Source organism: Zootoca vivipara, chromosome 14 (assembly GCF_963506605.1).
Source record: "Zootoca vivipara chromosome 14, rZooViv1.1, whole genome shotgun sequence".
Taxonomy (NCBI): Eukaryota; Metazoa; Chordata; class Lepidosauria; order Squamata; family Lacertidae; genus Zootoca; species Zootoca vivipara.
Genome location: NC_083289.1, coordinates 46290846 through 46579203, shown reverse-complemented (window position 1 = coordinate 46579203; position 288358 = coordinate 46290846). Strand labels below are relative to the sequence as shown.

The following is a 288358-nucleotide window of genomic DNA, read 5'->3' as shown; positions in this document are numbered from 1 at the left end:
TTATAGCCAATTGACACTTACTCAGAGTTGTCCCATTAAATTATATTGTAAATCACCTCATGTTACTACCAGTACTTGACGGGATTGAGCTTGATGTTGATAACAGGAAAGGTCCCTAGAACAGATAATTCAACAGTCAGGCTGAGAGCATTTAAAAAAGGATTCTGTAATTACTAAGACCCAGCATGGGTTTCTCAAAAATAAGTCATGCCAGACAAATCTCATTTCTTTTCTTTTTTTATGGTGTTACAAACTTGAAGGATCAGGGGAATGCCGTGGACATAGTATATCTTGATTTCAGTAAGTTCTATGATTCTATGACTGATTGACAACTCTGATAATGTCTGTTGCTTGCCTAGTTGGAGGATAGAGAAGATCATGTGAGTGTATGTAGAAACTAGCCAACTGTACAAAGATTAAAGTTACAGTAGTTGCTCTGGCCACTATGGACATGTGGCCTTTAGAAGGTTGTCCAGAAGGGAATATGGCCTGAAAGAACTTTCCCCACACATGGTCTGCAGTCTACTCTGCAAAACTATGGTGCTGTAACCCTACAAAGGGAGTTTTAGTTCACACTGGTTCTCCAAACCAAATGAAGACATGCACTGTGTGGAAAGGATCCAGATTTATTGCATGCAGGTCAAGGCAGGGGAAAACCGGGTGACTTCACCCCCAAATGCAGAGTGAACAAAATCCTATCCCATCCCTACCTGCACCCCAGAAAGCAAGTCCCTGTTTTGTGTTTTGCTTTGCAGAGAGAGAGAGAGAGGGAGGGAGGGAGGGAGGGAGGGAGGGAGGGAGAGGAGAGAGAGAGAGAGAGAGAGAGAGAGAGAGAGAGAGAGAGAGAGAGAGAGAGAGAGAGAGAGAGGAGAGGAAAGAGAACAGTGATAGATGCATCTAGTTCTGATGACATTCAGCCAATTTCTGAACGTCGCTCTAAGGAGAGAGACGGGCCCACAAATGCAATTTAGGTAATGTTAAATAAATGACTGCATTAAGTCTCCTGGCAAAACATTCTGCTTGATGTGCATAGAGGGAAAATTCTGAGCGTTTGAATAAAATGCCTTTCTCTCAAAAGGGATTGAGTTTGAAAATAGGCCACCAATAACCACGACTCATTATGCCAGACACACAAACTGTCAAGGAAACGGCGCTTGCGATTAAAAAGATGCAGAGGCTGTGCAGATACCTGGGAGGGCTTGTGATGGCTTCTTGCTCTCTCTCTCTCTCTCTCTCTCTCTCTCTCTCTCTCTCTTTTCGATTGAAATGGCATGAGCTGCGTGCCTTGACCGAGGGAGCCATTTCCATTCATTTCATTCAGATGTGTGTCTAAACGCCTCCAGCTGGACAGGTACAGCTGAAACGACCAGATTCCTCTCTTATCTCCAAGGTACGGTGCTGCTTTTATAATTAGTATTAGGAATCACAACCTTCTGGACCTAAACACACACACACACACACACACGCAAGCAAACTGATAAATCTTGGTTTATACCTGCAGCTGGCAGGCATTCCCAACAGTCAAACGCTTGCGTGATCTCGCCTAAGCAAGGTTGAGCTATAGGGACAAAGCTCATATATTTTCTCCCTCGGTGTCTACCCTGTGAGATCCCACTAATCTCTGTTTTGTTATCACATATTTGTCCTCTATCTTTTCAGCCACCTGTCCAAAAGCTCACCGCAGCAAGGAAAAGGGAGGGAATGGGGAGGGAGACTGTGGTAGCAAGAAACTCATATTTCTTTCACTTCAATTATTCCTGAGAGCAATGCTTTCTTCTTCTTCTTCTTCTTGGAATGATAGAAAGAAACAGATGGGCAAACTGTTCCCAGAGGGAAATTAAAGATGATTGTATCGCATTAGGCACAGCGATGCAGGGAGGGGCTCAAGTGTGCACCTGAATTTTGTCACTGCGACATCCTGGGCAGCTTGGATCAGTGAACCAAAATGCATCTGGGTTCCTCATTTCCATTTCTTTCTGGAATTCGGAGTTCCGGTGGATGATAACAATAATAATAAGAACATCACTGCTGCTGCTGTTCCTGCTACAGCAACCAACCAACAAACGATGTATTGGTTTAGTGCTTTGAAGTGGTTCGGGTGCTCCATAAGAATAGAATAGAATAGAAGAATAGAATAGAATAGAATAGAATAGATCTTTATTGTCATTGTCCCCTTGTGGGAACAATGAAATTTCTTGGTTCCTGTATCAACTCAATTAAGACACTCCACATGAATTAAAATACTAATAAGCACAATACAATACAGAACAATAAACAAATAAAATAAAAGTCAAAGTCCAGAATTTCCATTGAAGGCCAAAATTGCTCTAGGAAAGAAACTGTTCTTGAGATGGCTCGTTCTTGCCTTCATTGTTCTATATCTCTGTCCCGATGGCAGGAGCTCAAAGAAACGATGACCAGGATGCGATGAATCTCTTGATATGTCTAGTGCCTTTCTATGGCACCTGATGGTATAGATATGTTCTAAGGTAGAGAGAGAACAACCAGTGATACTCTCTGCTGTTTTGATAATTCCACGCAACACTGTCCTATCCTGACAAGTGCAGCTTCCGTACCGCACACATAAGCCATACGTGAGCACGCTCTCAATGGCACAGTGATAGAAAGCACATCAAAATAACTCTGCTGGATCAGACCAGAGACCCATCGAGTCCAGCACCCTGCTCTCGCAGTGGCCCACGTCATGCTCATGGGAAGCCCCAAACACAAAGCAGGCATGAGCACAATACCACCTCCAGTACTAAAAGTAGAGCACGACCATCATGGCTGCCAGACACCAAGAGGCACTCTCCATGAAAGCTCTAAAAAGCTTTGGAAGCCACCCACTCTGGCCTTCTTCTTCTTCTGACCCACCCACCCCCTTGATCAGGGCCATCCCTAGGCCCGGGCTGGGTGGCGCAAGGCGCCAGGGCGCCCGGCCATCAGTGGCACGCGGAAGGGTCACCAAACTCTGGTGTCTGCCTCCGCGCGCCTCTGCTGTTGAGCGGCTTCAGGCAGCTCTCCGGAGGCGTGCGGGGAACGCTGGCCCTGGGCCACCTGAACAGCTGAGAGGCGCAGCGCAGCGGCCCCAGGTGCGCACTCCCTGCGCGCCTCTGGAGCTTCACGCGGGGAGTGGGAGCCTGGGGCCGCCTCCTCTGAACAGCTGGGAGGTGCGGCAAGGTGGCCCCAGGCTCACGCTTCCCGCACACCTCCGGAGAGCGGCCTGACACCGCTCAACAGCTGACAGGCACGGAGGAGGCAGCCCCAGGCTCGCACTCCCCGCGTGCCTCTGGAGCTTCCCACGGGGAGCGGGAGCCTGGGGTCACCTCCTCCACACCTCTCCGTTTTTGAGGGGCTTCAGGCCACTCTCCGGAGGCACGCAGGGAGCGCGAGCCTGGGGCTGCCTCCTCTGCGCCTCTCAGCTCCCCGCGTGCCCCTCCTGCCTGCCTCACTCACGGGGGGCGCCGGAGGGATCTTGGCACCAGGGCGCCAGATATGGTTAAGACAGCGCTGCCCTTGATCACTCCAACCTCCTACCTCCAAGACCTCCCAGCTCTTCCCTTCCCCAGCCTCTTCTCCGTTGTCCCACCACCAGGAACCAGAGTCTAAGTCCTCGTCTTCCCTGTACCTTCCTGGGGGGCTCCTGGGTGGGAGGTCCCCACCACTCAGCTCCTCATCCAGCCAGTCTCAGACACCCTGCTAGAGGAGAGTCCTCTACGTTGCTGAGCAATGGGCTAGACGGGCCCAGAGAAGGATCTCGCCCCTTCAACGCAGCCTTTGACTGCTTGGGCGGGATCCAGAGCGAGAGGCTATAGGGGAAGGGCGGGGCCGGTGGTCAGCTTCAGCAATGTCTCAGCTACATTAAGATGAACCAGAGGACTCTGCTGTGTTCTTATTTTCTGTTAATAAAAAGCTAATTGCATTCTGTGCCTCCTGTGCTTCCATGCCCTGTGGTTGACTTGGGCACGCTTGATAGCTCCTGGACATCCAGGTAGTGCTAGGAAAGACTCCCTTCCTTGAAAAATGGAGAGCTGGTGCCAGTCAATGTTGGCAATATTCCCCAATTGTCCGATGGCCCTATGTTCTCTTATACGTTCCTCTGTAACACCTGAATAAGGAGAGGTCCTGCTTTTCCTGCTGATGCCCCCAAATGATGACTTACACTGTTGTGATTTGGGACCATAACGCCCCCCCCCACTCCAGATAACAAGGAAGCTGCTTGGAGAACTGTGAAATGTAGCAATTACCAGATTTCTGCTTAACACATGCCTCCCAATTACATTAGCAGCTTACTGCTGTTTGCTCGCTGCCAGCCTAACTGCGGAATCAAGGTATTCATTAGCCACACTCAGACCTTCAAAACGTGTAGAGCAAGCAGCATGGGGTGGGGGGTGGGGGAGCAGGATTTTGGCACAAGGCAACCCACGCAGATTCTACTGAAGATCAGACCAGAGCACAGCTCTCCCTTTCTATCTGATTGGGGACCCTGGGGAGTAAAACAGCCTTCCTGGCAGCATTTAGAGAGCTCGTGCACATCATAAAATTGTAGAGTTGGAAAGGACCCATGGGGCATTTATTTCAACCCCCTGCAATGCAGGAATGGTAGCTAAAGGTTCCTTGACAGATGGTCATCCAGCCTCCAATGAAGGAGAGTCCACCACCTTCTGACGGAGTCTGTTCTACTGTCAAACAGCTCTCACTGTCAGATTATTTCTTCCAAATTTCCAGTTGGAATCTTCTTTTCTCACCATTTGAATCTATTGGTTTGGGTCCTGCCCACCACAGCAGGAGAAAGCAAGCTTGTTCCATCTTCCATGTGATGCCCCCTTAGATATTTGAAGATGGCCACCTCCTTTCACCCTCCTCCTTTCCGAACTAAACATACCCAAGTCCCTCAACCATTCCTCATAAGGTGTCAGGCTTTGGGGACTCAGCTTCCTCCCCACCCGCTTTGGCTGTCGATAAGCAGGACAAAGCAAAAAGAGTTGCTTCCCACAGCAAAACAACAACACCAAAGAATCCATTCTCGGGAGGAAGGTGTTCCCAGTAAAGGTTTCTACCCACTCCCCCCCTAGTCACGTCAGCACCTTGCAACCTGATCTCGGGAATAGACCGATCAATATGGAAAACAATGAAATGCAGCTGGTTCGCATAAATTCAGTATAGGCCATCTTGATGGAATAACCAAGTTCCAGCCTGGCATCTCTAAAGCATGTTACAGATTGATTTAAGGCATTTATACACCATCCTTTAGCCAAAAAGGCTCTCAGACTTCCATTCTTATATGAGCGTTCCAGACTGTTGCCGTAGCCAAAATTCCTCCATGCAGTGTTGGATGGAGAGCGGTGTCAGACGCCTCTTGCAGAGGTTTGTAATTTCATCTTTAACTCCATTAAAAGCTGGAGGTCCCTCTGTTTTGTGTCAGGAGTGACTTAGACACAGTGCTGTCCTCCCTTTGACCCATTCCGCTTTCAACTTGGTGGATTGATGTCAGTCATGCATTCAGAACTGCAGCCATCCATCCATCCCAGAGGCATCTGCTCAGCACCCAGGGGAGAGTTCTCCTGGTTTTTTCTTTTCTGTTTAAGCCATTCCTGCCTGACTGATGTAATGCTCAGGCTGCAAAGCACAAGTTGGAAAGCAGTTTTGCACTCTCTTAACAGCCGTCGCTCAGCTCTTTCTCCTAGGCTGGAAAGGCCAGCCACAAACACACCTCAAGTTGACGGCATTCAGAAACGCATGTTGTTCATTTCTGAGCTACTTCTATTTGGAAAAGGAGCAAGTGGATTTCTGGCAAGGGGTCATCTCCTACTTCCCTTCTCCAGTATCTCCTTCCTCAGAACTCAGCCACAGGGTTCTGTCTTATTCAACATGTTTATCAATGACTTGGATGATGGGCTTGAGGGCATCCTGAGCAAGTTTGCAGATGACACCAAATTGGGAGGGGTGGCTAATACCCCAGAGGGCAGGATCACACTTCAAAATGACCTTAACAGATTAGAGAACTGGGCCAAAGCAAACAAGATGAATTTTAACAAGGAGAAATGTAAAATACTACACTTGGGGGGGGGAAATGAAAGGCGCAAATACAGGATGGGAGACACCTAGCTTGAGAGCAGTACATGTGACAAGGATCTAGGAGTCTTGGTAGACCACAAACTTGGCATGAGTCAACAGTGTGATGCAGCAGCTAAAAAAGCCAATGCAATTCTGGGCTGCATCAATAGGAGTACAGCATCTAGATCTAGGGAAGTAATAGTACCACTGTATTCTGCTCTGGTCAGACCTCACCTGGAATACTGTGTCCAGTTCTGGGCACCACAGTTCAAGAAGGATACTGACAAGCTGGAACGTGTCCAGAGGAGGGCAACCAAAATGGTCAAAGGCCTGGAAACGATGCCTTATGAGGAATGGCTTAGGGAGCTGGGCATGTTTAGCCTGGAGAAGAGAAGGTTAAGGGGTGATATGATAGCCATGTTCAAATATATAAAAGGATGTCATATAGAGGAGGGAGAAAGGTTGTTTTCTGCTGCTCCAGAGAAGCGGACATGGAGCAATGGAATCAAACTACAAGAAAGAAGCTTCCACCTAAACCTTAGGAAGAACTTCAGGACAGTAAGAGCTGATCGACAGAGGAATTTGCTGCCAAAGAGTGTGGTGGAGTCTCCTTCTTTGGAGGTCTTTAAACAGAGGCTTGACAGCCATCTGTCAGGAATGCTTTGATGGTGTTTCCTGCTTGGCAGGGGGTTGGACTGGATGGCCCTTGTGGTCTCTTCCAACTCTATGATTTTATGATTCTATGATTCCACCGCATCCATCTTTCTGATAGCCCCTCTGACCTAACCTCTTTCATCTCCAAATATTTATTCCTGCAGTTGTCTCATCTGTCTGTTGCACATCATCAACCTCACACTTCTCTGCTTGCTTCTTCTCAGCTTTCAAACATAGCAATGTCTCCGGCACCCTCCAAACATCTTCTCTCGAGCTGGGCACCTCCATGTGGCATCCAATATACTGGTCTCTTTCTTCAAGATACATGAGCGATCAACAGATCCTGCCTTTCATTAATGATTATCGCCCCCCCCCACCTGCAAAATAAAATAAAATAAAGAGAGAGAGGAGGGTGGTGAGTCTGAATCTATTGGGGGGGAGTCAAAATAGCAATTTTTCACAACTGTAGACACAAATCCATAAATGCTGGTGGTGTCTGGACCAGGTGGGGCTATAGGTGGTTTGATGTACCTACCGTAAACCCGGCCTGAGGGAATGTGCATTCTCCAGATTGGGACCCTGAGATCAGTTGCCAGAGTGTGAATTTAAGAAGTGTAGCAGATATGATAGAAAGGACTACTCTGCTGATTAGACAACGGCAGACATCCACTTATGCTAGGCCTAGCCAATCCAAGGCTTCCTTTGGTCTTCCCGTGATGGCAGTGAATGTGAATTCACCCTCAGGTCTCAGGGCAGGTTATAATAATTTAAAATACAGTTTCAAACCGTTCTGAAACTTGCAATTAAAAAAAAAAACCACAGTCACAGATAAGACAGGGTGGGCCCAGAAAATATTCATCTCAGGTATCAAATGCCAGGGTTAAAAGGCGAATCTTCAGCAATTCCCCCAAAACTGTATAATCAAGGTGCCAGACACACCTCCCAGATCCATGGAAGATGGAGCAAGCTTGTTTTCTCCTGCTCCAGAGGACAGGACATGAACCAACGGACTCAAGAAAGGAGATACCAACTAAACATCAGGAAGAACTTTCTGACAGTAAGAGCTGTTCAACAGTGGGAGGTTGTGCAAGGTCCTTCATTGGAAGTTTTAGAGCAGAGGTTGGATGGCCTCTACCCAGGAGGACTCCCCTGCTGAACGCCTGAGGGCACCGATCCTGCCACTCACCACCTGGCCTAGGGTGGGGCTTGACAGGCTCCATAAAGGACTGCTACCACCGCTGCTGCTGCTGCTGGGCAGAGAGGGCTCCATTTTTGTTTTGTTTTGGTTTTTTTTTTAAATTGCTGTTATTTTTTACCTATGTCATTTTAAACTGTGATATTAAGGCACAAGGAGAAGGGGACAACAGAGGACGAGGTGGTTGGACAGTGTTCTTGAAGCTGACCAAACTGCAGGAGGCAGTGGAAGACAGGAGTGCCTGGCATGCTCTGGTCCATGGGGTCACAAAGAGTCGGACTCGACTAAATGACTGAACAACAACAATTAATGCTGTATTCTTAGTTTTAGATTTTGATTTATGTGGAAATTGTTATCCATTTGGTTTTGTATTTTTTTTGATGTGGTTTATTTATACTTTATAGTTATTTTTTGATGTGGTTTATTTATAGTTTATGGCATGTAAATCTTGTCATGTTGTAAGCCGCCTTGAGCATTGTTTTTAACTGTGGAAAGACTGCATACAAATAATAATAATAATAATAATAATAATAATAATAATAATAATAATATGATGATGATGATGATGATGATGATGATGATGATGATCTGCCATAGATTCTTTAGTTGAGATTGCAGGGGGTTGGACTAGATGACACTTGGGTCCCTTCCAACTTTACAATTCTATGATTCTAGGTCCTAGTCCAGCACCCTAGCCACCACACCACACTAAGGTCCCACCTGGAGCCTCTAACAAGCTTTTAATTTGACGTAAAGGTAAAGGTACCCCAGAGTTATGCGCAACCCCAGAGTTGTCCGTGACTGGACCTAATGGTCAGGGGTACCTTTACCTTTACAGTGGTACCTCGGTTTAAGTACACAATTGGTTCCGGAAGTCTGTACTTAACCTGAAGCGTACTTAACCTGAAGCGAACTTTCCCATTGAAAGTAATGGAAAGTGGATTAATCCGTTCCAGATGGGTCCGCAGAGTACTTAAACTGAAAGTACTCAAACCAAAGTGTACTTAAACCAAGGTATGACTGTACTTGCACTTGAACTGCTAGGTGGGCAGGAGCTGGGACTGAACAACGGGCGCTCACCCCCTCACGGGGATTCGAACTATTGACCTTCCGATTGGCAAGCCCTAGGCTCAGTGGTTTAGACCACAGCGACACCTGCATCCCTTTAATTTGACCTACATGGCAGTAACCCCTCCAGATGCCTGCTAGATTCTGGCTTGGCAGAAGAAAATTTATGACAGCCGTCAGCTGATGCTTATAGTTGAAGTGGGGGTTTTCTCAGGCAGCATCACAGGGACATTGAGAAGGACGGGGCTTTTCTGCCATTAGTAACAGCTCGGTTGTATTTCCCCACATGGCTTCGTCTCCACTTGCTGCAGAGATCCATTTAAAGAGCATGTAGGTTTGACAAGACCTATTAGCTGGAGAGCTCTCCACACTTCCCATCGGGATTCAGACTTGGATTTCAGCACACGTGTGAGACGGATATATATTTGCCAACAAGAACAAAATGCCGAGGGACAACACACATTGAATCACCTGGAGTACTGTGTCCAGTTCTGGGCACCACAGTTCAAGAAGGATACTGACAAGCTGGAATGTGTCCAGAGGAGGACAAACAAAATGGTCAAATGCCTGGAAACAATGCCTTATGAGGAACGGCTTAGGGAGCTGGGTATGTTTAGCCTGGAGAAGAGAAGGTTAAGGGGTGATATGATAGCCATGTTCAAATATATAAAAGGATGTCATATAGAGAAGGGAGAAAGGTTGTTTTCTGCTGCTCCAGAGAAAGGGACACGGGGCAATGGATTCAAACTACAAGAAAGAAGATTCCACCTAAACATTAGGAAGAACTTCCTGACAGTAAGAGCTGTTCGGCAGTGGAATTTGCTGCCAAGGAGTGTGGTGGAGTCTCCTTCTTTGGAGGTCTTTAAGCAGAGGCTTGACAGCCATCTGTCAGGAATGCTTTGATGGTGTTTCCTGCTTGGCAGGGGGTTGGACTGGATGGCCCTTGTGGTCTCTTCCAACTTTATGATTCTATGAATCTTCCTTTTTATTTGACCTTATCTGCAGGTGGGGACAAAACAGCTGGCATATCTCTCTCAGTCTGGTGGGCATTTACTGATCAGTAGTGGTAAGGACATAAGAAGAGATGGCAGGATCAGGCCAATGGACTCATGTAATCTACCATCCTGTTCTCACAGTGACCAATCAGATATCCGTGGGAAACCCACCAGCAGGTTCTTAGCATAAGAGCACCCTCCCCTTCTGTGTTTTGTCCAGCAATTGGCTTCTAGAAGAATTGTTTCCTTCAATTGTGGAGACAGAGCACAGCCATCCTGGCTAGTCGCCTTCAAGAGCCCCCTCCACCATGAATTTGTCTAATCCTCTTTCAAAGCCATCTAAGTTGGTGGCCACCATTGCCTTCTGTGGGAGTGATTTCCATAGTTTAACTCTGCACTGCATTCAGAAGGACACCCCTTTTTCTGTCCTGAATGTGCCATTGGATGGCCATCAAGTTGAACGTTATGGGAGAAGGAGAGAGACTTTTCTCTTTCCACTTTCTCCATGTAGTAAATTTATAACCTACCCTTCCTCCCTTCCCTAAGGTGTATCTGAGCCAGATATGCCAGAGGATTAGCTCTTTAAGAGTCCGCAGTTGTCCACCAAAGGGTCAGAGTCTAGAAATGGAGGACTGGAGGCAGAGGCTCAAAAAACTTCATTTCATTTCCAACTCTTGTTGCTACACATTGCTCACTAGGAGCTCTCCGTTGTGCTGAAATAACCAACCCACCTTTTTATTTTGTCCAGTGGGTTCCTCCATAAGACCAGACCAGGAAAGAACCAAAGTTCTGTGAAGTCCCTACATTACTGGTGGAACATCAATGTTTGAAACAATAAAGCAATGGAATAAGGGTACCTCTTTCATCTCTGACCATATGGCCCATCCTGCCATTTCATCCCTCACCCTTCCTTTCCATATCTTGTCATCAAACATCAACTCAATGGTGCACCAAGTCAAATAAGTTCAGTTTCACCTCCAAGGAAGTTCTATACCCAGTTCAACAGCACAGAAAAGCCCCCTAATCGGATTAACATACAGCACTTGATACTCTCATGATAATTTCCAATTAAGCACCGTCAGGCAGAGATATTGCCTGCTAACGAAAGGATGTTAATTAGCTAAGACCTGTCAGGGAATGATTCATGAGTCTCTCATTCCTTTCCGCTCATATTCTAAATTTACATACCCTCCAACTTTTCACAAATGAAACTAGGGACACTGTATCCTCATGTCAAGGATTGCTCTCCTCTGATCATACTGCTGCTGTGCTGAAAACTGTCCTCCAGTTTCCAAGGTGTTATTACCTGTTTCCATCCTTCTGTCTCATTAACACAGCGCTTCCTTCAGCATTTCAGTGGCTGTGGGGTTGAGCTTTCCTTGTTGTTGTGTGATGTCTTTCTTTCCACAAAACATTTTTCCAGTGCTTTGCAGCCTCCCCAGCTGCCCATTGCTTCCTGATAAAAGAAGGGGGGGGCCTTCAGGAGTAACTGCTTCATTATGTCTTCCCCTGAGCTTTAATTGAAGCACATAATGCTGGGGATACTATCTACTTAGGAATGTACAAGCGATCCTTTTTTTAAAAAAATACTTTTTATTAAATATTCCAATTAAAACACAATTCAATTATTTCAGTTATATCCAATTATACACATACATATCAATTAAGACCCAGGTGGCACTGTGGGCTAAACCACTGAGCCTAGGGCTTGCTTATCAGAAGGACGGGGTGAGCTCCCGTTGCTTGGTCCCAGCTCCTGCCAACCTAGCAGTTCGAAAGCACGTCAAAATGCAAGTAGATAAATAGGAACCGCTACAGCGGGAAGGTAAACGGCGTTTCCATGTGCTGCTCTGGTTTGCCAGAAGCGGCTTTGTCATGCTGGCCACATGACCTGGAAACTGTACGCTGGCTCCCTCGGCCAATAATGCGAGATGAGCGCTCAACCCCAGAGTCGGTCACGACTGGACCTAATGGTCAGGGGTCCCTTTACCTTTACCATTTATTATGCCAAATCATAAAAAAGGCTTCCCATGCTTCAATGTCTGGGGATTCTAGATAGCTATTTCGCACTGCCATCCTAATCCAGGAATGTACAAGCAATCCACCCAAATCCCAAAATGAACCAACCAACCGATTTCGGCCAAATCAGGATCCCTCCTGATTGAATTGAGCCACGCCCACACAGAGTGATCCACTGATAACTTCACTGATGACTCCAGGTTCTAATGTTATGAGGAACATGGGAAGCTCCCTTATACTGAGTCAGACCTCAGGTCATTCTAGCTGAATATTGTCTACACTGACTGGCAGCAGCTATCCAGTGTTCCAAGCAGACATTCCCATTCCTATCTGAGGATGCCATGGATTAAACCTGAGATATTTGCAGGCAAAACAACTGTTTTAATTTTCTCTCTCTTTAAAATATAAAGCAGTATAGAATGAAATGAATAATAATAATAATAATAATAATAATAATAATAATAATAATACAGCAGAGCTACAGTTGAAAACATCTCCCTATATGCTTTTTTCACACCTTGCATAATTATTATATACCCCAAAATGGCAGAATAGGGACAGTGATTTTCTTGGAGAAGCTTATCAGAAAATTGGGGCTGTGGCTTCCTAAATAGGATGCTTGTGATTTTAGTTCGTGAGCTTGGCATATTAAAAAGAATATTAAATCAGTGATGGACTGTAGAATGTTACGGGGGTGTGGGAGAAAAGTGATATAAATTAGTTCCATAGGTGCCAGCAGCATTGAATTTGAGGAGTAATCTTCAGTTGTACATTCCACTAATTAGGAAATGCACACAATATTAAATTTACTATAGAACCTATTAAAACATTATGAATAGAGGCTAACCATATCAGGACAGAGGTATGTGGGAAGCAATCACAGATTAATGAGTTAGGGGGCTTGGGGAAGGGGTTTATTGAGGTTATTATTAGGAGGGGGGATACAAAAATTCAATTTCAATCAGATAAGAGCAAATATCACTGACTTGCAAAATCAGTATTGTATCTTTCTTTGAGTGCATTATTTGGAGTACAGAATTTTGTGCAGCAATTTTGCTTTGCCCTTGGGAACAGCTTGACGGCATCACTCCCTGCAGGGTTGGGGAAAATGTATTGGGGGGGGGTTGTCCTGCTTCCAGAAGACCCATCAATGACAATCCGCACAGCAAAATGCAATTTGCCAGGCTAGTAAAGGTAAAGGGACTCCTGATCATTAGGTCCAGTCGTGACCGACTCTGTGGTTGCGTGCTCATCTCGCATTATTGGCCGAGGGAGCCGGCGTATAGCTTCCAGGTCATGTGGCCAGCATGACAAAGCCACTTCTGGCAAACCAGAGCAGCACACGGAAACGCCGTTTACCTTCCCGCTGTAGCGGTTCCTATTTATCTACTTGCATTTTGACGTGCTTTCGAACTGCTAGGTTGGCTATAGCTGGGACCGAGCAACGGGAGCTCACCCCGTCACAGGGATTCGAACCGCCAACCTTCTGATCAGCAAGCCCTAGGCTCAGTGGTTTAGCCCACAGTGCCACCTGGGTCCCAATTTGCCAGGCTAGGCTTGTCCAAAAGGGTGGCTCCACTTAGCAGTCTCTTTTTCACTCTGTGCCTGGGTTCCCATTAGTGGGCATGCTACTCAGAACCCCAGCACAATCATTTCCCAAAAAACATCCTCCTGGGATTCCCAACAACGCCCAGACACACATCAGCCTCCCAGGTGTGCAGATCGGTGGTTAAAACAGAACACTAGAGTTCATAGCTAGGCATAAGTCAAGACGCTGGCCCAACACTTGACACACCCCCTGAGCTCCACTTCTGAAGAGCAGGGCAGACACAGTCATTTGTGTGAACCCTGTGCCAAGCCACAGGACTGGGTGTCAGGGACCATGCTGAGGAGGGCTGCTCTGAGGAGGAATGGTAGCCTCCCCCTCCCCCTGCTCCTGATCAGGATCCTGAATCTTCCCAGGAGCAGGAGAACAGTATAGACTTGGAACAGTGCTTTGCAGAGGGACATAGTTCAGAAGGCAGAAGCTGGGAAATACTGGCTGGAGAAGGAGAACTGGGGGGGAGAGAGTTAACAGATTCACTGTTTCTGGAAAGCATTCATCTGCTCAGCCCCAAGGTCAAGAAGAGCTGATAAGGTGGCAGCGCAGAAAACACAGTGGTTACGAGATCAGGTTACAAGACGCGATAGTGACGGGGTTGACTAGGAAGAAAGTGGGTGGAGCCCTTAATAGGGAGCACTGTTGTTCCTAGGAATTGATTATTTGTTCTCTCGCTGTGATCATTCAAGTTTCTAACTGGTAAGAAGTCTCCTTTCCTTAGTTCTGCTTATCTACAGCCAAAGGGGGGGGGGGGGGAGGAAGCCGATTCCTTAAAGCCTGACACTGGGCAAGAGAGCGAGCACATCTTTGGGCAAGAGAGCAAGCACATCTTCGTGCGAGCACAACTGACATTGCATCCATCAGGGGGATGCTGTATGTTCATTGTCTGATCTAGGCTCCAGTGCCTCCCTGTGACTGGAGAACACCCCACTGGCAAGAGGTGGAACTGGGGCCAATTGGGGTGGCTCTCCCTCAATGTTTGGAAGAGCTGATTATACCTAGGTAGGGTTACGACAACCAATTCAGCTCCCTCCTCAGCTTTCAAATGAACACCCACAAGACCGCTGGGCACCTTTCCAGGAAAATGGTCCACACTATCGTCCCATTCCTCCTCTGCCTCTGACCAGCCCTGCCAAGATATCTCCATGGGGCTCACAACACTGTAAAGTCTTCTGTCTGTCCCAAACAGGGATGCAAGGGGAATTTGTTCGGTCTGCATTTTAACACACACATACCAAATTCACCCTTCCCAAACCAATGCATGAAGCGAAAGAGAGTATCTTTTGAATTTGCCACTTCTCTGCATTTTGTGATGCAGTTTTCCAATTGATCAATGTGGACAAAGAAATAAAAAAAAGAGAAGAGAGCATATATGAGCAGTAAGTGCACCTCGGGAGAAAAGAAGTTCAACAAATTTGTCCGGATTTTAAATTTTGGGAATATGGCAACCCTAAGTTCTAACAATTTTTAAAAAAGAAAAAATCACTTAAAATTAAAAAAAAACTAATACAGCATGACTTAATCTTAATTATAATGACTCCAAACTACCATGACCAAGATTTTCTGAAAAAGATTCTATGACCCACATTCCCAATAACCTATAAAGCTTTTACAGCCAGCAATGAAGATATTATATATTCATTACCACTGCTGGCCATCTGCAATCTCTGGGGCGAAACGAAATAAATTACCTGTAAAGTACATTAACATCATTCAAATTCACTTCTCCTCTTTCCCCCTCTTCCAACAATTGATCACAACAGCAGCGGTTTTGCTCTAGACAAGTAAGCTTGGGCACCCACCTCACTAGATCAGCACACTACTGCAGCGCAAGATGTGATGATCAAGGAATCGCAGAGTTGTGGGGAACCTGCCTGTGGTTGGAAACCTTTTATTCTGTGGAAAGCCACCTTCCATTGAGGGGAATTTTCCAGGGGCTGCATACTCCTGGCAGGCGGGGCCAAAGACACAAGTGGGTGGAGCCATGTTGGCATTCCGTGGGTGGAGCCATGTTGACATCTGGGGCTTGGAATAAGGGAGTTTCCCGCAAAAAAGGGAGGGTTGACAGCTATGTTCCTTGCCCTGGTGCCATGCCAAACCCCCTCTTAAAGGTAAAGGTAAAGGGACCCTGACCATTAGGTCCAGTCGTGACCGACTCTGTGGTTGCGCGCTCATCTCACATTATTGGCCGAGGGAGCCGGCGTATAGCTTCCAGGTCATGTGGCCAGCATGACAAAGCCGCTTCTGGCAAACCAGAGCAGCACATGGAAACGCCGTTTACCTTCCCGCTGTAGCGATTCCTATTTATCTACTTGCATTTTGACGTGCTTTCGAACTGCTAGGTTGGCAGGAGCTGGGACCAAGCAACGGGAGCTCACCCCGTCACAGGGATTCGAACCGCCAACCTTCTGATCAGCAAGCCCTAGGCTCAGTGGTTTAACCACAGCGCCACCTATGTCCCCAAACCCCCTCTTACCTGTTGTTTAATCAACAGAGTTGTAGCATGATTTCACCCAACACATATTTCCACCGCACTCAGGAGCCATGGGGAGACACCCTGCCTGGGCAATGATTTGATGTGTGTCTAGCAAATGACAACGAATCTGGTGTACATAAAACCCTACTAATGAAAATGTGGGCCCATTTTCTCCTGACCTTAAGTCTGACCAGTAGACTTGATTAAAATCTGCACATTAAAAGGAAGAGGTGGAGGAGGAGAAGAAGCAGACATTCAGGACAATTGAGTCACAATGGGGAGAATTATACAGCAACTCTGTTTTATCATGCTCCCATATGGCAAGAAACAGCTTTTCTCCACTATTAGTTATCTGCTATTTAGAGCATCAAGAAGACTTAGTTGAATCTCTGTCCAGATTAAGGGGGATTTGAGTTGTGGTGATAGCCTTTAAAGAGAAACAGCTGGCTGGCACAAGACTTTAGCACTAATAGAATTTGGCCAACAAGGAAGAATCTGGGTTTCCTTGCTTCCAGTATGCTCCTGCCTTAAGGAAAAAATCATGATTTTCATTCTGTCTTCATGCAGTAAATTCTTGGGTTATTCTGCAGGAGACTGACACAGCTGTCCTTTGGGGAATTCCACTCAAAATGTATTCTATTCTTTGAGCTCCACCAGAGATGGAAACATCTGCATTTTCCAATTAAAACATCTAGCACCTGAAACTATTGATTCTGTGTTGCCATGAGCTTGGCCATCTGGAGTGCCCTGAATGAGCGGCTAAAGATTTTAGCGATTGAGGCATAATGGTCCTTAAAGACCTGGAGTTTTATCCTTTGATAGCTGGAGATCTCTTCCCAGCATTTGAAATGCAATGTACATCAATGTTTGGAAAGGTGACACTGCTGAGAGCTAGTTGGAGGAGCACACACAGAGAGAGAAACACAGAGAGAAGTTTGCTCTCAGAGTTGTAAAGGGAGAAAAGAGAGCAGAAGATTTAGGAACATGGGAAGCTGCCTTAAACTGAGGACACAGCTGTTGTTGTTCAGTCATTTAGTCGTGTCCGACTCTTCGTGACCCCATGGACCAGAGCAGGCCAGGCACTCCTGTCTTCCACTGCCTCCTGCAGTTTGGTCAGACTCATGTTCATAGCTTCAAGAACACTGTCCAACCATCTCGTCCTCTGTTGTCCCCTTCTCCTAGTGCCCTCCATCTTTCCCAACATCAGGGTCTTTTCCAAGGATTCTTCTCTTCTCATGAGGTGGCCAAAGTATTGGAGCCTGAGCTTTTTGAGGACGCAGATACATTAGTCAATTTTTGGAGGACATTTTTGGAGGACATAGCTACATTAGTAAAAAAAACAGTGATTTGAATGCATTATAAAAAGCACCACCAGATGGCACCAGAGAGCAGGAATTTTTTTACCCGCGATATTCCACAGGGGTTTTTTTTTGCTTCTTTTGTTATAATGATCTAACTTCTGACTTATTTGTAGCATTTTTCCTGTGTGTAGATCCACCCTGAGTCAGAGCATTGGTCTATGTAGCTCAGTATTGTCTACACTGACTGGCAGTAGCTCTCTAATGTGTCAGATCTGCCAGGGATTGAACCTGGGGCCTTCTGCAGAAAGCCCAGGAGCCACAGTCCTTCGCTTAGCTAATCTGAATTGCAGCCTTGCAGTGTCTGCAACAACTACTGAGAGAGTAGTTGATGCAAGATAGGGTGGTTTTGCTTCCACTTGCTTCTAACAGCCTCTGCTTGCATATTTGTAAATAGAACAGAAGAGTCAAAACAGCATTAGAGACTGAGCTAGATGGGATCTACTTCAAAGGCAAAGGATAGCCTCCCCCTAGTTCTTAGTGAATGCTGGGGGCAGGAGATGTTGTCTTCCCCCTATTGGGAACTTTGAAGGAACCATTGTAAAGGAACGTGTAGAAACAGGAGCAATTTTTATTTCCTTCTGGAAGGAGAAATTAAACTGAGATGTTAGTTAGACCATATTCATTACTTCTTTACATTTAAGGTTGGGAGATTATTATTATTATTTATTATTATTTATACCCCACCCATTTGGCTGGGTTTCCCCAGCCACTCTGGGCAGCTTCCAACAGAAAAATAAAATAATCAATTAAACATTAAAAGCCTCCCTAAACAGGGCTGCCTTCAGATGTCCTCTAAAAGTCTGGAGGTTATTTTTCTTTTTGACCTCCGATGGGAGGGCTTTGCACAGGGCAGGCGCCACTACCAAGAAGGCCCTCTGCCTGGTTCCCTGTAGCTTTGCTTCTCGCAGTGAGGGAACCGCCAGAAGGCCCTTGGCACTGGACCTCAGTGTCCGGGCAGAGCAATGGAGGTGGAGACGCTCCTTCAGGTATACAGGACCGAGGCCGTTTAGGGCTTTAAACGTCAGCACCAACACTTTGAATTGTGCTCGGAAACGTACTGGGAGCCAATGCAGGCTGCTCCCAGTCACCAGTCTAGCTGCCGCATTCTGGATTAGTTGTAGTTTCCGGGTCACCTTCAAAGGTAGCCCCACATAGAGCGCATTGCAGTAGTCCAAGCGAGAGATTACTAGAGCATGCACCACTCTGGCGAGACAGTCCGCGGGCAGGTAGGGTCTCAGCCTGCATACCAGATGGAGCTGATAAACAGCTGCCCTGGACACAGAATTCTGGATACAGAATTAACTAGGCTTTCCTCCTCATGATATTGGATCAATAATTTTGCATTATTCTTTCTCTGCTCGCAACTCGCTATTTCTGTTATATAAAAGAGAAAACACAGATGTAGACACTTTAGGCAGCTTGTTCCCGTCTTCAACAAGGCTTAACATGCTGGATAAATTCACCCTCAACAAACAAATACCAAGTTGTGAGCTCAGCATTTTGTTCGCATTACGGCAAGAGTTGCCATCTGCCAATGCTGTGATTTGCAAAAGATTTCATTTATGGGGGGGGGGGGGAGAGACCCACAGTGCCAACCTCTGTCACTCACCCCCTGCCCCCAGAAACTGTGACTTTCAGTGAGCGTATTAGAGTAATCCTGTCTGTTTCTGATGAAAAGTTTGATAAGAGGATATGAGCCTGCGTGTCTGAGTCAGAGGATTTTTTTTAAGAAACAGGGAACATAACGCTTGGCACTCATTACTATCCTTAGATGCTTAATAGAATCAAAAGACCAAAAGACCTAAGCCGGCCTTCCCCAAACTGGTGCTCTCCAGATGTTCTGCACTGCAGCTTCCACAATCCACAGTTAGAAGATCCAAGTTGGTGGGGCTGATAGGAGTTGCAGCCACAAGCATCTTGGGGAAGGACGCAAGTTGGAGAAGGCTAATGGAAGGCATGAAATGAGTTTGACAGTAAACACAGCAAGCCTTCTGTTTCCTCTGAACTGTAGCAAAGTCCAGAGACGCTCTTCCAAACTCAATGGAGGAACAGGTCATCAATGGCTACTAAACGAGATGAGCCATTGGCCTGATCCAGCAGGCTCTTCTCCTAAAAGACAAATTAATATTTCATTTAGTGTCTTCTTCTTCTTCTTCTTCTTCTTCTTCTTCTTCTTCTTCTTCTTCTTCTTCTTCTTCTTCTTCTTCGATCACTTGTAGCCAAGTAAGATTGTCTTCCATAAACATGGTTTTAACAGTGAGTCTGTAAGTGACTGCGGAAGCCAATTCTGGATCAGGCATCCCCAAACTGCGGCCCTCCAGATGTTTTGGCCTACAACTCCCATGATCCCTAGTTAGCAGGACCAGTGGTCTAGGATGATGGGGATTGTAGTCCAAAACATCTGGAGGGCCAAAGTTTGGGGGTGCCTGTTCTGGATCCACACGTCCTTCCACAGTGGGGACATAGGTTTCCGGACGGGATCACGGTGTGGATTTGCCAAGCGTGCCTTCCTCTTAGCACGTATCTCTCTTTCATCCTGAGTTTGAGTGTCTTCAAAGCCCATGACACCTTTGGTAAAGGCTGTTCTCTAACTGGAGCACTCGCAGGCAAGTGTTTCCCAATGGCCAGTGTTTATACTACATTTTTTAAAGATTTGCCTTGAGAGAGAGTCTTTAAACCTTTTTTGTTGACCAGCAGTCTTTAAACCTCTTTTGCTGACCAGCTTTCCATTTTTAAGTTCAAAATAGAGTAGTTGCTTTGGAAGACAACAATCAGGCATCCACACAACATGACCAAAATAAAAAAATTCCTTCAGTAGCACCTTAAAGACCAAGTAAGTTTTTATTTTGGGATGAGCTTTCGTGTGCCAAAGCTCATACCAAAATAAAAACTTACTTGGTCTTTAAGGTACTACTGAAGGAATTTTTTTATTTTGCTTCGACTCAGACCAACACGGCTACTTACCTGTAACTACAACATGACCAGTCCAACAAAGTTGATGTTGAAGAATCATTGCTTTTACACTGGTGATCTTTGCTTTTTCCAGTAGACTGGTATTAGTTCGCCTGTCTTCCCAAATGATGTGTAAAAAAAATTCGAGACACCGTTGATGGCAGCTTTCAAGGACTTGGAGGTGGCATTTGTAAGTGGCCCATGTTTCACAAGCATACAGTAAGGTAAGGTAAGGTACATTTAGAGTATTGTTTTAGAAGTGCCATTTGGGGTTCACCAAGTTATCAGTTGCCCAATATGTGAGACAATATCCCAGAACCGTGTGTATTGTATTTTAATTGTCATTATATTTATTAAATTTGTGTACCGCCTTTCATCCGTAGATCTCAGGGTGGTTCAGAGCATAAATATACATCCCCCAAGTTACAAGAGGTACCTAAGATTACGGAGTGGCAAATGAAGCTATTAGATCTTATGGAAATGGCCAAACTGACTTATAGAATAAGGGATCAGGGTGACGAGAAATTCTATAGAGAATGGAGTAAATTTGTAGACCATGCAAGGAAGAATTATAAAGGAATGAAAACGTTGGCAGTTATAAATTAAACCCTACATTTGTGACTTTAAGAGAAAGTTGAAATACACGAGAGGATGAACTAATTTACCTGCTGGGGGGGTGGGGGGAAGTCAGAGCTGGGGACAGCTATGTATCGCTTGGATTAATGTGTATTGTTTAAGATGTTAAAAAATGGAAATCTAATAAAAACTCAATGGTTAAAAAAAAAACATCCCCCAAAATCGTGGTTCCATGATGTCAAAAGTACAAAATAGATAAATAAATGTAAAAAATAACATTTGTCTTATATAATTCCCCCGCCCACCCATCATGTACCGGTAAACCCTACAAATCAAGGATGTAGGACATGTGGCCCTCCAAAATGGAGTGGATTCCATCCTCCGTCAGCCATTGCCAGCTGACCAAAGATCAGGGGCAAAGGGAGTTACGGCACCACAGAATTTGGAGTATTCCAGCTCCCTATCCCTAAAGGAAGATAGCCTGCTAGCTGTTTCCCAAAGCTTCCAGAGCCTACTGTATATTGAAACTGCTCTCATTTCTCCCCTGCTCCTCCTGCTTTTCAATATGCACCCGTTCTGGCTTTCTTTCGCTGATTTGTTATCTTAATTAATGGCAGTTTTGCAGAGGGCCAAGACTGGGATTGCAGTGATTAATTACACACTCTTACTTAACGCTCTAGTTGAACTGGCTAAGTAAAAATAGACAACAATGTGGAAAGGCAGGCAGCTCTTTTTATAAAAACCAAGGTAAAGAAAGGTTAGAATTAAATAGCTACAGCTTTCCTTTCCTTTCCTTTTGGGTAGCAATACATGGAAGATTTGAGGTCGTTTGTCTGTGGTTTTCAAACAGTGAATGTGTGGGAAATATTCTAATGAGTTATGCTGTAGGACAAACTCCCCACCCCACCCCACCCTCAAAGCAATGTCACTAAGAGCTGTTCGGCAGTGGAATTTGCTACCAAGGAGTGTGGTGGAGTCTCCTTCTTTGGAGGTCTTTAAGCGGAGGCTTGACAGCCATCTGTCAGGAATGCTTTGATGGTGTTTCCTGCTTGGCAGGGGGTTGGACTGGATGGCCCTTGTGGTCTCTTCCAACTCTATGATTCTATGATTCTAAGATCGATATGCACTTCTGACCTCTCCCTCAACCCTGAATTTATGTTCTCCAGCCTTCCTATATGCCTTCGCGCTTTTTAAAAATATTTTTAATTAAATTTTCTGTTTTACAATTTAAAATACACATTTTAACATCCTCAAGATATCAATGACTTCTCTTCTTCTCTTTCCATGGTTCATTTTACATATCTTAAATCCCTGCATATTTTACAAAAACTATACCCATCGGTTTTCCATTATTGCATCCATCAAAACACATTTACACTGTTGAATTTATCTTAATGCTTTCTCACTTTCCATCTGACCATAGATACAGTCTTGATTCCCCCCCGCCTTAAAACAACCTTGAAGAATAGGGCACCGTTATCATCCCAGTGTTGCAGAACTGGCAGAGAGAGAGAGAGAGAGAGAGAGAGAGAGAGAGAGAGAGAGAGAGAGAGAGAGAGAGAGAGAGAGAGAGAGAGAGAGAGAGTCTTGCCAAGGCCACATGGTAGATTCATTCATGGCAAGACCTGAACTGGAATTTTGCTGGTTCCCTGCTCGGTCTCTGTTTAGGAGCTGCTGAAATCTGTGCATGGCTGCCCCATGTGGTGAATCATTGAAACGCAGCTGACAGCCTGGCTCCAGTCAGATTCCACCCACCAAGGCTGGCTGCAGTGTCCTCCTTGGCATACCTGCCAAGTTGTTGTCAGCGAAATAAGGGGCCGGGCCGGAAATAGCAGACCTGAAGTAGCGCTGCCGCCATTTTGGAACTGGGTGGAGCATGCTCAGAAGTGACTTTCGATGCTGCTTTGCCCAGTTCCAAAATGGCCGCCGCGCCAGAAGTCGCACTGCAGCCATTTTGGAACTGGGCAGAGCAGCATCAAAAGTCGCTTCTGAGCATGCTCCGCCCAGTTCCAAAATGGCTGCCGTGCCAGAATAAACCGGGGGAAAACAAAAAAATCCGTTTTTTCAGCTAGGAACAGCTGCAAAAATGGGGATTTCCCGGGGAAAACAGGAGACTTGGCAGCTATGCCTCCTTGGTAGGAAGGAATATAGAAAGTCTTCCTGTTGCAGTTGAGCCTTTGTCAAGGCTGGAGGTCTTCATGAGCTCTTGGGTGCTTCTGAACCCCATAGCCATCTGACCAAAGCTCAGGGGCGTCTCTTTTTCTTCCTCTCAACCATGCCTCCTGGTTTTCTCTGTGGTCCAAACCACTGACTGGTCTCATGGCTTCTAGTTCCTGACATACCCCAGATTACGTACTACCAATGATCCCGCCCTGACAGTCTATTTGCCTCTCTGCCAGTACAGTGGTACCTTGGTTTTAGAACAGCTTAGTTTATGAAAAACTTGGAAATAGAACGCTGCAAACTCGAAAGTAGGTGTTCCGGTTTGTGAACTTTGCCTTGGAAGCAGAACATGTTCCGCTTTCTGTCAAGTGTGTTCCATTGGTAAATTGAGTCCCCCTCTGCTAACCAGAGGTTTCCAGTTGAGTCCGTCGGCTGTTGAATCCCAAGCACCCACACAACACAGAGGTGATATTTGGAGCTTTTTGTTTTTGCTAAAAAAAATTGTGTGTTTTGTGTGGCTTTTTCGTTTCTGTTTTTTTTTTTTTTACTGTGACTTGTCCTTTGTTTTATGGGACTGACTTGTGACTGTGACTTGTGACTTCATTTTTGTGACTGTGTGGAACCCAGTTCAGCTACTGATTGATTGATAGTGTGACTGCAGAAATGGATAAAAGTCCCCCATCCAAACAATGACTATTACCAGTGCACTTAAGAAAAAATAATAATTTTAATTTTTATCATCTACAATACTGTCTATTTATTTTATAGTACAGTACATTGAGGATCGCTTTTATTTTATGGATCAATGGTCTCATTAGATAGTAAAATTCATGTTAAATTGTTGTTTCAGGGGTTGTTTTTAAAAGTCTGGAACGGATTAATCGATTTTTGCATTACTTTCTATGGGAAAGCACACCTTGGTTTTGGAATGCTTTGGTTTTGGAACAGTCTTCCGGGACGGATTAAGTTTGGGAACCAAGGTACCACTGTATCTCCATTGAGTTTGTCACCAAACTCCTTTCCCAACCACATGTTGGCTTTATAGTGCTCCTTGTTGTCTGTGTGGGCATAGGAAGCTGCTTCATACTGTGCCAGACTACTGGTCCATCTAGCCTAGTTCTATCAGCTCTGACTGACAGCAGCTCTCTGGGGTCTCAGAGAAAGACAGGACTTTCTGCTCACCAGCTACCCAGGGAAATTATAGAGCAGGCATCCCCAAACTGCGGCCCTCCAGATGTTTTGGCCTACAACTCCCATGATCCCTAGCTAACAGGACCAGTGTCGGGGAAGATGGGAATTGTAGTCCAAAACATCTGGAGGGCCGAAGTTTGGGGATGCCTGTGATAGAGCATCTGCTTTACATGCAGGAAGTCCCAGGTTCAGTTCCTGGAATCATAAAGCAGGACTGGGAGAGACCAAGCCACTCTCTGGAGAGTCTCCACGCCCCCTTGAAACACCGCTCTAGTGATGTTTAAATGGAAGGTGGGAAGTATATCAGAGAGCAGTTTGCCAAATCTTCCACCCACACCTTGCTTGCTCACATGCCTGCCTACCTGCTGTTCAGGAGTTGCAAACTGTAGCATGACAACAGCCTTACAATTTTATTATATAGTGAGATTTTATTTGTTTGCGTATCCTCATCCTCCCCCCCGCCGCGGTCCCTGAATTACTGGGCCTGAGGCCATGTAATAAAATTTCTATTGTATTGTCTTTTTTCAGGTAAAAAACCACACCAGAACTTTCAGGAAGCACAATCCTGGACTAAGAACTGAGTTTTGATCAGGTCATGTCACACGAGAACTTGAAACTCTCAAATTCTTCTAGCATCCCTGCTTTTAAGTGGGGCTGAGAGGGAGCTCAAAAGTGTTCAGTATTAAATTGAAAGGGGAGACCAACAGTAATAAAAAGATACAAGTTCACACATCTTACACAATGGCAAAACTAGAAAATCCACTGGTGAGGGCTCAGCCCATCCAACCTTGATTGCAACCAATAATTGTCACTCTCTGATGTCCTCCCATTGCCATTGACCCCAGCCTTATCTGGCTCCATCTTCCCAAATGGACCCATAAATCTGGGATGGGGAACATCTATGATCGTCCAGGTGACATTGGACTCTAACTCCCACCATCCCTGCTCATTTGCTATGCTAGCTGGAGCTGATGGGAGTCCAACAGCAGGGCCAGAGGCTCACCACCCCTGCTCTGTGCAGAGAAAGAGCTTGCCTCCCCAACCAGGTGTTCCCACAACATCCCTTCCTTCACCGTACCCCTTTTTGTGATTTTGCTGGACATTTTGCCGGTCTGTTAATATAAGACCATGACTCCGACCATAGAAACTGACAACGTAGGAGGATGTCTCCCTCATGTACCACTTCCACAAAATGAACGTTGCACCAAAGGTAGAAAATTAGACATGCTTCACCTGTCTTCCTCCTTTGTTTGCTCTGTTGCAATAACAAAGACCAGATGTCATTGCTCCCTCCGGACAAATCAGTTGTGTTAGTCTTTGTTAACAGCCTTGGAAATTGCAGAGCTATGGATGAAGCGAAATGTTGCTCCTCGCTTTCTCCTTTCTTGATTAATTTCCTGGGGGGGGGGGAGTTGGTAGGAGGAAAAGAAAGACAAATGATTATGACCAAAGCAGCAGGGAAGGTGAAAAATATGAACCAGTGGTCATAAGACCCACACCCCTTGTTATCATCCGTGAAACAGGTTCTTCGTGTATCTAGTGTTTATCTGCCTTTCCATTGTGTTTTCCTATATTGGCAAGTGGGAATCAGCTCTCGGGTGGACCTTCCTTCAGGACTATTCTCCTATAGGTGAAACTCGGAAAATTAGAATATCGTCGAAAAGTGCATTTATTTCAGTGTTGTTGTTGTTTAGTCGTTTAGTCGTGTCCGACTCTTCTGTTCAGCTTCTGTTAATTGGTTCTCATGGGAAACTTACAGATTCTTGCTTCACACAATTAACTCAAGGCAGGGTCAATTTACTCTTGGCAGAAAGCCAAGGTCTGCCTGACCTGGAAACTACTCTCTGATTGGTTAACGACCAGCACTGAACTCTGTTATCTAGGAATGCTAGCACAGTTGTTTCTTGTTAGGTGTTAGGAGTAGAAGTGCTGTGTATATGGTTGGAGAGAGAGAGAGAAAGGATTTATTTTGCTTTGCTTAGTATGCAGAAACTCTGCTGCTTTTATTTTCTTTTAATAAATCCTGTAAATAGTTATTCTGCGTCTAGCCGACTAGTCATTTCCACCTCAACTAGCTTCTGCACTGTGCAGGAAAACTCTGCTACGTTTGGGCTAAAGCCACTAGAGCTATGCTTGACACTTCAAAATTCTAAGATCTTCGTGACCCCATGGACCAGAGCACGCCAGGCACTCCTGTCTTCCACTGCCTCCCGCAGTTTGGTCAGACTCCTGTTGGTAGCTTCAAGGACACTGTCCAACCATCTCATCCTCTGTCGTCCCCTTCTCCTTGAGCCCTCAATCTTTCCCAACATCAGGGTCTTTTCCAGGGAGTCTTCTCTTCTCATGAGGTGGCCAAAGTATTGGAGCCTCAGCTTCAGGATCTGTCCTTCCAGTGAGCACTCAGGGCTGATTTCCTTCAGAATGGATAGGTTGATCTTCTTGCAGTCCATGGGACTCTCAAGAGTCTCCTCCAGCATTTCAGTATTTAAGTTGCATTTCAGTAATGCAACTTAAAAGGTGGAACCAATATATGAGATAGATGCATGACATGCAAAGCAAGATATGTCAAGCCTTTATTTGTTGTAATTGTAATCATTTGTCATTAGGCAGGTCAATTATAAATGGAATGTAATTAATGAAATGTAATACCGATGCTTATTTTTGTTTATTATTGTATTATTGTAACTATTTGTTTTATTACTGTAGAATTTCCAAAAGAAAGCATTTGTAAAAATATAAAATAAAAATAAAAAATAATAAGTTGCATTACTGAAATAAATGCACTTTTCGACGTTATTCTAATTTTCCGAGTTTCACTTGTATAGTCCCTGTATAGCGATGGAGGTGGTGCTGTGGTCTAAACCACTGAGCCTCTTGGGCTTGCCGATTGGAAGGCCGGCAGTTCGAATCCACACAATGGGGTGAGCTCCCATTGCTCTATCCCGGCTCCTGCCAACCTAGCAGTTTGAAAGCACGTCAGTGCAAGTAAATAAATAGGTACCACTGTGGCAGGAAGGTAAACGACATTTCCGTGTGCTCTGCTTTCTGTCAAGGTGTTGCATTGTGCCAGAAGCGGTTTAGTCATGCTGGCCACGTGACCCAGAAAACTGGGACAAACATTTGTCTGTGGACAAACACCGGCTCCCTCAGCCTGAAAGCGAGATGAGCACCACAACCCCAGAGTTGCCCTTGACTGGGCTTAACCATCCAGAGGTCCTTTACCTTTTTATCTTACCTAGTCCTTGTTTCCTGGTCTTTCTAATTGGAGGTGATTGATTAGGATGGAGCCTGGGACATTCTGCATGCAATGTAAGCACTCTGCCACTCAGCTACCAGGTCTACAGTTTCTTAGCTGTGAAGGTGAACCTTAAAAGAGTCACAAAACCTTTCCGGAAACCGGGACAATTATATGAAGGTTAATACAGTTCAAGCTTGAGTCAAAGTTGCTGAACTGGCAGAAAAGTCCTGGCAGTGTTTTCCCAGCTTACGGTACTTTTTACATATATAAGCTGAACTCGACCAAAACCACAGAGTCCCTAGTGGGGATCCGCCCCCGTCCCCGCCTCTGCAAACGAAGGATCTGTCTGATTTGATCAAGGGGTTGCTATCTTGTATGAGTTTCCTAATGAGGAAGTGTAGTGAATATATGGACTTGCCTGAAGATTTTTATTTTTTATTTAATTACAATAGTCAGAAGACAACTGCATAATGCAGCCGGCCAAGACAAGAGGTTTAGAGTGTAACATATTCCAAAGGTAAAATGTTTATTAGATTAAATAAGAACAGGGTGCATCGTTTGACAGCTCTTGTTAAGATTCAGTGACACAACAGAAGGAAGCAAGAAGGAAGCTGCGGGAATCCTAGTATGTGTTGGGGAACTTTCACCCTTTCAACGGCATTGTCAATTGTAACTTAACTAAATGGAATACTATGGAAAAATGGAACGACTATGTTTTTGAATACGTGCAATCAGAAATATTTGCACAGATAATGGTAGAGGATAGATGGGATAATAAATGCCAAAAAATCACAAATAAGTGGACATTTTATAGGAACTGGATAGAAAGGGGGGAAGCCAACCCGAATATTCAAGCACAAATGAATAGACTGTGTACATGGCTAAAGGTTTGAAGAAGGAGGGCCCAACCTGGGAAGAGGGTGGGATGGGAGGGGGAAGGATTAAGGGGGGGAAATTGACTTTGTTACGTAAGCTTTTGTTATGTAAGCCTTTACAGGAACTATATACAATAATGTTATATTGTTATGCATTGTAGTATGAAAATTAAATAAAATTTAATTTTTAAAAAATTGTAACTTAACTGCCCTGCAGGAAAGAAGAGAGTATAGACTCAGATCTGGCTTGAGTTTAATGTGTAGAAATTTCAGGAGCTGGCAATGGCAATGAGACATTCTTGCTGGTGCAGGTAGCTTCCTTTCGTTCAAGAATCTGTCCCTTTGACCATATAGCCCAGGAGGGCAATCACATGGTGCAGGCATAACTGGACTGCACCAATTCATACTGCAGGTGAGGGGGAAGAGGGAGAGAGATTGGATTTTTCTCTGCTGTGCTCCCCCAGACCAAAAATCCCTCCCTTTGTGTAGGAAAGGAAGGCTGAAATCCTTCTCTATGGCATGTTAATTTCCTAGGGGTGTAACATCCACCACATGGTTCTGATATTTGTGTAGCTTGGCTTGCAGAACTGCAGAGCCAGAAGGCATATAAGACATCTCAGGATACACATTTGCAGCCAGATAGCACTAAGGAGTAGGCTGGCAATTCCCATAAGAGGCACTGTATATACTGGATTCCATTTTTCCTAGCCCAGCACAATGAATCTCCGTTTAAAATCAGTCTGCGTTTTGAAGTTCAGCCAGCTGCGGTTGTACCATCATACTTATAAATTAGCAATTTCTTTTTTCACTTACAGACTCTGCGCATTTGGTTTCTGCACATCAAAGCTTTGCTTTACGGCTGCATTGCATCATTTTAAGGGCTGAATACCAGTCACTGAAGAACAACAGCGGCAAAAGTCTGTTTCTTCTTTGGCCAACATGTGGACTTCCTGGAGGCAAGTGATTGGTCACTGTGAGGAATAGGATGCTGGGCTGGTGGCCTTTCGGTCTGAACTAGCAGGGTTCTGCTGATGTCCTAATAAGTAGTACATGCATATTTCACTTAACGGCCGCCATGCAAAATTGACTTTGTAGTATTAAGGCTCTACCAAAAACTATGGTAGCCTTGATAGTTGGGTGACTCCAGGACTTGAACCAGGAATCTCATGGCCTTCAGACTGAAGCCTCTCGGTACAAGAAAAGAAATAGGTATGGAAAAGAAAATTCCTGGATGCCAAGATCAAAGTTTGGTGTAAGTACTCTTGGATGAGAGAATCTCAGCAGAGATTTAAAGCCACAAAGTATCCAGCAAAGTAGAGCATGGAAATATAGGCTGTTAGATCTATAAAATAAACCTTTGTAAGTTCCAAAACTTCTCTCTTCCCCTAGCACAGGAAAATACCAGGTATTCATTAAGTTAAAAATTGGCTTACCCTGCAAATGTCTGATTCATGTGCTTTTCCCTACAACATTCAGAAAAAGTTGTACAGGCAGTAAAATTTGGCTTAGTTACAGTGGTGGAAGTTCCTAAATTATTGGTATATGAACACAAGAATGGCTTGTGAGAGTCATTTAGTCTGAACTTGGATAGTAAGGTAGATTGAGGAGGAACAAAGGCTTGATTACCTACTCCCTCGCAAGGTGAGCTAAGCCTGGCAGGACAGCTTACTCTATGGTCTTAACCCCTTCACACATTAATTAGACTTAAGCTTGTTGGTAATGTGAGGCTGGTTATCCCACAAAGCCTAGCCAAGTGAGCCACTTGAGGTGGTCTGTGCTGAGACCTTAGACCCCTGTTACATTTCCATTCCAGATCAGAATGGGGTCATGCAAAATAACCAGGGATGCGGGTGGCGCTGTGGTCTAAACCACTGAGCCTCTTGGCCTTGATGATCAGAAGGTCGGCGGTTCAAATCCCCATGACAGGGTGAGCTCCTGTTACTGTGCCCCAGCTCTTGCCAACCTAGCAGTTCAAAAGCATGCCAGTGTGCAAGTAGACAAATATGTAGTGGGAAGGTAAACGGCATTTCCATGCGCTCTGGTTTCCGTCACAGTGTCCCATTGCGCCAGAAGCAGTTTAGTCATCCTGCCCATGTGACCTGGAAAGCTGTCTGCGGACAAACGCTGGCTCCCTCGGCCTGAAAGCGAGATGAGCGCCACAACCCCATAGTCGCCATTGATTGGACTTAACCGTCCAGGGGTCCTTTACCTTTACCTTTACCTTTACCATGCAAAATAGGTCCCTTTATTTCATGAGCAGTATGAAGTCTTTGGACTTGGCCAAGCCTGGTTGTAAACGCCAGGTCTTCTGCTCTTGTTGGGTCAACCTTGGGCAATGGGCATCCAACCTTCGGCATCCAAGAAAATGCTGTTAGACTACAACTCCCATCATCGTTTATTGTCAGTCCCAAGGTTGAGGGAAGGCTATCCTGCAAGCTGCATGCCAGGCCCTGACGATCCCACCAGCTCCTGAGGTAGACATGCAGATGAGCCTCAATTAGAGAATACCCTCAAGGTCTAGACTGAGGGTACATATGACTGCTCACAGCACGGATCCATCTTTAGGTTGCAAATTGGATTTATGTTCAAGCAGAGACACAGCCAGCAAGCCAGCGAGTCATGGGAGCAGGCATTTCTGTTACCCAGGTTTGCGTTAAATGGATTTACGCCAATCCGAAATAATCAAGCAGCTGGCTCCCTTTTTGCTAATGTATGGGGGGAAAAATCTGTCAAAAGCCTATTGTGGAGTCCTCCAGAGGAAACAGGTGAATAAGAGAAAACATGTATTTGAAAGCACGACAATTACACAACCACAAAGAACAATGGTGGATTTTTTTTTGGGAGACGGGTGGAGGGGACGGAGGGAGAATGCGAGACATACAGAACTGTAATGGAAAATTGCTCTGGAACTGATTAAATGCCAGCTGAAAACTGTACCGACTGATCTTATCAGGTTCAATTGAGTTCCAGACATTCAAAGAGAAAGTGGGTTCGGGGAAGACTTTCAATCATTCCTAAGTGTTTGGCTGCGCCTCAGAGTTTATGATCAAGTTTTTCAAAGGCACATGTGCAAAAATATAATGTCCCGACACTTCTTTCTTTCTTCCTTCCTTTCTTTCACTGGGTTGTTAAATTCAAGGTTACGAAAAGGAAATGGCTGTTTTGCAAAGACTGTCGCAGCTGTGCGCGTTCCTTTGCATGCGGAGAAAAATACGAACGGTGCCTGAAGTCTGTAGATGCTCGACAGCTGAGACAATCAGCGCGAGAAGATTGCTTCGGCACTGTCAAATGCAGCAAGAGGCAACGACTCCAACAAATATTGTGCCTTTTGATGTTCATGTACCTTATTCGTCGGGAGGGTGCGGGTGAATCCTCTCGTTCCTGCCGGCGGCCCAATGCAGAGAGGATCTTGTGTAGGGTTTCACACCTGCAAGATGATCTACTGGCAAATATCCATTGGCGACTCCGTCAAATACAGGATGAGGAAACTTCTTTCTGTGTAACATGTGGTCTGAGGGCCACATTCCCTTCTTTGCAACATGCCAATGGTGGGCAAGGCCGGAGGCAGGGGTGCCATCTAGGAGCAGGTGGGGGACCAAGCACCCCAAAAGAATTAAAGGGGGGCTTGGCCCCCTCAATATTCCGCAGCCAGGTGGGCCCTATTGGGGCTACCTGTACCTGCGGCAGATGATGTTGGTGTTCCCGAAGCTGCAGTGGGCCCCTTCATGCCATCTCGGGGTTGAGGCAGGTGCTGTTGGGCCCCTTCCCATCATCTCATAGTTCTCAACCAAACCCTGTGTTGTGGGTGGGTATGATTGGTCAGCCACAACACCCGATTGGTAGATCTCTCGATGTTGGGTTCAATCTGGCCAATGGGGTGCAGTCCAAACGGATCAAGGGACCTATATATGCCCATGCATGTGACCCAGGGCTTCCTCTTTCGGAGCATGCATCGGAATACCTGCCCACCTCTCCCTACTTTTAGAACTTGTGTGCTTGACCTTGCTATGCCGTCGTGTATCATCTGTCGTTGGGACAGGGGCACGGCAGGAATTTCCCCCACTTGGCTGATTGGCTGGTGCCATTTGGGTTTTGCCTGCCACGTAGCAAATCATCACAACTTGTAAGGTTGCAGATAGGCTCTGGTTCAGGTGATAGGGATGGGGGAACGCTCTCGCCATCCCTATGTGAAGGGTATTCCGTTAAAGGAATCCAGAGACTCAATGGTTTGGTCAACCCTGTGAGGGGGTTGTGCCTGTGCCTGAGTCCAGGGGGGACATCTGGGTGGTGTTCCTGGCTTTCTGCCTATCCAGATGTTCACCCTAGGGCTGACCTATGCTGGTACCCTGGGTCAGCGCTACCTGCAACGGTGCAGGGAGCTAGTCGAACCAGAGCCTATGCAACCACTCACTTGCTGTAATCAATAAAGTTGTGACCTAAATTCTGCCAAAAACCAAACCAAAATTTGAGTCTTGTCTGAATTTATTTAAGGGGGAGGTTTACAGGTCTGAACATGCAAACTGCTTTGTGGTGGGGAGCAGTTGATGAATATTGGAGATTTTAAGAAAATGCACAGGCCCCTGCCCCAAGGGCATTGCAATACAGAAAGCAACCTAAAGGAAATAACAGGAAGTCCACCAGGAGGAGCTTTATGTCCCAGGTGTAGGATAACGGCCTGTGTGTGTCTGACGCTAACAGGACGTACTGCCAGTGGCTCAATGAGGCAACCATCCCATTCAGGGTCACATATTTTGACTTGCTTCCACGGCACGCACAAACAAACACATGCACGTTATTTGTTAAAAGGCAGCCTTGCTTTTCCACAGCCCAAGCTGCATAATGGGGAAAAGGGGTTATAAAGCATGCTTCCCTTGCATCCAGCAGGCTGGCTTTTGCTGTTGCATCGTGGCTTATTCCCGGGTATGTGTGTGTGTTGTTCTGCATTTGGAACAAAACTGCAAAAGCACGGGAAACCGGCAGCTCTTGAAAATTACGTCTGCACCAAATACTTTCTGATTATACCGCATTTCCTTATGGCAAGTTGCACAGGGTTTCGAAGCGGTGCATGGCGCAGCCCTCCCAACCCCCCAACCCCCGTCTTTGTTATGTCTTTCTTTGTTTTTATGTAACATGCTCTAAATAAAATGTGCTCTGCAGCAGCAGCTTGTATCGCCGGGAGCTGAGAGCAAATGACAGGGGACGTCGGCCTCCAGAATTCACGCTGCACTTGTTCCTTTCCCCCATTGGAAGCATCTGCTCTGAGCCACTGAGCGAAGAGAGACAGGAGATCTCATCGAGACTCATGCCCAAGGGGGCAGTCTCAAGATAGGGGCTTGGGGGTGGGGTGGGGTGGACTCTGAATGTTGCTGAATAAAAATGGATCTTTGTAGTTCTACTTGTGCATCTTTATCCACTAGCCTTTGCCTTTCTGCATCCAATGTTGTTTGCTTAGCTGAAGTAAAGGTAAAAGGTAAAGGTGAAAGGTAAAGGACCCCTGGACGGTTAAGTCCAGTCAAAGGCAACTCTGGGGTTGCGGCACTCATCTCGCTTTCAGGCTGAGGGAGCTGGCGTTTGTCCGCAGATAGCTTTCCGGGTCATGTGGCCAGCAGGACTAAACCGCTTCTGGCGCAACGGAACACCGTGACAGAAACCAGAGCGCACGGAAATGCCGTTTATCTTCCCGCTGCAGCGGTACCTGTTTATCTACTTGCACTGGTGTGCTTTCGAACTGCTCGGTTGGCAGGAGCTGGGACTGAGCAACAGGAGCTCACTCCGTTGCTGGGATTTGAACCACTGACCTTCCGATCGGCAAGCCCAAGAGGCTCAGTGGTTTAGATCACAGCACCACCCACATCCCTACTTAGCTGAAGTACGGCCATGACAACAGAGTGTCCCTATTTTCCAAGTGTCCCTATTTTCCAGGGACATCCCTGATTTAGAGAAGCCGTCCTAGTTTTTTATTTGATCCTGGATTGTCCCACTTTTCCTTAGGATGTTCCTATTCAAGAAACGTTGAAGGGTATGGAACAACAAAAGGCATATTTTTGCAACAATGTGCAGCTGCTGGCAACAGACTGATCCTGTCTTCAGTAGCATTTAGGAAGATGAGGAGCATGAGAAGAGATCCTGTGCTGAGGCAAACCATTGGGTCTATCTGCTGAATATGGTCTACACCAGGCACCCCAAACTTCGGCCCTCCAGATGTTTTGGACTACAATTCCCATCTTCCATAACCACTGGTCCTGTTAGCTAATGATCATGGGAGTTGTAGGCCAAAACATCTGGAGGGCCACAGGTTGGTTGTGCCTGGTCTACACTGACTGGCAGTGGTTCTCCTGGATTTCAGGCCAGGGTCTCTCCAAGTCATACCTGGAGGTAGCAGGGATCAAACTTAGGAATTTCTACATGTGCACATCAGATGTTCTAGCACCAAGCTATGGTCTTTCCCCATTCATCTTTTGGGTTTGCAAGGGGGCAAGGATCTCCTAAAAATCATGGGGGCCAGTTTCTGCCCGTAATTTCTGAAATTAGCAAATGTGGGGTTTGATTTCAAGCCAGCTTCGTCGGGAGCTGGGCTTGGAGAGGTGCCATGCAAGAACAAAGGCAAGTGATAGCAGAGTCATTACCCTGGCAAATGGTGAGACATTCGGCATTGGACAAGAAAGGAGGAGGCTGCCAGGATCATATGGCATGTGGTGTCACCCCAGGAAAAGATGCCTTTGGGCAGGAGGCTTGTGAAACATTTTGCCAGGGTGACAAGAGGATGCTAGAAGTGGAAAGGGAGGAGTTGTTTTCTGCAAAGGCTGCTGGGAAGTCAAAAAAGGAGGTAGCTAGAATGTGCAACTCTGTCTGGAAGAGTTTCCACCAAGAGACCAGCTGATACTTTGGACACAAGCTTTCTGAAGTATGGGTTCTCCTTCACGGAGAGCACATGTTGTGGTGGGGGCCTAGCAAACCACCCTGAGTTGCTGGGGTGGAACCTATGAGTTGGTCACCGTCCTGATTGGACCCAGGCTGCTGTTGGGGCGAAAAACATGTTTCAATTTCAGAGGGACAGCCAGGGGTATAAAAGGCAGGCATGTGGTTTATTCCTCCTCTTTGGCTGCGTACTTCGGATCACCCGCCCTCTCTCCCTATGTTTAGGCCTCTGTGTTGACCTTGCTGTGCCTCTCATGGGGTTGTCTGCTTTGGGGCAGGGGCCCGGTAGGAATTTTCCCATTTGGCTGATTGGCTGGTGCCATCTGTTTTTTGCCTACTGCATAGCAAATAGTCACAACTTGTAAGGTTGGCAGTTAGGCATTGGTTATTTTGTTGGTTGTATGAGGGGTCTTGTTGACTGTGTTGGCCCCTCAAGTTAATGCCTGTGTGTTGGGGAAATTCCATTCAGGAATACAGGGGCTCGATATGCAATGTCCGTAACCCCCGGTCAGGGGCCAGGGCTGCGCGAGAGCCCCTGGGAGCCTGAAGGGAGAGGGGAGGGCTAGCACACCCGGCTCCCTGTCTCTCCCTGTAGGGTTTCCCCTTGCTGACTTAAGGCTAGTTCTGTCCTTAGGGTACAGTTGGTGAACCAATGCCTACGCAACCACTCACATATTTTGTGTTTTAATAAAGTTGTGGCCAAATTCATGCCAAAAACCCAAAACAAAAATTCTGTCTGTGTTGTGAATTATTTGAGGGGTGGTTTGGGGGACCTCGACACGCAACTATGAGAAGGTCAACGAGAGATACTGTGCAAATAAACCATACTTGCAAGACACTGCAGAGCCTCTGTGCCATGACTTTCCAACAGAAACACAACCTTTGGTGAGCACCAAGACCCCTGGAATCTCTCGCTACCACTCAGCAGAGACTGGGGTGTCGTGTGACACCAGAAACATAGGCAGCAATCTTATACAGAGTTAGTCAATCCCAAATTGGCCAGACTTGGCTTGGAATTGTTGGGTGAAAATGTCGAGGCCTGGTGCTTCCCCCCGACACAGCATCGCCCGGGATTCATCACTCCGGTCTCCCGTCATGCTGGTGTAGCCCATATCCAGGGACATGAGCACATGATGAGCAGAGTTCAAAACAGAAGCCCTGCCTTGAGGAGTAACCTCTAAGCCTAATTGATTGCAAATTAAATCGAATGTAACAGAACAAAGAAAAACATGGCTTCTCTCTGTGTGTCTTTCTGCCTCAGAGAGAGAGTTGCAAAAGCTATACAGAACCGGAAAAGCATATCTCAATTTCCGCTCACAAGACTCCAACAATCAGTGCTGGAATGTAAACAGACATGTGACATGTAATAATTCTCAACAGGGATCTGGGATTGGGCTGGAGTGGGTACACAGACCTAACTGATGCAAATTTGCCTGTCTTTGGGATGGAGAAAGAGATGTGTGTAGGGTTGGAGAAAGGTGTATGTTTGACATCTGGAAGCCCTGGGGCTTAGCTACAAAGCGAGACAGCAAGAGTACATGTTTACATGCTTAATGTGCTCTGCTGGGATCTCAAACTAGGGGCTTTGGCTGTGGTGCCTAGCGTGCCTGTCCTTGGACAGCTATAGAGAACGGAGGGCAGATGGAACTGCTGGCTGGCTGCTCCACCACCACAGATGGTCAGAAGGTGGCACAACATTTCCAACGCAGCAGGGACACAAAGAGTAAATGGGGCCCTGTCAGACTTTATAAAGCTTTGCTGATTAGCCTGGCTCCCGGGCGGGAGCTACGGTATTAGGATGGCCTGCTTGGACCATGCCACTCCCCACCCCATATGCTAACAGATGGAAACTTAGAGCAGGTGTAGTCAATGTGTGTCTCTCATATGTTTTCGGATTCCCAACTCTTTCAGCCCCAATCCCCAGGGATCATGGGAGTTGGTATCCAGCAATATCTGGAAGACCACAGGTTCCACAGTCCCAGAACAGGAGATCAAGAATTAAAAGGACAGATGAGCATTTCTGACAGTAAGAGCTGTTCGGCAGTGGAATTTGCTACTAAGGAGTGTGGTGGAGTCTCCTTCTTTGGAGGTCTTTAAGCAGAATGCTTTGATGGTGTTTCCTGCTTGGCAGGGGGTTGGACTGGATGGCCCTTGTGGTCTCTTCCAACTCTGATTCTATGATTCTATTTCTTTTGTGCCAGGCCAATGGTCCATCTAGTCCAATGCCTTGTTTTCCACAGTGACCAACCAGATGCCCAAATGGGAAGTTCACAACCAGGAGATGAAGGCAAGTCTTTTTTCTTTGACTGATGCTTCCCTGCATTCGCCATTTTTTTATCCTTTTCATTTATTAAATTTATATCCTGCTCTTGTTCCCAAAGGAGCCCAGAGCACCAGCTGCACAATGATCTAACATGTTAAGACATCTTTTTTTAAAAAAATAAAAAATAAAAATCTATTCTAGGTGATAGAATAATTCTAGGTGGAACGTGCCAAATTCCTTGAACAATATTGGACTCAGTTATGTTTCTGTAGGGGAGGGTTAACGTAAGTAGTTAAGAAGAGCCCACTACTATTCAGGCCTATAACTCATCTATTCCAGCATCTTGTTCTCACTGTGGCCAAACCGATGCCTATGGGAAGTTTGCAAGAAGGAGCTGAACAGAACAACACTCTCCCCACCTGTGAGTCTTAACAAGCAATGGATGCTGGTCCATTTTGGTGAGTGGGGCACTGCCCCACAAGTGTTGGTCTGCTCCCAGCCAGCTTTCACCTACCTGCCTTCTTATTTAGCACCGGCCCGGGGGTGTGGGGTTGCTCCTTGTATAGAACTTAGCGGGGAAAAGGATGGGGGTAAAGCTAAAATTAGGGAGCTCTGCCTCTCATTGCTTTTGGTGCCATCTACAGTTGGTCCCACCCTGATGTTGGGAAAGATGGAGGGCACTAGGAGAAGGGGACGACAGAGGACGAGGTGGTTGGACAGTGTTCTCGAAGCTACAAACATGAGTCTGACCAAACTGCGGGAGGCAGTGGAAGACAGGAGTGCCTGGTGTGCTATGGTCCATGGGGTCACGAAGAGTCGGACACAGCTAAACGACTAAACAACAACAACAACAGTTGGTCCCTCTGCCTTTTACGCCACTCTTCCATTTTCCCATCTACCTCTTGTTTTATTTTCTTTACGTTTGCCCTCCATAACAAAGGGCTGGAGTAGTTTATTCTCCAGTTTGAGGGCTCTTCCCATGGTACCTCCACAGTCTGCTCCAGAATTTCCTCTTCCCCACCTGCCACGCTATCAACATTAGTGCTCTGGTGTCAGTTGTCAAGAATTGTGGAATATGCCACCTTGAAGTGGGTGAGGAATCCAGCTCCAGATCTCTCTCTCTCTCTCTCTCTCCCTCCCTCTCTCTCTCTCTCTCTCCCTCCCTCCCTCTCTCTCTCTCTCTCTCTCTCTCCAAGAGTGGAGATCACTCACTCATTGACTTTGCAGAGGGAAACCTAATGTTTCCCATGGCAACCGAATGGAATTCCCTACCAGGGGCCAGAGGATTACAAGATATAACACTTGTTTGGATGGAGAACTAATGAAACCCACTGTGATTTTCTTTATTCTTTTCTTTTTTACAGCATGACTCCAAGCTGTTTTCTATATACATCCTCCAACTTTTCTATACTTTTTGTATCAGTATTATTTATTTATTTGGTAACAAATATTTAAGAGCTTGCAATGTCCCAAACAATTATTCTGGAGAGGGGGCAGAATATGGTGATAATTTACGTATCTCTGCTAATTTTCTTTCTTTCTCATCTATTCTACTCTCCCGAATTAGTAATTTACAATGGAGACTTTTGCATTCTCTTAACACAGACAATGATTTAGAAATCTTGGGAGTGAGTTCCGTTGCTTATTATGGGACTTCTCTTCCGAGCAAACATTTGATTGATGTTTTTGATTGTTTATGACATTAATCAAGCCAGCCAGAGAACATCAAGTTATTTGGGTGGCTTACAATAAATAAGGATAAAGTCAATTTAAGTACAAAATGAGACATGAAACCATAAAATCAAAAGCAGCATTATCTACTTGCATTTTGAGGTGCTTTCGAACTGCTAGGTTGGCAGGAGCAGGGACTGAGCAATGGGAGCTCACCCCGTTGCGGGGATTCGAACCGCCGACCTTCTGATCGGCAAGCCCTAGGCTCTGTGATTTATCACAAAGCAAAAATGACCAAAAAAAAAGGTGAGGAAATGTTGAGGGCATAGCGATGTTGTCCATTGACATTGGTTGTTGTGTCACATCACACCCACCAGTACGAATGAAATTTAGCACAACATGGTGGCATATTAGTAAAAAAAGCCACAGTTCCATGATGCAAGCTACTGTGGCGTGAAAGGAACATTAGAATATGAGACAGAGGCACCAGCAATATAATAGGAAAAATTAAGGCAATATTCCCCACATCTGGTTGCACCCAAAGAACACAATTTGAAAACCACTATACTAATGAACAGAGGGAAGCAAAATGACGGAGGTTTTCTTTTTTCCCATTTTCATATCAATTGGCAGAAATTATCTTTATTAGAAAAATGAAATTTTCATGTATTTACATTTTGTACATCTTGTTATACTTGGCACATGTGTTTTCTCTCACAGGTATATACATTTCAATATACGCAAACATTCACGTCTCCCCCCCCCCGCTCTCTTCCTGTCTTCCATCTCTCTCTCTCTCTCTTTCTCTCTCTCTTTCTTTTCCCCCTCCTACATATTTAACAAAAATGAAAAATACAATACACCTTGAAGACAACCATGTTCATTATATACTCTCCCCACCCCCCTTTTCTATCATCAAAAGTCTGAAGCAAACATTTGTGGGTTTTTGTTTTTTTTGTTTTGTAGATATGTCTGAAAAATATTATTTATACAGTATTAGCACTTAAGTCATGCATTTGGATTTAAATATGCTGGAGGGGGTAAACGACTGTTTAGACAGAACAGGTCAACAGAGAAACAAACAAATGGGGGGTAAAAGATTCCTGGATCACAAATTAGTTGCATCCCACTGTGTTATTAGGACATCATATCCAACTACCAATTTTAAAGAAGTCTCTAAGAGTGTGTACGGACGTAACTTATGTATATGGTGACTCTTGAGTGTGTATGTGCATGTCTTAAAATTGTTGAGCTTGGTTTTTCAATGATTCAAAACCTCGAGTGTTCTCAATGAACATCCCACTGCTCCATTTCTGATGGTGTGTTCACTCAATGAGGTTCAGTTACTTGACAAAGTCAGCGCTAGGTTTTGACTTTCATTGGTGAACTCCCATCACAAATGGACATTCAGAACCTCCATAACAACTTGCTCTGCTCAACAGAGATCTATTAAGGGCCTCTTCATACATTAAGATTTGTTTTTTTGACACCCATGGCTGCAATCCTATCACCACAGGGAGGGAATCCAAAGGGGCCTAGGATAAACCATGTCAGAGCCCATCTCTTTGCTACTGTGGCCATAAGATGTTGTGGCTTTGACAGTGCCTAGAAAGGAGACCAAATCTGAGGTGATTTGAAGATGTTCCGGGGGGGGGGGGACAGATCTGAGAGATCCACAACCTTCTCAACTACCCCCCCCCCAAGGGGGAGCCCAAACTGGGGATATAGGGCAGCTGAGGAGTTGGCCTAAATCTTTCCCACAGAAGGAGAAATGTGGGGTGCAGAGAAAAACCATAGGAGCACAAAAGCACTTTTCTGACCTCACTTTTGCCCTGCCAATGGAAGTCTGGGGAAATTTTTTTGGGATATGGTGATTAACCCACCTTCATATCTGCACCACCACAGAAGGACAGTGAAAGCTAAGCTCTGTTTTAAAAGTTACAGCTCCATGGGGTGGGAGGAATTATGATGTGAATGAAGCAAGCAGGTGCTTGGAAAGTTGGCTCTCATGCAGGAATGCTCATGGGGAGAAAAAGATTTGCAGAAGCTGCTGCTGTATAACCTCCCCCCACAAAAGCCCCATATCCATACACAAAGCTGACAGCTATTAATGTCCTGTTTTCTTATCTCCAGAACAAAAAATGCAAGCACTGTTGAAAATATAGTGCATCATAACTGCACCCAACACTGTATGTCTACATCACAGTTGGGACTTAGTCACACTTGCCTCTCATCTGCACTTTCCAGGCATGGTCCATGCTTTCAAGCTCCACAAGTGAACACCCTTTATTTGCTCTGGAGTTCCCCCCATGAAAACCTGCTCTTTAAAGTTCAGTTGGAGCAAACAGCACTTGGTGGAAAACCCAAATTGCTGTTTGCTCCAATTGAGCGCTAAAGAGCATGTCTTCATGGGGAAAGCATGTTTGGATAAGTCTTTGCATGGAAAGAGTGTTTGGGCATGGAGCTTTAAAATGAAGACCTCTGGAAAGAGGATGCTAATTGAGATAAGCCCTCAGTGCAGCAAGTACTGTATTGTAAGAAAGTTTAAACCACAGCAAACCCAGTTGGTCCTATTATGCATGTTGGAGGAAGCAATCTTATTAATAAATGTGTAAATTCAGCAGAACACACCCTAGAAGACCTGTTTAGAGCCACATGGCTCTGTGCATTAAGAGTATAAATTGTAATCACATATGGTATGATACGTTGGCATCTGTATGTGTAACTTGCAAGGAAGTACAAAATGGGGGAGCTGACTGGCAGCTCTTCGTGATTTGATCTCCTCATTGCACTGTGCAACTTGCATTTGCAATTTGGCAAGCACCAGCTTCTGTGTACAGTCACAATGTCTTGTGTTTGGATCTCTTTTTACTGAAATAAAATCAAGCTTTTAATGCATTTGCGCATGTCTGAGAAGCAATGCATTTATATTGGAAGACTTTCTATGCAAATGGATTTATGTTAATCTTATCTGGGGAGGTGTCCCCCCCCCCTTTCCATTTTGTGTGTCCATATTTACAGTGCAATCTACTGGTGTCTGCACTAGATCTGGACGAAACAGTCAACTTCCGTTTCTCTTTTTTCCCCTATCTTAAATTCAGTTCACCCCATTTTAAAATAGCTCATCTGCATTTTTAATGCACATTTCTCCTCCTATGTATGATTTGGCATGCGTTTTTGCCTAAAAGGTTCCTGCCCACCCCAGTAATCTTTAGGGGGATCCTGATTCTCTGGGGGAAATCCACCAGTAAGTGCTGCTCACTTCAGTGGCGTTAATGCCAAAGAAACTAAGAATCACACTTTTAAAAGCTCATCTGGATACCCATTTTTCTCTATATATATATATTTAAAAAGCTGTAAACACTCGTATTTAAAACTGCAGTAAGGTTCCATATCAAAATCTACAGTTTCGCATAGTGCAATTTCCTTATTTCAGCCGTATATATATCTAATAAATGTTAAATAAATAGCAGCACAGCATTGCCTTCTGGAGGCCTGATTTTCTTAGGAAGCCATGAGTGTAGTTTGCTACAACCTACAGAAGGCCAAGTTTCCATTAGAGTTCTTCAACTCTAGTTGGCCAGCCCACTTTGGAAAAGATGCCTGCATGTCTATTACCTGCTGCTTTTGTCCAGGCAAGCAAGACCAGCCAATGGTGAAACAAATGAGAAACGGCTTATTTCAAGAAGGAAACCTCAACAGTTGAGGGTGGTGGGTAGATGCGTGGCAGTGACCAGCAATGGTTGGTCCACTTTTCTCTCCTCCCAAAGAAGAGACCGTTCTGAACAGTGATGGGTGCAACTCTGACTACCAGCACCTGAGGGTTCAAATCCATGTATCAGAAAGAAGACATGAACCAACACCTCCTATGCTTTTGGCCGAAAGCGACTCCGATTTAAAATGTGAAATCAGCTTCAGTACAAGAAGCAAGGATCTCAATGGAGGGGTGATATTTTCAAGCAATAGGTCTCCTCTGCTCTCAAGTGACATCATAACCTGCTTTTGAAATGCTTCCAGGGTTCGAATGTGCTTTGACTTGCAATGCCCCACCTGCTTACCCCTAAGGACACGGCCAAATATCGCAGTTTAATTGAATTGCAGGCCAGCTTTCCCAGATGCTACTCAACTGCATCATCACTGACCATCAGCCATGCTGGCTGGGGCTGATGGGAATTGTAGTCTCAAGTATCTGGAGAGCATCAGTTTGGAGAAAGCTATTGTAGGTGGCATGTGCATATTGTGGGGTTGGGATGATTTCAGAATAAATGCCCCAACAGTCACCGCCTTGGAAATATGGGACTTGCCAGATAGCATTTGGAGTGGGAGAAAAGTGTCCAATTTTCTCCTTGAAAAGCAGGTTTCCTGAGGAAAGAAGTTCCCAAACTAAGGTCCATAGACCACCGTGGTCCATGGCATGCCCACATTAAATATTCCTGTTGCTTTTTTCATTTTTTTATTGCTTCTTTTATTTCATATTTTAATTGCATTGCAAGTTGCAGTCTGTGGAATGCAGATTGCAACACAACCCAACACCATGAGAAATAAAAGGAATAAAAAATATATATAGTTAACAATCATGCAGCGCTGAGCACAGCACACTGCAATTGCTACAACAAGCAGAAAAACCATTACGACCCTCTGCGATTTTCAAGTGGTCCATGGTGGGGAGGATTTGAGTACCGCTGCCCTAGAATAATAGCTATGCTTCTAAAGCAACATTTTATACCTGCTTACTTGGGAAGAAACCTACAGAACTGTTATGTACTGCTGATTGGTCCGCAGGAGCCACCCAATCCAGCTCTAGGTGGAAGTGAATCAGCAACCTGATTGGCCTGCAGGAGCAGCCAATCAGGCTGCTGGCAGAAGTCAATCTGCAACCTGATTGGCCTGCAGGAGCAGCCAATCAGGCTGCTGGCAGAAGTCAATCCGCAACCTGATTGGCCTGCAGGAGCACTCTCGACTCCAAGTATATTTCAAGAACTAAGTCATGCTTACATCCCAGTTAGCATAGATGGGATTAGACCACACTTGTCCTCATTTTCTACACTTTTAAACTGAAGCTTTGTAACATTTTAAAGCAGCAATGGGGAAGCCGAGGCTCTCCAGCTGTTGCTAGGCTACAACTTCTTTCATCCTTGACAGCTGGCTATGCTGGCTGTGGCTGATGGGAGTTTTAGTCCAGGAAAACAGGTATCTCAGCCCTGTTCTAATGAAAGAACTTATGAAGTACTTCCCAGCACATTCCATAATCAAGGGAGTCCAACCTTCTTTTCTTCCCAAGTTGGAGATCAGCATTGTCTACATCAACCTTTCTCCACCTGGTGCCCCCTAGATGGTTTGGACTACAACTCCCATCAGTTGATGGGACTTGTGATCCCAAACAAGTGGAGGTTGCCACATTGGGCAAAGCTGGTCTAAATATTACATTTGGCACTCAGCAGGGCCATTTAATTTTATCCACCATCCATCTCCACCCCATGTTGCGGCAGGATCATTAAACATGCTAAAACATTTCAATTCAGGTCTGTGTTTCCCTTCTCTCCTTGGTTTGTTTTTTTCCTTAAAGTGACATGTACCCATATAGTGCACATTTTTTAAAAATCATGGCATTGTGTGTGTATATATATCTATATATATCTATATGTTTTGTGTGTGTGTGTGTGAAGTAACTCAGAAACCAAACCTGGAGTGTGTCCCTATTTCAGGCAATGCTTTCCTCCTCCCTACTCCAGTGTTATTTGACACGAGCACCGGGAGATTCTTATCTCCCTAGCATGTTCTGCAGCTACCTAATTTACACATGTCATGTGCATATATTGAGTATTTAAGATGAATCTGATTCAAGAAGTAAAAAAATAATAATGTTCCAACATACATACAAACAAACAAACATACATACATGAGAGTTCTAGAAGGAAAGCAAGTCATACTTCCAGACTACTGTCAAACAATTTGGTACTGCATTCCAGGTTGAGTCCATTCAACATATATGGCTGTTGGTGTCGTACATTAACAACTGCAGTTAACATTAACATACGGGGTTAATCGGAATGGGACCACTACTGGGTTGTAAACAAATGAGCAACGGTTATATTGGTGCCTGTGTTCTAGGGTTCTCTTTTTTTTCTTTTTCTTTTTCTTTTTGAACAATGTGAAGGAACAAGGCGAAGAGAGATACTATACAGCCCTGAGTTATCATCACCAACAAGGAAGAGACACATACTTGTGTACACATTTAGGTTTCAAGTTAGATTATGAGGTCTACAGCTTTACAGATGTAAGCTCCATACAACAAGACTTAGAAATATCTATGTTTCCAGCTGCGGAGATCTTCCAGCTGCGAAGCTGGACTGTGGAGTTTTCTACAAACCAATTTCGTTACAAAACGAGTGTCTATGAAAGAGAACGAAAGCATTTGGACACCAACAGAAACCATCGTCTTACAAGTGCAATGAGTTGGGCCTATGTTTTTTTTTCCTCCCCCTTCCCCCTCGTTATTATATATATATATTTGGCTTCACTCCCCAAATTGGGCTCTCCAGAATCTCCTCCCTGGACCTTAAGGTGGATTTAGACGATGCAAGGCTGTTCTTGAAAAACACAGAGATACGGATGCACCCTTGCTGCAGCTGAAACTTCAACAAACCACTTGATCCATACATAGCATGTTCCCATGATATTCATTAGTCATACTTAAGAATAGACCTATTTAAATCAATGGAATCAAGACCATTAGCTCTACTTCAAGCATGACTTAGAGGATATCCCCCAATGGGTATAAAACAGGCACCCCCCAAACTTTGGCCCTCCAGATGTTTTGGACTACAATTCCCATCATCCCTGACCACTGGTCCTGTTAGCTAGGGACCATGGGAGTTGTAGGCCAAAACATCGGGGGGGGGCGCAGTTTGGGGATGCCTGGTATAAAATAATACCCAACTCAGATTTCAATAGGTCAACTTTGAGCATGGCAGTTGGATATCATCTGATGGATATAAGATGGTGCCCAACTCAAGAACATGATGGTGTGTGTGTTTCCCACAAACTTCCTGCGCTGCATTCATAATGTCTGAATCCACCCTAAGTTGCCCCATAAGCAATGAGACTCCTTCAAGGCTAAAGTGTTTTGTTTTTACGAATGTCAACAGTAAAGTGCTATCCTTTGAGGTCTGCTTTCCTTGTGCAGCAATATCAATATTTTCATGGAATTTACGCTGGAGCAGAATTGTGTGGGTTGTTAACTAGATGGGCACAATCTCCCAGGAACTTCTCCTCCTGTGTGTGGGGCCACCAGGCACATGACTGTGACCAGAAAGAGGCCATTTAAAGTCTCTCCATGTGGTGGCTGTCTCCTGGTGGCAAGTTAACTGCGTGCAGAGGCTCGCCAACCTTAGGTGGGGAAACCTTTTGCCCACATCTCCACGTGTTGCCATGGAATGGTTTTGAAACACCCTCAAAACACGCTTACCAGCCCTGCTGTCTAGGCCAGGGTTTCCCCACTCGGGTCTCCAGCTGTTTTTGGGACTACAACTCCCATCATTCCTAGCTAGCAGGACCGGTGGTCAGGAATGATGGGAACTGTAGTCCAAAAGCAGCTAAAGACCCAAGTCTGGGGGCACCCTGCTCTAGGCTCAGCCCTGGTGCAGAGAAATGTCACAGTTGAACCTTTCTCTAGCACTCATCTCCACACCAGGAAAAGCGTGGAGCACCTGCTAAACGTCTGGGAAAGATAGGCGGGTGCAGGGTCTGTAAGAAAAGGTGGCAACCCTGTGTTGAGAATGGGGGCCGTGACATCCTAGGGTCCCTCCGAACTTGGTAGTTCTATGATCCTATGTGAAACTGACCCCCAAGGACCATTAAAAAGAATGGGAGTTGTCCAAGGACATTGGACTTGGACTTTTGTGCTTGTTCAGTGTAGGGAGCAGCCAAGCGAAAGATCAGGAGCTCAAACATCTGACATGTATTGCCCCCCTTCACCCCCACTGGTACGCCCACCGGGGCTGTTAGGGGGGCGACAAGTCAGCTCAGCAAGTGAGGCCACTTGGTTCCCCAGGCAGGTGGATTAGCTGGAACTCTTGCGAGCACAGACCTCAGTGCCCCTCTTCGGACTGGCAGAAAATCAAAGTCACCCTAAGGTCAGCCCCTTGGATAGCTCGGAGGTTGGACGTTAAGAAGTCTCCAGGTTTGGTTAAGCCATAGAAATGCCAGGAGACCGTGTGGTCTTGTCTTTCTGTTCCTCGTCCAGCCTCCCAGCTCTCCCCAGGCTTCGTCCCGGGTGAGGTCGCCCACCACAGGCCAGCCTGGCCTCGACAGGGACTAGCGTGGTCTGTCTGTCTGTTCAGGCTTAGATGGGGAGACGGGGAAAGAAGCTCCCTGCCTTTCCCTGGGAGAGGTTCCCACCCCTTCCTTTGCACCACCACATCGCCCAGCTTGGAGCTGCTATCTGAACGTGTGGGACCTCTATTAGCAATTATGAAACTTCCATTCCTTTCAATGGGACTTGGCGGAGGAGAAGTCCTCGGTGGATTGCAGCCTTGGTCTCTGTAAGACAGACAAAGATGAACACAATATTGTTTCCATTCACGGGCCCTGAGGATGTATATATATATTTATATATATGTATATATAGATAGATATATAGATATATATAGATATAGATATAGATATTTTTTGCTTTTGTTTGACTGTGTTTAAAAACAAAGATGAAACTAAATCGTATAGCTATAGCTATATATATATATATATATATAGTTTTTCATTTTGTTCGTTTCTTTTTTTTAAAAAAAAAGACTAGCTCTAATCTCTTTGACAAGTCTTACCTTTGTCAGTGTACAAATGCATTCTTAACAAAATTTTTTCTTTGTTCTGTGTCAAAGTACATGCATACCATATTGCTTATTCTCTACTAAAAAATAAACGTCTGGGAGGACATAAATACGCCAGGTGGAAAGTGCGAGAAGGACTCAAGTCTGATGGACAAGGGGGAAAAGAACCATCCTAATATAAAAAAATAACATAGTTGCCAACATATCCCAGCAGGATTCCAAAATGAACAGACCAGAAATGGTGCCCATTTCTGCCCGGGCTTGAACTGATCCCTAAGGGAGCTTGATCGTTGCTCCCTCTTCCTAGGGGATGGTAGCCTTCCAAACAAAGCTGTGGGTTGTTAATATGGGCCACATGCCCACTATATACCGGTAGGTAAATCGCCACAATACCATTCGAACAGTCAAAGCGTCACCCCTCAAGGATCATGGGAACTTTAGTTTGTTATTGGCGCCGTGAGTTGTTCGGAGGTCCCTCATCCCTTCAGAGAGTTACAATCGCCAGAGTGGTTTAACAGTCAATCCCTCTTCCCAGGGAACAATCGTAGCTCTGCCAGGGGGGCAGCACCCTTAACATACTACAGTTCCTAGGATTCTTTTGGGGGAGCCATGCCTGTTCAAAGTGGTAAAATAGTGCTTTAAATGTCTGGTGGGGGTATGACCTTGGGATCTGAGGCACTATCACCAAACTGCGATTCCCAGGATGCTCTGGGGAAAGACACTGCAGTAAAATAAAACAATATATGTTTGTAGTATAGATATGCCCTTGGAGTGATGGGGGGGTTTCCCCAATCGTTCTTCCTCCTCCCTCTTTTCTTTCTTTCTTTTTGTTTTTGGTTCAACACACTAATTCGATCAATGGAAGGCATCGCAGCCCCTCAGTTCCCGGAAGACCGCTAAGGAACACCCCGTTTGGCTCTCGGATGCTGGCAACTATGTTTTCCCCTCTAGATAAAAATGTGAATGGAAAAAGCTAAACATCTGATTCAATGCTAGGCATCTTCTTATACACGCGTCTATTGCTGCAGGAATTTAAAACTCTTGGAGCTGAGTACACGCTATTCTTATTTGCAACATAAGGCATCCCATGCTCCGAAATGTACATGTCGTTGTGGACCCGGCCGTCTCTGGAACAGTACGAGGCGGTCGATTTTATCGACGACCTTGAGTAACTATCATTTCTCGCTTTTGTGGGCAAGGAGTGTTTATAAAGGCCCGCGGGGCTCCGCCCCAGAACCAAGTGCTGGTCGTCGTAATAAGAGTGCAGAAAAGGGTTCTCCGCGGAACGGTCGGAATACAGGGACTTGATCCTCTTACCGTCGTCCAAGGTACGCGTGAAAAGCGGAGCCTTGCTGCTCAAGAGTTTGCTTTGGGGGGCGCTAAACAGGTTTGCATAAGGGCTGCCTTCCAGAAATTTCTCTTTGTCTTTTAGGCTGATGCTCCGGGCCGGCCTCCCGATGTCCACTTCCCTGGGCTTGTTGTCCAGGAGGTTGTCAAAAGAGTGCTGCCGGCTGATCCTCAGCTTGCTTTTCTTCGGGGGCTGGGTTTTGTTGTTCTGGACCCAGTCGTGCCGGTACACCTCTTCCTCCCGCTGGGCCAAGTTGCCAGTGTCCTGCAACATCTGGTCTTCGTCGATGTCGTACAGGTTCCCCATCCGCACGCAGGCGTCGCACTTGTAGGGTGAGCGGCTCAAATGGTGCCCGGCGTAGCTGGGCAGGCTGGAAAGGCAGCTCCTGCAGTGGGTAGCGTTCTGCCTGTAGTGGTCGTTGGCTTCGCCGAAGGTTGCGTTCTTATCTTTCGAGCCGTAGTGCTTCGGGTACAGCTTGTACTGGTCGTTGATTGGAAGACTTTCCTCGTTCGGCAAAGGAGTCCTGTTACTCTGCTCCGACTTCCGGTAGTTGTCGTTGTGATCCTGATAAATGTCGGAGAACTCCATTGTCTCTGGAAGGATAATGTTCTCGATATACTGGGGCGTATCCAGGTGAAAGCCACGCTCTTTATCTGCATCTATAATGTAAATTTTATCCCGAGGCAGAGACTTGTTTTTCAGATATGTCAGCTCGACATCGCTACAGTCCTTTGGGTATTTCGCCACAGGACGTTTCTTAACATTGTCCTTTGACTTGTGGTGCTTGTTGTTGTTGTTTTCGGGCTCCATGTGGCAGGTGGCCCGGCTCGAGGTATCTGAAACGTCTGAGCGGATGATCTCTTCGGGGAGGTACCTTGGGCCTTTCAACGAATGCTGCCGGTTCTCGTCAGAATCGTTTTCTCGCTGGAGAGAGCCCTGCCGCAGAGATTCTTGGCGCAAAGATTCCACCGATTTCCTCCACAGCTGTCTCGGGCGCGAATTCCCTTTGCCTTCTGCCGCAACGGCGACTTCCACCGTGTTCGGATTGGATTCGTTCAGCGTGAGTGGGTGCTGCCCTTGGAAAACGTAGTTGTTGAGGCTGTCCTTGTGGCGGTTGCCCATGAAAGACTGTAGGTCGCCTATGTTGTCGCTGAAAATGTTCTCCTTCGGCGGAAAGGGCCTGTTGTTGTCGGAGAAGATCAGGTTCCCCTTGTCCATCATCATGTCCATTATCAAGGACCCCCTGTGGATAAAATCGGCTGTTCTTTTGGGGGAGTTTATCCGGGAGGGGTTGATGTTGGTCATGTTCTTTGCCGACCGCAGGAGTTTCAACATATTCGTTTGAGAACTCGTCAGTGTGAAGTCGGGAGACTTCTTCTTTTCTTCTATGTGGACCCCATGAATGCAGCTGTAAATACCCTAAACGAGAAGCAACACAAAAGGGATAAAGTTTCAAATCTTTAAATAAGGGGTTAGGGAGCCTCCACCCTTTAGGTCAAATATGCCCCCCCCCCCGAGCTCTCTGTCTCCCTCCCTCAGGACTACAGTGGTACCTCGGTTTATGAACACAATTGGTTCCGGAAGTCTGTTCATAAACTGAAGCGTTCATAACTGAAGCGAACTTTCCCATTGAAAGTAATGGAAAGTGAATTAATCCGTTCCAGATGGGTCCGCGGCATTCGTAAACCGAAAATTCATAAACCAAGGTGTTCATAAACCGAGGTTCCACTGTATCCTCATGCAAAGTCCTCCTTGAGTATTTTTGACCAGCTACAATGTTTCCTTTTTAAAAAAATAATTTTTATTAGTTTTATACAAACAAGACAAACAAAACATACATTATAACACTGTCCCTTCATTTTCCCTCCACCCACCAGTCCACTTCTGCCACCAGTGGTACCCGTGGGCGTTAAGAATCAAAGGGGTCCATTATAAGTTGGGTTTGGCCTCCCCCCTCCCTCCTCCCCCCACATCCCCTCCCTGCCACTGAAAGGACAGGAATGGAGGAGCTCTGAGGGTTGGTTTCCCCCCAGCTCTTTCATAAACATAGTTAAACAAATACAAACAGCACAACAACAATAGGGAAGAATTATAAATTCCCAATTCTTATTATCTTAACATTATCATTGTGACTTCCTCGATACTCTTCCTCCTGGTTTTGCTGACATTCTCTAATTAATTATGGCGGGTTTTCTATTCCAATTCAAAATCCTATTCTTATAATATTAACTTAATCCTCCTCCTTTTCCATGCTGTCCTCCCATAGGCCCCCTCCTGCCACAAGAGGGACCCGCAGGGCACAGCACTTCCAAGGTTCCATTATTGTGTCTGGGTTTCCTTCCACCCCCTCCCCACCCCTCAGAGCACCCCCTGCCACTGGGTGCCTCCGAGTAGAGAGAGGAGGATAGGCAGCTCTCTGCCCAGACACCTATCTGAACTCACAAAAATTTATATTAACCTAAAAATTCTTTCCTCAGCCATTCTTCTAACTCCCTCCAGAAAACACAGTTTTTTTGACTATCATATCTCTAATCTAAGTCTTAACCCTATACTTTATCGCACACACCTTCCCCTCTCCCTAAGTCTTTTCCCCCAATTGGATCAGCATTTCCGTTAACAAGCCAAGATTTCGAAAACCGTCTTTCAAAGGCCAAAAAAAAAAAAAAAACCTTTTAACTACAATTTTCACCCCACACCAGTTCTTTCCCAGTTCCATCTCCAGGCCTTTGTCCCCCCCTGCCCCTGTCCTTCCCATCCCTCAATAATGTTTCCTTGCTTGCCTGGATAGATGACTGAGATGGAGATATGTGCAAGTGTATTCTCTTTCTCCATGTGTAAAGACTCCTCTGGTTTTTGCATGTCTGGAACGTAGCCTGCTATGCAAAAGTCCAGAATCACATCTGCTGCTCTTTCCATTTTTGCTTCTAACCCCACGATGAACCCCCTGGAAGGCTGCCCCACCCACTGAGACCCTTGGGCTTGAAAAGGTTCCCCACCCTTTCTTTGAGGGGAAGGGCCATAGCTTCATAACAGAGCATCTGCTTTACATGCAAAAGGTTCCCAGTTCAAATCCTGGTGTTTCCTGCTAGGGCTGGGAGAGACTCCCTACCTGAAACACTGGAGGGAGCTATTGCCAGTCAGTATAAGCAATAGTGAGCTAGATGGACCACTGGCTTGGCTCAGTCTAAAAACAAATCCCTGTGTTGCAATAAGAATTAACCACAACAATACAAACACAACACATCGGCTAATACTAGAAAATATATAATAGAATAATGATATCATTCAAATTATGGGAATAAGCCAATCAAAGTTCATATGTACAATATAACAGAGTGGTAGCGAGGACCGTCAAGCCGTGTGTTCAAAACAGATGTCTAAGGACAGTCTCTCAATAGTCTTTCAAAAGTTTTGTAATAGTCTTCATCTAGTGAGCGCTGATCCTTACATATTTTGTTGGAAAATATCGGCTGATGAAGACTATTATGAAACAGTAATATCATTCCGGAGACACTGTCCTTTTGAGGCTTTTGAGACATCTTCCACTGAAACTTTTGAAAGACTATTGAGAGACTTTACTTTTGAAACTTTTGAGAAGTCTTCCATTGAAACTTTTGAAAGACTATTGTGAGACTGTCCTTAGACATCTGGTTTGAACACACGGCTTGACGGTCCTCACTACCACTCTGTTATATTGTATAGTTTGGCTTACTCCTATAATTTGAATGATATCATTATTCTGTTGAATATTTTCCACTAATTATTAGCCTACGTGTTGTGATTGGCTCAGTCTAAGACAGCATCCTATGTTCCTTGATGTGTAGTACATTCTACACATGTAGGTATTGATACCCTTAGCATTTCAGTTGCATAGCCTGGACAGCCTGCACCTTCATGCAATACGGCAGCAAACCATTGGATACCATGGGGCAGGGGCGTAGCCAGGATGAAAATTAGGGGGGCAAGGGGCGGGGCCAAGGGGCAGGGCCAAGGGGGGAGGGGCCACAGTGGGGCAAGGAAAGCTCCCTTCTCCCTTGCCAGCTTTCCCTCCACCCGCCCCGACGATCGCAGAGGGGGAGGAGGGGATCGGAGCAGCCCGATTTCGGGCTGCTCCGACCCCCTCCTCCCCCTCCTCGAACAGCAGGGGTGAGGGGGCGCCAGGATCAGCCCGAAATCGGGCTGCTCCGACTCCCTCCTCCCCCTCCACAATCGGCAGGGGCAAGGGGGCGCCAGGATCAGCTCGAAATTGGGCTGCTCCTATCCCCTCCTCCCCCTCTGCCCCGCAGCCAGCCAGGGAGAAGGGAGACGGCACCGGGTGGGCAGCAGGGCAGGCTGGCCAGCGGCCCTGCCTCTAAGGGCAGCAACTCCCCCTCCTGCCCCCCCTGCCTACGCCCATGCCATGGGGGTTGAAACAGCAGCCCTGTGGGATTCAATAGCAGTTTTCCTGCATCAGCAAAGATGCTGTTTGCATCACAAACCAGGGTTTGGAGACCTCAGAGAGCAATCACATGCCTCTTCCTGTTCCATGGTGCAACTCAGCGTTTGCTCTTGCTATCTCTATCTCTCTCTTCTTCCAAAATGGAACAGAAGAGGAGCCTTGCTGGATCAGAACCAATGACCCACCTAGCCCAGCATCCTGTTCCCCACAGAGGCCAACCAGGTAACTGCAGCAAGCCTTCCACTTGGCCTTCACTCAACCACCACAGCTCCTGAAACCTGCTGCAATGGCAGAAATTATCTGCCCCCAGTATTTCAACCTTAGTACCTAACTGGGAACCAAGGAGAGGATTGTTCTTACAGCTGGCAATAATTATAATGCCATATCCGGAACAGGTTAGTGCAAGAATCCCACCCACCTGGACTGATTTAATTCAGTCCACATTGTCATGCGAGCTTGCCTATTTTCACTTCCTGAAACAATAAGCCAGAGGTAGGGAACCTCAGACCTGGGGGGTGGATGTGGCCCTCCAAACCTCTCTATGTAGCCCTGAGGACTCTCCCCAGACCACACACCCCAGTGTTCCTGTCCTAATCCCCCTTGAGTTTTTTGCCTGGCTGGCCTGTGTCCTTGAACTCTGATATCATTATCATCTCTTGCATGCCTGGATGGAGGACAGAGAAGAGTGGGAGAGTCAATGTGCCAAAACCAGCCAACTGTCCATAAGGAATGTGCCCATTCACTGCTTTGCCCACTTTTGCCTCTGGCCCTGCCAACGTCGGCATGTAGTACATTGTCCAGAAAGGAATTTGGACCAGGGGGGGGGTGAAAAAGGTTCCCCCACATCTGCACTACACAAACCTGAAGTAATGGGAAATGGAGCACAGCAAGAGCTGGATGGCAGCCACGTTAGGTATCTCTGACGCAGTGGGAACTGGACTCCAGTGACATCTGAAGGCCAACCACATTGGCTACCTCTGATCTAATGGGAAATGGAGCCCAACAACATTGGGAGGGCAACCACCTCGGCTGCTTGCCACAAACTGGGAGGAATTAATGGAAGATGGACATGTCAACAGCTGTTAGCCGGAACAGCCAAAGGGAGTGTTCATGTTCCAGAGGATTGTGCCTCTGAATAGAGGGGATGCAGAGGAGAAAACATTCAACCTTCCTGTCCACCAGCTTGTGAACATCTGGCTGAAGCTATAAACAGATTGATGGACTGGATGGATCTTGGCTGGATCCAGCAAACCATTTTTATGGACAGCAAAGCAATTTGGGTATGCCAATGTAGGCTGCATACTAACACGTCCTGCAAGCCAGAAAGTGTGCAGGGAGATTTGTGTGTTTGAGCCAAGATACAGTCTTTTCGAGAAAATCCTAGTGCGGTTCCACCCTCCCTCGCTCTCAATTGCTCTCAATTGCGCTCTCTCTCTCTCTCTCTCTCTCTCTCACACACACACACACACAGAGAGAGAATTAGATATTAGCTCAGTGGTTCCATCCAACTATTTCCTGAACATTTTTGGCAAACACAGAATCAGAGTCAATTAACTAATTAAAACACACACACACACACACACACACACACACACACACACACACACACACCACTGTACGTTGCCAGAGATTAAGGCTAAGCACATTTACAGCTGGTTGTTTAAACAAATAACTTATTTTGTAATTGAAATTTCACTTTTGCTACTAGTTGCGTTATTATTACTATTACTATCACTATTACTATGTTGTTGTTTTTTAAAAAAAATAGCTTCATCTTTTTTAGACAAATTACTTCATGCAGAAGGCTAATTGCACTTATTCAAGGAGAGCAATTATTGGGGGGCATTGTGCCTGAGATGTCGTGCTTTGCCATTTAATGCTGCAAAATATAAGGCAGATTTAATGTTTTGAGTTATGGAAGTAAAAGGCGAGGGAGAGACGACACACAACCATGTGCGTGCGAAACCTTTGCATTACGTCTTCTGTATGCTGATGTATCTTTCCCCCCGAATGTGTTTCTAGTTCCCTTTCAGTCCTGAAATGGTTCAGGCTTTGCTCCTTCCATGAAAACTGGAAGTTGCCTTCTACTAAGTCCGATTGTTGGTCCATGTATGTCAGTATTGCCTACGCTGGCTGTCAGAGTAGGGTTTCAGAAAAAAGCCTCTCCCAGTCCTGCCTGAAGTTACTGGAGATTGAACCTAGGACCTTCTGCATGCCAGGGAGAAGTTCTACCACTGAGTTTCAGCTCCAGCCCTTGGAAAGCAGAACAATCTCTTCTCGTATACACTTCCCCATCGGCTGAATACCTGAGAGCTCTAGCTCCGCCGCCCCTCTTTCACTGAACATAAGAAACAAAGAAGAGCTTGCTGGATCAGACCAGTGGCTCATCTAGGCCAGGACTGTGTTCCCACAGGTGCTTATGGGAAGCCCAAAATCAGGACCTGAGCGCAACACCCTTCTCCCTATCTGTGATTCCTAGCAGCTGGGCCTTCTCGGTAGTGGCACCCACCCTGTGGAATGCCCTCCCACTAGAGGTCAAAGAGAACAACAATTACCAGACCTTTAGAAGGCATCTCAAGGCAGCCCTGTTTAGGGAAGCTTTTAATGTTTGATGGATTTCTGTATTTTAGTGTTTTGTTGGAAGCCGCCCAGAGTGGCTGGGGGAACCTGGCCAGATGGGTGGGGTATAAATAATAAATTATTATTATTATTATTATTATTATTATTATTATTATTATTATTATTATTATTATAGCTGGCATTCCACAGCACACTGCCGCTGATGGTTGAGATAGAACACAGCCAGCCATCGTGGGGATGCTGAGAATAATTCAGATGACACTTTCGTGATGGCTCAGTTGGTAGGGCATGAGACTCTTAATCCCAGGGTTGTGAGTTCGAGTCCCAAATCGGGCAAAAGGAGTCCTGCATAGCAGGAAGTTGCATTAGATGACCCTCGTGGTCCCTTCCAACTCTACAGTTCTATGAACTATGACAAAGGAAGGATTCCTTCTTTGACAACACCTGCTCTTTCGAACACCTTTTGCCAGGAAGGCCCACTAGACCACCTCCCTGTTCTCCTTCCATGAGCCATGGAAGACGTTCCTTCCTTTCTCATGCTCTTCCTGGTCTCAGATGTTGGAGGCCTTACAGGTGAGCATAATACTAATTGAAACACACAGAGAAGCTTACCCTGCTGATGGAATAAAGCAGTCCTGGCCTGTCAGAGCAAACTCCAGTGAAGCAGAACCTCAGCTTCCAATAAAACAGGTGCTCCCAGATGAACGTGATGAGACTGAGGGCCATGGCAGCAGCGAGCATGTAGAAAACGCCTGCCATGTTGTCAATGTCCAGCTGGCTGCTCATGACCTCGTTCTTCTCGTTGTGGCAAATGCCCGTCAGCCACAGAGTTTCCAGTTCCTCCATTTCACCTGGAAAACAGGAGAACAAGATAATAACGAGGTCCTAACGGTTAGGGTATGGAAATCCAAGAAGATCTCAGGGGTGGAAACCAGTGAGATGTTTCTTTGCTGCATGGGCGTCAGGGCCCAGACCTAGAATCAGAGGTCTCAGAGAAGGAGCAAGGCCGACACCGGCAGCTCTCCACAATTCCAATGCCCCTGAAGAGGCGTTGGAGGTGGATATCCCTGTTCCAGGAATTGAGGTTCTCATGCCAGCTGCCTGGGTTCCTGGCTGGTTCTCAGATTCCTTCCCCACAATCTCCGTCAAGGCCACAGGGGCAGAGTAGACAACAAGACACACAGGAGTGTCAGGGCCACCTCAAGGGCTGCCTCACCACATACAAACTAGCCTTTGACTTCCATCAGAGACCTTTCTCCATGTGCCCCATCTGAGGGAGATGTGGAGGGTGGCTACACAAGAACATGTCTTTTCAGTGGTGGCCCCCGATCTTTGGAATGTTCTCCCCAAAGAGATGTGCCTGGCCTTTTCCACATTTATACATCCCCCAGTAATAAATCAATTGTCAACTTCCCTTCCTCCCTTTCCATGGTTCCTTTTAGTTTCCCATTATTGCTGCGTATTCTATTCAAACATTCTCATTTCCCCCCTTTGCATATTACCACAACATAAAATTATACTGTTGAATTTACACTAATCCTGCTGAAGCTTTCACTTGTTCGCAATTATTTTCCAGATATTCTACAAACATTGTCCATTCCTCTTAAGCTATTTCTAAGGCCGCTGAGTAGACTCATGTTTGAGATATGATTGGATGAGCATTTCAGTCTTCATCGTTTCATTATTATTATTTTAAACTGCTCCTATTTATTGTGTTTTATCTTGCTAAGTCTCTTACAGGTGCCTCATTTTGTGTCAATAAATGATATTAAACATGCCCATAAACTGCACATGAGGCTACTCAGGAGAATGGGGAAGCCTTGGAAACGCCTCCCCAGAGTCTCAGAGCTTCCAGGCTCCTATCTTCTTTTTCTTTGGCGATCCCTCATAGTAAAATTGTCTTCCAAAAAGTGAGTCTGTAAGTGACTGTGGAGGCCAATTCTGGATCCACACGTCCTTCCACAGTGGGGACATAAGTTTCTCGGTGGGAGTTGATCCCGGTGAGGGTTTGCCAAGTGTGCCTTCCTCTTAGCACATTTCTCCCTTTCGTCCTCAGTTTGAGTGTCTTCAAAGCCCATGACACCTTTGGTAAAGGCTGTTCTCCAATCAGAGCGCTCACAGGCCAGTGTTTCCCAATTGTCGGTGTTTATACTGCAAGCTCCCAGTCTGAGCTGTTGAAGCAACAGCTGCCTAATAGCTCCAAACTCCTGCCTTCTTGGACTTGGGAAAGGGACAATGTAGAATGTGATGTCCTGTTCCTAAATGCATATGATGCTAGAGGGGGTATGTCCATGAGAAATACGTAAAATAAATTCACCAAGAACTGACTTCAGACATTGCCCATTCTACTTATTCTATGCTACTTTTATTTACTTTATTCCTTTTTAATTGTTGTTGTTGTTGTTGTTGTTGTTTAGTCGTTTAGTCGTGTCCGACTCTTCGTGACCCCATGGACCATAGCACGCCAGGCACTCCTGTCTTGCACTGCCTCCCGTAGTTTGGTCAAACTCATGTTCGTAGCTTCGAGAACACTGTCCAACCATCTTGTCCTCTGTCGTCCCCTTCTCCTAGTGCCCTCAATCTTTCCCAACATCAGGGTCTTTTCCAAGGATTCTTCTCTTCTCATGAGGTGGCCAAAGTATTGGAGCCTCAGCTTCACGATCTGTCCTTCCAGGGAGCACTCAGGGCTGATTTCCTTAAGAATTGATAGGTTTGATCTTCTAGCAGTCCATGGGACTCTCAAGAGTCTCCTCCAGCACCATAATTCAAAAGCATCAATTCTTCGGCGATCAGCCTTCTTTATGGTCCAGCTCTCACTTCCATACATCACTACTGGGAAAACCATAGCTTTAACTATACGGACCTTTGTCGGCAAGGTGATGTCTCTGCTTTTTAAGATGCTGTCTAGGTTTGTCATTGCTTTTCTCCCAAGAAGCAGGCGTCTTTTAATTTCGTGACTGCTGTCACCATCTGCAGTGATCAAGGAGCCCAAGAAAGTAAAATCTCTCACTGCCTCCATTTCTTCCCCTTCTATTTGCCAGGAGGTGATGGGACCAGTGGCCATGATCTTGGTTTTTTTGATGTTGAGCTTCAGACCATATTTTGCGCTCTCCTCTTTCACCCTCATTAAAAGGTTCTTTAATTCCTCCTCACTTTCTGCCATCAAGGTTGTGTCATCTGCATATCTGAGGTTGTTGATATTTCTTCCGGCAATCTTAATTCCTGCTTGGGATTCATCTAGTCCAGCCTTTCACATGATGAATTCTGCATATAAGTTAAATAAGCAGGGAGACAATATACAACCTTGTCGTACTCCTTTCCCAATTTTGAACCAACCAGTTGTTCCATATCCAGTTCTAACTGTAGCTTCTTGTCCCACATAGAGATTTCTCAGGAGACAGATGAGGTGATCAGGCACTCCCATTTCTTTAAGAACTTGCCATAGTTTGCTGTGGTCGACACAGTCAAAGGCTTTTGCATAGTCAATGAAGCAAAAGTAGACGTTTTTCTGGAACTCTCTAGCTTTCTCCATAATCCAGCGCATGTTTGCTATTTGGTCTCTGGTTCCTCTGCCCTTTCGAAATCCAGCTTGCACTTCTGGGAGTTCTCGGTCCACATACTGCTTAAGCCTGCCTTGTAGAATTTTAAGCATAACCTTGCTAGCGTGTGAAATGAGCGCAATTGTGCGGTAGTTGGAGCATTCTTTGGCACTGCCCTTCTTTGGAATTGGGATGTAGACTGATCTTCTCCAATCCTCTGGCCATTGCTGAGTTTTCCAAACTTGCTGGCATATTGGGTGTAGCACCTTAACAGCATCATCTTTTAAAATTTTAAATAGTTCAGCTGGAATATCATCACTTCCACTGGCTTTGTTATTAGCAGTGCTTTCTAAGGCCCATTTGACTTCACTTTTTAATATTCTTTTCAAAATTATTATCTTTATTCTTCTTCTTCACATCTGTCAATGTATCCTATGTGCTTCTAATTGCAGCTTCTTAATGCTGGTCTTTGATCATTAATAATAAAGATCTGATTTGATTTGATTTTTTAAAAACCCACCCAAATCACACACTTAAGATTGGGGAAAATGTGAAACTGAAACAGACCAATTTATTCAGCCTTATCTGTGGTATTTCTGCACAATATTAGTGATTCCTGCCCAGCACTTCTGAGAGGCAACTGTGAACATAACACATTTCACTGGTATCTGCCTGTCCTTATTGATTTGTACTGGTGGGCAGGGGGGGGGGGGCAGCCGTGTTGGTCTGAGTCGAAGCAAAATAAAAAAATTCCTTCAGTAGCACCTTAAAGACCAACTAAGTTTTTATTTTGGTATGAGCTTTCGTGTGCATGCACACTTCTTCAGATACACTTGAAACAGAAGAGCCAGACCCTTATGTATATTCAGAGGGTGGTGGGGGTGGGTGGGAATGGGTGATGGGCTGATAGGAGTGGTAAACCTGTTAATGGCTGTTAATGACTGCTGATGACTGCAATAGTTCCTGCGGGGAAAAAGCAAGGGCTGAGGCACTAAAGAAAGCTTGGTCATGCATAATGAGATAAGAATCCTATGTCTTTGTTCATCCCAGGTGGCTCCATGGTTTTAAGCTTGGTAATGAGTTCCAATTCAGCAACTTCTCTTTCCAGTCTGTTTCTGAAATTTTTCTGTAATAAAACAGCTGCTTTGAGCTCTTGTATAGAATGTCCTGGGAGATTGAAGTGTTCTCCTACTGGTTTCTTTCAGCCAGTTTGCAATTTTTCTTTCAGCCAGTTTGTAATGCTAATAAGAGAGAGGAATAATTATGCAATAATAAAGCAACACTGTGCATATACCAAAGCCAGTATTCTCGGTTCCCCCATACCTCCCCCCCCAAAAAAAAACCTGATGGCTTTTTGTTGCTGTTTCTGTATTGCTGTTAAGAACTGCTGAGATAAGAAGACGTCTCCTTTTGTTACAAAGCTGATGTAATTAGAGAAGGGAAAGTGGCTATTCAAAGGCACGACAAAGAGTAAATCTCTCATGGCTTGTGGGGTTGTTGGGGGGAGTCTTATGGAGAGAGAAAATCACGATCCAAGAGAACTTTAAAAGAAATCGTTGAATAAGTCACTGCAATTGCACCAGACTGATGCAGTGCACGTCACTCCCACCTAAATGCTTTCAGCTTCTGTGAATGCCGGAGGGCTTCCCAACCAAGGCAGTGAGGACTAAAGTTAAGAAGACGAGACATCCTGAATGAAAGCAAAGTGGGGGTGGAGGGAGAGAGAAATGTCTTGCAGCTTTCTTAAAAAGAAATTAGCAAAATCATTAAGGATTCTCCCACCCCACCACCCACTTTCAAGGTGCCTTCTGGCCTTCGCAACTTTAAAAAATGTTTTATTTTGTGCTTCACATTTTTCCCTCTGCCACCATAATATTAAAAAGAAAGAGAGAAAAAAATCTGGAAAGATGGCTGGTGGCATGGGTCAATTGTGGCCTGCCAAGGGGTCCAACTTGGCCCATGAAGCCATTTCACTCAAATCATGCCCACCCACCCCTTAGCTGATGTCACTGGGGACAGCAGCTAATGGGCCGGAAGACAGGGTTTAATCCTGCATTGGCTGTGCAGCCCTGTTTCCAGTAAAGGAACAGGATCACACAGCCTAGGCAGTAGGATTTCATCTGCAAGGCTCACCAGTGAACAGACCTCAGGAGGTTAGTCCACTGTGGGATGTAATCCACTGGGAGCAGTCAAATACAACATTCCTTGCTTTCCTAGAGTGGTCATGCAGGGGATGTTGGTCCAGTCCATTGAAGTTCCTGTTCCTCCTGGCCAGGAGCATCCTTCTTTGCATGTGACTGGTAGGTGGGTGTGACCTTTCCAGACCTGGTAAAAGGCCAAGACACGCAACCACCGCCCTCTCTTTGATCTTCTTTTTTGCTCTGCGAACTTCCTGATTCACTTGGACTGGACTGCTGGTTGCCAGCCAAGCAGTCCCCCAGGGTATCTCCCATATGGGGTAAAGCTGTTTGTATACATGTTTGTAACTTTAAGCCTAAAAACCTGCCTTCAGGGAGCACACTGTGCTCTGCCTGATTGTGAGTAAAAACTATGTTTTGTTACTTATGATAAGACTGTTGTGTCTTTATTCTTTTAGGAGGGGTCAAAGGGGTCTTACCAGGAATAATAGGACATATCTCAATCTGGGCAAGCCAGATTGAATTGTCTGCTGTCTTAAGAGACTCACACGAGTTCACAACCCAGCTTTCTGCTGCATTTGTAGTTGTTTAGTCGTTTGTGTGTCCGACTCTTCATGACCCCATGGACCAGAGCACACCAGGCAGTCCTGTCTTCCACTGCCTCCCGCAGTTTGGTCACTCATGTTGGTGGCTTCGAGAACACTATCCAACCATCTCATCCTCTGTCGTCCCCTTCTCCTTGTGCCCTCCATCTTTCCCAACATCAGGGTCTTTTCCAGGGAGTCTTCTCTTCTCATGAGGTGGCCAAAGTCTTGGAGCCTCAGCTTCAGGATCTGTCCTTCCAGTGAGCACTCAGGGCTGATTTCCTTCAGAATGGATAGGTTTGATCTTCTTGCAGTCCATGGGACTCTCAAGAATCTCCTCCAGCACCATAATTCAAAAGCATCAATTCTTCGGCGATCAGCCTTCTTTATGGTCCAGCTCTCACTTCCATACATAACTACTGGGAAAACCATAGCTTTAACTATACGGAAGGTGATGTCTCTGCTTTTTAAGATGCTGTCTAGGTTTGTCATTGCTGTTCTCCCAAGAAGCAGGCATCTTTTAATTTCGTGTCACTGCTGTCACCATCTGTGGTGATCAAGGAGCCCAAGAAAGTAAAATCTCTCACTGCCTCCATTTCTTCCCCTTCTATTTGCCAGGAGGTGATGGGACCAGTGGCTATGATCTTAGTGTTTTTTTTAATGTTGCTGCATAAAAGGGGAAATGCACTCTGCTATATAAAGAAACTTGCTAGCGAGAGTTAGGAAGGATATTAATAATCAATATATCTTCTCCTGAAACCCACACGGTCACCCTAGAGTCAAACGAAGCACAGGATGATACACACAAGAGCTTTCCAAAACAGCTAAAAAATTGAAAATTGATAGTAGTGGTATCTATCACTGTTCCAAATAATGCAATCACCCTGCGCTGAGAGGCCGTTTGAGGATTAAGAAGTTGACCGGCTTCAAAACAACAAGCAACCTCTCCTTGGAACAGAGATGACTGAGTAATAGCTATCAAGGCTATTTGCGAGCTAATAGCTATCTATAGTCTGCCATGACCCTATTCTTCAAGGCTCAGTAGGCTTTGGATTGTTAAGCAGGACGTATGATATTTCTCTCTCTCTCTCTCTCTCTCTCTCTCTCTCTCTCTCTCTCTCTCTCTCTCTCTCTCTCTCTCTCATATCATGCCAGGCAAAGCATAATTTCCCCCATATTCCCACCATTTCCCATTCCCCCCAGCTACATCCCCTCTCCACTCCAAAGGAAACACTGGGAACACTGGGAATGCTTTGCAGAAAAAGTTCAGACTGGTTGGGGGTGGGGAGGAAAGAAAGGATGATTTACGGTGCCGATGGCTGCAATTCTCAGCACCACAGTTCACCCTCCAGGTAGGAAGCAGGCTTCCAACATTATCATGAATGAGATTTCTCCCATAGGAATGAATGGGCAGATCGGTGGAAGAAGATTGGAAGAAATGTAAAGTTTATTTAGAGAAGAATTGTAAGATTAGCAGTATTTAGCTACCGGTACAGATTTGGAAGTAAAAGGAGGTTGTAGAAGAGTTTTGTGTTGTGTATTAAGATTTAGTTAAGTTTTGTGTTGTGTATTAAGATTTAGTTAAGCGTTATTATGCTATTGAATTTTTAAAGATTTAATTAGAATAGATTTATATGTTAAGATAAGTATAAGAGATTTATTGTATTGATAAGGCATTAAGAGTATTAACAGGTTTAAATAATTATTAAAAAGATTGGAATCAAGATCTGGAAAGTATTAAGGAAGTGATATATAGAAACATAGTTGAAAGGGAATGGAGGAAGTCGATAAAGATATGTGATACAAGATCAGGGGTCCCCAGACTACGGCCCGGGGGCCGGATGCGGCCCAATTAGCCTGCCATTCCGGCCCGCGACGACCCCCGCCGCCCGCCGCTGCCGCCCGCTCTTACGGTGCGCAGCGCGGCAGCGCTCTTCCGGGTTGGGAAAAAAGCGCCGAAAATCCTTTGTGCGCATGCGTATGGGCCTCTCCCGACCCGGAAGAAGTCATTTCTGGTGCACTTCCGGGTTGGGGGAGGCCCACGTGCATGCGCACAACGGATTTTCGGCGCTTTTCCCACCCTGGAAGCGCGCCGCCGCGCCAGTAAGCGCCCGTGCGCATGCGCATGGGCGCGCACTCCCCCACCCGCCGGCCCGCCGTGCGATCGGCACGGTGGGAACCGGCCCAAACGCCGGTAAGTCTGGGGACCCCTGTACAAGATTGATTGGAAATATTTTTTGTTTTTGTTGTAATGCTGATATTTTGTTATGTTGTGTATGTATTGTGTTTTTTCGTGTTCTGTTTTTTATGTTGTTTGTTGAAAAAAATCAATTTTTTTTAAAAAAAGGAATGAATGGGCAGTTTGATGGGGCTTGTTACAAAGAGGGCACAATCTGAATCTCCCATCTGATGCCCGATGGCCAGGCTTTTGTTGACAGGACAGCATCTCAGCAGACCCAGTGGATATGCTGTGCTCCACAGGGTTCCATGATGCAATATATAAGCCTCGTGTCGATTTCTCCAGTTTAGGAAGACTGGAGCTTGGTGCTCAGAAGGTGCTGTTGCCAGTAGGAGCTGAGGCCCATTGGGTAGAAGGCAGGGAGGCCAACAGCAGGTGGCGCCAGAGCCAATGAAAGGCGCTGCCAACTCCTAGTTTTCTCCTCCTTCTGAATACTACAAGGGCAACACTGTTTTGACGAGCTTTTCCACCTGGATGAAAATATTTCTGTCTTAGGTGTTCGTTTTGTGTTGTTCTTCAATCTACCTTCCTTCCTCATTTATTCTGGACTGTTTTGAAAGATATTTTAAGGTGCTTTTATGGTGTTTAGAAATCACCCTGACATACATGCAAAAGGTGATACATAAATACATGAAGAATAAACCTATGAAAAGAGGAAGATGAACTATGCCCGTCATCCTGAAATGAAAAGCAGAACTTTACAAATGAATTATATTTTAGGTGGCTCAGGGAACTTTGTTATGGGGTGGCCTAATAATTTGGTAAATAATAATAATAATAATAATAATAATAATAATAATAATAATAATAATAATAGAAAGATAATGGTTAATATAAACTAATAGCAAATAATGTTAATAATTTAATAGCATAAATACTTAATTCTTAATACATTAGTACTAGTGGTAATCTTTGGAACTCCCTGCTGGTTTTTTCAGCACCTTATTATTATTATTATTATTATTATTATTATTATTATTATTATTAATACCCCGCCCATCTGGTTGGGTTTCTCCAGCCACTCTGGGCAGCTTCCAACAGAATATTAAAATACAATAATCTATTAAACATTAAAATCTTCCCTAAAAAGGGCTGCCTTCAGATGTCCTCTAAAAGTCTGGTAGTTGTTTTTCTCTTTGACATCTGGTGGGAGGGCGTTCCACAGGGCGGGTGCCACTACCGAAAAGGCCCTCTGCCTGGTTCCCTGTAACTTGGCTTCTCGCAGCAAGGGAACCGCCAGAAGGGCCTCGGCATTGGACCTCAGTGTCCGGGCAGAACGATGGAGGTGGAGACGCTCCTTCAGGTATACTGGGCCGAGGCCATTTAGGGCTTTAAAGGTCAGCACCAACACTTTGAATTGGCTTGGAAATGTACTGAAGACGTTCCTTTTTCAAGAATCCTTTTGCGTGGAGATTTCTTATCCTAGTCTGTTTCTGTATCAGATTTGAAATGGTTTCCTTGCTCTGGGGCGTTTGACGGGAAGCAATGCATAAATGAAATGAAATGAATTAATAAATGAAATTGCTCCTCTTGCAAGAACACCGCGAGCAGGAAGAGAAAGTCCTTCTGGCTTACCATCGCCGACAAACTGCAGCAATGCAAGATCGATGGCCCTCTTCCACGGCGACCCCTTCTGGAGAGCAATCCCGTAGCCTGTCGTGGCAAAGATGTACCCACTGCCGATCGTCACCAGCTTGCACCCCTCATCCCGACCAGCCTTGTAGTTCAGCACCGCTGCATCATAGATGAAAGCATCCAACTTCCTGAAATAAAAAGTGGTGTTTTACAAAACACATTGAAGACAGCAGGCAAGTGAGCTCACAATTGGCCTCCTTGGCGTTGGTGGCCTAACGGCACTCAGAAGGATTCTCCAGCAAAGTTAAGAGGCTTCTGCACTTTCAAACAATGACCAGGAGAGAAAAGAATAATCTTACAACTTTAAGGAATTAACTGCCATGGGTTACAGTAGGGCTGCCACCTTTGCTCTGGCAAAATACAAAATACTGGACAGGGAGGGGCTGAAGTGACTTCAAAGCAATCCAGCAGCAGGAAATGAACTCTCGACATGTTAAGCCACTAAGATGAACATAACCTTACTTGAAGAGGGAGGGAAGAGGGGGGGAGGAAGGGAGGGAGGAAGGAAGGAAGGAAGGTAGACCACAAGCTGGAAGGTGTCCAGAGGAGGGCAACCAAAATGGTCAAAGGCCTGGAAACGATGCCTTATGAGGAACGGCTTAGGGAGCTGGGTATGTTTAGCCTGGAGAAGAGAAGGTTAAGGGGTGATATGATAGCCATGTTCAAATATATTAAAGGATGCCATATAGAGGAGGGTGAAATGTTGTTTTCTGCTGCTCCAGAGAAGCGGACACGGAGCAATGGATTCAAGCTACAAGAAAGAAGATTCCACCTAAACATTAGGAAGAACTTCCTGACAGTAAGAGCTGTTCGGCAGTGGAACTTGCTGCCAAGGAGTGTGGTGGAGTCTCCTTCTTTGGAGTGGAGGCTTGACAGCCATCTGTCAGAAATGCTCTGATGGTGTTTCCTGCTTGGCAGGGGGTTGGACTGAATGGCCCTTGTGGTCTCTTCCAACTCTATGATTCTATGATTATATTCTAAGGAAGGAAGGAAGGAAGGAAGGAAGGAAGGAAGGAAGGAAGGAAGGAAGGAAGGAAGGAAGGAAGGAAGGAAGGAAGGTTGTATCCAATATATTGTAGTCAATCAGAAATTATTTCAAGTATGCCATTCTATGATTAAATCCATCTTTCTGACACAACCTTATCGTGTAATGGTCATACTAATAATATTATCAGCCCAAAATAATAAAATGAAATAAAGCGCCAGGTGGATTATAGAAAAAGAAAGTAGAAATTCAATCCTCTTTGAGACAGTGGAAGGCCTTTCCGAGGCTATCAGATGTAACCGTGTAAAGGATCTGTTTTTAAAATAGACACGGAAATCTTCTTTCAAAGTTCACAGTCCCTGCCCTCATTATTTCTACTTTTCAAGAGAAGCAGGAGGGGGGAGGAGTGAACATGCTGTGGAACATTTAAACTAAAAAATTAGTCAGGGCACTTCCACTTTACAAAAAGAAGGCAGTGAAAAGACAATTGCTACATAGGACCATGGGCAACTGCCTTATACAGAGTCAGAAACGTGGTCCGTACAGTTCAGTAGTGTCTGCACTGACTGGCAGGGGCTCACCAGGATTTCAGGCAGGGGTCCATCTCAGTCCTACTTAGAGATGCCGGGGATTGAACCTGGAATCTCCTGCATGCAAAGCAGGTGCTCTCCTACTCAGCTACCCCAAATACATAGGTGGTGGCTCATAGCTGTGGACAACACATAGGAAACAAATACAAAGGCACAAATACAAGATGGGTGACACCTGGCTTGAGAGCAGTACATGTGAAAAGGATCTAGGAGTCTTGGTAGACCACAAACTTGGCATGAGTCAGCAGTGTGATGCAGCAGCTAAAAAAGCCAATGCAATTCTGGGCTGCATCAATAGGAGTATAGCATCTAGATCTAGGGAAGTAATAGTACCACTGTATTCTGCTCTGGTCAGACCTCACCTGGAGTACTGTGTCCACTTCTGGGCACCACAGTTCAAGAAGGATACTGACAAGCTGGAACGTGTCCAGAGAAGGGCAACCAAAATGGTCAAAGGCTTGGAAACGATGCCTTATGAGGAACGGCTTAGGGAGCTGGGTATGTTTAGCCTGGAGAAGAGAAGGTTAAGGGGTGATATGATAGCCATGTTCAAATATATAAAAGGATGTCATATAGAGGAGGGTGAAAGGTTGTTTTCTGCTGCTCCAGAGAAGTGGACACGGAGCAATGGATTCAAACTACAAGAAAGAAGATTCCACCTAAACATTAGGAAGAACTTCCTGACAGTAAGAGCTGTTCGGCAGTGGAATTTGCTACCAAGGAGTGTGGTGGAGTCTCCTTCTTTGGAGGTCTTTAAGCAGAGGCTTGACAGCCATCTGTCAGGAATGCTTTGATGGTGTTTCCTGCTTGGCAGGGGGTTGGACTGGATGGCCCTTGTGGTCTCTTCCAACTCTAAGATTCTATGATTCTATATGAAACTGCCCTAGACACACTATGGGAATAGCCTTGCTTGATGAAATCAGCAGGGACAACAACAGCTGGCGTGTGTTGCTGCTGCTTTTGCTATAAGAGCCATCCAGAGTTCTGCAGGGAGAGTTGCAGCACAATCGGAGGGGTCACAATTTCAATCGTTGGCACGGACAGCTGGAGGCAGGGAAGGAGCCCAGTTAAAAATCCTGAGCTGTTGTCTGTCAGTACTGAGCTGCATGGATCATTGGTCTGATTCATCAGAAGGCAGCTTCCTGTGTTACTATGCAAATGAAGCATGCACGATAGCACACCTATGCTTAGTTCGCATAACAAACACAAGTGAGAAGCTAGATTCCTCAAATGCATTAGAAGCACATAGGCAGGACCTCCACATGCAGCTGCTGGGTGACCTTGGGCTAGTCACACTTCTCTGAGGTCTCTCAGCCCCACCCACCTCACAGAGTGTTTGTTGTGGTGGAGGAAGGGAAAGGAGATGGTTAGCTGCTTTGAGACTCCTTCAGGTAGTGATAAAGCGGGATATCAAATCCAAACTCTTCATGAATGATGAAGGCCAGAAGTGCCCTGGTTTTTCTTCAGGTGGAGAGCATAGCACATGGGTAGGCAAACTAAGGCCTGGGGGCCACATCCGGCCCAATCGCCTTCTAAATCCGGCCCGCGGACGGTCTGGGAATCAGTGTGTTTTTACATGAGTAGAATGTGTCCTTTTATTTAAAATGCATCTCTGGGTTATTTGTGGGGCATAGGAATTTGTCCATTATTATTTTTTCAAAATATGGCTATGAGCGTACCACAAGGTCTGAGGGACAGTGGCCCCCTGCTGAAAAGTTTGCTGACCCCTTGCATAGCATGAGTGAAGCAAGCAGGCCTGGCATCATAAGTGAACAAGCCAGCAGAGAGAGAAAGAGAGAGAGATTAATTTTACGGCATGCAGTGCGCTTAAGGAAAATGTAATGGAAATGATGTATAAGGTGGTATTTAACATCAGTTAAATTGGCTAAAACAGACCCAAAAAATGAATGATGGAAATGTAAGGGAAAGAAGGGTACTTTTTATCATATGTGGAAGACATGTAAAGATGCAAAAGCTTTCTGGGAAATGATATATAATGAGTTGAAGAAAATGTTTTAAAAAAACCTTTGTTAAAAAAAATAAACCTAGAAGCTTTCTTATTGGGTATAGTGGGTAAAGAGATACCGAGACAGGATAAAAAATTGTTCTTATATGCAACAATGGCGGCAAGAACTTTGTTAGCCCCAAAATGGAAGTACCAACAAAAGAAGAGTGGCAGACAAAACTGATGGACTTTGCAGAACTGGTGAAACTGACGGGGAGAATCCGGAACCAGCGAGATCAGGCATTCCAAAAAGACCGGAATAAATTTATATTACATTTGAAAGACAACTGTAAGCAGTTAACATCATTAGCAGGGTTAGTTGAAGAGGTGTAAGATGAAGTTATTACTTATTCGGGTTGAATAACTTAATGCCTTAGGTAATGATATAACAAGAATAGGAGAGGAAGTGAAATGCAAGAATGCAAAACTTAATTTTGTAAACCATTAGGCAGGAGGGAGGGAAGTCGATAGGCTCAGCTGAGCCAAAGAGATATAATAAAATGATATGATGCTATGTAATGTGATTATATGTAAAACTAATAAAAAATTATCAGAGAGAGAGAGAGAGAGAGAGAGAGAGAGAGAGAGAGAGAGAGAGAGAGAGAGAGAGAGAGTGCTGACATGCCGGTGGGTGAGTGGCCTAGGCTGGTCTTCCCATGTCCCCCATGTCATAATTGCTGCCACCACCCTCCACTGACCCATTTGTTCACTCGCACATGCACACAACAGGGTGCTAGAAGCTCATGGTCTGAGCGGGTGGGTGGGGGATAGGGATTGGCAATGGGGTGTCAGGGAGGTGGACAAAAGGAGCTGAGAAGGGATAGGGGGGGTTGAAGGGGATGGGGGGTTGGAAAGGATGGGGATGTGAGGGGATGAAAGGTTAGCAAGGGATTAAAGCATGGGCAGTGTTGGTGTCAGGGTATAGGGAATCAGATCCCTCCCACGGTGGCAGCCAAAAATCAGAGAAACGATAAAAGTTCTTACCAAGCAATTTATTCAATCATATGTAGAGAGTGACGAAGGAATGCAGCCTTCCCTAATAATGGCGTTGCTCCAAGTAAGGTCCCACCCACCCACACCCACCCAGTCTTCCCTATTCTACTACATCAGCTAATCTGGGCTTTCTGCCGCTGATCTCTCTGTTCTACTACCCTCAATGCCCGCTTAGTCCTGGGAGAGAGGGTGGGTCAGGAATGCTCTCCAAGGACACAGTCAGCTGTCACTCCTCTGGTGCTTCTACTTCTTCCTGCTGTTCCTCCTCCAATATTTCCCAGCTTCTGCCCTCTGCAGCCTCTGGACCATGCCCTTCTGCAAACCACTGTTCTAAATCTATACTGTCCTCCTGTTCTCGAGAATGTTCAGGGGAGGGGGGGCAGTTCCCACCATTCCTCCTCGGTCCAACCCCTGACAGTTGGTGAGCAACATGAGCAGGAGCAGACCAGCTAAATACTTCCAACACTGACTGGCAGCAACTCTCTGGTGTTTCAGAAAGGGAGTATCTTCTGGCTCTACCTGGAGTTGCCAGATGTTGAGCCTGAACCTTTCATCATGCAAAGCAAACATTATCTTCCTGAGCTTCAGAGTACACTGGCTCCACCTGGAGCTTCTCCATAACCCCTCACCAAAATCCTCCGAACGTACACATCACTGCAGCACAGACAGAATCTCCCCAAGAGCAAGATTGTCCCCTGAAGATTGCATCCCGTTATTACCACTGTTACATAACTCTGTGTTATCGCCCCTGTTGCCTGAGTAGTGCACAGCCATCCATCACCGTGCTAGGAAATAAGATTTCGCTGACAGGGCCGCGCCGCTTAACTCTCTTTATAAAAAGACTCGTTGAGAGAGAAAGCAGAAACAAATGGCTTCAGCGCTTGATACAATCCCGGTGTTCATTACACGTCTTTCAGGCAAAGTTTTCAAAGTGGGAAATCAACAAGACTAGCAACAGTCTCTCTCTGAAGATGGAGAGCGGCTGGTGGCGTCACTCGAGGGAGGAGAGGCTGTGTTGCAACACCCGGGTCCAATGCAAATGGTCCCAGGAGAGAAAAGGGCATTGTCTCAACGCAAGTAGACACACATCCCAGATGTCAGGCACTGGGCAGATGAGGAGGAGTGGTGGAGACCTCCATCCCAAGAGGTTTCCAGGCACGAGGAAGATTAAGAGAGTATGATAAGAAAGGTTCATGGTGGTGGCCAATGGCACACACCCCAGAGAAAGAAGCAAAGAGTTGGGTAATAATGGGGGATGAGTAACAAGAGCAAGCTAGCACATGCTCTAGTTCTGAACAGAGACAGGACTCAGAAATGGTAGAAACAGTACAGCAGACACTTGAAAGCCTGGTTCTCCCAGAACCAGACACTCCCTTCGTGTCTCAGACCAGAAAGCCAAACAGAGATAGAAAGATTCTTTTGCCGACCACCATAGAGTGTAAGGAGGGGTTTGGAAGCTAGGAAGTACAGCAAAAGGTGGGCACTGAGCAACGTCTCGAGACTGAGGGAACACAATTCATGAGTCTCTCTGTGTATTCTGTTGATTTCAATAAAATAACTGGGAGAAGCTCTCCACACCTCTGATTTCACCAGGCAGGTGGCCCGTGAGTCGTGGCACCAGCCATGTGAAAGCTCTTGAGGGGGTTGTGGAGAATGACCCATGGGGAGTACATCCTGGGTGGGGGGGAAAGGGGGTACAGTCTGAAGCAAGGGTATGGCCTGGGGGAGTCCTGAGGACCAGATGAAGACATATGGAGGGCCACCATCAGCTCCCTGGCTTGGGGTCCCTCATCCCTGCTATACTGGGTTGTCTTGGTATATATAAGGACCTTTTATATTGTTGTAGGTTTGGGGAGTCAGTCTGGACAACACCATGAATCCCTTCCCATTCTTGGGGTCCTCAGACCCTGGGTAGGTGCCTGGTACCCCTGGTGTTTCTCACCACTATGAGATTGGGGTGGCTTGCAACCATACATTTGCTAGAAGCTGATGTAAAGCCTTTGTTTGTGAGACATTGACCATATCTGGCCATTCCTCCTCTCCTCTCATCAGCATCCCAAAAGAACATGTTGTGTTGGGAAAGCTACAACTAAGTCATCGAATTGTAGAGTTGAAAGGGACTCCAAGGGTCATCTAGTTCAACCCCCCTGCAACCAGGAATCTCAGCTAAAGCATCCATGACAGATGACCAACCTCTGCTTTAAAACCTCCAAGGAAGGAGAGTCCATGACCTCCAGAACAAGTCTGTTCCACTGTCAAACAGCTCTTACTGCCATAAAGTTTTTCCTGGTGTGTAGTTGGAATCTCTTTTCTTCTAACTTGAAGCCATTGGTTCCGGTCCTACCCTCCGGAGAAGGAGAAAACAAGCTTGCTCCCTCTTCCATGTGACAACCATACAGATGTTTGAAATGGCTATCATATTGCCTCTCAGTTTCTTCTTCTCCAGGCTAAACATACCCAGCTCCTTCAACCATTCCTCATATGGCTTGGTTTCCTGACCTAGGACAAGCATTTCCCACCCCTTCACGTGGCTTATAGGAGAACAATAGTGTGTTGTGTGAGCTGAGCTGGATGCAGGTTGGAAAAGCTAGAGACACAGACACATGCTGGATCTGTGCTGGACTAAGGGAGAAGCAAGATGTGTTGGTGTGTTGATGCCGTGAGCCCTCTTCATCCTATGCTCAGGTTGCAGATATGTGTGAATAAAGCCATATATCCTAAAGACCTTTCTCCCATCCACCTCACCTGGATGGTAGATAGAATAAAAAAAATATCCGAATGGGGAAGCAAGATTTGTTGAGGTGCTCAAGACATGAGCCCCTCCATCCTATGCTCAGGTTGAATAGATATGTAAATAAAGCCATATATCCTAAAGACACCACAGTCTCTGCTGAACTTCATTCCAGGGAGACCGAGCCCCAGGGGAGCACCTGGAATCCCAGGAGTCTCTCACCACTCAGAAATTGGGGTGCCATGCAACCATACATTTGCTAAGAGCTGGTGCCAACCCTGTGGTGCATAGAAACCCAACGTTTTTGCTGGTCGGCTGAAGGGAGAAGGAAGAGATGAGCTTTTGCGGTGCCCTTAATGCAGTTTGACAAATGGAGCTTCATGGCACCTTTCAGGCAGGCTAAAAAAATAAAAATAAACCTACCAAGTGTTCTGCATTGCTTGTCCCTAGTAAGTCAAACTGACACACTCACATCTGTCAAGCTCCCTCTGATGTCACCCTCACTCCTCTGTGTGCCGCCTTAGAAAATTGTCTTTTCCCTGTCAGAGGGGGAACACGGTGACAGAAGGAGGAGGAAAAGTTGCATGCAAAGCTATTTAGTTTTGCTACACAGGGAGTCTGTTATGATGTGGTTACAAGCGTGCAATTGTTGTTGTTGTTATTCCATTAATGTACACAGGGCTTTGCATTCGGGGTGCAAGAGTCATAGCTTAGGAGTAGAGCATCTGCTTTGCATGCAGAGGGTCCCAATTTCTATCCCCCGTCATCTCCAGGAAGGACTGGGTAAATTACAAAAATCACATTGGCATTATGTTCTTCCACCCCGTCCATTCCACCGCAAGGGAAACGCAATGCAAATGGGGGTGGCGGGGGGGGGGGGAACCCGCAAGGCATTGTTGGAGGAATGAAAGCAACAGCAGCAGCAGCAGATATTGATCACGATCTCTGGGCTGACTTCTGTTCCAGGTTTGGGGCAATTTGGCAAACATTGGCAACTTCTGTTCACGATCCCATTTTCATTAGGATTCTCCAACATCCTTAATTGAGAAAGGCCTTTAAGGAGGGATTGCTACTCCGTGGCAAAGAGCTTCTTTTGCATCAAGAGGGTCCCTGATTGCAAAGTGGAAGGTGTTTGTATGTATTGTTATGGGTTCAGTCTAGATCAGGCAAGTCCAACTCCACAGAGACTGTGATCTACTCCCAGTATAAAAAACTGGAAGTGATCTATCCATTGACATTGGGTTGCCCAGAGTTGTTGAGCTTTAGGGGGAGGGTCCCAGAGTTCTTAAGCTACTTTTGGGGGGGGGAGGAATCGGTCAATTGACTGAACAGCACTGCCACTCATAGAATCATAGAGTTGGAAGAGACCACAAGGGCCATCCAGTCCAACCCCCTGCCAAGCAGGAAACACCACCAAAACTCGCAAGCATAACGCTTAATTACTTGCACTTGCTGCCGAGCCCAGCTTCCATTGCTGCTGCTATGCCAGCAGAGGAACATATCACCAGGGGAGGGGGGCAACAACATCCCTTGCCCGCGATCGACCATGATCAGCCGCGATCAACCACGAACACCCTGGGGATCTACCTGTCAATTGCGGTCGACCGGTCGAACATGTCTGGTCTACATGATGCCCTGGGTCCATTCCAAATCTGTGTACCTGTAGCTTTGAAGCTAGGATGTATAAGAAGGAACTGGGTGAACAGGTCAAACTAGTCTTTTAACCTTAGCCACTCAGTTAAGTACCCTGCATCTTAAAAGACTGAGCTCTGTTTCCATATAATCAAATGACGGGCCTTTCTCCCTTCCACCTCACCTGGCTAGTAGATAGAAGAGCAATTGCCAGAGTTGTATGGGTGTGTTTGGCTGATGCTGGAAGCTGGAGACAGAGACATGTCTTGCTCTGTGCTGAACCCAAGCTGGAGTTTGGAGCTTCCTTGGAAACCTAATGGCGAAGCAAGATCTGTTGAGGTGCTCAAGACATGAGCCCCTCCATCCTATGCTCAGTTTGAACAGATATGTAAATAAAACCATATATCCCAAAGACACCACAGTCTCCGCTGAACTTCATTCCAAGGAAACTGAACCCTGCATAAAGAGGTTGGAACCCCTCGAAGCCTCTTGCTGCTCAGACTAACACTATACTTCAGGTTGTGAAACTAGTGTGGTGGAGTCTCCTTCTTTGGAGGTCTTTAAGCAGAGGCTTGACAGGCATATGTCAGGAATGCTTTGATGGTGTTTCCTGCTTGGCAGGGGGTTGGACTGGATGGCCCTTGTGGTCTCTTCCAACTCTATGATTCTATGAATTGGGAAGTAAATGTTTGGACAAGCTAGTAGCTTTTGTATGTCAATTTGCAAGGCAGCTTTCTTACGCACACATATACAAATCACAGGAAATGGATTCGTTCAGCTCCCGGTCCTGCAACATAAATCAAGAACCGCTACCATGGAATATGGTTTACTGAGAGCACTCTGCCAGTCTCAGATTTAGAAATACTGTCCCCAGAAAAATCTTTTTTTGCCATCTATCTTTCTGCACCATGTGTTTTTTTTATCCCTGATCTATTGATCTGAACTCATTCTGTCTGATATAACTAAGTAGATGGTATAGAAATAACTTTCATAGTTACTCTATGTGACAAATGGTTGCCAAATTTTGCTCTTCCCACCAGTCCTAATCTAAATAGCAGCTGTTAGCACTTTTCTGTTGGTGCAGTAAAAAATGGAGCAACCAGTACCTCTTCTCCATAAGAACCACCCATCTAGATCAGTCTAGCAATGAAAGAGTCAGGCAGCTTCCTTTTCACATCAGTTCTGCAGAGACTCAATCATACATCCATTCCATAATTTTTTTCGTGGATTTTTTAAAAAAATGAAAATTTTGCATTTCAACTGTGCATACTTTATAAGCATTTTATATGTATTCTCCCCCAAAATATGTAATATTTTTGTTTACTTTCCACTACATTTTCTCCAAAAATATGTATCTCCATACACATTTCCCCCATGAAACCTTTCGTTTTCTTTCTTTCTCTCTCTCTCTCTCTCTCTCTCTCTCTCTCTCTCTCTCTCTCTCTCTCTCTCTTTCTCATGCCTTCTTAAACCAAAACTGCACTACATTGCAAAATTCGGGCATGTGTGCAATCCTAGTGACAGCTGGATTCTGACCCAGTATACACATCTGGGATGTGTCCTGCGAACTTTACAATGTAGATCTAACAAATTTCTCCTCCAGCACCTGGTTCACAACAGGAAGCCAGTCAGATGCTTCTGGGAAGCCCATAGGTGGAGCAATGGCTGTATCCTGTTGTTGCTCCCCATCAACTGATATTCAGAGATATATTGCTCCGGAACATAGAGGCGCCATTTAGCCATGGACCTATCCAATAAATCTGCCTTACCCTTTTGTAAGGTCACCCAAACAGGCAGCATCTCAAGATAGCAAATTCCATTAATTATCTGGGGGTTTGTGTGTGTGAAGTCTTTCTTTCTTTGACTGACCTGAACATCCCACAAATCAGTTTCATTGGATGTCAAATTCTAAAAACTCATTTCCTTCTACACCACCAGTATTTTTTATTTTTTTACAAGGTGTAACCGGAACGTTCAGTGAATGGTCACAGAAATCGGACACTGAGAAATATTCTAACACAGGCATCCCCAAACTTCAGCCCTCCAGATGTTTTGGACTACAATTCCCATCTTCCCCGACCACTGGTCCTGTTAGCTAGGGATCATGGGAGTTGTAGGCCAAAACATCTGGAGGGCCGCAGTTTGGGGATGCCTATTCTAACATACCTTACAGGCCTTCAAAGTAGGCCCCCTCTGATATAATGCGCCATCGACAACCTTCATAGAACTATTGGAAACTTCTGCAGAAGTCCTCTTTTCGTACTGCTTTCAGTTTCCTCGTCACAGCAGCTTGGATGTGTGAAATGTTGGAAAATCTGTGCCCTTTCAGTCCAGATGTTTTGGAAAAGAAAGAAATCTGGTGGGGCCAGATTGGGAGAATATGAAGGGTGGGACAACTCAGTAACCCCAGTAACGATTTCATGCGGAATATGCAATTCTTCCGCCATCATTTGGACGGATAAACACCAATCGCACATCAAAGACTCACAAACTCTGTCGACGGTTTGACAGACTGAGGGTCATCTTCGATGGTTTTCCACCCTTCATCGAAACGCTTAAACCACTCATTCACTGTCTTTTGAGTTACAGCTTCATCTCTGTACACAATTGTGAGCATTTCGTGGGTTTCCAATGCTGACTGTATGTTCAAATATTTCTCGCTGTGCAATTTCTGTGACCATTCACCGAACTTTCCAGTCAAACCTTGTATAAACTTCCCATCATGCCCTGCTGCCCACAGAGTAAACCCAAGGTCCCAACTGGCATAGGCATGGACCTCAAGGTAACTTACATGGTTTCTGTCCTTCTCAATTAAAACCCACAACAAGCCTTTGAGGTAGGTTAGGCCAAGAGACAGTGACTGGCTCCCAAGGTCACCTAGTGAGTTTCTTCACTGGTGATTTGAACCCTGGTCTCTTCCAGATCCTAGTCTGACACTCCACATAGTTCGCCGTTCTTTCTTCCTCCTCCTCCTCCTCCTCCTCCTCCTCCTCCTCCTCCTCCTCCTCCTCAAATTAACAGCCTCTGACTGAAATCACCATCAGTACAAGAGCACCTTCTCCTCACCTGCTTAAGAAGGAGGGAACAGCGCAGGAGGGGGAGTCCAAACTTCAGAAAAGACAAAGCATTCCCACACTGTTTCTAATCTCCCCTTGCCAGCCTCATCTGTCAAAACTTCACATTCTCGCACAGCGACATGCGAGGCAACAACAGAGCGTGCGGAGAGAGAAAGAGAAGGCTACAAGCACCATCAAAAGCTCCCCACTGCAATTGCCAGATCCCACAGACTCTGCAAAGGTTTTCGGCCGCTGCCTTGTGCCTCCTTTCTGCCTGGCAAAGACGGTTTCCTTCCTCATTTGCCAGAAAAGAAAGCTGTTGGGAACCCAACGGACATAGCAGGAGCCTGAACCGCGGATGTTTGGAAGAGCGATTTGTTATCTTAGTGGGATTTGCCTTCCTCCCCTTCCCTTTTCATCAAGAAGCCAAGAAAAGGGATGCTTTTCCATTGCAATTCATTTGACAAAACACATCCCCTCATTTCCCTAGGCACAGCTCCCTATTCTATGCCTCGCTGTGCCGGGAGAACCTGTCTTCAGGTTAAATGGCATCTTTGCCAAATTAAAAAGTGGCCAGCAAAGAACCAGGTATGTATGTGTCCTGGGCTGGTTGGATGCAGAGGAATGGTGGAAGGAACCAGCTGGAGAACCACCATGGAAAGAAAGATCAGAGCACAGGGAGTGGTGGTGGTGGGTCAAAGGGAGTGGTCAGAGGGTGAGTGGTCAGAGGGAGAAGAAGAAGACGAATGAATGGGAGAAAGAGGTGTCAGAAGCTGAAGAGGTAACCAGGCTTAGTGAGCAGGGAGAGTCTGTGACAGAGAGCAGTCCAGAATCAGAGGCAGAAGCTGAAGCAGGAAAGGAGGGAGGTCAAGAGGCAGAGATTATTCTTGCTGCTGAAGAGACTTCTAGAACCAGAAGAGGTATGAAGAGGGTGAAGGAGAGATTGGCTTCATGCATGCCCAGTCTCCAAGTGCTGGGAAAAGCCCTGGAGAGGAGGGCTGGCTGTGGGGGAGGCAGGGACTTTCAGTCTCAGCAAGATCCATGGGACAAGACCTACTGTGGTCATTAGGCCTGATACTCCACTAAGTCTGTGCAGATCACGTTCTTACTAATAAACAGTTAGTTAGCTGCAACTTTCACAGTGTGATTTACTGGTGGCTTGCTCTGACAGTATGTGTTGCAGCAGCAGCAAAAATAAAAATAAAAACCAAACGCTATTTTAGGCTTCATCAACAGAAGTATAATGTTTAGATCAAGGGAAATAAGAGGAGCACTCTATTCTGCCTTGGTCAGACCCCACCTGGAGTCCTGTGTCCAGTTCTGGGTGCCACAGTTTAAGAAAGAAATTGACAAGCTGAAACGTGTGCAGAGGAGGGCGACCAAAATGATAAAGGGTCTGGAAACCAAGCTTTAGGAGGAATGGCTGAGGGAGTTGGGTATGCTTAGCCTGGAGAAGAGGAGACTAAGAGGAGATTTGATAGCAATCTTCAATTACAGTGGGACCTTGACTTATGAAATATTTGACATCCGACCTTTTCGACTTACGAGCAGAAAAAGTGGCCGTGCGCTTACGATTTTTTCGACATCTGAACGGAAAACCTGTTCGCGGCTAGATGCGGTTTCCTCGACTTATGAATTTTTAGATGCGGTTTCCTCGACTTACAAATTTTTCCATTTCCAATGCATTCCTATGGGAAACTGCTTTTCCTATGGGAAACTCGACTTATGAAGTTTTCGACCTACGAGTGTGCATTCGGAACGGATTAAATTCATAAGTCGAGGTCCTGCTGTATTACAGTATTATTATTTATTATTTATTGAATTTATATACTGCCCTATACCTGGAGGTCTCAGGGCAGTTCACAGAACAAAATCAAAATATAAAACCACAAAATATATACAAAATAAAACAACTCAATAGTGCCTCCCCCCAAAAAAACCCCACACATTTTAAAAGGGCATAGGATGTCAATCAAATCATCCAAAGGCCTGGTTAAAAAGGAATGTTTTTACCTGTCACCTAAAGGTGTATAATGAAGGCACCAGGGAAACTTCCCTAGGGAGAGCATTCTACAGGCAGGGAGCCACTGCAAAGAAGGCCCGTTCTCATGTTGCCACCCTCCGGACCTCTCGTTTAAGGCTTTGTAGGTCAAAACCAGCACTTTGAATTGGGCCCAGAAACTAATTGGTAGCCAACCTGGCTGCTGGATTCTACACTCGCTGAAGTTTCCGAACCATCTTCAGAGGTAGCCCTATGTAGAACACATTGCAGTAATCTAACCTTGAGGTTACCAGAGCATAGACAACAGTAGTTAGGCTACCCCTGGCCAGATAGGGGCACGGCTGGGCCACCTGTCAAAGCTGATGGAAGGCACTCTGGGCCACCGAGGCCAGCTGGGCCTTTATATCTTAAGGGCCATCACCTGGAAGATGGAGCAAGCCTGTTTTCTCCTTCTCCAGAGATTGGACCTGAACCAATGGGTGCAAATTACAAGAAAGGAGATTCCACTTAAACATTAGGAACAATAAGAGCTGTTTGACAGTGGGACGGACTACCTTGGAAGGTTCAAAAATAGAGATGGGATGGCCACCTCTCACAACTTTAGTTGTGAAGGATGCTGTCAGGGGTTATTGCGACTACTCCAGAGTAACAACCTTCCACATGCTTGTCTTTTAACAGTCTTTATTGGTGCACTCTATTTACAGTGTAACGAGGTGTGGGAAACATGTCTGCTCATTCCGATCCAGAATCCGGCACTGCCCCTCTGAGCAATTTCGGCCAACATAATAGTCTCAGGACAGTGAATCTCCTCCCCTTTCTCCTCCTCCGTAAATCCGGTGCCGGGAGAAAGGGTCTACGCTCCTTCCTTTCCCTTTCCCCCCTTTCCACCCCTCTCTCTTCCCGCCTGTGGAGCAGGGGCTCTCCCATGCTGCCAGAGACTTGGCACTCTCTCTCCGCTTCCTGACTAGCCCCTTCCAACCCCGCGCTTCCATCGCTGCTTGGGGAGGAGCTGCTCCTGATAAGAGGGGGAGGTTCCCTATACTCTCACCCCCTTACAGATGCATTGTAGGGGGTTGGGCTGGATGAAGCCTTGGGGTCACTTCCAACTCTACAATTCTTTGATTTAAGGAAAAGAGGATTCCATCCAGCCCCTATTCCATTCCTTTATTACAGGGGTGAGGAACCTCAGAAACAGGAACCAAATGTGACCTTCTGGCACTCCCTTGCTGGTACCCGGTACTCTCTCTACATTAGAGGTAACTGGGAATGAAGGAGAAATTGGTTCAGTCTTCAGGGAAGGGAGGCATCTTCCTCCCTCCCTCCCTCCCTTCCTTTCCAGGGGCTCATTATGACATTGATAAGAAACATCAGTCAGGGCGAAGTTCAAAGTGACACCTTGCAATAGCCTTCATTGCATTATTCTTTCCACAGGCAGCAAATCTGATTGAGTATAGATTGGATCTGTGTCCGCAGGCTCTGAGATGCCTGCTCCCTGCAATCCCTGAAGAAATTTGCTATAATAATCTAATCTATTAAACACCGTGTCCATATTTAACGCGTCTTGCAGGGCATCTGGGAGCATCAGCTGAAACACATATGCTTTTTCTTCTTCTTAAGGGAATGTGGCAATTTTGGGAAGGGCAACACCCAGAACCACCTAAAGATGCCGAACATTGGAAGATTCGGGACAGGCAAAAAGGAAGCATATTTTTTTTTGCAGAGCCTGTAGGTGAACTGTGGAATTTGCTGCTGGAGAGGTAGTGATGGCGACCAGCTTGGATGGCTTTCAATATTGGATATAATATTCAGTTAGAATCCTGGGAAAGGTGGTGGAAGGAAGGTATTCATTTTACTGCATGCAGTGCACTTAAATAAAATGTTATGAAAATGATGTATAGATGGTATTTAACACCAGGCAAACTGGCTAAAATGTACAAAACAAAAACCAATGAGTGTCGGAAATGTAAAGAAAGGGAAGGTATCTTCTACCACATGTGGTGGACTTGTTAAGAGGTAAAGGCTTTCTGGGAAATGGTATATAATGAGTTAAAGAAAATGTTTAAAATTCTTTTGTTAAAAAGCCTTTTTATTGGGGATAGTGGGTGACAAGATAGCAAGGGAAGGTAAAAGGCTGTTTATGTATGCAACAACCGCGGCAAGAATTCTCTTAGCCCCAAAATGGAAACAACAAGAAGTACCAATGAAAGAAGAGTGGCAGGTGAAGATGATGGACTTTGCAGAACTGGCGAAGCAGACCGGAAAAATCCGAAACCAGCAAGAGCAAGTATTCCAAAAGGACTGGAGTAAATTTATATCATTGTAGGCAATTAACAGCACTAGCAGGGTTGTCTGAAGACTTGTAATGAGAAATTTCCTACCTTTCCACATTTATTTAAGTTATAAGTCATTTTATAATGAGTGCAATTAGAATTGGAAAACATACATAATGCCATGATATAAAGGTTAATTTTGAAAGCCATGAGGCGGGAGGGAAGGAAGTTGATAGGCTCTAAAGAGCCAGGGAATAAAGTAAATAATGATGATGCGAATGTATATAATTAAATGGAAAATAAATAAAAATTATAGATAAAAAAACAAAATGGATTTGACAACTTGGTGGAGGATTAGGCTATCAATGGCTACTAGCCAGTATTGTTACGTCCTACCTGCATTGCAGGAGGTAGTATGGCTTTTATATACCTGCAGCTGGGAATCACAGGTGGAAAGTGTGCCACAACACTCCGATTCTGCTTGTGGCCTTCTCATGGGCATCTTGATGGCCACTATGAGAACGTTCTGCAGGACCAGGTGGGCCTTTGGCCTAAACCTGCAGGGCTCTTTTTAGTATTGAGGTGTTTTGTCATCCTCAAGCCTAGCCCAGTAATTCAAAATGCCAGGACCAAAACTGGCATTGACCCATGGAAGCCCACAACATCGATGGGTTATGGATCATCTTGCCAAACTCGTAATATTTCTTCCTGCTCATTGGCTCAATGCCCCGATACGTTATTCAGCACCGGGGATTAGGCTGAATCCCAAACTATTGTGAGCAATGAATAGAATGTCGACAAAGACCACATACGCCTTCTAAAGGACTGGCATTGTTTTTATCGTGGACCAGTCATTGTGAGGCAATTCTTTGATATGGTAATAGACGACGCAAGAAAAGAAGAAACGTCAACATTAATCTCCTTTAAGGAATAATTTTTAAAAAGTGAACTGTGAAAAAGATGGTTTCTGTTGGCATCTGGCAGACTGGACTAGATGGGCCTTTGCTTTGATCCAGCAGCCAAGCTCGTTTGTCTCATTGTGTTCCTCCCTGTTAGCTATAGTATTGCACATTTTGTCTCTATCCTTCCTGAAGGCAGAGAGCAGAAGAGTGGATTCCAAAATAGACCAGCATCACATCTGTGCAATGGTGCAGATTAGGTGAATCTCCCAACCTTTCCTGGTGAGACTCTACTTATGTTCCCATGTTTGTTTGTTATAGTGCTGTCGTACTTACAAATTCTATTTCTATTTATTTATTTATTTATTTATTTATTTATTTTTAGCAAGTTCTAGACATGCCATTTAAAAAAATAAATAAATCTGAGCGTTTTACATAAAATAGTACCCAAAAAATGAAGACAGACTTAAAGAAAACAAACAGGCATTCTGAAATTATCAAAATATAGATTAAAAACAATCCATTTTTTAAAAAAGAATCCTGCATTGCAGGGGGTCGGACCCTCGGGTTCCCTTCCAACTCTACCATTCTACGATTCTTTGATTATCCTGCCAGTCCTACTCCAAGTGGACCCAACAGAAATTAAGAGACCTGACTAACTTGGCTCCGTTAACTGTAATGGATCTACTCTACGTAGGACTTAGTTGGGGTCAACCCAATAAAGCTATATATCTGAACAGACTTGCCTAGGAAAAATAAGCATGTGACAAGAGTTAAAAACTCTACAATGAAGGCATTTATCCAATACTAAGAAGTGTAGAATTGGCTTTTAAAAAACAAAACTAAAAACAGCAGACGTTCTGATAAATGCCAGGCAGCTGTGCCCGAACGCTAAAGGCCCTGGTGGAGAGCTTTTCTCTCACCTCACAATCCTTCCTTAAGTTCCCCGAGACCAAAGCTCATCCCCTTAGGAGACTGTAGCAGTTGTTGTGTATTGATCATGAAAAGACCGTACATGACAGGCGATTTGCACCATCTGCTGCAGAAGGTGTCTGTCAAGGAAACCGATGCAGACACCTTGGGATGTCCACGTTGAGAAATCACTTAAGAAAAGGAAGCCGCAGCCGAGGAGATCCGTCAACGGCAATGAATGGCTCGCACTGTCAAGAGGACGGGAGGTAAAAGCAGCTGCCACAGCTGGAACCGAGTGGTTTTAGCCCTGGAACGTAACACTGAAGGTTCACAAGAACCTCTTTCTTGCCTGATACTGAGTATCACATACCCTCCTGAAATATACTCGGAGTCGAGAGTGAATTTCATGCTCTTTTCCCAAAACCATCTGCTTATATACATTATTTACACAATGGGCTTTGCGTGATTGGCTACTTCAGGGCTACACCTGTGGGCCAATCAGTTTGTGGATTGACTTCTGCCAGCAGCCTGATTGGCTGCTCCTGCAGGCCAATCAGGTTGCGGATTCACTTCTGCCAGCTGCCTGATTGGCTGCTCCTGCAGGCCAATCAGGTTGCGGATTCACTTCCACCTGGAGTTGGGTGGGGTGGCTCCTGCGGACCAATCAGACTGCTGATTCTGGATCCTGTTGTTCTATGATTCAGCTCAGTACATAACACCTCCATTCTTCCTCAGATGAAAATAGGGACATCTTCTACATCTGTGTTGTTTCCACCACTCCCACCCCATGTGCCGCCTCCTCAGAGGCTGGGGCAGCAACACAGACTCAGCAGCCAAACAAAGCAAACCAGAGCCAAGCGACTGTAATGGCCGCTCTTCAGCCTAGACATATAAGAATTAAATCAATTATGTCAGAATGCTAAGCACTGGGCAGAAAGGCCAAATGCCAGTGTGTAGTCAAAAGCCGCAGCAATAGAGATTTCATTGTATTCCCATATGCTCATTCCATACGTATCTCCGTCAAAGCAGATCTAAGAAAGGAAAGGCAGCATTTGTTGAGGAGAATCATCAGAATGGTTTAACTCGGAGATAAGGACCCTTTGTCAACCTTGAGGGCCCAATTCCCTTCTGGGCAACCCTCCAAGGGCCATGCCAGTGGTGGGCATGGCCAGAGGCTAAAGTGGGAGAAGTAATGAATGTAAATCTTCCTGCATTGAAGGGGGTTGGACTAGATGACCCTTGGTATCCCTTCCAACTCTATGATTCTATGAAATCTTGCCTTTGTGCAGTAGGCTACATTTTTTTAAAAAAACTTATTGCATTCTAATAAAAGAAATTTACAGAATATTTCGATACAAAAACCCCCGAGATATATCAACTTGTACAAATACATACCTACATTCTCCCCACCCTCCCCCTTTCCACCCCATCCCCTGTTTCCCCCATTGGACTTCCTGTCAATTCCTGATGTATATCCTGCATTTGAAATAAATGTACATAACTTGGTAAGGATCTCTATATCTATTGTCTAATACATAGTGCATCACGGTAAGAAGTTGAAATTTATCCTAATTCGTCCAATCTCCAAGGTCAATCAAAAGCTTGCATACCCTGTTTCTCATATTTTAAGGCATCCCCATAAAATAAGCCATAGCAGGATTTTTAAGCATTCAAGGAATATAAGCCATACCCCGAAAATAAGACATAGTGATAGGAGCAGCAGCAATGCCGGCCGCGGCAGGAGGAGGAGGAAAAAAATAAGACATCCCTTGAAAATAAGCCATAGTGTGTTTTTTTGAGGAAAAAATAAATATAAGACGTGTCTTATAATATGAGAAACACGGTAGACAACGAACCTTTGCATGTATGATTTATATCAATCCCATTTTTCCATAAATTTCACCAATGACTTGCCTCGAGTGTAGTAGGCTACTTTCTACGCAGTCAAACACAACTTTCCCTATTCTCCAGCCAGGAAAGCAAGAGGCACGATCAGATTTCAAGGACACATTTCCAGGCAGGCAGAAACATTCATGGAGGGAGAGAAGCAGGCCCAGTAGGGGCGTAATGTGAGGAAGGGCTGTGACAAGGGGAGAAACATGTGGGCCAGATACAGAGCAACATCAAGCTACTCTCCCATCATGCATTTCCCAATCCTGCTACCCAATATCCTGAATCTGGGAATTTTTGAAGCAGACCTGGGGACATTCAATAAAACAAATACCTGTCCATTTTTCACTCTTTTGGGTTGACCACTTTGGACATCAGAAAAGTGGAGCATACATGGTTCAAAATAAAAAATAAAACACCACTTACCCAGTTTTCAAACTGACCAAGGCATCCTCCACTCCTTTCTGGTTGTATTTCACCATGTAGGCATGCATCTCCTTATAGTTGTTCCTGATATTTCTCTCCGTGCTCCCATTTGGGACAGTCCCAAACCGAAAAGGAGGTGAATAGGCGTATGGTTGTTGAAACTGGAAAGGAGGAGGAAGGAGAAAGACAAACTAAGAAAGCCGTCTTTGAACACATGGAAGAATGGGTTTGATGTCAGAGAATTGACTTGCAACCTTCTATGTGTAAAGGACATGTTCTCTCACTGAGCTGTGGCCTCATCAGTGGAAGCCGCCTTCTACAGAATCAGACCATTGGTCCACCTAACACTTTTGGGATTCTTTGTGCTTAGAAACTTATTTGCAGAAGGAAATGGAAAAATGCATTCCACCCAGTCAAAGCACCGCTCCATCTAGCTTGGCATGTTGACAACTTTTGACTGGGAACAACTTTCCCTCAGGCAGAGAGAGAGGGGGGGTGTCCTCAATACTTGTTCCCAGACAGCGTACTGACTAAAATTCTGGAGAGGATGATTATTTTAATACATGCGTCAATCACTTTCATACAAAGTCTCAAAGGAACTTAAGCAGAAAAATGCAAATGGATGGAATCAATTGAAAGGCAAAATATCTTCTTTTTCTTCTTCTTCTTTGGCGATCACTCGTAGCCGAATAAGATTGTCTTCCATAAACACGGTTTTAACAATGGATTCGTAAGTGACGGTGTGGAGGCCAATTCTGGATCCACGCATCCTTCCACAGTGGGGACATTGGTTTCCAGGCGGGAGTTGATCACGGTGTGGATTTGCCAAGCGTGCCTTCCTCTTAGCACGTTTCTCCCTTGCATCCTGAGATCGAGTGTCTTCAAAGCCCACAACACCTTTGGTAAAGGCTGTTCTCCAACTGGAGCGCTCACAGGCCAGTGTTTCCCAGTTGTCAGTGTTTATACTACAGTGGTACCTCGGTTTATGAACACAATTGGTTCCGGAAGTCTGTTCATAAACTGAAGCGTTCATAAACTGAAGCGAACTTTCCCATTGAAAGTAATGGAAAGTGGATTAATCTGTTCCAGACGGGTCCGCGGAGTACTCAACCTGAAGCGTACTTAACCCGAAGCATGGGTGTAATTGGTTCCGGAAGTCTGTTCATAAACTGAAGCGTTCATAAACTGAAGCGAACCTTCCCATTGAAAGTAATGGAAAGTGAATTAATCTGTTCCAGATGGGTTCGTAAACCAAAAATTCGTAAACCGAGGTGTTCGTAAACCGAGGTTCCACTGTACATTTTTTCAGATATGCCTTGAGACAGTCTTTAAACCTCTTTTGTTGACCACCAGCATTACACTTTCCATTTTTAAGTTCGGAATAGAGTAGTTGCTCTAAAGAGCAATGCACAAGATTCCTAAAACGTTTATCAAACCACACAGTCCTACCCCACCCCACTAAAAGTGATGAGTCAAATTGGAGGTAGACTTAGCTACCAAAGGTCTGGAACACCCAAAAACTGACAGTGTTGGGAAGAGCTTTCCACAAACAGTGGCCACCCCTGAAAAGGTATGTTCTTGAGTCTCCATCCTTCACACCTTCCATGGAGAGAGCCTCTAATGAAGACAGCAGAGTCTGGATTGGCTCATGTGAGGAGTGGCAGTCTCTGAGGTCCTGAGCCAAGGAAGGCTTTATAGGTCAAAACCACTACTTTGAAATGACTCCAGAAAATAAATTGGGAGCCAGTGCGTTTGGGGCAGATTCAGTGTGAGAATCAGATCTCTAATCATGTACTCCATGTTGAATCTGTCAGATTAGTTTAAATTCAGTTCTCCACATTCATAGCCTGCATCTTCCCCAGACTGGGACTCAAGGAGTCTTACACAAATTAAAACCAACACAGATAAAATATAGAAGGCTAAAAACTTGTAAAAAACCATCATGAAAAAGTAATTATAGTATAAAAGAATTAAAACATATGTATTAAAATTCAGATTGCAAAAGAGCAAAGCACTATTTCCACACCAGTGTGCTTTTTTTTAAAAAAAAATGTTTCGTGAAAATTCACCAGCATTTTAGGGTGGTTTTCTCCTAATTCACACATTTTTGCCTGAAATTTTGCTTAACATACACATTTTTGCAAAGCAATTCCCCCTAATATAATGCATTTTTGTATCCTATTTTCACTAATGTATGCATTTTTACACACAATTTACCCAAATGTACGCTTTTTAAAAAACAGCATGATTTGGGCTGCAGTACAGCTTTGCAAAATCCAGGGAAATGCAAATTTCAAAGGATGGCTGTGATTCGGTTTGCATACTGTTCCATAGCGTGCGGGTTAGGTAGGTATGCCTTTAAATGAGAACTGAACCCAATTTCTTCCCTCTCCTATCCATCCCATCTCTCACCACTAATGCAACAAGCCCGAGGAATAGGGAGAGAAACAAGAGATGAAATTCACCTTCTTATCACTGAGGCCGGTCACCTGGTCAACAAATTCCTCCTGGATCATAAATGCGGCCAAGTTGGCTGTGTAGCTTGCCAGGAATATGACTGCAAAGAAAGCCCAGACGGACACCATGATCTTGCTGGTGGTCCCTTTTGGATTCTGAACCGGCACAGAGTTGTTAAACACCAGGCCCCACAGCAGCCACACGGCTTTCCCGATTGTGAAGGATGGTCCGTGCGGATCTGCAAGTCACAAAGAACCGACGTTAGGATAAGGCATCCATTGTAAGGAAATGGTTACCGAGGTCTTCACCATGATGTCGCTACTGTTGTAGCAAGTTGCAGCTGACCCAAGTCCTACTCAGACTCAAAAAATCGAAGGGATTCCGTTAGTTACAACTATTTTTAGTCAACTGGCTTCACTGGGTCTGTTCTAAGTATGACTTAGGCCACATTCTCACCAAACCAGACCCTCCAAGTGTCCCTATTTTCCAGGGACATTCCTGATTTAGAGAAGTCATCCCAGTTTCTGATTTGATCCCAAAATGTCCCACTTTTCCTTAGGATGTCCCTATTTTCATCGGAGAAATGTTGGAGGGCATCTGACCTCCGAGCCACCAGAAGGCAATCCTGTGTAGGGAAGTTTTTTCAATGTTCAATGTTTTCTTATGTTTTTAGATATGTTGGAAGCTGCTCAAAGTGGCTGGGGCAAACCCAGGAAGAAGTGTGGGGTATAAAAAGCAAAATTTTCATTATGGAATGGGATGTCCCTATTTTCATCAAAGAAATGTTGGCGGGCATGGCGTACATTTGCAGCTCTATGGTGCCTTTGTAATGGCTTCTCCCAAAGAATTCTCAGTGCTGTAGCTTTTTAAGGGTGCTGAGAGTTGTTGCAAGACTTCTACATTCACCTCCCAGAGCTACAGTTCCCAGAAAGGACCTCTTTCAACCAAGGGAACTATGAAATATAACAACCACAAACTGGCCTGGAAATGCAGAGAACTGGGCTTCAGGTCGGAAAAAGGAAGAATACAGAGAAACTGACATATCTGCCCATCCCTAGTGCCAACAAATTTGGAGCACCACCCCAAGGCTTTGTTGGGGGGGCAACAGGCTAAGAATACAATAACAGGCTGCTGGATGAGGCCAAAGGCCCATCTTAGTGCAGCATCCTGTTCTCACAGTAACCACCCAGATGCCTGCAGGAAACCCATAAGCAGGATTCAAGCACAAGAGCATTCTCTCCTCCTGTGGTTTTCAGAAACTGCTATTCAGAAGCATTTCTGCCTCTTGCCGTCGCTGCATAGCATAGCCATCATGCCTAGCAGCCATCAACAGCCCTCTCCTCCACTAATTTGTCCAATTCTCTTTGAAAGCCATCTAGGTTGGCGGTCATCGCTGCCCTCCTGCAGGAATGAGTTCCATCATTTAACTGTGCACTGCCCGAAGAAGTCCTTTCTTTGAGAAGGACTTTCAGGAAATAGACTGCGCCAGCTAATCTCAGGGCTCCCTCTCTGCGCAAAAGAATGTGCCCATCTCAGCCAAGGACAGCGAGAGTCGCCCACAAAGAACTAGTCCATTATAGGCCACATATTAAATGAGACACTCTGACCACTTCCATAGTGTGCTGTCTAATTGTTTCTCAAGAAGCCAAAATGGGGTTAAGGAGGTGCAAAGGGGGGGAAAGAGGCAAGAGAGGAGACAGAAGGAAGCTTCTGGTGAGTCGTTCCCTGAACAAGGAGTCGTACCTTTCCCTTGCGCCAAGTTCCGGTTGTAGCCCACGGGGCTGAAGTACTCAAACACAAAGACGGCGATGGCCGATACAATAAGCAACATCACAAACATCATCACCCAGACCGAAGCGCTGAAGGGCTCTGCGGAAAGAGGAAAGCGTGAGTTGCAACAAGCAGCCTTCTGCAGGGAGAGGGGAGGAAGCGTTGACGCGGTTGCTCGTCGGAGATTTTGTGTGTGTTTTAAGAACCAAAATAGCAGCAGGTAATCTGACAACACGGCTACATCTCCCCGGAGTCGCAATGCAGGCTGGAGAGAGAGAGAGAGACCCCTCAGCAGGGCATCTTGAGCTGCGAGTGTCAGGAGACGAGTCCCATGCAGGGATCTGGCCTGGGAAGAACGCCCATGTCAGAAACCGAGGGGGCAGAGGAGAGGTATAATAAACACAAAGCCCCTCCCCCACCTTGCAACTTTGCTCAGGGTCACCAAGATCTGTGCTGCAGTTGGATGCATGCTAGTACATGGGGAGATGTCGGGTTAGGTTAACTTGATGAGAGAGGAAGGGCGGGGGGAGACAACAATCTCCTGGGATTTTGCCTCCGTAATTAGGACACATCCAGATCAAGGTTCTATTTCAGCTGGGAGAAATACAGCTTGCAAGCATCCAGTGCCATCGAAAGACTTGGAGGGCAAGCGCACCATGGTGAGGCAAATTTGCAGAAAACTGTATGAGCTGATGCAGATCCCAAACTTAGTTCCATAAATTCATCCCCCGTGTCCCCCTACCCAAAAAAAAAAAAAAGCATTAATCAGAATGGTGGTTTGCGCAAGCCACTAAGGAAGATAATAACATAATAAAACAGCAATCAATTCCACATTTATTCAAAAGCTATTTAAAACTATTTAGTGTAAATTGATTCGACAGAACTGATTAACTTGATCCAGGGATATCAGCTTTTCAAAAGCTAATAGCCATTTATGTTTCCAACACCCCCTTGCCTCTTAGCACCCTGCTAGCTAATCCCACCTCCTCCTGTGGGTGGTACCACACCCACTTTGGGAACCACTGAGCTAAAGTATATCTGTAGATGCCAATGCATGCCAGTTTTCAGAAGGAGAGCCAGACTGCAAGCAAAGTGTTTAAAAAATATGAAAATAAAGTTTCCAAAGTTAAAACAACAACAGAAGGGAAGGGACAGGAGATCTGGGCTCCATCTTCCGTATGACATCCCTTGAGATATTTGAAGATGGCTCTCATACCTCCTCTCAGTCTCCTCTTCTCCAGGCTAAACATACCCAGCTCCTTCAACCATTCCTCATAAGGCTTGGTTTCCAAGATGTGTGTACCTCTGGCTTTTACGATTTTATTTTAATGCTTCGTATTACTGAAACTTAAAAGGGGCAACAACCCTAGCAAAACATAATGCAATAACACCAAATATGCTAAAGCAAAAGCAAACAAAAATCCAGCTTCGCGGAAACCAAGGCAAGTGCAAAGCAGAGAGGGAGGCGTAAGGCAATAAAGTTAAGGAGAACCTGCAGCAAAAGGGGGAGAACGGCTTGCACAACCTTGAACTCCTTGGAGGGAAGAAGGTGGGATGTGAACGTGATAAATAATAAAGAAATAAACCAAAGAAATAAACATGCTCTAATAGCAACGCAAGTCCATTGCTTCTGCTGCAGCATCTGAAGACACACATCCATATTCCATTCAGGACTGAAGATCTGCCGTCCTCACCATTTAATCTCTCAATCCTCACCCTGCCCTGGGGGATTTCGCAGAGCAGGCTGGCGCTGGTGCTCGTGACCGCCTAGCATCCAAAGAACTGCACCGAGAACACGTCAAATGTGGCAGAAGAAGTTTCTAGCTCCCTGGCTGAAAGTAGGCCCCCATCTTCAGCACTATATTAAGCAGACGAGTCTGTTCTCCAAACTTTTAAATGTGCAATTTTTTAAAAAGTGACAGAAATGTGTCATGGAACTGCTAAGCGTACTGTGCATTTTTTTGGGGGGGGGGAGAATGAAAGCTGTCAAAGTATATGGTAAGGGGGGGAGATAAAGCTGGATCAGTCTGTAGAAACAGGAAAACGGGAGGGGACGTACCTAAAAAAGCAGATGGAGACACCGTGCCGTTACTCCGAGACACCATGACGCTGATGCCCGTTTCCACAAAGGGCACAGAAAAATCGACCACCTCTGAACGCTCGCCGTTGATAGTTAGGGATCCCACGGCCATCACGGCTTGCTTTTTGACCACCTGATGCCCAAAGAGAAGAAAGAGAGAAAGAGAAAAGACAGGCAAGGTCAGTCCACCAAGGGAGGTCCGTCCCGTCTCAGGCAAAATCAGAATGTTTGTGTGTGGCCAACTTTTGACTTAAGAGCTCTTTTACCTAACATAACTTACTTCCCCAATCATTCCGTTCCACTCGTTGTTGATCTTCTTCCCGTGCTTGCCATTGGTCACCAGGTAGAGGTCATAGGTGAACTTGATGGCTTTGGAGAGCTTCTTCAGGATGTCGATGCAGAAGCCCTTGCAACATTTCTTCACGTTCTTTCCTTCCTTGGTGATGTTGCTGATGAGGCAAGCAAACAAAAGCTAACGAACTAAGAAACCCAAAGGGAGCTTTTGGCTTTTAAAAGGGGTAGGCAAACACTTGGGTTAGGAGGGCAGGTCTGTCCATGAGTATTTCTAGTTGGGGTGTCTATGGAAAACCTCCATGTTCAGAGGCAGTGTATCTCAATGTCAATTGCACAGAAATAGCAGGAGATGCCTGTTGACTGCACATGCTGCTTTGGGCATTCAGGAAGTCATCACCTGGGTGTGGAAGAGGATTTTGGACTAGAAACACCTGCAATTTGATCTTGCACAGCTCTTCTTACATTTTCCGTCACAATAATCAAATGACCTAATTACAAGTCATGTCCCTTAATTTGAGTGGGTCTATTCTGAGCAAACAGGGACCCAGGTGGAGCTGTGGGTTAAACCACAGTCTAGGGCTTGCTGATCGGAAGGTCAGCAGTTTGAATCCCTGCAACGGGGTGAGCTCCCGTTGCTCGGTCCCAGCTCCTGCCCACCTAGCAGTTCAAAAGCACATCAAAGTGCAAGTAGATAAATAGGGACCGCTCCGGCGGTAAGGTAAATGGCGTTTCCGTGTGCTGCTCTGGTTCGCCAGAAGCAGCTTTGTCATGCTGGCCACATGACCCGGAAGCTGTACGCCGGCTCCCTCGGCCTATAGAGCGAGATGAGCGCTGCAACCCCGACTGGACCTGATGGTCAGGGCCCCCTTTACCCTATTCTGAGCAAAAGCTAACTGAATACCACCCTATATGTGGTATTATTATATGGGTATTATAAACAGATACCTTCCTGAGTTTCGTAAAACAGTGGTCTTCAGCTGGCCCAGATCCAAGACTCACCACATGGAACCCATTTGATTTAAACTTAATAAAGCACATTGTGAATCCCGAAATGGCAATTCACAGAGTAGTATGTCTTAGTGTTACTACAAAATGAAAAGCAGTGGCTGTTACACTGAAAGGCTGAGAAGCTATTGAAAAGCAGTGCTTCTTGCAGTATGGGAGGAATCTTGAAAGCTCTAGTAATAATAATAATAATTTATTATTTGTACCCTGCCCATCTGGCTGGGTTTCCCCCAGCCACTCTGGGCGGCTTCCAACAAAGATTAAAAATACATCAAAATGTCACACATTAAAAACTTCCCTGAAAAGGGCTACCTTCAGATGTCTTCTAAATGTCAGGTCGTTAGTTATCTCTTTGGGAGGGCATTCCACAGGGCAGGCGCCACTACTGAGAAGGCCCTCTGCCTGGTTCCCTGTAACCTCACTTCTCGCCATGAGGAAACCACCAGAAGGCCCTTGGTACAGGACCTCAGTGACCAGGCAGAACGGTGGGGGTGGAGACGCTCCTTCAGGTATACTGGGCCCACGCCGTTTAGGGCTTTAAAGGTCAACGCCAACACTTTGAATTGTGCTCGGAATTGTGCTAGGAATAAATTGGAAATGAGCAAAGTGCCCTTGCTTCATACAGAGCTCTCTCAACAGAGGCACAGATATAGGAAGGCAGGGCATATGGCTGGCCAGAAACACAGACCTTGTTTTAAAATATCTCATGGCTTTCTCCAGCCACATTGCAACACTCATGGAAATGGATAGAATGGGCACCTCCATCAGAAGAACGCATTTTAGTCCAGACATGTGTGAAGCGCTCCTTTTGTCTGGTCAGTCTAAGCTAGAATCAGGGGCGGAGCAAGCGGGGGGCCAGGGGCGGTACACCCCAGGCACCACCCTGGAGGGGGTGTCACTTGGGGCTGCACCCCCGCCCCACGATCGGTGCCTCCAAAGCTGCGCACCTCGCTCCAGCTACAAACTCTGGGTAAAAAGCCCACTCAGTGCGGCGGGTGCACCGCACTGAGCGGGCTTTTCACCTAGAGTTTTGTAGCTGGAGCAAGGCGCGCGGCTTTGGAGGCGCGGGGGGCAGCGATACCCCGCCACATAATGACGCATGTGCAGCATCCCGCACCGCTGAGCGGGCTTTTTACCTGGAGTTTGTAGCTGGAGCGAGGCGCGCGGCTTTGGAGGCGCGGGGGGGCGATACCCCGCCACGTAACGATGCATGCTTCGTTACGTAGCAACGCCGCACCTACCCGGGTGTTGCGGCGCCTCGCTACGCCCCTGGCTAGAATTCAGCATGGCAGCAACAGCATTGCTGCGACCCATCTGGTGTGGCCTCTCCTAAAATGCTCAGTGTTCAGTGTCTCCCACACCTTTCTGGGAAGGATATTCCACATATGTGGTGCCACCTCTGAAGACAGGTGACTTTCGAGAGGGGGCAGGGCTTGGATTCAGTGGCCACTGGAGGCCAGATGCAGCTTGGCTGTGGAACTGGAGAGCAGAAAGCTGAGATCCAACCCATTGGCCTTCACACTTAAAGCCTTCAGCCTTTGGCTTTTCAACACCTGCCCGGGGGGCGGGGGATGGGGGATGGGGTTGGACTTCTCTGGGGAAAGCACTTTAACGATCAAGGTGAGGAAATTACGGACTTACTTAATGATGACAAACTTCCGGCAGGGCACCGTGTTCTTCACGCACGTCTCCGTCAAAGGGTCCATGTCCTCCACGATGACAAAAGGGGCTTCTTCCAGGGTGACGATGCTCAGGTGGTTGTTGTCCGGCTCGCTGTCATTGAAGGAATTGAACCTGGGCCACACCGAATGCTTATGCAGAAGCGTTTTGTTCTCCCATTTCCCCACCTGCAATGGGGAGACGTGAACACAGCTCAGAGGCGGTTGATCTCAGCATGGGCGAAGCTGCCCATTTCAGCTTATATCGGTTCCTCATCCCCCCCCCATTCTTGAGGGCAGCTTGCCCTGTTTCCTCAACAGTCTGCAGATTATTATTATTATTATTTTAAGCAGCTTGCATTGAAGTTCGATGCATACGCACTGTTGCTTTTGGTCTGCAAACAACACGTAATCAGCTACCTCTCGCTGCCCACAACCACCTTTACATTGTGTTTCCCTTGCACTGGAATGAATGAGGTAAAATAACATATAATGGCAATGTGATTCTTGAAATTTAGCCACCGTTACCTGGCGATGCTGGGGATTGAAACTTTGGCCTTCTGATTGCAAAGCAGATGCTCTACCCATGAGCTACAGCCTTTGCCCCTACTGTGCAGCTGCCTCATATCTTCTTCAGGAACACCTGAAGCTGGGTGGTGGGTCAGCTGCTTTGAATGCAGAAGGGCAAGGATTCTATTCCCAGAATCCCAGTTTTAAAAGAACTGGGTAGCAGCGGGGTGAGAAATATCCTGAGAATTTCCAGCGGTCAACGCAGACAATACTGGGCTAAATACTCTGTAACGGAAGGCCTCATGTATACTCCTGATAAGATACAGAGGACTGTCAAAGGCTCCTTGTCCCCTCTTTGCCCAGGCTGCCCCACTAAATCCCCACCGAACCACCAGAATTCATTGCAGAAAAGAGAGAGAAAAAGGCAACCTATTAAAGCAGGTTTTTGCTGGCCGGTCATCTGAAGGAACAGAGAAAGGCTGAATATAAAACTAAAAAGGAATGAGACTCCCCAAGGATGGCACACAATGCAAAGCTGCTAATCAGTCCTTGGGAATGAATATTGTCCTTTATTGCACAATAAAAGATATTCATAGACCCTTCCACTCTAGGAGCGTGGGCGCTAATTTTCAAAAGAGCATTTAAAGCCTTGGCTGAGAAAGATGATGGATGCTTTTGCAGGGGGTGTCCATTTTCCATGCTATTTTGAAATGGAAGGAACGATTACCAGAAGCAGAACAGTTTCAAGGAAGGCAACAGTATATTGTTAATCAGGTTAACACAACGGGCTGGGGATGAGGCGGGCCAGTGGCATGTATGAGGGGAAACCTGATCAGGACAGTAGGCTTCAGCGACCCAAATGAGTGATCTTAAAAGAGGCCCTCTGCTATATTTGGGGTGGAAAGGGAGCCAGTGTAGTGGTTAGAGTGTTGGACTAGGACCTGGGAGACAAGGGTTCAAATCCCCTACTTAGCCACAAAGCTCACTGGGCGACCCTGGTCTAGTTGCTGATTCTCTCAATTAGCGCCAACACAGTTCATGGAAGACAATCTAAGGACAACAACCACCCCACCACAAGGAACCAATTCTACACTGCCATAGATGGTAGCGATTTACACAATACACTTAAAGCACCATGATACCACTTTAAACAAGTTGTGGCTTCCCCCAAAGAATTCTGGGAGCTGAAGTTTGTTAGGGGTGCTGAGAGTTGGTAGGAGACCCCCTATTCCCCTCAAGGAGCTTTAATTCCCAAAATGGTTTAACAATCAATCCATCTTTCCAGGGAATTCTGGGAACTGTAGTGCCTTGAGGGGAAGGTGTTATTTTGCCCTTTCCCTTATTCATTCTCACTGGAGATCTAACCCAACAAAGAAATGGTCTAAGACCACTTCTCCACCATGCCTAATTTCTATAAACCCCTATCTTGTCTCTACCACCACTCTTGATCACCTCCCCATGCCCAAACTAAGACATACCCAAATGTTTAGCCCCAGGGTAAACAACACAGTGCTCTCTAGATGTGATTGAACTCCAGCTCCCATCAGCCTTGGTCAGCATGGCTAGTGATCAGAGGATGATGGGCTATGTAGTCTAACAACACCAGGAGGCTACTCCCAATTTAGGCTTTCCTTTCAAGGAAGTTGCTTCTTCGAGGTCTCAATCCATTTTGCCATTTTCTTCACCATTTCTAGCTGCCGAGCTGACTGCAGGGGATATCGGCCACGGCCCCCTGATGCCTGTTGTCAGGGCCGGCCCAAAAAACCAGTCCCCCTTGTTACTTTGGCTCAATCTTTGTTCAACTCACTGCACATTTGCTCACTCATCTAATGGGCATCGTAAGCAACTGTGTGCCCTTGACGATCATCCATTTCTTTCCTTTCTCTCTCTCCAGCATTCTTACACATAACTGCTATTATGCACCAAGAATCATGATTACCATGAATTAATGCATGCCGGCTTTAATTGCTGCCCATATGGAGAATCTTGCCATTCTCTCAAAGTTAAAATGGCCCTTGAGCAGCACGGTAAAAGGTTTTTGAGAGCATGTGACTCAGGCAAAGAATTATACAGTAAATGGTATATAGAAATGATTGAATGTGACCAGCAACACTGCTTCGCATCTCTCTCTATCTCTCTCTCTCTCTCTCTCTCTCTCTCTCTCTCTCTCCATGTTTAGTTACAGATGAGATTAATAAGGACGCCAGCTTTTTACAGATGGGACTGCCGCGCTGCAACAGTGAATTAATTGAGAGCTAAATTGAGTTAAAATCCAAGCCTTTCCGTGTCATTTGGAACCATCCTCAAATCAAATCCCAGTGCTCCCTTTCTTCTTCTTTTTTGGAGAAAGAGGAAGACTAAGGGACCAGCTACATGTTACATGTCCTCCTATATGCATAGAAATGTAGGTTGTCGTCACATTTCGCAGTTTGCATGGAGTATGTGTTGTAACTCTGAGAATGCATCTTGCTTGTCTGTATGGCATGCAAATGTGTGCAGAAACACAGCTGACATTACAAAGGTAACATCCACAATTGTTCTTCTGCTGTCTCTAGCCCTATCTGCCAAACATTGCCACCCACTGAACTGGTTGTAAATAAGAAGGTAAGGAGGTGAGTGCTAGCTGACAGCATATATATGGGCAGCTTACAGCATATATTGAAACATAATAAAACACCAAACATTAAAAACTCCAAAATACAGGGCTGCCTTCGGATGTCTTCTGTCTTCTCTGTGCCTCCTTCTTAAAGGTAAAGGTAAAGGGACCCCTGACCATTCGGTCCAGTCGCGGACGACTCTGGGGTTGTGGCGCTCATCTCGCTTTACTGGCTGAGGGAGCCGGCGTACAGTTTCCGGGTCATGTGGCCAGCATGACTAAGCCGCTTCTGGCAAACCAGAGCAGCGCACAGAAACAGCATTTACCTTCCCACCGGAGCGGTACCTATTTATCTACTTGTACTTTGACGTGCTTTCGAACTGTTAGGTCGGCAGGAGCTGGGACCGAACAACGGGAGCTCACCCCGTCGGGGGGATTCAAACCGCCGACCTTCTGATCAGGAAGCCCTAGGCTGTGGTTTAACCCACAGCGCCACCCGCATCCCAAGCCTCCCTCTTAGCACCTGCCTAATGGTAGGCTCAGCTTTGTACCTCCAGGGTGTCAGTCAGGGGTCTTTCCCTGCTACATGGTCCATTTAACTGGAAGTGGGGGGTTTCTGCTCCGTCACTGCGCCAGGGTTCCCTCCCTAGCCACATAGCAGGTTGCACCAAGAAAAACCTTCTTTCTGTAGTTTTATGAATATGCATGCCATGAAGGCTATGGTCTACCTCCACTGTCAGGTGGGCCATTGGCCTGATCCATCAGGGCTTGTATTACATTCCTATGCATTGGGTAATATGTATCAAGGGAAGGGAAAGACGCCAATTTGCAGAAGACAACGGCAAGGCACAAAGCAAACAGTGCAAGCTCTGTGCTCCGTGCATGAAATTCAAAAGCTATTTTAAGAAATGGAACCGTGGAATTGTTTCTGCTCCTCTTCCGTGAGCCCCAAGGCCTTACCTTCTCCCATGCCCGGGTTTGATTTAGCACAATGACCACCAGTCTGGGGTGCGCCTGGTAGCCGTCTTCGGTGAAGGATAAGTCCTTGCCATCCCAGGTCACATTCATCATAAACCTAGAAAGAAAGGAAACGTTCAAAGGGAAATTAATGAGCTGTCCGACGGTTAATGAGCAAGCTAATTCAGTCATTGGATTAGCTCCGAGGAAGCATGCACCATAAATCCTCTCTTTGCTCTAAAGCCCCTCTTTTTGGGGGGCTGAAACCCAACCCGCCATGTACGCGCTTGGGAATTAGTCCCATTCAGATCGACGGCGCTTAATTACTCTGCAAGTGTGGTTTTTGCAGCCAAAGCCTGCAGGGCTAAAGGGACCAAGAGCCTGTTCCTTTGAAGTGGCAGCCAAGCTATTATGCTGATGTGCCCAGTTCTGCAAAACGCCGGCCATTTCTTATCCCTCCACATAATAAGTTAGACTATGAGAGATGAGCAAGTCTGAATGATCTGGAGAGCATCCACCGCTTCTGCTGGGCTGCTGCAAAGTCCCTGGTATTTGCCAGGGCAGGGGAGTGTCTCGGACAGAGAGCACATTCGAGAAGATCATCCCGTCCCCGTCCCTGTCCCCCCACTTCACAATATCTGTGGGACCTTCGGAAAAGGAGTGGCCAAACTGTGGCCAGATTGAAAATATCATTTATGGCTGGACCTGCAAGGAAAGTACAGCAGTGAGCAGATGTGTAAGACGATGCGCAGTTAATTTAACAGTCCATGCGGCGCACATCCAGGATTTCAATCTGCGCTCTGTCCCATAGAGAGAGGTGCCTGTGCTTTCGGAAAGGGGCTAGTGATAGGAAACGAAGCCTGTTGCAGAAAATAATGCACCTAAAGCACACAATAATGATCCTGATAAAAAACCGCATCTGTGATTTTGCAGATAAGTGCCACCAGGAGTGTGATACCGGGATGCAGAAAGGAAGAAATGGTTGTTGACAGTAAAAAGACGGGCTTTATTCATTTGAGCCAAGCATCCGTTAGCTTATGCTGCAGTAGCGCTTGTTTACCCAGTGGGATCTGATGAGAATTTATTACCTGTTTAGATCTTTAGCTGGATTTTCCATAAACCCCAGCGCAGCTTACAAATGTCAAGGGCATCGCTCATTCAAAGATTTTGAAGCAAAATGCGAAAGAACACAATTCAACACCTATAACTGTAACAACAGCAGAGCAGGGACCATTTCAGAAGGCTTCGGGCCGCTAAACGTTGAACAAGGAAGTTTCAAATTCCAAGCAGAAAGAGAAAGCGAGAAAGAGAGAGGGCACGCTAGGTGGATTCTTCCACAATTTCGTCCCACCACCAAAAAGCCTCTGCCTCTGGTACCCAAACAATAGATCTTTACTGGTGATTGGATGAAGAGACAGGCTTCTGAATATGACTGTGGAGCCCAGGGCTTACCTTCCAAGTCCCGGACTGCAGAATCCGGGACCGGCAGCCGTGTGACACCGGAAGTTGCGTCGACGTAACTTCCGGTGTCGCTCTGCCCATCTATGGGCACCAAAAATGGCCGACACCGGAAGTTGCGTCTATGCACTTCCGGACATGCGTAGATGCGACTTTTGAAGCCGGCGGCGGCCATTTTTGGTGCCCTTAGAAGGGCAAATCAGAAAGAAAGAAAAATGGCCGCCGGCAGGAGAAAATAACGGAGAAAAACGGGAGACGAAGTGATACGGGGGACCACTGGGAAAAGGTAAGTAAAAACGGGGGTTTCCCGGGGAAAACGGGGTACTTGGCAGCTATGGCCCAGGGCTGGTTCATAGGGGAGGCGGTGATTCATAATACATCCTCATCCTTGATTGCTCAGGCCAATAGCACGGGGACTTGTATCACACTTGCAAACAAATATGCAATGAATGAAGATCCACATGGCTCGATCCAGTTGTGTGCCTCCACTCAGTGCTCCAGTGTGTGCATTTTGGACCCATTGCCGTTTCCGAACTGCCTTTAACTACAGTTCCACATAGGTCTCCTGACAACAAGACTGGGAAACCATTTTGCTGCTCCAGGAGGTCTTTGCATGTGATGTTCTGGGGGTGGGGGGGGGGGGTCAAATGTCAGTGGTGGGAATGGACAGAGGCAAAAGCGGGTGGAGGAACAATTATGAAAGTTGTACAGATGGTTAATGCATACCCTCCAACATTTCTCTGATAATATGGAAACAGGGAGAGGCTGACCCATTAGCCAATGAGGCACTGCCCCACCAACTTCACTCAGCCAGACCCCACCTGCCTGCCTTCCTCCTTACAGCCTCCAGGAGGCAGCACTGTCTGACAGCTTCCTCCTCCGGGGTCTCTCAGTGTTGCCCTTGCGGAACTCAAGAAGGCAGGAAGATGGCGCCAAAACTAGAACTACGGTGAGTTAGCTCTGCCTGCGATCGACTCTGCTGCCACCTACTGTTGGCCTCCCAGACTTCCACACAAGTCCAGTCATAGAATCATAGAATCATAGAGTTGGAAGAGACCACAAGGGCCATCCAGTCCAACCCCCTGCCAAGCAGGAAACACCATCAAAGCATTCTTGACATATGCCTATCAAGCCTCCCATTAAAGACCTCCAAAGAAGGAGACTCCACCACACTCCTTGGTAGCAAATTCCACTGCCGAACAGCTCTTACTGTCAGGAAGTTCCTCCTAATGTTTAGGTGGAATCTTCTTTCTTGAAGTTTGAATCCATTGCTCCGTGTCCGCTTCTCTGGAGCAGCAGAAAACAATCTTTCTCCCTCCTCCATATGACATCCTTTCATATATTTGAACATGGCTATCATATCACCCCTTAACCTGCTCTTCTCCAGGCTAAACATACCCAGCTCCCTAAGCCGTTCCTCATAAGGCATCGTTTCCAGGCCTTTGATCATTTTGGTTGCTCTCTTCTGGACACGTTCCAGCTTGTCAGTATCCTTCTTGAACTGTGGTGCCCAGAACTGGACACAGTACTCCAGGTGAGGGCTGACCAGAGCAGAATACAGTGGTACTATTACTTCCCTTGATCTAGATGCTATACTCCTATTGATGCAGCCCTGAATTGCATTGGCTTTTTTAGCTGCTGCATCACACTGCTGACGCATGTCAAGTCTGTGGTCTACCAAGACTCCTAGGTCCTTTTCACATGTACTGCTCAGTCAGTCGCAATGAACACCAGCCGTCCCTGCAATTCTCCCCAGCCCCCTTCTAGGGCTCATGGAATTAGTTTTGTGGATCACAGATCTGAACCAGCAAGAAAAAGGGGCTGTTAATTTTAGTTTATTCTAATATCTTTTTAGGCAATCTTTCATTTCATTATTTCTTGAGGTCTCGTTCATAACACATTTCCAGACCCTTTCTTGAAATATGCTGCAAGGTATATGAGACAGGAAAGCTGCTTCTTTGTTGATTCCAGAGATTCAGCCGTCCCTCCCGTGAACAAAGCTTTGGCTCAACTATGCAGCAAATCAGAAATGTGTTCAAGCACAGACTGAGCTGAGATATCAACCAAATCCCCCATCAGACAGCCTGTTTGCAGGCTATGGAAGGGCTAGCTTGGAAGAAAGCAAGGCCCCCATTTGCATTATACATTTGAAGCAGTATCATGCCCCTCACCCCCACAAAAATGGAATCCTGGTAAAATGCAGCAATATTAAAATAATGCACATCCCTATGTCATTATGGGCTGGCTCAGGCATTTGCATAAGTTGTTGGTTCTCGGGAGCATCAACTTTAACGTATGAATGAGGCCAGCAAAAACAAAAGAACCTGGCCCATTACCAAAGAGCAGGAGAGCTATTTCTCAAGCCTGGAAAGCTATTAAGTCCACGTTCGGTTTTATGCTAGTAATAGATTGTTCCAATCATGTTTTGCCTAGTTCTGTAGCAACTGGGGAAATGGATTTGCTGGGTTTGGATCGGCATAAACAGCACACTGTACCCAGGATAAATCTTTACAGATGTTATCAAATAATGTAGTGTTGGTTCTAAGTCTTCGACACTGGTGGGAGATTTCTAGAATGCTGTTTCTAAACATTTAAACCAAACAGCTTTTTTTCCCCCCTCAGCCACCAGGCCTTCTTGATTATGAGAGCCCAAGAAGTTCCCTGTTGGATCAGGCCAAGGGCCCATCTAGTCCAGCATCCTGTTCTCACAGTGGTCCACCAGATTCCTCTAGGGGAAGTCTGCAAGCAGGCGCACGTCCCCTCTCAGTCTCTCGGCTCTTCATCTCAGCTCTCACCCAGGTGCCCAACAAAACTCGCACATCACCCCCCCAAAATCTCACAATGAAGAGTCTGCCTGGAATCTGCTGACATCATCCTAGACTCTCACTGCTTTTATGTGTAGGCACCCAGATGGATGGAGCTTCCTCAACCTGCTCATTCAGCACTCAATCTATCCATCATAAGGAGAGCTCTGCTGGATCAGACCAGTGGCCCATCTAGTCTAGCATCCTGTTCTCACAGCAGCAGGGGAGCGGTTGGCACTGTGGTCTAAAACCACTGAGCCTCTTGGGCTTCCTGATCAGAAGGCTGGAGGTTCGAATCCCCACGACAGGGTGAGCTCCCATGGCTCTGTCCCAGCTCCTGCCAACCTAGCAGTTCCAAAGCACGCCAGTGCAAGTAGATAAATAGGTACTGCTGTGGCGGGAAAGTAAAAAGTGTTTCCATGCGCTCTGGTTTCCGTCGTGGTGCTCCGTTGCGCCAGAAGCGGTTTAGTCCTGCTGGCCACATGACCCGGAAAGCTGTCTGTGGACAAACGCCAGCTCCCTCGGCCCGAAAGTGAGATGAGCGCCGCAACCCCATTGTCGCCTTTGGCTTAACTGTCCAGGGGTCCTTTACCATGCAAAATAGGTCCCTTTATTTCATGAGCAGTATGAAGTCTTTGGGCTTGGCCAAGCCTGGTTGCAAATGCCAGGTCTTCTGCTCTTGTTTGGTCAACCTTGGGCAATGGACACCCAACCTTCGGCATCCAAGAAAATGCTGTTAGACTACAACTCCCATCGTCGTTTATTGTCAGTCCCAAGGTTGAGGGAAGGCTCTCCTGCAAGCTGCATGCCAGGCCCTGACGATCCCACCAGCTCCTGAGGCAGACATGCGGATGAGCCTCAATTAGAGAATACCCTCAAGGTCTAGACTGAGGGTACATATAACTGCTCACAGCACGGATCCATCTTTAGGTTGCAAATTGGATTTATGTTCAAGCAGAGACACAGCCAGCAAGCCAGCGAGTTATGGGAGCAGGCATTTCTGTTACCCAGGTTTGTCCCTCAGCCTGAAAAGCGAGATGAGCACCGCAACCCCATAGTCACCTTTGATTGAACTTAACCGTCCAGTGGTCCTTTACCTTTTACCCTTACATCTCACAGCAGCCAACCCCGCAGGGTCCCTTCCAACTCTACGATTCTATGATCCTATGAGTGCGTTGGAAACCCACAAACAGGACGCAAGCACAAGAGCACTCTCTGATGAAAATAGGGGTGTCCTATTCCATCATAATAATTCTATTATTTATACTCCAGCCACCTGACTGGATTGTCCCAGTCACTCTGGGAGGCTTCCAACATATATAAAAACATAATAATACAGTAAATATTTAAGAATTCCCTATACAGGGCTGCCTTCAGATGCCTTTTAAAGGTTGTATTGTTACTCATCTCCTTGGCTCAGGAGTGGCGTAACTCGATACCCTCCAATGTTTCTCTGATGGAAACCAGGATGTCCTAAGGAAAAGTGGGATATTCTGGGATCAAATCAGAAACTGGGGCGGCTTCTGTAAAACCGGGACTGTCTGCTCTCCCCTCCTGCAGCCTCCAACAATTGGCATTCAGCTACACTTGACACTGTGTGGTGTAGTGGTTAAGAGTGGTAGACTCGTAATCTGGTGAACCGGGTTCGATTCCCCGCTCCTCCACATGCAGCTGCTGGGTGAACTTGAGCTAGTCACACTTCTCTGAAGTCTCTCAGCTTCACTCACCTCACAGAGTGTTTGTTGTGGGGGAGGAAGGGAAAGGAGATTGTTGGCGCTTTGAGACTCCTTGTGGTAGTGATAAAGCGGGATATCAAATCCAAACACACTGTTCCTTGCTGTGCCAGGTTCAGTTTGCTGGGTTTTCTGGCTGATCCAAAAGATGGCAAATAGCACGTCGTTCCACACACAGACCTTTCCCTGGTCTCCACACACCTCTCCCTTTCCAGCTGCCTTCTCAGCACACTTCAAAAACGCACATTGTTTCTCTTTTCCCAGAGAGCTTCAACCAGCCCACGAGAGATCACAATAATTTTTTTTTTAATTAGTCATTGGCAGAGGCGCTTTAGAACAAAACTGCTGAACCACAAAGCGATCAGTCAGTCGGTGAAAGCCATTAGTTATCACAAAAAATGCAGTCTTAAGGAGCCATCCTATGCACGAGAAGCTGACATAAACCAAGCTGGTGTAAAGTTAAAATGGATCTAGACCTTGTTCCACTCTGCCTAAGCCTGGCAGGGGAGGGAAACAAGCCTTTAAAAAGTGGTCTGTGCCAGGTTGCTAGGCCACACGGCTGAGATGAATGGTTTGGGATTCAGCACAAGCACACACACAGACAATCCCATCCCTACCCCCCCCAACCCGGTGTGCCCTTTGGGAGGAACTTACTCCGGCCTTGGGTCAGGCAGTTGAGCCGCAACTGAGCCAAGATGAGCAATTTACATTGTTGCATCTTCAGCAGTGTTATAAAAATTCTAAGTTCTCAAATATAGAATAAAATATTCATAAATGCACACATATCTAAATATATGAACCATGTGTCAGAAATAGTATGGGAGGGCAATCCTGAAGCCATTTTGACCTCCCAATGACCTCAAATATTCCTCTGCATTAAGGGAGGCAAATGGGGAAAGGCTTCCCATTGTCTTTTTGCTTGCAAATCCTGTCTTAAGGCTGCATTTGCGTGTGAATAGAATGAGCCTGTGACCTGGATTCAGGAACTAAAGCAGGCAGTAGGCAAGCTCGGCCCTCCAGATGTTTGGGGACTACAACTCCCATCATCCCTAGCTAGCAGGACCAGTGGTCAGGGATGGTGGGAGTTGTAGTCTCAGATCATCTGAAGGGCTGAGTTTGCCTATGCCTGAACTAAAGTATTAACCATCACAAAAGAATGGCCAGACTGCCCAGGTAATGCAATCCGTGACCATTATCAGGTATCCGGGCAGGCAGGATTTCTGCTGTAGATCGCCTCCTCTGCTGTAGACCTCCTCCTTCTGTGATGTATGTATGGTGTTTGAGGTGGGTGGTCTTGGGCTACAGGGTGGGTAATTTCAAAAGTCTATATAAGGGCTTGTGCACCATTGTTCAGGGTTCTCTCCTCTCTTCTGCATGTGGTGAGTGGGGGCCCTGTTGCAACAGTTAATAAAGATCAGGCTTACTAGCCGCTTTGCTTCTCAATATTCTCTGGTTGGCCTCTGTTATTTTCTCCCACCGATAGGGAACCCACTTAAGGACTCTATATGGGTCCCTTAAGGACCCCATAAGGGAAAAGGAGCAGTTTTTTTTTTCTTATAACAGCAGAGTCAGAAAGAAAAAGCATTGGGGCCCCAAACTGCCTCAGCCCCTAGGAGTTGGAGCCTATGGCTCAGACATAGATCTGCTCCAGCTGGATTTCGCCCTAGGGTTTTCCCCATAGTCAAGCAGAAAGATACATTTTAGCAGAGAGGATTTCCAGAGTGTTGCACCCCATTCTGTGTGAAACGGTTTTGCCTGATTTGTGAGCTGCTAAAGCAAGCACAGAAAGCGTACCTGGGATATATTTATCTCTATCAACCAAGAAGTAACAGATTCCCTCCCTACTGTGAAAAGAAAGAAAGAAACAGTCTCAAGAACCTCTTAAAGGCAAAGAGGAAAAGAAAGCCCTATCCCTAGAGGAATGATACAGGCAACACTACAATACGTAGGGAACAATATATTCCAACCCTCTTTGCCCACAAATGCATCAATGACAATTTGCAGGCATTCTAGCAAATCTCACCTCTAAATATGCTATGGGCATGGGCTGAAATCTCAAAGCAGTCAGTGTGTTCCTCTTTCTGTCAATAGATTTAAAGATAAAATAGACTGGAGGACCATAATCAGATGTAGCAGAATAAAAAAACGGCGAGAACTGCAAAAAGTTTGAATATAACATCTAACGAAAGGTCTATATCCCTGTAACTTTATTCGCAGCTGTATGAGGAGCAGCCTCAGTGGTACCAGGATTAAGTCTATAATTGATTATGCTTTTTTAAAAAAATGAAAGAATCACTTTCCCAGATCAAATCAAAACCAAAGGAACATTGAAAGGTACTTTGGTGGGTCAGACTATTGGGTCATCTAGCTCAGTATTGCCTGCACTGACTGGCAGTGGCTCACCAAGATTTCAGTTAAATGTCTCTCCCAGTCCCACCTGGAGATGCTGGGAATTGAAACTGGGACCTTCTGCATGCAATAATAATAATAATAATAATAATAATTTATTATTTATACCCCTGTGTAATGCCCTCCCATCAGATGTCAAAGAGAAAAACAGCTACCAGATTTTTAGAAGACATCTGAAGGCAGCCCTGTTTAGGGAGGTTTTTAATGTTTAATCAATTATTTTATTTTACTTTTCTGTTGTAAGCCGCCCAGAGTGGCTGGGGAAACCCAGCCAGATGGGCGGGGTATAAAAAATAAATTATTATTATTATTATTATTATTCCTTGCCTATCTGACTGGGTTGCCCCAGCCACTCTGGGTGGCTTCCAACGTATCTAAAAACATAATAAAACATAAAGCATTAAAAAAAATCCCTCTACAGGGCTGCCTTCAGATGTCTTCTAAAGGTTGTATAGTTACTTATCTCCTTAGTTCGGGGGTCTCATAACTCCATACCCTGCAACATTTCTCCGAAGAAAACAGGGACATCCTACCGTATCCTCCAACATTCATCTGATGGAAATAGGGACATTCTGGAGTCAGGTCAGAAACTGGGACATCTTCTGTAAATTCAGGACTGTCCTTGGAAAATAGGGACACTAGGAGGGTCTAAGACTTAACAAGCTAAATGCTGCCCAATCAGAAAAATAATAGCAGATTTGAATTCCACACACCCAAAAATGTATTTATAAGACCCCCCTCAATGAAGAAATTTGCAAAAAAATAATAACTCCCTAAAATGACCTGCCCTAATTGCAGCAGGGCCCAGCTTCAACCTCTGTGATTCGGGCCACAGCTCAGTGGCAGAGCATTTCCTGTTAAAGAGAAGACCCCCAGATACAATCCTTGGCATCTCCAGGGAAGTCTTGGCTTGTCTGCCACCTGTAACCAGGACTTGCCGCTGTATAGGACAGGGACATAGAACATGTGGCCAGATGTTGTTGGAGTCCAGCTCCCATTAGCCCCAGCCAGAATGGCCCAACAGTCAGGGATTATGGGAGTTGTAATGTAGCAGGAGGAGACCCTTGAGAGTCCCGTGGACTGCAAGAAGATCAAACCTATCCATTCTGAAGGAAATCAGCCCTGAGTGCTCCCTGGAAGGACAGATCGTGAAGCTGAGGCTCCAATACTTTGGCCACCTCATGAGAAGAGAAGACTCCCTGGAAAAGACCCTGATGTTGGGAAAGATTGAGGGCACAAGGAGAAGGGGACGACAGAGGACGAGATGGTTGGACAGTGTTCTCGAAGCTACGAACATGAGTTTGACCAAACTGCGGGAGGCAGTGGAAGACAGGAGTGCCTGGCGTGCTCTGGTCCATGGGGTCACGAAGAGTCGGACACAACTAAACGACTAAACAACAACAAATGTAGCAATATCTGGTATTTCCCCCTGCTTCGCGTTGGCAATACTGATCTAGCTGAACAGACTCGATAAAAGGGCGCTTCCTTCAACCCTCTGAACCTCCTATTGCTTTGTTCCCCCATGTTAACATTTGGATATGACACCAAACGATCCAGTGCCTGTCCTGGAGAGGGATGTCAGAGAATCAGGTCCAATCATTGAAAATAAACTTTTCCATATAAACTCTTAATGGGATTATTAAAAGTGCGTGCGATTTCAACAGCGATTCAGAAAAGCAACGGAGACACCTTGTGGCCTGTTACGGTAAGAGAATAAAAATGATTAGCAGGAACGCTGAATCGAAAGCAAAGGAGAAACAAGCGGCTGTTTGCAGACCATCAAGAGCTTATGTTGAAAGCAAACAGAACAGCCCATTCTGTGCATGTCAACGTGTAGACTTTCCTCTGAAGCAGGGAGACCAGAAACGGTCTGAGACTTTCGACCCAGTTTGCAAACAGACAACTCAAACAGATGCAGGCATTGCTGTTACATCTTCTGATGAGCTAAAACAAGGCTGGGAGATCTTTCCTGGTCTTGGTTCAGGGAGAGCCTTCTGGGGTCTGGTGGGAACAGAGGCAAACAGTGGAAGGACCCTCAGACGTGATTTCAACTTCCTACATTCCAGAGTCTTTTCTACACACATACACCTAATAATAATAATAATAATAATAATAATAATAATAATAATATACCCTGCCCAACTGGCTGGGTTTCCGCAGCCATTCTGGATGGCTCCCAACAAAATATTAAAATCACAATATAACATCAAACATTAAAAACTTCCCTAAACAGGGGTGCCGTCAGATGTCTTCTAAAAGTCAGACAGTTGTTTATTTCCTTGACATCTGGTAGAAGGGTGTTCCACAGGGCGCCACCACTGAGAAGGCCCTCTGCCTGGTTCCCTGTAACTTCGCTTCTCACAGTGAGGGAAGTGCCAGAAGGCCCTCGAAGCTGGACCTCAGTGTCCGGGTTGAACAACGGGGGTGGAGAGGCTCCTTCAGGTATACTGGGCTTTAAAGCTCAGCGCCAGCACTTTGAATTTTGCTCAGAAATGTACTGGGAGCCAATGTAGATCTTTCAGGACCGGTGTTATGTGGTCTCAGCGGCTGCTCCCAGTCACCAGTCTAGCTGCCGCATTCTGGGTTAGTTGTAGTTTCTGGGTCACCTTCAAAGGTAGCACCACGTAGAGCACATTGCAGTAGTCCAAGCAGGAGATAACTAGATCATGCACGGCTTTGGTGAGACAGTCCACGGGCAGATAGGGTCCCAGTCTGCATACCAGATGGAGCTGGTAGACAGCTGCCCTGGACACAGAATTGACCTGCGCCTCCATGGACAGCTGTGAGTCCAAAATGACTCCCAGGCAATCAAGCAATCAGGAGGCAAGGAACATGCCAGCCCATTAAAAGCAGTCAAGAAAGGAGTGTTGCAGGGCTGGAGAAGAACAGTGGAGGCTTCTCTATTCAGGCAAATGGGGTACTGCTCCACCAACCACAGTCTGACCTCAGTCATTCCCCGCTTGTCTGCCATCTTACTTACACCCAGTTGAAGGGGTGGCCCTCACTGTCGCCTTCCTCCTCCACTTCCTTACCCTCGGTGTTGCCCTTGCAAAACTCAGCAGGGAGGAGGGTGGAGACAGAACTAGAATGAGTTGGCTCTGCTTGCTGTTGGCTCTCTGGCGCCACCTACTGTGGGGCTCCCTGCCTTCTACCCTACCAGTCCCCATGGGCACTGGTCATGACTGGGCAGTGGTGTGGTCAGGGGAGATGAAATGAGAGCTGAATAGGGAGACCAGAGCAGTTTCACAGCCCTCTTTGCATGGTGCTCTTGGAACTGCAGCTGTGTGAGAGGAATAGGGGGATTCCTAACAACTCTCAGCACCCTTAACAAACGACAGCTCCCAGAGTTCTTTAAGGGAAGCTGTGGCTGTTTAAAGTGGTACCATAGCACTTTAAATATATGGTGTGAACATGGCCTAAGATAGCTCCTACTGTCCGCAGTTTTTATGTGAGCTTGTCTGCTAAATCACATAGAAGAATGGTGCCCTTTCTGGATGAACTGAATCATGCAAAATTCAGCTTCATTGAATAACTCTGGGCTTTAGTATTATCAGAGGGAAAACATCTCCTCTGTCTACTCTCTCCACAGCATTTTACTATGGTATGCATTTTTGTGTTTTTATATTGCAAACCACGCTGTGATCCTCAGATGAAGGGCAACGTAGAAATTAAATAAATGAACAACCAAACAAGCAAATCCATCATTTTATGCTCCATTTAGTTCTGCTCCATATTGTCTACTCTGACTGGCCACAAAACCAGCAACACTGGAGATGCCAGGGACTGAACTTCAGACCTTCTGCAGATGCTCCACCGCAGAGCTATGACCTTCCTATCATGCACATGGGCCTGTGCATTTGGGGGGGGGGGTAGAGGGAGAGTACCAGTAATTAAGAACATAAGAGAAGGCTACTGGATCAGGCCAGTGACCCATCTAATCCAGCATCCTGTTCTCACAGTGGCTGAACAGATGCCTGTGGAAAACCTGCAAGGAGGACCTAAGCACAAGAGCCCTCTCCCCTCCTGCGGTTCCTAGTAACTGGTATTCAAAAGCCTAGGACCCTCGTACTTACGGGACCGCCTTTCCCGGTATGCCCCGCAGAGGACCTTAAGGTCCATAAACAGTAACACCTTAGAGGTCCCGGGCCCGAAGGAAATCAGATTAGCCTCAACTAGAACCAGGGCCTTCTCAACATTGGCTCCGACCTGGTAGAACGCTCTGTCTCCTGAGGCCAGGGCCCTGCGGGACCTGATTTCTTTCCGCAGGGCCTGTAAGACAGAGTTGTTCCGCCTGGCTTTTGGCCTGGAGCCCACCTGATCCCCTCCCCCATTTCCCTTTTCCTTCCGTATGAGGCTGCATTTTAATTTTAATTTTAATGTTTATTTAATTTTGTTCTTATGTTGTAATTCAATCAATGTTTTATATCCGGTGTTAGCTGCCCTGAGCCAGGCCTTGGTGGCTGGGGAGGGTGGGGTATAAATAAAAATTATTATTATTATTGTTATTGTTATTGTTATTATTGCCTCCAACTCCACAGGCAGAGCAGAGCCATCATGGCCAGTAGCCATTGGTAGCCTTCTCCCTCCGTATATTTGTCAAGTCCTCTTTTAAAGCCATCCAAGTCCGGGGCCCTCAGTGCCTCCTGCAGGAATGCGCTCCACAAGTGAGCTCCGCACAGCACGAATAAGTGCTTCCTATTATCTCTCCAATGTTCAGCTCCACTGGGTGCCCCCGAGTTCTAGCGTTATGAGAGATGGGGAGGCAAGCATCCCTCTATCCATTTCCTCCATGCCACGTGTACTTTTGTAAACTCCTATCGTGCTTCCTCTTACTCACCCTTTCTTTCTAAAATAAGAAACCTCAGAGCTGTAGCCTTCGTCCCCAGAGGAGGATGCTCACAGCTGCTCTCCCCTCCCAAGGTTTTCTGCAACCAGTATTCACACGTGCACTGCCTCCGACACCGGAGGTAGAACACAGCGATCAGGGTTAGTAGCCACTGAGTAAACAAGTCTTTAACACAAACTGCTCCTTTAACTCACGTGTATTCAGATTAAAAAAATGTCACAAATGGAGCCTTTGGCATGCCATCTCTCATTATGCCATTTTCCCTGTCCCTGACATATGTATTGACTTCTGCAGTGCATAATAATATTAATAATAACTTGTAAGGCAGCCTTGAAAACACAATGCTGGGGAATGAAGCCACACACAATTAAGTCTGCTTCCTGCGATGGCAGTGCTTGCAAGCATTTTGATGGATGAACTGTAGCTGTTGTTGCTGCTGCTGTTGCTGCTGCTGTTTTAAGTGTAATTGGAGATCTCCATTAACGGATAATCATCAAGAGCCACCTTATAATTGCCACCACCTCTAGTAACTGTAAACTCTGCATGCAGCCCCAGATGACACCCAAGGGCAGAAGATTTGGGGCCCAGCTCTGGATGTGCTCAAAACTAGGTCTGCATATTCTGGTCTGCTCCTGCTGTCTGGCTACTGATTGGTCTCTCCATGGGATTGCTTAGACCTGGAGGAAACCAATATCATAGGCTGGTTGGACATGGAGGAATAGTGGAAGGAACCAGCTGGGGAACTAGCAAGGGAAGAAGGCTCAGAGCCCAGGGAGTGGTGGTGGGACGACAATGACTGGGAAAAGAGAGGAAAGACTGGGAAGAGGAAGCCAGAGAGGTAACAGGGCTTCATGAGCGCGGAGAGTCTGTGGCAGAGGGAAGTCCAGAATCAGAGGCAGAAACTGGACTTGTAAAAGGGTAAAAGAGTAATGGGAAATGATTCCATTTTTTTAATAATGAATAAAAAAGTACTTCCCCCCCCCAAAAAAAACCCAGTGTTCTTTATTTTGGGCAGGCATCCCCAAACTGCGGCCCGCCAGATGTTTTTGCCTACAACTCCCATGATCCCTAGCTAGCAGGACCAGTGGTCGGGGAAGATGGGAATTGTAGTCCAAAACATCTGGAGGGCCGAAGTCTGGGGATGCCTGATTTTGGGGATAATTCAGCCTAAAATTTCCAGTTGCCACTACTGGGGCCCGTGTTTTGTTAGCCCCAAAATGGAAAACGAGCGAGGTCCCAGTCAAAGAAGAATAGCAACTTAAGTTGACAGAATATGTGCAGCTTGCAGATTTAACATAGAGAATAAGAGAACATATGTTTAAAGAAGATTGGAAAATGTTTCTTGAATATATGGGAAATAACTGTGTACAGCTGAAAAAGCTGCCAGCATTAAAATAAATTCAACAGTGTAAATAAGTTTTGATGGATGGAATAATGGAATACAGAATGGTATAGTTCTTGTAAAATATGCAGGGATATAAGATACGGAAAATAAACCGCGGAGAGAGACGAAGAGAAGTCACTGGTATTTTAAGGATGTTAAAATGAGTACTTTAACTGGGGTGTGGGATCGGACTCGCAAAGCAGCACGAGGCTGGCAGGGGCAGTGTGAGGAGCAAAATGCACCCTGGGAAAAACTGCACCCAGGGAGATGGCCCTCCCTCACCCCACCAGTGCTATAGCTCTGGCCCAGAGGCACAGATGGATCAGGCTGGTGAAAGGTCATGGGTGTTTTCTGCTGTGATCAGCTCCCCTCCCCCCTGTCTCCCCGAACCAGAAGAGAGCTGATTTTCATGGAGGAAGGTTACCAGGAATGAGCTGCTCTGCTCATTAGGCCTGACACTCAACGAAGTCTATGGAGATTGTGTTTTGGCTAATAAAGACTCAACACCATCTTTGAACTGCCTTCACCCTTAGGCACTGCCAGCTCAGAAGAACGGGAGCAGCCAGGGAGGCTGCTTCCATCCTCCAGTATCCACTGCCTGCAGCAGATGCCTCACTCTGGATCATGGTAAAGCTGGCCCTGTGAGCATGGTGTGGAGCTATTGGAGAGTAGTGTTATTAGTTTGGAGAAATCAGTCTGGGTCCTTTCCAAGTTTGTTTAGAACAGTGGTTCCCAACAGGTGGTCCGGGGACCCCCAGGGGTCCGCGAGCTATGCCAGAGGGGTCCGCAAGATGCTATTAGAATAAAAAATATATTAAATATATTTCGTATGATAACAGATTTTTTGTTTTGGCCGCTTCCTGCATGAGCAGAGTCTAGCGCAAAACTAGAATTAGATAGAGGCAGTAGTTCTGCTGTATGCCGTTAGGTGGCGCTTTACAAACACTACTGTTTTGCAAAGAGGCAGCGCGCGCATTCTACTAACGCTCACCTCCCCAAGATGCTTTTCGTGCGTCGGCTTCATTTGTGCGCTACTGCGCAGGTACCCTGTCTTCTCCATTCCCCTCCCTCCACCCTGGCACGTGCTGCCTCTTTGCAAAACAGTAGTGTTTGTAAACAAAGCGTTGTTTTTCACGGAAGCGACAGTTCGCGTAGTTAAAAATGGACCGTTGGTTAAAAAGTGGTTCGTTAAAACAACAAAGGCCTACAGATGAAGAGGAAGAACTGTAAAAAACGTATAAATATAAAATATAAAAAGACTCTTAATTTGGCTCTCACTTTTTAATTTTAGGATTATGAATTAATGGGGGTCCTTGTCACAATAGCGGCTCGATGAGGGGTCCTCGAGAAAATTTTGTTGGGAACCCCTGGTTTAGAATGTAGTCGAAGAGGTTGCTAAACCAGCCCAATCAGTTCCTTTGTTAAGGTAATGGCTTTGGCTAGCCAGCTAAGTGCTGTGATTTATCATCTCCAAAAAGGTTGCCATAGAGACAAATGAGTGGACCTTTCCCCAGCTAACTTGGTTGGGTGCCACATTATTCTAGGCTGTAGAACAATCAGCTAATGGGACCTTTGTATAGGAGAGTTGTGAGAAAGAAATGGACTGATGCTGGACGCCAGGGAGACAGGCCCACGCCATGCCCTGTGCTGGGCTCGAGACTTCCTGAGAGACTAATGGGGAAGCAAGATCTGTTCCGGTGTTGATGCTGTCTTCTTCTTCTTTGGCGATCACTCATAGCCGAGTAAGATTGTCTTCCATAAACACGATTTCAACAATGGGTCCGTAAGTGACTGTGGAGGCCAATTCTGGATCCACACGTCCTTCCACAGTGGGGACATTGGTTTCCAGGCGGGAGTTGATCACGGTGTGGATTTGCCAAGCGTGCCTTCCTCTTAGCATGTTTCTCCCTTGCGTCCTGAGTTTGAGTGTCTTCCAAGTCCATGACACCTTTGGTAAAGGCTGTTCTCCAACTGGAGCGCTCGCAGGCCAGTGTTTCCCAGTTGTTGGTGTTTATACAACATTTTTTAAAGATTTGCCTTGAGAGAGTCTTTAAACCTCTTTTGTTGACCACCAGCATTATGCTTTCCATTTTTAAGTTTGGAATAGATTAGTTGCTTTGGAAGACATCAGGCATCCGCACAACATGACCAGTCCAACAAAGTTGATGTTGCAGATGCTGTAAGCCCCTCTACCCTATGCTCAGGTTGTATATATGTGTGTAAATAAAACCATACATCCTTAAGACATCTCCACTGACCTTCATTCCAAGGAACCGAACCCTCAGTAGATGCTGGGATCCCCGGGTTGGGTGTAACACCAGTATGTATGCAAACAGGGCATCATAATGTCCCTATTGATTCTACAAATAATTTCCAATTTCCCCCCAATTTTTCTTTGTAGAATATATAAAAGTGATATTGGAGGAACCAAAACTCATATTAGATATATAAAGGTTCTATGAAGATTTAAGAGTTGGATAATGTGTAATGATAACATTTACAAATAGGAAGAGTTATCTGAACTATTTTATAGATTTAAGTAATTAAGTACATTTAGAAACAAGGGGGGGAAGCATGTAGAGGTTGTATAAGGATTAAGTAGGGAGAAGTCACAAAGGGAGGGAAAGGGGAGGAGGGGGATGGGGGGAGAAAGACTGCTCGAGAAATGAGATAACTGTAACAACAATGTTATAGCTGTATCTGTTTTAATAACACTATTTGTTTGTAACATTATGCAGTGAATTAAATAAAGCTTTTTTATTTAAAAAATGGTCCCTATTGATTTACTCCTTATGGCATTGCCTTGAAAACACAGGCTGGGTATACGTGGCCCTCTAGACCTCTCGAAATGGCTTTCAGGGGCCTTCCCATCAGCAGCAGCACTCCTCCGCACCTTTCCTGAGCGCTCTTGCTTGCCTGGAACACGTCCCTGCTCTGTAATGCTTCTTGCTTGCCTGGATGAAGAATGTGTGCATATATATAGAACTCTCTGGCTTTTAGTGTGCGAAATGGCCATGCCTACTTTTCCCTCTGCCTCTGCCAGCTACTGGCATGGGGGTGGGGGAGGCAAGAGGGTTCCACATGTGCCCATCTCAGACCCCCCTGATCTGTCCCGGTGCTTCCAGAATATGCAAGGTTAACTTTTTTAAGCATTATAGTTTATTTGTTTTGTTTTGTTTTTTAATAAAAGGAAAGGAAAGGAAAGGAAAAAGGAAGCAAAATATTTGCAAGTGGCGTTGCAAGCCGATTCCAGCAGGTAAGCCCATCGAAAGGCAGCCATGTGTGAAATGAGAGTTGCTCTAATTAAGATCTCGGTCCCAGCTCAACCAAATTATTTAAGGTGCAAGGGATTAAAGTCATTAATGAAATGCGGTCCGTATCAAAAACCATCTTGGGCGCGATCAGTAATGCAAGGCCTGTGGAAACGGGCATACTCAGACGGCTCTAGCAAAGGGTTAGAGGTCTCCGCAGCGTCCACTTCCTAGCTTTATCCGGTCCCTGTGAAACCACTGGATGTGTTTGAATAAGTGCTGTTAGGAAGGATGGCAAGAGTTATTCATTTTTTCTTCCAAACTGGCACTGCCTTATTGCAACTTTATCCAACAGGAGAAGCCTATCTCGTGGGAGGGTGGTGGTAGAATCTTAAGGTGCAATATTTTATTTCTCAAAGGGAAATAAAATTTCTACAAGCCAGCTCCTCTGGCTTCATCTAGCAGGATAGGCAATGAGAAAACAAGTGCATTGAGAAATTAAGTTTGCTTTTCTCCTGTTGGAACAACAAAGTACAGGATTCAGCAAACCGATATTCATTGTTTGAGGGAAGCCGAACATCTTAAAATAAGTTATTATGCAGGAGCATAGATTAAGGTGTTTAATAATAGGAAGAACAAAATGTATTGTTGCAATATGATGATATGTTATACTGGGGAGCAGTAGGATATTGCGGTTTTTTGATTAGGTGAATATTTATGGATATATTTCTACAAGAGCTGAAAGTCAATGTAAATGTAACTTATTTGTAGCTATATAGTGCATTTATCGTTATTATATAACACGGGTGGCGCTGTGGGTTAAACCACAGAGCCTAGGGCTTGCTGATCAGAAGGTCGGCAGTTCAAATCCCCGCGACGGGGTGAGCTCCTGTTGCTCAGTCCCAGCTCCTGCCCACCTAGCAGTTCGAAAGTACGTCAGAGTGCAAGTAGATAAATAGGTACCGCTACAGCGGGAAGGTAAACAGCATTTCTGTGCGCTGCTCTGGTTTGCCAGAAGCGGCTTAGTCATGCTGGCCACATGACCTGGAAGCTGTACGCCGGCTCCCTCGGCCAATAACGCGAGATGAGCGCCGCAAACCCAGAGTCGGTCACGACTGGACCTAATGGTCAGGGGTCCCTTTACCTTTTTAGTGCATTTATCATTATTATATAAATAGGGAAAGAAATCGGGTATAACATTTTACAGCATTTATATGATAATAAATAATTTTTGAACCCGGACCAGTAACAAATCAGAAGCTCTCTCTGAGCAAAAGAGCATCATGTTGCCAGTATCCTGTTCCCATGAGCAGCTTAGCTGCTTCCTTCTACACTCACTGCAGCTTCTGGAATAGGCAGCTTTCATATATGCATAAACATAATGTCATCCATGTGCTGGCGAGGGTGTGGGGAGAGAGGCAGCTATAGGAACTTGTGGTGGACATGCCCCAAGGTGGTAAATTTTGGGGAACAAGCATTTAATGAGATGAGTAAAATTACACATCAGCATGTCACGAAGTCTCCAGAGCTTGTGTAACTGAATCTGTATTTAAATGAGAATCAGGACTTGGTGGATAAACTACTAATTGGATTTCTCTTTAATAGCTGCATGTATGGCGATAGCCACATTCCAGAAGGACTTAAAAGTTGCGAACTTGAATGCTTGGTACAAGAGAGTATGATGTATTGCCCTTGTGGGAGGGGGGGGGGAATTGACTCACAAATGAAGACTGGCAAGTTGAACAAAGCATAAAGAAACCTTTGCGGGAGAACGGCGGAGCTTCATTTCATTTGCAAATTCTCCAGAAGATCAAAGACCAGCTCCAAAGGTTTATAATTATCTTGTGGGTCACATAAAAAGAATGTGTTTTAGAGGTGTGGACTGTTATAAGTTGTGGTGTATGTACGAGAATAGGGACCCAGGTGGCGCTGTGGTTAAACCACTGAGCCTAGGGCTTGCTGATCAGAAGGTTGGCGGTTCGAATCCCTGTGACGGGGTGAGCTCCTGTTGCTTGGTCCCAGCTCCTGCCAACCTAGCAGTTCGAAAGCACGTCAAAATGCAAGTAGATAAATAGGAACCGCTACAGCGGGAAGGTAAACAGCATTTCCATGTGCTGCTCTGGTTTGCCAGAAGCGGCTTTGTCATGCTGGCCACATGACCTGGAAGCTATACGCCGGCTCCCTCGGCCAATAATGCGAGATGAGCGCGCAACCCCAGAGTCGGTCACGACTGGACCTAATGGTCAGGGGTCCCTTTACCTTTACCTTTATGTACGAGAATAGAGGTTTTCATGATTTATTTCTCAGGGGGCTCAGGAGAAAATTTGGTGGTGGTGGTGTTGCTCTCTGTCTCTGTCAGGGAACTCCCAGAGGGTCCGCCAGAGGTTACAGGGATCCCCACCCCCTCCTTTCCTCCACCACCTCTTCCGGCTGAGGAAGCAGCGAGACGTCCAATGAGGAGGGAGAGGAAATGGTCAGCTCGGAGGAGAGAGCGGTCAGGCGTTACTTCCTCTCCCCCAACCGGTCACGGGGTCAAGCGTAAAGAGGGGAGGAGGCGCTTGAGGGTCTCGAAAGTTCCTATGCTGGGGGGGTGGGAGCAAGAGAGGGGCACTCCTGGATTCTGCGGGCGACTAACATGGACATGTTTTTGGTAGCTCCGCACTGTACATAGTTTGCACTTAATAAACTGTTAAAAGACAGTTGGAAGCCTGGCGTCGTTACTCGTGAGTAGCCACCACATGCCATTACAGTCTCTTTCGAGATACAATGGAGTTTACCTCCCGGGGTGAAGTCAAACCCCTGGAGAATCACAGCCAACAGTCCGGAAACCAATAATAATAATAATAATAATTTATTATTTATACCCCACCCATCTGGCTGGAAAGCATGTCATATCACTTGCTTTGACACGTCATCTAACTTCTTTCCAAACACATCACAATGAATGCTCAATAAATAGCCAACGTCCTCTAATCTCCCCGCAAACAAATCACAACGAATGCTCAATAAACAGGTCACTTGGAACAGCCCTCAATTAACAGTTTTGCGATGTTCTGAACGCAACTTTGACTCATCGAGCAGCTACTCATTTCATGAATACACTGTTTCCCTTTCTCAATGTGCTCATTATGTGCTTCATCTGCAGCGACAGATCCTTGACTATCGGAGCAGTTGGCCATTAAAAATAATTGTACACAAAAACTCTAAATTCCCCTAACATCATTTCATAAAGCGAGAGGCTTATTTCAATTAGGTCTCCTACGATGCAAAGAGAAGGACAGCCCAAGTTAGGGTCTGCATTCCCACAGCTCCCCAAGAGAAAGGTTTGCAAGCGTTTCAAACAAGGGCTTGCAATATCACCCTTTGGCCATCTCCAGTTGTGGCCCTATACAGAAAGTGGGTTGGTCACTCGTTCCTCAAGCTGCCTCATTGATATAAAAGGGTAACGAAACTTGAGTTCCACTGCTCAGGTATCTGATCTGAGCTCCTGACCTCCATGCGCACTGCGAAATGCTGCCTGCCACATCAGGAAGTAAGGTGCATGAAACATCACCATCATAATCTCCACTAGGAGTGGGGGGGATCTGCAGCTCTCCAGATGTTGCTGGACTCCAAATCCCATCAGCCCCAGCCTCCACTGCCAATGGTCAAGGATGATGGTGATGATGATGATGATTATACAATTTATTACTCGCCCTTCACCCTAAGGTCCCAAGCTGGGCTACGCCAATTAAAACACAATATTAAAATCCTTTTAAAGCAACATATAATTACGGAAAAACTGTGGATCCTAAAAATATGCACCTTGAGTGTCCCAAGCCAAGGTAAAGAGGGGTGTCTTCAGCATTCCCTGGAAGCTGTCTAATGAAGGTGCCAGGCACACCTCTGTGGGGAGGGAGTTCTGCAAATGAGGGGCCACCACAGAGAAGACCCTCTCCCAGGCTGCCACCCCTAAAGGTTCTGAGGGCAGGGGAACTACCAAGAGATTCTCCCCCCCCCCGCCACTCTTAACACCCAAGAAGATATGTAGGGAAGGAGGTGGTCTTTGGGGTATGTGGGGCCTGAGTCCTTTAGGCCTGTAAAGACTGACGTGAGCACCTTGAATTGAGGTGAAATGGCAACTAGTGCAGGTGTTTCCGAGCACAATTCAAAGTGTTGGTGCTGATCTTTAAAGCTCTAAACGGTCTCAGCCCAGTATCCCTGAAGGAGTGTCTCCACCCCCATCATTCAGCCCAGACACGGAGGATTCAGCTCCGAGAGCCTTCTGGCGGTTCCCTCCCTGCGAGAAGTGAGGTTACAGGGGACCAGGCATAGGGCCTTCTCGGTGGTGGCACCTGCCCTGTGGAACGCCCTCCCATTAGATGTCATGGAAATAAACAACTATCTAACTTTTAGAATACTTCTGAAGGCAGCCCTGTTTAGGGACGTTTTTAATGTTTGATGTTCTATTCTGTTTTTAATCTGTTGGGAGCCACTCATTTATTTATTTTGAAACAGGGCTTACATGAGATTCAAAGAGAACCTCAGTCAGTAATCTAGCTGCCACATTTTGGACCGACGAACGTTGCTGAGTCGTCTTCAAGGGCAGCCCTACGTAGAACGCATTACAACAATCCAATGGCGGCAGCTGGAGTCCAACAACATCTGAAGGGCCACCAATTCCTCGCCCTTGATCTACACAGATAAGCTTCCCCCTCCCACCCCAAAGATCTCAAAAGCTGCAGATATTACAGTTTTTAAAAGAACAAACGAGCAGAGGAAGCCTTACTTGTGCAGCCTGTGAGATGGCCGGTCGCCGTTCTCCTGCTGTCCATAGCAACTCGTCTTCGTCTCGGGGATGAATGAATACTTTTCCAACATGGCTGTTGCAGCCGTAGCAATAACCCCAAGGCCATCGCGTACCCGGGCATCCAATCGGTAGTCCCACTCATCATAGGACACCGAAATCAGCCCCGCAGGGAACTCTTTGGGAGTAATTTCCATGTTCCCGCTAACCAAGCTGGGGACAATCCAGAAGAAGTCATAACCAGTCAAGCCTAAGGAACGGGCCTCCTCCAGGATGTAAACAGCTTCGTCCTTCGAGCAGTAAAGCAGGATGACAGAGGAGTGGATCTTCTTCAGCTGAATGGTCGTCTTGGCATCACCGATGGGCGTGTCGAGGGTGATGATGTTTTGCATGTCCCAGCCCACAAAACTGTTCTCCACAGTGTACTTGATAAAGCTGATGAAGTCTCGGTAGCCGGGAAAAGTGCTGGTTACCAAGGAGAAGACATGCCAGTCGTAGTATTGCATGAATTTTAGCATGATGATGGCTTCCTGTTGGATGGAAGCCCCAAACTGGAAAAACATGGACATCACATCCTACAAAGGAAGAAAGGAAGGGAGAAGTTTATTAATATTAGACTGATCTGTAGGGAAGGTTTAGAATACCAGAACTGTAGAGTTGAAGGGACCCCCAAGGTTCATCTAGTCCAAAGCCTTGCAATAAAAGGATCACAATTAAAGAACCCCTGAAAGGGGCTTGAATGCCTCCATTGAAGGAGAGTCCATCACAGTCAATTCAACTGTCAAACAGCTCTTACCATCAGAATTATCATGTACAGTTTTGCCAGAATTATCATGTACAGTGGAACCTAGGTTTTCGAACATAATCCGTTCCGGAAGACCGTTCGACTTCCAAAACGTTCAGAAACCAAAAACTGAAAGCAGAAGTCTCAATTCAATAGGGAAACTCAAAACGGAAGCCACGCCGGATGTTCGGGTTCTGAAAAGCATTCAAAAACCAGAGCATTTACTTGCGGGTTTTCAGCATTCAGGAGGCAAACCATTCAAGAACAGAGCTGTTCAAGAACCAAAGTTTGACTGTGCCCCCTTTTAATCTTGTTCTCCTGCACTAAAAAGTCCCCAGACATATTCCTTGCATGGGTGGTTTCTCTGTGCTTTTATCATTTTAGTTGTTGTTTTCTTTGCTTTCCCAAGTTCTGTGATATCCTAACATTAGCTGTTATTCCTGCATTTCAGGGGCTTGGACTAGATACGGTAACTCCGGAGCTGTCGTTCAACTCTACAATTCTGTGATTCTATGAAGATGCAGACATTTGGAAGCGTAACTCTCACATACACACAAACACACACAACAATAGAGGTTTATATTAGCAGCTCTCCAAACGCAGACTGCGTCCCCCCCCCCAAGATTCACCATAAAATGAACGCTGCATCATTTATCGGACACCAGGTACCAATTTAGTCCTGAGCGCAATTAACTTTCTCAGAACAACACAGCTCCTCTGTTTAGCCCTGTGTGTTCACTCTCAAATTGAAATCTGACTACTCAAAGGGAGAAAGGGGATATTGCATGGTGTAAAGGTTTCCTTCGGTGTGCACTGTGGATCCTTCTTCTATAGCCTCATTACGCGCTCTCGCTCTCGCTTTCTTTGAAGCAAGATGACTCGAGAGATTTGGAACCTTCCGTAGATACCAGCCATTACCTTTAAGTGGCTTCCGTGTTAGAATCACAAAACTGCAGAGCTAAAAGGTCATCTAGTCCCACCCCCGGCAATGCAGTAATCACAACTAATGATGTCATTGAGTGGGTGGTGGGTGGAGGCCTTTCACTGATGACACACAAATCAATCGGAGTCAAACTACACACCGATTGAGCCGTTTCGCTCCTTTACGGATTTCTGTCCATGAGCATGGCTCTCGCTATTAAATTGATACAGGATGTGACAGGAGCGAGCCAGCAGGAAATTGCACAGAGCAAGTTGGAATTAGCTCTTTATCAGCAAAAGCAGGGTCTGTTGGGCATAGGCACCAACTCCTAGGGGCTGAGGCAGTTTCTGCCTTTCTCGTAACTTGAAGCCATTGGTTCAGGCCCTCCCCTCCGGAGCAGGAGAAAACAAGCTTGCTCCATCTTCCATGTGACAGTCCTTAAGATATCTGAAGTTGGCTATCCTATCTCCCCTTAGTCTCCTCTTATCCATGCTAAACATACCCAACTCTCTCATTCTTCAGCTCTCTATATTGGACAAACAGGCCAAACCCTACGCCAAAGGATAAATGGACATAAATCTGACATCAGGAACCACAAGACAGAGAAACCAGTAGGAGAACACTTCAATCTCCCAGGACATTCTATACAAGATCTCAAAGCAGCTGTTTTATTACAGAAAAATTTCAGGAACAGACTGGAAAGAGAAGTTGCTGAATTGGGACTCATTACCAAGCTTAAAACCATGGAGCCACCTGGGATGAACAAAGACATTGGATTCTTATCTCATTATGCGTGATCAAGCTTTCTTTAGAGCCTCAGCCCTTGCTTTTTCCCCGCAGGACCAATTGCAGTCATCAGCAGTCATTAACAGCCATCTACAGGTTTACCACTCCTATCAGCCCATCACCCATTCCCACCCACCACCACCACCCTCTGTATATATATATAAGGGTCTGACTCTTTTGTTTCAAGTGTATCTGAAGAAGTGTGCATGCACACGACAGCTCATACCAAAATAAAAACTTAGTTGGTCTTTAAGGTGCTACTGAAGGAATTTTTTTATTTTTCTCTCATTCTTCGTTTGAGTCAAAACTAGTTCCCTTCTCCCCTGGGCCCCTGCATAAAATATCCAGCAGGGATGAAAAACCACATTCCCTTTGAGAATGTGAATCCCTGCCCTCAATTTTCCAGGCTTGCACTCGGTGATGGTATCAGGCAGCCCAGTCTGACTGGCCGTGTGACATCGTGGCATCTTCACACATATTGCGTGATCTCTGATTGGGTGGGCTCCCCTATGTGACTCATCCGAGATCGTGAAAGGCTTGGCAGCTGGGGAAAGAGCAATGTTTTACAGGATGATTCACATAAACCGGTGAGGGGATGTTGGGTCCTTTTTTGTGAGGAAGCAGGTGTCACCACCCATTTATCTGTCAGTGATTCGGACACTGAATCCGAGGCTGCAGGGGCACCAGAGAAGGAGCTGGGTCTGGGGCTCAGAGGTGGCTGTGGAAGACGGGGAGACCAGTGGGCCTGAGGTGGTTGGACAAGAAGCTCCAGAGGAACCTATAGGGTCTACCAGGCCACCAAGGTCTATAGGGCCAGTACCACGACCTAAACAAGACCCCCTTCCCCTGAATAAGGAGGTGCCTTCTCCTGCACATCACCAGTCCAGAAATGCACCAGGAGGGAGGCTGTGGTACATGTGAGGAACATATGAGAGATGTCCCTCTTCAGGACAAAGGGTTGACTCTTTTAGGCTCTCAAGGGGGTGGAGCCTAGAGACAGAGGCATAGAAGGCCTGCTCCAGGGGCGTAGCAAGGAAGGGGCGTTGGGGGCGCTCTGCCCCGGGCAGCGCATGATCCCAAGGGCGCCATGGCGGCTGTCCCCGCCCGGCCGCGCTAGACGGCCCGTCCTCAAACGTGCACCCCGTCCACGTGGGTGGCATGCCCCCCCACAGGCGGCATGCCCAGCCCCCAGAATGCATGCCAGCCCCGCCCCCGCCTGTTCTCCGCCCCCGGTGGCAGAGCATGAAGCTACACCACTGGCCTGCTCCCAACCTTTTTGGGGATCATGTCGCTCCCTTGGAGCTGTTTGTGGTCTTCCAGCTTTGCATCTTTTCTTGTAGGCTCCAGCATCGAACCAGAACACAACCAAGCGGGTGGCAGTTCTCCCTACTGAAATTGTCGTCACCTCATTGCCAGAAGGCTAAAGTCAACCATATTTTGATCATTCAGCCCCAAGCCCAGCTGTTTGAGCCTCAGTCTATGAAAGGGAAAGGAAGGGATGAGTCAATTGGTTCCATCTTCTCTGCTGCATTCCCATTCATGGCTTCGTCCCCTTCTACATATTGAGAAAATAGGATTTCTATTGCATGAAGCCTTATCTCCTTGTGGAAGACAAAGGTTGTGCAGGGAGCCCACTCCTATGGCTAGAGCATGGGTAAGCAAGCTACGGCCCAGGGGCCGGATCCTGCCCTTCTAAATCCGGCTCGCAGACGGTCCAGGAATCAGCTTGTTTTTACATGAGTAGAATGTGTCCTTTTATTGAAAATGTATCTCTGGGTTATTCATGGGGCGTAGGAATTCATTCATATTTTTTCTTCAAATACAGTCCGGCCCCCCACAAGGTCTGAGGGACAGTGGACCGGCCCCCTGCTGAAACAGTTTGCTGACCCCTGGGCTAGAGCCTTACAAGTTTTCGTTTCCATTATCTGCATTCTGTATGAGTCTTTCATCATAACAGAGCCTACTACTTTTTGTCATTACAGTGGTATCTCGGTTTATGAACACAATTTGTTCCGGAAGTCTGTTCATAAACTGAAGCATTCATAAACTGAAGCGAACTTTCCCATTGAAAGTAATGGAAAGTAGATTAATCTGTTCCAGACGGTCCGCAGAGTACTTAAACTGAAGCGTTCATAAACTGAAGCAAACTTTCCCATTGAAAGTAATGGAAAGTGAATTAATCCATTCCAGACGGGTCCGCGGTGTTCGTAAACTGAAAATTTATAAACCGAGGTGTTCATAAACCGAGGTTCCACTGTACTTTGCTGGTGGAAAGGTCAGCTCATGCAAAGACTCTTTTTCTGGCTCCTTCCCACCTCCAAAATTGTTGGTTCATTACATTTGCTCTCCTGCTTAAGAACTACAACAGTTGGTCCTTCTCAATCATGAAGAATTCTGGGAGGAGCAGCTCTTTGGGGGGCTAAATGGGCAGCTTCCCTTTGCAAGCATTAAGGCCAGGATTCTAGGTGCAGAACTCTAGCGGCACCTAGTGAGAAAAGACGAGCATTACAGGATGCAGAGCATCAACCAAAGGGAAGGGAAGAAGCAGAATCCCAGGCAGAGATTATCCATGTTTTTAAGCAGAACCCACCACAGATATTTATTAGCCCAAGTACTGGGTGTGTAAATGCATTCTCTACTGCCATCATTTGCATTAACTACAAGGCTTACAACAGCAAAGGCGCTGTGCAGTTCTTTGGGACTTGTTCCCGCAAAGCCTCAAATCGTTTTGGCTTTAGCGTGTGAAGTTCATGAAAGCAGACATCTCAAAGGAACATAATGTAAGAGCAGCTCACCCAAAAATGAATTAGGTTTTTTTCTCCTCTCGTTGAGCAGGTGTGCATTAGCTTTAATTGGCACACACCTTCGGGGTTTTCTGCTCTGAAAATGTTCTGATTGTTCACAGGACGGAAACTGCAAAATCTCAAATTTCATGCTCGACAACAAAGTAGAAGAGAAAGAATGGGCCACCCCCAGCCCAACACAAGGGCAAGAATCTCTCACAGCAAAAAGCAAAAAGGAGTCTTAAGGAGGAGCAGATTTATTGTGGTAGGAACATTAATAGCCCAGCAACTTAGGCAGATACACACAGGAGAATGATATAGGGGGGAAAGGTGGCAGACAATGGGGCCATGAAACACAAGTTTGTAAAGTTTATGACATTTCTAGGCTGACCTGAAATATCTGCAAGACAAACACTGTGACAGTTCACAACGTCAGCTATTGGAAATAAAATTGTGTCCCTAATTTCGCTGTCCTAACCCTCCACCCTTCCAAGGAGAAGGGGACGACAGAGGACGAGATGGTTGGATAGTGTTCTCAAAGCCACCAACATGAGTCTGACCAAACTGCGGGAGGCAGTGGAAGACAGGAGTGCCTGGCGTGCTCTGGTCCATGGGGTCACGAAAAGTCAACACAACTGAATGACTAAACAACAACAACAACCTGAGAACTTTACCAGGTGATCTTAGGCCTGTCGGGCTATGCACCCGGTCTGGGCAAATCCCAGATCATCAATCAATTCAAGCTGATATAGGATTTGTCCAAGGTGAGTCAAGGCAGCCCCCAGATCTCCCCTGGAGCAATCTGGGGCTGCCAAAAGGTGGGGGCAGTTGGAATGAATCTCAAGAGCCATCCAGTCCATCCCCTGCAATTATGCAAGTAAAGACTCCCACCCTGATTTAACATGTGGTTTTATCCATCAGCATCTAACTTAAATACCACCACCCCCCTCTCTCTCTCCACCCCCTCCTGATTGGCTGTTAGAAACACCAGCTCCCACTCATCAGGAGGCAGACCCAGGACCTGTCCATCACACATCAGAAGGCCCATCCAGATTAGCGGCTAGCTACCGGTAGCTCAGACTCAACACCCTTGGGCCACCTTTATTACATTCTTTCTTCTAATTCCTTGTGGCGACAGCACAATGGGACCAAATCACTTCTCATGTCCTTAAGCTTGCAGCCCAACTGGTTCGAATTTGCTCTTAATAGCCTCCAACAATTAATCAACCAGAGCTGGTTAATCAATTGATTAAAGGTTGCTGCCCTGGTGATAATTGGATGAAAAATGGTGGTTGGGGGGGGGGGATGGAATCTTAACTCTTGATAGGCTGGAGGGAGTCAACCTGAGGCATTCTCTCCCTTGCTAAAACATGGCCCCAATATGCAATATTCCTTCACCAACAAGCCATTTCTAGATGGCTCAAATCTCTTGCCTTTCCCTTCTTTGCAGTGGTCAACTAACATCTGCCAGAGGGTCCAACTTTACCATGAAATTTATCTGTTTATCAGATTTCTCCACCACTGGGAGATAGCATGTAATTCCCTCTGACTGCTCATAATGAAGGCAGATGGCATTGCACTTCGAATTCCCATCAGAGGTTTGTTTTTATTATTATTTCACTGCCTTCTGCATCATTTCCCCCAAACAACAAATCAGTGCTTGTCTCTTTTTTTAGGGAGAAGAAAAAGGCTAGGCAGACTAATTGCAGAGAGAGCCGAGAAAATGAACCAATCCCAGGAGGGATGAGATGCTTAGGACTTTTCCAAAAAGTTTTATTTCCTTCTCTCTCATGAGCCAGTTCTTCAATACGCTAAGCCTGAAACCAGCTTGGCCCACCTACTCTAACAGAAACCTACTCTAACAGACCATTCGGTATCCCGCATTCAAAAAAGCAAAAGGCCTTATTAGAATCCAGAGAGACATTCTAAGCAGGCAAAAACCACCAAGGAGGGTGTGTAGCAGGTCCATTGAGGGGTGCAGCTGAGGAGAGTCCAGAAGGCAAGAACGAAAGGCCAGAATTCCCCCATCCTTGAATTAATATGGTGTACATAATATGGTGTACACAACGGGACGCAGGTGGCGCTGTGGTCTAAACCACAGAGCCTAGGGCTTGCAGATCAGAAGGTCGGCGGTTCGAATCTCCACGACAGGGTGAGCTCCCGTTGCTCGGCCCCAGCTCCTGCCAACCTAGCAGTTCAGAAGCACGTCAAAGTGCAAGTAGATAAATAGGTATTGCTCCGGCGGGAAGGTAAATGGCATTTCCATGTGCTGCTCTGGTTCACCAGAAGCGGTTTAGTCATGCTGGCCACATGACCCGGAAGCTGTCTGCAGACAAACACCGGCTCCCTCGGCCAGTAAAGTGAGATGAGCGCTGCAACCTCAGAGTCGTTCGCCACTGGACTTAACAGTCAGGGGTCCCTTACCTTTACCTTACATAATTACTGAATAGGCAAGAAACAGGGGCTGGGATTAAGCAAGCGCATTAGGACTTTTCAACCTCTGAGGGTCATTTCCAAATTGGGAAGGGTGTTTGCAAAGCGACGCTCTGCAATATTTCTCATTCAATGGGGGATTTGATGCAAAGGCAAGAAGGCACAATTAGCCGGGGACCATTTCACTCTGTGTGTGTGTGTGTGTGTGTGTGTGTGTGTGTGTGTGTTTATGTCTTTTGTGCCAGTGGTGAAGTCGGCTGCTCTACACTCCCACTAAATAGCAAATCAGTGTGCAACTTGGGCGATAATTATTCCCTGATAGGTATAAATAGCAGAGAGATTCCTCATTCTCCGGCAAACTGGCTCTTTCCAAATTAAACTGATCAAGCTGTGAATGAATAAAGAGAGGCTTAACTTGAACCGCTTTTAAAAGGAAAGGAAAGAAAGCACTTCCCATTGGAAAATATGTTTCATTTTGGTTTTGTCGATTCACCCAAAGCAAAACCACATTTTACATCAGGGCAGCATAGACTTGAAATTTGGAGATTTTGGAGAACACTAAGATCTGCCTACTGAAGCCAGGTGCATAAGACATGCATGCTTAGAATGACAGAACAGCAGTTAATGGGTACAAGGATTTTGAACTCCAGAACAGAGCTAAGCTCCCAGTCAACACAACAGGAAGGTCGCAGAAGTCTAGTCTGTGGCTCCAACTGCTCCAGAGAGCATGGACCTAGATGCTAAATTGGTGTCAGTAGCATAGCTGTCAAGTCTCCCGTTTTTTGCGGGAAACCCCCGTATTTAAATCTGTTTCCCGCTGTTATCCCGAATTGCAAAATATCCCGTAAATCCCCCGGATTTATAAGAAAGCGGCTCCTGCCAGCCAGGGAGGCTCCTCAGTTGCGTAAATGTCCCAGCTCCTGGCTGGCTGCTCGCTCACTTGGCTTGCCGAGTGCTGCCGGAAATGGCCTCTGCACATGCCCGGGCATGCGCAGAAGCGATTTCTGGTGCCCAACAGACATGCAGACATGGGCAGCCTGGTACCAGAAGTCACTTCTGCGCATGCGCAGAACCAATTTCCGGTGCCGCTCTGCCCATATCTGGGCACCGGAAATCGGGCAGAGCTGGCACAGGAAGTCGCTTCTGTGCATGTCTGGACATGCACAGAAGCAACTTCCAGTGCCGCGCCGCTGCTGCTCCCTTATTTTCAAATCCGGAAGTTGATAGCTATGGTCAGTAGGTATGCAGAGCTGTAGAAGGGACTGTGTTATCTTTGACCAAAAAGAGTTAACCATCTGCCGCATGCAATCCTTTAGCTCGGAAGTGCTCTTGACACCTGATTGTATATCAGATATACAATCTGAAACTACAACTAATCCAGAATGGGGCAGCCAGACTAGTGACTGGGAACGGCCGCCAAGACCACATAACACCAATTCTGATAGACCTTCATTGGCTCCCTGTATGTTTCTGAGCACAATTCAAAGTGTTGGTGCTGACCTTTAAAGCCCTAAATGGCCTTAGCCCAGTATACCTGAAGGCACGTCTCCACCCCCATATGCACCTTGAGTGTCCCAAGCCAAGGTAAAGAGGGGTGTCTTCAGCATTCCCTGGAAGCTGTCTAATGAAGGTGCCAGGCACACCTCTGTGGGGAGGGAGTTCTGCAAATGAGGGGCCACCACAGAGAAGACCCTCTCCCAGGCTGCCACCCACAAAGGTTCTGAGGGCAGGGGAACTACCAAGAGATTCCCCCCCCACCAATCTTAACACCCAAGAAGATCTGTAGGGAAGGAGGTGGTATTTGGGGTATTTGGAGCCTGAGTACTTTAGGTCTGTAAAGACTGATGTGAGCACCTTGAATTGAGGTGAAATGGCAACTAGTGCAGGTGTTTCCGAGCACAGTTAAAAGTGTTGGTGTTGACCTTGAAAGCCCTAAAATAGTCTCGGCCCAGTATCCCTGAAGGAGCGTCTCCACCCCCATCATTCAGCCCAGGCACGGAGGATTCAGCTCCGAGAGCCTTCTGCCGGTTCCCTCCCTGCGAGAAGTGAGGTTATAGGGAACCATGCAGAGGGCCTTCTCAGTGGTGGCTCCCACCCTGTGGAACGCCCTTCCACCAGATGTCAAGGAAATAAACAACTATCTGACTTTTAGAAGACATCTGAAGGCAACCCTGTTTAGGGAAGTTTTTAATGTTTGATGTTTTATTGTGTTTAAATATTTTGTTGGAAGCCGCCCAGAGTGGCTGGGAAAACCCAACCAGATGGGCAGGGTATAAATTAATAATAATAATAATAATAATAATAATAATAATAATAATAAATCACCAATGGCATTTGCAACATTGGCTACTGGGTCTTCAGAAGAACAGGGAAGCAAGTCAGAAATTCCACAAGTAGGCTCCCACCAACCTCCAAGCCACTGATTTTCCCAGGCTAAGGACAAATGCATTTTGAGGTTACGGAAAGAGAATATGCAGATGGTCAGATAATTAAAATCTGGAGAGACATGGAGAAAGAAAGAGGCAGAACAAAGATGAGCTCCCATCATCTATTTGACTCACTCCTGTGTACCTGTACCTTTTTATTTAACAAATGAGCATTTTCTGCCTTGGCTCCCCCTCACCACGATTGCCTCCCTTCCGCTCCAATTTCATTCCCTTCCGCGCGAAATCCCGTTGAGAGTAGCATCACACTACAAAAGAAGAAAAGCCGCTTTTGCCCTCATCCTTTTCGACAAGCAGCACTGGAGGCAAGGTGAGGAAGAGAGAGATTTCCCCCCTGTAAATCTGACGGTGGCGGGTTAATGTTTTAAAAGAGAAAACGATGGTCAGCAAAGGGACTCCTAAAGTAAAATCAGATCCATCGAAGGTGCGATCCGGTACACACTTGCCTAGGGGTAAGCCCAGTTGCCCTCCAGATAATGTGCCTCTGAAGAGACATGCATAGGATTGCATCACGATCCTGTCTCACTGTAGCCTGAGACAGTTCAATAAAGAGAAATGACAGACGATAGGTTTGCAAGTCATGGAATCGTACAATTGTAGAGTTGGAAGGGACACCAAGGGTCATCAAGTTCAACTCCCTGCAATGCAGGAATTTCAACCAAAGCATCCATGGCAGGTGACCCTCCAACCTCTGCTTAAAAACCTCCAAGGAAGGAGAGTCCAGAACATCCTAAGGGAGACCGTTCCACTGTCAGACAGCTCTTACTGTCAGAAGGTTCTTCCTGGTGTTTAGTCAGAATCTCCTTTCTTGTAACTTAAAGCCATTCGTTTGAATGGTGTTATGTACTGAGCTGAATCCTAGAACAATAGGATTCAGAATCAGCGGGAGCTACCCAATCCAACTCCAGGTGGAAGTGAATCCGCAACCTGATTGGCCTGCTGGAGCAGCCAATCAGGCGGCTGGCAGAAGTGAATCTGCTACCTGATTGGCCTGTAGGAGCAGCCAATCAGGCTGCAGGCAGAAGTCAATCCATAATATAATTGGCCCACAGGTGTAGCCCTGAAGTAGCCAATCACGCAAGGCCCATTGTGTAAATAATGTATATAAGCAGATGGTTTGGGGAAAAGAGCCATTCGTCTTCTCTTCTCCTCCTTGATGACTATGAGCTGAATAAAGAGCATGAAATTCACTCTTGACTCCGAGTATATTTCAAATACTATCCTCCCAAGCAGGAGAAAACAATCTTGCTCCGGCTTCCGGGTTCAGCGCCAGCGTCGATCGGCGGGGCTTCGTCTCGTCTCCGAGACGGCCCGTCTCTGCTAGGAGTGGGGAGGGCAGCGAGAGCGACGCTGCGCCCCTTAGAACCTCGGGAAGGGCGTCCCGAGGGCAATTTGCTCGGCACAGACCCAATCCGGACTCCCCAACTCTTCGGCTAGCTCTAATAAGAGCTCCGGAGCGAGGAGGGTAGAAGTCGCGGGAGCCATTTTGAGCGGCAACGTTATTCTAGCAGGGAGAAGCTTCAAGCCGAAGGCGGAGAGCGCTGGATTCTTCCGAAAATAAAATGATTGGAAAAGACTGTAAGTAACCTCATGATTTGGATTATTATAAAACAATTTGGATCTGGGAGAGAGGGGAGAAAAGAGGAAGCCACCCCCCCCCCACGGCAACAAAAGAGACAGTAAATAGAAACCCGAGGCCATAAACAGAAGATTTACAATTCAAAGGATCCCTCAAAGGCATCAAAGAGAATCTCCCCTTTGATGCAGGGTGAAAAGGGGAGAGAGACTGCGGTTTATGACTGCTCTGCAATAAGAGGTACAGCCTAAGAAAAAAAAACCTTTCCACTCGGGAGCCGGCAGCCCAGACAACCCAGTGAGTTGTCAGGATTTATGAGTCAAATTTTACTTCACTTTGTATTTCTGGACTTTGTGGAATCTCTTTTTTGGCTTAAGTGTTTGTGAAATGTGAGTTCGAACTTTATTGTTAATAAGACTTGAAGAATGCAGCCAGCTTGTTAAAATGGAGTCGAAAAATAAACTGTGATCATATTCCACCCCACGTGACAAGTTTTGACCTTGGCAGGACTGAAATATGTCAACAAAAAAGTGTTCCCCTGAGTTCCAGCGGTCTGTTTTGACCTTAATGTGGGAAACAAGAATAGAGTTATGTCAAGAGGAGACACGACGGCAAGAGTTACAGGAAAAATTCCAGGAGGTGATGGCGGAATATGATTTTTTAGGAGATGAAGCTTTGGACACTGAAAAAGATGAATGTGAGAATGACAATGATGGGGAAGGAAAAGAAGAAGATGAGGATTGTGATGATTCAACACAAAATGAAGCACACCACGAAAAAAATGATGACTCTACTCTACAAAAAGTTGGATGGAGTGCCCTGCTTTTGAGGGGGGCACGATTGGTATCATTGGAACTCCAGAACGCCCACAGGGAAGAAGGAAAAAATATGCAGAGAAGAGAAGAAATTCAGGGGTCCTGTATGGTGGCCTGGATGACAAAAGACTGTAAACAGGGGGTGGGGTGAAGGGAAAGTGATGTTGTGATTAAGGATGGATTAACAGGTTTATAACTGGTCTGCTGATTTTGGAATTTGCTGGATTGGGGGGGGAAGCCGGCAATCGGGGATGTAAGGTTAAATTGAGAATAGTTATAGTTTTAAAAGTGAATGGATTTTGGAAAATGTGAAAATATGGAGGCTTATAGAGGGAGAAAAAACAAAAAAATTAGGCACGGGAAGAGAAAATGGGAGTTTGATTTCTCAGTGATTTGAATATTAGATGAAAATGTTAACAATTGATTTATAAGTTGTATAAGATGCAAAGGTGTATTTTTATAAAGTAAGAAACTGTTGCAGATGATAAAAAAAGGGATGAAAACCGGGGAAGGGGGGGGGAGGGGAAGCCCACAAAATATGGTTTTACAACTATGAATGCAAGAAAATTTTTTTGTTTTGTATTGTTTTTTCTTTTTTCTTTTTTCGCTCTTTCTTTTTTTTTCCCCCTTTTTTCTATTTCTATTTTTCTCTTTTTTTTTTGGTATGACAATAGATGGTTGGATGGATGTCCTCCTGCGTACTGCCCTGGTTTGCTGGAGCTCCCTGGTGGCAGGGGGGGGCTTTGGGGTCAGGGGAGGGGGGGGAGGACAGAAACCCAAGCATAAAATGGACCATCTCTGACTGTTCACATACATGGGATACTTCTGTGGCAGGGGAGGACCCATGTGGGTGGGTAGGAAGGAGGTGGAAAAGGGGTTTAAGTATGTACCTTTTTTTTTTTTTTTTGCTTTTTTGTATTTTGTAAAATTAATAAAAAGTATGTTCAAAAAAAAAAAAAGAAAACAATCTTGCTCCATCTTCCATGTGACAGCCCTTCAGATAGGTGAAGATGGCTACCATGTCTCCTCTTCTCCAGGCTAACCAGACCCAACTCCCTCAATCATTCTTCATAAGTCTTGGTTTCCAGATCCTTGATCATCTTGGTTGCCCTCTTCTGCACACATTTGAGCTTGCCAATGTCTTAAATTGTGGCACCCAGAAGTGGACAATATATTCCAGGTTTGGTCTGACTACGGCAGAAAGAGTGGTACTATTACTTCCCTTGGTCTGGACCTCTGTTTTTGTTTTTTGTTTTTTGAATAATTTTTATTAATTTTTAGAAAAAGAAAACACATACAAAGTATACAACATAAACTCTGTCCCTTCATTTTCCCTCCACCCACAAGCCCACCTCTGCCACCAGTGAGCCCCATGGGTATTGGGGAACAAAGGGGTCCATTTTAAGCTGGGTTTGACCTCCCCCCTCCTTCCTCCCCCCTCATCCCCCCCCTGCCACTGAGAGGACAAAGGCGGAGGATCTCTGGGGATTGGCTTATCCCCCAGCTATTTCTTCACTGTACTGGAAAAAAGAAAAACAAAGAAAAAAGGAGATAAAAAAAAAGCAAAAATATGAAAAGGGGAAAAAAAGGGAAGGAAAAAAAGGAAAAAGGAAAAATATTAATGGCTTCCACGACTCTCCTCCTCCTGGATTTCCCTACCTCTTTACATAGTTATGGCGGGTTTTCTAATCCAATTCAGAATCTTATTCTTATAATATTAACACAATCCTCCTCCTTCTTCATGCTGTCCCCCTCTGAGCCCCCCCCCTGCCACTGGGGTGGCCCGAGGAGTGGTCTGGACCTCTGTTGATGCAGCCTAGAATAGCATTAACTTTCCTTTCCTCCCCCCCCCTTTTTTTTTTTTGCTCTTGCATCACACTGTTGACTCATGCTAAACGTGTGGTCTACCAAGATCCCTAGATCCTTTTCACACGTGCAGGCAAGCCAGGAGTCCCCCATCTTATATCTGTGCAGCTGGTTCTTCCTGCCTAAGTGCAGAACCTTATACTTAGAATAGACAGAAGGGATTGGCCCCCATTTTTTAAATAAATTTTGAAAAAAAACAGCTTGTGTGCTTTGGGACCACAAATGTTGTGTTCTTCTAGGCAAATGTACGAGATGTTTTTAAACACATGCCTGAAACTCTAATGAAATTGACATGGAAGTCTGGGGAAAGAAAGGAAGAATATCAGCCGACATCCTTCACCAACCCTGCCTTGCTTGTTCCTTGGGTGAAATGTGCCTTTCCACTCTCGCTAGCCTGGATCAAGGACAGAGTTGGGTTTGTGAGAGGGAAGAAGTCAGACAAAAAGTTGAAACTGACATTTGCTGCTCTGCCCATTCTTTGCTTCGCTACAACAGCCACCGGCATGCGGCCCCCAGAAGGCTTCACAGGAGAGGACGTCGCCCTTGGTTTGAAAAAAAAAATGCCCCCCACCTCTTGACTACGCACAAATGTCTGTTCTTGCAGTGTCGGATGTACGTATAAGCTAAACAAGCTATAGCTTAGGACCCCATTCTTGCCCCCCCCCAAAAAAATGAGTCTTTGTAAATTGTGTTTCTAAAGGAACTTTTGTTATTGCCAAATGCCAATGTGTTTGCCTTTTTTAATTTGTTATGAATAAAAAATCATTTTAAGTTAGAGCTTAATAATTATTTCACTATTAATATACTTCTCTTCTTAATTGTATTTCACTATTAATATACTTCTTAATTGTATTTCAGTTTAACAATTACTTTGATAACATACATATTTTGTTATGGGCAAATGGCTTGGTATCTATTAGGTATCTATTAGGCCCATAAATTACCGCATAGCATATACTCAACAACAACAAAACAGCGGCAATTTGTTGTTGGCAAAGGGCAGCTGGACATGTAAAGGGTCCCCATTACCTTCAGCAGCTTAGGGCCTCATCAAACCTAAATACGGCCCTGGGTGCAGCTTAGGATAAGTGGGGGGGGGAGCGGGAATCCAACCCTTCCACTCTTGAATGGAAACCATGGTTATTTTATAAATCCAGAAGCATTAAAGGATTCCTTCTGCACTGCTAACTCGCTCATTGTAAGCGAGGGCTTGCGGCGGCAGCTGATGCCTGAGGGACATCGATGCAAGGCGCCCCGTGGCAAGGCTAAGGGTGATTACCTCTCTAAGATGTTTTGAAAGAGTCTTGGTGCTGAAATCCTCGCTATTAATCCCCCCCCCCCCCGGCCACAAACTGCACCCAGACCCTCTTTCAATTACCCGCCGCATTGGAGAGGATTCTTCCTTTCGAGGTGACGCGGCACATTAAATCCCCCAGGCTCTTTGTTCCCGAAAGGTTATCATTAAACCCAATAAATTGAGGAGAAGAAGAAGAAGAAAACAGTGTTGGGAGATGGAATTTGGGTTGAAATCGGAAGGCTTTTAACGAAGCTGACAATTAAGGACAAAACTTCTTCTTAACTCTCCTGGCTCCCCCGCTTTCAGTTTACCAAATGTGCAGAATATGTTCGGGGTTTTTGTTTTTTTTTAATGGAGTAAGCACCTCCTTTAAAAGGTTATGGAGATCTAGAAACATGCAAAACCATCACACATCCTCGTAGATGATGATAAGAAGGTGAAAAGCAAAAGAGGAGTTAGAGCCCTGCTCAGAGTAGACCCACTGCCAAGAATGGGCATGACTAACTTGAATTACTAGGGACCCAGGTGGCGCTGTGGGTTAAACCACTGAGCCTAGGGCTTGCTGATCAGAAGGTCGGCGGTTTGAATCCCTGTGACGGGGTGAGCTCCCGTTGCTTGGTCCCAGCTCCTGCCAACCTAGCAGTTCAAAAGCACATCAAAATGCAAGTAGATAAATAGGAACCACTACAGTGGGAAGGGAAAACGGTGTTTCCGTGTGCTGCTCTGGTTTGCCAGAAGCGGCTTTGTCATGCTGGCCACATGACCTGGAAGCTATACACCGGCTCCCTCGGCCAATAATGCGAGATGAGTGCGCAACCCCAGAGTCGGTCACGACTGGACCTAATGGTCAGGGGTCCCTTTACCTTTACCTAACTTGAATTACAGTATATTCCTGCGTATAAGACTACTTTTTAACCCAGGAAAATCTTTTCAAAAGTCGGGAGTTGTCTTATACGCCGGGTCGTTTTATTAATACGACAAGTATATCCCAAACTCTATATTTTAGCTGGAAAAGTTGGGGGTCGTCTTATACCAGCAATAACACCCCCCCCCAATTGCAATAGGTCTCCTCTGAGTTTAACAGATTACCCAGAATTTTAGAATGCTATTCCTGTTTTTTTGGGGGGGGTGTTATTGCTGGTATTGTTATTTTTTAGTATTTTAATTGTCTTTTACTGGTTTATTCTTTTCTTAAACCACGGTGAGGTTTTGTTTTTGTTTTGTTTTTACAATCAAGCAGTATGAAATGAACAAATAACTTGATAAAAGCCACAGGATTGAATACAACTGCATAAGGTTTTATTGAGCTAAATTTTACTCAATAGTTAAATTAGCTTTTACGCAGGAGGCCAGGGTAGCTCTCTCCTGGAGCACTTTTCATGTGCCCTGACTAGGGTCAGGGAAGGAATTTTATTCAATTCACATTTAAAAGCAAAACTGCCTCGTTCTCTTATGCAGCATACTATGAAGACTGAATCACAGCCATCCTTCAGAATCCGTACTTCCTTAAATGTTGCAGTGCAGTTCTCAAGCGTGTACACAAATGCATATACTAGGGTCAAGTGTGCATACAAATGTTTGTGGCAGTGAAAACAACATGTAAGAATGCATTATATTAGGGGAGATTGCTTTGGAAACACCTGTGCATTAACAAAAGTGCATAGAAATTCACACTAGAATCCTGTTGAATTATCACAAGAATCTTTTTTATATATATAATTGCAAGCTTGATGTGGAAATGTGGAGAGCTGAACTTAAGATTGGAAAAAATGAGAAACGGGGAGAAACCAAAATGGACAGAGTCACACATCCCTAATCCTGACTCTTTTAAATCTGGAATGAAAGCTTCATGTTTTTGCTCCTCTGCAAGCAGTGGAGTTTGGCCCATATGGGCAAATGGGGCACTGCCCCACTGACCTCAGTCTGCAATCAGACAGCCCCCCACCGGCTATCCTTCACTCTGCTGCCACCTACTGTTGGCCTCCCTGCCTTTCACCCTACCAGCAAATTCTGGCTGTGATTCAGAGGGTGCCAATCTTCTTTCCTGCCGACTAATCTCCACTCGCCGCCGCCTTGGTTAAACAACTTGCCTCTCTCAAAAAGGAAGATCCAGGTTCCAGTTCTGCCCTCTTCCCCTCCCGTTTGGATTAGGTTGAATCCAACCTTTGCTCGCCGGGTGAAGACAGAAAGAGATAGCGTTTAATTAAGGAACCGCGGAGAGACGAAAGGGCATCCGTTTTGTCACAAAGATCCATTGCCAGGCGAATCAAATTGCCAAATCGAATCGAATTGCTTAGCAGACAAGAGCCCTCGGGCTCCCTATTCTTCACAACTAAGGAGAAAACGACACTGATTAGATGGTATTGATCAGGGAAATGGCTCATGCCCAAGATGTATTATTTGTTGCTATTACACTGTTACTCTGTCACTGGAATCGTCCTGTTTGGCACGACTGTCTAGACTACCACCCGACTCCAGCCCTAACTCTTCATGAGACAAAATAAAAAAAAAATCCTTCACTAGCACCTTAAAGACCTGAAGGAATTTTTTTTTATTTTGTTTCGACTCAGACCAACACGGCTACCTACCTGTAACTATCTTCATAAGACGTACCACCCACCACGGTAAAGGGGTGGGTTTTTGGCAGGGAGAGCAAAGACTATGTTTGTAATCATAGGTGCCAACTCCCTGGAGCCCTGGGTGCCCGAGCACCCACAAAACTGCCCATGAAGGAGCCGGACACCCACAAATTTCGGTGCCAGGGCCTTTCTTCTTCTCTGACAATCACTCGTAGCCGAGTAAGATTGTCTTCCATAAACACGGTTTTAACAATGAGTCTGTAAGTGACTGTGGAGGCCAATTCTGGATCCACACATCCTTCCACAGTGGGTTTCCTGGCGAGAGTTGATCACGGTGTGGATTTGCCAAGCATGCCTTCCTCTTAATACATTTCTCCCTTGTGTCCTGAGATCGAGTGTCTTCAAAGCCCATGACACCTTTGGTAAGGGCTGTTCTCCAATTGGAGCGCTCTCAGGCAAGTGTTTCCCAATTGTTGGTAAAATAAAAAAATTCCTTCAGTAGCACCTTAAAGACCAACTAAGTTTTTATTTTGGTATGAGCTTTCATGTGCATGCACACTTCTTCAGATACACTTGAAACAGAAGTCAGTCCCTTATGTATATACATAGGGGGGGGGAATGGGTGATGGGCTGATGGGAGTGGTAAACCTGTAGATGGCTGTTAACGACTGATGATGACTGCAATTGGTCCTGCGGGGGGAAAGCAAGGACTGAGGCGCTAAAGAAAGCTTGATCATGCATAATGAGATAAGAATCCAATGTCTTTGTTCATCCCAGGTGGCTCCATGGTTTTAAGCTTGGTAATGAGTTCCAATCCAGAAACTTCTCTTTCCAGTCTGTTCCTGAAATTTTTCTGTAATAAAACAGCTGCTTTGAGATCTTGTATAGAATGTCCTGGGAGATTGAAGTGTTCTCCTACTGGTTTCTCTGTCTTGTGGTTCCTGATGTCAGATTTATGTCCATTTATCCTTTGGCGTAGGGTTTTGCCTGTTTGTCCAATATAGAGAGCTGAAGGGCACTGTTGGCATTTGATGGCATACACAATGTTAGAAGATTGTTAGAATGTTAGAAGATTGTCACCAATTGTTGGTGTTTATGCATTTTTTAAAAGTTGCCTTGAGAGAGTCTTTGAACCTCTTTTGTTGACCACCAGCATTACGCTTTCCATTTTTAAGTTGGGAATAGAGTAGTTGCTTTGGAAGACGATCATCAGGCATCCGCGCAACGTGACCAGTCCAACGAAGTCGATGTTGAAAAATCATTGCTTCAACAATGCATGGCACCCATGTCCCCGGGCACCCATGGTCACTGGGCCAAGTTGGCACTCCTGTTTGCAACTCAAGGGATGGCTTGGAATCACGCGCAATTCAGTGGCAGGATGCATCGTGGGAAAAGGCTGCAGCTCACTGGCATAGAGCGCCATCTTTGCAGAGCATCTCCTTGGCATGCAGAAGCTAGCAGTTTCAATCCTTGGCTTCTTCAGGTATGGCTGCGAACAGGGGTGCCAACTTGAATAAAATAGTGGGGGGGGATCCACACAGAATCATAGAACTTTAGAGTTGGAAGGGACCCTGAGGGTCATCTAGTACAACCCGCCTGCAATGCAGGAATAGGCATCTGCCCCATGCAGGGATCGAACCTGCAATTGATCACAAGACGCGGCAAACATACACCACTTAAATGGCAATGCCCAGGCCCGGATTTAGGTTTGATGAGGCCCTAAGCTACTGAAGGTAATGGGGCCCTTTCTATGTCCAGCTATCCTTTGTCAACAACAAATTGTCACTGTTTTTCGTGTTGAATATACAGTGGTACCTCGACTTACGGAGGCGATCCATTCCACGGCACTCTTCGGAAGTCGAAAACTTTGGAAGTCAAAGCGTCCATTTTGTGCATGTGCTGCTGCGCGCACTGCAAAAATACTTCCAGGTTAGCGGACTTCGGAAGTCGAAACCTTCGGAAGTCGAGCCATTCATAAGTCGAGGTACCACTGTCTGCTATATGGTAATTTATGGACCTAATCAGTATCTAAAGCCATTTGCCACTGTTGCTGTATGTAGGTTTTATTTTATTTGTTTTTTATCTTATATTTTGGAAATGTACATCCAGTTCTTTTTCCTTTACATTTTTGGGGGGGCCCCAAGAGAGTGGGGCCCTAAGCTATAGCTTGTTTAGCTTATACATAAATCTGTTGCCAATGCCCATCAACTTTGGGAGATGCCCCCCCAAAAAAATATTGGGCGGGGGTGCTGAAGCGACCTCGGCCCCCAAGAGTTGACACCTATGTCTAGGACTCACAACCATCTGAGACCTGGAGAACCTCGGTCAGTCAGTATAGACCATTGGTTCCCAAAGTTGTTTCTTCCTCCATGGACCAATCAAAAATTGCTGAGGGCCTTGATGGACCACTTAAATGGTTCCTATAACTGCCCTAGCAATTGTTACAGGTAGGTAGCCGTGTTGGTCTGAGTCGAAGCAAAATAGAAAAAAATTCCTTCAGTAGCACCTTAAAGACCAACTAAGTTTTTATTTTGGTATGAGCTTTCGTGTGCATGCACACGAAAATAAAAACTTAGTTGGTCTTTAAGGTGCTACTGAAGGAATTTTTTTCTATTTTGCCCTAGCAATTGTTACACATTGTGCTTGATGCTCTATGGATTTTAATTATATTTTTTTGCATACACACCATTGATCACATGAATTAAGATCACAGACGTGGTCAGCAACTGGGGAACCTTCGGCGTAGACAACACTGAACTAGATATAATGAATGTTTATGTTGTTTTCCCCAACATTAAAAAATATACAAGAGTCCCTCGGCTCAGCTCTAACCAGTGTGCTGCACTGCCCCTTCTCCTTCTCCTATTGTTGTTGCTGTCGCTGCTGCTGCTACCGCCGCTGTTACCACCATCTGAAAAATGCATGTCCTGCCCCACATTATTCCCAAGTCCCTCGCACCCAACACAGAAACAGCTGTGGGCAGAGCATAATTCCTCAGAGACAGATGCTACAAGAGCAATGGCAATATGTACATTCATTATCTCAATAGCCCCAACTGAATTATGCTAAACGAATGGCTGATCCACATTCCGCGTAGTATCCCAATGGCACTGGGGGAATTGGGAATGTAAATGCTGGGGATTTAGATTACTTCCCACGGCATTTCCCCACCCCATTCCCTGCCCAGACGCCTGCATTTTGTTCAAAAGTTGATTTAGCGCTCACAGAAGCAGCCAGATGGCAGGCCCCAAGTTTTACTCATAAATACAGCATAGATATGCAAAAAGCAATCCCCTTGGATCTTGCCAAGAGAAAGAGAAGAAGCCAATGGAACTCCTCTGCGCTGTCAACCAGAAGAGCTACAGCAACCAATGGAAGAAAAGGGCTAGAGTTGGTCTGGGTGAGGCCATTTTCCAAGGGGGCGGAACCTCATGTCTACAGACCAAAAGCAAGCCTCAAGCCCCCTCAGTTTGGCCCTTGGGACTCTCATAACAATATAGAGGGGCCTGCTCTATATTGGCAGACCCGGAAGCCCATCCAGTCCAGCACAACAACGACAACAACAATTTATTATTTATACCCTGCCCATCTGGCTGGGTTTCCCCAGCGACTCTGGGCGTCTCCCAACAGAATATTAAAAACACGATAAAACATCAAACATTAAAAACCTCCCTAAACAGGGCTGCCTTCAGATGTCTTCTAAAAGTCCGATAGTTGTTTATTTCCTTGACATCTGATGGGAGGGTGTTCCACAGGCTGGGTGCCACCACCGAGAAGGCCCTCTGCCTGTTTCCCTGTAACCTCCGCTTCTCGCAGTGAGGGAACCGCCAGAAGGCCCTCAGTGCAGGACCTCAGTGTTCGGGCTGAACGATGGGGGTGGAGAAGCTTCTTCAGGTATACTGGGCCGAGAATCCACCTGAACACACCTGTCTGCCCCTAACACGACTTGGGTTGAAACAGGTTGTTGAGAAAGAACTTGAGCAGAGAGAATTGGGCTGATGCCCTTGCTTTGTTTTGAAAAAAGAGTCGTGTCAAGGCAGGGGTGTGTGTGCGTCTGCCTGTCCGTGGAAGGCCTGACTCATTCATACTGCCCTGAGATGGACAAGACCTGGATCTACTGCTGCCACAGAGAAGTAGCGCAACATGCGCTTCTCATGGCTGCACCCTCCTTTGATGGGGTGCCATCTTGGGAAAGCTGTATGGCTTTGCTTCCGGGTTTGCACCCATTAAAATGTTTGCTTCGGTTGATAAGTGCTGGAATAATCAAGAGTCGACCAGCGTGCTATTTCCCCCCTTTCTCGTTTTAAAAATTGTTTAGCTTCTTTATTTACATAATAACTGCACAGGGATTCTTTAATTAAGCAGATCGTCTGTGGCCTTGGGTGTAAATAAATGGTTTTCGAAAAGCAACACACAAGCGCAACAGGCTGAGACCTGTTTCCCCTTATATGGTCCCCTTTTACCCTGACGCTTGTAAAGGTTTGCTTTGCAAGGCCCTCGGAGCTGGACCTCAGAGTCCGGGCAGAACGTTGGGGGTGGAGATGCTCCTTTGGGTATACTGGGCATCGCTGTTCTCACAGTGACCAACCACATGTCAGTGGGTAATACACCTTCAGGATTTGAACACAAGAGCCCTCTGCTTGCCAGCAACTGATATTCAGAAGCATTACTGACTCTGACCATGGAGGCAGAGCCTAGACATACTGGCTAGTAGCCATGGATAGTCCTTCTTGTGTATTGAGTCAAAGGATTTTATATCTGTATTACTATTGTCTGTATTTGCATGAGGGTAAAGTAACTGCCTTTTGGTTCCAGAGGGTACAGCTACTATTGGTTCATTTAAGCTGCTGCATTTGGATCCTCTGTCTTATTGGTTTCCTCCAAAAGGCAGCACTGTGATTGCCTGATATTGTTCCCTCCAAAATGTATCCCTTTCTAGCTAGTCCCCCGTCCCTATAAAGGTAGCTTTCCTCTCCTCAGAGCTCGGTCTTGTTTGCTTTAATAAAGAAGTGTTACTAGAAAACTGTCTCCAGCATATTATGTCAAGAGAGCTGAAATCACGAACCCCACGTCACAACAGTCCTCTCCTCTACAAATGTGCCCAGTCCTCTTTTAAAGCCATCCACTGCCTCCTGAGGAAGTGAGTTCCGTAGCTTAACTATATGCCGCAGGAAGAGGTCCTTTCATTTATCTGTCCTGAATCTTCCAACCTTCAACGCCATTGGATGTACACAAGTTCTAATATTATGAGAGAGGGAGGAAAACTTCTCTCCATCCACTATCTCCATGACATGCATACTAATCAGGGCCGGCCCTACAACCAGGCTGGGTGGCGCAGGGCGCCCACCCGCCATGGAGCTGCGCCCCCGGCAGCCGCGCTGTGCGCTGTGTCCACCCGCCGGCCCAGCCGCGCAGCTCTCGCTGTGCAGCTCTGCCCGCCCGCCGTGCTGGGAAACGGGGCGGGGCGGGGGCGCTGGAGGGATCCGTCGCATCACGGCGCCAGGGTGCCAAATATACTTAAGACGGCCCTGATACTAATAGCCACATCCCTTCTCTCCAAGCCACACCCATCAGGCCTAATTTGCACCCTCCTTAATTGTTTCTGGATGGCTGGGATGCGCCCTTGAATTCCGTTTTTTTGCTTTTTCGCACGATATCTTTGTAGACATTTTGGGTCCTGCGATCTCACACGCTCTTGCACTGCACTCTCATCCCCAAAAAGTCGTCTTCTGTTTTTTTAAGGCTGTGATCTCTCCAGATTTTACAATGCCATTCCGCAGTCAAGCCAAGCATACAAAAATGCATAGACTGGGGGGAAGTCCGTGTGCATAAGAAACCATCTGTCCATGAAAGAACACATATAGAAACGTGTTACGGCAAATTGCTTTGCAAAAGCATTCATACTAGGGGGGGGAAATGAATTTGCGAACATGTGTACATTAAGAGAAATTCGCACTAGAATTTTCATGAATTTCCACAAGGACTCTTAAAAGAATCAAAAGCCACAAACCAATGTAGAAATGTGGAGATCTGAATTTAAGATCTGAAAATTTAGAAATGGAAAAAAATTGAAATTGACCGCTTCGCCTATCCCAACATCCCAGGTAAATAGGGATAGGACTGTAGTCTCGCTGTCCAGAATAAAACCAGCAAGTGTTTTATTCCTTCTTTTGGCATATAGAAAGTCCCGTGGTCCCCTCCAACTACTGCCTTTGTTTTTGTTTTTTCCTTCTTTGTATTGTCTTCTGGGACAATTTGCTGTTGCATCTTCAAGAGAGTCATACTTCATAAGGCGAAGGAGCACAGGCATGCATTTCAAACAGCCAGCAAAAGCTCAAAACAGGAACAAAAGGGTGAAGAAAATAGACTGGTTTGGATTCCAGGCACTCTATTGCGTGCCTGCACAACCTTCCCCCTCAGTTTCCCATCTCTCCCCCCCCCCAGCCAACAAGCAGCATTATATCTGCACTATACATTAAAAGCACATGCCAACTTGGGAGCCTTTGACCAGCACCAACACCCCATCCTCCAGCATTAGCCAAGCTATTTGAGGATGATATGGTATAGCTACACCTTTAGAGACAATAAAAGTACCATTTTGTATGATGCATACTTAGGTGGTGGGATTTGCTGTCATTTGGTGTGATGAAGGCCGCTGGGTTAGATGGCCGTAAAAAGGGGGGGGTAGTTTATTTGTCTTTCTTCCAAGGAACCCATGGTGGCATTTGTGAGTCTTGCTCCTACCCCTGAGACCACCTGGTTCTCTTCCAACTCTACAATTCTATCATTCTATGATTCTTCAGGTGCCTTCCCCACAATAGTTAGCTCCTTTACTCACAACATTCCCCCCAAAAAAACTTCTCCAAAAAGTGGGGAAGTCAGACAAAGGTGGGGTGGCAATTTGTCTGGGGGAATCAGGGCAGACTAAAGAAAGTACGTCTTCATTCCCACCAAAGAAGAATGGATAAGGTAATGGACCATGCAGAATTTTGCTGCAAAATTAACAGAATCTAATGATGAGTGTTTTGTGGAAGAACGGGTGCCTTTTTCAGATTATTTAAAGAAGTATTATAGTATGATGAATTTGCAGGCAGGGTTTGACCTATGAGCAACAGAAATAATTATAATATCATGGTTATGATCTGATGGATAGCAGATAGGTTGCAGCAGAAAGGGAGAAATAACAACTCCAGGGTGGGAAGACGACAAAAAAAGACGAAATTGTGCTTTGATTGTATATGTTAAAAATGTTGAAACTTAATAAAATATAATTGAAAAAAGAAGTGAAGTTATATCTTTGCACAGTGCATAGTTAAATGGTGGGATTCACTCCTACAAGGGGTAGCAATGACCACCAACTCCGATTACATTGAAAGAGGACTGGGCAAATTCACGGCCGACAAGACTATCCGTGGCTACTAGCAAGGCTCTTCTTGCAGAGACGGTCTAGAAAACAGGGACTGAGCCTGCAAACAGGGATGCTCGAAAGCAGGCTGCTGGTGGTAGCACTGCAAGAGATGCTGAAACCTCGCGACTGCAACACGTCAGCGGCCGCAGTCGCTTTGAGGCTGCAGCAGAAAATAGCAGAGGAGAGAATGTGCCCAGTCAGCAAGTCCAGGGGAAAGCTTAGCTCTCAGCAAGCAATGCCTTGGGACCGCATCCCATTCCTTTATTGCTGTCAGGAAATAAGCAGGCGAGGCAACCGGCTTCCAGCTCCCGGCATCCAAAAAGACCGTTGGCTGCCAAAAATCTTCTGACCCGCTTCTCTGCCACCCAGCAGCGAGGAGGGATGGCTATATTATTAGGAAGAATCCTTGGCGTTTTGCTACCGATGCAAGAAATAAATCTCCCACCCCCCACCCCACCCTCCCGCAGTGCTGCTCTTCCCGTTCCATGTTGTTAACTGGCATTAACCTCAGCATAATATACTGAACGAAAATATTAAAAAGCAGGGGTCTCAGGAGGATTTGTTTAGAGGAGGCCCTCTTGCAGAGCTTGACTGGCAGGCAATTAACAAAAACCTGATGCTCTCCAGTGCTAATTAAGATCACTTTGCCAGATCAGGCCATCGCATCCGGTAATCAGCAGCCCAACAGACGCCTCTGGGAAGCCCATGAGGACATGGAGGGCAAAGCGATGGCCCCTTTCCCCTATTTACTAGCAGGGAGTCAGGGGTACACTGCGTCTAAAGCTGGAGGCCCCAGTCAAGTTCCAAAGTCAGTAGACAAGTCTTGTCTCACTCAGTGGTTAGAGCAGGGGTTGGGAACCACAGACCCAGAGGCCAAAGGTGGCCTCCCACCTTTCTAGTCAGCCCCTGGGAATCTCCCCAGGATAAGACCACCACCAGGGCATTGGCATGGCTGGAATGTGTCCTTGAACAGTGAACCATAGAACCACTTCATTGTAGAGTTGGAAAGGACCACGAGGGTCATGTAGTCCAACCCCCTGCAATGCAGGAATCTTCTGCCCAACATGGGGTTCCCCTGAGCAGGAGCAGTGATTGACATTAATGGTTGTCACTTGCCTTCACTTCCCTCACCCCACTATCCTGCTCACAGTTGTGAAGAATATTCCTATGTTATGAATGGTCCCTGTCATCATTAAGAAAAAGAGGTTGGAACAGGCCAATATATATATGTGTGTGGATTGTCCTTGGATCAAGTGACTTTTCCTCTTTAAGTTCTCAGAGTTCTTAACCTAGCTCCAAACTAGCCAATCACAGTCAGTCCATCATTTGAACAATAGACTTGAGAGTCGTCTTGCCCAAACGTGGCAACTAGACATTCCGTTCTGGCGACTGCAACCCTGGTTGAATAAGGAATTTGGCACCTAGCTTATACAGTGGGGGGGGGAGTATTTGACCCCCTGCTAAATTTGCCCAGTCCACAATTTTAATGGTAGGTTTATTGTAGCCGTGAGAGACAGAATAACAACAGGAAGAAACCCAGAAACCCAGAAGACAGAAGACAGAGATTGATGTGCATTATAATGAGTGAAATAAATTTTTGATCCCCTATCAACCAGCCAGATGTCAGGCTACCTGGTATCTTCGCTGTATGTAAGGAGCTGAGATTAGAAGCACCTGCTGTAAGGGAGAGGTCTTACCTGTAATCCCAGCTTGTTACAGTACCTGTACAAAAGACACCTGTCGACAGAAGCAATCAACCCAGCAGATTCCAAAGTAGCCACCATGACCAAGACCAAAGAGCTGTCCCAGGATTTCAGGGACAAGATTGTAGAACTGCACAAGGCTGGACTGGGCTACAAGACTATTGCCAAGCAGCTTGGTGAGAAGGTGACAACAGTTGGTGCAATAATTTGCCAGTGGAAGAAACACAAAACAACTGTCCGCCTCCCTCGGTCTGGGGCTCCATGCAAGATCTCATCTCGTTGAGTTGCAATGATCATGAGAACGGTGATGAAGCAGCCCAGAACTACACAGGGGAAACTTGCCAATGATCTCAGGGCAGCTGGGACCATAGTCACCATGAAAACAGTTGGTAACACACTACGCCGTGAAGGACTGAGATCTTGCAGAGCCTGCAAGGTCCCCTTGCTCAAGACAGCAAATGTACAGACTGGTCAAACAGGCAAATTTAGCAGGGGATCAAATACTTTTCTCCCTCACTGTTTATCTGAGTTTCTAACACTGGTAACCCACTTAGTGTGGACACAGGAGGTTGCCGTATACTGAGCCAGAACTTAGTCCACCTAGCACAGCATTGTCCATGCTCAATAGCAGCAGCTTTCACCCCAACTGGAGATGTTTGGGATTGAACCAGGGACCTTCTGCATGTGAAGCAGGTGCCCTGCCACTGAACCATGAGCCTTCAGCACTCAGCTAGGTGGACCAATGGTCTGACTCTGTATAATCATAGAATCATAGAGTTGGAAGAGACCACAAGGGCCATCCAGTCCAACCCCCTGCCAAGCAGGAAACACCATCAAAGCATTCCTGACATATGGCCGTCAAGCCTCCGCTTAAAGACCTCCAAAGAAGGAGACTCCACCATACTCCTTGGTAGCAAATTCTACTGTCAAACAGCTCTTACTGTCAGGAAGTTCTTCCTAATGTTTAGGTGGAATCTTCTTTCTTGTAGCTTGAATCCATTGCTCCGTGTCCGCTACTCTGGAGCAGCAGAAAACAGCCTTTCACTCTCCTCTGTATGACATCATTTTATATATTTGAACATGGCAATCATATCGCCCCTTAACCTTCTCTTCTCCAGGCTAAACATACCCAGATCCCTAAGCCGTTCCTCATAAGGCATCATTTCCAGGCCTTTGACCATTTTGGTTGCCCTCCTCTGGACACGTTCCAGCTTGTCAGTATCCTTCTTGAACTGTGGGGCCCAGAACTGGACACAGTACTCCAGGTGAGGTCTGACCAGAGCGGAATACAGTGGTACTATTACTTCCCTAGATCTAGATGCTATACTCCTAGTGATGCAGCCCAGAATTGCATTGGCTTTTTTAGCTGCTGCATCACACTGTTGACTCATGTATAAGGAGGCTTCCTATGTCCCGATGATGCCATGGGTGATGCTCAGCACCTGTTTCAGGACCAATAGCGAGAAAATGGTCCCTCTTCCCCATACGTCCAGTGGCAAGCCAGCATTGAGAAGGGGGGGGACTGCATTATCATATGCAGTGTCGCAGCTCAGCTTAAGGCAGCATCAGATATAACTTAAGCCCCCAATCAATCAAAGGGAGCCACTGTCAGAGGCTCAAAGCAAGTGGATGCCCTTTGCTCAGATTACGTTTAAGGCTTCTTTCAATCTCTTCAGAGCTACAAATCCAGTGCAGGTGTTTTTTCCCCCCTTCTGAAGCTTCCCTAAAATGACATCCTACTTAAGGCAATCTGAATGGGCCATGGAAAGAATACATCAAAGTAGCACAGATTTGGCTTTCTGGGTGTGTAAAAAAAAAAAAATCCAGAAAGGTAGTTGGCTTAGGGAAGGCAGAGGTGAAATACGGTGTGGGAAATGGAAGGGAGAAAGGAGGAAAGAGGGTTTTTAAAATCAAGATTCCAAAGTTTGCAAAACAGTAACGATTATTTGTACAACATCATTGGAAGATGAAACTTCCATCTCCAGGAGCAGTATACCATGGAGCTGTGATGGTATGGACAAAAGGGGGGGCAGACATCTCCTTCACACTCTATTTGTGAGAGGAAGAACTGTTTCCAAAATAGGTTTTGATACTTAAAGAAATAATAATGCAGGAGTTTTGAGTGGTATCCAACTGACCCTTACTGAGAGCAGGCATGCATTCAGACAGGGGGGGGGAGTTGTGTTAGTTTTCCTGGCTACAATGCTAAAGGTAAAGGGACCCCTGACCATTAGGTCCAGTCGTGACCGACTATGGGGTTGTGGCGCTCATCTCGCGTTATTGGCCGAGGGAGCCGGCGTATAGCTTCCAGGTCATGTGCCCAGCTTGACAAAGCCGCTTCTGGCAAACCAGAGCAGTGCACAGAAATGCCGTTTACCTTCCCGCTGTAGGTACTTGCACTTTGACATGCTTTCGAACCGCTAGGTTGGCAGGAGCTGGGACCGAGCAACGGGAGCTCACCCCGTCGCAGGGATTCGAACCGCCGACCTTCTGATCAGCAAGCCCTAAGCTCTGTGGTTTAAAATATTTTCTATTTTCTAACATTCCTTTCACATTGCAGTACCTGTTGCGTTTCAGAACTGCTGCTGTTTGACTGATATGTTCAGTGCTTTTCTTCTGGGGGGACGCAGGGGAACGCATACCCCTAAACATTTTGTGAATCTTTCTACTTTTGTCCATTTACTGTATTTATTTTCCCCAATTTGAACTATAAAATGGTGATTTTCTTAAGTCAAAATGAGAGTACCCCTAAACATTTTTTAAAGGAAAAAAAGCACTGGATATGTCGGCAAGTCACACTAAATTCCATCTACTCCAGTGGGTGCAGAATGACACAACAACCAGTGCCATTGGAGAATGTAGCTCCCCTCCCACAGGTTTTCCTTAAATGCCTGCTTCTGTTTCCCTGTGACTCTGGAAGTAGAGAACTGTCTGTCTTTGTATCTTCCCAAATCTCATCAATTTTCTCTCATGATTCTCCAGGGTTAATGAAGTTGCAAACAGATTTTTGCTGGGGGAAACTAACATGAGAACGAGTGCTATGCTTCTGTAACATTTTGCTAGATTTCCTGAAGTGGTTTTTACATCACTTAGAAGCTCAAACATAACGTGGAAGTTAGCAGGTAGGGAAACATCGGGGGGGGGAATAAAACTGCAATGTGACCACAGCCTAGTTCCACTGAGATAATAGATCCAAATTAGTCATGTCCATCAATGTCAATGGATCTTCTCTATGGAAGACTAACATCGGAGAAAGGCACAGATTTTTACAGGCCTTCCTTGACGCTCCCCTCCTCTCCTCCATCACCCTAACAAAAAAGGCAGGGTTGTGAATATTCAAATGTTGTTAGGCAGCTCCAAAGATATTTGTGAAAGTGGTCTACTCTGCTATGATTCCGGGGGGCGGGGGGGGGATTGTGAAAGGCGAACAGTTTAGTGCAGTTACATAACTACTTTCATCTGGGGATCGGAATGTGCACAGCAAACATGACTTAATTAATTATGCCTTATGAGGCCCCTGGAGAGAAGCAGTCATCAGGTGAAGGTTAATGATTCGTCCCTTGCCCATCCTCCACCCCCACCCCCACCCCCATACATGTACATTAGAGGCCAAAATTGTGGAAACCTTTTGGGGAAAGTGTATTTCCAAGGTTTGATGGCTCATAACATCACTTTTCTTTTCTTTTTTGAGTAATGCCATAATCAGTGCTTTTTTTTCTGGGGAGATGCAGGGGTACACATACCCCGAAACGTTTTGTGAATCCTTGTACTTTTGTCCATTTCCTGCATTTATTTTTCTCAATTTGAACTACAAAATGGTGATTTTCTTGAGTCAAATTGAGAGCACATTTTTTTAGGGGGGGGAAGCACTGCATAAAATTATATGTCAATGGAAAGATAATTTAATGAAGAACATAATGCAACAAAGTTTATCTGTATGCTATCAAAAGTTATAGCCAAATAACCAGGAAAAAGAAGCACAACTTGCTTAGGTTGACATTGCAGTAGCTTTCCTTCATTGGAATGCAGCCAATGAGAGTAAGAGCTGCTGAAATCAATAAAACTTCTGAGCAGACCCACATAGGATTCTGCGGCGTGTTAAAGCATTTGGTCTCGTGAGAAGGCTCCATTGAAACAAATGGAACCAGTTTGCCGTAACTCAATTGGCTCATGTTGTCTTACCCTGCAGACAAACACTACGGTGATAAAATGTAAGTGCAATTTAAAGTACCTCATCATGACAGAACTGTATATTATAATGGCACATTTGAAAGATCGAGGTGATAAATAGCTCTAATAAAAATACCAGAATTAAGAAGTTCCCGGGGGAGGGGAGGGGGGATAAGAAGACTAACAAATGGAAAACCAGCTGATAATAACACAGCTTAGCTTCCAAATTTTCATTGATCACAACTAAAGGCTGAGCGGGGACTTGCTTGAGCGTCTCTTTGCAAAGTTACAGAATGCAGAAGTTGCCTGCTTCTTTCCACAATCATGTCCGAAACACTCGGAGTGGCAACTTCTCCTTAACGCACGATCAGACCTATTGATCGAGCAATGTCTCAAATCAGTCAGTCCGTCAGACTTTTATTATTGTCGATAGCCGACGGCCATCACAACCGATCCAAGAGGACGCCACACACAGGCATTTCCCGGGGGAGGGCGGAACCAAGTTCTCAAACCACAAGATTGGAAAGTTTCCCCCAAATCATCTTTGCCATCGGCATCGTTTTTTAGTCAGCTTCGCCCGCTGCTAAGGCCAGTGGAGGCAGATCCAGTGGGTCAAAGGGGGCACTGCCCCACCAATCTCTGCCCTCAGCCATCCCCCTTCACCTTCCTACCTTCTTACTCTCAACCAGCTCAGAGGGTGGGGGCCTGGCTGTCATCTTCCTCCTCCTCCAGGGGCGCCAACTTGAATAAAATATTGGGGGTGCCCTGGTAAGCCCTGCCCTGCATAATCAATCACAAGACATGGCACACGCAACCATCTGGAAGGCAATGGTCTCAAATATTTAATTGGGGAGGGGGCTAAGGGACCTCAGCCTCTAGGCGTTGGCTCCTACCGTATGTCCTCCTCAGTCTCCGGATGGCCCTTTCAGAACTCAACAGGAGGATGAGGAAAATCTGAAGGGCAGAGCTTGAATGACAGTTTTTATATATAGAATGATTTCCTATCTCACACAAATATTGAGGCACGCAGTTACTCAGTATCGTCAGTATATGCCAATGTCTGGCTTATTTAAGGCTATAAAAAGGTAAAGGGACCCCTGGCAGTCCAGTCACAGACGACTCTGGGGTTGTAGTGCTCATCTCGCTTTACTGGCCAAGGGAGCCGGCATACAGCTTCCAGGTCATGTGGCCAGCATGACTAAGCCACTTCTGGCGAACCGGAGCAGCGCACGGAAAAGCCATTTACCTTCCTGCCGGAGCAATACCTATTTATCTACTTGCACTTTGACGTGCTTCTGAACTGCTAGGTTGGCAGGAGCTGGGGCCGAGCAACGGGAGCTCACCCTGTCGTGGAGATTCGAACCGCCGACCTTCTGATCTGCAAGCCCTAGGCTCTGTGGTTTAGACCACAGCGCCACCTGCATCCCGTTGTGTACACCATATTATGTACACCATATTAATTCAAGGATAAAATTTGTATTTTATCAAAGTGATTGTTGAACTGAAATACAATTAAGAAGAAGGATCCAGTTTCTTCCCTTTAAAAAAATTTTGGGCCCCCAAGAGAGTGGGGCCCTAAGCTCTAGCTTAGGGACCCCTGACCGTTAGGTCCAGTCGCGGACGACTCTGGGGTTGTGGCGCTCATCTCACTCTATATGCCGAGGGGGCCAGAGTTTGTCCGCAGACAGCTTCCAGGTGATGTGGCCAGCATGACAAAGCTGCTTCTGGCGAACCAGAGCAGCGCATGGAAACGCCATTTACCTTCCCGCTGTAGTGGTACCTATTTATCTACTTGCACTTTGAGGTGCTTTCGAGCTGCAAGGTGGGCAGGAGCAGGGACCAAACAACGGGAGCTCACCCCATCACAGGGATTCGAACCACTGACCTTCTGATCGGCAAGCCCTAGGCTCTGTGGTTTAACCCACAGCACCACCTGCATTTAAGGCTATAAGGCTATATAGAACCTTTATTCTCAATCATGATGGTGCTCACAGGTGGAGAAAACTTTGATTTTTTAAATAAATCTTTATTATTCGTAAAGGAAATTCTCTGTTTCAGTTATTACTTCAGTAAAGGGTAAAGAAAAAAGGTAAAGGACTCCTGGACAGTTAAGTCCAGTCAAAGGCAACTATGGGGTTGCGGTGCTCATCTCGCTTTCTGGCCGAGGGAGCCAGCATTTGTTCACAGACAGCTTTCTGGCTCATGTGGCCAGCAGGACTAAACCGCTTCTGGTGCAACGGAACACGGTGACAGAAGCCAGAGCACACAGAAATGCCATTTACCTTCCCGCCGCAGCGGTACCTATTTATCTACTTGCACTGGCGTGCTTTTGAACTGCTAGGTTGGCAGGAGCTGGGACAGAGCAACGGAAGCTCACTCCATCGCGAGGATTCGAACCGCTGACCTTCTGATCAGCAAGCCCAAGAGGCTCAGTGGTTTAGACCACAGCGCCACCCGCATCCCATTACTTTGGTACCCCTTTGGAGCTGGAGTTGCATCTTTGTATTTTTGTCCTTCCAGGCTGTGACGCTTTGTGGCATAGCTGCCAAGTCTCCCGCTGAAAAATGCAGGATCAGCAGCGGCGCGGCACCGGAAGTTGCTTCTAAGCATGTCCGGACATGCGTAGAAGCGACTTCCGGTGCCGCGCTACCCATGTATGGGCACCGGAAATTGGGCGGCGCCAGGACCCAAAACGGAGCCTCCCTGGCAGGTAAGAAATCCGGGGGATTTACGGGATTTTTTCCAATCCGGGCTGCCAGCGAAAAACGGGAGACTTGGCAGCTATGCTTTGTGGTTTTAAATGTTTGGTTCTTTGTTTTCTTTCTCTCGTTTTTTGGTGCCTCAATTGAAACTTTTTTGAAAGAATAACAGCGGTGGAATACTGCTTTAAATGCAAAGTGCAGGTGGGGACTAAGTAGCAGGCCTTTAAAACTGGTTTGGTGGTCAGCCTGCAGATCGGCCTCGCTTACCGGAGTTATTCAAAGCTGGTGGCTCACCATGCAAAGGGGCAGCAGCCTCGATCCCTCCTTAGAAGCGACAATGGCCACGGTCAACGCTGGTCCTTGCCTTCCTGGCTCACCTTCCTTTCCTTCCCAAAAGTCACATGCTTCAAAAGCAGGGCTCGTAATTCCCTGGCACTTTCATCTCTCGCCTATAATAAGTGCTAAAGAGCTTACCAAGCAGCATCGCGCTAATTAACATCAAGTCAGCTCTAATTGGAAGCGATTCAGCGGCCTGAGCTTGTAGTAAAAAGTCTCTCCAGGTTTCGTTCGCAAGGAAGGTTAATGCTGACATAGCGGCAAGGGGGAGGACGCTCTCAGACAGGCACAGGCAAACTCGGCCCTCCAGATGTTTTGGGACTACAACTCCCATCATCCCTAGCTAACAGGACCAGTGGTCAGGGATGATGGGAGTTGTAGTCCCAAAACATCTGGAGGACTGGGTTTGCCTATGCCTGCTCTCAGAGATACGTGGGGGGGGGAGGCACACTCGGTAGTCACAGGCTGCTGCAAAGTGGTCCCAAATAACTGGCGGGCCCTGCATGCTGCAAATATAGTCAGGCCACTCTGTCAATTTCGGGCAGACCTGTTGATTTAAGGTTCTCTCTGTCTCCCATTGTTCCCGTTTGGATCAGCACATTTCCAGATCATTTCCACATGTGTCTCTGTGTGTGTTGATATATATAGTCCTCATGAAAATGTCCCCACATTTTAGTGCATATTACCCAAAAATGCGTAATATAATATAAATAATATATAATTGTGCAATATACACATTTTGCCTTCCACGCCCACTTTCACAAAGCAACGTTCACTAATACAATGCATTTTTGTATAAATAGTCATCTATACATGTCTACATCACATGAGAGCCGAGAGGGCCTTCTCAGTAGTGGCGCCCGCCACGTGGAACGCCCACCCATCAGATGTCAAGGAAATAAACAACTATCTGACTTTTAGAAGGCATCTGAAGGCAGCCCTATTTAGGGAAGTTTTCAATGTATGGTGTTTAATTACTATAATAATAATAATAATAATAATAATAATAATAATAATAATAATAATATTCTACCAGGAGCCGCCCAGAGTGGCTGGGGAAACCCAGCCAGATGGGGAGGGTATAAATTATTGTTATTGTTATTAGTTAGTCCAGTATACCTGAAGGAGTGTCTCCACCTCCATCGTTGTGCCCGGACACTGAGGCCCAGTGCCGAGGGCCTTCTGGCGGTTCCCTCGCTGCGAGAAGCCAAGTTACAGGGAACCAGGCAGAGGGCCTTCTCGGTAGTGGCACCCGCCCTGTGGAACGCCCTCCCACCAGATGTCAAAGAGAAAAACAACTACCAGACTTTTAGAGGACATCTGAAGGCAGCCCTGTTTAGGGAAGCTTTTAATGTTTAATAAATTATTGTATTTTAATATTTCTGTTGGAAGCCGCCCAGAGTGGCTGGGGAAACCCAGCCAGATGGGCCGGGTATACATAATAAATTATTATTATTAGTTAGTTAGTTAGTTAGTTAGTTAGTTAGTTAGTTAGTTAGTTAGAAAGTCAGATTAAGACCTAGGAGACCTAGCTTTCTATGGTTGTAATTTGTTTTAAGTTGTTTTTAATCTTGTTTTTTGGGGGGGAGACCTTATGGTGAAGGGCAGGCAATAAATTAAGAGGAAGAGGAAGAACAGCAGCAGCAGCAGCAGCAGCACAACAACAACAACAACAACAACAACAACAACTCCTATGAGCTCCTCCCATTCTTCTCCAGGACCAGCCTGTTCCCCTCCTTGATGTCTCCATAGGACCCATTACAGAGGCCTGGCAAGCCTAATGCACATTTTAGCTCATGGTGCAAAAGAGCAGATGCCTGGATCCCTCCTTAGAAGCACAATGGCCACGGTCAATGCTGTTCCTTTCCTTCCTGGCTCACTTCCCTTCCCTTCCCAAAAGTCACTTGCTTCAAAAGCAGGTTTAGAAATGCATACACCAGGCAGTAAATCCCACCGGGGCAGACCCACTAAAATAAATGGATGGTTGTTAGTCATGACAATTCATTTTAATGGGTCCACATGAAGTAGGAGTAACAAGCTGGGGTTGGGGGAATTAAATTCCCTGCCATGCACTGGGCTCCAGCCCTGGCCTCTTCCTCAATCCAGTGTCAGCTCCCTTTCTGAATGAATTTTTAAAAAAACAAAAGGCTGGCTTAGCACTTAGCTGTGCGATCATGGAATGAGGTCAGCGTCAAACCTGCCACCCAGTGGTACCTCACTTGCTTGCAGTCATAGTGAATCTTCTTCCGAGATGCTTTTGGCATCTTCTCCTGTGTGTGCGTGCGTGCGTGTGTTTAACAGAATGAATGCAGGCAGGCAGAGGCACTGTTTCCACACAGGTGTTTACCTGCAGAATGTCCGATCGCATTTCCTTTCAAACTCCAGCCTCCCCCCCCCCCGCCTCAACAGCGTTTCCTCAATGGGAAAGGAAGAAGATGTCACGCTGAGTGGTGGCAAACATGGAGGAATGGGAGGGAGGGAGGGAGGGAGGGAGGGAGGGAGGGAGGGAGGGAGGGAGGGAGGGAGAAAGAAATCAGAGGGGATTTATTGCATTGAGCGGAGGGGGAGGAAAAGGCAGCGTAACACCTGTTCATGAACCAGACATTTGCAGCCACCTTAAGTGTGTGGACCATGGGTAGGCAAACTAAGGCCCGGCAGCCGGATCCGACCCAATCACCTTCTAAATCCGGCCCGGGAATCAGCGTGTTTTCACATGAGTAGAATGTGTGCTTTTATTTAAAATGAGCTCTTTTGACTGGCTAATTCTCTCTAGATGCAGATTTCATTAAACAATCTCCAATGGACAAATCACACATGATGCATCCTAGTTTTTAACAAATTCTGTTTTATATCACATGTTTTTATATCCGATGTTTTGTAAGTGCTTTCGATACATGCTCTGTATAATAGCAGTAGGTTACCACTATGAGACAGATAGATAGATAGATAGATATAGATATAGATATAGATATAGATATAGATATAGATATAGATATAGATATAGATATAGATATAGATATAGATATAGATATAGATATAGATAGTGTGTTATGTGCTATGGCCAACCGGCTAATGCAATAAAAAATTTTTTTTTATTTAAAATGCATCTCTGGGTTATTTGTGGGGCATGGAAATTCGTTCATTTCCCCCCAAAAAATATACTCAGACCACAAGGCCTGAGGGACAGTAGACCATCCCCCTGCTGAAAAGGTCTGCTGCTGACCCCTGGTGTGGACACTTGCCCCTTTTCGAGTCAGAATCAGATAGAGCAGCTGCTCCAAAAAGGAAGCCAAATCAGGTCTGCTCACATCCTGCTGTTTGATTTCTAAATCAGCTGGAGCTTCCAGATTCCAGATCTGGGGCAATTTGATAGGGAATGTCCTCGTTGTTTTCCAGGCCGAATTCAAGGTTATTTACTTGGACATTGAAAGCCCTGAATGGCTTTGGACCCAAATATCTGCAAGAACTCCTTCTTCTACATTGGCCTGCAATTACTTTTTGATCAGCTAGCATTGCTAGGTCTGCTCAGAAGTCTCCAGGCTTGCTTAGTCCCCTCCAGGTGGCAGGGAGAGGACCTGAATCTCCAGCAGTGCAGGAGTGCCACTAATAGTAATGTGACATTATTAAGAAAACTGCACATGCAGCTTGCAAGCTTCCTAGCTTGGCCTACTATTCACCTGTGGAAAAGGTGATACTAAAAATCATCTAAATGGCTTTTGTGACTGAATGGATTTGGCAGAGCCTGGCAGCTGGCAGAGGTTGAGAAAGTGTGGAAGGAAGGAGCTGTTTGCCACCACACAACAAAGAGGCTGGACTGCAAATCAGGGAGTGCCTAATTTGAATCTCTGCACTGCCATTAACTTCATAGGTTGCCCTTTCCTCTGAGCCTCCCCAGCTGTAATATGAGGAGAGGACAGCAAGCCTACCTTATAAGGCTGTTGTAAGGATAAGCTGCTTGGGGGGTTCCGACTGGGGCATCTGGTTGGCCACTGTGAGAACAGAATTCTGAACTAGATGGGTCACTGGCCTGAACCAGCAGGACTATTCTGATGTTATTGTGTTCTTAGTTGCTTGTATCTCTCCATCAAATGCTTCTTGGAAGACGAGGGGGATATCAAAGCCCTGAGAGATGTTGTCAGCTCTCCATATGTCCCTCCCTCTAACCTAAGTCTTTGCAAACCTAGATGGCTTCCAAGCTTTGCAAAAATCAATCAAATAAAAATGGCATTTCCACCACCAGAACTTTGTAAGTAAGGCCCAGTTTGGATAGCCATTCAGATCTCCCTCGTCTGTCCCCCTTTATCAGTCTGTCAATACCGTAACCAAGGCTCTAATCTGTTTCTTTTCTCTGTAGCGATCTGATACATTTGCTTGGTTTTAAACGGTTGCCTGCCTGCAGCTCATAGGAGGGGCAGACCAGAAATGAAAATGAAATGGAAATTTCTGGCAGGCCAGGAATGAAAATTCTTTAAGATAATCCCTGAAAAGGTTAATTTGGGCTGTTGGAGCAATGCAATCTCTTGTAGTGCATACGCAGTAGTCTTCGCTGTTCCATTTCTATCAGGTGCAATAATGTCACTTTGCAAAACTCTCATACGTTTCGGCTTTCAGTATCTGCATTATGTAGGCAATGTTTTTAAAGCCTTATTTAAAAAACAAATCGGGAGTGGGGGGAGATAAAGCTGATTTTCAGCATAGATGGAGGGATCATAAACTCAGACCTCTTAACAAAAACTATTTTAGCTTACCATATTTTCCCCTCCTTTGAGATTGAAGTGGGTGCAAAGCCTGTTTTGATTCCTCTGGCCTTCTTGCCTGAGTTTTTAAAAAGCATTGATTGGCCCATTCAAGCCAGGCAAGGGAGCTGTCCATCACCTAGTGCTGAACAGGAGAGCAGATGAGCATAAGGCACCTAGTCTAGTAGCTGGTCCATGGAGTCTGTTGCCTCAGCAGTTTCCAGCAAGCAAAGGGGAGTGGGATCGTTGAGTTACCTAGGCTGGCTGCTCCACTCTAGTTGGGACCCTGAATCTGAATGTTGTTCTGGCATCCCAAGTAAGACTTTGACATGAGGTGTGTTGTGCTGCACCAACAGGATACACTCACTGTTCAGTTAGAGCTCATGGCTCCTGCTGTTCTTCATGGGGATCTGTTGCTGACTGTGAGAGTCCAGAATATGGGGGAATAAGTCCAGCTGTGTCTGACCCCCCCCCCCTTCTGCAAGTTCCTTCAAGTATCATGACTTCCACAGGCCCTGGTTCATGATGCCCCCATGGTAAGGTCTTCCTCTCATCCAATTTCAGCTCCAAGAGCAAGCTTTAGTCCAGGCATCCCCAAACTTCGGCCCTCCAGATGTTTTGGACTACAATTCCCATCTTCCCCGACCACTGGTCCTGCTAGCTAGGGATCATGGGAGTTGTAGGCCAAAGCATCTGGAGGGCCGCAGTTTGGGAATGTCTGCTTTAGTCTGTATCCTTACTTAGAGACCGAGCACTTGGTGGGCTTGGTCTACACATGATCCAAACACTGTCAAGGTCAGGTCCTTTCCAAGGTGGAAGCCCCTCCTCTGGGTATAGGTGAATAGGTTTTCACCAGCTAGTGCTTTAATCATGGAAGCCAGTGGCAACAGTCTCCATGCCTCCCCACCCCCAAAATGGAAATTTGGCCAAGGATGGCATGCAAAATGAAATGGGTATGTAGTGAAGAGACTTTGTATAGGAAATGTGGAATGTGGAATCTTTGGCCATCTGTATGTTGTTGGAGTCCAGCTCCCATCATCTTTGAGCATTCGCCATGCTGCCTGTGGCTGATGAGAGCCGAAACCCAAAACATCTGAAGGGCACCACATTGACTATCCTCTCTCTATTATCGCTCAGTTTCACAGCCCTCTTTCCTCACCGCCTTCCTTAATCAATCCACTCCAGCTCCTTCTGCTATGAAAGCCTGTCCTGAAAATCCTCATGAAATAAACAGCAGCATTCTGAAACATCTAAACCCGACACGGCAGACATTTGTATTCATGAAATGTGACTCTGTGTGTGTGCATTTTGTTGCAAGTAATCTTTTTGGGTGGGGGGGGGAGAAAGTATGTGAAGGGGAATGACGCCTCCTTTCCAGGGATACACTTAGCACTCTGTTTACTGTTGCTTATAAAGCTCATTGCTGAAAATGGCATCATCTCTGTCTACACAATGCTTCCTTGAGATAAAGCAAACACTGAACCCCGGAGTTTGGCTTGGCATCCTATATAATAATATGCAAGTGTCTCTGCGTCCAGATTCCCTGTGTCCCTGTGTCCGCGCTACTGCGCATGTGCCCCATGGACACAGGGATTGGATGCAGAGACTGCACGCGCACACACACACGCTCTCCCCACCCCCCACCTACAGTTTCCCTGCGGCCGCCAACTGCTGCTCCCAGCCAGACTGAGCGTTGGTGGCGGGGGGGGGAGAGAGAGAGAGTGTGTGTGTCCAGCAAGCGCTTCTCCGAACCCCAGGATGTCTCCTTCCTGTCGGCTGCTGGGGGAGAGGAAGGAAGGAGGAGAAAGGGCTGCTTTCTCCTCCTTTGTTCCTGTCCCCCTGCCGCCGACAACAAGGACAGGTCCCGGGGTTCGGAGAAGCGCAGCGCAAGCGCTTCTCCAAACCCCGGGATGTTCTAGTGCCCGTTTACTCAACGGGCTGAATTACACTAGTTATTTATAATATCCCTTCTGTTCACATTAATTACCCAGTTTGACATGCAACCCCCTTCCAAAATGTAGGACTTAATTTCCCAAAGATCTCCCTCCCTCCCTCTCCACACACACACACACACACACACACACACCGCATTGGCTACATAAGAAGAGCCTGTTGGATCAGTCCAGCATCCTCTTCTCAAAGTGGCCAAGCAGATTTCCTGGGAAACCCACAAGCAGGACATGAGCACAAGACCATTCTTCCCTCCTGTTGCTTCCAGCAACTGGTATTGAGAACCATTCCTAACTCTGGCTATGGAGACAGGGCAAAGCCACCGCGGCGAGCAGCCATTGACAGCCTCATCCCCCATGAGCTAAAGCAACAACACTCTTTGATTCACACCATAGAAGCATAGGAAGCTGCCTTGCACAAACTCAGACCATTGGTTCATCTAGCTCAGTGTCTTCAACACTGATGGACAGGGGTTCCCTGGAGGTGCTTGGGGATTGAACCTGGGGCTACCTCCATGCAAAGCAGACACTCTGCCACTATGGACTTTCTGTATCAAAGCATCTGGAGAAGGCCAAAGCCAAAATGTTGTGTCTTAAGACCAATGGTAAGTGGATACCTGGAGAGTTTGGGTTACGCGCTGCTTCCAGCAATGACCACATGCCCTCCAGGCCACTTAACTCGACCCTTGAGACTCTCCCCAGCCATAACCCCTGCGGAGTGGCTTTGCATGGCTGGGAAGTACCCCTGAACTCTAATGATGCCTGGATGGAAGATAAGAGTGTGCAGTGTGCAGGAAATAGCCTACTATTCAAAGGGAACACCTATATTCATTGCTCCACCCACTTTGTCTCTGGTCCCACCCATTACTGGATCCTGGATGTTTGCTCAGGAAGGAATGTGACTCTCTGGCTGAAAAATAATGTTCCCTACCCCTGCCTTTGAGGGACAGTGCTGCATTAAAACTATTGTCTCCCCTCATCTATTGGCACTGGTCAATAAAGAGCTTGTTGCAGAAGGCAGCCTAAGATTCCAGAACAAGCTCTTTCTCACTCACCCATTCTCTCTCTCTCTGCACGACAAAAACTGATACCCTAAATTTCCCTACTGCTCTGGAGAAAGAGAGGTAGAAAGCATGTTATCCCCTCTGAAAACCTGGAAATAGAGTGGGCTACACACCTGCCCACTCTATTTGATGCTTTTGAATTATGGTGCTGGAGAAGACTCTTGAGAGTCTCACGAGACTCTTGAGAGTCCCATGGACTGCAAGAAGATCAAACCTATCCATTCTGAAGGAAATCAGCCCTGAGTGCTCACTGGAAGGACAGATAGTGAAACTGAGGCTCCAATACTTTGGACACCTCATGAGAAGAGAAGAATCCTTGGAAAAGACCCTGATGTTGGGAAAGATTGAGGGAACTAGGAAAAGGGGACGACAGAGGACGAGGTGGTTGGACAGTGTTCTCGAAGCTACGAACATGAGTTTGACCAAACTGTGGGAGGCAGTGCAAGACAGGAGTGCCTGGCGTACTATGGTCCATGGGGTCACGAAGAGTTGGACACAACTAAACGACTAAACAACAACAACAACACACCTGCCAACCTAGCAGTTTGAAAGCACGTCAAAGTGCAAGTAGAGCAATAGGTACCACTACAGCGGGAAGGTAAACGGCGTTTCCATGTGCTGCTCTGGTTCGCCAGAAGCGGCTTTGTCATGCTGGCCACATGACCTGGAAGCTGTACACCAGCTCCCTTGGCCAATAACGCGAGATGAGTGTCGCAACCCCAGAGTCGGTCATGACTGGACCTAATGGTCAGGGGTCCCTTTACCTTTACACACCTTTTAAAAGTGGTGAGGGGGGAAGAAACTCTAGCAAGCAGCCTCCCCGTTTTTATCTCTCAGTGCTTCTGGACATTTCGCCAAGAAAAGAGCCCTCAGCCGCGATGGGTTAAAGCAATACTCAAAGTCATTTCAAAGTAATAAAGTAGGAGACTGACAGAATCACTCCGCAAGGATGTCACAGCGGCACAGACACAGATGGATGTCTTAATAGAAATGTGGAGCCTTCAAAGGAGGGGGAGGGGGAGAGAAATCATTCAAACTTGCAGACCCAAATCAAAAAGCTCTTTAAAATGTTGCTCTGAGACAAGGTAGAGTCCACCCTGCATTATGAGATCATGGTTTCTTTGGGTCAAATATTAGCAGAAGAAAAACACCAAGCGAAGCACAGTTTGATTGGGAATTGGGCTCAGCAAAGTATTGTTTTAGGCTTGCGGGGGTTGTATCAGTCTGCATGATGCCCCAAGTCCCTTCCAATGACTGTGTTCCTGTATCTGTCCATGGTAAAAGGTATGAGACTAAGCTTGTCAAACCATTCCCTTTGTCTAGACCAGAGGTTTTCAGCTTTCGGGGGTCCATAGCTCCCTTGACCAACTTTCTGCAGCACCCCTGTGGGGCTCAGGAGCCCAGTTATGCCACCCCTTGCCTGCAGCGCTGGCAGCCTCTCACCCTTTTTCAAACACCCTCCCTTGTGGAGTTTTCCCTCAGCCTCCTCTCTTCTCCCCTCTCCTTGGGAGTCCTCTGGGCAGCCGCAGCTGCCACCCCTGGTCTCTGAGCTGCCCACCCCAAAGAGAGGTGCCTCCTCACACTGCCCCACAGGGACCTAGGAACACAGGGTCCAGCTCCGGAGGCACCATTCGCCTGGGGAGTTTGTAGCAAGGGCTGCAGCAACAAACAGCTGTGCAAGCCTTTGGGAGGCAGAGATGTGAGAGGACATCAGAGGAAGGGAGGGAAGGAAAGAGGGACAGAGGCCAGTGTTGCCTGAGGCACCCCGGGCCATCATTCAAGGCACCCCAGGGTGCCATGGCACATTGGTTGAAAACCAATGGTCTAAACCAGGCATCCCCAAACTGCGGCCCTCCAGATGTTTTGGCCTACAACTCCCATGATCCCTAGCTAACAGGACCAGTGGTCAGGGATGATGGGCATTGTAGTCCAAAACATCTGGAGGACCGCAGTTTGGGGATGCCTGGTCTAGGCAATGGCTTGGGCTGGCTAGCTAAGCACCATGATTAGCATAACCAAAGAAGCTGTTCTGTGCCATAGAATGAATGGGTGGAAGAAAAATAGCCTGTGCATTGCATGTGAGCCACACAAAAGGCACAGAGACATGCTTGATTTGTGCTAGACTATTGGAGCTGTGACTACTGGAGAAGCAAGATATTTTGGGGTGCTTATGTTCAGGCCCGGCTCTAGGTGTAGTCCCGGTGGCGAGGGGCGCCAGGGCGTGGGGCTGGCAGGGGGGCGCTGCGCAGCCAGGGCGCCCGACCTGCTTGAGACGGCCCTGCTTATGTTGCCAGACCCTCCATCTTATGCTCAGGTTGTGTGTATGTGTGTGTGTAAATTGAACCATATATATCCTAAAGGCATCACCGTCTCTGCTGATCTTCAGTCCAAGGAAAAGGAACCCTAGGTAAGCAGCTGGAACCAATGAAATTTCTCACCACTCAGAGAATGTGGTGATGTGTAACAGTGTATTTATAAGGTAAGAAAATAGCTTGATTCCCCCCACCTTCCAAGTCCAGTTCCTAAGCTGGAAGGAAGAAAAAAAACTCTCCATGTTTCTGGTGACACCACTGAGAGTGTGACACCCCCTCAATACCCAAGAAGATGCCTCCAGCTCCCTTTGAACTCACCAGGGTCTAAGGCAGGGCCATTTCCAGCACCAACTGGAGATGCCAGGGATTGAACTGGGCATCTTCTGCACCCAGGAAGGGCTGTATCTCAGCTTTGTACACAGACGGCAGGGCTGGCCTAAGACATTTTGGCAGCTGAGGTGAGACACAACATGGCCCTACTCTACCATCACCAGGAAAGAAGAGGGGAGTGAAGGTCTACATCAGGAACAAGAGTGGGAGGAGAACAGCAGTGCCTCCTATCCACCAAGAAGCCACTGTAGAGGTAGCATTGGGAAGAAGGGTTGCTGAGGTGGAGGCAAATCTGGCCTCCTACTGCAGCTGTTGCCGCCACTGAGCAGTGAGTGATGCTGCTCCTGTGGATTCTGCCACCCGAGGTGGTCACTTCAACCTTGCCCTGGCAGAAGGTCCCTGGTTCAATCTCAAGCACCTCCAGATAGAAGTGGAGGCTGGTCCATTCAGGCAAGTGGGGCACTGCCCCAGTAAAATCACTCTGCCCTCAGCCAGCCCACACCTGCCTACCTCCTTGCTTACAATCAGTCTTGGGGATGGCACTGGCTATCAGCTTCATCCTCAGTGTTGCCACTGTAGAACATGGAATGAAGGTGGGGACGAAACCAGCATTAGATGGCTCTGCCTATCATAGGCTGTAGCGCCACCTACTGTTGGCCTCCCTAATTTCTGCCCAGTGGACACCAGCCTTCCCTGCCAGGTGGAACTAGGAATGTCCTCTGCCTGGGGGGACTGGGAATGTCCTCCTGGAGCACTTAGCTGGATCAATTACTGTCCCTTGAGGTAGATGGACTAATGGCCCATCTCAGAGCAAGTCCAGCTCCCTATGCATGAGAAACTGATTCCCTACCCCTCAGCTGCAGCCCTACGACTCATTAGACCTTTTCAGAAAGCAATAAAACGTAACAAAGAAAAAACTAGCCCAAAGAGGTGGTGCGTTCAAAAGACACAGCGCCTGCATTTCTGGTGGTCCCGGGGAAATGCACGCAGGCAAGCATGAGGCAAGGCCCTCCCCCATCTCTCTGTTTTGCCTTGATTCAATTTTAATAATATAAAAAGCTCTTCTGATGGAAATTTTTGTCTGAAAGAACAGCTCCTTTCATATTCCATTACATCAAAAGGGGGGAGGGAGAGAAGGCCGGTTTTAAAGAGCTGAGTTAATCCCGAGGCAAAGTTCCCTAACACCTGACTGAAGCCTGGCTCATACTCTTGGCAGCTCAAGGGACAGCCTCCCCCACAACTCTCTGGCCTCATGCATGGCCCTCACCCCCTCAAGCTCTATGTTGAAGCCTTTCCCAGCCCTGCCTCGAAACTGAAGTGAGGACTTCTTTGGAGGTCTTTAAGCGGAGGCTTGACAGCCATCTGTCAGGAATGCTTTGATGGTGTTTCCTGCTTGGCAGTGGGTTGGACTGGATGGCCCTTGTGGTCTCTTCCAACTCTATGATTCTATGGCTTTCTGCATCCATTGCAGACGCTCTGCTATTGAGCCACAATTTCTTAAGGCATAGGAAATTGACTGATAGTGAGACAGGCCAATGGTCCAACTAGTTCATTGCTGTATGCACTGACTTTCAGCAGCTCTCTTGGGTTTTAAGACGAGAGTTTTTCCCAGCCCTGCCTGGAGATGCCAGGGGTTGAAGCTGGAGCCCTGGTTGCTCTACCCACTGAGCTATGGCCTTCCCCAAAAAAATGAAACATGGGAAGCTGCCTTATACTGAATCAGACGACTGGTCCAACTAGGCTGAGTGTTGTCTACTCTACAATGAACAGCAGCAGCTCTCCAGGAGTGTTTCCCAGTTCTCTGGAGCTCCACAGATTGAACCTGAGACCTTCTGCTTACTAGGAAGATGCCCCACCACAGATTTAGGGCCGTTCCCACTAAAGAAAGCGCCTCAGCCCTTGCTCCCCCCCCCCCGCAGGACCAATTGCAGCCATCAGCAGTCGTTAACAGCCATCTACAGGTTTACCACTCCCATCAGCCCATCACCCATTCTCCCCCACCCACCCCCACCCTCTGTATATACATAAGGGTCTGATGCTTCTGTTTCATGTGTATCTGAGGAAGTGTGCATGCACACGAAAGCTCATACCAAAATAAAAACTTAGTTGGTCTTTAAGGTGCTACTGAAGGAATTTTTTAATTTTTACTTCGACTCAGACCAACACGGCTACTCACCCCAATATACTTCCCACTTCCCACAAATCCCTAGGCACCCAGAACTCTCCTTTGTTGCCAGGCTCTCAACCTGCCAAGAGGGCAAAGATCCAGCATCTTATCTGCCTGCCCGAAATCACTCCAACTGAATCACAGGCTACCCAACCTCTCCAGGCTCCAACTGAAAATTAAACCATTCATTATTGCCTCCTACATCTCAGGACCATTTGCCAGTACCTGATCTCATCCTCTAGGAAATAAACCGAGTCGTTCGTGTGTGTGTGTGTGTGTGTGTGTGTGTGTGTGTGTGTGTGTTTTAATAGAAGGCTGAGCATCAGCAGTAAATAACTTGCCATTCCCACTGAACTACTGGCTCCCCATCTGCCTGGGGAGATAAAGATTGCACACCAATGGCCAAAAGCCCATTGGGGCATAATGAGGAGGACATCAGGCCATGCGCCATTCCTCCATATGCATGTCGTGCCAGCTGAAAGGAAGCATTTCCATGCCTCTCCGGACAATGGCCGGCCCTCTGCATTTAGGAAAGGATTTGCTGCTAGTTCTGCAATGCTACGAATCAGAGGGTGCAGAACCCAGTATAAAAACAAGTTTTCTACGAACACTCTGCCACAGGCAAAATGTGAAGCCCTCGGTTTGTTGTGCTTTTATTTACGGGGTGAAGGGGGATTATTTGCCTGGCCGAACCCTCCTTGACATGCACAAACACAAAGACTCATACACCTAGAGAGAAGGGTGGGGGGAGCTGGAGGAGAAGGCAGCAGCTTGTGAACTGCTTCAGCGAGAACGGAAGGTGGTGGGGAGGGAACAGAAAGATGCAGCAAAGCCGAACAGCTCGCAACGCAACGCCAATATTTCCAGCTAAAATGAGAGGTGTTGGGTTTCTCAGGCTTCTTCCAGAAGGAGGACAGAACCCAGAATTTGCAAGCAACATTTTAAGTGTGCAAAGAGATTCACAAGCCTAACCACGCCTGTTCAAAAGTAAGTCCTACTGAATTTATTGCCAATAAATTCAGTAGGACTTACTTTTGAACAGACGTGGTTAGGCTTGTGCTGCAACTAGGAATGAATGGGTGAATGGAACAATTTCAGTCCTTTCAGTTTCTCATTTTCCGATCTTAAATTCATTTTTCCACATTCCCATATCCGTATGCAGAATTATTAATTTTTAGAGTGCTCATGAAAATCCACCAGCATTTTAGTGCGCATTTCTCCCATCCATGCACATTTTTGCATGCATTCCTCCCTGACATTCTCCTAACGTATTGCATTTTTGTTTTCTGTTGCCACTTGCACGTGTGTTTCTATACACAACTGACCCTGGTATATGCATTTCTGTGCACACTGCTTGGCTGGAGAACAGTTTTGCAAAATTCAGAGGGGTGTAGATTTCTAAGGATGGCTGTGTTTCAAGTCACATGTGTTTTCCCCCAAAAGTGCAGATTAAGAACATTTGCTTTTAAATGCAAATGGAAATGAATTTCTCCCCATTGCTAGCTGTTAGCAGGGAAACTGGAATTTTAAATCACAGATTTCACTCACACACAAAAATATTTAAGTGTGTCTCTCCAAATATGGACCTACCCAGACCATTGGATCTTCATCTGCGTCTGAATATTGTCACCAGCTTGGCTCTTGGATCTGATCTGGAAGGAAGCATGATTCAGGAAAGGTACAGAGCCCTATAAGGGCCACACAGCATGAACTGCCCCTGATATCATCAGCTATCACTTTAAGAACAGATCATCTCAGCTGTGAGTCCTGGGGGGACCTGCTCCCTGCCTCGCAGGCCTTTTCCCACCTGGCCTGGGAGGACGGGGCCTTGACTGACTCCAGCTGTGGGATACCTGCCAAGTCTCTTGTAGAGAAATCTGGTATCGGCAGCCGCGCAACACCGGAAGTTGTGTAGACGCAACATCCGGTGTCGCTTTGCCCATCTATGGGCACCGAAAATGGCCGGCGCCGGAAGTCACATCTACGCCGGAGGTCATGTCTACGCATGTCTGGAAGTGCGTAGACGCGACTTCCGGTGTCGCTTTGCCCATCTATGGGCACCAGAAAATGGCCGACGCCGCACTTCCGGACATGCGTAGGTGCGACTTCCGGCGCCGGCCATTTTCTGGTGCCCATAGATGGGCAAAGCAGCACCAGAAAAATGGTCGCCGACAGGAACCAAAATAAGGGAGATTAACGGGAGAGGAGCTGAAACAGGAGACCTTGAAACAATAAGGAAAAACGGGGGTTTCCCGGGAAATATGGGGTACTTGGCAGCTATGAGCTGTGGCAGTGGCCCAAAGGGCCACAATTAAGGGGATAATGTAAATCCCTATAAATCTTGGAATATGCTTATATTAGAAGAGTTACGGTAACCTGTTGCTTTAAGAAACTGCTGATTTAGCAAGATTCTGTCCCTACTGGGGCAGAAGGTCAGGTAACATGCAAATCACAAAGATACAGCTCATAAATTAGAACACAAGTTGATACATGGTGCGAATGGCTACACGTAACACAGGTTCCCAACACGCTACTAACACAATGTAACAGATCATGGTGAGAATCAAGGTTTTGGTAGCAATGCTTATTGCACATGCGTATTAAATTAGAATGAGGTAATAATGGACATGCGTACTAAACATGAAATGATGTAATGATGAATATGATTGGTTAAGTTGAAATCCTTTGTTTGAAATGTTATAAATTCCCCTGCCCCCACGTTGGGCGGGGTTGCAGTTTTGCGAAAAGATTCGACTGTAACCTTATTGCTTTGCAATAAACAAAATGGACTCCTAACTCCTCTTGTCTCTGAGTTTTATTGGCCTAACTCAGAAGATAAGCCATTTTTGGCTCACAACACAGCTACAAAAGCTGAGGCTGCTGAACAGACTCTTGAGCTGGGGTGTTGTTCATATTATTTGTTGGGTTTTTTAGATGTCATTATGACAGACCCTCCGTGTCCCTATTTTCCAGGGACAGTCCCAGATTTACAGAACCCTCCCAGATTCTTATTTGAACTCGGAATGTCCCGCTTTTCCTAAGGACATCCCTATTTTCGTCAGAGAAATGTTGAAGGGTATGGAGATAAATACCGGTAGCTGTACAACCTTTAGAAGGCACCTGAAGGCAGCCTTGAATAGAGAAGTTTTTTAATGTTTTGTTATGTTCTTTTTATAGATGTTGGAAGCCGCCCAGAGTGGCTGGGGCAACCCAGCATGATGTGTGGGGTATAAATAGTAAAATTATCTTTATAGAATGGGATGTCCCTATTTTATTTTCACGAGAGAAATGTTGGAGGGTAAGTTGTGATTGTGGAATGTAAAGTTGCAGTCAAGTGCAACATTCAGACAGAGGACTAATGGCTTCCATGTTCTAACCGGTTGCTGTGACAACCAGTTTGTCGGTTGCTGGTAGTTTTGAAAGATAACTGCTCAGGACCAACTTCGCTCTGGTATACCGTAGTTTATTTGCTTGTTATGTAACCTAAGCCTGCCTTCAGGTACAGTTCTGTAAACCTGAATGAATCTGAGAGTAAAATAGTTTTATATTAACATGAATCAGATTCGTGTGTGTATTCTTTGAGAGGGATTCAAAGGGATTTTAAACCAGGAAGTCAACTTTATTAGTAGAACTCAGATGAGTCAGTAACAACCTGATCGCTGCATAAACTTATAAAGGGGATTGTTTAACCCTGCTAAAGTAAATCTTTCCACAGTGATTTTTGTGGAAATTGTCTAAATTCGGTTGTGTCCTTTCTGATGTTTCGGTTATTGTTTTTGACTACTTTTGTTATGTTTATGATTATGTGTTTTTTCATGTTCTAAGCCACGTTGAGCACGGTTTGAACTATGGGAAGACGGCATACAAATAAAATTACGTATGTATATAATATGTAAGAACAGTGCTTTTTTCTGGGGGGGATGCAGGGGTACGCATACCCCTAAACATTTTGTGAATCGTTGTACTTTTGTCCATTTACTCTATTTATTTCCCCCGAATTGAACTATAAAATGAGAGTACCCCTAAACATTTTTAGGGGGGAGAGCACTGTGTAAGAACAGTAACTTCAAGGTCCTGTGCTTGAGCTTGCTTTTCGCTCCTCCCTCCCCTTCCTTTTTTCCTCGCGTGCTGTGCCCTTTTGGATTGTAACCCTGAGGCCAGTGACCATCTTGAAAGCAACATTCGTAGGCCGCTTCAAGATCGCTTTTGGCAGAAAGGCCAGGTATAACTCCGGTAAAGAAGAAAAACTTTGCAGCCATTTCCTTTTCTCACATTCAGGCTTGAGGTGCACACCTCTCAATCTCAATGTGTCAAAATCCATCACAACTGAGCGGAAGCATCCCACGCATGCCAGCCCTCCTTTAAAACACAGCTCACACCTGCCACAACACTTAGAGGGTGCAGGGAAGTGAATCCGCCACAAAACTTTGCGGAGAGCTTCTGAAATCCGGAAGGCGTCTTTCTATTGCCTCTCGGGCCTCTTTCCTTCCGCAAGGCTGCCCTTCGTCACAGGCTTGACTGAGCAAAACCTTGCAAAGTTGTCCCCTGGATGCTACTTCCTCTCTTATCATGCCTGCCTAATTAATTTTGGGTGCCCGGCTTTTTGTCTTTGCTCTCAGAGCTCCGGCAGTGGCTTCTCCTGCTTCCCGTCACCAAAAGGGAGGAAAATACTGTCAGGGCCGTCTTAAGCATACCTGGCGCCCTGGCGCTGTGGTGTGACGGATCTATCTGGGCCCCCCCGCCCCATTTCCCAGTGCGGCGGGCGGGCGGGCGGGCGCATCTCAGCGGGTGCACCATCTCAGCAGGTGACTTTTCTAATAATTATAATTTATTATTTATACCCCGCCCATCTGGCCGGGTTCCCCCAGCCACTCTGGGCGGCTTCCAACAAAACATTAAAATACAGAAATCAAACATTAAAAGCTTCCCTAAACAGGGCTGCCTTGAGATGCCTTCTAAAGGTCTGGTAATTGTTGTTTTCTTTGACCTCTGGTGGGAGGGCATTCCACAGGCTGGGTGCCACAACCGAGAAGGCCCTCTGCCTGGTTCCCTGTAACTTGGCTCCTTGTAGCGAGGGAACCGCCAGAAGACCCTTGGCGCTGGACCTCAGGGTCCAGACAGAACGATGGGGGTGGAGACGCTCCTTCAGGTATACTGGACCGAGGCCGTTTAGGGCTTTAAAAGTCAACACCAACACTTTGAATTGTGCTCGGAAACGTACTGGGAGCCAATGTAGGTCTTTCAGGACCAGTATTATGTGGTCTCGGTGGCCGCTCCCAGTCTTTTAGATGTCTTTTAGAAGACATCTGAAGGCAGCCCTGTATTGGGAAGCTTTTAATGTTTGAAGTTTTACCGTGATTTTCTAATTTGTTGGGAGCTACCCAGAGTGGCTGGGGCAACCCAGTCAGATGAGTGGTGTATAAATACTTTATTATTTATTTATTTATTTATTTATTTATTTATTTATTTATTTTTCATCCACCAGCCCTGGTTGTGCAAATAGAGCTGATAAAGGTTGTTGGCATGGTCCCCAAACTGGGCCTATGGCTGGCAGGACTCTGATGTCCTACTTGGGTGCATTTTTTAAAAAATAGTATTTTTATTGATACTTGTCCAAACATATACAAAAATTCATACCAATCACAAAGTATCATTTTATAATGCACTGAAATACTTAACCAAAAAAGAGGAAGAAGAACAGAGGCAGAAAAATATGCTTTTAAAAAAGAAAAAAGGAAGAAAGGATAAGAGAAGGGACAGAAAAGTGAGAAAAGAATAAAGAAAGATAAAAAAGATTCCTGGTTCTCTGTGCTGCAGCTAAACCTAGTATTCACTCATTAACATCCAACCATTCTAACTTTTCTAAAACAGTATATTTTTCGAATCCAGGTATTACAAGTTCATTTTCTCCTTAAAGCAGAAAGTCCGTAAGATGTTTCCAGTCTTAAATAAATGTCAATAATTATTTTTCTCTTGGGGTGAATTCACACATGGGGAACATCTTGTTGGTTTTCTGGATTGTAACGCTAGCACTTGTTTTCCTAACATTCCTTTCACCCTGAAGTTCCTGTTGCATTGCGGAACTCTGGCTAATAATTTGCTCTAAATGACATTCACAGCGGTGGTGTGGCACGACAATAAATGCCATTGGACGATGTTGCTTCTCCCTCAGGCATTCTGCACATGCATGCTCTAGTTCCCCGATGAAAATCTCTGGAATTAAATGTTATGCCAGCATCTGCCCCAAATTTCATCTCTTTACTTGTTTGCAATTTTCTGGATTGAGGGAGCTGCAAACAGGCTGGGTTTTTTGTGCGTGCGTGGGAAGACTGAGAGGGGTGTGGGAAACACGAAGAACAATAGAAGCCACAAAGGGGTGGAGAGGGGGGAGTAATTTTAGTTCCACCAACTGTTCTCTGCTCAGCTATTGTAGCAAAAATGTCCAGATAATTTATTCCAAACCTGGTTGCAAGCAATATAGATTGCTCAGTAAGCAACTACCAGTTACGAATCAAGTTTTAATTAAAAGAGGAGTCATCTTACATAAAATACAATCCCGGTTTCCTCCATGTTCTCATTCAGACTTTTTTTTAAAAAAATCACTTCATTCATACTTGTTTATTAAAAACAGGTTACTGCATTGTACAATGGAACTGAAACCTTAATCTAGTGAAGACAGCCCACCTGAAATCAGATTTTGCACAAAACCCAGAGGAAGGGGGTTTGAGTCGCCATACGCTGTGGGTTAAACCACTGAGCCTAGGGCTTGCTGATCAGAAGGTCGGCGGTTCGAATCCCTGTGACGGGGTGAGCTCCCGTTGCTTGGTCCCAGCTCCTGCCAACCTAGCAGTTCGAAAGCACGTCAAAATGCAAGTAGATAAATAGGAACCGCTACAGCGGGAAGGTAAACGGTGTTTCCATGTGCTGCTCTGGTTTGCCAGAAGCGGCTTTGTTATGCTGGCCACATGACCTGGAAGCTATACGCCGGCTCCCTTGGCCAATAATGCGAGATGAGCGCGCAACCCCAGAGTCAGTCACGACTGGACCTAATGGTCAGGGGTCCCTTTACCTTTACCTTTATAATACCTTCAGGCACCTTTAACCAATTAAGGTTACATATTCCTGTTTCAATGATGTTGTCGTTCGATAGCACACTTGTGAAATTTTGCGAAGTTTTGAGAAAAGTGGGTTTTCTCTTTCCTGCACCCCAGTGGGAATGGGGGAGAAAATTTGATTCAGCTGACATTTAAAGCTGAACTTCCCTAGTTCATATTTTCTAAAACATTAACCAAACCAGGACTTCTGGGGAGGAAAATGGCAGGCAAATCTTCTCCTGCTGACACTCCCGTCAGCAGAGATAATTATGCGGTGATTAAGATAACCAAGGTATATCTCGACTACAAAAACTCACTTTTGAGGTAAGGGAGTTCAAGGATAATCCTCACATGCTCTGAAGAAGGCATTCATCATACTAGAGACAGAAGTTTTGGGAGTGGAGGAACCTCTCGAGCAAGGAACATTCACCAGCCAATACACTACATAATAGCTCTTAAATTCAGCCGTCAGGTCAGCAAACCAGGTCTTTTAACTATTGAAAGCCCTGGAAATAAATACGAATTGGATTTTCTATCTGCCAGTTAATTAGCACCCAGGAAGCAGGCGGGACCAAGGACTTGATTGACAAGCATGATAGAAAGCATTCTTTTTCAAATAGACTGGGAGCTTGGTGGCTCCGGAGAGCTTCCCAGCTGCCGTTGGCTATCCTGCATAATGCTGAACTCAACAATGTTTCTCTGTGGAACTGTGAACTCCGTCAACCAAAGATAATCAGCTTGCTCCTATTTATTTATTTGTGTGTTTCTTCCATTTTTATCCCTCTTTCTGGTAGGCTTCCCAAAGTGACTTACATAAATAATCCAATTGAAATACAACGGGAAGGGGAACCCAAATTTAAATGAAATGAAAGGCAACGCTAAAGTGATTGAATGGCAGGTGAAACTTCAGGGCGTGGAATTGCAGCTAAACTCTCCCAACCTCACAAGTAGTGATGGAACAATCTGCCACTCTGGTTTCCCCAGTCCCCCCCCCCATCTTAAATTCAGTTTTCTTCATTAATATTAATAGGCATTTCAATATGAATTACTCCTAATAAGCATCTAGGATTACCTCTCCCCATATGAACCAACCCAGACTCTGAGATCATCACCTGAGGCCCTTCTTTGTGTGCTCCCTAAATGGGAGGTCCAGAGAATAGAAAATCAAGAATGGGCCTCTTTGGTGGTAGCTCCCTGCTTGTGGAATGCTCACTCTGGGGATGCTCACCATACCTGCCAAGTTCCTCTCTGAAAAATAAGGGAAGTAGCGCTGCCGCTATTTTGGAACTGGGCGGAGCATGCTCAGAAGTGACTTTTGATGCTGCTGTGCCCAGTTCCAAAATGGCTGCCGCACCAGAAGTCGCGCTGCAGCCATTTTGGAACTGGGCAGAGCAGCATCAAAAGTCGCTTCTGCAAAATATGAAATTTACCGCGAGTACAGTTTTAAAAGAAAATTTAATGAAAATGATGTATAGATGGTATCTGACTCCGGTAAAGCTAGCTAAGATTTATCACAAACAAGACAACAAATGCTGGAAATGTAAAAAACATGAAGGTACTTTCTTCCACATGTGGTGGACGTGCCCCCAAGTGAGAGACTTCTGGGAAAAGATTTATAATGAACTGAAAAAAGTGTTGAAAAGCACTTTCGTTAAGAAACCAGAGGCCTTACTTGGGATAACGGGGGATGATATCCCTAAGAAAGATGTTGTTTTCTTTTTGTATGCCACAATAGCAGCAAGAATATTATTAGCGAAGAACTGGAAGAATGAAGAATTACCAACTGTGGGTGAATGGCAGAAGAAGTTGATAGAATATATGGAACTGTCTGAGTTGACGGGGAGACTTCGGGATCGGAGTGAAGAAGCAGCGGAAGAAGATTGGAAGAAATTTAAAATTTATTTGAAAAATAAGCATGTAATAGATTGATTTAATGGCAGTGAGGGAGATACAAGGAGGTTGTAGATAACACAAGGGTTTGAAAATATGTATTGTTAGAAGAACGATATTTTATTTAGGAAGTAAGATATAGATTTAGGGTTTGAAGGATAAGATATAATAGATGAAGTAAAATGATAATATTGAAGTAAATTTAGAATTTATACAAGATTCAGAACTTACTAAATATGAAATGCAAAGAAGTGCAGCAGAAGGTGGGAGAGGAAGTCAATAGATTAGAATTTAAGGTTTATAAGTAAGAATTTTTGTTATGCATATTTTTTGTATTTTTTGTGTTTTGTATTTTCTTTTTGTGTTTTGTATTTTTGTATGTTTTTGTTGTTTGAAAAAAATTAATAAATATATATTTTTTTTAAAAAGTCACTTCTGAGCATGCTCCGCCCAGTTCCAAAATGGCCGTCGCGCCAGAATAAACCGGGGAAAAACAAAAAAAACCCAATTTTTTTGGCTGGGGACAGCTGGAAAAATGGGGGTTTCCCGGGGAATACAGGAGACTTGGCAGCTATGATGCTCACTTGGTGCCATCATTACATAGCTTTAGGCACCAGGCAAAAAGATTTATTTTTTTCACCAGGTTTTTGGCTCTTAATTATCCGCTGCCTCCTTGAATGGGTAGGGTGTTTTAATCCTGCCTTTAAAAAATAGGATTGTCTTTTAGCTCAGTTGGTTTGGAGCCTAGTGCTAATAACCCCGATGTCACAGGTTCAATCCCCCTATGGGTCAACATCCTATTTCTGCATTGCAGGGGGTTGAACTGGCCCTTCCAGCTCTGCAACTCTATGATAATGTACATGTTTGCTTGTTTACTTATTGCATATCACTTTGAGTTACCTTGTTTTAAAGAATCGCCCAATAAATTTAAACAAAGAACATTAATAAATTTATATGCAGCTTTGACTAATGAACAAATTAGTGGATCTATTTGTGCATCGAAAGCATCAGCAAAAGTGGATACTGAAAGTGTATTTGCCGGATTGATTTCTGGTGAAATCAATTTCTCAACAGCAACTCCCATGTTCATTTTCGTCAGAATTATTTGACACCCTTCCCATAACTTTGACAGAGGCTGTCCAAAAAGCTATTTCCTTGTGCCCTGATGGAAAAGTCAGCTGGCGCTCCCTCCCCTTCGAAAGAGCCCCTCCAAGCCTCACCCCAACGCAAGAGCTTATCTGTGGGCACCAGACAGGGCCGGATTTAGGTTGGATGAGGCCCTAAGCTCCTGAAAGCAATGGGGCCCTTTATATGTCCAGCTGTCCTTTGTCAACAACAAATTGTCCCTGTTCTTTGTGTTGAATATATGCCATATGGTAATTTATGGACCTAACACGTATCTAAAGCCATTTGCACATAATAAAATATGTATTTTATCAAAGTGATTGTTGAACTAAAATACAATTAAGAAGAAGGATCCAGTTTCTTTCCTTTAAATTTTTTTGGGGCCCCCAAGAGAGTGGGGCCCTAAGCTCTAGTTTAGGGACCCCTGACTGTTAGGTCCAGTCGCAGATGACTCTGGGGTTGCGGCGTTCATCTCTATAGGCCGAGGGGGCCGGAGTTTGTCCACAGACAACTTCCGGGTGATGTGGCCAGCATGACTAAGCCGCTTCTGGCGAACCAGAGCAGCGCATGGAAACGCCATTTACCTTCCCGCTGTAGTGGTACCTATTTATCTACTTGCACTTTGACGTGCTTTCGAACTGCTAAGTGGGCAGGAGCTGGGACTGAGCAACGGGAGCTCACCCCGTTGCAGGGATTCGAACCACCAACCTTCTGATCGGCAAGCCCAAGAGGCTCAGTGGTTTAGACCACAGCGCCACCCATGTCCCAATAGCTTGTTTAGCTTGTACATAAATCCGGCACTGGGACCAGACATGAACCAAGAAAGCTCTGGCTTCTCCTCAGAGTCTGCCTGTTAAGAGGCTCTTAACTGGTTAATGATTAAAATCCCTTGATTGATCTGACGTCAGGAAACTCTCCACCAATGCCTGGGACAAAACCAGCCCTGTTTGGGAGACCCTGGGTGCTCCTTGGGGGGGGGAAGGTATTTTTAACATGGCCTCATCCCAAAGGAAGGAGATGAAACAGCTGTTTGAGCATCGCAGCAGAGGCAGATGGGGGAGGGTTCCCAGCACCCCTGGATTTCATGCCTTTAAGAGAATCGCTTTGGGGATGGGGAGCAGTAAATACTATGACGCCCTCTGCTCCTTTTCAGAGACATCTTCACAGCAGCTGCCATGTGCAGACGGAACCAAATCAAGGAACTGAATTGAAAGCAGCTGGAGGAGGACAGGTCAGAGGCTGGAGAAGGAATTATCAGTGGCAGGGTGGGTTTTTTCCCCATCTTTGGGACCCCCCCAGGGAAACTCACCAAACCTGCTGTACCTGGAACTGAGTGAGAAGAGTCCTTTAAAAAGGCAATATTTGAATAAAAGGGAAAGTCCAGTTTTAAAGGACGCTAGACTTTTTAAAAAATAAAAAGTACAAGGAGTTTAAACGTTGCCTTAACCTATTAGCAAAGCTATCAAGTTGTTTCATAACACTTCAACCCTGACAGATTTTGCCTGATTTATCTCCGCACAAAAGCACTGTTTTGTCCCAAATATCTCCGCAAGATCTTCTTCAAGGGAGAACAAAGCCAAGAACACATTTAGCTTTGCTGCAAGGCCCTGTCAATCAGGAAACAGTTTCCACCCGGGTGTTCCAAAACGCTCGGTGCTAAATCCACGGCAAGCTTCCAGGGTCTGGCATATTTATTAAATTGTTTGTTTGCTTGATATCATTAGCTCTTTTGCAAATTTCTCCTGGCTGAGGCTTGCATTCTCTCGCTGGCTTCCCTCGTTTCCACCTCATTTATGCATTTAAAAGGGTTTTTATTCCTGCTATTAACTGCTGCGATGGGACTTCCTCCCAGCCTACCCTCACATCCCTCCCCCCTCTTTGCTGCTTGTGTGTGTGTGTGTGTGTGTGTGTGTGTGTGTGTGTGTGTGTGTAATAGCTGCATTTCGGCAAAGTTGGCAAGGCCAGCAATAAGCATTTGTGGTACATCTGCAACACAATAATATCTCTGCTGGATCAGGCCAGTGACCCATACAATCCAGTTTCCTATTCTCACAGCAGCTAACCAGACACTTTTAGGAATCCCAAAAGCAGGATTTGAGCACAACAGCCCTCTCCCCTCCTTTGGCTTCCAGCAACCAACATTCAGAAGCGTTACTTCCTCTGGCCAAGGAGGTAGAGTGCAGCCATCATGGCTAGCAGCCCTTGATAGCCCTCTCCTCCATGAATTTCTCTAATCCTCTTTTAACGCCAACCATCCAAGATGGTGCTCATCACTCTCTCCTGTGGGAGGGAGTTCCAAAGTTTAACTATGTGCCGTGTGAAGAAGGACTTTCTGACAGTAAGAGCTGTTCGAGAGTGGAACGGATTCCCTCGGGAAGCTTGTGGACAATCCTTCATTGGTGGTTTTTAAGTAGAGGTTGGGCATCCATCTGTCATGGATGCTTTAGCCGAGATCCCTGTATTGAGGGCTGGACTACATGACCGCCGTGGTCCCTTCCAACTCTACAATTCATCAATCATTCACTGGATGTTCATGAGTTCCAGCATTAGAAGGAGAGGGAGAAAAACTTATCTCTCTTCTCATCCTCTTTATATATATATCATTTTTATTACATTTTTTTGTTTTACAATTTAAGATACTCATTTAAACATCCTTAAAATATCAGTGACTTCCCTTCTTCTCCTTCCATGGTTCATTTTGCATATCATAAATCCCCGCATATTTTACACAAACTAAACCATTCAGCATTCCATTATTACATTCATCAAAACTTATTTACACTGTTGAATTTATCTTAATGTTGCCAACGTTTTCAAGTGCACACAAATTCCCCCCCATATATTCAATAAACATTTTCCAGTCTTCTCTAAATGTGTGTTCATCTTGCTCTCTTATTCTATATGCTAAATCTGCAAGCTGCGCATATTCTGTCAACTTCAGTTGCCATTTTTCTTTCGTTGGGACCTCGCTTGTTTTCCATTTTCGGGCTAACGAAACATGGGCCGCAGTAGTAGCATACATAAATAACCTTTTTGGACAGCTGGGAATTTCCATCAGAATTATCCCCGACAATAAGGACTCGGGGTGGGGTGGGGTTGGGGGAAGTACTTTTAAACATTTTTTCCCCAATTCATTATGGATTATTTCTCAATACTCTTTTACAACTCTGTTCTCTGTTCTCCATGTGTATAATTTTTAAAATATCCACCATGTCTTCTCTTATCCGCCATTTCTCTAAATGGAAAAGTCTTAAGAGTTGCATCCTTCCCTCTTGGGCAACAATGTCCTAGAGAGGCTGGTTGCTTGAGGACATTGGTGTCCCCTTGAAGGCTCACCATTAGCTACCAAAGGAGACAATGTCTGATGCTACTAGCTTAGATGTGGGACATGAGGAGCTGATTTGCCAGGGAAAAAGGCATGGTTATCCTGATCTGTAAACCCTAAGAAAGGTCCCTTGGGAGTGGATTGGAAAGAGGATACAAGATATCCAAAATACCAGAATGGCCAGTTGCGTGTGTAGACCTTTTAACCACCCTCCAATAAATTCAGACAAGACTCAAATTTTGGGTTTAGTTTTTGGCAGAATTTAGGCACTACGGTATATTGATTACAATCAAGTGAGTGGTTGCATAGGCTCTGACCCAGGGCTCACCATTGGTCAGCCTTGGGTGAACACCCAAAATGGCAAAAAAGACAATCACGGAAATGTATAACCAGCGCAAAAACAAAACTATGCCATGATAAATCCCTGAAACGAGATATTGATTAGGTGAATAATACTAAAACTCAACTAATGGATACTCAAAGAAACATAATAGGTTTAAATTTCCCAAAAGAAACTAGTATATAGAAAACACATGAATATCTCAAAATGACCTTGAAATAAAGTAAACCTTGACGAGGTGCCGGCTAAGTGACTCGTTTCACTGGAAAATATCTATCTGTTTCCTCAGAAGGAAAATGTTAAGGGGCTGAGGTTTCCTTATAGGTTTTGCTTTTGTTTTTGCTCTGATTATACATTCCCGTGATTGTCTTTTTTGCCATTTTGGGTGAACACCCGACCCGGCAAAGTGGAAAGTGGGTTCAAGCCAGTCCACCAGCCGGATGCCTCCCTGGACTCAGGCTCAGGGCACAACCCTTCTCAGGCTTGACCAACGAAAGAGTCCCAGGATTCTTTTAACGGAATACCCATCGCATAGGGATGGCCAGACAGCTCTGCCACCCCTATCACCTGAATCGGAGCCTATCCGCAACCTTACAAGTTGTGACAATTTGCTACGCGGCAGGCGAAACCCAAATGACACCAGCCAATCAGCCAACTGGGGAAAAGTCCTGCCGTGCCCCTGTCCCAATGACAGGCGACACACGACGGCATAGCAAGGTCAAGCACAAGCCCTAAATATAGGGAGAGGTGGGCGGGTGTTCCAAAGAACTGGCCCAAAAGAGGAAGCTCAGGGACATGTGCATGGGCTTAAATAGAGGTCCCTCGATCAAATTTAGCTGGCATCCCATTGGTCTGATTGCACCCAGCATCGAGGGACCTCCAATAGGGTGTTGTGGCCATCCAAACGTTCCCACCCACAACACAGGGTTTGGTTGCCAGGTCACACCGCAACACATGCCCTCTTGTTAGGGAGGATCCAATTTCCTGCACTTTGTTAAAGAAAGGTGTAAACTTAAAATGCTGCCCACAGAGCCAGACAGGTCCTGAAACAGCAGGAGAAGGTAATAGCTTGCCCGCAAAGTGCTAATAGGTTAAGTTTTGCTTATACACAAAATGAGCAACGTAAGTTGGCATCAATAGCCCAGTTAACTCACCCCTGGCTTAAAGGTCCCAACTCTCACCCGTCCATAGCTGCCAAGTCTCCCGTGTATTCCCCGGGAAACCCCCCGTTTTTCCAGCCGTTTCCCACTGGCAGCCCGGATTTTTTTAAAAAAAACCTGTAAATCCCCTGGATTTTTACCGGCCTGGGGAGGCTCCTTCTGCGCTTGTCTGGAGTCTCTGGACATGCGCAGAAGCAATTTCTGGCGCTGCGGCCATTTTGGAAATGGGTAGAGCATGTGTAGAAGCGACTTCCGGTGCTGCTCTGCCCAGTTCCAAAATGGCCGCAGCGTGAGATAAAGCCATAGGGTTACAGCAGAGCACTGTCTGTCTCATACAGACTTTATCAAATTATATACAAGGAAAAAATCAGATGGCCTTTCCTAATGTGGAAGCAATCTTGCATGGTCACTAACTGCTTGGGAGAGAGGAGTTTTTCAAGACTCAAAAGAATTTAAAATGAATTAAGGGCCACAGTGTCCCGAGAGAGGTTGTCCGCGCTGAGCGTTCTGTACATTGAAAGTGACAAACTTGGACAAACGAATTTTGATGAAGTTTTCTGGAGGAGAAATTGTGAATTGCAAAACTTTTAATACCTGTCACCACCCTTGGCTTCACTCAATTTTGTTTATAACACTCTTCCATTTTCTTCTAGTCGTGAGGGTGGGGGGTTGGGAGGGGCCTCACAAGTGGAGTAGCCTAGGGCCTCTCTTCACCTAAAACCAGCGCTGCAGACAGCATGAGAAACCTCTCCTGAACCAAAACGAAGGCTTCAAAGCAGATAAATATATGAGTTCATTCTTGCAAAGTCCTGGGGTTATCTCGCCTACCAAGATGGCCTTTACAAGACTTCCAGAACATTTTCACCATTTGGTCCTGCACCATTTGGTTCTATAGAAAAGAACGAGCATGGAAAGGCAATGGAGGAAGCCAGCCCAGGCAGACTAGTAGGCAGATCACTGCGGAATCTCTAATCTTGAAGCCAAGGCAATCGCCCATTCATCTCCCCGGTTCCACTCTTGGCAAAAAAAAAAGCCAAACACCATACTCACTGAGCAATGAACATTTGATACATCGCCTAGACAAATAATGAACAGATCTGACGTTAAGGTTTGGGGGCTGGGGGGATAGCGCAGTCTATTGTGCTTGCTACCCTGAAGTACAGATTAGGCCCCATGTGCGATCAAGATAAGGAATTCCAGCTTTCGCAAAAGCAAGCTTATCAGATCCTTTTCTAAATCCCTTTAAGTTTCAAAATACCCAGTTTAATACCACTCAGTCGTAATAAGTTAAAAGCCTCTGGAAAATTGTCAAGGGTGGGTTGGAGAGAGGGGGGAAGGGAGGGAGAGAACAGGGAGAAGGAATCATATATATTCACACATACACACACACATATGTATCTACACACACATAGGTAAAGGTAAAGGGACCCCTGACCATTAGGTCCAGTCGTGACCTACTCTGGGGTTGCGGCACTCATCTTGCATTATTGGCTGAGGGAGCCAGCGTACAGCTTCCGGGACATGTGGCCAGCATGACAAAGCCGCTTCTGGCGAACCAGAGCAGCACACGGAAACGCCGTTTACCTTCCCGCTTGGAGTGGTACCTATTTATCTACTTGCACTGTGACATGCTTTCGAACTGCTACCGGTAGGTTTGCAGGAGCTGGGACCAAGCAACGGGAGCTCACCCCGTCGCGGGGATTCGAACCGCTGACCTTCTGATCAGCAAGCCCTAGGCTCTGTGGTTTAACCCACAGCGCTACCTGCTTTCATGGTAAATTATAGGACTTTATCTGCAGCCTGGAGGCTTCAATTCATTAGCAGTGCATAAACTCGTATTGTCTAATATTGTGTCCTTTTTATCCTGAAACACATGCCTACCAAATAATTAATGCAAAGAAAGAAAGAAAGAAAGAAAGAAAGAAAGAAAGAAAGAAAGAAAGAAAGAAAGAAAGAAAGAAAGAAAGAAAGAAAGAAAGAATCCTTAGCAGGCTTTGCTTCCAAACAGGATTTGGGAATCGGCTGCTTCAGTTTTGGCCACTTAGGGAGTAGCGGGGTAACCAAGGCAGGAGTCAATGAGTTCTGCCATTGGGATCGCGGGTGACTCTGTCTATGACATTTCCCCTCTCAAGAGGGCACGGAAGATCGTAAGAAGAGCCTGCTGGATCAGGCCAATGGCCCACCTGGCATTCAGAAGCATTGCTGCCTCCAGCTGTGGCAGCAGTCACAGCAATTTTGAGGATTGTTTTCAATTAGTTTGTTTTCATTGCTCTATATTTTATAATTGATGCTTTTAGATGCTGGGAGCTGCCTTAAATCTCAACTTGGGGGAAAGGCAGGGTATAAAAAACATCAGGTAATTAAATACCGAAATGGCACCACGTTAGGAGAAATTGCTTTGCTGAAATTTGTATATTGGGCAAAATTGCATACAGCAAAAGTGTGTACTGCATTATAATAAATTTGCACTAAAATTCTCCAATGAATTGCCATGAGGATTTAAAAATAAGAAGAAGCAATTTGATGTGGAAAGTGTGGAGAACTGAATTTAAGATTGGGGGAGAATGAGAAACTGAAATTGCCAACCCGCCGGAAAAAGAGTTGAGACAAATAACTTTGGCAACCAGGGGGCATTTATTAAATATAACGTATTAGGGGATCTGCAGCAATCCAAATAAACCAAATTGCAACAAATTAAATTTGTCCAAGCAATAAATAGAGGGGGGTGCACCTCCCCGGAGTCGTATTACAGTTGCATGCCATGGTCACACCATGAAGTTTGGGGGTATTCCTTCTCCGCAGAGGGCACCTTGATTTTGAACCTGACGGGCGCACCCTGGTGCCATTGCTCACACTGCCGTGCCCACCAGGCCCAAAGGCCAACCCCCAGGACCCCAAAGCGTAGCCCATTGTAGGTGACTACAGAGTGCCCTCAATGCAAAAAATGCCTCAGGTATTCAATCAACCAATAGCTCAGTCGGTTAGAGTGTGGTGCTTATAACGCCAAGGCTGCAGGCTCAATATCCATATGGGACAACTGCTGTCAGGCTTTGGGGGATTGGATTCCTCCCCCGTGGCAGTAAATAAGCAGATCAAATGAAAGGAACGCATTCTTACCTGTTAGTTTCTTTAGTAAGCACAGCGAGAGACAAAAGAAAGCGTCTAACCAGAATGGCGGTGCTCCCAATTAAGGGACACTCCCCCCCTCCATCCCTATTAATCTACGTCACTCCTACGTCTTATAGTCTGAGCTTGTACCCTCTGCGCATTCTGTTCCGATACTTTCTGAGCTCTTCTCGACCTTGGGGAGGGAGGTGGTGGAATGTTGTCTGATGACTGTGAATCTGTTAACCCTCTCTCTCCCAGTGTTTCTTCTTCTTCTAGCTCAGGCATGTCCAGCTCCCAAGAGACTGCAATCTACTCCCCGTGTAAAAAAAATGGCAGTGATCTACCCATTGTCATTGGAGGGAGGAAGAGTGTGCGTGGGGTGGGTGGATTGCCCAGAGTTGTTGAGCTTTTGGGGGGAGGAGTTTTAAAGCTTTTTCCCCCATAACGTTTTGTACATGATAAGGATCCCACGATCTACCAGGATCAGCCAGGGATCTACCGGTAGATCGTAATCTACTAGGTGGACATTCCTGTATATTCCCCATCCAGTATTTCCCAGCTTCTGCCTTCTGAACTATGCCCCTCTGCAAACCACTGTTCCAAATCTACACTGTGCTCCTATTCCTGGGAAGATTCAGGAGCAGGGGGAGGGGGTGGCTCCCACCATTCCTCCTCAGCACAGTCCCTGACAACTGCATATTCCTGCATGGAATTGGACTAGATGATCCTCAGCTTCCTTTCCAACTCTACAATCCCACCCTCCCCTTTGCAAAGACCAAGCCATTCTGTATGCCATTGGAACTGATCTCTCAAATCCCTGACTATCCATAAAAGCAAGAAACAAATGCCATTTGCACCCTAGTTTAATATTACATTTGTAATACAGTGTGACATGGGAAATAAAATTTGAAATGAAAAGAGGTGGTGGGCTTTGAAGTTGATGAAGATGGGGGGATAAAAGCAGTGGCTGAGCAGTACAGTGGTACCTCGCAAGACGAATACCCTGCAAGACAAATTTTTCGCAAGACGAATGCGTCTTGCGATCTGCTGGTGACTCGCAAGACAAATTCGTTTTGCGAACAATTCGCCTAGCGAATCGCGGTTTCCCATAGGAATGCATTGAAATTTAATTAATGAGTCCCATGGACTGCAAGAAGATCAAACCTATCCATTCTTCAGGAAATCAGCCCTGAGTGCTCACTGGAAGGACAGATCCTGAAGCTGAGGCTCCAATACTTTGGCCACCTCATGAGAAGAGAAGACTCCCTGGAAAAGACCCTGATGTTGGGAAAGATTGAGGGCACTAGGAGAAGGGGACGACAGAGGATGAGATGGTTGGACAGTGTTCTCGAAGCTACGAACATGAGTTTGACCAAACTGCGGGAGGCAGTGCAAGACAGGAGTGCCTGGCGTGCTATGGTCCATGGGGTCACGAAGAGTCGGACACGACTAAACGACTAAACAACAACAAATGGGCAAAAAAAGAAATTTCAATGCATCCCTATGGGAAACTGCGATTCGCAAGACAATTTTTTCGCAAAACGAATTGACTCGTGGAACGAATTAAATTTGTCTTGCAAGGCACCACTGTATACTCAAAAACGTAATGTTGACAATAAATATAGTAGTGATAGCAGATGACTCAAAACCAAAGGTGTCTCCTTATCCTCAGGGACACAGTCTGCTGGAAGATTTCCATTGGCACGCAACCAGGGGCATCGTGCTCGAAGCTGGAGCAGAGCTGCCAAGCATCACACCGGCAAAGGCCTTTCCGATGACCTGTGCTGATGAAGGGACATCTCGTTTTGCAATTGACTCAAACTCCTGCACAGATCAATGGGCTAGATTTGCTTGTTGCCGTGAGCTGGCTGGCCCTCAAGCCGCAAAGGGAATGCAGACAAGCAGAACACCTCCATCTGCTGCTCTAGAGGCTGCAATGAATCACACCAGAGAGCGGGGCAAGGTGGGGAGGGAGAGGATGAGAGAGCGCTTCATCCCTGAGCTTTGTTACACGACAAGTATCATAGAATTGTAGAGTTGGAGGAGACCCCAATGGTCATCTAGTCCAGGCTTCCTCAACCTTGGCCCTGCAGATGTTTTTGGCCTACAACTCCAATGATCCCTAGCTAGCAGGACCAGTGGTCAAGGATGATGGGAATTGTAGTCTCAAAACATCTGGAGAGCAGAGGAAGCCTGATCTAGTCCAACCCTGAGGTAAAGCATCCATGACAGATAGCCATCTAACCTCTGCTTAGAAACCTCCAAGGAAGGAGAGCCCACTGCCTCCCGAGGGGAGACCATTCCACTGTCAAACAGCTCTTGCTATCAGAAAGCTCTTTCTGCTGGTTAGTCGGAATCTCCTTTCTTGGAACTTGAATCTATTGTTTTGGGTCCTGAAATATACTCGGAGTCGAGAGTGAATTCCATGCTCTTTATTCAGCTCATAGTCATCAAGGAGGAGAAGAATGGCTCTTTTCCCAAAACCATCTGCTTATATACATTATTTACACAATGGGCCTTGCGTGATTGGCTACTTCAGGGCTACACCTGTGGGCCAATCAGGTTGTGGATTGACTTCTGCCTGCAGCCTGATTGGCTGCTCCTACAGGCCAATCAGGTTGCAGATTCACTTCTGCCAGCCGTCTGATTGGCTGCTCCTGCAGGCCAATCAGGATGCGGATTCACTTCCACCTGGAGTTGGATTGGGTAGCTCCTGCGGACCAATCAGACTGCTGATTCTGAATCCTATTGTTCTAGGATTCAGTTCAGTACATAACAGGCCCAGAGCAGGAGAAAACCAGCTTGTCCCATCTTCCATGTGACCATCCTTTAGATATTTGAAGATGGCTTTCATATCTCCCCCCAGTCTCCTCTTATCCAGGCTGAACATACCCAACACCCTCAACCGTTCCTCATATGGCTTAGTTTCCAGAATCTGGATCATCTTGGTCACCCTCCTCTGCACACGTTCCAGCTTGTCAATATCCTTTTTAAACTGTGGCACCCAGAAATGGACACAAGACTTCAAGTATGGGTCTGACCAAGGCAGAAGAGAGCAATACCAATACTTGCCTTGACCTGGGCACTACACCTCTGTTGATGCAGCCTAGAAGAGCTTTTCCTTGGCTGCTCTACCAACTGAACTACAACCTCTTCCAGATGGTTAGAGCATGGTGGGGATAACAGCAAAGTCACAGGTCTCAAACAGCTGCATATTCCTGCATTACAGTGGGTTACATCCAATGATCCTTGTGGTCGCTTCCAATTCTATGATTCTATGACCAGGGAATTGGCAGTCTCAGAGGTAGCAGGTAAAGAAAGCAATAGGGGCGGCAAAGTGTCTGCATTTTCTGAAGTATGGTGCTGAGCAAAGGGCCAATGCCAGGATATTGAACAGAATCAAGATTAATTGTTGGACGGTATCCTGAGAGGCCATTTAGAGCTCCGGGTGTTGCCAACTCTTATCTCACCCTGCACAAATTTACCTCCCTCCTCTCCCCCATATTTTTTTTAGGAGCAAAGCAGATTCTGCATTTTTTGATCCAAAATAAACCATGACTGATCCCTGCACTTCTCTTTGAGATCTTCCTTGAAAATTCATTAGTCATCTTCCAAGGGTTTGGTCCAGAGCAGGAATGGCCATCTTACAAGCTATAGCCAGCACCCTTGACTTGGTGTTTTTTTCTCCCCTCTCTGCCCTAGTTGCCAAGGTGAGCCTCTTTAGCTGGTGCCCACTCCTCTCATTTCTGTGGGATGTGATACATAAGTAGCAGTCAAGTACAAGACTCCTTGTTTTCCTAGAGTGGACATGCAAGGGGGTGTTTGGTCCAGCCAGTCAAAAACTTCCTGTTTCCTCCTGGGCTGGGATATACTTCCTTTTACATGTGATTAGAGGTGGGCGTGGCCTTACCTGTCCAGGTTAACAAAAGGACCAAGCACGCAGTACACTTCCTCTCTCTTTTTGACTTCCTCCGTTGGAGCAGCCTTTTAACTAGAGATTGCTTTCAGTCAACAGAGGACAAAGGGACTATCTCCATATGGGATAGACCACATGTATATACTTTGTAACTAAGTCTGCCTTCAAGGATCCAACTGTGAACTGATGATGATGTGAGTAAACTTCTTTTATATACAGTGGTATATAAAAGTTTACGATTTACAAACGTAATCTGTTCCAGAAGTCCATTCTTAAACCAAAACCATTCTTAAACCGAGGTGCGCTTTCCCTAATGAGGCCTCCTGCCACCGGTGCCCTTCCACCGTTCAGATTCCATTCTTAGACCCTCTCAAACCAAGACACTATTTCCGGTTTTGTGGAGTTTGTAAACCGAATTGTTCTTAAACCGGACTGTTCTTAAACCGAGGTACCACTGTACTTTACACAAGATTGTGGCATGTCTATTCTTTTTAGAGGGAATCTAATTTTGAGAGGCTTAAACAAAGCCTGCAAACAGCTACCCACTGTGCGTTTAAAGGAGAATGTAAACTCTGCTAAGTTATAGAACTTGATAGCACAAGTTAGGGAGAATATTAATAAACAATATATCCTCTCCTGCCTCCCTGAACATTCCCACAATTTCCAGGCTCATCACAACCTGCGTATTGTTTTGTGATGAGCAAGTAGAAGGTCGTTGCAAGACAGTGTGTTGCTGTGGTTAGAGGCTCAGACTGGGACCTGGGAGAGACCAAGGTTCAAGTCCCCCACTTGGGCACAAAGTTCACTGGGTGTGACTTTGGGTGCCAGTCACTGCCTCTCAGCCTAGCCTACCTCACAGGGTTGTTGTGGGGGGTGAGAACCATGTGCACTATCTTGAAGAAAGAAGGTGGAGTATAGATGCAACAAATACATGACTAAATATAATGTGCATGCTGATGCCATTTTCCTCCTCCTCCTCCTCCTCCTCCTCCTAGAATCATAGAGTTGGAAGAGACCACAAGGGCCATCCAGTCCAACCCCCTGCCAAGCAGGAAACACCATCAAAGCATTCTTGACATATGCCTGTCAAGCCTCTGCTTAAAGACCTCCAAAGAAGGAGACTCCACCACACTCCTTGGTAGCAAATTCCACTGCCGAACAGCTCTTACTGTCAGGAAAGTCTTCCTCATGTAATCCTCCACAACAACCCTGTGAGGTAGGTTAGGCTGAAAGACAGTGACTGATCCAAGATCGCACGCAGCGAGCTATGCAGCCGAGTGGGAATTTGAACCCTGGTCTCCCAAGCCCAAGCCCAACACTCTAATCAATGCATCACAAAAGAAAGTCGTACCAGCAAAATTATTCCGGGTGTGATATAAATGGATGAAGAGTCTGCCTGTTACAGAGATAATTCGCTTTAAAAATAAGAAGAAGAGTCCAAGTGGGCATGAGAAGGGTTGGGGCTCAGTGAAGGAGAATCCGCTCCTGTCTGAAATCGCAGAGAGCGGCTGCCGGTCAGTTCCGACAATGCTGAGCTAGATGGAGGAATGGTTTCACTAGGAACAACACAGCTTTGTCTGTCTAGTGGGGAAAGAACCCATTTTGTTGTTTAGTCATTTAGTCGTGCCCGACTCTTTGTGACCCCATGGACCATAGCACGCCAGGCACTCCTGTCTTCCACTGCCTCCCTCAGTTCGGTCAAACTCATGTTGGTAGTTTCGAGATAAAAAGATTCACAAAATGTTTAGGGGTATGTGTACCCCTAGAAAAAAAGCACTGAATAAATAAATAAGACAAGGGGGGGGACTTATAAACTGGCAAGCTTATTATTGTACTCATCCTAAATTTAACCTAATATAGTGTTTATTAAAAATGATTTCCAAGTATAATTAAATTTGTCCCTGTCAATTCTATGTTTGTACACAATTTATTCATGTATTGCAAGATTATACAGATCTTCTATCTGAAGGGAAACACATTTTTGTTTTTCCAGTTCATCAATGCCAGCCTTTTTTGCCGTAGTAAGGGTGCAGAGAGTCCGTTCATATTGTCCCTTTGTTAGGTTCCTTGTATTGGGTATATACAGTCCTACCTTGGAAGCTCCCGCAGCCAATCAGAAGCCGCAGAAGCCTTATCAGATGTTCGGCTTTGAAAAATAGTTTGCAAACCGCAACAGTCACTTCAGAGTTTGCGGCGTTCGGGAGGCAAGCTGTTTGAAAACCAAGGTACGACTGTATTTGTGAAGGATTTCAATAAAGAAAACGTGTTTGTGTGTGTGTTTTAGAAACCATGCATGCACTTTTAAATGCAAACTGAATTGAATTTATCTCCCAGTCCTAAATGGACTGCAAGAAGATCAAACCTATCCATTCTGAAGGAAATCAGCCCTGAGTGCTCACTAGAAGGACAGGTCGTGAAGCTGAGGCTCCAATACTTTGGCCACCTCATGAGAAGAGAAGACTCCCTGGAAAAGACCCTGATGTTGGGAAAGATGGAGGGCACAAGGAGAAGGGGACGACAGAGGACGAGATGGTTGGACAGTGTTCTCGAAGCTACCAACATGAGTCTGACCAAACTGCGGGAGGCAGTGCAAGACAGGAGTGCCTGGCATGCTATGGTCCATGGGGTCACGAAGAGTCGGACACGACTAAATGACTAAACAACAACAACAACAAAGCAATGGACCAGAGTGGAAACCTCCCAACCTCTGGGCTTTCTCTCCCCTCCTGCATTTCAGTGCTCCAGCAAACATCTCTTCACTAAACGGTCCCGTCTCGATGAATGGCCTGTGCTTAATGGGGCAGCAGCAGCAGCAAAATAATGAAACGATGACTGGTGAAAAGAGGAAGGCTCTTGGCGGCTTTGGAATCCCAGCCTCTGGGCTACGCGGCGTTAGTGCGAACTGAGCCAAGAGCCAGATTTGCAGTTGGTAGCTTTCCTACGGAGCTGCAGTCTGGTCGATAAGCTGAGGTCCGCTGCACTGAAGCTGTTCCCTGAAATTGGCGCCTGATGCAGATGACAGGGTTTCGTGAGGCGAGGGGTTGTGGCTGAGTGCAGCAGTGGGGGTGGGGTAGGAACACCAGGCAGGCACCTGGGGGTGGAGTTGAAAGATGGAGAAGTGACAGGAACCCTTGCTGGTGGTTGGAGCATAGGTGACAACTTCCAGATCCGGGGTCGGCAGCTGCACGGAACCGGAAGTCGCACTGGGCAGAGCGACACCGGAAGTCGCTTCCACACATGCTCTGCCCATTTCCAAAATGACTGCAGCGCCAGAAGTCACACTGCGGCCATTTTGGAACTGGGCAGAGCAGCACCGGAAGTTGCTTCTACGCATGCTCTGCCCATTTCCAAAATGGCCGCCACACCAGAAATCGCTTCTGCCCATGTCCAGAGACTCCAGACATGCGCAGAAGGAGCCTCCCCGGGCTGTTAAGAATCCGGGGGATTTACGGGTGTTTTTTTTTTAAATCCGGGCTGCCAGCGGGAAACGGCTGGAAAAACGGGGGTTTCCTGGGGAATACGGGGGACTTGACAGCTATGGGTTGGAGCAGGAGGCAAAGCAGGATCAAGCAGGACAAAAGAGTGACAGGGAATGGCCGAGCAGCAAGCAGAAGAGTCGGGAGTAAGCTGAGCAACCAGATTCATTGTGTTGAGGATGGGGGGTTTGCCATCCTCCAGATGTTGATGTACTCCAACCCCCATCAGACCTAGTCAACGTAGCCGATGGTGAGAGATGATGGGCATTCTAGTCCAGCAACATCTGGAGGAACACAGGTCCCTCACCGCTGCTTTAATTCACATGGCAGTGGATGTCACATAATGGTGTGGTATCCCCCAACTTCCAGCAGCGGATGGCGTGCAAGGCTGCTGAGTACAGTGGCATAGCATGGGTTGCTGGAGCCTCTGGCAGGGCAAGTGTTGCTACCCCCCTGGTGGACAGGATAGCTGGGCTGGAGGTGTGTGCTGGGGGGATGGGGACGTGGAGCCTGTATGGAGGATGAACAGAGCCTGGGAGGCACATGGCAACCTACCTTGCCCCATTGAATTGAATGGAGAAACCCAGAACTAGAGTGCACCCATCAGAATTTGGGAGTCCCCCACACTCCCGACAGTAGTTCAATAGTTGAACAATAGTTCAACAACACCTGTAGGACCACAGGCTCCTCATCTGTAATGTAGTTTAAAGGGGAATTCGACCAATACAAGGAAAATAGGTCTCTCTATAGTTCTTAGTCATGATGGCTTATGTTGTTGTTGTTTAGTCGTTTAGTCGTGTCCGACTCTTCGTGACCTCATGGACCAGAGCACGCCAGGCACTCCTGTCTTGCACTGCCTCCCGCAGTTTGGTCAGACTCATGTTGGTAGCTTCGAGAGCACTTTCCAACCCTCTCGTCCTCTGTCGTCCCCTTCTCTTTGTGCCCTCCATCTTTCCCAACATCAGGGTCTTTTCCAGGGAGTCTTCTCTTCTCATGACGTGGCCAAAGTATTGGAGCCTCGGCTTCATGATCTGTCCTTCCAGTGAGCACTCAGGGCTGATTTCCTTCAGAATGGATAGGTTTGATCTTCTTGCAGTCCATGGGACTCTCAAGAGTCTCCTCCAGCACCATAATTCAAAAGCATCAATTCTTCAGCAATCAGCCTTCTTTATGGTCCAGCTCTCACTTCCATACATCACTACTGGGAAAACCATAGTTTTAACTATACGGACCTTTGTTGGCAAGGTAATGTCTCTGCTTATGGGAACGCCATATTCTGGCTTATGGGAACGCCATATTCAGGTGGTAATCTACCTCGAGATGCTGATGGGAAATGGGATATTGCCCTCATGCCTTTCTTGTGGGCTTACCACAGGCACCTAGTTGGCCACAATGCCAAACAAGATGCTGGAGTGGCGTTCAGGTGCTCTTATGATTCAAGGCTAACATTTGGCTAAGGGACAGCCAGCTGCTCTCTCCTCTTCTGCAGATCCAGTTCCAGAATCCACGAGTCACGTTGCCCCCATTCTGAATATGAGCAAATGTTTATTTCCGTGCTTACAAAGAAGAGGGCAGGAGGGAGGCGGGAATCAAGCTGCCTCCTTGCGAGAAGCTGGGTTTTTTTATTTAAAAAATGAAACAAAGGCCGGCCGCCTTGCGTGGTGTACATTTCCAGCTTGATGCCTGTGTCATATTCAAATGACTCAGAGAGTAAGCAAGCAGGGCTTGCAAACACACTCTGAGCCGACCGCAAAATCAGTGTCACCTTTAAGGAGCCGGTTCAAGCAAGGAGCCCAAGGAAAAAGGAGATGGCAGGCTGCCTCTGGCACTCTTCGTTCACACACCTGAATTGCAGCGAATGCTCTTGACACCTCCCCCTGGAAGACGGAGGAAGAACATGCTCGGTTGAACAGGAAAACTCACAATTCTGCCCCGGGTATACCTGCACTGCAAGAGACGACAGCTGGGTACAAATTATGCATTCGAGGCATATTTCTCCTCCACCCTGCAAAGAATTTGAGGAGGGAGAAAGGTTGTTTTCTGCTGCTCCAGAGAAGCGGACACGGAGCAATGGATTCAAACTACAAGAAAGAAGATTCCACCTAAACATTAGGAAGAACTTCCTGACAGTAAGAGCTGTTCGGCAGTGGAATTTGCCGCCAAGGAGTGTGGTGGAGTCTCCTTCTTTGGAGGTCTTTAAGCAGAGGCTTGACAGGCATATGTCAAGAATGCTTTGATGGTGTTTCCTGCTCGGCAGGGGGTTGGACTGGATGGCCCTTGTGGTCTCTTCCAACTCTATGATTCTATGAATCCTGGGAACTGCAATTTATTAAGGGTGCTGAGGGTTTTAGTTCAGTATGGGCAAACTACAGTTCCCGGGATTCTTCAGGGAGCTTCTTTCAACTTATTATTACAGTCGTACCTTGGAAGTCGAAGGGAATCTGTTCCGGTAGTCCGTTTGACTTCTGAAATGTTCAGAAACCAAATCGTGGCTTCAGATTGGCTGAAGGAAGCTCCTGCAGCCAATCGGAAGCCGCGGAAGCCCCGTCGGACTTTCGGGTTCCAAAAGAACGTTCGCAAACCGGAACAATCACTTCCGGGTTTGCGACGTTCGGGAGCCAAAACGTCTGAGTTCCAGGGCGTTCAGGATCCAAGGACCCCACCATAATGCCCTAAGGTCATAAGAAGAGGATACTGGATCAGCCCATCCAGACCAACGTCCTGTTCTCACAGTGGCCAACCAGGTGCTCATTATGGGAAATCCTCCAGCAGGACCTGAACACAAGAGCAGCTCTCCCCTCCTGTAGTGTCCAGCAACTGATATTAAGAAGCACCACTGCCTCCCACTGTGGAGGCAGGGTACAGCCATTGTGGATAGTAACCATTAATAGACTTCTCCTTCGTGAATTTCCCTAGCCCTCTTTTGAAGCCATCTAAGTGGATGGCCTTCACTGTGTCTTGCGGGAGCGATAATAATAATAATAATAATAATAATAATAATAATAATAATAATAATTTATTATTTATACCCCGCCCATCTGGCCGGGTCTCCCCAGCCACTCTGGGTGGCTTACAACAGAAAAATAAAACACAACAATCTATTAAACATTAAAAGCCTCCCTGAACAGGGCTGCCTTCAGATGTCTTCTAAAAGTCTGGTAGTTGTTTTCCTCTTTGACATCTGTTGGGAGGGCGTTCCACAGGGCAGGCGCCACCACCAAGAAGGCCCTCTGCCTAGTTCCCTGCAACTTGGCTTCTCGCAACGAGGGAACCGCCAGAAGGCCCTCGGTGCTGGACCTCAGTGTCCGGGCAGAATGATGGAGGTGGAGACGCTCCTTCAGGTATACTGGACCGAGGCCATTTAGGGCTTTAAAGGTCAGCACCAACACTTTGAATTGTGCTCGGAAATGTACAGTGATGTCTGTAGTTTAAAACAAAACAAAAGCCAGTGCGTTTTCAAAAGACTGGGTTTGCATATTCAGCTGGGAGTCTGCAAGCAATGTATGTGCATGTGTAAAAGTCTCTTTCCCCACACACAAACACACTTTAAAATGCAGCCACAACAACCTACATTGTGTATAACATGGGTCGACAAACTAAGGCTCAGGGGCAGGATCCGGCCCGATTGCCTTCTGGATCCGGCCTGCGGATGGTCCGAGAATTGCCGCGTGGATCAGCGTGGGGATTCTGATCATTCGGGCTGCAGCATTTTTTTCCCCACACACACACACTACGGCAACGCCTCCCCCCTCCCTCCTCCTGGCTTCTCCCTGCCCTGCCTAGAGGAGGAAGGGTAAACAACACACACAACGTGACAGGCTGTATGTAACTATTTAAATTCTTTTTATAGAATTCTTTTTTGATTCTTTTCAAAATACGATTCAGCATATCATATCAAAATATGTGGTTCTGTAAACAAAGCATATTATAAGAAATTAGAGTCCAGCAGGTTGACCAGGAGATACAATCTATTTAGTTCTCATGTTAGTGCCATTTTAAGCAGCCCCTCTCTGGAGCCAGCCCTTTCATGCCACTCATCGTCCCTCCACTGCCATTGCCGCTAGCCCCTGCCGCTCGCAAGGCACAGGTAAGCAGACACCAGGGCTTCTCCAGTACTGTGGAGAAGGGAGGGGAGAGAGGGGAGAGGTGGGGAGGATTTCCCCCAAAAAAATATAGTCCAGCCCCCCACAAGGTCTGAGGGACAGTGGACCGGCGCCCTGCAGAAAAAGTTTGCTGACCCCTGGTGTAGAAGGAGATGCAGGGAGCTGCAATGTGGACTGCCTACCGACTGCAGAAGCACAGCTCCAGAAGCGGCCTGCTTGGAGGTGAAGCTTTTTGCATGCAAAAATAATTTGGTGTTAACTATCGTTTAACTCCTCGGTTCATTCTTCAGCAGGGGGATGAGACGTAGGCAGGACAACTAATCCAGCTCTTCTTGACATCCTCCTCATTGCTGGGTCACACCCGGGCCAGACAATGCCCTTATCCAATTCCCCGGGGGATATTTTTAGCATGCAGAAAAGACTTGAATAGGAGGAGGAGAAGCTGAAATTAAAAAAGAAAAAAACCAGGGGTGGGGAAATCTTCAAGCTCAGCTTCTGAAAAGAGATAAGGAAGAAAGGGGCAAAAAGATGTTCCTGATAGCCAGGAAGCATTACAACAGCCCTGTGCTGAATTACATCCTCAGAAATGAGAGAGAGGCCCCTCTCTGTTCTTCTCCAGATTAATTCATTGTTCTCATGTCATTCCTAAAAAGACTCAGATCTCTCTGCTGTCGCCTTTGCTTGGTCGGCTCGATTGAACTGGAATCCAATTAGCAACATCTTGCTGAGTGATTTCCTTTCAGCATCAAACCTTGGCTCTCAGATTCAACGGAGGCGGCGCCCTCCCAGACATTCTGATGAAAGGAGGAGGAAAGGGTGGCAAGGTGGCAAGAGGGTGCCCCTGGTCCACACCACTGCAGGCCACTGTTGCACAGAAGTTGAACCAAGGTGTTGGGGCAGCAGAGCAAATGGCTTATTTGGCAATCACTCGTAACCAAGTAAGATTGTCTTCCATAAAAACAGTTTTAACAATGAGTCCGTAAGTGACTGTGGAGGCCAATTCTGGATCCACAGGTCCTTCCACAGTGGGGACATTGGTTTCCAGGTGGGTGTTGATCATGGTGTGGATTTGCCAAGCGTGCCTTCCTCTTAGCACGTTTCTCCCTTGCGTCCTGAGTTTGAGTGTCTTCAAAGCCCAGGACACCTTTGGTAAAGGCTGTTCTCCAATTGGAGCGCTCACAGGCATACCCTCCAAGTGTCCTGATTTTCCAGAGACAGTCCCAGAATTATGAATGCCATCTCAGCTTCTGATTTGATCCCAAAATGTCCCTATTTCCAGCACCACCTGTGCCCCGCTGCTGAGCTTGAGGAGGAGGAGGAGCTTGGGGAGGAGTGATGGCGGCCTTGGCTATCAGCTTCCTCCCTTGTACATCCACTCTTTTCACTACTCTAATTGAGTAGAAGCAATTAAGGACCAACATTTAGAACAGGAAATACAAATAGATCAGTTCTTATATACGTAATGTCCAAATAGAAGCTTTTGTGTTCCAAGCTTTTGTGTTCCACAAATGAATCAGATTTCTTTTAAGTAACGTCCATGGGGTCACGAAGAGTCGGACACGACTAAACGACTAAACAACAACAACAATGTCCAAATAAAAGCTTTTTGTGTTCCACATATGTCTTAGTGAATACAAGTGTCAAACGTAACAACTTTAAGGAGCAGTACTTGCAGAAGATGAACTTTTCTTTGTAATGTTCCACATCTGCCTTTGCAAAGTATGGTTGTTGTATGCAACTGCTATATGCAGGTATGAGACGAAGGATACGAAAGATCCTAACATGTGCCTTCGCAAAATATAGTTGTTGTATGCCAGTGTCAGACGAAAGAACTTAAACGTGACAAGGATTCCTGGAGTAATACCTTGTTTCGCCCTGCCGGGCTTCGTCAGCCGAGCATACGCATATTCTCATATTTTGCGTATCAGAGACATGGAACAAGTGACATGGCAGAGAGAGGAGAAGGAGAAGGAGAAGGAGAAGGAGAAGGAGAAGGAGAAGGAGAAGGAGAAGGAGAAGGAGAAGGAGAAGGAATGTGCCAGCTCGGAGGGGCAGGCAGAAGGTAGGGCCCCCCTGGGAAGGAAGGAAGGGGGAGTCGAGTGCAAGGAGTATTGGTTTTTTATTTTTAAAAAAGCAGCTGGAGGAGGAGTAAATAGCTGGAGGAAAAGAGGACAGGGTGAAGAAAGAGCTGCGAGTGGGGGAGGCCCTCTGGAAACTCAACAAACTAGCTGTACCTGGAGAGCTGTGAGCAGCGTAAGGAAGTACTGTAACAACATCCAGCTTGAAGTGAGAGAGCAGGGTGATGCCCACTGTTTCCAGAAACTCTTCTCATTGTGAAACCTTTGTGGGTGAGCTGAGAGTTTGTTTGAACCCTGGGTGAAAAGCCAGAGGCTGAGAGGGAGGGTGCGTCAGAAGAAAAAGGAACTGATATCAGTTTTGATATATCAGTGACTTTGTATTAATGTCACATTTTTATGCGTAACTGTGTGTTTTCGTAATATTTTGTTTACATGGTCCATTGTTGCTTCAGTTTTTTTGTACACCGCTTGGCTATATTTTTAATATATGAAGAGGTAGAGAAATTAAATGATGAAATAATAATAATTTTTTTAAAAAAAAATGCTTTGTGCATCCATGTCTAATCTCCTTTTCTAAAGTATATATATATATATATATAACAAAGAATCAATCAAATCAAATCAAGGGGTTTTCTCAGGACGGTGGAGGGCAGATTTGCTGTGTCCCATTGGTGTTCTGATGGTGGCACTTGCCCTTCTTCTGATAGGAAATGCTCTGCGGGAGGGATGGACAAAAAATGGGGGGGGTCAAGGAGGGTCGGGGGAAGGAATAAGAAACGTCCCTCTATTCATCTGAGGAATGCTGGAGGCTATGAAATGGGGCGTTGCCCTGCCAACCTTGGTCTTGATTCCTCCAGGCTTACGTACCTTTTGAAAGGAACACGCTTCTGCTTCCTGGGTCTGATGGGAGCTTCTGTTGAGCAACATCTGAAAGACCAGAGGTTCCCCTTCCCTGACACGGAAGGATTTCAGGCCACATGGAGTTGGCTGGATGCCGTAAGATACACAAGAAGAGCCTGGTAGATCTGGCTTCCTCAAACTCGGCCCTCCAGATGTTTTGAGACTACAATTCCCATCATCCCTGACCACTTGTCCTGCTAGCTAGGGATCATAGGAAACATCTGGAGGGCCGAGTTTGAGGAAGCCTGTGCTAGATCATGTCATTTGGCCCATCGAGTCCAGCATCCAGTTAAGGAAAAACTGTGGAAAGGTTTGATTTATTGCATTTGGGCGCAATGGCTAATGTCGATTAATGAATATTTTATTAGCTGTCATTTAAAAACCATGACTCATCTCTTTCTCTCTCTCTCTCTCTCTCTCCACCTTCCTCCCTGCTCTTTCTGTCTCTTCTTTTTCTTTCTCATTTCGTAATATTCGGATTGCAGGAAGGGAAGCTGGGTAATCAGGAAACACAGACTGTGTGGAATAGGCCAGAGTATATATATTTTTCTATTTAAAACAATAGAAGGGGAGGCTGCCTTCACAAGACGTTTTATTAGAGTACGTTTCACTATATAGTTCTCCGTTCCCCAAAGGCAAATCACAAGAGCAGATTTGTGATGAAAACATCAGACGAACTCTGCTGGATCAGACCAAACAGCTATTATCTAGGATCCCACTCATCATAGCGGCCAACCAGAGACCCACAGAAAGTCCACTGGCCATCCCCCAGTGACTGGTTTTCAGATACATGGTGCCTCTTGGTGTTGACGCACAGCCATTGCAGTCAGCTACCATAAGTTCAAACTCACAGTGTGTATCGGACCAATGACCCTTGGGCGCCACCATGCAGTGCTGGCCAAAAGAAGGAACTGCAGGGAGTCCACAGACAAAAGGCTGTGGTTCCTGCAGTGCAGGGGGTTGGAATAGATGACCCTTGGGAGTGCCTTCCAACTCTACAATTCTGTGATTCTATGATAGACCAGAGCAGGTCAAGTGGCATTCCTAACATCTAAAAGGTAAAGGTAAAGGGACCCCTGACCATTAGGTCCAGTCGTGACCGACTCTGGGGTTGTGCGCTCATCTCGCATTATTGGCCGAGGGAGCCGGCGTATAGCTTCCAGGTCATGTGGCCAGCATGACAAAGCCGCTTCTGGCAAACCAGAGCAGCACATGGAAACGCCGTTTACCTTCCCGCTGTAGCGGTTCCTATTTATCTACTTGCACTTTGACGTGCTTTCGAACTGCTAGGTTGGCAGGAGCTGGGACCAAGCAACGGGAGCTCACCCCGTCACAGGGATTCGAACCGCCGACCTTCTGATCAGCAAGCCCTAGGCTCAGTGGTTTAACCACAGCGCCTTGATAGCATGATTTTGTGTTTGTATGTGCGAAAGTGGCATACAAATGAATGAAAACTCAGGTTGGCAAGTCAAGTCAGGCTGAGCGATTAGGAGACCAGCCTGCCATGGTTTGTTGCAAAGTGCCTTTGCCTCATCTTTAACACTCCAACAAGCGCTCAGGCTATAGATCTCAGACCGATTCCAGTTCGGAACAAGCTTTGTTTCAGTCGCTCGGATTTCATTTGCAGGTTTCTTCCAAAGGATGGCTTTAGTCACCCAAAATTCAGCTGCCTGTTAATCTTCCATTGCTCACTTCCTCATGCACAAATGCCAACTCTCCTTGCTTTCCTGGGACACTCTGCAATGTTCTCTTTTGGTCCCTAATTTTTGCTTTGGGGGAGGGGGGTGATTTCAGTTTAGTGTTTATTTTGCATCCAGATCCTAAACATCTTTGTTCTGGTGGCTCACTCTTCAATGCTTCTATAACGCTGGCCTTTTTGGCTGCCCTGATCAATACTAATCATAATACTAATACCACCATCAATAGCATCAATACTATTATTACAACTTGCTAGTCGCTTGTCACACAAATGAGACCTCCAAGCAGCGTGCAACCTTTCAAAACGTTTTTACACTTTTAATTTCTTCTTACACATAAAATGGTTTTTAACAGTTTTTCACTGTTGAGGTTTTTACTGCGAAATCGCTTTGGGATACTTTATTGCAAAGTGATTCATAAGCAGGATCCAATCAGCAAACACCGTGTGTGTACACACACACACACACACACACACAGATAATAAGACATGATAATCGAAAAACACATGTGGTTCATTAAAAAATAATAATCCACAAACCAACTCTGCCAATCGCAGCAGAATGATGCTTTGGCAAAAGCAGCTAGCAACCACATCAATAGACACTCACTTTTCCTGGTGTTGCCAGCTTCGGGCCCTTGCCTCGCTTATTTATTTATTTTGATTGCAAACAACAGAAAGAGCTCGTCGATCATGGTTTGAATGCCATTTTAGACAGGGGGCAAATTGACCTTATTTTGAAATGGACCCATGACCCAAACTGGCAGCTGTCCCAGCTCGTAAAGAAGTGCTGCCGTCCAGCACAACCCGTTAATTAGTGTCCCTCGAGGTGACGACCCCAGCTTGCTGTGCCTTGGGGCAGCGTTCATTAACATCGTTCCACTAAGGCGCGTGTCCTACAAACAGGGAAAGCAGGCATGCATGGGCAACCCATAATTCCAGAGCATGCGGAAGGGTGCTGCGGGGTTTTTCCTGGCAATCCTGATCAGAGAGAGAGAAAGAGATGGATTCTTGTTGGTTGAGCAAGGATCCCAAAAGCAAGCAAACATCTGGGGCAGCTGGTGCTGTTCATAAAGGACAGGATTAAAGGGGATGATTCAGGGGCACAGCATGAGAGTCACAGCAGCCTCGGGCATTTTGCATGAACATCAGAACATCAAAGCGCTTCTGGATCAGGCCAACAGCCTCTCTAGTTCAACATCCTGCTCCCACAGTGGCCAAGTGGGAAGCATAGAAGAAGGAACCAGACACAAGAACAACTCTCTCCTCCAGAGGTTTCCAGCAACTGGTCTTCAGAAGCATTACTGTCACTAGCTGTGTAGGCAGAGCACAGACATTGTGGCTACTAGCCATTGATCATCCTCTCTCTATGAATTTTCACAAACTTCTTTTTAAAAAAAACACAGGATTTTTCATGTTGCAAAACAGATAACCAGGGAAAGGCACCTCTATCATCTCCACATTCCAACTCATGGAGTCTTTTTCACAGTTTTTTCCACTCAGCAGGAGACACCTTTGCCATTCAAAGCCATCCCAAGTTGCTAGAGCAGTTTAACCAGCCACCCCTCTTCCCAGGGAACTCTGGGAATTGTAGCTCTGTGAAAGACTAGGAAGCCATGGCTTCCCCCAAAGAATTCTGGGAGTTGCAGTTTTTTAAAAAAGGTGCTGAAACTCCCAGAATTCTTTGGGGGAAGCCACGGCTTCCTAGTACTTCCAATAGGTGGTGTGAATATGGCTCCTTCTGACATTCTCCCCCAGGGCCGGATTTAGGTTTGATGAGGCCCTAAGCTACTGAAGGTAATGGGGCCCTGTCAACAGCAAATTGTCACTGTTTTTTTGTGTTGAATATACACTATGTGGTAATTTATGGACCTAACAGGTATCTAAAGCCATTTGCGCATAACAAAATATGTATTTTATCAAAGTAATTGTTGAACTGAAATACAATTAAGAAGAAGTATATTGGGGAGGGCAAGAGAGTGGGGCCCTAAGCTATAGCTTGTTTAGCTTCTATGTAAATACAGTGGAACCTCGGTTTATGAACACCTCGGTTTATGAATTTTCGGTTTATGAACGCTGCGGACCCATCTGGAATGGATTAATTCATTTTCCATTACTTTCAATGGGAAAGTTCGCTTCAGTTTATGAACGCTTCAGTTTATGAACAGACTTCCGGAACCAATTACACCCATGCTTCAGTTTATGAACATTTCAGTTTAAGTACTCCGCGGACCCATCTGGAACGGATTAATCCACTTTCCATTACTTTCAATGGGAAAGTTTGCTTCAGTTTATGAACGCTTCAGTTTAAGTACTCCGCGGACTGTCTGGAACGGATTAATCCACTTTCCATTACTTTCAATGGGAAAGTTCGCTTCAGTTTATGAACGCTTCAGTTTATGAACAGACTTCCGGAACCAATTGTGTTCATAAACCGAGGTACCACTGTAATAATAATAATAATAATAATAATAATAATAATAATAATAATAATTTATTTATACCCCGCCCTCCCCAGTCAAAAACCAGGCTCAGGGCAGCTCACACCAACAAAACCACAATAAAACATAAAAACAATTAATTAAAATACAGACTAAAATACAGTATTGAAATTTAAAATGCAGCCTCATTTCAAGCAGTCCATAAATCCAGGCCATGAGGGAGGAAAACACAGGGGTCAGACTAAGTCCAACCCAAAGGCCAGGCGGAACTGCTCTGTCTTGCAGGCCCTGCGGAAAGATGACAAATCCCGCAGGACCCTGGTCTCCTGGGAAAGAGCGTTCCACCAAGTTGGGGCCAATACTGAAAAGGCCCTGGCTCTAGTAGAGGCCAATCTAGCCACCTTATGGCTCGGGATCTCCAGAGTATTGTTGTTTGTGGACCTTAAGGTCCTCCGTGGGGCATACCAGGAGAGGCGGTCCCGTAGGTACGAGGGTCCCAAGGGTAAATCCGGCACTGCTCTTCCCACATGCTGGCAATAAACTGCAGGGTGATAGCTCATTGATAAAGCAAGTCACAAGTTCGATTCCCGGTGTCTCCACATCAGGCTTGGATAAATCCCTTCCTGAAACCTTGAAGAGCTGCTGCCAGCTAGTGCAGGAAGCACTATGCTGCTTGGATCAATGGGCTGACTCACCAAAAGGTATCTTCCTATACCTTATGTTGAACCCCTGCCCATTCCTTAGCCTTCAAGCCCCCTCGCCTGCCAACGCTTTCCTCCTGAACCACCGAGTCTCTTTGCTGTGCTACGGCTGTCAAGATGGGATCCCGTTTCAAGTGCTTGCCTGAATGACGCACCTCCGTCCTTACTGAAACTTTCCCTCCTACTGAAGTTCCCAAAGCTAACAAAAGTGGCAGCAAGAACGAACTGTTCCTATTAATGCTTTCTCTTGCAAGTCCTTTTAGGGAGCTGGGGGTGGCGGGGGTGGAGGGAGAGAAGGCTCCAACACCCAAGCTCCCTTCTCTTCCCGCATACGAATGCAGGTTTTAAAAGGAGAAATGCATCCGGAGGAGAGGAATTGTACCCAAATCTGAGCGTGCAAAGCCAGAGGTCCTCTTCAGCTCTCGGGTACCAAAGGTGAAAAAGCAACCCGGTGGTTGGCATAGGAACCTAGCAAGCTGTCATTCACTGAGTCAGAGCGCTATCATAAGAACATAAGGAGAGACCGCTGATGGCCCAACTAATCCAACATTCTGCTCTCATTGTGGCCAGCCAGATGCCTGTAAGAAATCCATGAGCAGGACTGGAACACAAGAACACTCTACACACACACACACACACACACACACACACACACACCTGTGGCTTCCAGCAAAACTGGCATTCAGAAGCATTACTGTCTCCAACCAGTGGCGGTCCTCCATCTTTGGGTTCCTGAAGCTTGAACTGTTATGGGGGCCCCTTCGCAACCAGCAATGAAGTCTGGGTAGTCACTGTTCTCTTCTCCAATGGGGTTGTTTGCAACAACCTTTACAACACCTACAATTAATCCAGAATGCGACAGCTAGACTGGTGACTGGGAACGGCCACCAAGACCACATAATACCAGTCCTGGAAGACCTGCATTGGCTCCCAGTAAGTTTCCAAGCACAATTCAAAGTGTTGGTACTGACCTTTACAGCCCTAAATGGCCTTGGCCCAGTATACCTGAAGGAGCATCTCCACCCCCATCGTCCAGCCCAGACACTGAGGTCCAGTGCTGAGGGCCTTCTGGTGGTTCCCTCCCTGCCAGAAGCGAAGTTACAGGGAACCAGGCAGAGGTCCTTCTCGGTGGTGGCACCCTCCCATCAGATGTCAAGGTAATAAACAACTATCTGACTTTTAGACAACATCTGAAGGCAGCCCTGTTTAGGGAGGTTTTTAATGTTTGATGTTTTATCATGTTTTTACTATTCTTTTGGGAGCTGCCAAGAGTGGCTGGGGAAATCCAACCAGATGGGCAGGGTATAAATATATTATTATGATTGTTATGATTATTATGATTATTGGGGGCCCTTCACAACCAGCAAAGGGGTCTGGCTAGTCACTGTTCTCTTTTCCAATGGAGTTGTTTGCAACCACCTTTACAACACCTGTGCTACTGACTCTCAAACTTTGGGGTTGAAATATATACAACAACAAAAATAATCCATTTGAGGCACGTTTCTCAAATTGGATCTACTAGACCCATTTTTTTTAAAAAAAAAAAAAAAGCATTGTGGACCAAGCTTGCTTCCGGGGGCATCATCACCATCATTCCCACCCCCCTTTTGTAGGTGAGCTGGCTACAGCCACTTCTTCAATGACCACCTGGGCTACATTCATACCCTACATTCAGAGTGCTATGGTACCACTTTCAACAGTCATGGCTTCCCAAAAGAATTCTGGGAGCTGTCGTTTGTTAAGGATGCTGAGAGTTGGTATTTTGCTGAGACAACATTCTTCCATTGTCTGCAATATAGCAGAGAGCTACAGCCAGCAAAGTTCATTGGGAGCTATCCATGGTCCTGAACAAGCCTGCTTGAACAGCCATGCAGGTAGTATACAGTGGTACCTTTAAAAAGAGCAGCTTTAAAATGCGGGTGGCACTGTGGATTAAACCACAGAGCCTAGGGCTTGCCGATCAGAAGGTCAGCGGTTCGAATCCCCACGACGGGGTGAGCTCCTGTTGCTCGGTCCCAGCTCCTGCCAACCTAGCAGTTTGAAAGCACGTCAAAGTGCAAGCAGATAAAGAGATACCACTCCAAGCAGGAAGGTAAACAGCGGGAAGGTAAACGGTGTTTCTGTGTGCTGCTCTGGTTCGCCAGAAGTGACTTTGTCACGCTGGCCACATGACCCGGAAGCTATACACCGGCTCCCTTGGCCAATAAAGCAAAATGAGCGCCGCAACCCCAGAGTCGGTCACGACTGGACCTAATGGTCAGGGGTCCCGTTACCTTTACCTAGTTTATGAATAACTTGGATTAAGAATGCTGCAAACCCCAGAAGTAGGTGTTTTGGTTTGTGAACTTTGCCTTGGAAGCAGAACATGTTCCACTTCCTGTTGAGTGTGTTCCATTTGTAAACTGAGCCCCCCGCTGCTGTGGGAAAGCACGCTGGTTGGTTTAAAAATGGACTTCTGGAACTGATTAAGTTCATAAACAAAGGTACCACTGTATCTCCAAAACCAAACTTTTCCTGATGTGACCTTGCTGGAAATATGCCTATAAGATATGGACCCACTTAAATATGTCTGCTACCTTCCTAGTCCCCTCCCAGACCTACCATTCTCAGAGTAACAACAACAACAACTATTGTTGTTGTTGTTGTTGTTACTATTATTTATTACTTCTACCCCACCCATCTGGCCAGGCCTCCCCAACTACTCTGGGCGGCTCCCAACAAATATTAAAAACATGATAAAACATCAAACATAAAAAACTTCCCTAAACAGGGTTGCCTTCAGATGTCTTCCAAAAGTCAAATAGTCATTTATTTCCTTGACATCTGATGGGAGGGCATTCCACTACCGAGAAGGCCCTCTGCCTGGTTTCCTGTAACCTCACAATGAGGGAACCACCAGAAAGCCCTCAGTGCTGGACCTCAGTGCTGAATGATGGGGGTAGAGACACTCCTTCAGGTATACAATCCATTCCCCTTTGCAATGAATCCAAGGAATTGTAGTTCTGCAAGAGGAACAAGGGGTTTCCTAATGACTCCCAGCCCCCTCAACAAACTACAGCTCCCAGAATTCTTTGGAGGAAACCATGGTTGTTTAAAAAGTTTGGACTCTGTGCTTTAAATGTCTGGTGGGATGGTGGCCCTGGTGAGTTCATGGTAGATGCAAAAACTCAAAACAGGAATATCCTGACGCACATCTCATTCACTCCGTTGCTGTGGCATATCAGTTTTGATGTGGGGTTCAGGAGCAAACTCTGACAGCTGCCTAATGAGATTGGCAGGAAAAGGCAGAGAAGTTGAAGAATTTCGGGGTGGGGAGGAGTAGGGGGGGAAAAAACAAAGAAGCATAGATGACGTGGCTAGGAGAGGAGCAAAATGTTCAGTTCCCTGTCTTAGGGAAGAGTTTTCGCCTTTGTCTGTCTATTCCGAGCCCATTACACTCCTACACAAGAACAGTGGGCGGGTGTGTGACAGAGACATGTGCATTTGCCAGTGAGCGTTGCAATGTAATCTGGTGTGTGTTGTACTTAAATAGGATAATAGAAGAACTGACCCGATCCCAAGCTGAAATTGCCCAGCTGAACTACTTCCTGTTCCATTTTGACTTTTAGCTGGTTTTAACCCAAGTGGAGTGAAGCCTTGTGTGAGACCTCGAAGGGGGTGCTGTTAGTAAGAACCAGGGACGGGGAGAGAAGTTCAATCCAGTTCGCATTTACAGGCAAGCTCACCTGATTCACACTTTGCAAAACGAGACGCGAACTGAAACGCAAGCCATTATTTGAAATTCGCATTTCTCCTAATTTTGCAATAAGGTTCTCAGGCCAGGCCATGTGTAGAAAAATACAGGTCCTAATGTAAAGTCTAGATATAAATGCATATATTTAATAATAATAATAATAATAATAATATGCATTGTAATAGGGAGAGGCTGCATTGCAACAAATGTGTTTATTAGGCAGCATTCCATGCAAAAGTGCGTCTGTTGGGAGAAATTCACACTAAAATTCTGATGAATTTTATGAGGATTTCTTAAAAAATTCTAAAGTGATGTAGAGAACTGAATTTCAGAATTCTTCCTCTATGGGACGACAGGGGCAAGAATCATGCTAGTGTGGGTGTGGAAACAGAAGCTAATTCCCACAGTTGCGAAGTGGCAACAGAAAATGATTGAATATATGGAGATAGCTAATTTAAGTGGAAAAATACAGCAACAAGGCGACGAAACTTAGAGGAAAGAATGGAGAAAATTTTCAGATTATATTAACAAACTATGTTAACTTCAAGAATTGCAAGCGGAATGAATAGACCTCAAAACAGAAGTTAAAAAAATTTTTTGTTACAAATAAGGACAACAATAAGACGAAATGATGTAAACAGACTAAATGACATACAATGTAATGGTTAAATAATAGAAAATAGATGGAAGTTTGCATAAGAAATGGTGTGTATAAATGTAATTAATGTTGTGTAAATGAGGGAATAATGCGCAAAAAGAAGTGATGGTAAGAAGAATACAGAAGACTGAAGAAAGGAAGATAGCTCTAAGGAGTAAGGGAAATATAATGTGTAAATAGAAAATGTATTTGAGTATGTATAAAATGGAAAAACCAATAAAAATAAATGGTCAAAAAAAAAGAGAACTGAATTTCAGATTGGAAAAATGAGAAATGGGCCTATTAATAATAAAGGCCTATTAATAATAAAGGCAGAATGGAATGAGATGTCTCAATATTCTGAACACGCTCTAAGGTGCAGGATTTAAACTGTTCCTGGTGTGAATACACAAACCAGGTTCTGTGTATTTACTCACAACAGCTTGAAGCTCCTTCTATACATGCATCTGCAAGCACTACATTCCACATTGGAGGCCCTGATCCTTGCCTCTCCTTTCACCACGCAGATCTATACATGAATCAGGACATTTTCAGACACTCTACTTGAACAAGGGGCATGGTTAAGGGGAATCCCAGTGCAGTAGGGTCACAATCCCTGGGTCTTTTGCACAAGGCCCAACTGCAAATTAGGTTTGAAATGTAATGCTGATAATACTGGGGGGGGGGAGGCAATAACATGTAAATATGTCCAGTGGCATCTTCTTTCTGGTCAGGAATTGTTTGTTGCTCATGTTTTTTGGGGGGGGGGGGCGACCATTGATCTTTGCACGTGTTCCTACACTTTTAAGTTATATTCCAATTCTCTGCTAGAATAGGTCTTTGAGCTAGATGGTTCTGACAGCTGCTACCACTCAGTGTAAACCAGGCATAGGCAAACATAGCCCTCCAAATGTTTTGGGACTACAACTCACATCATCCCTAGCTAACAGGACCAGTGGTCAGGGATGGTGGGAATTGTAGTCTCAAAACATCTGGAGGGCCGAGTTTGCCTATGCCTGGTGTAAAAAGTACTGAGTTAGATGGGCCATTGCATTGCAATCCAAGGCTGTTCCTTACCGGCCTTTTATGAGCCCTAGAACCAGGGGGAGACCTTGGTAATACACTCCCACTAGCCCTTGCTGTGCCAGCTTAAGCCGAGCTTTAGGAGGAGGAGGAGGAGGAGGAGGAGGAGGAAGAAGAAGAAGAAGAAGAAGAAGAAGAAGAAGAAGAAGAAGAAGAAGAAGAAGAAGAAGAAGAAGAAGAAGAAGAAGAAGAATAGTTTGGATGTGATATCCCGCTTTATCACTACCCGAAGGAGTCTCAAAGCAGATAACAATCTCCTTTCCCTTCCTCTCCTACAACAAACACTCTGTGAGGTGGGTGGGGCTGAGAGAGTTCAGAGAAGTGTGACTAGCCCAAGGTCACCCAGCAGCTGCATGTGGAGGAGCGGAGACGCAAACCGGTTCACTAGATTACGACTACACCACACTGGGAAGGAGGCACGAGGCCCTGGGAGGGTTCTAGAGCCTTCCTACCTCCTTCCCAAAGCCCGGTAAGTGCTTTTCCGGCTTTGGGAAGGAGGCAGGAGGGCTCTAGGACCCTGTCAGAGCCCTAACACCTCCTTCCTGAAGCTGGGCAAGCACTTTCTGGGCTTTGAGAAGGGGGCCGGTGCAACTGCAATGGCAGCTTGCACTGCCCCAAATCTGCCCCTGGTAGAACCTTACTTTGTTTTTCACAGGGATGGTCATATGTGAGTGGCAGAGCCCCTGTTTTGATTTACATCTGCAGTTGGGTTTGGCAAGACTCCTTCCTGAAACCCTGGGGGAATCACAGCTGGTAAATGATAGTACTGTAAGCTCAATGGACTAGGAGTTTTGACTCAGTATAGGCAGCTTCCTGTGTTCCTGCTTCCTAGATAGCTCGGTTGGTTAGAGCGTGGTGTTGATAACACCAAGGCTGCAGGTTTGATTCCCGTATGGGATAGCTGCATATTCCCGCATTGCAGGCAATTGGACTAGAGGATCCTCAGGGTCCCTTCCAACTCTACCATTCTATGATTCTTTGATTATATGTCAGCTAGAGGGGAGGCATAGCACCTGGTGGGAAATGCTTTAGTCTGGTGGAAAGCAGCAAATATTCTGTCTCAGAAGAGCAAAAACGGGGTGGAGTCGTGCACAGCTGAGGACCAATGGCCCTTCAGCCTGCGACCAGGACCCTCTTAGCAGGACAGCTTTACACAAGCTCTAGACCTGATGCAAGAAATTGCCCTCCCTCTGATTTCACTGGGAGAAGAGGGGATTTAAAAATAGCTGTGTGTCCACGTCACCACACCCAAGCAGATGCTGGTCAATAAAAGCTCTGCTGACTACGCTGCAAGTATTTATTTGTTGCTAGGGAGTAGTAAAGAAGGATCATTTCGATCAATCAACCCAACCAGCCAACAGGCCTCGCAGGAGAGACTCCTGCACCCATTTACAGTACAGGCAAAAATGAGATACAGGATCACATAACTCTATGGGTAGATAGGGAAATGTGGTTCCATTTATTTGGAAGGCACCTTAGCTCACGCCATCTCAGCAGAAATTTAGCTACAGCTTCTGCAATTATCTTATCTGTGCCAGAAAGAATGAGAAAGGCGCAATATGCAGGTGATCTTCCGGGTTGCCGAACGGCAACTTGATCAGCCAGCTCTTTCCAGAGATCCCTTACAAAAGGTATGGCTAACTAATTATATATCTTCAGAGCCACAGGGACAAAAACTACTCAAGCAATGGACCCAGAAGAATGCTCAAGCTGTGTACCTGCTCCTTCAGAGGGAGTGTAACCCCATTGAGAGCAGGCAACCTTCAACCCATCCTCTTGATGGGGTTACACTACCTCTGAAGGAGCAGCTACACAGCTTGGGGGTACTTCTGGCCCCCACTGCTGTTGCTTGAGGTCCAGGTGGCCTCGGTGGTGCGGAGTTCTTTCCATCAGCTTCAGCTGGTGGCCCAGCTGTGCCCCTATCTGGCTGCCTGTGGTCTGGTAACCTCTAGGATAGATTACTGCAAAGCATTATACATGGGGCTGCCTCTGAAGACAATTGGGAAACTTCAGCTGGTACAGAATTCAGCGGACAGGTTGCTCACCAGGACAGGTTGGTTTGAGCGTATTACTCTGACTGCACTGCTTACCAGTTAGTTTCTGGGCCCAATTCAAAGTGCTTGTTTTGACGTATAAAGCCTTAAGTGGCTCAGAATTGGAATATCTCAAGGACCGCATCTCCCCGTATGAACCATCCCAGACTAGCGATCATCATCTGAGGCCCTTCTTCATGTGCCTCCTCCACGTGAGGTCCAGAGGGCGGCAACATGAGAAAGGGCCTTTTCTGTGGTGGCTCCCCACTTTTGGAATGCTCCTTCCAGGAACGCTCACCTGGCCATAGCTGCCAAGTACCCCGTTTTCCCCGGGAAACCCCCGTATTATTTTACCGTTTCCCGCAGGTGTTCCGAATGGCAAAATACCCTGTATTCCCCCGGATTACGGAGCTCCTGCCGGCGGCCATGTTCTTCGGGTGCCGCGCCGGCACCGGAAGTCGCTTCTAAGCACTTCCAGACATGCATAGAAGTGACTACTGACGCTGCTGACATTTTGGAAATTGGCACAGCGGCATCAGAAGTCGCTTCTACGCATGTCCAGAAGTGCGTAGAAGCGACTTCCGGTGCCGCGGCGCTGCTGATCCTGGATTTTTCAATCCAGAACTTGGCACCTATGTACCTGGCACCTTCATTACATACCGTATCTTTGGTGCCAGGCAAAAGCATTCCTCTTCTCCCAGGCCTATGGCAACAATCTATGGCCTTTTAAACTTTGGGGTTTTTCTTCTTGTTGTTGTTTGTTATAATGCTATATATCTTTGTATTTTTATATCGTAAACCACCCTGTGATCTTTGGATGAATGGCGGTACGTAAATTAAACAAATAAACAAATGAATGAATGAATTTATTTCAGAGTGGGGCAGGGGTAATCAACCAGGTGCCCTCAGACTGCAGTTGCCATCAGCCCTGACCATTGGGCAATGCTGGCAGAGGCTGGTGGGAGTTGTAGTCCACAACATCTGGAGGGCATCTCATGTGCTACTCTTGGAGCAGAGCACCTCACTGAATCTCACATCTAAAAGAGTTGGAGGTGTCACAATGAAACATGCAGGGGAGCCTGTTCTCACTCATGGATGAAACGAATTCTCTACAATGAAACGCTAGTCCACTGAGGCAAATCATAGAATCATAGAGTTGGAAGAGACCACAAGGGCCATCCAGTCCAACCCCCTGCCAAGCAGGAAATGCCATCAAAGCATTCCTGACAGATGACTGTCAAGCCACCGCTTAAAGACCTCCAAAGAAGGAGACTCCACCATACGCCTTGGCAGCAAATTCCACTGCCGAACAGCTCTTACTGTCAGGAAGTTCTTCCTAATGTTTAGCTGGAATCTTCTTTCTTGTAGCTTGAATCCATTGCTCCATGTCCGCTTCTCTGGAGCAGCAGAAAACAACCTTTCACCCTCTTCTATATGACATCCTTTAATATATTTGAACATGGCTATCCTATCACCCCTTAACCTTCTCTTCTCCAGGCTAAACATACCCAGCTCCCTAAGCTGTTCCTCATAAGGCATTGTTTCCAGGCCTTTGACCATTTTGGTTGCCCTCTTCTGGACACGTTCCAGCTTGTCAGTATCCTTCTTGAACTGTGGTGCCCAGAACTGGACACAGTACTCCAGGTGAGGTCTGACCAGAGCAGAATACAGTGGTACGATTACTTCCCTTGATCTAGATGCTATACTCCTATTGATGCAGCCCAGAATTGCATTGGCTTTTTTAGCTGCTGCATCACACTGCTGACTCATGTCAAGTTTGTGGTCTACTAAGCCACTGCCCCACCAACCCCAGTCCACCTTCAGCCATACCCATACATGCCTGCCTTCTTCATAGCAGCCATCCCAGGGGGTACCACTGGCTGTCATCTTCCACTTCCTAGGTCCCTGCAGAACTCAGGATGGAGGAGAATGGTGCCAAATCCCGAATTAGTTGGCTCTGGGGCCCCCTACTGGGGCCTTCCTGCCTCCCTCCTAGCAGTTCCAAAAGGCACCTGTCATTACAGAGAGAGAGAGAGCGCAATGAAGCACCACCATTCAGAAACGCCACTTGTATACAAGCCTGGAGCATGATAGCTAAAGCTCAAGGTCTGCCTGCCAGACCTGATCTCGCCAGAAACTCCCAAGTCACTCCATTGGCTCCGATCTTGTCTTCTTGCCTGCAATTGAACAATGGAAGCTGTAGGCCCTTGATATTGCTTGGATGCAAATGTGCCAGATTTCCCCACTGGCAAACCTCGACCTGCCAAAGGCACCTCTTTCCATTCTGGCTCCATTTCATTGCATCACTGATGCCACTTCCAACTCCCCCTTCCCCAAGTGCAGAATGTTCCCCGCTTCTTATCTCGTTAGAACATTTGTTCCCTCCTGGGAGTCTCTGGTTCCCTTGACCTGCTTGCCGCTGCAGCTGTATTCGTCAACAACCTCCATGGCATCAAAGCAAGTCAGAATGGAGCAACTTGCTTAGATCTTAGAATCATAGAATCGTAGAGTTGGAAGAGACCACAAGGGCCATCCAGTCCAACCCCCTGCCGAGCAGGAAACACCATCAAAGCATTCTTGACATATGCCTGTCAAGCCTCTGCTTAAAGACCTCCAAAGAAGGAGACTCCACCACACTCTTTGGTAGCAAATTCCACTGCCGAACAGCTCTTACTATCAGGAAGTAAGAATAAAAAAGAACCACAATAGCTGTATGCAACAGATCAGGTTTCTGAGAAAATTTCTTTCTTTCTTTCTTTCTTTCTTTCTTTCTTTCTTTCTTTCTTTCTTTCTTTCTTTCTTTCTTTCTTTCTTCCTTCCTTCCTTCCTTCCTTCCTTCCTTCCTTCCTTCCTTCTTTCCTTCCTTCTTCTTCTTCTTCTTCTTCTTCTTCTTCTTCTTCTTCTTCTTCTTCTTTTCTTTTCTTTCTTTCTTTCTTTCTTTCTTTCTTTCTTTCTTTCTTTCTTTCTTTCTTGGATTCAAAAAACCTGTGACTTACCATTTGAGACCCCTCTGAATCAACTACACACAGTCTTCTTCAAGGATGGGAACCTGCTTAGGCTATTGGACTACAACTCCCATCATCACTGGTGATTTAGCAAAGGTGGCAGGGCAGGGCATGATGGGACGTGCAGTCTAATAACAAGTGAGGAACCAAGGTTGAAGATACAGAAGGATAATATGAAAACAAATAAGTACAGTACGTGATTTCGGAGATCCAAGATGGCTGCCGAATGCTTGAAGTAGGGTTTTGAGCTCTAAGGCCAACTCTAAGGCAAGTTTTGCTCTCTAACCAATATGTGATTTCAATGGTTTGATATAAAATTTAGAAGAAAACAGAGCATTTGGGTAAAAGAGTATGAAGTTAAATTATACTAAAATATGCAGAATGACAAAATAGTAAAAGAACCAGAAGGGGGGGGGGGTTGAGGGAAGTCGTGGGGTGGGGGGAGGGGGGATGGAATTTATGCTTATCTTTTCTTTGTGGTTTATGTTGATGGACTATGATGCTTATAAAACTGTAAAATTCAATAAAAATTGTTTATTAAAAAAAGAAGTCTGAGAACTTAAAGCAGAAAAGTCACTTGATCCATATATATTGGCCTGTTCCGACCTCTTTTTCTTAATGATGACAGGGACCATTCATAACGTCAGAATATTCTTCAGAACTGTGAGCAGGGCAGTGGGGTGGGGGGTGGGGTAAGTGAAGACAAGCGACAACCATTAACTACAACATTGTTCACTGCTCCTGCCCAGAAAAAGCATTTTGGTTCCTGAAATTCATCCCGATTGTGCAGATAAAATATATCTGATAGAATTCTACAGGATGTAGAAACTTGAGTGTGCAACTTCACATCAGTAATGATGAAAATAAAACCGCCGCCATGGTAAGAACGTCATACAAATCTATGGTGCGGCCACACTTGGAATACGACATCCAATTCTGGTTGCCACAGAAGACAGGATAGGGCTATCAAAATGACCGGCAGACTAGAACATTTCCTTTACCAGGAAAAGCAATGTGCTTATTGGATTCTGTTACTTTATTTTAAGAATATGTGTATCGTGCCTCTATTTAAAAATAAAATAAGAAAGATATGGGGGGGTGGAGAACATGAACATTTTAAATCTGTCATTCAGTATTAGAAACATCATAAAATACAATGGAACTGAGAGGAATAAAAACTGACTCAGCCACCCATAAAATGCCTGCATTAATAAAAAGGTTTTAATGTGGTGCCAGAAAAAGAGTTCAAGATGGGGGCCAGGCTTATCTCCCTTGGCTAAAGCACTTGGTTCCCAGAGGGTGGGGGGCAGCTGGGGCTCCAACTCCCTGGCCACCATGGCCAATGGTCAGGGCTGATGAGAGTTGTAGTCCAGCATTAACTGGAGGGCTACAGGTTCCCTGGACTAGAACGCAGGATCATCTAAAGAAGCTGGACACTAGGCAAATCAGAACAGACAAAAGGAAGCAGCACTTCTTCACAAATCACACCATTAACTTAGGGAATTCACTGTCAACACCAGAGGTGTAGGGCGATGTGGGGGGGGGCAGTCAAAGACTATTACTATGGCTATTTCTGCAGGAGGGTCTCCAGGGTTCTAGAGCCTCCAACCAGCATGAAAAGGGAGCTTCTCAGATGCTGAGGAGAAAACTTCTCAACCATTGTACTGATTAGAGCCAAGCAGTGGGAAAGGAGGTGAGTTGGCCACTGGGGATTGGCTCCTAGGGTCACTCTGGAGAAGCGGTGTGGGAAGAATTGTTCTGTATGCTTCGAAACGGACTTCAAGGTGCTTCAGTTTCAAGGGAATGCTGTGCAACTTCTGTTCCTTACAACGGAACATAGACCCTCCAAGTGTCCCTGTCTTCCGGGGGCAGTCCCTGATTTACAGAAGCCACCCTGGTTTCTGATTTGATCCTAGAAAACCCCACTTCTCCTTAGGACAGACATGGCCAAACTTGGCCCTCCAGATGTTTTGGGACTACAACTCCCATCATCCCTGACCGCTGGTCCCGTTAGCTAGGGATGATGGGAGTTGTAGTCCCAAAACATCTGGAGGGCCAAGTTTGGCCATGCCTGCCTTAGGACGTCCCTATTTTCATCGGAGAAATATTGGAGGGTATGGCAGGACATACCTATTTTCATCAGAGAAATGTTGCTGGGTGTGGAATAGAATCTCCCTATTTTCATCGGAGAAATGTTGGAGGGGGTGGGAATGTCAAGGGAAACATAGCTTAAGTCACTTTGAAAGAAGATTTTTGAGCACTCCAAATCACTTGCACAGAAAATGGTGGATCTCGCTGACAGGCAACACCTAGCCGCTGCACTCATCATTGCAATGAATCCTGATTATTATTAAGGCAAGCTTATTGTTAATTGTAAGATTATTGTATAATCTTAGATGGTTGCATAACCTTAGTGGCTGTGGCTGCTTCTAAGACCCTGCACTTCTGAATTTGCCATGACACTACTGGCCATGATACGCGGCAAGGGCCACTAACTTACAGAGCAGTCTTAGCCATGCCAATTCAGAAGTCAGTCCTACGGAATTCAATAGGGCTTCCTCCAAGGGGCTAGAGCTACAGCCTTGGATGACTTTAAATGGGAATTAGACAGACAAATGAAGGATGAGACTATCAATGGGTACAAAGGAGGAGGGGGAGGAATTTCTAGCAAGCACATTTAATTTGTGCTTTTTGCAATAACAAGCAAAGCAAAACCTAGCTATCCTCTGACATTCACACTTCTCCGAATCTTTCAATGCAGTTCTCCAGCCAAATAATGTGTACAAAAGTGCATATGCACTGATAAAGTGTGCCTATACTAGGGAATACAGAACCTGCAAAATGCATTACTGTATATTAGAGAAAATTGCTTTGCAGGCATTTGTAGGCAGAGCAAAATTACACACAAATTGACCGATGATTTTTCATTGATACTTTTTAAAATGTAAGCTGATGCAGAAATGTAGAGAGCTGCTTGGAGAAATTAAAAAAAAAAACCAAGAGAAAACGAAAATGATAGATTTCCCCATCCCTAATAGCTGTTAGTCATGATGGCAATAGACTGCCTCCAGAATCAGAAGGAAAATGTATCTCTGAATACCAGTTTCTGGGGATGAAGAATAGGAGAGAGCTATTGTGTTCAGGCCCTGTTGTTGTTGTTGTTGTTGTTAAATTGTCTATACTGCCCTTCGCCCGAGGACCATAGGGCAGTTTGCAATTTGAAAAACACAAAAATGTGCACATAGTTAACAGACAAAAACAATGACCCCCACGGAGAGAATTTAAAAGACCATAGATTGTTTCAATAGCCCAAGGCCTGGGAGAAAAGGAATGTTTTGGCTTGTGGGTTTCTGGTTGGAAGAGGCAAGACCCGATGGGCCTTTGGGCTGATCCAGCAAGACTCTTCTCCCAGGTAAACAAGGACAGAATAACAGACTGAGAGGCAAGTCGGAGGTGCCTTTTTTGTTGAGCATCACAGGTAGAGAACAAAGAGAAATCTTCCTGTACGCTACAGCTGCGGCCTGAATACTTGTGACCAAAGGGTGGAAAGAAAAAGAGGCTCCAAAAATCATGGAATGGCAGAATAAATTGCAGGATTTTGCTGAAATGGCACAATTAACAAACAGTCTTAGAGGCAATTCAAAAGATTTTTTAAAAAAATGGGAAAGATATAAGAAATATGTTCAAAAATATAGTAAAAATGTAATACCCATGACAGCTTTTGAGTAATACTAAAAGGAAACAGAGTTGAAATATAATTGTTAGGATGCAAAAGGAAATAAGAATGTATTAGAACAGGCATCCCCAAACTGCGGCCCTCCAGATGTTTTGGCCTACAACTCCCATGATCCCTAGCTAAGAGGACCAGTGGTGAGGGATGATGGGAATTGTAGTCTAAAACATCTGGAGGGCTGAAGTTTGGGGGTGCCTGTATTAGAAAAACAGTTTCAGAAGTTTGTACTAATGGTAATGACATTCAAGTATAAAGAATAAGTCTATACACGTGAAATTAACAGGAAGTATAATTTCTTTTATCTTTTTTATCTTTTTTCTTTTTCTTTTTTTTCTTTTTCTCCCCCCCTTTTTTACTGTACCCCAATTTATCCTTATTTAAGGATGGTAACAGCAGGAAAAAGAAAAAAGATAAGCAATGATTATTTTCAGGATTGTGTTTGCCCTGCTGCGTATAATGTATGTAAGTTTAATATATATATTGCATGGTACGGTATGGGATGTTTTATATGATATACTGTATATATTTTGTATTTGTGAAGAATAAGCAATAAAGGATCAAACTCCAAGAGAGAGGGGGGGCAGGCAAGTCGGAGATTGTGTGTGCGTCTTCAAAAACCTATTTGGGTTCATCCTAATATCTGGAGCTCCATGCAGCAATGTCGGATATTTACTCTCTCCCAGGAAGACTCCATCCCAAGCCATCCATAACCCTCAGTGTCTTCTTAATTAAGAAAAGATGACCCAAAATATACTTCTGCGGGAACTCCGATTGCGAGCTCTCGACCTCACGCCATGTTACATAAGCATCTCATTACCAACCCTCTCTACCCATGGGCGCATTTACCTTTAATCAAAACTAACTAATTGCATCTCGGAATACTTCTCTGCAGCTAAATTGGGGCGGAGGGGGGAAGGAATTGTTTTAATTAAGAGATGAGGGCAGAATTAGAAACCTCCGTGGTCGGTTCGGGGCAGTTTGAGGTAACGGATCTGACTTTCTCAGCAAGTTTTCACAATGTGCGTTCATGACTATCGGGAGTTTGTGCTGAGTGCTTACCTACAATGGGATTCCAGGAAGAATTTGAGCAGAACAATGCTCTGAATTCAGGAGTGGAGGGGCAGGCCAGGAATCTGCATTTCTTCCTTTAGATCCACTCTGTTCTTGACAGGCATGTTCTCCGTCTTGTAGCCATCAAAACTACAAACCCCATGCTGCAGTGTAATTGCGAGGAAAATATGGAAAAGCTGTTGCTTTGGCCTCTCTAGAGACAAAAATAGCCACAATGCAACACAACTGTGCTATATAACCCCTTACGACAGTTTACATACGCAGCTGTTAACCTCAGAGCTAGGAAAAAGCCAGGTTTGTTACTCATTTGCTTTTTCAAATGAAACATTTCTATGACAAATTTAGCGTTGTCGGACCCTCCAGAGCAGACCTGAAGTCTCCAGGTTTGCCTGGCCCCCACCAGGTGGCAGGTAGAGGTCTTGAATTTCCAGGTGAGCGAGAGAGTCCTATACTATATGTATGAATCACTGTGAATGCAGCTTGCAAGCTGCAGCCCAGGAGGAGCTGCCTGCAAATGATAGCATAGACCATAGCTGTCAAGTTTTCCCTTTTCTCGCAAGGAAGCCTATTCAGCATAATGGAATTTCCCTTAAAAAAAAGGGAGAACTTGACAGCTATGGCATAGACACTAAGGGGGGGGGTCTGCCCTCTTCCACTCTCCTCTCCCGATTAACCTCCATCTCCAGGGGCTTCTTTAGTCTGCCCTCTTTCACTCTCCTCTCCCAATTAACCTCCATCTCCAGGGGATTCCTTTGTGACATCTCAGGTTTGGGGTCTGAAATCTCAGGGTCCGGGCTGTTCCTGACCTGGCAACTCTAACCACATAAGGTGGAAGACTTTGGGCTCTCAAATTTCAGTGGCACGCTGTGCGACACTAAAATTCGGTGCCGAAGGAGAGGTTCCAACAAAGGAAGAGATTGGCTTTTGAAAATGATGGAGTACTTGGAACAGGGGGAATTAACAGCAAAGGTTAGAGACCAAAATGATGAAAAATTCCTTGAGGACTGGATACATTTTACTGAGTATTTTTTCATTTTAAAAAAACTATTACATCGAGATGAAAACGCAGGACTTGAAATATGAGCAACAGCGTGACTTATTAAGACAAATAGGTTGAAATAGATGTATTGAATAGTATAGACGAAATATGCAGCATTCAAGGGCAAATATGGAAACTCTGGAAGGGGAGGACAGGAAGTCAACAGATAAAGCAACTTACAGTCTATGTTAAAATTTGTGAAGTCTTTTTTTGTGAAAAATCATAAATAAGATTTTTTAAAAATTGGTGCCCCCCTCATGCTCTGTTTTACAGCATTGTTGTGGCACCCCCTGCAGAACGGCACCCAGTGCGACTAAACTGGCCGTGGTCGTGCTGCCCTAACACCGCCTCTGCCTGGTTGCTACATTTTAATAAAGAAATCTCTCTCCAAAGTGGCTTATGAGCATAGAAGCAGCAGAAAGGTGGCAGTAAAAACAGTAAGTAAAAGTAAGACGTTAAAAATGGAGGGGAACAAATAAAACGAGTGACTGTAAGCAGCTATCGAAACAGAGCCTCGGAGAGCTGCAAAATAAAAATGAACTGAACTTATTGTTTGGGGGCTGGCGTTCCCTATCAGCATGGTCCTTATCCTGAAAAGAGCCCTTGTCCCAGTAAAGGGCCCTGCTGACGAGATCCTGCTGGACCTGCTGCAGGGAGGAGGTAGAATTACTGAGGGTGCCTTGCCCAAGGTAGGAACAGAAGGAGAGCCTGCTGGATCAGGCCAGTGGCCTCTCTAGTCCAGCATCCTGCTTTCACAGTGGCCAACCAGATGGCCTCATGGGAAACTTCCAATAAAGGCACAAGCACAACTCTCCCCTCCTGAGGTTTCCAGCAACTGGTTTTCAGACGCATCGCTGCCTCTATGGGGGCAGAGCGCAGCCATCCTGGCTAGCAGTCGTCGGTCGCCCTCTCCGCCATGAATTTATCCACCCCCATCATTCAGCCCGGGCACTGAGGTCCAGCTGCGAGGGCCTTCTGGTGGTTCCCTCCCTGCAAGAAGTGAGGTTACAGGGAACCAGGCAGAGGGCCTTCTCAGTGGTGGCCCCCGCCCTGTGGAACGACCTCCCATCAGATGTCAAGGAAATAAAAAACTACCTGACTTTTAGAAGACACCTGAAGGCAGCCCTGTTTAGGGAAGTTTTTAATGTTTGGTGTTTTGTTGTGCTTTTTAATTTTATCGCGTTTTTAATATTCTGTTGGGAGCCACTCAGAATGGCTCGGGAAACCCAGCCAGATGGGTGGGGTATATATAATAAATGTGTTGTTGTTGTTGTTGTTGTTGTTGTTGTTGTTGTTGTTGTATCATCATTTCAAGCTGCCCAGGTTGGTAGCCATCCATCCCCCCCTGGGGAAGCAAGTTCCACAGTTTAATTAGGTGCTGCATAAAGAAGGACTTTATCCTGCAAGATTCACTGGAGGTCTCTGTGTTCTAGTTTATGAGAGAGCAAGAGCTCTCCATCAAATCAGTGGGCACCTTGGGACTCCCCATCTTGGATCTCCCTGGGTTCTATATATGCGTTATTTTAAGTGCACCAACCTAAAAGCGAAAACACCTCCCACATGTTCCCCCCAAAAGTTACTGGCTGTACACGGAGGCAGTTTGGAAAGCCCCCCCCCCGGGGAGTCTGAAAAACAATGTCCCTTCCCATGTAAAGCGAGGCACTTGGGCTTTTAGTTGCAGCAGAAGGCGAGTCAGGAAATCCACTCCCCTTTCCGCCCCGAGGAAAGACAAGACAAATCCATTCCTGTACCCCCGTTTTCTACACGCTCGTCAGAGCACATCAGCATCTTCTCCTGCAAGCCCGAGATGTAAAAAGGCAGCTTAATTTGAAGGCATGACTTTCCTGGCTGTGTCGAAAGTGCGGTTCGGAGTCCGTAATGCGGAGAAAGAAAACTTGTGGGGGGCGGGGGGCACCTTTATTAGCATGTGCTTTGGGTTGCTTACCTGAGCAGGGATAGCCAGCCACATTCGCACCGTCCCTTTAAAGAACAAGGGCATTGTACCGGTGGTATTTAATGCCTACAAGACTTGCAAAAATGTATTTTAAAAATGTCTAATGTATGTTGGAAGTGCAAAGACAATGAGGGTACATTTTATCATTTCCTTTTGGGAAATGATTTATAATGAGATAACAAATAACTTCTGTTTAAAGAAAAAAACCAGAGGCTTTTTTTATTAGGTATGATAGGAGAAGAGATTTTATTGTGTTTCTGTGTGTTCTCTCTGTGTTTCTGATATTCTGCAACCCTAGCTGGCCTGCCCAACTTGCAAAAAAACTAGGTCTGTGTGCGTGTGTGTGTGTGTGTGTGTGTGAGAAGAGAGAGAGAGAGAGAGAGAGAGAGAGAGAGAGAGAGAGAGAGATGATAGATGATAGATTAGATAGATAGATAGATAGATAGATAGATAGATAGATAGATAGATAGATAGATAGATGATAGATAGATAGACAGACAGACAGATATAGATGACAGAGTGCTTTCTTCTATAAAAATGTTTAGGGGTACTCTCATTTTACTACTCATATTGAAATACTGACCCTCAACAAGGCCAATATTAGATTCACAAAATGTTTAGGGGTATGCATACCCCTGCGTCCCTCCAGAAAAAGCACTAGATAGATGAGAGAGAGAGAGAGAGAGAGAGAGAGAGAGAGAGAGAGAGAGAGAGAGAGAGATGAGAGATTAGATAGATAGATGATAGATAGATAGATAGATAGATAGATAGATAGATAGATAGATAGATAGATTTAGATATCTTAAGAATGATCTCTCCTTTCCAGATACCCCAAGATGCTCAGTAGATTTCTACCCTCCTTCATAAGACACACACATGAAAAGAGTTATAACTTATCTTTTATTTAGAATGACATATGGCATATAATGGGATTGCAGACTCACTCGGATTTGATGGCTGCTATGCTTGTTTTTATAGGCTACAGTTTGATTTTAGCTGCTCTAAGTTATTAGAGCGGCTCTTTTACCATCATTTTACAGCATGTGCATTTAACTCTTGTTTTTTACTTGTAAACTGCTTTGGGCAGGCCTCAGCCCAAGGAAAGCACTTGTTAAAGCTCCAGAGCAGGCATCCCCCAAGCTTCGGCCCTCCAGATGTTTTGGACTACAATTCCCATCATCCCTGACTACTGGTCCTGTTAGCTACTGTAATGGCTCTAGGTTGCTTTCTCACGAGCAAAGCACTCCAAACTCCGTAACTGGTTTTTACAGAGTTTTATTATATACATATGTACAAGACAGAACGCAAATGTCCATGACCGTTCAGTCTGAGTCAGAATCCGGAAGTGCCGCTCGCCAGCTCTGCCTCCAGCATAACAACCTTGGCACCCTCAGTCTCCTCCTCTCCTCTCTATGCTTCCCCCCCCTATGTTGCTGAGGGGATGGGGGTGCAGCCCCCTCCCCTCCTGAACTGCTCAACTGTTGAGCAGGTGCTTTAGCCCCTGGCGCCTCCCCTTCCGCAGCGCTCTGGTCCGACCCTCCGGACCTTCCCTGTAGGCCCCTTGCACTCTCAGCATCTTCAAGCTCCTGAGCCTCCTCCCCTGGCTCAACTCCACCTTCCAAGTGATGCTGCGGAACCGTCAGCATCCCGGAGCTCCTGCAGTTCAGGGAGCCCTGGCACCACCAATTTTCCAGGCTCTCTGCTGACCCCTGGTGGTCCCCTGACATCCAGGGATCGTGGGAGTTGTAGGCCAAAACATCTGGAGGGCCGCAGGTTGGGGATACCTGCTCCAGAGCATTTTCCTAGTGAGGCATTGCAGACCCAACCTTGCCCGTTTGCGAATCGATAAGGTAAACTTCTGAGCTGCTTTTCCGGAGAGAATATTTGTGCATGTGTGCAGGGTTGAGAACCACACTCGCAACAGGCGGAGGCTGGCGATAGCACCCAACAACTTGGAACAGCTGCCGTCAGGGCCCTGGACCCCATTCTTTTTAAAATAAAATTTTTTAAAAAATCTGCCAGACTTCACTATCTAGCTGGCATATTTATTTCCCACAGGGTCTTTGACGTAGCATCACTCTGGGGCACTGTGGGTAATATAATTAGCTGCTCAACTCGGTCACCTGGTTCTGATTATTATAGCATTGCTGTGAACGCAGTTGCCAGGTAAACGGACCCAACAACGGGGAAGGAGGCCCATTGGAGGTTACTTTGCCCAATTGCCAGCTCAGACCTTATGGGCTCCACATGCCAGGAGCAGACAGGGCCAGAGGCAAAAGTAGTGAGAGCAAGGTATGTGACTATTACCTTGGTATAAAGGTAAAGGGACCCCTGATCATTAGGTCCAGTCGCGGATGACTCTGGGGTTGTGGCGCTCATCTTGCTTTACCGGCTGAGGGAGCCGGCGTACAGCTTCCGGTTCATGTGGCCAGCATGACTAAGCCGTTTCTGGCGAACCAGAGCAGTGCATGGAAACACCGTTTACCTTCCCACAGGAGTGGTACCTATTTATCTACTTGCACTTTGATGTGCTTTCGAACTTCTAGGTGGGCAGGAGCTGGGACCGAGCAACGGGAGCTTAGCCCACCACGGGGATTCGAACCGCCGACCTTCCGATCGGCAAGCCATAAGCTCTGTGGTTTGGACCACAGCGCCACCCGCATAGTAGATTGTTTTTTTCACACACACCTCTCCTCTGCCCTCCATGCAGGTAAGCAAGAGGCATGGTCAGAGTGGAATGGTCCAGTTCTAGCCAGGCAAGAGCATTTCAAGGGATGTGCAGCAGGGCCAGTAAGAAGGGTACCCTAGAGAGGATTCTGAGGGCCTCGTAGAGACCTCTGGAGGGCCACATTTTTCATTGGGTCTGACATTCTCACTGCTCCTGAAGCTGTCTCTTCTCTGAATGCTCATTCCTTATTCCCAGAATTAGAGGTAAGAATGTATCAGCAAATGATGAACTTGTGGCTCTACAAAGTACCTTGTCCCTGACCATCAGCCCCACTGTCTAGAGCTGATGGGAGTTGAGTCCAACAACCTTTGAAGGGCTGCAAGTTAGCTTACCCCTAGCTAGGGTTGCCAGACCTCCCGGTCTGACCTGAAATCTCCAGGTTCGCATGGCCCCTTCCAGGTGGGAGGGAAAGGTCTTGAATTTCCAGGTGGGTGAGAGTCCCTCTAAAAATAAAAAAGACTGTGCATGCAGTTTGATGCTTCAGGCTGGCATGAGCTGGCTGCAATTTATAGCATAAAACAGGGCAGTCTGACATGTGGTCTGGGGGCCACTGGCAGCTCTCATGGCCCTTTTTGGTGACCCTCAGTAACATCTGATGTCCCCCCACCCTTTCCCAAAGCCAGATAAACAAAGCACCCGGGTTTGGGAAAGGTGTGAGGGCTCTAACAGGGTCCTAGAGTCCTCCTTCCTCCTTCCCAAAGCCAAGTTAGTGCTTTCCTAGCTTTCAGAAGAAGTTAGGAGGGCTGTGGGACCCTGCTAGAGCCTCATGCCTCTTGGTGCCTCGCTTATCTGGCTTTGGGAAGGCAGTGGAAGGGCTGTGGGGCATCAAATTTTGGCCTCTTGCTCTCTGCCCCCCTTCCCCCTGCAACAAGGCAATATGTGGCCAGCAGATTCTGTGTCAAAGTACTCTTGCAGCCCTCTTGGTATGAAAAGTTGGGACGCTCTGGCACAGCCACTCTGGGAGAACTGCCCTCCTCTGCTCCCAATTGACTTCTGTCTCCAGGGCCCGACCTGTGCCATCATCAGGGACCTCCCTCTGTGACATCACCAAGGGATGCCCCCAGGTCTCAGGTTTGGGCCCTGAAATCTCAGGGTCTGGGGTGCTCCTGACCTGGCCCCCCTACCCCTAAATGGAGGTTCCATTTAACTCTCCAGGCTAAAAGGCTTCACACATCCAATAAAGGACTATGAGCAGCAAAATAATAATTGGCTTGTCTGGATGCCCCCCGAGAAAATGAAGTAACTAAACAGCTGGAGAAGCCTGATGCATGATGCAAATGTTAATATTACTGGCGTTCTGAAAAGGAAAGGAGAAGAAGTAGGACCCAGCCAACATTTCAGCGTCTGCCCCACTGGTGGCATGAATTACGTTTCGTTGCCCACCCCAAAAGGCTCCCATCAACGTGTCGCCCACAAATGTAGCCTCCTTCCCCAGCCCCGGAACATTGCATCTCTGCTCTCAAAGCATCATCCGACGAGTGCCAAAGATTTAGGTCATGTTTGCAAAGTCTATTTTGGGTAAACACATCCCCCTTTCCCCCAAAGAGCGGCACTATATAGACTCCTTTTATCACCACCAAGCAGTGCCGAAAACAAATAGGACGCGTTCGTTAATTTTGCATTCCCGCTGCCCGGTTATCCTCACGCTCGCAAGCACTGAGAGGATGCTCTGCTTCCAAGTCAGAGGCAGATCGTGAGCCATTGTGAGTCTGGGTTGGTAGAGCTGACAGGGAGGGGAGGGGGGCGGCCGGGAGGGTGGAACCACATGTCCCCGGAGAGAAAAGCAATGGGGATTTTACCCAGAACCAAAACCCAGCAGGCAGGCAGATACGACTAGAGGTGAGAAACCACTTTTCAGCCAGGGGAGAGAGGAGAACATTCCCTTGTTGGCAAGCTTTGGCGGGGGGGGGAGGGTGATACATGCCAATGATGGGTGGGGCAATGGGTGTAAATTTATCTTTCTAAAGCAGGCTGGTTTCTACACATGCTCACACATCCCTCTCTTTATCCAGGGAAGCAAGAGGCATTGCCGAAGAGGAAGGGCACATCCCAGCCAGCCAAACGCCCCTGTGCTGCAAAGGAGGGCCAGTAGGGGGCGTGGCTGGGGATAGTCTTGAGGGCCAGGCAGAGAGGCCCCTGCCAGAAATTGGCATCAGAGTGGCATCAGTTCCCCACCCAACGCCAAAGCAAATAGCATGCCCTCATTCCTAGACTTTGATCTCCCTTGTGGGCCACCTTCCAGCTGACACAGCCAAAGTGTTTCTCTCTAGATACACACACAAGTAGAACATTCAACATAGTCCCTGCCCTGGCTGGTACCGCTAGCAGCTACCAGCCTCTACTGATCCCTGTCCACACCACACAGACAGAGCCTCTTACTCGAAAGTAAGAAATCCCATTTATTCAGACCAGGAACAGTACAAACTAGGCAGATAGCACAGTGAAAATGTGCTATTTTTAATGAGTAGCCTGGTAAGACGGCCTCTCTTTCAAAGACCAGGACCAGTGAGACAATGGGAGAGTTTAGATCAGTGAATGGGGCAGTAACCTATGTTCATTCATGAAGTTTTGAGCCAGTCACCATCTTCTTAGCCCAGTGTTTCTCAAACTTGGGGCTTCAGCTGTTGTTGGGTTACAACTCCCATCATCCCTAGCTAGCAGGACCAGTGGCCAGGGATGATGGGAGTTGTAGTCAGCTGGCGACCCAAGTTTGAGAAGCACTGTCTTAGCCTAAGCTACTTCACAGGCAAATGCAATTAGAATCGTAAAGAACTGTCTACGTGGGGGGGAAATTCTACATTGGAGGAACAATCATTTCTTGCTATGTATTCTGCACTGTTGGCACCACCATACAAGAAACAGAAGAATACACCTTGATGTTAACATTAACTCAAGAAGCTCAGAATTGGACAGAAGCGATGAAGCGAGAGGGAGGGAGAAGAGGGAGCAGAGGGGGAGGGGGTGTTTGAGGAGGTAACAGGGCTTAAGGAGCAGGAAGAGGCTGCGATAGAGAGATGTCCAGAATCAGAGACAGAAGCTGAAGCAGGAGAGGAGCTGGTCACATCAGGAGGGAAAGACCCCTTAGCTTCTTCAGCAGAGAGGCAGAGATCAGGTAGGCGGCTAAAGAAGCCGGGGGGGGGGTCCTCTCCTTTCTGCTGTGATGTCAGGGACTGGACTGAAGGGGACGAGATGGGGGAGGAATGGTGGAAATCGCCCCCACCCCTTCTCCTGAAGCTCCCGGAGAAGCGGAAGGCAGTATTGACTTACAGCAGGGGGTTGAGGAAGCTCACGGCTCAGAGACAGGCAAACAGAAGAGTTGGGAAGTGTTAGGAGAAGTGGGAGGGGAGGCAGAGCCAGAGCAGCCAGCTGACATGTTGTCACTAGAGAGTATTTCTGACCCCCCCTCCCTTCTCCCAGAACTCGGTGTTTGTTAAGAGTGCAAGAGCAAAGGACTCAGAGACAGTTGGCTCCTGGCAGACACCTTAAGGGAGAGTGCTGTTGGTAGGACAGGAGGGGAGAGGAGCTCAGTTGGAGCAACGCCATTAATGGGAAGCTGACGGCATTCCTTTGTCTCTCACCACGATGGTTGAATAAAGACTCTTCTTTGCTTCTTACTGCCACCGGGGGAGGGATAGAATTCCCCAAGCCTGACATGTGACCAGCTCCCCTCCCACCTGGTCTCCCAGGACCAGAAGAGATATGAAAAGAGTACAGCAGAGACAGGCACGTTGATGGAGTCTCAGGTTGCTTGGGAAGGACCCAGGAGAAGAGGAGGCCTAGGCAACTGTCAGGAGGTGGGGACTTTCCATCCCCACAACTGCCTCATTGGGGCAAGATCTACTAGGAAGAATTGCAATGCTCACTAAGCCTGGCCTCCTGAGCGTTCGTTTCTTTGAATAATGAGTTAACTTCACTCACGCCGTGACCTGCTCCTAAAACCCAGCTTGGACACCCAGCCACGAGTGTCCCCACTCCTGCCACAAAGCCTTCTTAATGGATCGGAGGTGTGGAAATGGACACGCTACTATCAGCTTTCCAATGCCGATGGAAATCTATCTCCAGAACTCGTTCCATTTTGCCCCCCAGCAAGACGCCCGAGGACCTTGTTAGCTTCTTATTCCTCTCACTCGCTGCTTGGCAATTAGTGATCTGTTATGTGCGTGCTTTTGAGAGGTTCGCGTGCGGAGGGTTCAGTTGGGGGAAGCTGCCAGAACAGCAGAATAATTACACTTCCCTGCCTTTCATGGGAAACTCTTTAAAAATGTAAACACCACCTCACAGCATCTGCGAGTGAGGCAGCACGGCTCAGCTGCATTTGCTCCAAGTCCACAACAGACATGTCAGGAACCCAGGAACCATGTTGAGTCAGAGGGAGAGGGAGAGGGAGAGGGAGAGGGAGAGGGAGAGAATGGTTTTCTCCCTTTCCAGGAGATACTGCTCTCAAACTCCAACGAAGGGAAGGCCATCTGATTCAGGTGCATTGTGCAGTTCTCTGGATTTTGCGGTGCTGTTTCAGGGTGTGCACAAAAATACTATTTTGCATGAAAAGTACACAAAATGTGCATTTTAGGGAGAAATGCATGGGAAAGCGTGGATGAAAGTGAGTATTTTGCAATGAAGGCACATGCAAAATGTGTGCCAAAAGTGCGTATATTCAGAGAAATCGGCACGCAAATGCTGCTTTAAAAAAAATAAAATACATATTTTCATGAGGAACTCGGAAAATTCACAGTGCGATGTGGAAATGTGGAGAAGCCGCACTGAATGTGGAGAAACTGAGCATTGAATACTACAAGCATGAGGAACTGAGAGGAACTGAAGCAGATGGATTTGGCCAGTGCTGGTCCCTGTGGAAGAACGTGGATCTTAAGAATGATGGGATTTGCAATCCAAAACATCTGGAGTAGACCAGACTGGTGAAGGCGGAATCAACCTAATCCATTCCTCACTATTGGGCAGCATGAAATTTAGTAATCCACCTGCTTTCAATGTTCCTGGTTTATTCACTTTTTATGCATTCTGGATCCTGATGGTTTCTACAAGGGACCCCCCCTCAAAACCACCATCAAATCCTAGTTCACCCTCTGTTGGCAGTTGTGTTGTCATCCTGTGTAAAAAGATCAATGTGTCATGAACCAATGCTTCTGTGGGGCTGACACCCATAATGTCTTGCTGTGCAGTCTACCGCTGTAAGCTATAATAAGATGAGGTCTCTATGTTAAAGCAATGCAAATTCAAGAAGATCCACGTTAATTCTCCTGGATCCAGCTTCTCCCCAGGGACTCAGCTACACCAGCCAAAATGCAGCAATTCAAATGCTTTATAAACATGCAACAAAAGATGGCGCCAGAGAGCACAAAACTTTTCTATAGCACTTTTACATAGGTTTTTTTTCCTCTTTTGTTATAATGATTTTAATTTCTGACTTATTTATAGCGGGAGTGTTTTTCCTGTGTGTAGATCCACCCCAGGTCTTCCAAGCAGTCTAGCTCTCTTTCTCTCTCTCTCTTTGCAAGTGCTCTGCTCTGATTTTTATGCCACTGGTTTTTATGATGGCTGTGTTCTACCTCCGCCGTCAGAGGAATCACGCCTCTGAATGGCCATCTGTCATGGATGCTTCAGCTGAGATTCCTGCACTGCAGGGGGTTGGACTAGATGGCATATGAGGGTCCCTTCCAACTCTACGATTGTATGATTTGCTGAGAGTTACGGGCGTGGAGAGTGCTGTTGGTGGTCTTTGGGCTCTCAAATTTCAGCAGCACCCTCTGAGGTGCTAAAATTCAGTCCCCCCTCCCTCCCCCTGTGTTCCATTCCACAGCATTGTCATGGCGCCCCCTGCAGGGTGGCACCCGGTACAGCCACACTACCCTAAAACCACCTCTGTTGCAGGCTTCCCCATGGGGTATCCAGTTAACCACAATGAGAACAGGATTCTGGCCTCCATAGACTTTAGGGTTGCCATATCTTCAAGATAAAAAAAAAGAGGGCTGGCCAAGCCGCTGCCAGCCTGAGCTGGGGAAAGGAGCATGCAGAGCGCCCACCCCTGCGAACCTCTTTCCCCAGCTCAGGCTGGCAGCAGCCGCAACATGCAAACACACACACACACCCCAAAAACCCAGACATTTCCTTTAAAATGTAAAAACCCCTCCAGGTGGGCATGTTGACCCCCCCCCAAAAAAAGGGAACATGTCCAGGATTTCCCGGATACAAGGCAACGCTACTTTGGACCTGATCCAGCAGCCAAACTTTTCTGAAGTTTTTATTCCTTGCTTTGTATGACTATGAACACACAAAGCAACAATTAGGGTTGTTGATGAAGTGACAGCGAGAACTAAAATGGTTCAGATGGGCTTTGGGGGGAGTAAAGGCCCAAGATCGGAGCCAGTTGCCATCATTCTTTTTGTGCGCATTAAAAAATAAATAGAAGTCCGCACTGTCCATTTTGCTTAGGGTGCATGCCTGAGCTCCGCGACCAGGGCATATGCGGTTGCCACGCTCCTGAGTTCACCCTCCCGCAGTATCCCACACAGAGAGATTGCAGAATCTGTGCATGCCTGCCTGCAGGCACAAGCATCTCCTAAGAACCTTTGCTTCAGCCAAAAGAGGTGGGTGAGTTCGGCTGGCAGGCCGTGGGGGGAGAACAAGATGGGGACTCGGCTGCGACAGCTGTGGGCTCCGCTCTCCTGCCCACCGCTCTGCACAGTTACTTCACCCACACACTGGGAAACAAGTGGTGGCCCAATCTGTCAGCAACACAAAAGAAACAAGAAAACAGGGAAGCTTTTCTTACCAGCTCTGCTCCTGACACAACCTGCCAGGCCAGGCACCGCCCCCTGACCTGCAGTGGTGTTGTGCAAAATTCAGAAGTGCTGTGTCCCTACACGCAGGGTGGATTTGATTAAAATCAAACTGATTTAAATCACGATTTAAATCACTAGTCAGTAAGGCTTGATTTAAATCATAGTTGATTTAAATCATAAAGACTAATTCTTGCTGGTATAACTTTAATATGCAAGTAGATGAAGATTTTTAGAATAACAACTTTTCACATTAGTTTTTTTTATCCCCAGTTTAATAGGTTAATCATTCATATTTGGACAACTTTACTGTTGTACTTAGGAAGGAGAAAAATAATCATTACCTTAATAATAACAATTTAAATAGATTTATTCAACTGAAACAATAACATTTCAGCAAATGTTATTTGCTTAAACAAACATCCATGTTTGTTAACTAATTTGGCTAAACAAAAACAAAATATATATATTTTAAGAAACTTAGACTGTCAGCCCAGCCTACTCCAAACAATCAGAAAAATATTGTTTCTATTCTATTCACTGAACTTCTTGAAACTTAGCACTGAAGGGGTTGTTTCTGTATTCATAGGTTTGTAGAACAATAGGATTAAGGTCTTTTTCTCAACTCTGTTCATGTTATAACATTTTTGCTGTGAAGAAGAGGCATGTGATCTCTGTTGAGTCAAATTCAGTTTTGAGAACTGCAAAAGTAAACCAAGCATCTGTGATAATATCTTGTAGGCAGAGAAACTGCCCAATAATCTTACAAAAACCTCTGGATGAGCATGACATTGTGAATGGATTAATGGAATTTATTTACCCCCAAAATTAAACATATACAACCTTATACTACATAATTAAAAAACTAATCTTTATTTCATGATGGAATAACCTTTGGATGGTAATATGTTTTCCTCAAAAAGCATTTTATTTAAAAAAAAATCCAATTTAAATAAAAAAATCGATTTAAATCAAAAAGATCCGATTTTTTTGATTTTTTAAAAAAAATCATTGATTTTTATCCACCCTGCCTACACGACAAGTCGCAGCCACAAAGTCCCATCTAGGATCACACCGTAATCTTATAATGATACAGCGGTAATAATTAGGGATGCAGCAATCAACAAAGATCTCTGTTATGTTGCCTTTCAGCTAGGGGTAGTATTGTCTGGGGTGCGCCAATATCTTACTTCAGAGAGATTTAGGTTGTGGTTTTTCCCCTGCGAAGATCTGTTCTACTTAAGAGAACTTGCTCACCGCTCTCTTGAAACTGAAGCGCCTTGGGTTCTCAGCGTTCAGAAATGCTTAGCTCTGGAGTGTGCAGAAAAACTCCTCCGTGTTCTTCCCACACAGCTACTCCAGAGCGACCCTGGGAGACCGTCCTCAATGGCTGACTCACCTCCTTTCACTTTGATTGTCTCGGATCGGTACAATGAGTGAGAAGATGATTCGGGGACGAAAAAGCTCCCTTTCTATGCTGGTTGGGCACAGGAGATGTGGACCCTGCTTCAGAAATAGCCGCGGGTCTTTGACTCCTCAGAACCCCAGGCCACTACACCACAGATGACTGATAATAATAATAATAATAATAATAATAATAATAATAATAATAATAATTTATTATTTATACCCCGTCCATCTGGCTGGGTTTCCCCAGCCACTCTGGCCGCTTCCAACAGAAAAATAAAACACAGTAATCTATTAAACATTAAAAGCCTCCCTGATGTCTTCTAAAAGTCTGGTAGTTGTTTTTCTCTTTGACATCTGATGGGAGGGCGTTCCACAGGGAGGGCGCCACTACCAAGAAGGCCCTCTGCCTGGTTCCCTGCAACTTGGCTTCTCGCAACGAGGGAACCGCCAGAAGGCCCTCGGAGCTGGACCTCAGTGTCCGGGCAGAACGATGGGGGTGGAGACGCTCCTTCAGGTATACTGGACCGAGGCCATTTAGGGCTTTAAAGGTCAGCACCAACACTTTGAATTGTGCTTGGAAACGTACTGGGAGCCAATGTAGGTCTTTCAAGAGCAAGATCTCATGCTCCATCCAGGGCCCACCTAATTCACAGCATTTTTGAAATCCAAAGTTGGTGGTTCAACACACAGTATGGCACAGCTTTTTATGGAATCCCAAAACAGCAGAGATGAAAGGAATCCCGAGAGTCATCTAGTTCAACCCCCTGCAATGCAGAAATCTCAACACGTGGTTCCCCATCCAGTTTGAAACCGTACCAGATCCTGTTTAGCTTTGCAAATGTGCTAGCAACTTTGTTTTTTTTGCTCCTCCTCCTCCTCCTCCTTCACCCCAGAGCTAAACCTTTGCCTCTTGGATTCAGGCCTCCATTCCACCCATCATAAAAAATAAGCAAACAAAATGATGATGATGATGATGATGATAATAATAATAATAATACCCTGCCCATCTGGCCAGGCCTCCCCAGCCACTCTAGATAGCTTCCAACAGAATATTAAAAACACATTAAAACATCAAACATTTAAAACTTCCTTCAGATGTCTGCCTCACCAAGGAATGTCACCAGGCCTGTTTCCCTCCCTGGAAGATCAAGGAGTGAGGGGGGCCCACTATAGTCTTTCCCCTCACTTTCAAAACTTCCTGTCTCTCTAGGAACAAGAGTGCAGTCCATTTGACCATTGGAGGGCTGAGCGGCAGGAGCGCTCTGTCTCCCGCTCTCATTTTATCTGTGTGGTTTTCAAGGTTGTTTTTTGTTTAAGAACATGAGAAGAGCTTTGCCAGATCAGGCCAGCGGCCCATCTAGGTCCAACATCCAGGTCTCACGGTGGCAAGCCTGAGTGGGAACGTGGCTAGCCTGCCAGGGGTGGGTGAACAGCGAAGGCACCTGCCCGATGTCAATATGCAGGGAGTTCCACAGGCCAGGTGCAGCCACACTAAAAAAGATTGATTTCTTACCAATGCAGACAGAGTGTTATGAGGCACCTGTGACAGTTCTGCAGATGGGAGCAGACAAGTGGGCACATATCTGGGGTCAGGTGTGGTCTGTACATCGACTGTGTAAACAGAAGTGACATTAAATTAAGACCTCCAGCCACTCGTGCTTACTTATGGAGAGGCTATGTCACAGATAGTTGAAGCCTCAATGATGTACGCAATGGTTCCGTCATTTGACAGTGTCCCTGTTCAACTTTCATTTCTCTGCACAATTCATAGAAGCGCATAACACTCCACAAGTTTTGTAGGAACTGATCAGCCTTAATTTACTACAATTCACACACAAAAACAATCAATGGCGTGGGGTAAGGCGGACTCACAAACAAACCAGGAAAGCTCAGTTGGAGATGGAAAGAAGATAAAAGTCCCTACCAGAGAAAAATGGCAAATGAAGTGGTTGGACTATGCTGAAATGGCAAAACTGACCAGAAAGCTCAGAAACCAGGAAGACCAAAACTGTCATAAGAAATGGGGGGGGGGAATACAATTTACCTTAAAGACCACTGTAAGCAGTTGAAAACATTAGCAGGACTGCAATAACACTTGTAATATAATGAGAACTATGGATAAATTGGAGTTATATAAAAAAAAAACTTGGATTATTTTTTTAAAAAAGATGCAGTAGAAAAGGTTTAATAACAAAACCCATGGGAAGTCCAGAGATTCAAGAGAATCTTGTAACTTTGGATGTGTTGTGGTATGATTGTAAACTTAAATATATAAAACAAAATTTTAAAAAAATTAAAAATGAAAGCTTGGTTGGTGAGAGTCTGTTGCTAATAATGCTGAGGTTGCAGGTTTGATCCCTGTATGGTATGGGTAGGCAAACTAAGGCCCAGGGGCCGGATCCGGCCCAATCACCTTCTAAATCCAGCCCGCAGACAGTGCGGGAATCAGCGTGTTTTTACCGGTACATGCGTAGAATGTGTCCTTTTACTTAAAATGCACCTCTGGGTTATTTGTGGGGCCTGCCTGGTGTTTTCACATGAGTAGAATGTGTGCTTTTACTTAAAATGCATCTCTGGGTTATTTGTGGGGCCTGCCTGGTGTTTTCACATGAGTAGAATGTGTCCTTTTATTTAAAATGCATCTCTGGGTTATTTGTGGGGCCTGCCTGGTGTTTTCACATGAGTAGAATGTGTGCTTATGCACCTCTGGGTTATCTGTGGGGCATAGGAATTCATTCTGAGGGACAGTGGACTGGCCCCCTGCTGAAAAAGTTTGCTGACCCGTTATGGGATAGCTTAATATTCCTGCATTGCAGGGGTTTGGACTAGATGATCCTCAGGGTCCCTGCCAGCTTTACAATTCTACGAAACCGGTCCCAAGCTGTTCAGGGCTTTATGTGCCAACTGTAACAGCTTGAACTTGGCCCAGTAGCAAAATGGCAACTGGTGCAAGTTTCCGAGCTCTGGTATTACACGCTGGCTGAGTCTCCGTCCTGCCAGCCTTTGTCCCGCCTTGTTCTGCAGCAACTCCAACTTCTGGATCAAGTCAAGGGAAGTACCATGGACAGCGCACTGCAGTAATCCAATTTTGGTTAAGGCTGCAGCCTAAGCTGTCAAAGCCAGTGGTCTGAATCAGTTCGTGCGTGATCGCCTGAAGTGGTACAGCCCAGCCCTGAATGGTGCAGCGCAGAAGGAATAAGCCCCCCAAACTTCATGAGCTTTTCTGTGCGTTTCTTCTGAGCACTTCAGAGGAGCAGAGCATTCAGACTGTGTGGTTCAGAAGCATCCCTTGGTAGCATCGTGCATAAGCAGTAACGCGAGGTGTTTGAGAACAGGCCTCCTGTGGTTTGTCCACATCACAGCTCAAGCTTGCTCCCTGTTAACTCTGAATGCTGGCAATGAATTACGAGCAGCTCTTGAACCAAAAATGAAAGAAAGAGGGGGAAGTCTGGGCCTATAAAAAAAAGGTCTTCCTGGCACCTTCCTTTGCCTCAAGCTCTTGGCAGAAGTTTGGCTTCCCTGTCATCTTATTTAGATCATGTCTCTTTTGTTGCTTGTGGCTTTTCGAACATGGCTGCTCCTTTGCATCTCACAAACAATTGGGCAATCGGGCAAAGCTCGAGGAGAAATTTCGGGGCAAGATGCGCAGCCGGGGAGAAGAAAGGTTGCAACGTTTGGTACTTTTGGTTTAGAGAAAAGGTTTATAAGAGGCGACATCACGGGAACTTATAAAATTTTGCATGGCAAGGAGAAAATGGGTGGAGGGAACTTTCTTTCTCCCTCTCCCCTATCACTAGAACTCATGGGCATCCAATGAAGCTGAATGTTGGGAGATTTGGGGTAGATTTTAAAAAGGACTTTTTCACGCAGTGCAGAGTTCAGCTATGGAACTCGTTCCCAGAGGAGGCAGCGATGGCCAGCAACCTGGGCAGCTTTAAAAGAGGATTGGACAAATTCATGAGGCCTTTCTTCATCCAGAGGGTGGCAACCCAAGAACGGACCTTTTATGCAGTGGCTCCCCATTTGTGGAATGCTCTCCCCGGAGCGGTTCACTGGGTGCCTTCCTTTAGGCGCCTGGCAAAAACTTTTCTCTTTAATCAGGCCTTTGGTTGATTGACATTCAATGCCCTTTTAAAATGTGTTGGGGATGGGGGAGGTTATTGGGTTGTTCTTGTTTTTATTTCGATTATGTGTTTTGTGTTTTTATATTATGATTTTATCTGAGACCTGCAGGTACACAGATGCGGGTGGCACTGTGGTCTAAACCACTGAGCCTCTTGGGCTTGCCGATCAGGTAAATGGTTTAAATCCCCATAACAGAGTGGGCTCCTGTTGCTCCGTCCCAGCTCCTGCCAACCTAGCAGTTTGAAAGCACACCAGTGCAAGTAGATAAGCAGGTGTCGCTGCGACGGGAAGGTAAACGGTGTTTCCGTGCACTCTAGCTTCTGTCAGGGTGTTCCATTGCACCAAAAGCGGTCTAGTCATGCTGGCCACATGACCCAGAAAGCTGTCTGTGGGCGAATGCTGGCTCCCCTCAGCCTGAAAGCGAGGTGAGCACCGCAACCCCATAGTCGCCTTTGAAGGGACTTAACCATCCAGGTGTCCTTTACCTTTACCTTTTACAAGGCAGTATACTAACTAACCAGTAGTGATGTATGGAAGTGAGAGCTTGACCATAAAGAAGGCTGATCGCCGAAGAATTGATGCTTTTGAATTATGGTGCTGGAGGAGACTCTTGAGAGTCCCATGGACTGCAAGAAGATCAAACCTATCCATTCTGAAGGAAATCAGCCCTGAGTGCTCACTGGAAGGACAGATCGTGAAGCTGAGGCTCCAATACTTTGGCCACCTCATGAGAAGAGAAGACTCCCTGGAAAAGACCCTGATGTTGGGAAAGATTGAGGGCACTAGGAGAAGGGGACGACAGAGATGGTTGGACAGTGTTCTAGAAGCCACCAACATGAGTCTGACCAAACTGCGGGAGGCAGTGGAAGACAGGAGTGCCTGGCGTGCTCTGGTCCATGGGGTCACGAAGAGTCGGACACGACTAAACGACTAAACAACAACAATACTAAGTAAGTAAGTAAGTAAGTAAGTAAGTAAAAGGCTACTGGTGACTGCGGGGATGATGAACTTGTGGTCCTCCAGATGTTGAGCTCCAGCTCCCATCATTCCTGGCTGCTGGTTTGGACCAATAGGGGTCCAACATCATCTCAAGGGTCATGGGTTCCCCATTCTGATATATATAGGGCATTATCCAGTATCAGATGCTCAGAGAAGACCCACTGAAATGATGGACTTAAGCTGGCTGATTTCAATGGGTCTACTCCGAGTAGGGCATAATGGGATACCTGTCACCCATCACATTTTTCTTCAGAACCAAAGCAGGCTTTGGGTAGTATTTAGGGCACTTGCCAGGGCCAGGGGAAGATGAACGACACATGAAATTAAAGCAGAGAACATGCAGATTTACAACATAAAACTGATGGTCCTGCCAAGTTCTGCTCCTCCCTCCACCTACTCAGGAAAATAAAGAGATTGCTGTAATTTACAAAGGAAGAAGAAACTGGAGGTATGGAAGGGATACAGTCTTTGGAACCTCTACAGCTATTGACTCCAGGGATGGCCAAACTTGTCAATTTCCATTTCTCCCTTTCCCATCTCAGTCCTCCACATTTTGGCACATTTTATGATCCCCCCCTTAAAGACCCAATGAAAATTCACCAGCATCTTAGTGTGCATTTCTCCTAACAGACATGTCTGTGTGCAATTCTGCTTAATACGCACATTTTTATTTTTATTTTGCAGAGCAGTTTCCCCTAATTTCCTGTCATTTTCACTAATATCTTTATGCACAGTTTATGCCAGTGCATACACTTCTGTGCATGTGACTTGGCCGCAGAGAACATGCAGATTTACTCACTGCAAATTGCAAAATTTGGAAAGGTGGAAAATCTGTGTTTCGGTTCTCGTATTATTTCTGAAAATGGATATTAGGTAAGTTCCCCTCTAAATGGAATGGAATCTCATTTGTTTCCCCCCTCTTCCCTTCCTAATTAACTGTCAAAGCTCCAGCATCAGTTGACTAAGGTGAAACTTCTCGAGACATTGTCTCAGATGCTGGGCTGTCAAGGAAGCCAATGCATTAAAAGTATTGTCTTGCCTTGGTAAGGGACTAGATGACAGTCAGCAAACTGAAGCTCAATCCAGGCAGAACCTGTTAGTGGGTGGTTCCCTAGATCAGAAGGATGGGAGATTGCCTGCTCTTGGTGGGGTTGCACTCCCTATAAAGGAGCAGGTACAAAGCTTTGGGGGTTCTTCTGCAATTATCTGCCCCAACAAGAGAGTCCAGCTTGTGTCCAGAACTATGCTACAGATTTGAGAAGGTGTTTCTTTTTTTAAAACACACACACACACACACAGCCAACATGCTTGTTCATTATACTGCATCCTTCTTCTGCCTGGTCCAGACAACCAAGCCAGGTACAAGCAGGTAAGCTGACCCGGGAGCTCCCACAATCCATACCACCTCCTTGACTGTTTCATTGAGTTTTAGAAATATCTCAGAATCATGGAAGCGGGGGGGTGGGGGATTAAGAGAGGAGGAAGGAGAACCAGCGAGCCTCTGAGATGACTCCTCCATTCACATCTACAGACAGCCTGCTTAGGTATGAATTTGTGATGCTCACTTCCCTGTTGATCAAGTCAATTTAGGTGATTTTGATAGCTTCATGGTTAAGTGGCACCCTTTTCTCTATCACTCTGACCCATACTCCTGGAACAAAAGAGACCACGGCAGCAAGCAAGGCCTGCAAAACCCAGTTATTTATAGCATTCAACATGCATGTTATTCCCAAATTGACTACATCAAGCATGACGATGACCTTCCAGTAAATTCAAATCACAGGTCCCCTGTCAAAAAGCAACACCTTATTTATTTTGGTGCTGGTGTGTGCATGTGTGAGAGAGGTAAGCTCAAGTTCAGCAACTGGTACCCTCTTGCACCAAAGATGACCTGTGGAATGTCACCTGGCCCTTTGATTATCAACCAAACAAAAAAAGGGGGGGTACATTGGATTACCTAAATATTCAGGCATGTTCTCAGGCTTTAGGAAGGGTGCATCAATATCAGTTGCCTCCTCTTTTACTCCTGTAGGTAAGAGCAGAAGAAGAGCCTGCTGGATCAGGTCAATGGCCCATCTAGTCCAACCTGAGCACAAGAGCAGTTTCCAACAACCAGTATTCAGGGGCATACAGCCTCCAACAGCAGAGGCAGAGCCTAGCCATAAGAATTAGCAACCATTGGTAGCCTTATATTCCATGAATCTGCCTAATCCTCTTTAAAAAGCCATCCAAGTTACTTGGGCTGCTGCTAGGACTCTCATTTCAGGAGGACGTATTGCTCCTGTTCTGCACTGGGCCTGGTAGAGAGGCAGTGAGGCATTTACCCAGGGCTGTTTTGGAGCAACTCCTCCTACCCTTTGGAGCTCTCCCTGGTGCTGAAATGGCCATTTGTATTAAGAACCATTGTTCTGTTGCCAGGACACTACACCCTATATCCTCTTACTTGCTTCCATTTATGTTGGTGGCATTTTTCTGCTATGAAGTTGTGAACTGGAAAGGCAGTTGGCACATAGGCAGCAGTTCTGTGGTGGAAGTGCCTCTAAGGGGTGGTTGGGATCACCAAAGAACAGCCAGAACATGAATAGAGGTAACCTAATACATTTCAACCTGCTCAGCTCTATTAAATATTAACACAATGACATTCAATATGATAAAACATTTAAATAAGCCTAATGTTCATCAAGTTAATCCAGTGTCTTTGCATTCAGTGACCCAGAAGCTGGACGGTAAAAGGAAATTACCATCAAATCATAGAAATGTAGAGTTGGCAGGCACCCGAAAGGTCATCTAGTCCAGCCCCCTGCAATGCAGAAATCACAGCTAAACCACCCCTGGCAGATGGCCAGCCAAGCTCTGCTGAAAAACCTCCAAGGAAGGAGAGTCCACCACCCTCCACTGTCAAACAGCTCTAAGCAGCAGGAAGTTCTTCCTAATGAGTCAGAATCTTCTTTGTTGTCATTTGAATCCATTGGTTTGAGTCCTACCCACAAGACTACTCCATCTTCTATGCCACAACCCTTCAGATATTTGAAGGTGGCCATGATATTACCTCTCAGTCTTCCCTTCTCCAGGCTAAACCTGCCCAACTCCCTCAACCATTCCTCATACAGCTTGGAAAAGACCCTGATGCTGGGAAAGATTGAGGGCACTAGGAGAAGGGGACGACAGAGGACGAGATGGTTGGACAGTGTTCTCGAAGCTACGAACATGAGTCTGACCAAACTGCGGGAGGCAGTGGAAGACAGGAGTGCCTGGCGTGCTCTGGTCCATGGGGTCACGAAGAGTCGGACACGACTAAACGACTAAACAACAACCACCATTCTTGAGTGGGAAAATCTATTTGCTGAAAGCTTACTGCAGCATCCTCCATATTTTCAACCCTTTGAGAATTTAGGGTGACAGCATTCAGATTAGGATTCGTAGCACACCTCCCCAATGGTGGCTGGTGACTATTCACACTGGTAGGGTGGCAGCCAAGGAGCCAATGGCAGGCATATCCAACTATTTCTAGTTTTGTCCCTGGCCTCCTCCTTGCTGAGTCCTACAGGGGCAACACTGAGACTCAGCAGGAGGAAGCTGGCAGCCAGAGCCACCCCCCATGCAGATGAGATCTGGCTGAAGGCAGACTAGGGTTGCGTCCCATTGGAACTAACGGATCAGCCTTCTCTGCTGCACATCCCACTTCTGACACCAGAGAGGGAGCATGCCAATTAAACAAGGAATGAGTCAGTCCTCTCCCACCATCACCTGTGTGGTTGGGGGAGGCAATAGGCTAACTCCATGGGACGCCTCTCCCTTCCCACCTCCATCCTTCTCTGTGGAAGAGGCAGGCAGGGCCTTACCGGTGGTGACACCATCCTTGGAACGCCCTCCTCCAAGAGATATAATTGGCTCCCTCCTCCTTTTTTTCTTTTAGTTGGACCCTGAAGAGCCTTTTGCTTCTGTCTGCTTTCAGTTGCTTCCTTTACTGTATATTGTTTCTGAATGGCTGTGAGGGTAGGATTTGGTTTTTCACAGATTGCAGACTTGAAATCGAAATAGCTTTACATTGCTTCTTCTGCTTCAGTATTGAGAATTTTGATTTTGATTAAACTTCATCCGCATACACCACGGGAAAATATCTGTATTTGGAAAGCGCTGAAAGAAGCCTCTTAAGTGAAATGTACTATTATTGATTTAAGAACAAGGGTGATGATGATAACTGGCAGTAGACTGAGGTTTAGTCATAACTCTGGGCTACTTAAATAGGTGCTAAGGTATGAGTCTTGTAGGATTCACTGCCGCAAAGTGGCAATGATAACTACCAAGACTCCTAGATGGAGCTTCCATAGCTACCTAGACTCCAGAATGGAACAGCCATGCCCAGAGGCAACATACCTCTCAGTGGCTGCTGGGACAAGCACCAGAGGAAAGGCTTCCCTTTTGCATCTTGCACGTGGGTGCCCAGAGGCTGACCACTGTCGGAAACAGTATACTGGGACTTGATCGGTTTTGTTCTAATTCAGCATTGCAGTACTTATGCTGCCCCAAGCACTTGATTGGACTGCAGCTGTGCCTTCCCTGTTGCTGAATCCCTGTGGCAGGCAGGAGAGGTCCAGGTGAGGCAGAGACAAGCTAGGACTTTTGGGACATGCTTCGAATATACACACACACACAACACTCCCACTGGGGGATCGTTCTGTTTGTCTTTACATGCAGCGTGCTACTCCATTCTCCACTCTATCCTGCAACCCCAACTCCTGAATCTGTATGGATCGCTGATCCGAAACGGTGCAAATCTCTTAATTCCACCACCCCATCTCCCAACCGCAATGCTGAAAAGACATCTACGGAAAAGGCAAGCTATAGGGAGCGAGGAGGAGAGGCGAGGGGATTGAGAGGAGAACCCAAGCTATTTTTATTTTCTAATATCTGGTTTGCCTTCAGTCGACTCCGCTACTGTTGTGAAACAGTCTCGGGGTTTGATGTGCTGAGAAATTATTTGCTGAAAAGCTAATAAGTGGCTCTCCAGTCAGCAAACGCCTCGCTGCATTATCATCAACTCTTTACATAAGTGACAAACAAGATTGGCTCAAAGGCTCCTCGGCGGCAGCCAGTATCACCCAGGCAAAACACGAGGCAATCTCAGGAGCAGGGTTTGTGACGGTGGCCCATTCAGCCTTGCGAAAGAAGCTTTCGCATCTGCAGCTACGTTTCATGCCTCCTGGAGTTGAAGAAACACAGGAGGCTGCCTCAAACCAAGCCAGACCACCAGTCTGCCTAGCTCAGTATTGTCGGCACTGGCTGGCAGCAGCTCTCCGGGATTTTGAACAGGGAGCCTTTGCCCCAGGATCGAACCAGCGACCTTCCGCATGCAGAGCAGATGCTCCACCACTCAGCTAACAGCCTTTCTCCATACGTAAGAACATCAGAAACTGCCTTGTACCAGGCCAGACTGTTGGTCATTCTTGGTTAGTGCTGTCAATAAGGGAGGAGGGAGAAATCATGTTCAGTTTGCATTTGAAGTCAAACCTGCCCAATTCTCAGTTACCGAAACAAGACGCAGTCACTGTTCACACTTCGCACTTCTACGAATTTTGCAATGCTGTTCTCCAGCCAGGTAATGTCTACCCAAAAGAGATCGGGTCTGTTCTGAGTAAACATTAGTTGCACACCATCCAGTACACGAAGATTTTGTTAGTTTTAAAATTCAAAAGCAACATGGAAACGTGGGGAACAGAACCAGAAAAACAAGGAAAGGAGAGAAACTGAAATTACCAGATTCTCCCTTCCTGATCTGCAGCTGAGATGGCCAATCAGTGGCTCTATGCCAGACCCAGCCCTCCTCACCCCGATGCAAATTTATCTGGCCCCTCATTCCTCTACCCCACATCTTTTGGTCGCAACATGACCCAAAAAAAATTGCCTGCCAGAAAGGAAAGGAAACAAGATATTCAGTTGCAAAACACACACACGTTATATTCCTTTCTGCTCTGCAACATTAACACCCCTCTGTTGAATTTTGATGGCAGTGGGCAGATTTTGGTTTACAGTATTTAACTTATTTTTCAGGTTTCTGCAAATGCAACAAAGAATCCTCATGTGCCCCAAGCCCAAGAAACATCCCATGCATATGCAATGTAAATGATAGCGGTCAAATATTAAACAGAGTTGTATAATATTTTATATGAGACCACCCACGAACGGGTGTGAGCAGGACTCCTGCATTGCAGGGGGTTGGACTAGAATGATGACACTTGGGGGGTCCCTTGCAACTCTACAATTCTATGCTTACATGCTTGTAAAGTCCTCCATCAGCGAAGGGGGAGATTTGTGGCTCTCTGGATGCTGTTGGACTCCAATTCCCATCAGCCCCAGCCAGCATGGCCAATGGCAAGGAATTATGGGAGCTGGAGTCCAGCAACACCTGGAAGGCACCAGCTTCCCCACCCCTGTCCTAGACACATGTCCCAGCCTTTGAGGCATCACATATTAAATGCACTCGCGCAACATCTAGAGGACGGCAGGGTCTCCAGCTCAGCCTAAAATGCTAAATGGCCCAAATGGCATTTGGCCTTCCGGTTTCTGCAGTATGTTTTATTGCTGGGCACCACTCTGTTCACTGGAGGACACAGAGCACACACCCCAAGAATGCAGAAGTTGGCTGTCCCTGCTCTGCAAAGCCAACCACAGTTGCTGGACCCCAGCTGCTTACATCCAACATTCGGAGAGGGAAGGAGGCAAGACCAGGGAAGAGGCCAAAACAATTCTGGGGGAAGGCAAAAGAGGGCTTCGTTATGTGTTCTGCAGCTCCGCAAAAAGCTATTTCATAAAGAACCACTCCGATTCATAGATTCTGTGCAGGGAGGACGGAGCCAGTTTCACCTCTCCACTGCAATTCCTGGTTCACAACAATAAAATGAATATTAAATGCAGCAAGCAGTAATAGGCACCATGCAATAAAAGCCGGTGGGTGGGGGATTTTGCAGTCTTGGGGCCACATCCCCAGGTGGGCAGCCTTCTGAGGGCCACATAACAGTGGTGATCAGGTCCAGAGGCAAAAGGAGACAGAATGATGGATGTGGCTATTGCCTCTTGCAGTAGACTGGTTTCTGCACAAACACACTGCATGCACACGAAAGCTCATACCTATGACAAACTTAGTTGGTCTCTAAGGTGCTACTGGAAGCAATTTTTTTTAATCTTTTGTTTCGACACTGCTCTCTATCCTCCATGCAGGCAAAGAAGGGGCGTTATCAGAATCCAAGGGACCATCCCAGCCAGACAAAAGTGTGTGGGGTGTGGCTTGGGGAGCGTTCTGGGATCCACACAGGGAAAACTGGAGGGCCACATTCCACCCCTGGCATGAGCAAAAACAGAAAAAGCAGGGAGGCAGAACTAAGAATAGCAAGCGAAGGCGAGAACCTGGGAGAGCAGAAGAGGCAAGGCTAGGAAGGTAACAATTAACTTTAATGCTGCTATGAGGTCCTCACTGTGCATCATATCTGTGTGGACCAAAACAGCCTCTTGTTCCATTTCCACATTGGTGTAAACTTCTTTGCAGATCAGAGCTTCCACGCTCCAGCTCCCAGCAGAAGCATTTTCTTGAAATCTGGAAGTCCTGATCCAGCTTGGTGACCCGGGGTGCAACACCCCTGGGTTGAGCTCCCAGCTCACCTTTCACATCCTGGAAGTGGCCCTGCGCTGCCACAAGAAAGTTTGTGCCCCATCCTATGGACCTGGGAGCCACCATCCCAGTGAAGAGGCTTGCGATAATGGCCTGTAAACCCACATGCCCTGTGGAATTTGGGTTCACGGTTCGACTTCCGGACAAGCAAAGGCAGGGCCTCTTCACAAAACATGCTTTTAACCTCTGCAATTTGCTGTCAGCGAGATGTTCCTCCGCCACAAGCTTTGGAAAAGGGTTAGGCCAGGCATCCCCAAACTGCGGTCCTCCATACCCAGTGGTCAGGGATGATGGGAATTGTAGTCCAAAACATCTGGAGGGCCGAAGTTTGGGGATGCCTGGGTTAGGCCAATTCGCGTATGAAGATTTAAGAGAACTACCAATGGCTAATCATGATCTCAAATTCACAGTCAAAGGCAGTCTATGCTGAGGACAAAGAGCAAAGTGGCCATCTCCCTCACTGGCTGCTATTCAAGACGTACCCAGAGTCCTGCTGGAGCCAACCAACAATCCATTTCTTTCATCATTCCACTTCCAAGCAATGTTAGAAACTCAGATATATAAGTTAGGTGCCAAATGACACATTAAAGCTGGGTTACGGTCACAATGGAACGCCTATTCACCAGGGGCTTGGAATCGAAGATCCCTTCCAATTGTACAATTCTATGATCTCAGCTACATTGCTCGACTGTGGCTTGCTCTGACAACAGCTCTCTTGTCCCAGTGTGCAAGAAGGAGAAACACACACCATAGAAGTGGAAATGGTCTTAACTATGTAGTAAGGCAGAGGTTTGCAAACTGTGGTCTGTGAGATCCATCTGGGCGGCTTGTGGAGAGGCGACAGTGTAAGCTCGGCCAGCCAAGTAACAGAAGAAGTGCTTCTTTTGCTACAGACGAGCCAGCTGGCTCGATGGAGATGTCAGTGGCCAACCGGGTGCCCAGAAATCTCCACGTAGTCACAATGGAACCCACCCCAGTAGCAGAACGCACCTAGCACCTGGTGCGTTTCGAACACTGCTTCCAAAAGCAGACAGACAGGTCTTCCTTTCACAAGTCGGGACCTGTTTGCTCACAGTGCCTGGTAAAGGAAAAGGTAAAGGGACCCCTGACCATTAGGTCCAGTCGTGACTGACTCTGGGGTTGCACGCTCATCTCGCATTATTGGCCGAGGGAGCCGGCGTATAGCTTCCAGGTCATGTGGCCAGCATGACAAAGCCACTTCTGGCGAACCAGAGCAGCACATGGAAACGCCGTTTACCTTCCCGCTGTAGCGGTTCCTATTTATCTACTTGCATTTTGATGTGCTTTCGAAGTGCTAGGTTGGCAGGAGCTGGGACCAAGCAACGGGAGCTCACCCCGTCACAGGGATTCGAACCGCCGACCTTCTGATCAGCAAGCCCTAGGCTCAGTGGTTTAACCACAGCACCACCTGGGTCCCTTCGCCACCTGGGTCCCTTCCTAGCACCTGGTGTGTTTTGAACACTGCTTCCAAAAGCAGACAGACAGGTCCTCCTTTCACAAGTCGGGACCTGTTTGCTCACAGTGCCTGGTACTCAAAGGTAAACTGCCTCTTGCCATGGAGGTTCCATTTCGCTGCCGTATCGAAGAACAGCTAAGGGACATCTTCTCCTCTGTCTGCAATGAATTTGTCAGACCAGGGGACTCATTTCCCTGCCTCCTATGACACATTCCAATAGTGCATGGGCTCAGAGACAAAAATAAGTGGAGCAACAGATGGAACTCTGACCTTTGCGCTGACCTTTGCTCCCTTCCAGCCAAGAGAAAGTCAAATGTTTCTGCACACACCTCTCCATCCAGGCAAGCAAGAGGGGAGAGGTCCCTGGTTCAATCTCCTGATGGCATCTCAAGCAGTGTTCGAAATCAGCCAGGTGCCAGGCTCATTTTGCACCTATTGGCCGCTTGCGACCAAGTGAAGATGCCCGGGTGCCAGGATGGTGCCTGACATCTCCTCCAGCTGGAGGTGCCTGCCTGGGAATCCTTGGATCTGGACTGTTTTCACACACTAATACCCCATCCTGTAGAATTCTATCAGTTCTATTTTATCTGCATAATCAGAGTGAATTTCGGGAACCAAAAAGTTTGTATTGAAAAAAATGGCTTTAGAGCCATCTTGCCCCCCAAATAGCAACCAGGCATTCCGCTTGGGCAACTGTAACCATGGTTTAAGGGGCCATTTGGCGCCTAGCTGATATATCTCAGTTTCCAACACTGGGTTTCTCCAGGTCGGGCCGGGAGAGAGCTTGCTCTAAAGTCCTGGGAAGCTGCTGCCAGTCAGTGTAGACAATACCAAGCCGGATTGGCCAATGGCATGATTGAAGTTCAAGGACACATCCCAGCCAAGCAAAGGCACTTGAGGAGGGTGTAAAACAGAGCCTGGGGAGAGGGGGCGTGGCCTGTGGAAATCCCAGGGGCCGGATAGAAAGCTTTAGAGGGCCACATTCACCCCAGGCGTGACGTTCCCAAACCAAAGAGAATCCCTTTCTTTAAGAAGTCAACAAATGTGGTGCCCAACACCCTTGTGATGAAAACTCTCGTACGTTTGCTATCCATTGCATGGAAGAGGTACTTCATTTGGCATCGCGCTGGGATTATGTGGACCTTCTGTCAGAGCCAAACCAAAGAGAGACCATTTTCCAGGCAGGCTTTGAGAACTATCGAGGGTTTGCTATGCACGCTGACAGATGTAGGCCTCAGGCCCCAGGCCCCATTCACACCATACAGTTAATGCACTATGATACCACTTTCAACAGCCATGGCTCCCCCCCCCCAAAAAAAAATGAATCTTGGGAACTGTAGTTCATTAAGGGTACCAGGAGTCGCTTGACACACCATTGCCCATTCCCACAGTGGTTTAAACAATCAATCCTTCTTCCTCATGGGGAACTCTTTGAGAATTGTAGCTTGGGAAGGAAACTAGTAAGAACCTACAGCTGCCAGAATTAGTACTGTAAGAGGAAGCCACGGATGTTTGAAATGGTATTGCAGAACTTTAAATGCATTCCATTTAGCAGAGTTGCCATCGTGCCCTGGAGATTCATTCAGTCTCACTGCACCACTGCTCAGTTGCCTAATCCCTGGCGATTATTATCTCTCTCGCACACATTTTTGTTTGATTCCACAGCAAGGTGGCCTGTCCTATCCCGAGCCTTTGAACTCGCACCTCGTCACGCAACCCCGGCACAGCTCCCCTCCACGATTGGTTCAACTTTCCTGAAATCAGGGCCGGCCCACACATGAGGCAAGGGGTGGAGGCCACCTCAAGAGGCAGGAACCACAGGCGCAGCAGATCCCGATGTAGATCTTTATCCCACCCCCCTTGTTCATGATGTAGATCTTCATTCACTCCTTTTTCCCTGGCAGGGAAGGAGCGCCATTTTGTGGTTTGCCCCAGGTGGCAAAATGTCTAGGGTCGGCCCTGGCCAACATCCCAATGGGTCTCCATAACACCAGCTAGGTAAGCCACCATTTACCTATAGCCACCCTGGTGCAGTTAAAGTCTCCCCATCACTTCCTTTCGACATGCTTGCTGGATATATAACTTCCAGGGTCTACACTACACATGTGTTGCGATCCTTGTTACCCCTTACAGATCTCAAGAGCTGCAGTTTGTGCATGAGTTGCAAAAATATATCCTTAGCCCCCATCCCCAACAGAGCTGGTCCCCCCCACACACACACACAATTCCTTAAGAAAATGACAGTTCAGCTGGTTTGAGTCTGCAGTGCAGATCAGACCTTTGAAACCAGCGGACAGTGGCAGGAAGAGGTCCTTTCGGCTCAGAGTTGGGTGGCTGGGGAAGACTTTTATCCAACAACTCAAAGGAAACATGCAGTTCTGAGTGAAACCCTCAGCTTTGTGCCATCCAAGCAGATCGTGTGTTTTGGTGCATAAGCTGCTGAAGACCTAAACATCCTTTGTGAACCGAAGACAAAAAAACTGATTTTGCTAATCTTTCACACCCCACAGCCCAATGTTGATAGGGAATGTCATGGAATAGCCACAAACTGCTCCTACCAGTAGGCCGTGATACTGAGGAAGAAACGCTCCAAGCTAAACCACAAGTCTAATCGTTCAGAAATAAATATCTTCCCTCCCCTAAGAAACTGAAGTTACAAGCAGCTTAAGGAAGCCAAGACCAACCCATTAAGGCAAGAGTAGCCAACTCGGTGGCCTCCAGATGTTGTTGGATGGTAACTCGCACTTTCCCTAACCATTGGTCATGCTGGCTGAATAACAGGAGCTGCAGTCCAACACCATCTGGAGGGCACATGTTAGCTACCCCTGCATTAAAGGATCGCTAAAGGATCGCTCCATTTCCGTTTCTGCCCAAAGAGGGAGGCGACAGCATACATTGCCCCACAGGGCACCAACTTCACACAACAATGTGCTCTCCGCCTACCTTGTCCGCCATGATCATTGACGAGCCACCATGAATCCCCAAGATCGGAATAAAGGTCTGTGACGAAATAAAATCCAAAATCTGGGCAACCGCCTCCTGGTCGGTGTCGTCTCCAAAAACCACGCCGTGGATCTTGGTGCCCGACATCAAGTCACAGACGTTGGTGATGATGCTTTTGGGGTCTGTCTGGTTGACCAGAAGGGGCACCACATTGACGTCGACGGTGAGGTCGCCGGACATATCCCTGGTCCAAAGCGCTCGGACCTCTCTTTCCGTGACGTACTGCGTCCTCCCCAGGATGACGGCGATGTTCAGGATGGGGTAGCTTTTCTCTGCCCCCCAGACGAGGGCCAACTCTGCCAAGAGAGCCTGAAGCACCAGGAGATTCCAGCAAACTCGCGCCATCTTCACCAACTCCATGCTCTGCGGAGAACAAGGAGCCCGGGATGGGCATCACATCATGCGGAAGACGAGGATGAACTGCCACAGCCTCCTGCCTCCCACAGGGACCCGGTCCTTAACCTTGCAAACAGGCATCCTTGAACCGAGTCCTCCTGCAGGGTCAAGGTGGCCCTCAAAGTTCAACTTCAGCTAAGCACCCAGGGCTCAGTGCAACACTTAACTCCCACCAGAGCAAAACTGAAATTGTGTTCAAGGTCTCGGAAGGGCCGCTGGCCAGCTCTGCTCATATCCTTCCCTTACAAGGGGGAACCTAAAACCAGCTCAATCTCTGCTGAGGACACAGCGCAGATGAGATATCTGAAGCTCCTCGGCATGCCTTTTCGGAAAGCCTGGCTGCCGAAGGCTTTGAAGGCATCCAGTGACCCAGGCCCTGTCTGCTTCCTGCCCTCCTTTCCTCTCCCCTCCTGCTGTGGCTGAAGCAGCAACGATTGGTGTGTGTGTGTATGTCCCCCCCCCCACTCCCCTCGCCTCTGTCCAGAAATTGTATTTTATTCCAAGACTCATTTCAAGCTGGCTGGCTGCTCACGCAGAACTGGCTGCATTTCTGGAACAGATTCAGACATGCAATATTCTAACTGTGGTTTTTTTCCTCCTCACCACCCCCCTCACCCGCCCTCACTCCTCTCTCTCCTTGGCAATGTACCCACTTTGGCTGGGCATCGGGGATGTTGGCCCGGCGCTGGCATGCATATTGTCCCCTTCGCTTCGGGTCAGGTCCCTGGATGATGCTCTATTTTCGTGGATTTCGTTGGGCAGGTGGGTGAAAGGGGGGGCTGATGTTCCTTCTCACAGAGGCCGGTGGCAAAGCCGCTTGTGGAGGGGGGGGGGCTACCTTCTGCTGACTTCCATCTCACCCACCCACCCCGTGGAGGGGGGGAATGCATCTCTGATCCTATGGCTCCCATCAGCCTGACATCTACACTCATCAATCATGTTCCAGCAGAAGCAGCGATATATAGGACTCAGAGTAAACCTCTTCCCTCCCTAGGCTTCAGGTAGGCATGAGCGAGGGGTCTCTGGAGCTGTGTGTGTGTGTGTGTCTCTCTCTCTCTATCCCCAGACCTCATTTGGATTCAAACTCAGCCGTTGTCTGTTGCAGGGCAGATTTTTTTTTTTTCTGCTTGCCCGACTGCAGTCAGATCGCACGAGAGGCAAAAAGACAGAAAGAGGGTGGGTGGATTTTTTATAGTAAAACCATAACCCACTCGCCCGTGCCTTTAAACCTCCTTCATCGGGAAGTATTAATTATTTGAAATATCCCCACCCCCACCCCACCCCACCCCCCAAAAAAGAAAACCACTGAGTTTTAAAAAAATGCACCACGCTGGCAGAAGAGGGGGAGATTGTTTGCACCAATTAGAAAGACGTGCACAACACACATACACACACACACTGCGAAATCCCGCACCGTTAGCCTTTACTACGTAGAAGAGGGAATTCTTAGCTTCTCGCTCCATTCATGGGGGCGAAAGGGAAACCAAGAGCAACAGCGCCTCCTGGCGCCCGCCGCGTTCCTGGCGCTTCTCTCCACTTTCTCCCTAACCACCCCCCCTCAAAAAAATTATTTATTTATTTATTTATTCATTTATCCTCATCTCTCCCCCTCCCCACCCCCCGCCAGCCACTTTCCACCAGCATCAGAATCAGCATTACCAGGAATGTGAGAAATCGTAGCCGCTGCCGCAAAGTTTGGCATTTCGCAAGACTCCTCAGCGCCGGGCGTCAAGGGAGGTTGCCATCCTGCTTTCCAGAGATGCGATCGCCAGTGCTGGTGCTGAGATCGGGGCGCCACATCCTCGCCTACCCGCGAGGCAGGGTTGCTTATCGGTGCAAAGGGGGTCTAAAAGGGAGGGTTTGGGGGAGAGCGGAGAGGAAGGGAGGGGAGGGGAGGGGCGACAGAAAGACCACCACGTTAGCGCAGGCGGAACAGCGCAAAATAACACAGCGACAACTTCGCGGCGCAGCGGATTAATAAATCCTCGCCGGGCAGCCGATCGTCTGGAGGGGGAAAGTTGATTTGCTTCCATGTAATTTGTCGGAGCGCACGTTTTGCCCGCGATCTTCCTTGGAAAACCGTTCCCCGCTCTTCTTTCCCTCTCCCACCTCCTGCCGCAATTTCTCTCCACTAGGACGTGCACGCGATCCTATGCGTCCTTACTCCCGAGGAAGCCCTCGCGGAGTTAAACGGAATTTCCTCCCCGGGTCAGGATGCGTAGGATTGCGGTGTGTTTTGGGGGAGGGGAGAGAGACATATGAAGCGGCCTCGCCCCCTCCCCACTCTCCCAACACCACCCCTAGGTAGACTCCCTTACCTGGGAGTAAAAAGCCCACTGAGCATAGGCGGGCCTTGCTTCCGAGTAAACACCCCCAAAACTTGCGTTCTCATAACCACCGCTGCGATCGGTCTACTCGGAAAGTAAGGACAGACCCCCACCCCCTCTGCAATTCAATGGAGGGTCCTTCTTCCACCCAAGTTAAAGGTCTCTTCTAGCAGGTTGAAGTTCCCAATTGGAGGGGTCCCTCGCGAGGAGTTTTTAGCTCCCATCTTTTCCTGGGCGGCAAGTCCCATTGAAGTCAAGAGGACTTGTTTCTGAGTAAACACGCACAGGCTGGCGATGGAGGGGGTGCTTAAAAGAGGGCAAGCCGCCTCATTTTGGGATGGAGGAAAGAAGCGACCCTCCAAGCACTTCCTCGAGAGTAAACTCAGCTAAGCGCCACCTGCTCAGTAAACCTCTACAGTAATACTAATAATACAAATAGCACTAATTTCCATGCTAAAAAAAATGGGGAAACGCAAAATAAAATTCTACTCTCTCGCTCTTTCTTGGCAGGCGAAATTGACATGCAAAGCGGCAGCAAGGCCGGGACCCTAATCTGTCCATTTCACCCATGGGTGGCCGGGGGTTGGCGCGGGGGTGGGGTGGGGGAGATCGACGTTACTGTCGAGGCAACCCAACTCCACCCCCACCCCCTTTGCAACAGTGCCAGGCAAAAAGATCGCCACCAACCATCCATAGCTCCCACCTCTCTCTCTCTCCCCTCCCCATTCCGCATTTTTTAAATTATTATTTATCATAATTGCTATTATTTAATCGCCTTCGTCGCCGCTTGTTACTCACTGCATTCGCCCTCCACATAATTCCAAGATGAAAATCCTCCAAGTCATTTCAAAAGGATTCCTTTGGCACCCGTCAGAAACGCGTCTCCGTGTGTGTGTGTGTGTGTGTGTGTGTAGGTGGTGAGTGGGGGGGGGGTGCTTGTGTTTTGTGTGCGTGTGCGTCTGCTTAATCCCCAGATTTTAGCTCAGGTGCCCTTCCGCAAGAGGGGGGAAAAACCACGCCAGGCAGCATCTTCGGGCTCCCAAAGCCATCCAACACACACAGGCGCGCGCACAAACGCGCGCACAAGCACACATACACCGCCTCCTGATACAAGTTTGCCAACCCAGCCGAGGGAGGGAGAGCGCGCAGAGTCCAACAACCTCAACTGCTTGCCCTGCTTTGCAACGAGAGAGACGCCAACCTCCTCCAAAAAACCCGGGGCGCTTTAATTGCGCGCGACGCTTGCTCAAACTGGAGACTTGTTACTCGTCCCCATCGACTTTTGGAGAGCGCTTCTCTGCTGCAGTGGAAGCAAACAGGGCAGGAATTGGGAGGGTGTCACAAAAAAGGGGGAAAGACCAACAGCCCCCTTTTTTCTCTCTCTCTCCTCTCTCTCTCCATCACTGGAAAGGGATTGTTGAGCCAACTCGCCAGCAGGCGGCTGCCGGCTGGAGGGATTGAAGAGCGCAGGAGGAGGAGGAGGAGGAGGAGGAGGCCCCAGCTGAGCGGAGCTGGCTGGGCTGCTGCTGGGGGCTTGGCTCGGCTGGTGCACTGCCCCGGGGCGGCAGAGGGGGAGCGGCGGCGGCGGAGGGGCCGCAGTCTGGAGCAGAGCGCGGTTCGCACGCAGCGCCTGAGCGCCAGCCCAAGCGGGGAGGAGGGAGAAAAGTCTTCCCTGCTCCTTCTCTGCAGCAGCACCCCCTCCCCAAAACCGGGGGGGGGGAGGGAGGCGGAGCCGCTGCGATAAGGAGAGAGGCGCGCCGTGTGGCCGCCCTGCGACCCGGCAGCAGCGCGCGTACACACGCATCCACACGTGCACACGCGCCGCCGGGAGGTCGGTGTGGAGCGGCCGGGAGGCTGAGCGGACCCGGTGACGCCGCCACCGTTGCAAAATGAAATAAAATAAAATAGTGGGGGGGAGGGAGGGGGCTCGGGCAAGATAATGTACACTTTATAGATTAATATTATTATTAATAGTAATAATTATATCCTCTTCCTTGTAAACTGCTGAGAGAAGATTCTGATTGATTGTTTAAGTTGCAGGCTGTCTCCCTTGCTTGGAAGACGGAGAGGGCTGTTGCAAGGGCTCTGGTGAGTGAGAGATAGATACATATGTTTTTTCGCAACAAAATTTTTGATGCTGCCAACTCATATTAACTATCAAGGCTGTGTATATATTGCACAGATGTGCATTTTTAAACTATGCTAAAGTAGGGGAGGGCCCTCGATTTTGCTGGTGCATAAATGATTATTTATTCTTTCAGATTCATGGGGTTTGGGTTGGCCTGTGCCATAGTTTTCTTTCCTTAATGTCCTGCTCTCCCCCACAGGCTCAAAGTGGTTTATGGCAGGTTTGCTTTTAGTCTGTCCTCCCTCCACCCCCTAAGCATGAGTAATTCTGCCCTTGTGGAGCTCCCAGTCTTAATTATTTAGTTTTTTAATCAGAAATATTAATAGGATATGTTAGGCAGCCGAACCGCAATCAGTATTATTATTATTTTTTTAAAAAGAAATACACATGAATTATTTCGATTCCAAGCCAAGCCAATAATTTAGGGTCTGGTCCAACATAAATCACTTTGGAATGCCACACATGGGAAGCAATTCGTAAATGAAATAATAATAATAATAATAACAACTAATAAATACTTGAATGGAAGCAGGTCCCAGTGGACTGAGCAGAACTTCTTCCAGTGTAAATATGCTATAGAGCATTCTGTTGATCAAATGTAGATATTTGTTTGTTTTTAAGGGGTTGATAGAGGTAAGAGGGCTTTGTCGTTTAGTCGTGTCCGACTCTTCGTGACCCCATGGACCATAGCACGCCAGACACTCCTGTCTTCCACTGCCTCCCGCAGTTTGGTCAAAGTCATGTTCGTATCTTCGAGAACACTGTCCAACCATCTTATGCTTTCATAAACTTGGAGTGTGAAACCTCCACCAGGCTACACCTCGCTCTCCCTAGGCCTTGCACCCTCCTCCCGTGTTTTTGCCTGACTGGAATTTGTCCTAAAACAGTGATCCTGTTTCTTACCTGCCTATAAGGAGAATCGAGGAGGATGCCCAGGTGTGAATCATAACTAGTGCACACAGGTAAAATGTGACATTTCTTTTACCTCTGGCCCTGTGCACCTCTGGCACATGGCCCCTGGAAGGTAGCCTGATAGGTGACTGTGGCCCTGAGGCTGAGAACTGTCCATTGCCCTTGTAATAACCAAGCTATCCTTCAGCGCTGGGAGGGGGGGAAACTCACATTTCCATACCCTGTTTCGGTAACACGCCAGAACCAAAGCAGCTTAAGAATTAAACAGATGTGCCCTGAACTCAGAGCACCATTGATTTAAATGTCTGCCGTTAAATTCCGTTTGACCCCTACAAATAAAATCTGATCAGCGAAAGCTTTTTTGGTTGAATCTACCGATTAAACAGACGGAAGCTGCTATCCTGTGCACACTTGCTTAAGTGAAGGCCCAATTAAATAAAACGGGACTCACTTAGTAACTTTATGTGGAATCAAACCAAGGGTCCATGTATTTTAGGATTTGCTGCACCCGCTGCATTGCAGAAGGTTGGGCTAGATGACCGTTTAGGTCCCTTCCAATGCTACAGTTCTATGATTCGATAGTTCTTAACCTTTTGGGGGGGGCACAGGCCCCTTTGAGAATCTGGTGGAAGTTATGGAGCAACTCTGCAGAAAAATGCACATCGACACATGCACGCAAAATATTGCCCACAATTTAATTTATTGTATTGGGGATGGATATATATATATATATATACAGTGGTACTTCGGTTTATGAACACAATTTGTTCCGGAAGTCTGTTCATAAACTGAAGCGTTCATAAACTGAAGCGAACTTTCCCATTGAAAGTAATGGAAAGTGGATTAATCCGTTCCAGACGGGTCCGCGGAGTACTCAACCTGAAGCGTACTTAACCCGAAGCATGGGTGTAATTGGTTCCGGAAGTATGTTCATGAACAGAAGCGAACATTCCCATTGTAAGTAATGGAAAGTGAATTAATCCATTCCAGATTGGTCCGCGGCGTTCGTAAACCGGAAATTCGTAAACCGAGGTGTTCGTAAAACCGAGGTTCCAGTGTGTGTGTGTATGTATGTATGTATGTATGTATGTATATAACCTCCAGTTCACAGACTCCCTGAAGCCTGTCCCTGGACCACAACACCTAGTCTACACTGACTGGCAGCAGCTCTCCAGGATTCCAGGCAGCAGGCATGCCAAGCCCTAATGGAAGATGCCAGGATTTGAACCTGGGACCTTCTGGATTCAAAGCAGACACTCTACCCACTGAGCTATGGTGTTTCGGTGGGGTCACTGTGTGACTCTTGCAAGCATAAGCAGCAAGAAGACCCTTAATAAGCCCAGAAGGGCGGCCAGGTGCAGGGGAGACCAACTGGGCTGGCCCTCAGTGATGATAAAGAGGGAAGTCTAGGAAGTGCAGCTTCCATGTACAGGGGCAGTGTACCTCCAAATTACCAGAAAAGCAATGCTGGGAACGGAACGTTGCCTGCATGGCCCATCCGATGTACCTGCATGGCCCATCTCCACATACCTGGGATGAAGCCGTGAGGGACCCATACTGTGATCCAACATGACTCATGCCTTGCTATTCTTATATTTCCTATCCTTTAGGACAGGAGAGGGGAAACTCAGGCCCGGTGGCCCCGAGCCTCTCTATCTGGCCTGCAGGACTCTCCCCAGACTAACCTCCTCAGCCACAGACCCTCTACACAGGCCACATCTCTTACCAGCCCTCCTTGACTGTTTTTGCCTGGCTGGAATATGCCTTTGAATCCTGCTATTTCCTCTTTCTTGTCTGGATGGAAGACAGAAAGGGGCGTGTGAGTGTGTAGAAACCAGCCTATCGTGCAAAGGGAAAACCCCACATTCCTTGCTCCGCCAATATTTGTCCCTGGCTCCACCCACTGCTGGCATGCCCGGAAGGGAATGCGGCCCTCGGTCTGAAAAGGGTTCCCCAGCTCTAACTGCACAGAGAGGTACCATTGACACCTGTTGCTCCGCCCCTTTTTGCCTCTGGCTCCACCCACCACATGGCCCTCAGGGGGGCTCATCTCGCATAAGGGGATACGGCCCTCGGGGCCAATAAGAGGTTCAGTAAGTACCCCTTGGCAGGTAGGATTGCAGCCTTAGCAGTTAATGCCATCCGGCAGCATGCCACCCTCATCTTCCTGGCTTATTTTCATTTTAATATTGCATAATTGTTTGATTGCCCTTCCGTGTTTAATATCTCTCAGAGCCATCAGGAGACCAGTTGCCGCTGGAAGGTGGGAAGGCCCAGCTGCCCAACAAATTAAATAAATAAATCTTGGAACGTTGCGCCCAATAGACAGGGTTTTGTTATCATTTTTCCTTAGGCAATTCCGACCCGGTGGAAGCACCATTTTTGATGCGGGTGGCTTCCCCCGCCCCCCCCCCCTCTCTCTTTGCCTATCCAGGGATGAGAGAGATGTTCTTCTTGAATGAGCCAGAGGATGCTTATTTGTTGGGAGAATGTGGGAGAGGAGACTTTATTTTAAGCACATTAGCCTGGCAAGAGGAAAGGTATGTGGATTATTTATGGCTATTCTATCAGCCCAAACGTCCTTTCTGCAGGGGACGGCACTCATTTAAAAAATGATTGAAGAGGACCCTTTTTTTAACCAATAAATAAATCTGCGACAAATTCATGAATCTATTCATTGGCGGCAATGTGCTGATGGGTGCATTTTGCCTGCTGCTGTTATTTATTCCAAGAATGAGGGGTCTTGTTTATTTGACATTTGAGGGGCAATAAGCAGGCTGAAGGGCCCATCTAGTCCAGCGTCCTCTTCTCACAGAGGCCAGCCGGATGCCTATTATGAGAAGCCTGCAGGCAAGGCAGAAAAGTTGCTTTCTGCTGCTCCAGAGAAGCAGACACGGAGCAATGGATTCAAACTACAAGAAAGAAGATTCCACCTAAACATTAGGAAGAACTTCCTGGCAGTAAGAGCTGTTCGGCAGTGGAATTTGCTACCAAGGAGTGTAGTGGAGTCTCCTTCTTTGGAGGTCTTTAAGCAGAGGCTTGACAGGCATATGTCAAGAATGCTTTGATGGTGTTTCCTGCTTGGTAGGGGGTTGGACTGGATGGCCCTTGTGGTCTCTTCCAACTCTATGATTCTAAGGCCAGAGAACAACAGCAGCACTCTTCCCCACTTGAGACTCCCAGCAGCTGCCATGCTGCCTCCGACAGCAGAGGGAGAATGCTGCCATATCCTCCATCAATTTGCCTAATATCCCATAAGAACATAAGAAAGTTTTCTTGGGCAGATGGATCAAGCCGATGACCCATCTGGCCCTGCATCCTGTTCTCAGAGTGGCCAAACCAGATGCTCCTTTTGGGAAGTCCACAGGAGGGACGTGAGCACAGCAATGCTCGAGATTCCCAACAACTCTCATTCAACACTGGAGCTGGAACATAGGCACCCTGGCTGGTAGCCACGGATTGGCTAATTCTCCGTGAGTTTGCCCAATCTTCTTTTAATGCCATTGAGGTTGGTGGCCATCACTGCCTCCTCTCGGGATGGGTGCCAAAGTTTAACGGTGCACTGGACAAAGTGCGTAGGGTTTGGCCTGCTTGTCCAATATAGAGAGCTGAAGGGCAAACAGGCCAAACCCTACGCCAAAGGATAAGGTAAAGGGACCCCTGACTATTAGGTCCAGTCATGACCGACTCTGGGTTTGCGCGCTCATCTCGCATTATTGGCCAAGGGAGCTGGTGTACAGCTTCCAGGTCATGTGGCCAGCACGACAAAGCTGCTTCTAGCAAACCAGAGCAGCACACAGAAACGCCGTTTACCTTCCTGCTGTATCTACTTGCACTTTGACGTGCTTTCGAACTGCTAGGTTGGCAGGAGCTGGGACCGAGCAATGGGAGCTCACCCCATCGCAGGGATTCGAACTGCCGACCTTCTGATCAGCAAGCCCTAGGCTCTGTGGTTTAACCACAGCGCCACCTGCGTCCCCAAAGGATAAATGGACATAAATCTGACATCAGGAATCACAAGACCAGGCATCCCCAAACTGCGGCCCTCCAGATGTTTTGGCCTACAACTCCCATGATCCCTAGCTAACAGGACCAGTGGTTGATGAAGATGGGAATTGTAGTCCAAAACATCTGGAGGGCCGAAGTTTGGGGGTGCCTGCAGAAGACAGAGAAACCAGTAGGAGAACACTTCAATCTCCCAGGACATTCTGTACAAGATCTCAAAGTAGCTGTCTCATTACAGAAAAATTTCAGAAACAGACTGGAAAGAGAAGTTGCTGAATTGCAACTCATTACCAAGCTTAAAACCATGGAGAGACCTGGTCTGAATAAAGACATCAGATTCCTATCTCATTATACATGATAAAGCTTTCTTTAGACATCTCACCCCTTGCTTTTTCCTGCAAGACCAATTGCAGTCGTTAACAGTCGTCAACAGGTTTACCACTCCTATCAGCCAATCACCCATTCCCACCACCCTTCTGAGTAATACCCCTCCCCACCCTCTGACTATACATAAGGGTCTGGTGACTTCTGTTTCAGTGTATCTGAAGAAGTGTGCATGCACACGAAAGCTCATACCTATGACAAACTTAGTTGGTCTCTAAGGTGCTACTGGAAGGATTTTTTGTTTGTTTCGACTACGTCAGACCAACACAGCTACCTACCTCTAACATGCACAAAGAAGGACTTTCTTTTGCGTGACCTGAGTCTTCCAAAATTCAGCTTCAATGGATGTCCCATTCTAGTGTTATAAGAGAGGGAGAAGAACTTTTCTCTGTCCACCTCCTCCATGTGCAGAAAGTAGCCTTCTACTATACAAAGACGGACCTTGGCATTTGCTGCTGCCCCCAGTTTTGCCCCTGGCTCCTGAGAAAAGGCATTGACCGGTGAAACCACTCTGAGAATTGTAGCTCTGTGTGTGGAGCAGGGGGGGGGGTCTTCCATCAATTCTCGGCACCCTCAACAAACTACAGCTCCCAGGTCTCCTTTGGTGCAGCCGGGACTATCTAAAATGCAGGGTGCAGCTGGGGCCTCAGTCTAGGTGCAGACGTGATCCAGCAACAGAATCAAGCCAAAGTGTATATCTCATGGAGTTTGGCAAGTGCACTTCAGTCGGGAGCAAGGAGCCCAATTCCTGTGGTGTTTCCAGCCCCGGGTTTCCTGACCCCGGACTAGGAGTCCATTCAGAGGGTGCTGGAACTGTAATGCCAACAGGTCATAAACCTGGCAGGTTCATTCCCTACTTGCAAGGAATTGCAAGTTAGTTCCACAAGAAGGAGGAGATACACATGGACAGAAGGGGACAAGGTGGACAGAAGGGGCTTACAAATCTCGAGAAATAGGCCAGGGGACATACATTTGTCTCTGAGCAAGCTAAGGTTGTGGACTGTTAAGGTCTTTGCAGTAAACTCAGCGTCCTCAACTTGCAGGGAGTGTTCCATTGTCTGAGGACTCTGTGTCTGGCACAGGGCAGGGCTAGGCATGACCTCCTCTGGGTGTCTCGAGACTCCATCTCCCATCATTCCTGACCCTTGGGCAATACTGGTAGGGGTTGATGGGAGTTGATGCCCCAACAGAATATGGAAGGCCACAGGTTTCCCAACCCAGGACTGGGCTTTGAACAACAAAGCCCATTCAGAGGGTGTTGGAACAAGCATGCCAACCGATAGGAAATCTGGCAAGCAGAGGTGTTTGGAAGGAGGCCAAGGAATCAAGGCCAGCACCTGTCTGGTGCCCAGGGCCAGCCCAGGGACATCTGTATCTGGGCCAGGAGGAAGCAACGGGCTGCCGGAAGGTTGGCGAGGCTGGTGGGACATTGGCAGAGGTGTGTTTGGATCCGGAAGGACAATCTCCCTTGCCCAGTCTGCGGCCTCAAATGGCTTAATGCCAGAGGCAAATGTGCATACCTATGTCAAGGCTCTAGGTTCGAGTTCAAGCAGATCCTGAAAAGAAGTCAGAAGGCTTCTCTTCCAACCCTCTCTGCCTGCTGCTGCATCCAGAAAATTTATTATTTATACCCCGCCCATCTGGCCGGGTCCCCCCCCCCCCCGCCACTCTGGGTGGCTTCCAACACACATTAAAATACATTAAAATATCACAGATTAAAAACTTCCCTAAACAGGGCTGCCTTTAGGTATTTTCTAAATGTCAAGTAGTTGTTTATCTCTCTGACCTCTGATGGGAGGGCGTTCCAAAGGGCGGGTGCCACCACCGAGAAGGCCCTCTGCCTGGTTCCCTGTAGCTTTGCTTCTCGCAGTGAGGGAACTGCCAGAAGGCCCTCGGTGCTGGATCTCAGAGTCCGGGCCGAATGATGGAGGTGGAGATGCTCCTTCAGGTATACGGGACCGAGGCCGTTTAGGGCTTTAAAGGTCAACACCAACACTTTGAATTGTGCTCGGAAACGTACTGGGAGCCAATGTAGATCTCTCAGGATCGGTGTTATGTGGTCTCGGCGGCCCCTCCCAGTCACCAGTCTGGCTGCCACATTCTGGATTAATTGCAGTTTCCGGGTCACCTTCAAAGGTAGCCCCATGTAAAGCGCATTGCAGTAGTCCAAGCGGGAGATAACCACAGCATGCACTACTCTGGTGAGACAGTCTGCGGGCAGGTAGGGTCTCAGCCTGCGTACCAGATAGAGCTGGAAGACACCTGGACACCTGGTGGACACCTGGACACCTGGACCTGCGCCTCCATGGACAGCTGTGAGTCCAAAATGACTCCCAGGCTGCGCACCTGGTCCTTCAGGGGCACAGTTACCCCATTCAGGACCAGGGAATCCTCCACACCTGCCTGCCTCCTGTCCCCCAAAAACAGTACTTCAGTCTTATCAGGATTCAACCTCAATCTGTTAACCACCATCCATTCTCCAACCGCCTCCAAGCACTCGCACAGGAGCCTTCCCTCAGCTTGGTTCCCTCCAGATGTTGCCAGACCACAGCTCCAATCATCATTGGTCTTGAGCAGGTGTGGAGAACCTTTGACCTTCCAGGGGTTGCGGAACCATAACTCCCATTAATCCCAGCAGGCATTGCCAATGGCCAGGGATGATGGGCATTGTAGTTCAGCATGATCTGCAGGGCCAAAGGCTCCCCGCACTTGCCATAGAGCGAGGGCCGCCAATGTGGTGCATTCCAGATGTTGTGGACTACTACTCCCATCATCCTTGGCTGTTTGTGGCCAAGATGGCGGGGGCTGATGGGAGCAGTAAGCTGCATCAACTACAGGATACCATGTTGGGGAACGGGGACCAAGCCAAGATATTCTGCAGCCTAAGGCAAAGGGGACACACACACACACACCAGTCCATATACAGAAGCCAACAGACAGTTGAACTGAACTGACCTCTGAATCCAGCAGCAATCCAGGCACGGAGTTGGAGGCTGGAGAGGCACCAGCTATGAAATCAGCTATGAAATCAAGTACAGGGCCTAGATCTGCCTCCTGGAGATCAGGAAACCACTGAGCCGGGGACTATATAGGACAAGAACCCTTAGACGTACCTCCCTGTAAATTCAGAGCCTGGACCCTGAGCAGTGCCTTCCCCCAGGAACCAGATGCCTCCCACAACAGCTCGCTTCACTAGCGGCACAGGGATCAGGAGGTTAGGTGATGGAGGAGGAGTGCCCATCTTCAGACCACTTTGAGGTCCTGAAATTCTCCACCAGAGGGTGAACAATGGCAGAGGTAATCTGGAGACAGAGGCTTAAAAAGCCTCCGGCTGTGTACACATTACCGTTTACTCTGGTTCCAGCTTGCTCCTGTTGCTGGTGTCTCGAGCCAAGCACACAGGACATTAGCCACAGACCTGTACTTGCCCTCAGGTTTCTTGAGAAATGCCGCTGGCTGATGTGTTTCCCCCTCGAACCAGCTTGGATCCGGATGGAAACCGCAGGCCAAACTCACTTTTCAGTTAAGCTGGGGCGTGTGCATTTGAGGCAGCCACTGCACATGTGTGCAAGTGATGGTTTTGTGAATCAGAGGTGTGAGGGTTGGTTTCAGGAGCAGAGAAACCAGCCAGGTAATATGTGTCAGGTGAAGACATCACCAGCCCCTCAGTTGCTTGCAAATGCAGTATTACTGCATTGCAGCAAATAAGTTGGAAGCAACCTCGCTATGGCCTCGTCCACACTAGCCTTTTGCCCCATGCCTTCCACGCACATGTCCAAGCTTTCCCAGTCCATGTCTGAGCACTTAAAAAAACAAACTGCCCCACCAGTTTCCCCAAGAAAACCTGCTCTTTAACACTGAATTGGAGCAAACAACAATTCATGTTTTCTGTGGAATTGTTTTCAGCAGTAAATAGGTTCCTGTGGGGCAGGGCAAAAAAAGAAGAAGCTTAAACATGGAGCTTTAAAGTTCAGACTGTGGCATGCAAGGAAGTCTGGATGAACCCTGTATTTTAAGCCACAAACGTGTTTATAGCTTCAAGGCTGCGCACACCCTTTGTCTAAGTGAGTTGCTAACTTGGAGCTATCCGTGGTTCTGAAACTTGTGAACATAAGAACTGCTCTGCTGCACCCGGCCAATGGCCCCTTTTGGTCCAGCATCCTGTTCTTGCAGCAGCCAACATCCATGCAATACGGTTCCATTTCGTCCACTAAAACTGTTGACTATGGAATGTATATGCTGCTTGATTGTGAAAAAGAAACTTCAAACAGGCTTACCAAAAGATAAAACAAAGAAATCAAGAAAATCTCACAACCCTGCTATGAAACATACAAAAGTAAAAATACTAAAACAGATTAAAATTTGCATCAACTTTCTGAGCATCTGGGGAGGCTGTCTAAACAAGAAAGTTCTTAGCAGGCACTGAAAAGAGTAGTGAGGGCACCTGTTTGATCTCAATAGAGATCTCAATAGAGAGCCAGTGTGGTGTAGTGGTTAAGAGCGGTAGTCTCGTAATCTGGTGAACAGGGTTCGCATCTCCTCTCCTCCACATGCAGCTGCTGGGTGACCTTGGGCTAGTCACACTTCTCTGAAGCCTCTCAGCCCCACTCACCTCACAGAGTGTTTGTTGTGGGGGAGGAAGGGAAAGGAGAATGTTAGCCGCTTTGAGACTCCTTAGGGTAGTGATAAAGCAGGATATCAAATCCAAACTCTTCTTCTTCTCAATAGGCAGTGAGTTCCAAAGTGCATAGTCCAAAGTCCATAACTCTAAATGGTAGAGTTATTACAAATGCAGAATGGGTATTATGTGGCACATGTGGTAGTGCCAATTTCCCAGATCGAAGCAGTTGAGCGGGCACAGGCAGCATAAGAAGATCTTGTGGGTAAACTGGTCCCAAGTTGTAAAGTTATATACTAGTTATATACTAGTTATATACTAACAGCAACACTCTGAACTTGGTCTGGTAACAAATCAGCAACCAGTGCAGATCTCTGAGTGCAGGTGTTATATATATATATATGGGTGGCGCTGTGGTCTAAACCACTGAGCCTCTTGGGCTTGCCGATCGGAAGGTCAGCGGTTCAAATCCCCGCGACGGAGTAAGCTCCCGTTGCTGTGTCCCAGCTCCTGCCAACCTAGCAGTTTGAAAGCACACCAGTGCAAGTAGATAAATAGGTATTGCTGTGGCGGGAAGGTACACACAGGTGTTTGTGTGCGCTCTGGTTTCTGTCACGCTGTTCGGCTGCGCAAGAAGCGGTTTAGTCCTGCTGGCTGGAAAGCTGTCTGTGGACAAACGCCGGCTCCCTCAGTCTGAAAGCGAGATGAGCTCCACAACCCCATAGTCGCCTTTGACTGGACTTAACCGTCCAGGGGTCCTTTACCTTTACCTTTTACCTAGTGCTGTCAGCCATCGTGCTGCAGCATTCTTCACTAACTGCAGCTTCCGAATAAAGCAGGAGGAAAGCCCCACAGAGAGTGCATTGCAGTAATCCATCGCAGCAGGTTAGGCGGACAAACTCAACATTCATTGCTCCACCCACTTGAACCTCTGGCCCTGCCCATCACTGGCATGCAGAAGGGAACATGGGACCTCGAGCTGAAAAACGGATCTCTATCTAGTAAAATGGCAGGTGGTTGAACCTGCTGCCAAATTAACAGTGCTTTCACACTGCTGCCTGGATTAGATGTCTACCTTCGTAACCGTCCTTGGCCTTTGCATTTTCTGTTTCTTCTGGCAATTCTAAACAAGCAGTCAATCAATCAATCACTTAATCAATCCTGCAGGTCTCTCTCTATGCACACTGTAAGAAATTCTGATGCATGCTGCAAAAGTTGGCTCCGTTTCCTGATTTTTTTTTTTCGAAGGGGGAGGGGGGACAAGAAATCCTGCAGCAGCAACAACAACACTGAAAGCTATTGCGTCACCCTGTCTGGAGAGTGCCATTAAATCAAGCCTTTCTGTCATTTATTAGGAATTGCTGCTGGTTTGGAAAACGGGTATATATTTCACCTTTGACACACTTCTTGCAAGGAAGACTCTGGCCCTGCCAGGCTTGCTATTGTGCTGCTGTCACCGATTCGATCCTTAAGTACTTCCCCAAAAGCTGCTGCCCGGCCAAATGACTCCCCCGTGGGTGCTGGCAGGAGCGCTCCCAGTCGTAACCTGCGAGGGAAGTTACGATCCTAGTACAATACGTTATCTCCACCACCAAATCTCTCTCTTCCTGGGACATAAGACAAGGTTGCAGGATCAGGCCAACGGCCTGCCTAGTCCAGCATCCCTGTTCTCAAGGTGGCCGACCGGATGACTGTGGGGAACCAAGCAAGCAGGGCAACACTCTGCCCTCCTGTGGTCTCCAGAAACAGGCATTCAGAAGCATCGCTGCAATCAACTGTGCAGGCAGAGTATCGTCATCCTGGCTAGCAGCTAGCAAATATTCATCTCCTCCATGAATTTGCCCAAGCCTCTTTTAAAGCCATCCATGTTGCTGACCCTCGTTGCCTCCTGTGGGAGCGAGCTCCAGTTCAACAACAACAACAACAACAATGATTTATTATTTGTACCCCGCCCATCTGGCTGAGTCTCCCCAGCCACTCTGGGCGGCTCCCAACAGAATATTTAAAACATGATAAAACATCAAACATTAAAAAAACTTCCCTAAACAGGGCTGCCTTCAGACGTCTTTTAAAAATAGGATAGCTGCTTATTTCCTTGACATCTGATGGAAGGGTGTTCCACAGGGTGGGTGCCACTACCGAGAAGGCCCTCTGTCTGGTTCTGGTCACTGGGCTGCTGTCAGAGCAAACTGGATTTTAATTGCTGGCTCTAAATGTGTTCCTTCCCACTCCCACCCCCCGGACATGGAGTTCTTTTTTTCTGTTTGTGTTTGTGTTTGTGTTTGTGTTTGTCTTTGTCTTTGTCCTTTTATTTTATTTTATTTTATTTTGACAAGGTAATAATAAAAAATAAATAAGAACAAAAATGTGCACCCCACCACCGAGACCATCCCACTGTAACTATCCAACCTCCCAAAATTTCAGCACCTCTTGCGATGGTTTGACCCCTTTCCGTTTTAACAGTACAAATTCTACAAACGCCCTCCATATCTCCTCGAAATCATTTCTCCTGCATATTCCCTGTCTTACCTTAATGGAACATGTTAATTTATCATTAATAGCTATATCCCACACCATCTAAATACCATTCTTCCATTTTATATTCTGCTTGCCCCTTCCACTAAATGTGTTCTGATGCACTTTAACCCTTCTTTTTAACTGGCTTGTTTTTACGGCTTTGTAAAGCTGGAAGCCACCTAGAGGTAAAAGGTAAAGGTGAACTGCTAAGTCCAGTCAAAGGTGGCCACAGGGTTGCGGCGCTCATCTCGCTTTCAGGCCGAGGGAACCGGCGTTTGTCCACAGACAGCTTTCCAGGTCATGTGGCCAGCAGGACTAAACCGCTTCTGGCACAATAGGACACTGTGATGAGTGCCAGAGCACATGGAAATGCTGTTTACCTTCCTGCCACAGTGATACTTATTTATCTACTTGCACTGGTATGCTTTCAAACTGCTGGATTGGCAGGAGCTGGGACAGAGCAACAGAAGCTCACCACTGTCGTGCAGATTCAAACTGCCAACCTTCCAATCAACAAGCCCAAGTGACTCAGTGGTTTAGACCACAGCGCCACCTGCATCCAAGCCACATGGAATCCTTGCTTGGGAGGAAGGCAGCATATAAATACGCCAAATAAATAAAGGTGAGCCGTGGTTTGCACTGGGTCCCCAAGTCCTTTGAGCCTGCGGCAATGTCCCTGGCCAACGGAAAGCCTGCAAGTATAGTTGAAAGTCTTCCCCAGGTGTCGCTCCCTATCACCTGGCACTATGAGGTAGACTGCCTCTGCATATGGAGGCTCCTTTTAGCTTTCCTGGCCAGATGGTGCCATTGCCATCCATCTCCCTTTCCCTCTTTATGGGTTTGTTTGGTCCCGTGTAAGCCAGTGTCGGATCCCACAAGCTGCAGGTGTTTCCTGTACGAAGAAAGGGGGGCTTACCTTTTCTCCAAAGAGCAAGGCGTGGAAAGGGTCAAGAGAGACCTCCCCATCCATTCTTGGCACTGCAGGAAAACATTCGGACGCAGATGGCCTCCTCGCTCCTAGCAAACCTGGCTCAAACTTTGCACTTGGCATCCCAATCATTCCCGTGCAATTTACCAAGCCATGCATGAAACGGTGGCCTTGAACAGACCCCATCCCTATCTCCCCCCCCCTGCACCACCCTACAGTCCCCTGGGCTAGCAGAAGACATGAGCTGCCTGCTTCCTGACAGCAAATGAGCCACCCCCTCTCCCACCCTTCTGCGTCTCGGGGGCTTTTTAACTCAGCCAGACAATCCCCTGGAGAGATTTCCTGACTTTCTCCCTCTCTCTTCCGCAGCTGGGGAGCAGGAGGTTATCTGAGGTTCACAGGAAACAGCACCCATGTGCTCCCCACCACCCTCCCCCTCATTCATTCACAAACACAATAATTATTTCATCTCCAAACAAATCCCTTTTTCATTTAGCATCCAAAGGGGAAACAGCTTTTTTTCGGCGGGGGTGGGGGGGGGAGGGTGGTAGCATGAAGGGCATCTGAATTATTCATCTCTGACTGGGTCAAGTCAGAAACTTGTATCTGTAGACTTTCTGGCTTTTCACTGCATGCGTGAACACAAACAAGGACCCTGAGCATTTTGGACGAAAGGTGCTGTTTCCCACTACTGTAAATGTATGTCCATTCAGAAGAAACCCGTAGCTCGGAGCTTCCCTACACCCTTTCGCTCATGACTGCAGACTCTGGCGTTGTTTTTCCTGGATGTGCAGCACCAAAGGGACCCCCCCCCCCGGGGTGCAAGCTAGGCACTGTGTATGAAGGTCCTGGGCTGCCCAGATGAGAACACCACCCAGAAACCAGAATCCTTCCTATTGGGCATTGTAGGAAAAGAATTGCCTAGTATAGATGTGAATTTGTTTTTGTATGTCACAACTGCAGTGAGAGTATTACTAGCAAAGTACTGGAAGACACCAAAGATACCTACAGTGGAGGAATGGCAGATGAAGATGTTGGACTATATGGAACTTGCTGACCTGACCGGAAGACTACATGACCGGGGAGAGGAGAAGACGGAAGAGGAATGGAAGAAATTCAGAATTTATTCTAAAAAATATTGTAGAATTGATATCTGAAGAGGATTATAAGCAATTGTGTAGATTGTAGGTTAGGAAATAAGGGAGTGAAATTATATAGGTTAGATATGTAAGTTGGATAGTTGAATAATTTGATTTGAACCTGCGAAGTTGGAGATGTATTGAACCATTAGAAAGGATGCTCGTGGAGGTCGATTATTGAATTATGAAATTAGGATATTGGAATGTTGGTTTTTATTCTTATTTTTTTTCTTTTTTCTTTTTTCTTTTTTCTCTTAAAGTTGGATGTTTGAAGAGGATATATGTTTTAGGAGAATATTGTTTCTTTTTTCTATTTTTTCTTGTTTATATGTTCGAAAAATTTTAATAAAAATAATTTTAAAAAGAGAGAATAGGATGTAAGAGACTGGTTCAAACACAAAGTTATTATGCTGTAAATTTTAATCTGGTGCATATGAGGTTGAACATACATAAATGGAAATAAATATAAATACATTCAGGAATGTCAAGAAAAGAAAAAAAGATCAGAACACCACCCTCCCCCTCAGCCTCGCTGGTGTGGTCCAAAGGAAAACAGCGCAAGACGTTTGGCACCAGCTTGGTGTACAAAGAGCCATCCAACTGCCTTAGGGACTCCGCTCTGGATTTGTGTAGGGCAGAGCTTTCCGAACTGCGTGTCGTGACACATTAGTGTGTTGGCTGCAGTGTGTAGGTGTGTCATGCTTCCCCCGGGGCTGGAAAGGGGAAAGTTTAACCAGCGGTGAAGGAAGCCTCTTGGGCATCTGGGGGCAGAGTGTCCAGGGCATCCTGTGCCATCCCTATGGGCGCCGCACCCGCCTGAGCCATGCCGTGCTGTTCCATCCTTTTGGGTGCCATGCGTTCCATGCTGTGCTGTCCCATGCCATCCCTATGGGCGCTGCGTTCAAGGTGAGAGCTGTTTCCTAGTTCTGCTGGATCTCTCAGCGGCCTTTGAGACCATCGACCATAACATCCTTCTGGACCATTATGGTGCACAGCCTGGGAGTCATTTTGGACTCACAGCTGTCCATGGAGGCACAGGTTAATTCTGTGTCCAGGGCAGCTGTCTACCAGCTCCATCTGGTACGCAGGCTGAGTCCCTACCTGCCTGCAGACTGTGGGTTGGTAGTTCCGTAGTTTAACTACGTCCTGCATGAAGTACTTTCTTTTGTCAGGGCCAAATCTTCAAATATTCCCCTTCATTGAATGCCCCACATTCTAAGAATATGAGAGAAGGAGGAGAAAAATCCCTCTGCGATCCCCGCCGCCATTCATGACTTTTACTCTCTGTTTCCCTAAACTAAAAAAAAAACTCCAAACCTTGCAACCTTTCTTCGTTGGTGAGTCACTCTGATCCCTTGATCAGTTTGGTTGCCGTTTCCTGAACCTACTTCAGCTCTGCAGTACATACAATATAGATAGATAGATTAGATAGATAGATAGATAGATAGATAGATAGATAGATAGATAGATAGATATAGAGATAGATGATAGATAGATAGATAGATAGATAGATAGATAGATAGATGATAGATAGATAGATAGATAGATAGATAGATAGATAGATAGATAGATGATAGATAGATAGATATAGAGATAGATGATAGATAGATAGATAGATAGATAGATAGATAGATAGATAGATATAGAGATAGATAGATGATAGATAGATAGATAGATAGATATAGAGATAGATAGATGATAGATAGATAGATAGATAGATAGATAGATAGATAGATAGATAGATATAGAGAGAGAGAGAGAGAGATGATAGATAGATAGATGATAGATAGATATTGTGATGAAGCAGTTGGAACTCTGCCTCTAATCAATGAGGCTATGTAGGTTTTAGGCTACATTGGGGGGGGGTAAGAACCCTGCAAAAACTGTTTCAGCAAAGAAACACCCCAGTGGGACTTGCATAAGTGTACAAGCACCCTTCAATCCTCAATCACCCTTCAATTCCCAGAAAGAACCCCCCTCCCGCCCCTTAACTTTGTGTCGTTTTCCCTTTCAGCATTTCTCTTTAATTGGCTGGGATTAGCTACTACAAAATTAAGACAGAAAACCGGGGCTTAGCATTTGTCGTGGTGGATTGCAGATTCTCAGTTCCGGCGTTTCCCTAGACATCCGCTTCTCGCCTTAAAAGATGGGCGCTTAGCACAACTTGCGCTGCCACTCATTCCTAAGGCACGTTGACTCAAGGGAGGAGAACAGACAGCCGATTGCTATGCCTGCTCCCTGCCTATTATTAAATCCCTTCTTAACAAGAGGGTGTGAAGAATTAGTCAGGAATAACGGAGGGAGGGGGGGGGAGAGATTTCAATCCAAAGCTATTAGAATCTTGTCAGACGCACCACTATAGCAGTTATCATGACTCATGGGCTCTGTTCTTTATAAAAATATTCCTAAGTCTTCGGGATACATATTTGAATTTCTAAGCGAACGCCTTCTCACATAGCAAGCGGCCTGTGCCTCAAGGCTGCTGGATGAGGCCCCTCTCATCAGCAGGACGGACTAACTAGCGCCATAGCCCATTGGGGGGCCTTCTCAGCAGTGGCCCCCACAACTCCAGAATCCTTTCCCCCACAAAAGCATCACTGTTTTCTTTTGGCAAACAGGCAGGGATTGCCCCCCTTCCAACAGGCTTACGGATGAGGCTACCAGCGATTGATGTCATTTATGAATAATTCCGACACCGCTGTGTATTACGAATTACTCGTTGTGAACTATATTTGCTTGTTTGTTTCTTGGATCTAGACACCAACGTTCTGCCAATTAAAACCAGAGTGCGTGTTTTTCAGGGCCATGCTCCCATGCGAGCCAGATGGGGCTTCCCTGTCTAAGTTCCCTGTCCCCGTTACCGACAGCAGCTCCCTCAGCAAATGCCGGACTGACACCTCCAGCTCCCCCTCTCTTCCCCGCCATCAACCTCATCTTCATTGACTGCTTCTCTTCCTCAGGCAGAGGAGGAGGTGTCTCTGAACCTAGAGGGGGGAGCCTGGCTTGCATGACCAGCATCTTCCCTTCCTCCACCTCCATAGGCTCTGGCTCAGCTACTTTCTTTTGCATGAAAGGTGCACATTTTTTGGTGCTGAGCTCTCGTGGGAGCCAGCTAACTCGCTCGACAGCACCAAAAAGGTGACAATCCGAGTTCTGATCCGAAACCGGAATGGCTTCCATAATTCCAGGATGTCCCAGTCGCATTGGGACAGTTGATGGCTATGCTCTCTGCAGATCTGTTCCTGCATCAACTGAAGCCAGGCAGCATCCTTGGCTCAAGAATCAAGTCTCCTTCCTGAGTCCATCATTCCAATGCCCCCACGCCCCCCTTTTTCTTTTAAGAAAAAAGGGTGCTGGTACTCACCATGTAGTTGTTAGAGTAAGTACCTGTCAGGCAGCAGTGGAGCCAACCCCCACGGCAGGTCGCCAGGAATGGATTAGACAAGGAAAAGTTCTTACCAACTGCTTTTTATTCAATATTCACAGAGAGAGGCTTAGGAATGCGGCCTCTCGGAATAATGGCATTGCCCCAAGTCTCTACCCCCTTCCTCTCTCATGCGTCATCACTACAGATGCTGGAAAGTGCCCTTTGCCTCTGAGCTCTTTGCTCTCCTGCTTTCAATGCCCGCCAGGTTCTGGGAGAGATGGGGATCTGGAATGCTTTCTAAAGACACTGTGTCTGCCAGCTGTTGCCCCTCTGGTGCTTCTTCTTCCTCATCTCCCATTATTTCCCAGCTTCCCCCCTCATCTTCCTCTGAGCTGTGATCTCCCTCAAGCCCCTGTTGTAATTCTGAACTGTCTTCTTCGCCTCTGGAAAGGTCAGGCTGGGGAGGCAGTCTCCACCATTCCTCCTCTGCCCAGTCCCTAATATCACCACACTTTTAACATTTGGGGAAAGGTTACTGGTACTGCATACCCTTGAATACCCCCAGGAAAAAAGCACTGCCATGTCTGGCTGATTGGGACCTTTCCTCCGATTCAACAAAACAACTCTATTGGCGTCATCCCCAAACCATGGAAATGCCATGCAGGCCAAGAACAGCCAGCTAGATCCTCAAGTTCTTTATTTCCACCCCTTCCTGGATCTCTCTGGCTGCGTCCCCAGCATTGGCTCCAGATAGCCTGGTAGGAACAAACATCCTGCCGGTTTGCTTCCTCCTGCAAAAGAAGGAGCAAAGCCAGCAGGAAGTCCTGTATCCCCCCACCCCGGGCAGAACATTGCAATCGGAAAATGTCATGGAACATATGAAGTCCCATGGGGGGAGGCCGCACTTGTGGCTGGTGGGGGAGCCAAACAGGCCCATAGTTTCTGTTATATAGCCATTCTCAATTAATGTCGTTGCTGTTTAAAAAGCAGTGGCGTAGAGCGGAAAACACCACCCCATATTCCATGAATTATAGAATCGCAGAGTTGTAGGAGACACCAAGGGTCTTCTAGTCCAAACCCCCTGCAATGCAGGAATCTCAACTCAAGCATCCCTGACAGATGGCCATCCAACCACTGCTTGAAAACCTCCAAGGAAGGAGAGCCCACCGCCTCCCGAGGGAGACCGTTGCGCTGTTGAACAGCTCTTACTGTCAGGAAGTTTCCCCATATGTTTGGTCGTACAAAGCCTCTTCAATTTTGAAGTGCGATCAAGGACCGCAATGAATGGGAATGACTTTATTCTCGGTTTGGGCATCTCGTCTTTGATAGCTGCAAGTCCTGCATTGAAGGGAGTTGGACTGGGGTCCCTTCCAACTCTGCCGTTCTACAGTTTGGCAACTGATGTTGGGCAGGGCTTAATGCTGGCATATATTGCTTGCGTGCTAAACCCCGGAGAGCTGACGGATGAAACTGGCGTTGTGGGTCTTGCAATAGCCCCGTCTGCAGAGTAAGACCCAGAGGAGGCTTGCTCATTAGGGTAGGGTTACCAGACATCCCCGGCTCCCAGGGACAGTCCCCAGATTTGCAAATCTGTCCCCGGGAAATGTGGCAGCGGCAGCCTCAGCAGCCGGAGCCAGCCTGGTAGTGCAGTTGGCTCTGGCTGACTTCAGGAGCTGCTCGCTGCTGCCGCCACTGCTGAAGGGGAACCAGGGAGGTCCGGTGGTACAGATCTCCTGCCCCCCCCTTTGTTTTGACAGATTGGGGGAAGCGCAGGAGTTGCAGGCGGGCAACCATTGCCCAGGAGGGGCGCAAGGCTCGCGGTTTCTCTGCCACGCAAGGTGCAAAGCCCTTCTTTCGCACCCTGCGAAACATAAACGCGCAGAGTTTTTCAAAAACTGGACAATGGCCATCCGCTCGTGACTCAAGAGCCTCCCCTGATCTGTCAAAACAAAGGGGGAAGGGGGCAGGAGATCAGGGAATGCTTGGGAGTCACGGGCCTTTTTTAAAAAACTGCACATTTATGTTTCACAGGGTGCAAGAGAAGGGCTTTGCACCTTTATACAATATGCATGTGTGCTTGGGTCCAGGGTCTTTTGCCTCACCATCCCTACTACTGACTCCCTGTTGTTACTCAGCTCAAAAAAAAAAAAGTGTCCCTGGATTCATTGAAAAAAAACACTGGTAACCATATTTCTAGTTACAGGTAGGTAGCCGTGTTGGTCTGTCAAAACAAAATAAAAAAATTCCTTCCAGTAGCACCTTAGAGACCAACTAAGTTTGTCATTGGTATGAGCTTTCGTGTGCATGCGCACTCCTCACGAAAGCTCATACCAATGACAAACTTAGCTGGTCTCTAAGGTGCTACTGGAAGGAATTTTTTTATTTAGTAACCATAAGGTAAAGCTAAAGGGGCCCCTGACCATCAGGTCCAGTCGTGTCCGACTCTGGGGTTGCGGCGCTCATCTCGCTCTATAGGCCGAGGGAGCCGGCATTTGTCCGCAGACAGCTTCCGAGTCATGTAGCCAGCATGACAAAGCTGCTTCTGGCGAACCAGAGCAACGCACAGAAACACCGTTTACCTTCCCGCCGGAGCGGTCCCTATTTATCTACTTGCACTTTGATGTGCTTTTGAACTGCTAGGTGGGCAGGAGCTGGGACCAAGCAACGGGAGCTCACCCCGTTGCAGGGATTCGAACCGCCGACCTTCTGATCAGCAAGCCCTAGACTCTGTGATTTAACCCACAGCGCCACCTGGGTCCCTATTTAGTAACCATACATTAGGGCAAATGGAGTGCTTCCTCACGAGTCCAGTAGAAGCATCATGGGAGAGGCTGGCCTGATCCTGAGGAAGAATGGAAGCAGCTCAGAGATCTGTGGAAGCTGGATGCAGCAATCATGGCCAATAGCCATTGATAGCCCTGTTCTCCATTCATTTGTCTTTTGAGCCCATCCAACTTGGTAGCTGTCACTGCCTCCTGGAGAAGCAAGTTCCATAGGTCAGCTGTATGCTGATTTTCTTTTCTCTGTCCTGAATCTTCCAACAGCCAGTTTCCTTGGAAGCCCATGTGTTTTAGTGCTATTTGCTCTTTTTTCGGAGGGTCATGTTTGCTTTCCAAGCTGCTGTGTGGTGTTTTGTTTGCAAAGGCGTTGTTCGCAACACAAATAGCAGAGCTAGAGCCACGCATTTACAGCACACACCACCACCCCCGTATAATCCCCTGGTACTGTCATGGTTTGCTTAAGAATGCTGGGAACTGTAGTTTGGTGGGGATGAAAACATAGTTCCCAGCTGGTGGGAAAGAAGCCATGTGCTTCAAATACGTGTCGGATGGGCTTTAGAAGTTGGTGTGGATCTGCTGTGAGCAATTTATTTAAAAACCGGGGCTATTGGGTGGGGGAAGAATACAGGCTTTCTGATATGGGGCCAGAACTCAGGGGTGAACCACATGTAGCGTGGGTCCAGTTTCAACCCCACGCATCTGAGGTAGCTCAGTTGGGTACTGAGAACGCCAAGGTTACAAGTTCGATCCCTGAATGGGGCAGCTGCATGTTCCTGCATTGCGGGGGGGTTGAGCTAGATGACCCTCAGGGTCCCTTCCAACTCTGCAATTCTGTCCTTCCATCTCCAGGTATGTCTGATCCTTGTAACTGGAGAGGGAACGGCCATACGTAGCTCAGTGATCAGAGCACAGATGGGCCGGGGCTCTGACTCAGTATCATAAATCAGTTTCTACGTTCCGTAGCTAGTAAGGAAACTTGTCATGTGGCAGTGATAATCCATGTCTTAGTCCATAATTTGGGACTTTACTGAGACTTCTTGTTTATGACGTATTGCGTTTCGTGTCATCTATATTTAGAGGGCTGCATAGCAGAATGATTTTTTTTCCCTGCCCTAGTTTTAATATAAATTATTACACTTGAATCAGCTTCTGACCTAGATCTTGAGGAACAGGAGATTTCGTAGCTGGGATCCAGAGAGGTTCCCCCTGCACAGTGACAGCATCCGTTCTCCTAGGGGGCCTTGGCACAGCTAATGAAGAAAGGAAAAGGCTGTGCCCAGGAAGAGGGCTGCAGCATTTTCGTTGCATGCGGACGGTTCAATCCTGGGGATCTCCAGGTTTGGGCTGGCAATGTCCTCTGCCTGAAACCCTGGAGAGAGCAGCTGCCAGGCAATACTGAACCAGGCGGCCTGATACTGCCTCGTTTGCGGGACACTTTAGAACAGGCATAGGCAAACTCAGCCCTCCAGATGTTTTGGGACTACAACTCCCATCATCCCTGACCACTGGTCCTGTTAGCTAGGGATGATGGGTGTTGTAGTCCCAAAACATCTGGAGGGCCGAGTTTGCCTATGCCTGCTTTAGAACTCCTTTATGATTTTGTCGGGCGTGGGGTTGAACTTCCCCAGGAATAACAACAAAACAACAACAACAACAACAACAACAACAACAACAACAACAACACACCCACTAACCCCGCCTCCACCACGAGATCCACCACTCACATACATCCATCCGGCAGAGGTGTTGAAGACCAAACCAACTGAAAACAGGCCTTTTCCAGCAACAAGGCCCAACATTGCCAAGTGGAGTTAGGGGCCTGTCTGGGGGGGGGATGGGGGGGCCGAATAGGGGGCAGGGATACGTAATGGGTCAGAACAGGCAGGGGGGAGACACAGGGATGAAACCTGCCCTCTCCACAGTATCTCACCTCGACTCAGGGGGACTCTGAGGCTCAGGGGGATCTGAAGGGGGGCTATTACCCTCCATTTCACAGACTAACGCACAGCAATGTGTGCAGGGCCAGCTAGTTGATAAATAAAATATATTTTAAAAGGAGACCAACCACTTGCCTCTCTCAAATACACATATACTCCAATATTTTGCTCCCCACAGTGGCTCAGGGGTACGCAGACCCCTAAACATTTTGTGAATCTTTGCACTTTTGTCCATTTACTGTATTTCTTTTTTCTGATTTGATCTATAAAATAGTGATTTTCTGGAGTCAAAATGAGAGTACCCCTAAACAATTTTTTTTTGGGGTGGGGGAATACTGGATAAAACAACCAAATGTCTAAAAAACAAATCCAACACAGATACAGATGGGGAAAGATCTCTACAGCCCGAAAGATTATCAGTCATCCCCTCCCATCTCTGGAAGAAAAAAAGCAAATAATATTTTGCAGGAATCATCTCATCCTGGATATAGTCTTTTTGCACCGTTGCCTTCGGGCAAGAGATACAGAACAATTAAATCAAGAACAAATTGATTAAAAAACAGTTTTTATGCAAGAACTATAACCAGTTTAAATGCTGTAACTAAATAATATGATCTTGGGGAGTTGCAATGTGTGTGTATGTGTGGCTATAATTGTGTTTTTGGTTGTTGTTTTTATGGGATGGCATTCAATCTTGTTGTACTATGTACAATGACAATAAAGTATCTATCTATCTATCTATCTATCTATCTATCTATCTATCTATCTACAGTCGTACCTTGGAAGTCGAACGGAATCTGTTCCGGAAATCGATTCGACCTCCAAAACATTCGGAAACCGAAGCACGGCTTCCGATTGGCTGCAGGAAGCTCCTGCAGCCAATCGGAAGTCGCGGAAGCCCCATCGGATGTTCGAGTTCCAAAGAACGTTCGCGAACTGGAACATTCACTTCCAGGTTTGCAGCGTTCGGGATCAAACGCTGTCCAAGTGAGACTGTACTTTAAAAGCCTTGTTGGAAGAGGAAAGTCTTCAGGAGGCACCCAAAAACAAAACAATGATAGAGATTAAACCTGTTTAATATGCCATGGGAGGGAATTCGAAAAGTCCAATTCCTATATTGTGCAGAACGAACCTTCTGATAAGATGGGTATCTTGCAAGAGGCCCTTACCTGCAGAGTGAAGTGATTGAATGGGCACATAATGAATGAATGGGCACATTTGGGGGGGGGTGTTAGGATCCTTATGCCAAGTTATGACTCCATAATTCAGTTGCATCTGTTCAGGCAGGCTCTTTCAGACAAAAGCTGGTGCCACAATAAATCCATTCTTTCTTTTAATTAAAACTTGCAAACTATGACAAAAGAGGGAAATTGTTCTTTACAAAGGCAATAAAATAACCCCACCACCAAAAGCACTAAAAACATACGTAACGTAATATCCAAAAGACAATTACCATATTTTCCATGCAAGTAGACACACAGACTTTCCAAATAAATGGGGGGGAGGAATGAAAGAATTAAGTGTTCGCATCCTTGTTTCCCTTTGTCAGTTACAGTCAAACCTCGGTTGTCGAACATAATCCGTTCCGGAAGCCCGTTCGGCTTCTGAAATTTTCGACAACCAAGGCGCGGCTTCTGATTGCTTACAATAGCTTCCTGCACTCAAGCGGAAGCTGCGTCGGACGTTCGGCTTCCGAAAAACATTTGAAAACTGGAGCATTTACTTCCGGGATTGCGGCGTTCTGGAGCCTAAACGTTCGAAAACAGAGCCATTCGGGAACCGAGGTTTGACTGTACTAATAGTCAAACAGAAATATAAAGAATATAGGTAAAGGGACCCCTGACCATTAGGTCCAATCGTGACCAACTCTGGGGTTGCGGTGCTCATCATGCTTTATTGGCCGAGGGAGCCGGCATACAGCTTCCAGGTCTTGTGGCCAGCATGACAAAGCCGCTTCTGGTGAACCAGAGCAGCGCACGGAAACGCCGTTTACCTTACCGCTGTAGCGGTACCTATTTATCTCCTTGCACTTTGACGTGCTTTCAAACTGCTAGGTTGGCAGGAGCTGGGACCGAGCAATGGGTATACGCCTACCTAAATGTACTTTCATTTACCTTGGAGTAAACGAGAAGGACCATACATCCACTGGCTCCTTCGTTTGTCCATAAAATCAAGTCGTGTCATGTGGCACAAAAAATAAATCATCATCATCAGTCTCTTGAGGCAGGTCCTCTAGCCGCTCTCAGCTTGTGGGAAATCTTTTTCTAGAAGAGCAATTTGCCAGACTTCTGAACGCCAGTAACCTGATTTAAATGCCTTTGAGAAGTTGGCCACAGTTGCTGTGGCCAATAAATCTATTAGACCTCGACATGCCACAGCCGGGGCTCTTTCAGTTTGCGTTAGATTCAACCGCGAAAACACAGCGGGCCGGACGGATGGGTAACTGTCCACTTCGCGACCTCCTTCTAGAACCCAAGTCCCCCTGTTCTATAAATATTCCACTGCCGGCACCTGTTTCCTGGGCAGGCATGCGGCAGAGAGCTTGTCTCCTCTCCTCTCCCCTTTCCTCCCATTCATTATGAATGAGGATGGAACAGATTAAAACAGCCAAGTCCCGCTTACGAAAGGATCTCTGCTTCTGCCCTTGCTGGGCGAGTGCAATGAGCTTCACAGCAGGGCCCCAGCCACACAGATGTGAAGGAGGACCACTCACACTTCCCAAAATACATGACCTTCAGGGAGGGGGTGGGGAAATAATCCAGGGCCATCAACCAAATTCCTCTTCCGGATATAAAGGGAAAAGGAGGCTAGAGGGAAGAATTCACAGCTCCTTTGGATTGCAAGCTGCGGTGGGCAGAGACCTGTGTTTCAGAGGTGTGCCTTGTGGTTTCTTAAAAGGTAAAGGTACCCCTGACCGTTAGGTCCAGTCAGGGGCATAGGAAGGGAGGGGGGATGGGGGCCCCGGGCAGCACGATCCTGAGGGCACCATCGTGGCTGCCTCCCCCGCCTGTGCTGGGCGGCAGTCCCCACCCCCAGAACACGTGCCACACCCCTTTGGGCGATGCATCATGCGCCCAGAATACGCGCCAGCCTTGCCCTGCCTGCTCTCCGCCCCCGGTGCCAGACCATGAAGCTCCACCACTAGGTCCAGTCACGGACGACTCTGGGGTTGCGGCGCTCATCTCGCTTTACTGGCCAAGGAAGCCAGCGTACAGCTTCTGGGTCATGTGGCCAGCATGACTAAGCTGCTTCTGGCGAACCAGAGCTGTGGTTGGAAACTCTGTTTACCTTCCCGCTGGAGTGGTACCTATTATCTACTTGCACTTTTGGCGTGCTTTGAAACTGCTAGGTTGGCAGGAGCTGGGACCGAGCAACGGGAGCTCACCCTGTCGTGGGGATTCGAACCACCATCCTCCTGATCAGCAAGCCCTGGGCTCAGTGGTTTAGACCACAGCACCACCCATGTGGTTTGTTAGGAATCCCCTATTGCAGACCCTCCAAGTGTCCCTATATCCCAGGGACAGTCCCAGAATGACAGAAGCCATCCCAGTTCCTGTTTGATCCCAGAATATCCCGGTTTCCCTTTTTCCTCCCATCCACATCTTGGAGGACAATTAAAAATGGTGTGTGTGTGCGTGTGCGTGCGTGTCTCGTGGTTCTCCCCGCAGCTTGCACAGTTCCCTCCTTCTCGTCGAGGCTGCTGTGGTGTGTGTGCTGCTTGAGTGCGCCGCTGTACTCGGTGTACTTCCTCCCTGTCAGATTCTGAGTCGTCGGTGAGGTCTTCGTGGTGGACCCTCGGTTGGGATGGCGGGGCCGGTCGTGCCTCTTGCGTCGACCTCTCGGCGGCTTCGGTTGCCAGGGCTTCCTCCAGAGCAACCTGGAATGTGAGGTCCTTTTTGGATTAGAGGCGTCGTTGCAACATCTCGTCCCTCAGGCCACCGACGAGGCGGTCACGAAGCATGTTTTCCAACTCTGAGAAGTTGCATAACCGGGCGGCTTGGCGGAAGGAGGTCACAAACCCAGTTATGGTTTCCCCCGGGGCTTGCCGCTTTGCGTAGAAGGCATTTCGGCAAGCTACCACCGAGGGCTGTGGTGAGAAGTGCTCCTTCAGCCGTTCCATTATTGCTTTGTAAGAGACGGTAGCGACATCTCTAGGTGCAAGGAGAGTCCGGGCGATTTCAAACGTCTCCTCTCCACAGACGCTGAAGAATGTCGCCCTCTTCATGGCATCATTGGTGACTTCTTTCGCTTGCAGGAGGAAGTTGAAATGGGCGGCGTGCCCTTCCCAGTCTCCCGATGCTGGTTTGAATGGCAAGAAGCTGCTGTTAGTTGCCATTCTGGGTTCCTTGGGTCCTGGAGCTGAAGCCTGGATGCACGGTGCGATGCAGCGGTGCGACAGGTGGCGGTGCTGCGGTGCAGTGCGTGGTGGCAGTCAGCTCAGCAGGATCCCACCTTCGTCGCCAGTGAAATATACTCTTTATTCAGCTCTTAGTCATCAAGGAGAAGAAGAGAAGAATGCCCTTTTCCCAAAACCATCTGCTTATATACATTATTTACACAATGGGCTTTGCGTGATTGGCTACTTCAGGGCTACACCTGTGGGCCAATCAGTTTGTGGATTGACTTCAGCCAGCAGCCTGATTGGCTGCTCCTGCAGGCCAATCAGTTTGCGGATTCACTTCTGCCAGCCGCCTGATTGGCTGCTCCTGCAGGCCAATCAGGTTGCGGATTCACTTCCACCTGGAGTTGGATTGGGTGGCTCCTGCGGACCAATCAGACTGCTGATTCTGGATCCTATTGTTCTATGATTCAGCTCAGTACATAACAGTGTGTGTGTGTGTGTGTGTGTGTAGGTGCAAAAACCGAGTCCTGTTTATACTGAAAATAAAATCCCTGCACCAAATGAAGGAAATGGTGAAGCTGGCATAGGAAGGCCTTCCTATGCTTTTGAAGGAAAATGTCACCAATCCATTTTGAATCCTTTAACTGCAATGTTTCAGCAGCCAGCCACTTTTAAGGAAATGCTTGCAGTGACGATTCCTTTATCGTAAATGGTGCCTTACGGTGTCTACCGAGAAGTAAGTCCCGCTGTGTTCAGTGGAACTTACTCCCACATGACTGGATCAAGACTGGGCAGCCTTACACTGCAATCCTAAGCGTTTTTACTCAGAAATCAGTCCCACTGAGTTCAACAGGATTTAGTCTCTGGTATGTTCCTGATCATTCCCACAGCTTCCATTATTAATATCCCAGTTGAAGGTGTACATATCTGTGTATAGACACCTATGCGTTCGGCGAGATCAAACACGGGAGAAGCTTCCCGATGTACAATAGAATGTCCCTAGGAGACCCAGGTGGCGCTGTGGGTTAAACCACAGAGCCTAGGGCTTGCTGATCAGAAGGTCAGAGCTTCGAATCCCTGCAACGGGGTGAGCTCCCGTTGCTCGGTCCCAGCTCCTGCCAACCTAGCAGTTCGAAAGCATGTCAAAGTGCAAGTAGATAAATAGGGACCGCTACAGCAGGAAGGTAAACGGCGTTTCCGTGTGCTGCTCTGGTTCGCCAGAAGCGGCTTTGTCATGCTGGCCACATGATCTGGAAGCTGTACGCCGGCTCCCTCGGCCAACAACGTGAGATGAACATCACAACCCCAGAGTCAGTCACGACTGGACCTAATGGTCAGGGGTCCCTTTACCTTTATTTTCATCAGAGAAATGTTGGAGGGCCTGCTTTGCCTCCACACAGCAACAATCCTCAGAGTTCTCTGGAAAGAGGGATTGAGGGGATGAGGGTCTCCTCACCACTTTCAGCACCTACAGGTGAAACTCGGAAAGTTAGAATATCATCAAAAAGTGCATTTATTTCAGTAATGCAACTTGTAATTTTTAATTTTTCTTTTAATTTTTACAAAAGCTTGCTTTTGGAAACTCCACAGTAATAAAATAAATAGTTACAATAATACAAAAATAAACATCGCTATTACATTTCATTAATTACGTTCCATTTATAATGACTAATGACAAATAATTACAATTACAACAAATAAAGGCTTGACATATCTTGCTTTGCATGTCATGCATCTATCTCATATACTGGTTTCCCCTTTTAAGTTACTTTACTGAAATAAGTGCACTTTTCGACGATATTCTAATTTTCCGAGTTTCACCTGTATAACAAACTACAGTTCCCAGGATTCTTGGGGGGTTGGTGCTACGACTAAAGTGGTGACCCCTACTGAATTCAGTGGGGCTTTCTCCTAGGTACATGTGGTTAGGATTGCAACCTTCTCTCCTAGCAGAGCAGAGGTGGGGAACCTCAGGCCTGGACCCCTTATGTGGCCCTCTGGGTCTCCATATATGGCCCTCAGTACCCTCCCCAGGCCGCACACACTCTCTCCTGCTTTGGATTTGCACTTCAACTCTGAGAATAGATGGAGGCTAGGGAAGGACGTGTGAGTGCCTGCTGTACAGAGGTAAAATTTGCATTCGTTGCCTCACCTGCTTTTGCCTCTGGCCCCTGTCACCACTAGCAAGTGGCCCTTGGAAGGTTCATCGGAAGAGGATGAGGCCCTCCAGGCTGAAAAACGCCCCCCCTCAGGGAATAGTCTCTTCTGAAATGCCTTCCATGCCAAGGTTACTGTATCTGTCACTTGTTCCATGAGATCAGCTTCAAATGCTGCCCTATCAGTGTTGTCATGCCCGTCTCCATCGTCCAAGCCGCAAATTAAAGAATATCTGCAAAAAGGAACTGATTCATGTTCATTTTCCGAAGCTCGGAGACGTGCCAAAGAGGCTCTGGCAGGCGTTCAGACTCTTCCTGGCTGATTATAATCACGGGAATATATTAATACCCGTTCTGCTAATTTGGCCCAGGCAAGCTTCTAAATGGCTAGCCTTCTCTCGGAGAGAAACTCGGATTAATTTTGTCT

At 46.6% G+C, this 288358-nt stretch overlaps 1 protein-coding gene across 1 annotated transcript; it reads right to left on the bottom strand.

Moving 5' to 3' along the window:
* Nucleotides 1-48019: 48019 nt before the first annotated feature.
* Nucleotides 48020-258086, bottom strand: GRIN2A (glutamate ionotropic receptor NMDA type subunit 2A). The gene is made up of 14 exons (XM_060282391.1): nucleotides 257517-258086; nucleotides 256051-256237; nucleotides 253936-254358; nucleotides 122970-123562; nucleotides 100320-100434; nucleotides 96237-96442; nucleotides 93577-93745; nucleotides 93276-93429; nucleotides 91190-91315; nucleotides 89455-89684; nucleotides 86990-87150; nucleotides 66539-66726; nucleotides 57076-57314; nucleotides 48020-50864 (listed from the first exon to the last, which is right to left on the bottom strand). Exons 3-14 carry the CDS (start codon nucleotides 254353-254355, stop codon nucleotides 49071-49073), a joined length of 4395 nt encoding a protein of 1464 aa, XP_060138374.1. The 5' UTR covers nucleotides 254356-254358; nucleotides 256051-256237; nucleotides 257517-258086; the 3' UTR covers nucleotides 48020-49070.
* Between the last annotated feature and the right edge of the window lie 30272 nt (nucleotides 258087-288358).

Bases quoted from the DNA above. Each gene is read 5' to 3' on its own strand.
- GRIN2A (XM_060282391.1), bottom strand. From the start codon at position 254,355: ATGGAGTTGGTGAAGATGGCGCGAGTTTGCTGGAATCTCCTGGTGCTT. The intron at 89,685-91,189 runs GTACGACTCCTT...TGTGACTTGCAG, and splicing joins GAACTTGGCGCAAGGGAAAG to ATCCGCACGGACCATCCTTC. The intron at 87,151-89,454 runs GTGAATTTCATC...CCTCCTTTCCAG, and splicing joins CCGGCCTCAGTGATAAGAAG to TTTCAACAACCATACGCCTA.